This window comes from Bufo bufo, chromosome 1, assembly GCF_905171765.1.
Source record: "Bufo bufo chromosome 1, aBufBuf1.1, whole genome shotgun sequence".
Lineage (NCBI taxonomy): Eukaryota > Metazoa > Chordata > Amphibia > Anura > Bufonidae > Bufo > Bufo bufo.
Window position 1 is genome coordinate 78,720,343 of NC_053389.1, and position 249,331 is coordinate 78,969,673.

At 44.4% G+C, this 249,331-nt stretch overlaps 4 protein-coding genes across 5 annotated transcripts; 2 read left to right on the forward strand and 2 right to left on the reverse strand.

Annotated features, from left to right (window-relative positions):
* Window positions 1-18,211: 18,211 nt before the first annotated feature.
* LOC120996565 lies at window positions 18,212-48,082 on the forward strand. Of its 2 annotated transcripts, XM_040426558.1 has the most exons (4): window positions 18,212-18,280; window positions 44,338-44,447; window positions 45,322-45,795; window positions 47,364-48,082. In XM_040426558.1, the coding sequence occupies exons 2-4, from the start codon at window positions 44,399-44,401 to the stop codon at window positions 48,059-48,061; spliced, it is 1,221 nt and encodes a 406-aa protein (XP_040282492.1). In that variant the 5' UTR covers window positions 18,212-18,280; window positions 44,338-44,398; the 3' UTR covers window positions 48,062-48,082. The 2 variants fall into 2 exon arrangements, with proteins under 2 accessions (XP_040282492.1, XP_040282501.1); XM_040426567.1 differs by lacking the exon at window positions 44,338-44,447 and having other exon boundaries at window positions 18,230-18,280.
* Window positions 48,083-81,172: 33,090 nt separating this feature from the next.
* On the reverse strand, window positions 81,173-83,944 carry TIMM8B (translocase of inner mitochondrial membrane 8 homolog B). The gene is made up of 2 exons (XM_040426695.1): window positions 83,744-83,944; window positions 81,173-81,479 (listed from the first exon to the last, which is right to left on the reverse strand). The coding sequence occupies exons 1-2, from the start codon at window positions 83,858-83,860 to the stop codon at window positions 81,312-81,314; spliced, it is 285 nt and encodes a 94-aa protein (XP_040282629.1). The 5' UTR covers window positions 83,861-83,944; the 3' UTR covers window positions 81,173-81,311.
* A 217-nt stretch (window positions 83,945-84,161) lies between these two features.
* SDHD (succinate dehydrogenase complex subunit D) lies at window positions 84,162-101,041 on the forward strand. The gene is made up of 4 exons (XM_040426669.1): window positions 84,162-84,286; window positions 92,871-92,975; window positions 96,126-96,270; window positions 100,343-101,041. Exons 1-4 carry the CDS (start codon window positions 84,241-84,243, stop codon window positions 100,506-100,508), a joined length of 462 nt encoding a protein of 153 aa, XP_040282603.1. The 5' UTR covers window positions 84,162-84,240; the 3' UTR covers window positions 100,509-101,041.
* An 18,207-nt stretch (window positions 101,042-119,248) lies between these two features.
* Window positions 119,249-151,537, reverse strand: LOC120996593 (interleukin-18-like). Its single transcript, XM_040426627.1, has 5 exons — window positions 151,453-151,537; window positions 140,334-140,384; window positions 131,386-131,523; window positions 124,722-124,855; window positions 119,249-119,507 (listed from the first exon to the last, which is right to left on the reverse strand). The coding sequence occupies exons 1-5, from the start codon at window positions 151,469-151,471 to the stop codon at window positions 119,295-119,297; spliced, it is 555 nt and encodes a 184-aa protein (XP_040282561.1). The 5' UTR covers window positions 151,472-151,537; the 3' UTR covers window positions 119,249-119,294.
* Window positions 151,538-249,331: the final 97,794 nt, after the last annotated feature.

Here is a 249,331-nt window from a genome sequence, read left to right on the forward strand (position 1 = left end):
CAGCTATCCACAACTCAAAGCTGAAGCTATAAACCACATGGTATTGTGGGAGAAGCAACTATAAATAGAGAAGGTTAAATGACCATAATAGCCACACCTGGGGAAAGAAGGTCTGGCAAGCACCAGAAACAACACAGACGTCATTTGATCCAAACAGAAAACGTGTCAGATCAAACTACGTGTTGCCAGTCTCATGATCTCCTGCCACCTGTCACGGGAACGTATATATTTTCATCTGGGTCACACTCTCAGACCTGCTTCACCACTCCCTCTCTTTCATAGTCCGTTTCGTGGTGGTTACTTGGGCTCAGACCTCCTTCCAGCCTCATACCATGCACTCACTGAACAATCAACAGGCTCTGACATGCCTTGCTTGAGCCAGCTCCCTGGGGCCTATGGCCTGCTGTCTTAGTCATACTGGGTCCACAAGCACTACATGTAGTCTTAGCCACACACCTCCTTACTTCCTGCACTGCAGTTCTCTTTATAATCTGTGGTACTACACTGCAAGCACATATTCAATAATTTAAATTGCATAAAGACAGTATATACTGTAGCTCAATACAACACAGTATACAGTACTCTTTTTACGAAAAGTGGGTAGACAACATGTATAATCTGGGGTTCTTCCAACCGACAATTGCAAACAAATATTTAGCTACACTTATGGCAGAGAAGAGATCCTTTATAGCAAAAATATTAGGCTTTAGCTTCAGGCATCTCTGGTTTCAAATAAAGGGTTCCTGGTCCTGGATCTTTCTTTAAGACGTTTTAGTAGAATAAAGTAACTAGTAATATAGTACCGCACTATTCTAACGCACATTTTTCTTTACAGAGAAAATGGCTTCGGCATATTATGAAGATATTTGGGAAGAAGAGAGCCTGCCTAACTTTCACGAAATCTTACTTCGCAGCAATGATAAGCCACGAAATGGGAAGATTTATGTGATGTACCATGGCACCACATTAGAAGCAGCCATTCAGATCATTCAGAATGGTTTCAACAGATCACGTAACGGCATGTTAGGGAAAGGAGTCTATGTCAGCAGAGATATAGAAAAAGCAGCACGGTATCCTTTAGAAGACCGTTGGGATCAGGTCATCCTAAAGCTGAGAGTGAATGTAGGGCGAGTAAAGATGATAGATGAACAGAACCATCCATTGCAGAAAAGATGGCATCAAGAAGGGTATGATACTGCATGGGTGCCTGAGTACTCTGGCATGGTTAGCAGTGGATTAGAAGAAGATTGTATTTGGGACCCTGAAAGGATCAAAGTTGTTGGAATTGTTAGATCCCCACCGTTTTCTGTGCACATCTATCTGAAGAATCTTCTTACGAGATGTATGGATGATGATGATTGATTGCTCACTGCCAAAATACAGCCCTTATCAGCAATGTCTGCCAGTGACTGTGGATACTATACCTCTATACATACAGTATGTACAATAAAATTCATTTGTCATCTATGTGTTGTTGTTTTTAATCTTTTATTATGTCAACATATAAAGTGGGAGGTATAAAAGGCAATAAAATACAGAGTCAAGACGTACAGTATGACAAGCGGATAGATGTGGTTACTTGGAGATAAATGGAAGAAGTCACACTCAGTGGGTTGTTCCCCAATTTTATGTGCCAGGGTGTAGAGCTGTACAGCTCTTGCTCCTGGGGATCCAGCCCTTCCGTGTAATAATTATTTTTTGTGGCATAACCGCTTTAAAGAACACCAAAGAGATTAACTATGCTCCACCTCTTCAAATCCTCATTTCTGTACAGCATTACACAATGTATTCGTTTTCTCCAGAGTGTTCCTTTAACTTTAAATATGTATAGTTGTGTTCACCCTTGTCTTTGCTCGAACTTGGTTAAAGGGGTACTCCAGTATCATGAAATTGATGATGTATCCTCAGGAAAGGTCAAGATCAGAGGGGATCCAACTCTACAATCAGCTGTTTGAAGAGACCAAGATCCTCTTCATTGTTTACCTGAACGCCATCTACATTTTAGTTGTTCAGCTGGTCGGCTCATTCAAGTGAATAGGAGAGACAGCTATAATTACACTGCGTCGGTGCTACAATGTAGACGATGTGCAAGTAAACACTGCACAAGATGGAGCTCTCACACAAGTGTCGCAGCCCCTTCAAACAGCTGATCAGTGGGGCGCCAAGAGTCGGACTCCACCAAACTGACATTGATGACCTATACAGATGATCACGAAACTGGAATACCCCTTTTAAGCACTCCTTTCTCATGGAATTTAATACAATAGCCTGACGAAAAGCCTTCACAGGCTTCAGATCACATCACGACCACTGGGTGGCTGCACATAGACACATACAGCAAGATCCTAATCTTATCACAAAAATCATAGGTAAGGAAGAGGACACATCTGTACATTGGTTGGAGGAATAGTCTGAGATGATTCATATTTGAAGCTGTAGCAATACTATAGTTACTGTATAGTACTATACGTATTATATGAAATCAGTGTCTGTCCGTCTGTCCTCTATAGGCACCCAGTCGTTTGAACTGTAACATAGTGGAGGATGACACACTGATAATAAAGCCAGCCAATAAGGGGGGCTCTGTTGTCATCATGGACAAGCACAGGTATATACAAGAGGTCATGAGACAATTATCTGATGCTGATACCTGTAAGGGTTTGGAATAAAACCCAATTTTCCAGATACAGAATAAAATACTGAACACAATACAACATTATACTGAATCAGGAGTCATTGATAGAAAGATGCATGAATGCCTATTAAACCTTTCACCAGTGACACCAGTGTTCCATGTACTCCACAAGGTAAACCTTGATAAATGCACCTGGCTGTCCCGTTTGTTGCCTCTGTAAACTCTATCTTATATCTCCCATAGCTATAGTATTAGACGCCACTGGTGAGGGAATCCAACTCGTTCCTCCTAGACACCTGGGAAGGGATGCAAATGAGCTCTTAGTTCTGCCTCTCATGCCACCAGATATAAGGCAGCTATCCTATAAGTCTGTGTTCGAACCTTTAACCCCTTGAGGACCGGGCTCATTTTCACCTTAAGGGTCCATTCACACGTCCGTTTTTTCTTTCCTGATCTGTTCCGGTTTTTTTTCAGCTCAATGTCTGATTTTTTTTCAGGACCCATTGAAAATGAATGGGTACAGAACTGGTCCAGATCTGTTCCGCAAAAACCGGAACAGATCAGGAAAGAAACAACGGACGTGTGAATGGACCCTAAGGACCAGGCCATTTTTTGCAAATCAGACCAGTGTCAATTTATGTGGTGATAACTTTAAAACGCTTTTACTTATCCAGGCCATTCTGAGATTGTTTTTTCATCACGTATTATACTTCATGACAGTGGTACAATTGAGTCAAAAAAAGTAATTTTTATTTATAAAAAAAAATCCAAATTTACCAAAAATTTGGAAAAATTTGCTAATTTCCAAATTTCAATTTCTCTACTTTTATAATAGATAGTAATACCTCCAAAAATAGTTATTACTTTACATTCCGTATATGTCTACTTCATGTTTGGATCATTTTGGGAATGCAATTTATTTTTTGGGGATGTTACAAGGCTTAGAAGTTTAGAAGCAAATCTTGAAATTTTTCAGAAAATTTCTAAAACCCACTTTTTCAGAACCAGTTCAGGTCTGAAGACACTTTGTGAGGCTTACATAATATAAACCATCCATTTTACAAACTACACCCCTCAAGGTATTCAAAACTGATTTTACAAGCGTCGTTAACCCTTTAGGTGTTCCACAAGAATTAATGGAAAATAGAGATAACATTTCAAAATTTCACTTTTTTGGCAGATATTCCATTTGAATCCATTTTTTCTAGTTACAAAGCAAAGGTTAACAGCCAAACAAAACTCAATATTTATGGCCCTGATTCTGTAGTTTACAGAAACACCCCATATGTGGTTGTAAACCACTGTACGGGCACACGGCAGAGCGCAGAAGGAAAGGAATGCCATATGGTTTTTGGAAGGCAGAATTTGCTGGACTGGTTTTTTGACACCATGTCCCATTTGAAGCCCCCCTGATGTGCCCCTAGAGTAGAAACTCCAAAAAAGTGACCCCATTTTAGAAACTACGGGATAGGGTGGCAGTTTTGTTGGTACTATTTTAGGGTACATATGATTTTTGGTTGCTCTATATTACACTTTTTGTGAGGCAAGGTAACAAGATATAGCTGTTTTGGCACCGTTTTTATTTTTTGTTATTTACAACATTCATCTGACAGGTTAGATCATGTGGTATTTTTATAGAGCAGGTTGTCACAGACGCGACAATACCAAATATGACTATTTTTGGTTGTTTGTTTCAGTTTTACATAACAAAGCATTAAAAAAAAAAGATTCTTTAGTGTCTCCACATTCTGAAAGCTATAGTTTTATTTATTTTTTGGGCGACTGTCTTGTGTAGGGGATCATTTTTGCTATTACACATTTTGTGATGTAAGGTGACAAAAAATGGCTTTTTTTACACCGTTTTTCCTTTTATTTTTTTACGGTATTCACCTGAGGGGTTGGTTCATGTGATATTTTTAAAGAGCAGGTTTTTACGGACACGGCAATACCTAATATGTATACTTTTTTAAATTTACTTAAGTTTTACACAATAACAGCTTTTTTAAAACAAAAAAAATTATGTTTGAGTGTTTCCATATTATGATCCATAGTTTTTTTTATTTTTTGGGAAATTGTCTTGTACTTTTAGTGATATAAGGTGACAAAAAAATTGTTTATTTAGCACAGTTTTTATATTTTTCTTTTTACGGTGTTCATCTGAGGGGTTAGGTCATGTGATATGTTTATAGAGCCGGTCGATATGGACGGGGCGATACCTAATATGTCTACTTATTTTTTTTCCCTATTTTTTCCCTTTTTTTTTACTTTATTTGGGGAAAATTGTGTTTTTTTGTTTTTTTTTTACTTGAAACGTTTTATTTTTTGGGGGGGAAACTTTATCTTTTTCACTTTATTTTTTGTCCCACTTCGGGACTTCAACTTTTGGTGGTCTGATCCCCTTTACAATGCATTCCAATACTTCTGTATTAAAATGCATTGGCTGTATGAGTAATACACCAAATGTAAGGCAGCTATCCAAGTCATGTTTCAAGACCTATTTAGAGGGAGTCTGTCACCACAGTATGCCATTATACACTGCCTACATAGCACTGTAGCATAACTATAGATGGATCAAATGGTACCCGTCTCCTTTTATTTTGATGTTCACCAAAGGAAAAAACACAGTTTTATTCATATGTAAATGAAGGCTTGCAAGTGCCCAGGGGCCGCATTCGGGCTGTAAGTGCCCAGGCCCTTGCGTCATCCAGTGTACTGGATTAGATCCCGCCAGCACATGTGCACTGCATGAAGCGATGCTGCTGCCCACAATTGTCATCACAGTGCGCATGCGCAGGCGGGATCTCATACAGTAAACTGGATGACGCAAGAGGCTTACAGGGCGGGCCAAGCAACAGGCTGGGGAGGGGTTAGGTGAGAAGAAGGCAGAGCCCCTGGGCACTTACAGCCCGAACTCCGCCCCTGGGCACTTGCGATCCCTCCTTTACATATGAATAAAACTGTGTTTTTTCCTTTGGTGAACTTAAAAACAAAAGGAGACGGGTACCATTTGATTCATCTATAGTTATGCTACAGTACCATGTAAGCAGTGTATAATGGCATACTGTGGTGACAGACTCCCTCTAAATAGGCCTTGAGACATGACTTGGATAGCTGCCTTACATTTGGTGGCATCAAAGGCATCAGCTAATCGGTAGAGGTGCCCGAAGTCGGATCCCCACCAATCAGATATTGACATACGGAAAACCGCTTTAATGGAAGTTTTTCACGGCTGTGGGGAAGAACCCCATCACAGATAAGGTTCTGTTCACATCTTGGTGCATAGGAAAACTGGCTTAATTGCCCATAGCAACCAATCAGATTCTACCTTTTATTTTTAGAGCTCCTTTGAAAATGGAAAGGTGGAATCTGATTGGTTGCTATGGTCAACTAAGCCAGTTCTACTTTACACCCATTTTAATAAATCTCCCCCCTTGGTGTGTATGTTGGAAAATGCTCCTGATGTATGCACCAAACATATGGTTCCAAATGATGCAAGTGTATTCCATACAGCCGCCTGAGTCATCCATTAGCTTGGATTTTAAAAACTTGTTTTGCAGGAGGTAACACGGCCAATTACATGGTGGGAAAACTGGAGCACAACTGCCCTTTGTCCAACTAAGGTTTAGCTTGTATGCCCTGTGCCTGTATTGCAGACCGCAAACAGCGGGATTGCTTTATACGGGCACCGGCCGTGTGCACACCGTATCACGGAGGAGGACCCATTGACTTAAATGGGTCGGCAATCCCCAAGGTACAGAGCAGTGCAAATTTTTTTGCGGTGCAGAATGTCTCCGGCATGCGCATGGACGGTGCAGTGCATTGTGGACCGCTATTTGCAGTGTGCAGAACGGGGCACACACATCCGTGTGCATGAGCCCTGACTGAAGTCACCAGATCAGTAACTTTGTGAGCAGCTCTTGGTAAGCATCCATATGCCTAGGACAAATGGGTCAGTACCAAATAGTTCAGAGTCTACAGTCCAGTCCAGTGGCATACATAGAGAAGTAAGGGCCCCATAGCAAGGATCAAATCAGGCCCCCACACAGTTTTAGAAGGATTTCCGCCTGAATCTTTTTCAATGACCCTTTGGTGGAGTCCTGACCTAGTTTTCACCCCTAGTATAAGAGGAAATAACTAAGACTGGGCCCCCTCTTGCCCTGGGCCCCATAGCAGTCGCATGGTCTGCCACTATGGTAGTTACGCCCCTCGTCCAGTCCAATGCTGACCAACAACAGGAACAGGGTAAGAAGAAACACAGAATAATTTATTAACTAACTTGTGAATATAATTAGAGGCAGCAGTGTTATGTGCAGGGCTTAACCTCATAGGGTCTGGAGGCCTGGCAGCAAGAAATGTCTCAACTGCATTTTTTTTCAGGGGCTTCGACTTTACTCCAGTCACTTTTAAAAAAAAATCCTAAAATTGTTTAATTTTCACTCTGGCCATTAGACCTAAAATGTCTAGACTTCCTGTGCCAGTGTCCTGTGTGCCTTTTAGTGATATTCTTCATTTATTTTACCTTATCTGCAGTGTTGCAGGGGTTAAACCCTCCTTTGCCTCTGTGTGCAGCTGCTAGGTTGCTTCTAATGTGCTAATCAGCTTCTGCTATATATGTTGTGCTGTTTGTCTTACTCTCTGCCTGAGCAATAGATTTACTAGCTTGCATAGGTGCTAAAATCTGGTTGCCTGGCTGTGTTCTGACTTTTGCCTGATTCCCAGAATCTGAACCTCTGCCACCTGATCTGACCCAAGCAGTGGCGTAGCTAAAACTGACCGGGCCTCACAGCAAATATTTGAATGCGACCCAACCCCCAGCAACTTATTTACAACCCTCTCCTTCTGTGCAATTCCCACTCCTGGAGCTAGTCAAGATTGTTCTTTCAGACCAGGCTTGACAGTCACTCTGTCCGTTTCCTATACGTACATACTGTATGTCATGTCACTGCATATACTGTCACTGTATATAAAGTCATTGTATAATACTGTTGCAGGGGCCCTGACAATTTTTTTTTGTGTTCTTATCATGTGGGCCCCTTCTGAGTTTGGCCCCCGCAGCAGCTTCCCCTGGTTCCACTATAGCTACGCCCCTGAACCCAAGCCTGATCTCTGTACTGACCCTGTACTGCCTACCCTCAACTCTTGGATTCACACAAATTCTGCCTGCCCTGGCTTTGGCCTGTTACTGACTATGGGTTTTGCTGATCCATTGGTGCACTTTGTGGGTCAGCTGTCAACCACACTGGGACTATTCCATGAGGTAGCGGCTTGGTGGTTTCCCTGCAGTGAAGTCCAGATCCCTGTATAGGGTGAATACCAGGGATTAGCCCAAAGTCAAACAGGTTGGTTCCACACCCCCTGAACATGTGATATCACCTATGATGAATGGCGGATCTTGTGTTATCTATACAGTGGTGATATTTGTCATTGTAATCCTGCCTGTGATAATAGAGTGTTATCTGCTGAAAAGTTACCTATACAGAGTAGGAAGTCTTAACATTTTTAAGTATAGAGGTCAGTTTCAAAACCAACATGATTTTTAAAAAAAACACCAACAATTAAAAAAAAAAAAAAAAAAAAGTTTAAGGTAAAAATTTGATTGAAATAATATGTTATTTTCTTGTGTCACATTCCTTTTAAAGAAATTCAACTCTCCTGGGGCCTCCGTAGATAGGCACTTGTCAGCAGAGATGTTCCCTATTGCTATCAGTTCACTCTACACATGGTGCACATCACAAAACAATGCTCCTTCTACCCCTTCCCTGCTATTTAAGCTCTGCCCTACATGTCATTCCCTTCCCACATGTGACGTTACCCAGCCTCCCTGCACATCATGGGAATACTACCCTTAGCCCTCCCCCTTCCCAATGTGGAGAACTGTTGGCACATGGCACATCCTGGCAATGATGATGATGCTCCTTCTGGCTCAGGAGATCTAGGTCCCTCTGTGCCGGGCTCTAATGCACCCAGACAAATAGGAAGAAGAGTAAGGGGATTACAAGATACAGCAGACATACACACAATGAAGGGAGCATTGGGCATCAGGGGGACCACAATGGATGGACACAGAACAACGTGGTAGGGAAGAATGGGTCACCTTCTTCTAAGCAGCTTACTGTATGGAAGAATAAAGCAGCCTATGCTCCTGTTCCTTTCAGTAAAGTAGGGAATGCCACCATATAGCGCCTGTCAGCGTATATGTCTAAATCATTACCTGGAAACCGTGGGGGTCACAGCAGTTGCAGTTGTAACTGGACCCACAGGCCCCCTCACCACACTGATCTCATTTCTGAATTCCTTTGATGTCCGGCATCCAAAGTATCATAAATCTGACACACTGGAGTAGAGGGGACAGGAGAAGAATATGTATGATGGTGGACATCACCTACTATCAGAAAGAAGGTCATTAAAGGGGTTATCTGTGTAAAGATAATGATGACCTGTCCTCAGGATAGAGTTTTAAATAGTAGATGACGGCAGCATATTCTTCCCAAAAATCATTAATAGCAGTTAGTCCATAAAAAATCTACAAAAAGGCTATAAAAGCGCTCGCCAGCGCAGGATTCTCTCCAGTAGCTGCACAGTTTGTCCTCCAGCTCTTGGAGGTGGTCCTGAGGAGGAATTATTTCCTCTTTGGGGACACCTTTTACCAACAACAACGTGGCACGGCGATGGGGTCTAACGTGGCCCCCACGTATGCGAACATCTATATGGCGGATGTCGAGGACAGACTAGTGTACCAATCGACCTTCATGGAGAGGATCCTGTGCTGGTGGCACTACATCGAAGACATTTTTTTGATCTGGACAGGCACAATGGAGGAATTGAATGACTTCCATTGTCACCTGAACTTGACTATACCAGGATTACAATTTACTAAAACTATATCAGAAAATGAATTACAATTCTTGGATGTAAAGGTTTATGTTGAAGATGGATATATCAAAACGGATTTGTACCAAAAACCCACAGACAGAAATAACCTGTAAGGGTACTTTCACAATAGCGTTTTTCTTTTCCGTCACTGAGTTTCGTCAAAAGGGCTTGTAACGGATCTCATGGCACCCCGACCGGGTACCTCCGTCGATGGATGCTCCTAGTGCTTCCCAAGGACTCCAAGCACTCCACTTGACACCGTAAGTGCTGCAGACCCCACGAACCGCCGAAGCTTGGTTGAGGTCTCACCGTCTCCTACCCACCCTGGACCTACGACAAGGCTCCAGGCTCCAGTGGGTGAACCTCTCCTAAATCCAGAGAGCAGGAACAAGTAACTGGAACAAGCTCTTACAAGAGCTAATAGTTATAGCCAGGGGAGTATACAGCGTATAGCAATCCCCATACACATGAGACGAGGATCTATGTTGAATGTAAAACAGGAACTCTTTATTGAACACACAAGCATTGACTTATACACATTTTGCACCTGGTTGGGAACTGAGGACATGACCAATCCTTTACAGCTCTGCAGTTTAAACACTCCCATACAAAATCCTCCCCTCTGCCTGTGATACAATTACCTTACACAATGGGTTGATGTAATTATCACAGGCAGGAGAATACACAATGTCTTCTGTCCTGGAGACAACCGAGGAGTAATTCAATTATCTCTCAGGATATAGGGACAATAGGACAGACATCACTATTCAAATATACAATGTCCCAACCATTACAGTAAATATAGACATTTAACTTATCCCCAGATGGCTTGGATCTGAGCGCTCAATATATCTAAACAGCGCTCAGATGCCACAAACACAGTCAAATCACCATGGGGTTTAAGTTTAGCATGGGCTGATGAGAGGGCCCATAATCCTGGGGCAAGAGGCTGGCAACCAGGCTTCTCCACCACCCAGTGGGGAGGTTGGTTTTGCCACAGGGCTCAATGCCGGAAAAGAACAGATCAGTTTTATCCCCATGCATTCTGAATGGGGAGAAATCCATTCAGGATGCATCAGGATGTCTTCAGTTAAGACTTGTCTGAATGCTGGCATTTTTTTCCATATGAATGTATTAGTGCCGGAATGCCCGATCGTCCTATGCGCAGACCGAAAAAAAGGTGAAAAAAATAAATGCCGGATCCATTTTGCCGGATGACGGATCCGGCATTTCAATGCATTTTTCTGACTGATCAGGAATTTTTAAGACTGATCAGGATCCTGATCAGTCTTACAAATGCCATCAGTTGGCATATGTTTTGCCGCAAGTGTGAAAGTAGCCTTAGAATATAATAGCAATCGTCCACGTAGGATGGTTCGATCCCTCCCATGGAGTCAATTACTCAGGGTCAGACGGGTGGTCTCTGATGAACAAAGATTTGATTTAAGAACTGAAGAGATATGTAAAAGGTTCATGGACAGGGGCTATCCCAGACGTTTATTGCAAAGATCAAGTAGTGAGATAAGGAAGATAGATAGGAGTAGCACATTACAATCAGTATTTAAATATAACGAAACGCGTAGAATCCCCTTTGTGTCGACATTTGATAGCCACAGTGGAAAAATAGCCAGTATATTGAAAAAAGAGAGACACGTTTTACATAAAGGATTACCCTCAATACAAGAGTTTGGTTTCTCAGCTGAGCGCAGGTGATAGAATAAGCCGGACCAGAAAGAAGCCTTAGGGATTACCAGGTGATGAAGCTCGAAGGTGATTCCAAATGAGCGGGGAGGAGATTTGCGCTCTTGTACATGTGCATTGAAGCATCTAAAACGCCAAGCTGTGATATGGGGCTTAAAGTAAGGTGTCCATTGGTGGTTGCTCTCAGTACCACCACTATGTATAGGTGTATGGTGATGGCAATTACAGTTTGTTAATCTCCTATTGGTAGTGTCTCAAGCTAGGTAATTGTGAATATAAATTGTTTAATTTGATTGGTTAACCAAAATGTGGGTGTCACTATATGCCCTATATAAGACATGGGGGGACCACGGCATACCATGCTTGACAAAGACTACTGCGTAGTCAAAACGTTGCAGCTTTTATAACCTTTTTGTACATTTTTCATGGACTAACTACTATTAAAGATTTTTGGAAGAATATGCTGCCGTCATCTACTATTTAAAACTCTATGAATGGACTTCAGTGGATCGGGAGTCACAGACGGGCTGTTGCATGTCTTCCAATGAGGAGTCAGTAAGGTACTAAAGTGATGCTCTACATGTTACTAACTATACTGTCTTCAGCATAGGTCATCATTTTCACATCGGCAGGGGTCTGAGTCCTGGCACCACCGCTGATCATCTGTTTCAGGGAGCCATTGGGGTTATTCAGCCCCATCCAGCTTGTCTCCGGTATGTCTTGAGTTATTCTGTGTGATTGTCTTTATTTCTCCCCTGTATGGCGGCCTATTGGGAATTTATCCTTTTATATCCCTGGTCTATGGCTGATGACACCTGGGTCTGGTTTTGGTCCACTTTACTATTATATCTATATACACTGCTCAAAAAAATAAAGGGAACACTTAAACAACACAATGTAACTCCAAGTCAATCACACTTCTGTGAAATCAAACTGTCCACTTAGGAAGCAACACTGAGTGACAATCAATTTCACATGCTGTTGTGCAAATGGGATAGACAACAGGTGGAAATTATAGGCAATTAGCAAGACACCCCCAATAAAGGAGTGGTTCTGCAGGTGGTGACCACAGACCACTTCTCAGTTCCTATGCTTCCTGGCTGATGTTTTGGTCACTTTTGAATGCTGGCGGTGCTTTTACTCTAGTGGTAGCATGAGACGGAGTCTACAACCCACACAAGTGGCTCAGGTAGTGCAGCTTATCCAGGATGGCACATCAATGCGAGCTGTGGCAAGAAGGTTTGCTGTGTCTGTCAGCGTAGTGTCCAGAGCATAAAGGCGCTACCAGGAGACAGGCCAGTACATCAGGAGACGTGGTGGAGGCCGTAGGAGGGCAACAACCCAGCAGCAGGACCGCTACCTCCGCCTTTGTGCAAGGAGGAACAGGAGGAGCACTGCCAGAGCCCTGCAAAATGACCTCCAGCAGGCCACAAATGTGCATGTGTCTGCTCAAACGGTCAGAAACAGACTCCATGAGGGTGATATAAGGGCCCGACGTCCACAGGTGGGAGTTGTGCTTACAGCCCAACACCGTGCAGGGCGTTTGGCATTTGCCAGAGAACACTAAGATTGGCAAATTCGCCACTGGCGCCCTGTGCTCTTCACAGATGAAAGCAGGTTCACACTGAGCACATGTGACAGACGTGACAGAGTCTTGAGACGCCGTGGAGAACGTTCTGCTGCCTGCAACATCCTCCAGCATGATCGGTTTGGCATTGGGTCAGTAATGGTGTGGGGTGGCATTTCTTTGGAGGGCCACACAGCCCTTCATGTGCTCGCCAGAGGTAGCCTGACTGCCATTAGGTACTGAGATGAGATCCTCAGACCCCTTGTGAGACCATATGCTGGTGCGGTTGGCCCTGGGTTCCTCCTAATGCAAGACAATGCTAGACCTCATGTGGCTGGAGTGTGTCAGCAGTTCCTGCAAGACGAAGGCATTGATGCTATGGACTGGCCCGCCCGTTCCCCAGACCTGAATCCAATTGAGCACATCTGGGACATCATGTCTCGCTCTATCCACCACGTTGCACCACAGACTGTCCAGGAGTTGGCAGATGCTTTAGTCCAGGTCTGGGAGGAGATCCCTCAGGAGACCGTCCGCCACCTCATCAGGAGCATACACAGGCGTTGTAGGGAGGTCATACAGGCACGTGGAGGCCACACACACTACTAAGCCTCATTTTGACTTGTTTTAAGGACATTACATCAAAGTTGGATCAGCCTGTAGTGTGTTTTTCCACTTTAATTTTGAGTGTGACTCCAAATCCAGACCTCCATGGGTTGAAAAATTTGATTTCCATTTTTTAATTTTTGTGTGATTTTGTTGTCAGCACATTCAACTATGTAAAGAACAAAGTATTTTTGAAGAATATTTAATTAATTCAGATCTAGGATGTGTTATTTTTGTGTTCCCTTTATTTTTTTGAGCAGTGTATATAAAAAAAGGACATATGTGTGTATGTATGTGTGTGTGTGTGTATTGTGGTAAGGTGCAGAGTACCGTAATGGATGGCAGATACGTGTCACCGAGGTTCCTGGCCTCAGTGAGGTAAAAGCCGGATTTTGTGTGTTAACAGCAGAAGCTCTTGACACCTTTAATACTTAGTATGGCTGCAAAGCCAATCCGGGCCGGCTTTTATTGGGAGTAGGTAAAGAGTTGGGCGGGTGCCTACTCCCCACATTCCAGAACCAGGTTTTGGAGCTGGGATTTAAATTCCCAGGCAGCAACCTCAGCTGGGAGGAGAAGGAAGGAAGTCACTGTGAGCCTGGGTGCTTTTTGCAGTGTGTGGAGCTGAGGCCTGGACCCCGACACAGGCGTACAGAGCGCCCAGCGTCCTGTGAGGAAACTTTATGTGGCTGTGTGATCAGCCAGGACAGGACTCATTCCAGTAAAGGAGCCAGGTGAAGCTCGCTGTTATTTTGTGTGTGAACTAACACCAAGTAACTGTTCTGCTTTTTTTTCTGTTTGAGCAAGTGTAAAATAAACGCTCTTTTGCTTCATTACCTGGACTCCATTTGCCTCTATACTGCACCCGCACCCCTGTCTACCGGAGTAATTCCCCACAGTATGTATGTATGTATGTATGTGTGTATGAATGTATGTGTGTATGAATGTGTGTGTGTATGAATGTGTGTGTGTATGAATGTGTGTGTGTATGTATGTATGTATGTGTGTGTATGTATGTATGTATGTATGTATGTGTGTGTGTATGTATGTATGTGTGTGTGTATGTATGTATGTATGTATGTATGTGTGTGTATGTATGTATGTATGTATGTGTGTGTGTATGTATGTATGTGTGTGTGTATGTATGTATGTATGTATGTATGTGTGTGTGTGTATGTATGTATGTATGTATGTGTGTGTGTGTGTATGTATGTATGTTCCGCGAAAACTCAAAAACGCAACCATCCATTTCAACGAAACTTTGTATACATATCCCTTGCTACCTAAAAAGGAATCTTGCAGGGGTCTCAGCTCTCTAGGACGTACCGTTCCTGAGATATTCCCAAAAAATGACCCGCATTATCCAATATAAGCCTGCAAGTCTTTCACTTAAATCCTAACTGCCATCCACACGGTCACATGTCCCTTATCAGCCAATAGAAGCTCGCAGGTCCTACTCCAGGTTGCCATAAACAACTGATCACAGGTTTTAGCAGTTCGCAGGTCCTGAAATATTCAGTCATATGACGTATGTCGTATGACGGCACAACTACACTGCTACATGCATGGGGGCCAGGGGCCACTGTTAAACAGACGGGCGCTGTGGAGTTCACTGTTAAAGGGGCGGGCACTGTGGAGGTCACTGTTAATGGGGCGGGCACCGTTGAGGTCACTGTTAAAGGGGCGGGCACTATGGAGGTCACTGTTAATGGCACTGGCACCGTTGAGGTCACTGTTAAAGGGGCGGCCACCGTGAAAGTCATATGTATGTATGTTCCGCCATCGTAAAAGTCACTGTTAAAGGGGCGGTCACCGTGAAAGTCATGGTTAAAGGGGCGGTCACCGTTAAAGGGGCGGCCATTGTGAAAGTCACTGTTAAAGAGGCGGTCACCATTAAAGGGGCGGCCACTGTGAAAGTCACTGTTAAAAGTGTGGTCACTGTTAAAGGGGAGGCCAATGTGAAAGTCACTGTTAAGGGGCGGTCACTGTGAAAGTCACTGTTAAAGGGGCGGTCACTGTTAAAGGGGAGGCCACTGTGAAAGTCACTGTTAAAAGGGCGGTCACTGTTAAAGGGGCGGCCACCGTGAAAGTAACTGTTAAGAGGGCGTTCACCGTTAAAGAGGCGGGCACCGTGAAAGTCACTATTAAAATGGCGGTCACTGTTAAAGGGGCGGTCACCGTGAAAGTCACTGTTAAAGGGGCGGTCACCGTTAAAGGGGCGGCCATTGTGAAAGTCACTGTTAAAGAGGCGGTCACCGTTAAAGGGGCGGCCACTGTGAAAGTCACTGTTAAAAGTGCGGTCACTGTTAAAGGGGCGGCCAATGTGAAAGTCACTGTTAAGGGGCGGTCACTGTGAAAGTCACTGTTAAAGGGGCGGTCACTGTTAAAGGGGAGGCCACTGTGAAAGTCACTGTTAAAAGGGCGGTCACTGTTAAAGGGGCGGCCACCGTGAAAGTAACTGTTAAGAGGACGTTCACCGTTAAAGGGGCGGGCACCGTGAAAGTCACTATTAAAATGGCGGTCACTGTTAAAGGGGTGGCCACCGTGAAAGTCACTGTTAAAGGGGTGGCCACCGTTTTAAGGGGCAGCCATTGTGAAAGTCACTGTTAAAGGGGCAGTCACCGTTAAAGAGGTGGCCACTGTGAAAGTCACTGTTAAAGTGGCGGTCACTGTGAAAGTCACTGTTAAAAGGGGAGGTCACCGTGAAAGTCACTGTTAAAGGGGAGGTCACCGTTAAAGGGGCGGCCATTGTAAAAGTCAATGTTAAAGAGGCGGTCACCGTTAAAAGGGCGGCCTCTGTGAAAGTCACTGTTAAAGGGGCGGTCACCGTTAAAGGGGAGGCCACTGTGAAAGTCACTGTTAAAAGGGCGGTCACTGTTAAAGGGGCGGCCACCGTGAAAGTAACTGTTAAGAGGGCGTTCACCGTTAAAGGGGCGGGCACCGTGAAAGTCACTATTAAAATGGCGGTCACTGTTAAAGGGGTGGCAACCGTGAAAGTCACTGTTAAAGGGGCAGCCATTTTGAAAGTCACTGTTAAAGGGGCGGTCACCGTTAAAGAGGTGGCCACTGTGAAAGTCACTGTTAAAGGGGCGGTCACTGTGAAAGTCACTGTTAAAAGGGGTGGTCACCGTGAAAGTCACTGTTAAAGGGGAGGTCACCGTTAAAGGGGCGGCCATTGTAAAAGTCACTGTTAAAGAGGCGGTCACCGTTAAAAGGGCGGCCACTGTGAAAGTCACTGTTAAAGGGTCGGTCACCGTTAAAGGGGCGGCCACTGTAAAAGTCACTGTTAAAGGGGCGGTCACTGTGAAAGTCACTGTTAAAAGTGCGGTCTCTGTTAAAGGGGCAGCCAATGTGAAAGTCACTGTTAAAGGGGCGGTGATTGTGAAAGTCACTGTTAAAGGGGCGGTCACTGTGAAAGTCACTGTTAAAGGGGCGGTCACCGTGAAAGTCACTGTTAAAGGGGCAGTCACCGTTAAAGGGGCGGGCACCGTGAAATTCACTATTAAAATGACGGTCACCGTTAAAGGGGCGCCCACCTTGAAAGTCACTGTTAAAAGGATGGCCACCGTTAAAGGGGCAGCCATTGTGAAAGTCACTGTTAAAGGGGCGGCCACCGTTAAAGGGGTGGCCACTGTGAAAGTCACTGTTAAACGGGCGGTCACCATTAAAGGGACAGTCACTGTGAAAGTCATTGTTAAAAGGTCAGCCACCATGATGAAAGTCACTGTGAAAGGGGCAGTCATCGGAGCTCTGGTCTGATACCTGGCACCACAGCTATTTGAAGAGGCCATGGTGGCCCGGTAAGCGCCACAGCCTCCTCCTAGCTTTCCAAACACAGCGCCATACATTGTATAGTGGCTTTGCTTGGTATTGCAGCTCAGCCCTATTAACTTTAATGGGGCTGAGCTGCAACTAGGTCATGTGACCGGTGTACGGTGCCATCACATGGCTTAAGAAAAGGTTGTGGTGCTCATGGAGTGCCAAGCCTCTTCTATCAGCTGATCAGCGGGGGTCCCTGGAGACCCCCAACAATCTGATACTGATAACCTAGCTATTACCACAGAGCAATTGCATGCATAGAACTGCACAAAAAGCACAATGTGGGGTGAAAGCCCCTTCTATCTGTCAAACACCTTAGATGTTGTGGTCACCATTGTGAAGTGGATGACTTCAATCAGAGATGATGTAACTGAAATGTAATCACTGGCTGCTAGAGCTGCATTGATGGATCACTTTAAGGGGATGTACAGTCAAAGTCAGATACTTATACTCAGGATAGGTCATCAATTAGATCGATGGGATCTGACTCCCTGCACCCCCGCCGACCAGCTGTTACCTGCGCATTGTCTTGCTTGTAGAGGTGGCACAGTGTAATTACAACTGCTCGTACTGTTAACTTCAATGGCACCAGCAGCTGTAATTGTGCCACTTCTACAAGGGAGACGATGCGCAGGTAATTCTGAAGTGGAAGCAGTGCTCAGACAGCTGATCGGTGGGGGTGCCGGGAGTCAGCCCCCCTCCCCCGCCTATTTGACAATCCTGAGGGTAGGTCATCAAAATCTTTGATTGCACAACCCCTTTAAGAAACTCAGCAATGTTACTAAAGGTTGGTGGACGGGCTCTGGTTGGCAAGCTTGAGGAGAAGTCGTACTCTGGAGCCCAAGCCGAATTTTTGCACAAAACTGTATTTTCTTTAAGACACAACATATTCAATTTATTAAGGGGTTAAAAGGCATACATATTTCTGCTGGGAGTGTACGTATGTTAGCTTTCGATTTGTGTAAAGTACGTAAGAGAAAAGGGCATGACTATGTTGGGTGTGAGCTAGTTATAACCATGACTCATTTTGTGCAAAAGTGAAAGTAGCGCCCTCTGTTCTGCTCGAGCTCCGTGAAGCAGACCGGGTAAGTCCAATGTTGTGACTTGTGATTTTCTTTTCTTTTTTTAAAAACGTCTTTATTGAGGATTTTGAACATTTTGTATAAGTAAGAGCCAACAGAGAACATGGCAAAGTAAACCAGTAAAGTGTGAATCAGAGTACAACTATGAGGAGAGACAATTGACGGGAACTAACGGTGCATAACGTCCGTGCCTAATGTGTGGCCGTTCAAAACTAGTTACAGCCAACTATGGGTACTTAAAGTATTCCGGTATTGAGTTCCGTCCTAGGGGCTTAATACCGGGAAAAAAAATGCATCAGTTTGGTCCTAATGCATTCTGAATGAAAATCAATCCATTCAGGATGCATCAGTATGTCTTCAGTTCCATCCCTTTTACGGTATTTGGCCGTAGAAAATAGCACAGCATGCTGCGGTATTTTCTCCAGCCAAAATTCTGAAACACTTGCCGGAATGCCGGATCCGGCATTAATTTCCATTGAACTGTATTAGTGCCGCATTGATGCATCCGCATGCGCAGACCTTTAAAAATGTGGAAAAAAAAAATACTGGATCCGTTTTTCCGGATGACACTGGAGAGACGAATCCGGTATTTCAATGCATTTGTCAGACGGATCCGGAAACAAATGATATCTGTTTGCATATGGATTCCCGGATCTGGCAGGCAGTTCCGGCAACGCAAGTGTGAAAGGGGCCTAAGGAGGCACAGTGAAAACACAGATAACCGGCAAATGTGAGGAAGATGAAAGACAAACTAAGGAGGGGGGCCTTCCGTCAGATGGCAGGGTGTCTTGGGATTTTCTTTGTTGGGGAGACGGAGCTGTAAATGAAGAAAAATAAATAAATCCTGCCATCTTCTGATCATAGACTTTTATGTATGCAAATCTATGGTTGTCTTGAGTGTCAGAACTGGGCTCCATGTGAGACTCCTTACACCTACGAGGAGAAATAGTACCCCCCCTGGATACTGAACGTGAGACACAAATGTCACATCTTCGATGGTCCCAGTGATAAATTCCATATAGTCAGGGAAGGGATAAACTCTTTGGGTAGCAGGGGTTAAAGTGCACCCCTCCACCTGTGAGTTTCATTGAGATATCTGGATAATAGATGCAGATTGCAGAATTGTTCAGCTGATTCACCCAGTAACATGCACACTTGGCTCTGCTAAGTATATATGTTATATCTGTGTGCATGTACATGTGGGTGTTTTAGTCATGCAGCAATATCAACCCCTCAGACACATCAGTCACTTTGCGTAGAAGTATTATATTCTATTATCCACGAACTTCCCCCCCATGGCACCCTAGGCCTACTTTGCCTGTCCCTGCATACTGAATTTGTCTTTCATGTTAGTATAGGGACTCGTATGAGGATTCTTGACATTGCTTGGGAACTTATGTATTTCTCCTAAGCAGGCATGTGCCATGCTATCAATCAGTATGGTGAAATGTAGAAACTTCTTCTAACCGACGGTGCATGCCGGTGTGACCGGCACCTATAAGAAGGGGTATTTACTTCCCTGAGAAATAGGTGCGCTAATAGCTGTTTGTTATTATAGTGTACAGTAGTGTAGCTGTAGACACAGCCTTTATATTATGGTGGGACTCGACAGCCTTCTTCTGTTTATGTCGGCAGATGATTGGTTATAAGGATTTAGATCTTCCCAATATTGGATGAAGTATACCTGTAGGCTCATTTATATTATTATTCTAGAATATACTGCGGAGAATTCATTGCACATGGTGATTTCTTCATCAGGCATCAGTCATAAGAGAAATCCTCCCCATATCATTAACAAAAATCAATGGTAGCAGGAGCTTTAACCCAATAGAAATAAATGGTATCTTGGGGGAATACTATAAAACTATATTGGGGGAACCGATGGGTCTGGAAAGGTGACAAGCCTTCTTAGAGAAGGTTAACCTATAAAAGATAGAGATCCCAGCTAGAAGACCTCAACGCTGCAGTTACTGCATTTAAAATCCATATGGTTATTTGTTGCCTGCCCCAGGTATTGTGGAGATCTTGTACAAAAGCATTTGTGCCTGTCTGCCAACGACAAGGTGATCTCTTTAGGACAGGAACCCACACTAAATACTACCTCTTCTGGTGCCATACTGGCTTCCATTAAATTCAGGGAATGTAGGCTCCACATGTATGTTGAACCCTCTCTGTATTCTACCTCTCCTGGTGCCAAATGGCCTCCAATAAATGCAGGGAGAGCAGGCTACAGCTTTATACTTGTATTATACTTATACTAATCAAAATCAGCCTGTGGGACAGACAGGTTAGTTAGGAGTGCACAACCAATAGATCAGTGTCACGGGGTTCCGAAGGTGTACTCGGTCCCCCATTGCCCGCAGAACTGTTGCTTAGCTTTTGGAATGAGGTTCTGTGTTTGACCTCATTCCCAGGGCGGCTTTACTAGCTGGGTGGCTCCCTGCTCCTAGTCTGCCTTGAGCGCCGAGCTGATCACTCGGTGCTCGACTGGTTGGTCTGTCGGTCATGTGACGCTGGCCACGTCACATGACCCTCACTCCCCACTATAAATACAGGCAGCCTGCTGGCTACAGGTTGCCTGTTAATTTCTAGGTTCCTGGCTATTTGTTGGACTGCTGAATACTTACCTGATCCTGTTCCCTGACCATCCTTTTGCCTGCTCCTCCTGTACTGCGCTTCCGTCCTGGTATTGTGACCTCGGCTCCCACCTGACTACTCTCTTAGTACTCCTCTTGTACTTCTCTGCTCTCCTGGTATTTATGACCCCGGCTTCTCCTGACAATTCTCTGCTTGCTCCATTTGTACTTTGCAGCTTTCCTGGGATTGACTCGGTCCGTTCACGTCCTGTTGTTTGTCTGTCTGTCATCCCTGCACTTACTCCAAGTTAGGGATTGCCGTCCAGTTGTCCCCTGTCATTAGGACTCGCGAGGCAAGTAGGCAGGGCCAGGGGTAAGGGTGGAGCGCATTGGTCACTTCCCTCCCCCCTGTGTGTGTATGTGTACGCGACCGTTACAGATTAACAGGCCCAATAACCACTGTATTATGAATCCTCTGGTGACCCTGACTGACCATGTCTCTAATCTGACGCAGAGGGTGCAGGAGTTAGGGGAAAAACTCAGTTCTTTTGAGTTAGGGGAAGGTTCTTCCACTCCTCAGGCCTCCAGTCCGCATTTTGAGCCCCAGATTAAGCTCCCAGAACCCTTTTCTGGAGACCGGAGGAAGTTTCTCTCTTTTAAGGAGATTTGCAAACTTTACTTCCGTTTGCGCCCTGTGTCCTCTGGCCCCGAGAGTCAACGCGTGGGCATTATCATTTCCCGATTACATGGTGATCCCCAGGACTGGGCGTTCTCTTTACCTGTTGGCACCAGTTGTTTATATTCTGTGGAGGGGTTCTTTCAGGCCTTGGGTACCCTCTATGATGAACCAGACAGGGCTCTAGTAGCCGAGACGGCTCTAAAGGCACTGGTTCAGGGCAATTTACCAGCGGAGGATTATTGCACCCAATTCAGAAGGTGGTGTGTCCCCTCAGGATGGAACGAACCAGCCCTGAAGAGTCAGTTCAGATCAGGTCTGTCTGATAAATTAAAGGATCTTCTGGTCAGTTATCAACTTCCAGAGACCTTAAAGGAGATGATGACCCTTGTTGTCCGACTTGACCGACGGGTTAGAGAGAGACGACAGGAACAACAGTTCTCTTCCCAGATGGTGGTCCAGCCAGAGGCCTATCCCAGAGACAATGCTGAGGTCTCCACCGAGGAACCCATGCAGGTTGGCATGACCCGAGGGAATCTTCGCCGCAGACGTGGAGAATGCTTTTACTGTGGAGATCCTGACCATTGGATCAACCAGTGTCCTAAGAAGGTCCTCTCTGTCAAGTCTCCTAAGACAAGGCAACCTAAAGACCAGGTACACCCTGAATTTTCTAAATGTAAGCTTTCGGTACCCATTACGATTTCTCTGGGAGTAGATAAATGGCCGGGTAAGGCCTTTATTGATTCTGGCTCAGCGGCTAGCTTTATTGACTCTGAGTATGCTGTAAGATTGGGTATTCCTATGTTTGCCTTACCAACTCCTATCCATGTCATGGCTATTGATGCTACTCCTCTTATTGGTGGTACGGTGAGCTTATGTACCTCGGAGAGTTCTCTAACCGTGGGTGTGTGCCACTCAGAGAGATGTTCGCTTCTAGTCCTGGAGAACCTACCTGCTGAGGTGGTACTAGGGTTGCCTTGGCTCCGACTACATAACCCCACTATAGATTGGTCCAATGGGGAGTTGGTGAGATGGGGGCCTAAGTGGGACTCGTGCTTGTCCGTGGTACAGGCTGGGGTCTCAGTAAAGTCTGATACTTTACCCTCTGTTGTTAGAGAATATTCTGATGTATTCTCATCACCAACCCCGGAGGTTCTACCCCCCCATAGACCTTATGATTGTATAATAGAGCTAGTAGAGGGGGCCAAGTTTCCTAAAGGACGAATTTATAATCTTTCTATGCCCGAACGCAAGGCCATGGAAGATTATATTAAGGAGAGCCTTGGTAAAGGGCATATTAGACCTTCTGTCTCTCCTATGGGGGCGGGGTTTTTCTTCGTTAAGAAAAAAGATGGTGGTCTTAGGCCATGTATCGATTACCGGAGATTAAATAAAATCACTGTCCAGAATAGATACTCCCTCCCATTGATTCCGGATTTATTTAACCAGGTTCTGGGGGCAACCTGATTTTCCAAAATTGACCTGAAAGGGGCATACAATCTAATCCGAATCAAGGAGGAAGACGAATGGAAGACGGCGTTCAATACTCCAGTAGGACACTTTGAATATCAAGTGATGCCTTTTGAACTCAGCAATGCCCCAGCTGTGTTCCAAAACTTCATGAATGACATTCTTAGGGAGTACTTAGGTAAATTTGTTATTGTCTATCTTGACGACATTTTGATATTCTCTCCTGACTTCGAATCCCATGTGTCTCATGTTAAACAAGTATTAGAGGTGTTGAGGGAGAATCAGCTATCCGCTAAACAAGAGAAATGTGTTTTTGGTGTACAGGAGATTCTGTTTCTAGGGCATGTTCTGACTCCTCACGCCTTCAAGATGGATCCTGGTAAGGTACTAGCAATTAAGGAATGGGTAAGACCTTCATCCTTAAAGGCCTTACAACGGTTCTTAGGTTTCGCCAATTACTATCGTAAATTTATTATGAATTTTTCCGTAATTGCTAAACCGTTGACCGACCTTACTAAGAAAGGGGCCGATTTGGAGAATTGGTCTACTGAGGCCATTTCTTCATTAGAAAAATTAAAAAAGGCATTTAGTAGCGCTCCCATTCTGATCCAGCCTGATCAGGAGAAACCTTTTATTGTGGAGGTGGATGCGTCCGAGGACGGCGTAGGAGCAGTCCTTTCACAAGGTCCTGCTAGCCTCACTAATCTGAGACCATGTGCCTTCTTCTCCAGGAAATTCTCTCCCACGGAGAGAAACTACGACATAGGGAATAGGGAGCTGCTGGCCATTAAATGGGCATTTGAGGAGTGGAGGCATTTCCTGGAGGGGGCAAGACATTGTGTAACTGTTGTCACTGACCATAAAAACCTTATGTTTCTCGAGTCTGCTAAGAGGTTGAATCCCCGTCAAGCCAGATGGGCTCTGTTTTTTACTCGTTTTGATTTTTCCATCACGTTCAGGCCGGGAACTAAAAATGTGAAGGCGGACGCATTATCTCGGAGCTTCCAGGCTTTTCAACCTACTGAGGTACCACCTGAATCCATCCTACCAGCAAAAATCTTCTTAGCAGCTCTTACCCAGGATATCTCGGCTCGCATTAGGTCTGAACAACATCTGGCACCGGTATCCACCCCAACAGATAGGTTGTTTGTTCCCGTACAATTTCGTCTCCAGCTGTTGGGTGAGTGTCACGATTCTGCCTTTTGTGGACATCCGGGTGTTGAGGGCACTAAGGATCTGGTTTCTAGATCTTATTGGTGGCCCACTCTAACTAGGGATGTCAAGTCCTACGTGTCAGCTTGTGAGGTTTGTGCCAGGTCCAAGACACCTAGGACTCGCCCTGCTGGTAACCTACGACCCCTAACCATTCCCAGTAGACCCTGGTCCCATATCTCGATGGACTTTATAACTGACCTACCGCTGGCGGAGGGTAAGACTGTGGTTTGGGTAGTGGTCGATAGGTTTAGCAAGATGGTTAATTTCATTCCCCTGTCTAAACTTCCGAATGCTAAAACCCTGGCGTCTATTTTTGTGAGAGAGATTGTTCGTTTACATGGCATCCTGGAAAATATTGTTTCTGACAGGGGTGTGCAGTTTGTGTCCAAATTCTGGAGGGCCTTCTGTCAAAGATGTAAAATTTCATTGTCTTTTTCTTCCGCCTATCATCCTGAGAGTAATGGGCAGACTGAACGCCTTAATCAGTCTGTGGAACAATTCTTGAGGTTGTATGTTGCTGATGACCAGCAATTATGGGTCAAATTCCTTCCGTTGGCTGAATTTGCTTTGAATAACCGTGTCAATTCTTCTGCTGGGGTCTCCCCTTTCTTTTGTAACCATGGTTTTCATCCCCGTTTTCATTCTGGGTCGTCCTTCTCCTCCTCTAACCCTGAAGCGGATAAACTCTCCTCCGAACTGTGCACAGTTTGGGCCCGGGTTCAATCGAACCTAGAAAAGGCTCAATGTTCTCAAAAACTCAAGGCCGATAGGAGACGTTCAAGGGGGGTAAACTTTCAGGTTGGGGATAAAGTATGGTTGTCCTCCAAGAATCTATCTCTCAAGGTAACTTCTAAAAAATTTGCTCCTCGTTTTATTGGACCATATAAGATCACGGAAGTGCTTAACCCGGTATCTTTTAGGTTGGAGCTGCCTGAGTCATTCCACATTCATAATGTGTTCCATAAATCTCTGCTTAAAAAATATTTTGAACCGGTAGTACCATCAAAAGCCTCGCCTCCGCTGGTTCTTGTTAATGATGCTGTCGAGTATGTGGTGTCTAAAATAGTGGATGTCAGGAAGGTGCGTAATTCCTTGCAGTACCTGATTCACTGGAAGGGGTATGGACCTGAAGAGAGATCTTGGGTACCTGCCAGGGAGGTTCATGCTCCTAGACTTATTCGTAAATTTCATCTAGAACACCCTGAAAAGCCATCGCCTGAAGTCTTGGATCCGGTGGCCCCTCGTAAAAGGGGGGGTACTGTCACGGGGTTCCGAAGGTGCACTCGGTCCCCCATTGCCCGCAGAACTGTTGCTTAGCTTTTGGAATGAGGTTCTGTGTTTGACCTCATTCCCAGGGCGGCTTTACTAGCTGGGTGGCTCCCTGCTCCTAGTCTGCCTTGAGCGCCGAGCTGATCACTCGGTGCTCGACTGGTTGGTCTGTCGGTCATGTGACGCTGGCCACGTCACATGACCCTCACTCCCCACTATAAATACAGGCAGCCTGCTGGCTACAGGTTGCCTGTTAATTTCTAGGTTCCTGGCTATTTGTTGGACTGCTGAATACTTACCTGATCCTGTTCCCTGACCATCCTTTTGCCTGCTCCTCCTGTACTGCGCTTCCGTCCTGGTATTGTGACCTCGGCTCCCACCTGACTACTCTCTTAGGACTCCTCTTGTACTTCTCTGCTCTCCTGGTATTTATGACCCCGGCTTCTCCTGACAATTCTCTGCTTGCTCCATTTGTACTTTGCAGCTTTCCTGGTATTGACTCGGTCCGTTCACGTCCTGTTGTTTGTCTGTCTGTCTTCCCTGCACTTACTCCAAGTTAGGGATTGCCGTCCAGTTGTCCCCTGTCATTAGGACTCGCGAGGCAAGTAGGCAGGGCCAGGGGTAAGGGTGGAGCGCAGTGGTCACTTCCCTCCCCCCTGTGTGTGTATGTGTACGCGACCGTTACAATCAGCCACACCTCCAATGCAAACTGCAAAGAAGAAAATGGGGGTTAGTCAGTACATCCCAATGCACAGGTGCACATCGACATGGCTGAAAGCACAAAAGCAAACAGCACTGTGCAAACACAAATAATAAAGTAAATAAAATCGTGCCATACTCACCATAGAAAATGTACTAATGCTACTGTATGTTATAAATATGAGATTCTTGGCAAATACATTTTGTACAAAGTTATTTGTGCCTGTCCGGCAATTACAAGGCGATCTCTTTAGGACAGGAACCTACACTAAATGTTACCTCCTCTGGTGCCATACTGGCCATGTTCCACATGTACAAGTATAAAGCTGTAGCCTGCTCTCCCTGTGTTTATTGGAGGCCATTTGGCACCAGGAGAGGTGGAATACGGAGTGGGCTCAGCATGCACGTGGAACCTGCATTCCATGAATCCTGATTATTATAGTGAGGAGGTAATATAGTAGCATAGTATTTAAAGGGGTATTCCCATCACAAACAATGATGACATATTGCTAGGATATGCCCCCATTGTCACATAGGTGCGGGTCCCACCTCTGAGAACAAAGCGGGGAAGGTGGTGGAGGGTGCACTGCGCATACACAGCTGCCCTCCATTCATTTCTATGGGGCCGCCGAAAATAGCCAAGCACTGGCTCGGCTATTTCCATCTGCCCTATAGAAATTAATGGGAGCAGTGGCCGCGCAAGCGCGGTGCGCTCCCATTCACTTGTATGGGGAGAGAGCAGCCACCACTCTCCCCGCTCCATTCTCAGCTTAGGTGCGGGTCCCAGAGTTGGGACCCGCACCTATCAGACAATGGCACATATCCTAGCGATACGCTCCCATTGTCTGTGATGGGAATACCCCTTTTAAGGCTGAAAAAAGACATCCGTCCATCCAGTTCAGCCTGTTATCCTGCAAAGTTGATCCAGAGGAAGGCAAAAATCTGCATAAGGTAGAAGCCAATTTTCCTCATTAAGGAGAAAAAATTCTAATCAGGCAATCAGAATATCTCCCTGGATAGTAGCTATAGCCTGTAATATTATTATGCTCCAGAAACACATCCAGGCCCCTCTTGAATTCCTTTATTGTACTCACCATCACTACCTCCTCAGGCAGAGAGCTCCATAGTCTCACTGCTCTTACCGTAAAGAATCCTCTTCTATGTTTGTGTACAAACCTTCTTTCCTCCAGACGCAGAGGATGTCCCCTCGTCACAGTTACAGTCCTGGGGATAAATAGATGATGGGATAGATCTCTGTACTGACCCCTGATATATTTATACATAGTAATTAGATCTCCCCTCAGTTGTCTTTTTTCTAAAGTGAATAACCCTAATTCTGACAATCTTTCAGGGTACTGTAGTTGCCCCATTCCAGTTATTACTTTAGTTGCCCTTTGAACGACACAGTAATTACATAATGGTATATAACAGTACAAAAGAAAAAGGTTAACGAGCGTATGCAATAGTCAATGCTTCAAGTCATGGAGTCATACCGGCTACATTTAATAAAAGAAGCCAACATGACCACATCTATTACAACGAGCCATAGCTACTCCCGGCAATCCTTCATGACGGTCAGGCAGGTTTTCTGCTTATGTCTCACATCTGCATTCACAATATACCACTGGCAGGCCGAGTATACTGCACATTCCAGTGTTTTAACCCTTAGCTAGGTCCTTTTACATAAATTGCAAGTTATATGAGCACTTGCCTTCGATAAAAGTTTATAGTGATAGATGTAATAGTCATGCGGGAGAGCCAGGAGCTTAGGTAAGTCTGAGCCGGGTAGGGCCCTTGTAGGGGAGGGACCCCCACCAAATTATTTTAGGGTGATATAATAAGTCCAATGTGAAAACCACTGCTGCCTTACCCTCAGATAATGTTGCCCTGGAATGCTGTTATTTTTTCATATATGGCTATTTTATCTATTCTATGTTTTAACCTTGGAGATTATAAGATTTGAGGTCCACCATTTGGCCGCTATATGTAGGCATGCTGTTAAGAGAACGGCCTGTTCTAAAACTAATGACCTGTCCTCTGGATAGGACATTAGTATCAGATCAGTGGGGGTCTAACACCAAGGACCCCTGCTGATCAGCTGTTTGAGAAGGCTCGGGCGCAGCCTTCTCCGTGCTCACCAATCACAGGGCCGTACATTATATAGCGGTGGTGCTTGGTATCGCAGGGAATGGGGCTGAGCTGCTCCTTGGCCGTGTGACTGATGAACGTGTCGTCACTGGCGTAGGGAAAGCTGTGACCGCCCGTGCTTTCTCAAACAGCTGGTTGGCAGGGGTCCTGGGTATGGGATTTTGACTGATCGCATACTGATGACATATCCTAAGGAAGCTGACGAAGTGGAATTCGATCCGAATTTCAGGAGCAATTCGATTCGTCCTGAAGTTTAATTTCACTGAACTTCATGGTAACGAATCGTATTTTTTCTAAAATGGCTGCTGCACATGTTAGGCTACTTTCACAGTAGCGTTTCTATTTTCCGGTATTGAGATCCGTCATAGGGTCTCAATTCCGGGAAAAAAAACGCTTCCGTTTTGTCCCCATTCATTGTCAATAGGGACAAAACGTAACTGAACAGATCTGAATGCTCCAAAATTCATTCCGTTCCGTTTGGTTCCATTCCCTAATTGTGGAATTGGTGTGAAATTGCGGCCTGATACAACAAGTTTTGGGGTGTTAATGTTTTTTTCTATATAAGTACATCCACTCATCCTTGATTGTGGGGTGAAATTGCAGATTATGGTTTCTTATAGATTTGTGTTATTTGGTCAGTTTTGGCCCCGTAATTGACCAAATAAGTGAAGTGTGCAGTGATTCTAAGAGCGACGCCTGTCATCTACGTGTCATACGGACTCACAGTATTATTTCATTCAGTAAGAGAGCAAAAAAAAGCGCTTGGAACCTCTGTATCGGCGATGTCAGCAGGGGTGCAGTACCAGGTAAGTATTGGTAAAACAATTGACAATTTATTTGAGATCAACGCGTTTCAAGGGCGGAACGCCCCCTTCGTCAGGACAGTAATACAAAGAACATCAGCAAACAGTGATTTTGAAAGCATTTTAGCACAGCGGTATGTGGCTGAGCTCAGTGTGAGAATACTACAGCTGCTGAACTTTCATTCATGTGTTTGTTCAGAAAGATACTGTGTTGCAGGGGGCTGGTTACAAAGTTCTGTTTGAGTGGTGGAGGTGCTGGACTTCTATTTAAAGGGACACTGTCACCTGCATTTCACCTGTCCCTCCGGCCGTTGGAGCCCAGCCGCGCCCATTATCTTGGAGCCCGGCACCGCCCCACTGTTAATTTATTCACTGCTCATCGCCAACGTAATGTGTTTGTTGCGCCCGAAATCTCGCGCATTTCCGGGTCGAGCGAAGCTGGCGCATGCGCACTTCGTTCTGTGAGGCCGATTCCCCTCACACCGCGCGGTGGCTGACATGAGTATCCATGGCGCATGTGCGATATTTCGGACGCAACAAACACATTACATCGGCGATGAGCAGTGAATAAATTAGCAGTGGGGCGGTGCTGCGCTCCAAGATAATGGGCGCGGCTGGGCACCAACGGCCCGAGGGACAACCCCTTGGGCTCCTTATTGCGGTAATTAGCATATTAATAAAAGTGATTTTATAGACAAATTACAAGACACAGGGCAGTAATACTGGTATATTGTAATGTAAATAGTGGAGACTGATATGGTGATGTTATTAGCTCAGTAAGTGAAATCCAGGTGACAGGGTCCCTTGAACAGTGGAGAGTTAACCATTAACAGTAGGAGCGCTGGGTTACATAGTGAGAGCGCTGTATTATCTTTAACCATAGGAGCGCTGGGTTCACATTCAGCTGTGAGAGCACTGGGTTGTCATTTAACAGTGAGAGCGCTGGACTTATAAATAGCAGTGAGAGCGCTGGACTTATAAATAGCAGTGAGAGCGCTGGATTGACATTACCAGGTAGGAGCACTTAATTCATATTTACAACTAGAAGCGCTGGGGTCACATTTGACTGTGGGAGCGCTGGGCACATATTTGGCAGTGGAAGCACCAGGTTCATATTTAGTATTGGGTTCACAGTAGGAGCGCTTGGTTGCTGTAACAGCGGGAGGGAACGGTTTTCTGATGTTGGTATATGATAGCTTGTGCTGTGTGTAGGGGAGAGATCCTATATGAGGAAGAACAACCTTTTTAAATTGTAAATATAGCGACATCGGTGACTGTGTGGGGAGGACCTAGACATGAATATAACTACTCGAAGCCGCTGGGGGAGGTGAACCTCTGGATCGGACCTATGGGTATATGTGCGTGTTGTACACAATAGGGGCACTGATGTACAAACCGGATTCCAAAAAAGTTGGGACACTAAACAAATTGTGAATAAAAACTGAATGCAATGATGTGGAGATGGCAAATGTCAATATTTTATTTGTAATAGAACGTAGATGACAGATCAAACGTTTAATCCGAGTAAATGTATCATTTTAAAGGAAAAATACGTTGATTCCAATTTTCACGGTGTCAACAAATCCCCAAAAAGTTGGGACAAGTAGTAATAAGAGGCTGGAAAAAGTAAATCTGAGCATAACGAAGAGCTGGAAGACCAATTAACACTAATTAGGTCAATTGGCAACATGATTGGGTATATAAAGAGCTTCTCAGAGTGGCAGTGTCTCTCAGAAGCCAAGATGGGTAGAGGATCACCAATTCCCACAATGTTGCGCAGAAAGATAGTGGAGCAATATCAGAAAGGTGTTACCCAGCGAAAAATTGCAAAGACTTTGCATCTATCATCATCAACTGTGCATAACATCATCCGAAGATTCAGAGAATCTGGAACAATCTTTGTGCGTAAGGGTCAAGGCCGTAAAACCATACTGGATGCCCGTGATCTCCGGGCCCTTAAACGACACTGCACCACAAACAGGAATGCTACTGTAAAGGAAATCACAGAATGGGCTCAGGAATACTTCCAGAAACCATTGTCAGTGAACACAATCCACCGTGCCATCCGCCGTTGCCAGCTGAAACTGTACAGTGCAAAGAAGAAGCCATTTCTAAGCAAGATACACAAGCTCAGGCGTTTTCACTGGGCCAGGGATCATTTAAAATGGAGTGTGGCAAAATGGAAGACTGTTCTGTGGTCAGACGAGTCACGATTCGAAGTTCTTTTTGGAAATCTGGGACGCCATGTCATCCGGACCAAAGAGGACAAGGACAACCCAAGTTGTTATCAACGCTCAGTTCAGAAGCCTGCATCTCTGATGGTATGGGGTTGCATGAGTGCGTGTGGCATGGGCAGCTTGCATGTCTGGAAAGGCACCATCAATGCAGAAAAATATATTCAGGTTCTAGAACAACATATGCTCCCATCCAGACGTCATCTCTTTCAGGGAAGACCCTGCATTTTTCAACAAGATAATGCCAGACCACATTCTGCATCAATCACAACATCATGGCTGCGTAGGAGAAGGATCCGGGTACTGAAATGGCCAGTCTGCAGTCCAGATCTTTCACCTATAGAGAACATTTGGCGCATCATAAAGAGGAAGGTGCATCAAAGAAGGCCCAAGACGATTGAACAGTTAGAGGCCTGTATTAGACAAGAATGGGAGAGCATTCCTATTTCTAAACTTGAGAAACTGGTCTCCTCGGTCCCCAGACGTCTGTTGAGTGTTGTAAGAAGAAGGGGAGATGCCACACAGTGGTGAAAATGGCCTTGTCCCAACTTTTTGGGGATTTGTTGACACCATGAAATTCTGATTCAACATATTTTTCCCTTAAAATGGTACATTTTCTCAGTTTAAACTTTTGTTCCGTGATTTATGTTCTATTCTGAATAAAATATTAGAAGTTGGCACCTCCACATCATTGCATTCAGTTTTTATTCACGATTTGTATAGTGTCCCAACTTTTTTGGAATCCGGTTTGTATAATATTTTTCTTTATCTATGTAATATCCCTCATATTTTTTGCTAAAAATTATATATATATATATATATATATATATATCAATAAAAATCTATGCAGATAAAAAGATAGACTAATTGCCAGGTTTTGGGGGACATTGGACAGCTGGAAGGTGTACCATATTACAAAATATGTATAATCTATGGTTTCATAGCCATTAATTCATAATGATGCATGTAAATAATGAATAATACATTTTGACTCGATAGCTGGGATGTACATAATTAAATAAATAATAGATATTATATATAATAAATTTCATTAAAATACATGAAATTAATAAGTGGAAAAAGATTCAAACACGCATAATTCCATAATTATTACTCTTTAAAAAAACTCTTCAAGCTGATGATAGTAATGAAATGATAAATAAATAAATAAAAGTACATGAGATTACATAAAAAGCCATTAAAAGATAGTTTCACTAATCTCATTGAGCCCATGTTGTGTAAGGGTGTCTAATTGATAGATCCAGTAGACCTCTCGCTTCTGGAGGCTACTGAATCTGTTAAACGGGTTTTCGGGTATGTGGTCGATAAGTGTTTTTTTTAGCGGATGTTTTTCTTTGTCGGGCGTAGATGCAAAATGCCTAGAGACGCTGTGTTTTTGATACTGTCTGTGGATATTGTATCTGTGTTGGTTCACACGACAATGCAGTGCCTGTGTCGTGCGACCAACATATTGGAGGCCACATCCGCATTCGATCAGATAAATTCCAAAGCTAGATTGACACGTCATATGATGTTTTATTTTGAAAGTTGTCCCGTTTTTGCATGAAATAAAATCAGTGCAATTATGTGTGATAACTTTGCAGCAAAGACACCATTTGGTTCCGCATTTATAGCTCCCTATTTTTTGTGGCTGTTTGTATATACCAGAATGAGGGGAATTCTATTTCAGTTTTATAGTAGTTTGGAGTGAAGGAGATCCCCCAGTTGGTACTGTTTAGGGTATTGCAGAATTCTGTTGCTGAATTCGTATCCCCGTCCCAAATGATGAAGATATCATCGATATATCTTCTATAATGAATAATCTGTTGTATTGGGGGTAGAGCGTTTAGAATATATTTCTTTTCAAATTCCCCCATAGAGAGATTTGCATAGGCTGGTGCTACTCTCGTCCCCATTGCGGTCCCCCTGCATTGGTGATAGGTGGTGTTATTATATATAAAGAAGTTATTTTTAAGGCTAAACCATAAACTTTCGAAGAGAAATTCCACTTGTGGCGTTTTTAGTTCGATGTCATTTTCTAGAGTGGTTCTTATGCACTGTATCCCCAACTCAGTGTTTTATATTTGAGTATAGGGCTGTCACGTCCATAGTGAGTAGGGCATATGTATCTTTTCAGGAGATGTCTCTAAGTTTGTGGATGAGTTGGCTTGAATCGTGGAGGTAACTGGGTAATTTCTATACATGTGGATGTAGGAAGAGGTCTAAATAGTGTGACAGATTACTTGTTGCACATTTTGTATTTGAGACAATTGGTCTACCTGGTGGGTTTTCAGTACACTTGTGAATTTTCAGGAGATGGTAGAAGTAGGGGGCACTTGGGGATCTTGGTAATAATTTATTTTTTTATTTTTTGTTAATGAAATGTTTATCAAAGGCGTTTTTTAGTGGTAAGCTTTTTGTTTATGTCAGGAAACGGATTCTCACAGATTTTTTTGGTAGTATGTTGTATCATTAAGAATATTTTGGGCCTCTTTTTCGTAATCTTCGTAATTCTGGAGGACCACTCCACCACCCTTATCCGCTGGGCGGATGATTATTTCCTTATTATTTTTGAGTTTTTTAAGGGCATTTTTTTCGTATTTGGTTAAGTTTTCTCTTTGGTGGTGGGCTAATGATTTGGAGGTAATCTTTTTAGGTCCGTGGATACCAAGTCAAAAAAGGTTGGTATAAGGTGTCCCTGATTTTGGAGAGGAAAGAAGTTGGATTTCAGGCGGACTTTTTTATGTTTATATGTAGGTGATTCATTGGTGGTTCTGTTATCGGTTTTATTGTCATGGGAGACTTTTGAGTTTTCTAGTTCAAAGTGTCTCTTAATAGTCAGGTTCCTCCTGAATTTTTGCATATCGAGAAACAGCTCAAAGGGATTGATAGTGTTGTGTGGACAGAACGAGAGTCCTTTTTGTAATAGTTTCATCTCAGGCATTGTTAATATATGGGTAGAGAGGTTAAAAATCTTTACCGTAGATATAGATTCCTGTTGGGTTTTTCCTAAGAACCTTAGAGGTTTTCTATTTTTGTTTACCTTCCCTGCTACCTCGTGTTCTGACTTTCTTTTTCCCGGGGTGGGATTGAAGTAATGGGTGATTTGTGGGGTAGTCTTCTGGTGGTGGGGATACTTGTCCCTCAAGTCTATGGTCTCTAGTTGAAATGGTGGGGATTTTTGTGCATGACCTAAAAAAAAAGGTACCAGGGCAGATGCGCCTGAGCTAGTGTTGTCAATAGTGATAATATGGCTGTTATTATTAGTGTTGATCGAGCACCAAAGTGCTCAAGTAGAACACTCTGCGATGCTCGGGTGTTCTACAGAGCATCCGAGCACAATGGAAGTCCCCCAGGCACCCCCTTCTCTGAAGAGGGGAGGGTGTCAGGACTCTAGTTATATCTATATATGGAGTCAGTGCTTGGAGACACCCCAGTGTATTTAAAACTAATTTCTGAAAAGTCTCTGCCGGGATTTGAACTCCCAATGTTGTACATTAGAGGCAAGGCCCTTATCCACTCAGTCATAAAGCTAAATGCTAAACTGTGTCAGAAAAACCTCATAGTAGTTTCTGATGTAGTGAGTATTCCTATTTAGCAGAAGACTTATTTAATATTTCTGTGCAGGTTAACATGTAGCTCTATAGTGTAGTGGTTAAAATCCTTGCCCCTCTAATGTACAAGGTTGGGAGTTCAAATCCTGGCAGAAACATTTCAGAAATAGAGATTGTAACGGAACGCCTAGCACCCCGACCGGGTACCTCCGTCGATAGGTGCTCCTAGTGCTTTCAGAGGACTCCAAGCACTCCACTCGACACCGTCAGCGCTGCAGACCCCACGAACCGCCGAAGCTTGGTGGAGGTCTCGCCGTCTCCTACCCACCCTGGACCTACGACAAGGCTCCAGGCTCCAGTGGGTGAACCTCTCCTAAATCCAGAGACAGGAACCAGGAGCAAGCTCTTACAAGAGCTTATACTCAGGGGAGTATTATGATATAGAAATCCCCAAGAGTGTAGTTATCCCATGAGCCAAGACTTCATGAAGGTATAAAACAGGAACTGACTGTACTTCACGTACAGCCTCTTTTATTCACAAACCAAAAACATAGTACTGCCCACAGGGTTTTGAATTACAACCAATCAATATATTACAACACATCCCCACAATGCATCATGGTTTCCTCCTCTCTGTCCTGGAGACAACCGGGGAGTAATCCAATTATCTCTCAGGACAAAGGGAAATCGCCAATACACATGTGGAACAACAGGACAGGAATCCCCACCCAAACACACAAAATCCTCCCTTCTGTCTGTGATATAATTATGGATTAACATAACTATCACAGACAGTAAAAATACAGTTTTTAAACATACTCTATAACTTTAAAACCATACATTCCATCTCCATAAAAATTACATATTTAAACTCAGCATACATCAAATATAACCACTTCCAAAAATCACACAAATCCCTCCAGCGGATCAAAAGTTAAGTGGAAGTCCTTTATGACCGACCGCAAGCACAATTTCCTGCCCAAAACAGTTCCATAGATTTGGGCTGTGCGGTCGGTCAATTTCATGCAGAAAAACGACTAAGTCCCATCTTCGAGCGGGACTTAGTCTCTGGAGTTCCGTATGGAAGAAGGTAAGGGTCAGCGGTGTTCGTGTATTTGCGCATCTGATTTTAGTTCCACAGAATCTTTAGTATACACCGCTGACCGCGTTCAGTCCTATTAACAGTCCAGACATGCGGCATAGTTCTGTTACACTGTTCTTGAAAGGGAATATGTCCCGGGGCCATAGTCGTAGGGCAAGAGGCTGGTAAACAGGCCTCTCCAAAACCCAGTGGCGAGGTTGGTTTCGCCACAGAGATTATATTTTTTTTTTTTTTTTTTAGTAATTGTAAAAAATGTATGGCACAAATTAAATGTGTAATTGCAAAAATATATATATATATATATATATATATATAGATAAAATCATACTTCTGATATAAATGAATGCATAATATGTGGGAAACTACTACTGATGTTTTTAGCCATAATATATTTACATATATTATAATATTTTATATATTCTAAATATATAATAATACATGTAAATATATTATGGCTAAAAACACACACATATATATATATATATATATATATATATATATATAAGCGATGAAAAAAGGGGCAGCACTCCAATAAATAAAAATAAAAATAACTTTATTTACCCATAAGGCTGTTGCGACGTTTCGGCTCTTACACAGGAGCCTTCCTCAAGCCTGGAAGGCTCCTGTGTAAGAGCCGAAACGTCGCAACAGCCTTATGGGTAAATAAAGTTATTTTTATTTTTATTTATTGGAGTGCTGCCCCTTTTTTCATCGCTTGCATTTTACTGGATTGGCTTATATCCATACTGGGCTTTTTCACCCTTCATCCATTTTTTCATCTGTGACGGTGCTGCCATCTTTTTTCCTTTTTCTATATATATATATATATATATATATATAAATGTTTCTGATGGGATTCAAACTCCCAACCTTGTACATTAGAGGCAAGGATATTAACCGCTAAACTATAGAGCTACATGTTAACCTGCACAGAAATATAAAATAAGTCTTCTACTGAATAGGAATATTCACTACATCAGAAACTACTATAAGGTTTTTCTGACACAGTTTAGCATTCAGCTTTAAAGCTGAGTGGATAAGGTTGTTGCTTCTAATGTACAAGAGGTTGGGAGTTCAAATCCCAGCAGAAGCTTTTCAGAAATAGATGCTAAATTATATTTAAATACACTGACTCGAGCATGCTCGATCAACACTAGTTATCAGTAAAATCCGGAGAGGATATTTGTTGTATGGTTATGTTGCTTGCTATATACAGTAGGTATCTAGGAGACAATCTCCCTCTGGTACTCTGGGGGGTCTGGTTGTATGCGGAGTGGGAAAGGGGTTGGTTGTATGGCTATTGTGAGCGAATGAGGGGAGAAGTGGTGCCATGATATTCATTAAGAGGGGTACTGTTTCTAGCCTTGTGTTCAAGATACTTTGATTTGAGGGCTTTACATTTCTCCAGGAACTCGTCAGTAGAGGAACTCTCTGTATTATCAAGGCATATACTGGTTGTATAGTTGTTAAGTTGTCTGGGTGATGGGTCCTTCTGTACTATGTCTTTTTTCTCTATATCAGCGATGGCAGGGGTGGGGGGGGTCATATTTTGTAGCCCATTTGCAATTTCCATATTTTATTTAGGGAAAATGGCCTTGGGATTTTTTTCAGTCTTTTTGATAGGATTGTTATTGTTTTCCTGAGTCATAATTGATTCTTCGCCATTGGGAGTTGTGTTGGTCACATGGTAAGGGCTCATTCAGACGGCCGTATGCTGTCCGCAAAAATACTGAATGCTATCCGTTTTTTTGCGGATCCGCAAAAAAAATGAAACATGTCCTATACTTGTCCGTGAAAATCAGGACATGGCCCCATTGAAGTCTATGGGTCCGCAAAAATACTGAATGCTATCCGTTTTTTTGCAGATCCGTTTTTTTGCGGATCCGCAAAAAAACGGATAGCATTCAGTATTTTTGCGGACAGCATACGGCCGTCTGAATGAGCCCTTAGTGTTAGTTGCCTTTGTTGTGGGTTCAGAGGTCTTATTATATTTTTGGTTATTGTTTTTCTTGTAGAGATGATTAGTGAAAGAGCGAGATTTGTTGTTTCCATGGTGAGGTGGTCTGGGGTTTCGGGTTGCCCCTGTTTCTGCGGTATATTCACTAACAGTTTTCTGGTAATTTTCATCAATGCTTGATCTTTGTTGGCTCTATCTCTCTGTAACTTATTAGCTTTATCGGCTATAATGTTGTGTTCGTTTTGATAGATCCTATCTGTGAGATTTTGATTAATGACAGGGAAATCGGGATGGAGTGAGAAGTGGAGGAGGAGCTCCATATTTTTTTTCTATTTCCTTAGTATAGAAGTCAGTAAGGTTTTTTCTTTTGTTAATAATAATTCTGATCATGCCCACAGCATGATCAGAATTATCTGGTCCAGATAATTCTGGTCCAGATAATTATTCCACTGGTAGGTGAAGACGTATCCGGTCATCCGGAAAAGTGGGGGCAATCCCTATTCTCAAACCCCTAGGGGCTATATTTTCTTGGAGATAATTTTTTAAAAATATTATATCTAATGAATGTAACAGTTCACTTTTTCGATTGTCCTCAAGTGTTTTAAAAAGTTCAAGCATCATATTAGTGTCATTAGCGGTGTAACTTGCCGTATTACTGTCAGCCGCTGTGGATCCCGGATGCCCGGTGAGGTTCTTCTTTGTCGTGTAACGTAACACCATTGATTGGCGTTGTTGTAGACGCTGTGGGAAGTATTCCATAGTCGGTACAGTGCTTTGCAAACTTCACTATAGGCTTGAAACACAGAACACAAAGGCTGCAGGTCCTCCGCTTAGAAACAGTCGGACCGGACGTGTCCTCCGGTTGCAGTAAAATCGCTCTGGACAGTACATGCAAGAGGAAAACAAAAGTATTGTTTCACTACCACAGCAGACTCCCTATGTGTTTTACTGCAAGGCACAGTGTTCTACACCACTATAAAGGCTCTCTGCAGCTAGGAAATAGCCGTTTTTTTTAACAAGATTTGTCGCAAATAAATTCGGATCGAATCAAACCTTTTAGGGAAATTCGGCTAATCGTCCGAATCGAATTTTTAAAAAATTCGCTCATCTCTAGTCATCAGTATAAAACTCCCAGAAAACCTCTTTAAATGGGGCATATTTCATGCCCAATGGCCTATCCCCCAATAGACAAACCAACGGTATCATGTAAAAAGGTAAATCCTAAGGCATTAGTAATGATGGTACAAATATGTGACCAAAAGATGCAAACCATGGGACAAGCCCACCAAATATGACACATTTATCCCAATGCATCCCCAAAAACAAAGTGGCAAAACCATTGGGTAGATATGGTGTAATCTTTCTGGAACCAAATATGTTCTATGTAGGAATTGGAGGGGAGGGATGTCTCCACCAGTGTTTCCTGAGAATGGATGTCCTCCCCCCCACCTGGTCATCTGTCAGACTGTTCATCCAACCAAACCTTACAAACGGCGCCTGGGAAAAGACTTTTTATCAGCTGTAGTAGCAACTACTGGCAATGGTGCCCACTCATGTTTAAAGACCCAACTTCCACCGTACATATACAGCAGAGGTTGGAAAGGTGTTAAAGAGGTCCTGTCACATCTCATGACATGTATGTTTTAGTAATTACTTATATCCCCATTGTAGTAACAATTATGTATTTCCTCTATTAATCCTTCTAGAAGGTTAAGAATGAATTTCCAGCAGTCTGCACCCCCAGTTAGGGATGTGTTCATACACAATCTAACTCCCCTAACTAGATCACCCCCTTTCCCCATATTATAAAGAATAAAAAATAAACATCATTAGCACCATCGAGTCCCAAAATGCCCATACTATTAAAATATAAAAGTAATTATTCTGTGAAGTTAATGCTTCACCTCCCAAAAAAATGTAATGAAACCTACAAAAAAAAACTCAATGAAAACTACCGATCGCCCCCACAAAAATGAGCCTTGACACAGCTATGTAGACTTAACTATAAAAAAAAAAGTTATGGGGGTCAGAATATGGAGATGCTAAGGAAAAATACATTTTTTCACAAGAAAAGCTAAATAAATGTGGTATTGCTGTAATGTTACTGACCCGAGAATGAAGTTAACTGGTCAGTTTTACTGCATAGGGAACGCCGTGAAAGCTGCGGTGGAATTGAGTTTATTTGTTTTTTTTCAGCTTCCCCTTCATTATATACAGTTTTAAATGGTGACTTTAGAAACTGCAACTTGTCCCCCCAAAAAACAAGCCCTCATATGGCTATGTGAATGGAAAAATAAAAAGATGATGTCTCCAGGAAGACAGGAACTAAAAAATTGAAAAAAATTTGAAAATTTAAGGGTGTTGAAGCGGTAAATTGATGCCCAATAGGCTGGCAAATATATTACCCATTACATTACAGCTGGCCCAAATGGGTGTTATAAAAGGGAGATCGGCTAGCCTTGGACCAGTGCAAGTGGCACTACACTGATCCTGTCACTATCGACATGATAAAGGCCTTTGATAATGTTCAATGGAACTGGCTAGATGCTAAAGGATTTACAGGAACCTTTTACATATTCTTATGAAAATTATATGCAAACCTACAGATATGAGTTTATAAACCAGGTTTATTTTCAAAGACCCATCTACTGGACTTAGTGTTTCCCAGAGAGGGAACATGTATTAAAGGGAATCTGCAACCAGTGACCTCCTTGTCCAACTATATACATAACACATAACTGAGGTTCAACTGATAAAATGGCTGTTTTTCTTTTATTAATCCGAGGGTCCGTTCCCAAATTATGACACTTTTTCCTAATATGAAACATAGGAGTTTGCAACAAGGGCATAATCATAGCTCCCATTGCACCCAAGCTCCATTCCTTTCTGTGACCAGTGATACGGACAATGGTTGTGGACTCACTGTGCCAACCAACATGTGTGGTTGGCTGCTCACCCAAGGGGGTCAGAGGCTCCAAAGCAAAGCACCAAGGGATCAGGCAATAATTGTCATCAGAAAAAAAGTCAGAGATCAGGGCAGGCAGAGTTTGTGCAAATCCATAAACCAGTTCATAGATGAGAACAGGCAGCTCAGCGTCAGTACGGTTAAAAGCCATGGGTCAGGCCAGGCAGCAGAGTATCAGAATCCAGTAACCAGGCAGAAGTCTTTACACAGGCAGACAATCAGATTATAGCTCTTTAGCAGTGTCTAGCAAGCTACAAAGACCAAAAGGATTGTTCAGGCAAGAGGTGGAACAAACAGCCCACCAAAAATGGGCAGCGTGCAAAAAACTCCAGATATTCTTCCAAATCTTAAAAAAATTACCTCTGTGGAATTGAACGTAAGGTATACTGACAGTGAGACATCTTCATAATACATTCCCACTCTTGGAATGGGCTTATCTCCACACATGGCCCAGTATGCACAAATTAGAAACTTTTTGATGTTGGTTAATGTGAGTATAAGGGTACCCCAAAATAAAATGGGGAAACTGTTACTGTCTGGGACAGAACGCACCTCAATATCCAAGATATATAACAGTCTGAGAGAGCTAGTATTGATGGTTCTTCAGGACATTTCCTTAAGACATGGACTATACAGCCAGATGAAAAAAATGCACATGGTTTGAGGACTGTGCCATTGTGTACCGAATGCAGTGTGGAGGAGTATTCATTTTAGATAACACATAAAGAGATTTATTCTTTTTATATGCCACGGACCCCAACCAAACCGGGCAGGTTAACCTGATGTCCTAAATGCAATACCCATAAAACTGACAGATCGTGTGACAGTCTGGAGTGGTTCAGTCTTTCTGGCTACAGGCTTCCTTCATTTTGTAGAGGTACAGTGAGTTTAGGAGGCAGCACTTACAAGAACACACTAGCAAGACTGCTCCAAGAGATATCTTCTCCAACACTGGCTTCAACCCTCATTGCCTACCATGCAGAAATGAAGAAAATGCTCAACCTAGAGCATATAGATACAGAAGGAGATAAAGAAAGAAAAGCCACACATTTTTTAGGAAAGAGAGCGAGAGGTTAACGCAATATCTGATTACACAATAGAAATTGCCAAACCAATGTCTACATTCAGACTCACCGAATTATATCTACTAAAGAGTTGGAAAGTTACAAAAATAGACCTAAACTGGTCGGTGTGTGATATTGTTGACTATAGTATTGACTGGGTGTATGTTGCAAGTGATATTGTGTACCGTATTTTTCACCCTATAAGACGCACCGGCCCATAAGACGCACCTAGGTTTTAGAGGAGAACAATAAGAAAAAAATATTTTTCATTAGACCTCAGATCAGCAATCAGACCCCCAATGTTAATCAGACCTCAGCTCACAGTCCCAATCAGATCCCTAATGTTAATAAGATCTCAGATCAGACCACAATGTGAATGACCCCCAATCAGACCTCAGATCAGAGCCCAATATAAAGAAGACCCTCAATCAGATCTCAGATGAGACTCCCATGCCTCATATCAGCCCCCAGTCATATCTCAGACCAGACCCCAATGTGAAGGACCCCCAATCAGACCTCAGATCAGAGCCCAATATAAAGAAGACCCCCAATCAGACCTCAGATGAGACTCCCATGCCTATCAGCCCCCAGCCACATGTGATCAGCCCCCAGCCATATAATCAGCACCCAGCCATATGTACTCAGCCCCCAGCCATAATTCAGACTCAGACCACAAAAAAAAAAAAACACTTACCTATCCTGCTCCTGGGGGACGCAGCTAGTGACATCGTGATCCTCTTCCTCCTGCTGTCGGCTGTGCTGTGAACTGGCGTGCACAGCGTGAAGTCACAGAGCGCCCTCACACTGTGCGCAGCCTTCACAGCCAACAGCCGAGTACCAGGAAACGGTGAGTACAGAGCCTTCACAGAGCTCATTAGTATTTGCCCCATAAGACGCAGGGGCATTTCCCCCCCACTTTGGGTGTAAAAAAGTGCGTCTTATGGGGCGAAAAATACAGTATATCTTACCATGTTAGTCCTGATCCTGATTCTTTGTTGTTATAAGGGGCCTGGAACCAGGATGACGTGTATTGTTAGGCTACGTTCACATCAGCAGCATGGATTCCTGACAGGCTATTTCTGCAGAGAACAGTCTGCTGGAGTTCTCTGAATCCGGCACTGTCAGATGCAACCGTTATGCATGTCAGCCCCATTAACTATTATCTGTCCTAGCGCTGCACGCTACAGTGTGAGTCCGACTGATTCCTGCCATTCTCTGCCGGAACTGGAGGCCGGTTCATAGTGCATAGTAACCTAAATAGTAGTTCATAGTAGCCTAAATATACAAAAGTGAAATATTAAGAGAGACAGAGAGAGAAAGAGAGGCTGATTGATGCGGGACATCAATGATGGAATGCCTGGCTGCTGATGCATGGTGACTCTTATTGTAGACTCTGTGGTGGCCAAATGGTAGCTTGATAATAGGTCACCCAGCAATTACTTTGCTGGCTTTAGCTCATAAGTAGGAAAACTGCCTCCATATAGGTTTATGTTCCAGTGTGTCTGACCAGCTTATTAGTGAAAGGCTAGATTGGTGACTGGTATGTGAGTATTGACCTGTGCTATAAGCAGGTTTATGTCCCATACACCACTAGAAGCAGAATATACAATCTAGCACAGAGTAAGGCCTCATTCAGACGACCGTATGTGTTTTGCGGATCCGCAAATATGCGGATCCGTTCTTCCGTGAAAAACCGGAACGGATGGTGTTCCGTTTTTGTGGATCCGCAAAAAAACGGAAGGTGTCATTGTAATTTTTATATAAAGATCTCTGTGCAGAAATGCATTTTTGCGGAACCATAGACTTGAATGGGGCTACGGAACGTTTAATGTGGACAACTATAGGACATGTGAGTTTATTTTTGCGGATCCACGGAACGGAACTACGGATGCGGACAGCACACGGTGTGCTGTCCGCATCTTTTCAGAGCCCATAGAAATGAATGGATCCGCATACCAACCCGCAAAAATGTGGAACGGATGCGGATCCGTTCATACGGTCGTGTGAATGGGCCCTAAGGCAGAGGGAAGGAGTAATATGGTCATGTATAAAGAAGGCATGTGGAGCAGGTGCCTGTTCATAGTGCCCGGGCATATCAGCTAACTCAAAAGATTAGATCCCAGAGAACTCAAAGTTTAGATGCCATACAAGCTTGACCACTTATTCCTCATTTATAATAAAAAGGATTGTTTATACAAAGGTCAACGTTCCTTTTTTGATAAATCTGTGCAGTCACTTAGGGAGGAAAGACTTTGATCCATGAACAAAACTACTTAGATGACGGCTTTTACCATTAGCACTCTAGTTACTTCTCATGCATTCTTTCAGATTATTTTGATTCAAGCTCTGGTCTCCTCGGACCATATATGACAAGGAGAAGAAGAAACTCATGAAAATTACAGACTTTTTTCCATGTTCTAAATCTTTCGCCAACAAAGGTACCTGCTTAACCACATGTGTAAGATGTAGATGTTTTGTGACTGATGCTATCACATTAGTTGGCTCCTGGACTACATTTATCACCTATCCACAGCACAGGTGATAAATGTACGATTGCTGGGGGACTGACCGCTGCAGCCCCACGAGAACGAGGACCCCCGAGTCTTCTGTATGACTAGAGAGATTGTGGGCAGAAATCCACAACATAAATTGAAATGATATAAAATTTGCACCACATGTCAAGTCATGTGTGTATATGGATGTGAAACTTGTCTGTCCCACTTTACGTTACTACGCATTCTTGGACATATAAGGGTATGGCCACGCTGTAAGGTTTCTTGATGTAGTTTTAGAAGCCACCTTTCATAAAATGAGAGGAAGTATAAAGGACAGAAACAAAAATTCATATTTTTTTATTCACTCCTGGTTTTGGCTTCCAAAGCCACATCAATAAACGTGACCCTGTGGGCGAATCCTAAGAACCGACAATCCAGTTGTCGCACGTGGCCAATGGCCGCATGATGTTGCAGGTTTTATTTCATGTATATGCGATCCTTAGAGCAATAATTAGTGTTATCAACAGGTGTGCTTGTGTATCAAAGTGTGTGGTAAGGTGCTGGAAGGCCTTGTAAAACTATTCACCCCCCCCCCCTTTGACTTTTTTCGTATTTTGGTGCCTCACAACCTGGAATTAACATGGATTGTTTGAGGATGTGCCAAGAGCCTGCAGTCCCATATGGAATGAATAGAGCAGCAGGGCACATGCTTGACCTGCCAAACCATTAGGATTGGGGAACAAGACCCTCTTCTTGGGATTAGTGGGGGATAGTAACTCTGCATGACATTACATGTCCCATTCATTGCATCTCATAGGAAAAGAGAAGCCCGTCTCCACTCCAGCCATCGACAACACACAACAGGAGGAAAATATGTCTCTCAGTGGATCAATAACATTCCAAACACCCAAGAAAAAAAGGAAAAGGTTTTCCGACCCTGAGAACCAAAAACTTGTAGATATAGTCCTAGCAAACATCCAGCAACTATTTGGGGCTACAGCACTTAACGCCGCTGGCAAGGCTGCGGTCTGGGATAAGGTGATGAAGGAGGTGAACAAAGTAGAAGGCATGAAGCGCACAGCTGAAGAATGCAAGAAAAGATGGAACGACTATAAGAGGAGAGTTAAGCAAACAATTGATAACTGGAAATTGCAGCCATCTATGGGTGGTCAGATGTTGTCTCTTTCAGAAATGTTGACCAAACGACAGATGATGGTCGCTCAGTATTTTAAAATGGATGCAAGTCATGGCCAAAATATTAAAGTACATGATGAATCTTCATCGAATAAAGGTAATTATATTACGTATAAGTACAAAACTCCATTCACATTTAAAGCTACTTTTACACTCGTGTTTGGTGCAGATCCGTCATGGATCTGCACAGACGGATCCGCACCGATAATACAACCGCATGCCTCCGTTCAGAACGTATCCGTTTGTATTATCTTTAACATTGCCAAAACGGATCCGTCTTGAACACCATTGAAAGTCAATATGGGGCGGATCCGTTTTGCATTGTGTCAGTGAAAACGGAGCCCTCCCCATTGACTTACATTGTGTGTCAGGACGGATCCGTTTGCCTCCGCATCATCAGGCGGACACCAAAACGCTGCAAGCAGCGTTTTGGTGTCCGCCTCCAGAGCGGAATGGAGACAGAACGAAGTCAAACTGATGCATTCTGAGCGGATCCTTATCCATTCAGAATGCATTAGGGCAAAACTGGACCGCTTGTGAAAGCCCTGAACGGATCTCACAAACGGAAACCAAAACGCCAGTTTGAAAGTAGCCTTAAAGGGTTGTGCAGCAGAGACATATTGATGACCTGTCCTCAGGATAGGCCGTCAATATCAGATTGGATGGCGTCCGACACCCTCCAAGCCCACCAATCAGCTGTTTTGGCAGTTGCGGTGCCGGAAGTACACAACTTCATCCGTTATCGCCGGGGCTGCTTCCAAATGGATGATTTATGGGGTACAGGGTGTTGTACACTCGCTGATTAGATGAATTGAGTAATTAGTTCCTTTAAGACTAACGTGAGACTAGAATAGCTCAAAACGGCAGAATAGTTGTTTTTCAGTGAGTAGATTTTTTTCATCTTGGATTAAATGCTCTTAAACCATCGCAAAGATGAGTGAATTGGTTCATATGAATTGATTTGTTCATCAACAACAGAGTTTTTGAACAGATAGGGGCTTTTCCCACTGCCCAAGAGGCTCACCCTTCTCGCTCTATTGACAGGGCTGGATATCTCGCCCAGCACTGTCAATCTTGTGCCTGCGTCACTGCTCCAAGTAGTGGCACAAGCGCAGAGGCTCTGCTGCTGCTCCTGGAAGTGTAGCGCTGCATGCATAGTCGCTGCTCCAAGTAGTGGCACAAGCGCAGAGGCTCTGCTGCTGCTCCTGGAAGTGTAGCGCTGCATGCATAGTCGCTGCTCCAAGTAGTGGCACAAGCGCCGAGGCTCTGCTGCTGCTCCTGGAAGCGTAGTGCTGCATGCATAGTCGCTGCTCCAAGTAGTGGCACAAGCGCCGAGGCTCTGCTGCTGCTGCTCCTGGAAGCGTAGCGCTGCATGCATAGTCGCTGCTCCAAGTAGTGGCACAAGCGCCGAGGCTCTGCTGCTGCTCCTGGAAGGGTAGCGCTGCATGCATAGTCGCTGCTCCAGGCGCAGCTGCAGAGCCTCGAGATTGACAAGACTAGGCGAGATGTCCGGCCCTGTCAATCAAGCCGGAGGGGTGGGCCTCTCGAGTTACTCATGAACTCTGTTTAATGAACAAATCGATTCATGTGAATTATTTGCTCATCTGTAAAACCATGCATGATGTTAATAACTAATACTTCTGTCTGCTTATGTTTATTTTCAAGGAGAATGTGTTTCTTCTATTGAGCCTTTCTTGAGCACCTCCTATACTCTTGATAGCGAAGATGACTTCCACCCCAGCCAGAACAAATCACTTTCACCTATGACTTTCTTTACAAGTACCAGCCACCAAGATAAATACATTTCACAGTCTTCACAGGAGCCTCGGGATTCAAGTCAACCATGGGATCCGGACAACACCGAGGCAGTAGATACGTCCCTATGGCCAAACACCACCATTAACTCCCAACTACAGTTGAAGGCTCAAATAGATCAGTTAGTTGCTCAGCAAAATAATTTCTTTCAGGCATTAGAAAGCATTCAGGAGAATGTCACCGCAAGTCTGAACATCCAGAAAAGCATGTGCAATCTTGTGAAGGGCAGCTTTCTGGAGTTGCAGAAAACCCTTCTATCCAGTCAGAAGGCCTCAAGTGATCACAGCGATATCATGGAATTCAGACTGAAAAGTCTTCAAGCTAAACTGGATGAGGTGAACAGCATCCTCCAAGTAAAACACCTTCAGGAAATTATCTCCACGGATGGGTCAGAGTTAGGTTCAAGTGGCACACAGGATACAAGATCTACTCCTAGCCTTATACACACACCAGCAGCAACATGTACTCCTAAGAACAACACTCCAGCTAGAAAGAGGGCAGTGGACCAGTCCACTTCATCAGCTGGTTTCATGAAAAAGATGAAATAGATCATATTACCATAAAAAAAATCAACCAAGTATGTTAATAGAAAGTAAAGACCCCCATAGATAAAAGTCAGTTGAATTGCCGATTTCAGAGGTACCAAGCAACTCTTTTATGTGTATGGGGGCCTCCCGATAGATGCTGCAGAAGAAAGGAAGTATTGGCCATGTTGAATTTCAACTCCCGATCTTTTTTTTCTCAAGGCAGATAAGTCGTCACCAGTGGTGTCTATTGGCAGCATAGGCTACTTTCACATGTGCGGTAACAGGGTCCGGCAGGGGAACAGCCTGCCGGAGGATCAGTGCTAAGGCTAGCCCACCGTGCCGCCGGAAGTCCGCTCTGGCCCCATTCACTATAAGCAGGAGGTCTGGCCGCAGCACGGAAAACATGCCAAGAGGCAGACGGACAAAAACTACAGCATGTTCTGACAGCACGGTGGGCTAGCGTTAACACTGATCTGGCAGGCTGTTCCCCCCGCCGGACCCTGTTACTGCAAGTGTGAAAGTAGCCTTACTCTGCTCTTCTCATTGACAACACTGCATTCTCAGCCAAGCTGTTGTCCGAATGAGCATTCTTCCGACACCTACTGAAGATATATGGGCATCTTTAGGCCACCCGCACACGTAGTGGATTACGCATGGTTTTTCTGTACAGATTCTTGTGCAGAAAAAAAATGCAGCACAATACAGTACCAGCAAAGTGTAGGAGTTTACACAAATCTCACGTACACTTTGTTCCTTTCTCCCATGAGGAAATTGACCTGCCCTGTGGATGTAGGAATCTGCACCATGTCAATTATGTTTGCGGTTCTTCTGTGCAGATGTCGCCCTTTTCAATGCAAGGGTGAGATCGGCAGAAAAGCCACATCAAATCTGCGCCAAGAACCGCAAGTTGGTTGAAAGTCAATATGGGGTGGATTTTAAGTGCGGATTTGGTGAGGAAATCACATAAACTGAATTCAGGTAGCGGCAACCATTCATCTGACATATTCCAAAAAATGTCTCACAATTAGGAGGTGTCAGTATACCTTTTTCTTGCTGCACTGAAAAACATAGCTCTCTACCAAGTCTTCCTGCGCAGAAAACTATACCCCTGGTTAAAGGGGTTGTCTGGGTTCAGAGCTTTCCACTTCTCAGTGAATCTACCAGGAGCAGCTCTGACTGCTTGATCTGTAGTCCTTATATCTGAACTTCTGACAGTTCATAAGCACTCATTATAGCTGAATTCTTATCAATCTGATGACTTTATATTTAGTTTTTATAAGCTGTTAGAAAAGTACAGATAAGGGCTACAGATACACTCTAAGTGAAAACTGTACAAGAAAAAGTTTTTGCCGTTTTTTTAAATGAACGCTAATTGAAAAAAATTATTTTAGCCCAAAATGAGTAGAATGCAATAATAAAGGTGGCGATAACCTTTCATATGGGAGGCTCTGGCCTAAGCATGCGAATACAGCGGCATATGTTAGAGAGTTGAGTTGAGATTTTCTTGGCATATAGGCCTCATGCACACGACCGTGGTGTGTTTTGGGGTCTGCAAAACACCGATGGCGTCCGTGTACGTTCCGCAATTTGCGGAACTGCACGGACAGCCTTTAATATAAATGCCTATTCTTGTCCGCAAAGCGCGGACAAGAATAGGACATGTTATATTTTTTTAGCGGGGCCACGGATGCGAACAGCACACTGAGTACTGTCCGCATCTTTTGAGGCCCCATTGAAGTGAATGGGTCCGCATCCGAGCCGCCAAAACGGACCAAACAACGGTCGTGTGCATGAGGCCATAAGGAAATCAAAAAAGTGATGATAACCCTTTGTTTATTGCTGCACAACTACATATGTCGTGAGGGATAGCTCTTAGGATACTTTCACATCTGCATTTTCCTTTCCGGTATTGAGATCCGTCATTGAGTTCCGGAGGAAAATGCTTCAGTTTTGTCCCCATTCATTGTCAATGGGGACAAAACTGAACTGAACGAAATTGAGTGCACCAGAATGCATTCCGTTTAATTTCGTTCCAATTACGCAACGCATGAGTGCATCATGGGAAAGTGATCACAATGTAAGTCAATGCTGCCGGATCTGTTTTTTCTCCTTGTTCATTTAGGAGATCATACAACCAGATCAGTTCTGAACGGATGCAGCCGGTTGTATTATTGATTGGATGCGTTTTTGCTGATTCCCTAACAGATCCAGCAAAAACGCAGATGTGAAAATAGCATTGCTGCTGGTGCCTGACGGCATTGCAGATGTAAGTGCACATTAGCCATTGCACAGTAATTATCAGGCAAAGTGGTCTCGCTGTGTACATGGCACTGTAAAGTCAAAAAGCCAGCCTGTTGTGAGAGCACCCCCTGGTGGCTGTAAAACTAATTGTGAGCCTGCAGTCTGTGATGTAACCCCTTCCTGTCCTGACTGTGGCAGTAAGAGGTTAATTCACTTTTTTCCATAAAAAAAACTAAAACAAAAAAGTTAATAAATTGAAAAATGATTAAAAAAAAAAAAAAGTGAAATAAAGAAAAAAAAAAAGTTATAGCTATAGTTACTAGTTTTAGCAATAGTATAGCAGACTACGCACGCACATTCCCCCCCTTTTTTAGTAATAAAAAATATAAAAATATGTGTATTAGTTTTAGCAATAGTATAGCAAAACAATCTAAAATATAGAAACTTACACATATTTTTTTTTTCTTTTTACTTTCGTTTTAGCTATATTTAGTATGGGGGGGGGAGGTTTGTGCATAAAATATACAAATGCACACAATTTGAATTTATAAAATAAAAAAAGCCCAAAATTTTAAAGGGAGTCGGTCACCTGTTTTCACCAATATAACAGACTCCCTTAAAAATGTCTACATTTTCCCAAAATTAATATCTTGGAGGGTCAACATAAATTCACTTTGAATGTACTGGCAATGCGGTGCTGTAGAACCATGAACAGAAAAATAGGCGACCAAAATCCAAGCCAGTGGATAAATTACACAAGTAGTGGCCATTTTCACTGTGTAATCATAAAGAAAAAAAAATTATAGGAAAGAAAACCTACATTTTTTCATAATTTTCTGTTTTTCCTTAAATATGTTATTAATATTATACCTGCCATGTAATTGCACAAAAAAAAAAAGTCTAAGGTGTCCATGAAATATAATATCACATACATGTCAGTTGGTTTAGAAATTAATGTGCGGCGCTGGAGCGAAGTGCAAATATGGCGCCCGCTCGCGCATGCAGCGGGCATCATGGCCGGCAGGTCTCTGCTGTTTCAAACAGCAGAAACCCACGGCTAATGACGACTGGCAATAATGCCGATCGTGGTCATTAAATCCTTTAGATGCCGTGATCAAGTGAGATCACGGCAACCAAAGGGTGAATAATCCAGAGGCTTGCGTTTCCGGGCTTCTTACCGGCATCCTCTGCGGCCACTGAGGATACCGGTAACTGGTTTCAATACGCTGGGTCTCTCTGAAGAGACCCAGCGTATTGAAGCTGAAATTCTTATTGTGGCCAGCAGGTGGCAGGCCAACATAAGAAATGAGCAATTCTGTACAAAAATGGGTTTAGTAGGCTTAAATACGAGCTTCAAAATAATAAAAAAAAGAAACTGTTAAAAAATATAAAAAATATAAAAGTTTAAATCACCCCCCTCTCTGTAGAATAAAAAAAAAATACATAAATAACAAAAAAAATATAAACATCATGGGGATCACCACATCCGAAAACACCTGTACTAATAAAATATAAAGTCACACACACTCCAAAATGGTATCAATAAAAACTACAGATTGTCCCGCAAAAAATGAGCCCCCACACAGCTCAGTAGATATAACTATAAAAAAGTTATGGGGGGGTCAGAATATGGTGATGTGAAAAAAATGAATTGAATGAAAAAAAAAAACATGGTGTATACAGACAAAAAGTGGGGCACCATATGGACACCATATTAGGGCACTGTACTACTAGGATACTGTAAGGGGGACATATTAAAACACGGCTCATGGAATTTTTCCGATAGGAATAACTTTTCCCTTAAATTTGATTTAAACATGATTTATTGAAACACTTGCTTATAGATAAGAACTAATATTTGCATTTATTCTATCTGTAGCCAGATTCTCTCTTAGGGCTCTTTCACACTTGCGTTGTACGGATCCGGCGTGCACTCCATTTGCCGGAGGTGCCCGCCGGATCCGGAAAAACGCAAGTGAACTGAAAGCATTTGAAGACAGATCCGTCTTCAAAATGCGTTCAGTGTTACTATGGCACCCAGGACGCTATTAAAGTCCTGGCTGCCATAGTAGTAGTGGGGAGCGGGGGAGCCAGGGCCGGATTGGCCATAGGGTGGGCCGGGCCGCCTCAGGGCTCGAGTGGGTGTGCCGGGTATGGCCTAATCACACCCCTGTGCTCCGCCTCCTGCCAGCCCCGGCCGCACAGCTTAATCATCATGACTGAGTGACACAAAGAAGACACAGGATTGCAAGATCAAATACAAGCATTGGAATTACTGCATAAAAAACAGGTTTCATCAGAAGTTTTAGATAAACTGAATAAGTTGAGGGCGGAGCTTAAGAACATACTGAATAACCGAGTGGCCAAACTTTATTTATCGGCGCAGTTTAAATACTATGCGCATGGAGACAAGGCATCAAAGTTTATGATGTCTAGCCTGAAAAAGCGTAGAGTCAAATCTTATATACACTCTATTAAAGATGCATCCGCTAGATCACTTATGTCAACTGACCTTATTGCAAAGCAGTTCTGTACCTATTACAGCTCGCTATATAATCTTAGAGAGACTAGTAGTGAGTCAGAAAGTGAAATGAGGTCAGAGGACATTAAAAAGTGGCTCTCAGGTTTACGCCTCACGGTTATTTCACAAGAACAAGCTCAATCCCTAGCTAAGCCCTTTTCGTTGCAAGAACTTAACAAGGCATTAAGTTCAGTCCCTAAACACAAGTGTCCTGGACCGGACGGTTTAACAGCGGGATATTACACCACCTTCTCCTCTATACTGTTGCCCAGAATGCTTAATGTATACAATGAAGTATATAAAGGTATCCCACTTCCGACGCATATGTTGTCGGCCCTGATTACCATCCTGCCAAAGGAGGGCAAAGATTCTTCATCTTGTGCCAGTTACCGGCCTATTTCGCTTTTAAATGCAGACCTGAAGCTGTATGCCAAAATGCTGGCCCTCAGGTTACAGCCTTTACTACCTAATCTGATTAATGCAGAACAGGTGGGATTTGTGACTGGCAGGGAGGGAAGGATGAATACCACCAGGATAGTCAATATTATACACCAAGCTAGGGAGAAAGCTATACCTCTGGTCCTCCTGGGGACAGACGCGGAGAAGGCTTTCGATCGCATCGATTGGCTTTTTATGCGTCTGGCCCTAGCTAAGTTTGGGATCCCGCCTCAATTCATTAGTGCGACAATGGCTATGTATGCTTCTCCCACGGCTAGAATAATGGTAAACGGGACTTTATCCCCCAGCTTTAAGATTGGCAACGGTACAAGGCAGGGTTGCCCCTTGTCCCCCCTGCTCTTCATCCTGGTGGTGGAATGCTTGTTTCAAGCAATACGTCAGGAAGATGAAATCAAAGGGCTAAGGATGGGAAGCACCTATCACCAGTTGGTGGCCTTTGCCGATGATCTTTTGGTTATTATTACTAACCCAACGGAGGCGCTTCCTGCTTTACAGGAATTGTTCAAAAGGTTCGGGTCAATGTCTAACTTCCTTATTAACCCCACGAAATCTCAAGCTTTAAATGTCACGGCAGGTAAAGAAATACAGTCGACCTTAGAAAAGCATTATGGTTATAGCTGGACAACGCGTTCTATTAAATTTTTAGGGGTAAACATAACCTCAGATCCATGCGATCTATTTGAAGATAACTTTAGTAATCTTCACAAGTTAACTTCAGCTACTATTGACTCATGGAGCATCCCTTTCACCTTGTGGTTTGGAAGACGTACATTGATTAAGTCTGTATTGGTACCCAAAATACTATATTACATGTCAGTACTACCTATCCACCTACCAAAACCCTTTTTCGCCAAACTGAGACAATGTTTTTCTAGATTTCTCTGGAAAAAATCCAAACCCCGCATTCCGCATTCCATAATGATACAGCCAAACAGAGTAGGGGGGATGGGTCTTCCTGATATGGCAGAGTATTATAGGGCTATTCAGGGGACTAGATGTCTGGAATGGATTAGGTGTCCAGATAATAGGCTGGACATCCTGACAGAAGCAGAGGATATTAAGATCCCTCTGAGATCATTCCTTCTTTCGCCCCCTAGAGATATGCTTCAGCAGATCAAGCCACTCAGCCTCATGACGAAAAATACTTTAAAGATATGGCATTCTGACTTGTCTAAGGTGCTACTTTCAGGCCACGAGGTGTCTCCTGTGCTTCAGGTGAGAGACATTCTGGGGAGCTCTGGGGGAATCTTTGGCTCTACTCTGCCAGGGGATCTCAAAGAGTTGTCCTTCCAGTTAGTTGATTTATTAGATCCATCGGGTCATTTAGTTGAGGGTTGGGAAAAACATCCTAAATTGCAATCGATATCCTTTATACATAAATTGTATATTAAACAATATTTGGGAAAAAGGGAAATTTCTCCAACTGCTTCTATGACACAATTTGAAAAGATGACACTCTCCAAGGTGCCCCCTGGGAAAAAGGTAGCGAAGTTGTACTCTGTGCTTGTTTCCCAGACCAGACCTGACTCATATGGTTTTATCCGTAAGTGGGAAAAAGATTTAGATATCCATTTCTCAGACAGGGAGGTTGTGCAGATCTGCTCTAATGCACCCAGGGTATCCAGATGCGTTAAATTGCAGGAAAACCTGTACAAAATGATCACTAGGTGGTATTACACGCCCCAAAGATTACATACCATGTACCCGGATTGTGACCCTAGATGCTGGAGGTGCCTTGGTGCAGAAGGTTCCCTAATACACATATGGTGGACGTGCCCAGTGATTTCCAGTTACTGGACACAGATTTGCGGGGTAAAATTTGTCCCCTCAGCAAAAAGGTGTTTATTAGGCTTAATGGGTGAGGTGAAAGGTAACAGAAATATTACCTCCTTGCTCGGCCAATTGTTAGCAGCTGCGAGAATTTTAATAGCATTCAATTGGAAGAGTTGTAGAGCCCCGTCCATCTCCCAATGGACTGTGAAATGTGACGCACTATATAAAATGGAACAGATTGCAGGGTGGGAGTCCAAAAGAACACAAGTATTCGAGGCCACATGGTCCCCATGGAAAAAATATAGAGGCTTCTCCTGCTTAATTAGACAGAGCTCTTCAACAAGTGTGTTAAGGAAAGTAGGAAATTCCTATCCCCCCCCCCCTTCCTCCTTCCTCCCTTTTTCTTTCTCCCCCCTTTAATTTCTTCTCCCCCTTATCCCCATGACTGTCAGTACTTAAATATGTTTACATCCCTGATATTTGTAATATGAACCAAGTACCCTGTTGTGGGGCGGATGTATTTCCTGTATTTTCTGCTCATGATTCAAAATAAAGTATTTTCAAAACTCAAAAAAAAAAAAAAAAAAAAGAAGACACAGGAGCAGTATACTTACAGTCCGTGCGGCTCCCGGGGCGCTCCAGAATGACGTCAGAGCGCCCCATGCGCATGGATGACGTGTCCATGTGATCACGTCATCCATGCGCTTGGGGCGCCCTGACGTCACTCTGGAGCGCCCGGGGAGCCGCACGGACGGTAAGTATACTGCTCCCCCGCTCCCCACTACACTTTACTATGGCTGCCAGGACTTTAGCGTCCCGGCAGCCATGGTAACCACTCTGAAAAAGCTAAACGTCGGATCCGGCAATGCGCCGAAACGACGTTTAGCTTAAGGCCGGATCCGTATTAATGCCTTTCAATGGGCATTAATTCCGGATCCGGCCTTGCGGCAAGTGTTCAGGATTTTTGACCGGAGCAAAAAACGCAGCATGCTGCGGTATTTTCTCCGGCCAAAAAACGTTCCGTTCCGGAACTGAAGACATCCTGATGCATCCTGAACGGATTTCTCTCCATTCAGAATGCATTAGGATAAAACTGATCAGGATTCTTCCGGCATAGAGCCCCGACGGCGGAACTCTATGCCGGAAGAAAAGAACGCAAGTGTGAAAGGGCCCTTAGGCCTTTAATTATAAGCAACCATAAAAAGGTGCATTTATTCTATTAGTTTTGTATGTAGCCAGGCACTTTATGCAGGTGAAGAAATTACTATTTATGCAGCAGATTGTTTTCATGTCCTGCATGCACAACTTTTGTCTCCGCTTAAAAATCATCTTCAGAGCGGAAACATAACAGACCCCATTATAGTCTATGGGGTCCTAAGGGCTCCGTTTGACTCAGTTTGGCGTCAGTTATGTGCCTTTTCCGTCTTTTCCGTTCTTCTGCTCCTAAACGTAGCAGGAGAACGGAAAGGCTGAACGGTGATGTGAACGAAGCCTAACATTAATCTGTTTTCCCTTAGTCCTAAAGCAGCTCATACTCAGTTAGGTTTTGATCAAGTTTTATGATGCAATTTATAATACAAAACAAGGAGTGGATTCAAAAAGAGAAGTATCACTCTTTTCTACTTACCCTCCCTTTACGAGTCACACCTGGTTATAGCTTCAAAACTGCATCAGAAAACCAGATCAAAAAATGAAAATTTTTAACTAATCAAATTAAATACTAATTAATTTCAGCCCTTGGAGCCTAAAAAAGGGACATTTTACAGGCTAGGGCAGCACTAAAGCCCACCCATTAGTGGCGGTGACATCATCAGGATCACTGCTGGGCAGAAGCCTTCATCTAGCTTTACCCATTGAGAGTGTGGTATTTCACTGCCAACCCTTTTAAATCCCCAAGCCAAGCTCTAGGACCAGCTTCCAGCCCCACTAATCAACCACCTGGACATGACTGATTGGGACGGTAACCCTCCAAGCACAGCCATGCTCAGGAGGATCTATTTAAAGGCAATGCATCAATGAAATATTTTTCTGCCAGATAATGACCCATTTCCTGTTTTTCAAATCTTTTTATTTTGATTTTTTATTCTATTTCCTGATTATGGGGGCTGCTATCTTGTCTGAGCTGTTCGGAACAGCATTTTGACATATGCTTTACAGCAGTGGTGGCGAACCTATGGCACAGGTGCCGAACCCTGGAAAAAAAAAAAAGTCTATGGTGTACCAATATACCTTAGACTTTTCCTGCCATTCATCAGCGCAGGGCGCACTATGAACAGCACAGGCAGCGCACTGAATGTAGGCAGGATATTATAGCTACATGATAAAGTACATGGAAGATATACTATATTGGACTGTAGTAGTCAGGTTAAATTGCTGTGTTGGCACTTTGCAATAAATAAGTGGATTTTGGGTTGCAGTTTGGGCACTCGGTCTGTAAAAGGTTTGCCATCACTGCTTTATAGTAACTACCATGGGTATAGACACAAAGGTCAGGAGTTGACTCATTGACTTACATGGGAGAATTTTCTAGGCATGATCTGTGACCTGTGCAGAGGTCAGGAGGGAGTAGATAAGCTGTGATATCACCTATTGTGAATGGTGGATCCTGTGCAAGCTATCTATCTAGGTAATAACTGTCATTCTAATCCTGCCTGTAATGATAAGTGGATAACTGCAGTAAAGTGATCTGTGCAGACTTAGAAGTGCCGCCAATATTAGGCTTAGTAGCTAGTGCAAAAACTGCTGGATTTTAGAATTGTTTTTTTATTTTTTATTTAGATATGGACATGGTGGTTATTTTAAATTTTCCAACAAATTCAAAAAAATACGCTTAACATGAAGACATCCTTTTCTGATGACTAATTCCCTTTTTGTTTGATTTGAATTCAAAATTTCATCTGTCCTTCAAGTACACGGAAGCAGGAAACCTCATTATTGTGCTGCTGGCAGGACATAAAGGAAATGACTACTGTTATCTTTCCAAAAAAGTGAATGGAAACTGGACAAAGGGATGATGGTTCATAATCCTTGTAGACATGAAAAAAGAAGCAGGAACTGTACAGTGGCCTCCTGTCAATATGACCAATAACCAATGTTCTTGCCACTCATGAGATTATATATATATATATATATATATATATATAATTGCTATAATGTGTATTGAAAAGTCGTGGAAGGGGTTTATATGTCACCTAGGTTCCTCAACTGGGTGAGATAAGTAAAATCCAGAAAAGATAAAGTGGTTTCAGCAAGGTGTAGCTTGCTGAGAGTTTTGTTAACTGTTCAAGGGCTGGATTTTATTTGGACTGGGAAGGTAGGTTTGGTAGTGGGACCTTCCCAGTCCACCCCATTCAAGGACAGGTTTTTCCCCAGCTGGGATCATTAAAGGGAAATAAAAGCACATCTCAGGCTCCGAGGCTGTCAGTCTGGGAGCGTGATGCCTGGAAGAAGTCTGGGAAGCTGGCCAGAGATGCCGGATTCTCTGCGTGTGACCTGTGTGCAATAGGTGAGCTAGGAGCTAACCTGTATTAGTTAGAGCCCAGATAGGCAGGAGTTTATTTTGTTTGATTTATGTTTGTGATGCTGGATCTACACCGTACCCAGTGAATAAAACTGGAGTTGCCTGTAAATTGCTGGACTGTCCTAAAATAAAGCATCAATTTGGACTTTAATCTGTTGTCTGCACACAAATCTGTCACCGCCACTCTGCTTGAGAGAGCGACTCCTTTTATATACAGGGGAAACTCGAAAAATTAGAATATCGTGCAAAGTTCATTTATTTCAGTAATCCAACTTAAAAGGTAAAACTAACATATGTGATAGACTCATTACATGCAAAGCGAGATATTTCAATTATTTATTTGTTATAATTTGGATGATTGTGGCTTACAGCTTATGAAACCCAAAGTCACAATTTTGAGGTACCCTTTGCTCAGGGGGTATGGATTAAAAGGCTGACTAGCGTGTGAGACTTTGAGCATAGAATATTGAACCTTTTCACAAAATTCTAATTTTAAACAGCATTAATGCAATTCCTTCTAATTTGCATTACTGAAATAAATGGACTTTTGCACGATATTCAAATTTTGGGAGTTTCACCTGTATATACAGTACAGACCAAAAGTTTGGACACACCTTCTCATTCAAAGAGTTTTCTTTATTTTCATGACTATGAAGGCATCAAAACTATGAATTAACACATGTGGAATTATATACATAACAAACAAGTGTGAAACAACTGAAAATATGTCATATTCTAGGTTCTTCAAAGTAGCCACCTTTTGCTTTGATTACTGCTTTGCACACTCTTGGCATTCTCTTGATGAGCTTCAAGAGGTAGTCCCCTGAAATGGTCTTCCAACAGTCTTGAAGGAGTTCCCAGAGATGCTTAGCACTTGTTGGCCCTTTTGCCTTCACTCTGCGGTCCAGCTCACCCCAAACCATCTCGATTGGGTTCAGGTCCGGTGACTGTGGAGGCCAGGTCATCTGGCGCAGCACCCCATCACTCTCCTTCATGGTCAAATAGCCCTTACTTTCAAAGTTTTCCCAATTTTTCGGCTGACTGACTGACCTTCATTTCTTAAAGTAATGATGGCCACTCGTTTTTCTTTACTTAGCTGCTTTTTTTCTTGCCATAATACAAATTCTAACAGTCTATTCAGTAGGACTATCAGCTGTGTATCCACCTGACTTCTCCTCAACGCAACTGATGGTCCCAACCCCATTTATAAGGCAAGAAATCCCACTTATTAAACCTGACAGGGCACACCTGTGAAGTGAAAACCCTTTCAGGGGACTACCTCTTGAAGCTCATCAAGAGAATGCCAAGAGTGTGCAAAGCAGTAATCAAAGCAAAAGGTGGCTACTTTGAAGAACCTAGAATATGACATATTTTCAGTTGTTTCACACTTGTTTGTTATGTATATAATTTCACATGTGTTAATTCATAGTTTTGATGCCTTCAGTGTGAATCTACAATTTTCATAGTCATGAAAATAAAGAAAACTCTTTGAATGAGAAGGTGTGTCCAAACTTTTGGTCTGTACTGTATATACACACACACACACACACACACACACACATAACTCAATGTCTTTTACATCCATATACACTATGTTCTTTACCTTTTGCTGATATTGGATAGTATATGTTTTTGTATTTTCTGTGGATCATGAATAGTTTTATGCTTTTTGTTTAGTGGTTTTACATTGTGGTAACTGGATGGTAGTGTAGTAAATGTATTACGGTACTTTATGGGAATTATCCGCACGCTGATGACTTCTGTATTCTGCTACACGCTCTATAAAATTTTCCCACAACTAAAATTTTTATATGCCATGGAAAAAAAAAACTCGGTGATGGGGGTGGAAATATTAGCTTACCCTGTGGACAAATTAAAATTTTTGAAAAAGCAAGTGGATGTTTTTGTTACTTACTTTTGATGGATTCTATAATCTGTCTAATGACACCGGCAGGCTCGCTACATATAATACGGGGATACAAACCAGGAGGTATTCTTGGTGCGTCTTAGGCCTCTTTCACACGGGCATTGCGGGAAAATGTGCGGGTGCGTTGCGGGAACACCCGCGATTTTTCCGTGCGTGTGCAAAACATTGTAATGCGTTTTGCACGAGCGTGAGAAAATCGCGCATGTTTGGTACCCAAACCCGAACTTCTTCACAGAAGTTCGGGCTTGGGATCAATGTTCTGTAGATCATATTATTTTCCCTTATAACATGGTTATAAGGGAAAATAATAGCATTCTGAATACAGAATGCATAGTACAATAGGGCTGGAGGGGTTAAAAAAAATAAAAAAATGTTTAACTCACCTTAGTCCACTTGATAGCGCAGCCGGCATCTGCTTCTGTATTCTTTTCTTTAGGACCTGGGTAAAGGACCTTTGATGATGTCACTCCGGTCATCACATGGTACGTCACATGAGAAGGTGAGTTAATTTTTTTATTTTTTTTAACCCTCAATTGATCACCTACTATGCATTCTGTATTCAGAATGCGATTATTTTCCCTTATAACCATGTTATAAGGGAAAATAATACAGTTTATAGACTGTCACCTAGCAACCATGCGTGAAAATCGCACCGCATCCGCACTTGCTTGCGGATGTTTCGATTTTCACGCAACCCCATTCACTTCTATGGGTCCTGCGTTGCGTGAAAAACGCACAAAGAGGAGCATGCTGCGATTTTCACGCAACGCACAAGTGATGCGTGAAAATCACCGCTCGTGTTCACAGCCCCATAGAAATGAATGGGTCAGGATTCAGTGCGGGTGCAATGCGTTCACCTCACGCATCGCATCCGCGCGGAATACTCACTCGTGTGAAAGGGGCCTTACTGGGTTACTAAAATTTCCACAAATGATTATTCATTGCATAAATAAAAATCATAAAACTGCTAATGTACTTTGTGTGTCTGTTTTTCATATATTTAAAGGCTATGGCCACCTATGAAGGCAAGTTCTTTTAATCTTTGCATTGTACTATTTTTGGGCTAAAAATTAGTTTTTCAGTTGGTATTTTATTAAAAATGTTCAAATCCTGACAGCTCATAGATATTCATGATAGCTAAATTCTTATCAAGTAAAATATAGCAAGTATGGGGGGGCACTCACAAAAGGGACCACCACGGCAGTGACAGTGATTATACACTTTAATTTGTTAAAATTTTAAGAACATACCCCTAAAATCATACAAACATACAAATACATATACCACATATGCCCCACACTCAGTCTCTGCGTCAATGCGTAGGTATTCAAGTATAGAACCGCGTGCAAAAGATATATTGTAGTAATGACACCAGTTCTGTGGATAAATGCGCCAGCACCAGTGTACTGCTTAGGTGCAGTGATTGAATACGCCGCTTCAATGTCCAGTGCACTTGGTATAGTGAAGCACAAGTCCAAAACCCAATGCGGTATGGCCCCACAATCGTGGGTATGACTCACTTGCCTCTACAGTGCTCAAAATCGAGCCCGGTCTTACCCGTCTTCACTGCCTCCTCCGCAGCGGCGATCCAGGCGGCCGCTCACCACACAGCGTCTCACGTGGTGTGCTCGGCCTGAACGTGGCGTCCCACGTGACCTGGTTGCCTTGGGGACCGGATACACGCTCGTATGACGTCACTATTGAGCGACTGCCTTGGAATCCGTACGTGATGCTTTGTTTACTTTGCTTTTGATTTTTATGTAGCCGGCTTCTTCTTTCTTTAAATGGATCCACGCTCACTTCCAACCGCCAGACGCGTTTCAGGGTCCTACACCCCTTCCTCAGTGGCCAACTGAGTGAGCGGATCCTCACTCCTTTTAAATGGGATAACCCCGCCCACATTTCTCCATATTCCTTATATCATTGTATTCTATGGATTTGCCCCTTGTGGAGTGGGTTCCTATTCCTAGTACATGGATCATACGTTCATATATCAATTCGTTATACATATTTAAAACAATAAATACCCCTAACAACATATCTATTACATATATATAGATAAGAATAAATAAAAATACATAAAATAGATACTGAAGAAGACTGCAAGGTCATATCTTCTATCCGCATAGAAAACGCAATAAAAACGCAATAGAAACGCATACGTGTATATTGCGTTTTACATATAAGGCAAACGTACTCATTCGGGGGAACTGTATTATTCATCCCGAAGGACCGATGAGTGAGATTGGGGAGCCTTCCGGCGAGGAGGGGAGATCACAGTGTCGATAAACGACCAAACTGCGATGTCCCATCCCTACCGGAAAATCCCCCTACAGGAACCCAAACACTTCCATTTCGGCGTTGAGGCCTCTAGGAATGATTGTATCATACTCAAAGATCCTTCGGGATTCTTGTCGTGACATGTGTGCAATATGATTACCCCCTCTCCATGCCTTTTTAACTCTTTCTATTGCTACAAACTTAAGGCCTGTAGGGTCACAGTTATGTATTGTTTTGAAATGTTTGGATACGGAGTGCGTCTCTAGGCCTTTTTTAATGTTTGCCACATGTTCCGCTACCCTCTTTTTTAACGTTCTCTTGGTCCTGCCTATATATTGTTTCCTGCATCCACATTGTAACAGATATATAACATCTGTGGAATCACAGGTCAGGCATTCTTGTATGTCCAAACTAAATGTGTTAACTGTAGACTTTACTACTGTAGTTTTTTTGGGGAAACTAGTTATTTTGCAATTAGCACATCTGCCACACTTAAAAAACCCATTTACTGCTAACCAATTTTCCTTTTTATGGTTATCTTTTCTCACCTTCACAGTTGGAGCTACTTTCCCAGCCAAGTTATTTGCCCTTGTGTATGTTATTTTTGGTGCTTCACTTAAGAGGGGCCCTACTATCTTGTCATTCAATAAGTGTCCCCAGTGCTTCCGGATACTCTTTTCCACTAATTTAAATTGTGAATTAAATGGAAGAATAATCCTCAATGTTTCATCGCATGACTGGGGACCACTAGCTAGAAAAAACTCTTTTCTTTCCATTTTCTTTACCTTCTCCAGTGACCTATCTATCACTTGAACTGGATAGTCTCGTTCTAATAGTTGTTGTTTCAAAATAGTCGCTTCTTCCTCGAATTTATTGACATCAGTACAGTTCCGTTTGAGTCTACGGAACTGACTGGTTGGCACGTTAATCAGCCATCGAGGAAGATGACAACTGGCAAATCTAATAAAGCTGTTTTTAGCGACTGGTTTGAAGAAGGTATTACAATGTAGTTGGTTTCCCCTTACCCATATCTCCAAATCCAAAAACTCAACTTTCAATTTGCTCACATTGGGGCTGAACACTAAATTCCTGTCATTGACATTAATATTCTGGAGAAATAAATCCAAAGATTCAGATGTGTCCTGCCAAATGAATAAAATGTCATCTATGTAGCGCCGCCATAGCACCAGATCCGTCCCCAGCCTGGGCATGATGATCTCCTTCTCCCATTGAGCCAAAAACAAGTTGGCATAGCTGGGGGCGAATCTAGTGCCCATGGCGGTGCCCGTGCGCTGTACATAGAAATCCCTTTCAAAAGAAAAATAGTTATGGGACAGAATATATCTCACTCCCTCCAATATGAACTCCAACTGTTCCATGGAGAGACCGGCATCTCCCGACAGTTGTTGCAATGCCTGTATACCCTGGACATGGTCTATAACTGTATACAGGGATCCAACGTCCAGCGTCCCCAAGATCCATCCATCTGTCCATTCAATAGTTTCTAAAGTTTTAATAATGTCAGTGGTGTCGCATATATATGACGGCACTTTTTTCACATAGGGTTGAAGCCATCGGTCAATATATTTTGACAAGTTACATGATATGGATTCAATCCCTGACACTATGGGACGACCTGGAGGTGATTGTAAACTTTTATGGATCTTGGGGATGCAATAGAACACTGGAATCCTCTTCTCCGTGTCCAAAATAAACCTAGCTTCCTGTTCAGAGAGAAAGCCCCTCTCTAATCCATTTCCGCAGTATTTCTTTAGAGTATTATAATACTCCTCTGTTGGGTCTCCTCTTAATTTTTGATAGGTGTTTACCACCCCTAATTGCCTATAACATTCCTTCAAGTAATCCCCCGTATTCTGTATCACCACAGCCCCGCCCTTATCGGCTGGCCTGATTGTGATGTCATTCATTTCTTGTATTGATTTGATTGCCTTAATTTCTTCCTTATTTAGATTTGCGTTCATCCTACGGCCATTAATTCCCCTCAAGTCTCGTTCTACATTGTTTCTGAATGTCGCCATTTCATTACTAATCTCTTGCCTTGGAAATTTCTTTGATCTGGCTTTTAAATCAGTATGTAAATATTTGCTTACATTCCCTTCCATGTCCATATCTCTGTTTATAGGATTTTTCAAGAAGTACTTTTTGAGACATAACCGTCTGATAGTACTTCTTGAAAAATCCTATAAACAGAGATATGGACATGGAAGGGAATGTAAGCAAATATTTACATACTGATTTAAAAGCCAGATCAAAGAAATTTCCAAGGCAAGAGATTAGTAATGAAATGGCGACATTCAGAAACAATGTAGAACGAGACTTGAGGGGAATTAATGGCCGTAGGATGAACGCAAATCTAAATAAGGAAGAAATTAAGGCAATCAAATCAATACAAGAAATGAATGACATCACAATCAGGCCAGCCGATAAGGGCGGGGCTGTGGTGATACAGAATACGGGGGATTACTTGAAGGAATGTTATAGGCAATTAGGGGTGGTAAACACCTATCAAAAATTAAGAGGAGACCCAACAGAGGAGTATTATAATACTCTAAAGAAATACTGCGGAAATGGATTAGAGAGGGGCTTTCTCTCTGAACAGGAAGCTAGGTTTATTTTGGACACGGAGAAGAGGATTCCAGTGTTCTATTGCATCCCCAAGATCCATAAAAGTTTACAATCACCTCCAGGTCGTCCCATAGTGTCAGGGATTGAATCCATATCATGTAACTTGTCAAAATATATTGACCGATGGCTTCAACCCTATGTGAAAAAAGTGCCGTCATATATATGCGACACCACTGACATTATTAAAACTTTAGAAACTATTGAATGGACAGATGGATGGATCTTGGGGACGCTGGACGTTGGATCCCTGTATACAGTTATAGACCATGTCCAGGGTATACAGGCATTGCAACAACTGTCGGGAGATGCCGGTCTCTCCATGGAACAGTTGGAGTTCATATTGGAGGGAGTGAGATATATTCTGTCCCATAACTATTTTTCTTTTGAAAGGGATTTCTATGTACAGCGCACGGGCACCGCCATGGGCACTAGATTCGCCCCCAGCTATGCCAACTTGTTTTTGGCTCAATGGGAGAAGGAGATCATCATGCCCAGGCTGGGGACGGATCTGGTGCTATGGCGGCGCTACATAGATGACATTTTATTCATTTGGCAGGACACATCTGAATCTTTGGATTTATTTCTCCAGAATATTAATGTCAATGACAGGAATTTAGTGTTCAGCCCCAATGTGAGCAAATTGAAAGTTGAGTTTTTGGATTTGGAGATATGGGTAAGGGGAAACCAACTACATTGTAATACCTTCTTCAAACCAGTCGCTAAAAACAGCTTTATTAGATTTGCCAGTTGTCATCTTCCTCGATGGCTGATTAACGTGCCAACCAGTCAGTTCCGTAGACTCAAACGGAACTGTACTGATGTCAATAAATTCGAGGAAGAAGCGACTATTTTGAAACAACAACTATTAGAACGAGACTATCCAGTTCAAGTGATAGATAGGTCACTGGAGAAGGTAAAGAAAATGGAAAGAAAAGAGTTTTTTCTAGCTAGTGGTCCCCAGTCATGCGATGAAACATTGAGGATTATTCTTCCATTTAATTCACAATTTAAATTAGTGGAAAAGAGTATCCGGAAGCACTGGGGACACTTATTGAATGACAAGATAGTAGGGCCCCTCTTAAGTGAAGCACCAAAAATAACATACACAAGGGCAAATAACTTGGCTGGGAAAGTAGCTCCAACTGTGAAGGTGAGAAAAGATAACCATAAAAAGGAAAATTGGTTAGCAGTAAATGGGTTTTTTAAGTGTGGCAGATGTGCTAATTGCAAAATAACTAGTTTCCCCAAAAAAACTACAGTAGTAAAGTCTACAGTTAACACATTTAGTTTGGACATACAAGAATGCCTGACCTGTGATTCCACAGATGTTATATATCTGTTACAATGTGGATGCAGGAAACAATATATAGGCAGGACCAAGAGAACGTTAAAAAAGAGGGTAGCGGAACATGTGGCAAACATTAAAAAAGGCCTAGAGACGCACTCCGTATCCAAACATTTCAAAACAATACATAACTGTGACCCTACAGGCCTTAAGTTTGTAGCAATAGAAAGAGTTAAAAAGGCATGGAGAGGGGGTAATCATATTGCACACATGTCACGACAAGAATCCCGAAGGATCTTTGAGTATGATACAATCATTCCTAGAGGCCTCAACGCCGAAATGGAAGTGTTTGGGTTCCTGTAGGGGGATTTTCCGGTAGGGATGGGACATCGCAGTTTGGTCGTTTATCGACACTGTGATCTCCCCTCCTCGCCGGAAGGCTCCCCAATCTCACTCATCGGTCCTTCGGGATGAATAATACAGTTCCCCCGAATGAGTACGTTTGCCTTATATGTAAAACGCAATATACACGTATGCGTTTCTATTGCGTTTTTATTGCGTTTTCTATGCGGATAGAAGATATGACCTTGCAGTCTTCTTCAGTATCTATTTTATGTATTTTTATTTATTCTTATCTATATATATGTAATAGATATGTTGTTAGGGGTATTTATTGTTTTAAATATGTATAACGAATTGATATATGAACGTATGATCCATGTACTAGGAATAGGAACCCACTCCACAAGGGGCAAATCCACTCCATAGAATACAATGATATAAGGAATATGGAGAAATGTGGGCGGGGTTATCCCATTTAAAAGGAGTGAGGATCCGCTCACTCAGTTGGCCACTGAGGAAGGGGTGTAGGACCCTGAAACGCGTCTGGCGGTTGGAAGTGAGCGTGGATCCATTTAAAGAAAGAAGAAGCCGGCTACATAAAAATCAAAAGCAAAGTAAACAAAGCATCACGTACGGATTCCAAGGCAGTCGCTCAATAGTGACGTCATACGAGCGTGTATCCGGTCCCCAAGGCAACCAGGTCACGTGGGACGCCACGTTCAGGCCGAGCACACCACGTGAGACGCTGTGTGGTGAGCGGCCGCCTGGATCGCCGCTGCGGAGGAGGCAGTGAAGACGGGTAAGACCGGGCTCGATTTTGAGCACTGTAGAGGCAAGTGAGTCATACCCACGATTGTGGGGCCATACCGCATTGGGTTTTGGACTTGTGCTTCACTATACCAAGTGCACTGGACATTGAAGCGGCGTATTCAATCACTGCACCTAAGCAGTACACTGGTGCTGGCGCATTTATCCACAGAACTGGTGTCATTACTACAATATATCTTTTGCACGCGGTTCTATACTTGAATACCTACGCATTGACGCAGAGACTGAGTGTGGGGCATATGTGGTATATGTATTTGTATGTTTGTATGATTTTAGGGGTATGTTCTTAAAATTTTAACAAATTAAAGTGTATAATCACTGTCACTGCCGTGGTGGTCCCTTTTGTGAGTGCCCCCCCATACTTGCTATATTTTACTTTTCTACTGGTCCTGAGGGTGGGACCTGGGGGTGAGCACCTGTTCCGTATAGAGAGAGGGTGAGCCGCTGTATTCTTCTTTTTCTAAATTCTTATCAAACCGATAAGAATATGACTTAAGTGTTTATGAGTAGTTAGGATTTCCGGCCTTATTCACACAACAGTGAAAAATGGCCACGTGATCGATGGCTTTATAATGGTCATCACACACGTTTTCAGAACAATAGCAGTCTATAGGTGTATTCACACTTCCATTTTTTTTCTTTAACAGACCATGAATGCCTGCCTTCAGGAATCTAGAACATGTCCTATTTTGTTTTTGACATTTTTTTTTACTGCGGTTTTTCATCACTGTTGTGTGAATACAGTCTAAGGGTCCATTCACACATCCGAAAAACAACTGAAGATGTTTAACCCCTTAGTGACCACGGCGGTCACTAAGGGGCCTTGGGCTGTAGCGCTGCCTTTTTACGGCGACACTTCAGCCCAAGTTAGCGATAAAATCAATCGCTGTAGCTCCGTGCCCGCAGCTACCGGAGGTAGCTGAGGGCTCGGGGCAGTGATCAGAGACCGTGACAAGCGGTCTCTGATCACGTGATCGCCGTGATACACTTTATCACGGCGATCACAGAAAATGGCGGCAGCGGAGCTGCCTGCACTAAACATTCTCCCTCCTCTCATGTAAGAGAGGAGGGAGAAAGTCTCTGGTGCAGCGATCGGGTCCCCCAGCGCTTCTGGGCCTAAGCTGGGTGCCGATCCTCACCCCCACCACCCCTTACCCTCAAGAAAGATGGCGGCGGCCCAGCGCATGCGCAGACTGAAAGCCGGCCGCCGCCGCTCACAGTAAGGTCTCTCTCCTCAGGAGAGGAGAGAGAAGTTCAAATATGGCCCCCAGATATGTTTAAATAAAGTTATTTGGGCACCCCCCCCCCCAGATCTAATTAAAAAATAAATACAAATGGCGCAGACATGCGCACTGGTTACTGTGCTGAAGATCTGCCTTCAGCACAGAAAAAATATGTCTTTAAATTAATACTTTTGTGTAAAAAAATGAAAATGTAATTTTTTTTCACCTTCTTCATTAATTTCTTAAAAAAACTAGTGGGTCAAAAAACTCATTACACCCATAGATAAATACGTTAAGGGGCCTAGTTTTTAAAAAGGGTTCACTTTTGGGGGGTTCTATTATTCTGACACTTATAAGCCTCTGCAAACTTGGCTTGTTGCCGGAAAAAATACAGTATGTACTTCAAAAAATTTTAAATTTATGTTAAAATGTTAAGTCCCCTAAATAAAATAAAAAAAGTAAAACATTTTTGTAAGTGCAGCCAAAATAAAGTAAAGTGGTGGAAATATATTTCTGCTAAAAATATTGAATAGTATTTATGTATGTGAAATATTGCAGTTGAAAATAGGAAAATGTGCCAATTATTTAAAAAAAAATTAACTTTTTTAATAAAGATACGCATATTTTATCGGCACAATTTTACCACCTAAGTAAAGTAAAATATGTGACGAGAAAACAATGTCAGAATTACTTTGATGTGCAAAACCGTTACAAAGTTATTCTAAGCTAAAATGACATGTCAGATTTCCAAAATTTGGCTTGGTCATTAAGGCCCAAACAGGCTTGGTCACTAAGGGGTTAATGAAGACCAATTAAATAAATGATTTTACACCAAAATGAGCAAAATGCTATAATAAATTGCCCCCCAAAGGGGTACATAGCCTTTGAAGATTTGCACTACCAGGGCAATAAAAGACCACAGATACATCGCTCCTTACAAGAGAGAGATATTTGTACAATCGTCAAATATTTAGGACATACTGATCAGTGGAGGTCCAACTAACGAGGCATTAAAAAAGTTGTTCCGCAAAAAACAAGCCCTCAAATAGATACTGTACGTGAAGGGAAAGATAGAAAAGTTGTGGCTCTGGAAAGGCAGGGAGTGAAAAAAATGTTTTGCAATATTTTGTTGACTGAGCTGTTTAAATACGGTAACTGATTTTAAGGGACAAGCGGTAGTCTTTACCAGTACCATTTTTGGGGTACATTTAGCTTTTTGATTGTTTATTTTGTTTTTCAGTAGGTGAGGTGGCAAAAAATTCTGTCAGTGTTTTTATTTTTATTTGGCTTTCCATTCAGTATATATGACAATTTTATTCAGCAGCTTGATACAATTATAGTGATACCAGTTTTATATATATATATTTTTTTTTTGGGGGGGGATATTTATCAAACTGGTGTAAAGTAGAGCTGGCTTAGTTACCCATAGCAACCAATCAGATTCTACCTTTCATTTTTCACAGCGCCTTTGAAGGTGGAATCTGATTGGCTGCTATGGGTAACTAAGCCAGCTCTACTTTACACCAGTTTGATAAACCTCCCCCTTCATGTTTTGCATCATGAAATCAGCTTTTTTAAATTAAAAATGAGTTCTATTTTGCATTGCCATATACCAACATCCATAACATTTTTCATTTTTTCTTCACCATAGCTGTATGAGGGCTTATTATTTTGCGGGACGAGCTGTCGTTTTTATTGGTACCTTCACTTTTTGATTGCTCTTTATGCCTTTTTTGAGAGATGAGGTGACAAAATTTCCATCAGTGATTTTTTTTTTTGTTGCTGTGTAAGTAACGCGATCCTTTTATAGATTAGGCTGCTTTCACACTTGCGTTTTGGGCGGATCCGTCATGGATCTGCAAAAACGGATCTGTTACAATAAAACAACCGCATGCGTCAGTCATGAACGGATCCGTTTGTATTATCTGTAACCAGGGGCGTACATAGAAATCATTGGGCCCCATAGCAAGAATCTGAATTGTGCCCCCTAACTACCCACCCCTGGCCCATCCCACCAACTGCCTTGGCTCCTCCCCTGCCACCCCCCCGTTGTGTTCCTACTCACCCAGAGAATGGGTCCGTTTTGCCACAAAAGGAATGCCATAGGAACGAAACCTGTAAAACGGTGGAGGAATTGTGTTTTTTTCCAATTTCACCCCATATTATGCCCCCCAAAATGCCGGGCACCGCATACAGGTAAGGCCTCATGCACATGACAGTTGTTTTTTGCGTCCGCAAAAAAAAAAATGGGTGCGGCATCAGTTTTTTTTTGGAGGATCCGTTTTTTTTCCACAGATCCCTTGTAATAAATGCCTATCCTTGTCCGCAAATGTGAAAAAAAGTAGGACATGCACTATTTTTTTTGCTGAAGGGAAACACGGACGACGGACACGGAACACAAACGGATGAACTATCAGCATTTTTTTGCTGACCCATTGAAATGAATGGGTGCATGAGGCCTAATACTTATTCCTGGGGGAAGGCGGTGCAGCCAATAGCAGGCCGCAAAGAAAATGAGCCTTCCTGGCGTCACCCGCGATGCTAGGGAGGCTCGTTCCCATCGTGGCCTGCTATTGACTGCCCCCCACATCGCCGGATGTTTTCATTCGCGCAATGGGGGATTGCAGTGGCACCCATGCGGGTATCAGCGACGCAGGTGCCGGGGAGCGGGCTAAGTATTACCTGTATGAGGTGCCCGGGCATTTTAGGGGTTGGATAACCCCTTTCTGCCTATCCACACTGTCCTGAGCCCTCTGAGCCTACAACCCCGCAAGCAGGAACTCTGCTTGCTGCATCAAGAATCCCCATATGAACTTTTTTTTACCTTAAGTCACTGGCGGCTTGGCTGTGGGCAGGTGTAGCTTACAACAGGGGCAGCCGGCAAGTAATGTTTCTGGGCCGGCGGCGGTGATGCTGGGGGCGGCCTGGCTGACTGTGTTCAGTCAGTGACCGACCAGGCCATTCTCCAACTTCTCCTGTCCGGTCCTGGTGGGTGGCTGAGATAAGGCAGAGCGTGAGTGGAGCGCGATATACAACTGACAGGGAAGGTCGGGACATCAGTGGCATGTGCTGCCTATGTGCACACAATGGGGGGACGGCGGTTCGGAGGGGGGCCCTGACTGAGCACAGGGGAAGCAAGATAAGGATAACTTTACAGCAGTTATCTACTATAAACTGACTGAGCCTGCAGATGTAGTGGACTAGGCCTACCATGCGCTCCAGGCCCCGTAGCAGCTGTGTGGTGTGCCTATATTGGAATGCCACTGTCTGTAACATAGCCAAGACGCATCCGTCATGAACACCATTGAAAGTCAATGGGAGACGGATCAGTTTTCTATTGTGCCAGAGAAAACGGATCCGTCCCCATTGACTTACATTGTGTGCCAGGACGGATCCGTTTGGCTCAGTGTCGTCAAGCAGACAGCAAAACGCTGCAAGCAGTGTTTTGGTGTCCGCCTCCAGAGGAGCCATGTAGAGACTGATCAGAGGCAAACGGATGCATTCTGAGCGGATCCTTTTCCATTCAGAATGCATTAGGGCAAAACTGATCCGTTTTGGACCGCTTGTGAGAGCCCTGAACGGATCTCAGAAACAGAAACCAAAACGAGAGTGTGAAAGTAGCCTTAGCTGGTTACAGACGTGGCAATACTAATTATGTGTAGTTTTTTGTTTTTACCAACTATAACCGAGTGCATAAGGGAACAAGGCAGTTTTTTCCCTTGAATTTTTTATTTTTTTTTACACTTTTTTTAAGCCCTACGAGTGGAAACGTACAACCATCTGATCACTAATACACTGCAATAGTCATCTATCGTCATGTAAACTACATGAGGTTTTATTTTTGTGTTAATCAAGGGATAACCCTTTAATTCTCATAGGCAACTTCCATTCCCCATTAAAGGGGTTGTCCGGGATTGGGAAGATTGGAGTATGTGTACAACAATGCCCTAAATGTTACAATCGTGCCTGTCCTACCTTTACCCGACATTTCTAATTCCCCGTTTTCAAATTTCCAACTCTCAGCCGGAAGCGCTGTGTTTCCAAGACTTGGTGATGTACCGGGTCCCTTTCTGCCGAGCGAAGCCTCTTCTTCCGCTTCGCAGGAAGCCCAGTGACGTCACCCTCAGCCACATGAATTATTCAAAGTGCCTGGATGGGCGGTAACAAGGCGGCAACCAACTGCGCTAAGCCACGCCCATCTGGTCCGCTGACGACACCGGGCAGGGCGCTTTATTATGAATGAGGGAGGCAGAGCACAGAATATTAATGAGGAGGCAGAGATGAGATTCATTTTAAACCACGTGATGCCGCGCTGCGCTGGGAACCACAGTGCAGTGCGGCAGGAAAAAATAAACATAGATGTAAACAACGCGTGGGGGACCGTCAGAGCCATGTAGAAATGGTGAAAGTCCCTAAAAACATATGAGGGGACCTTGATTCAGCTGTTAATAGGGAGTACACTTAAAAAAAAAAGAAAAGAAAAAAAAAATGAATTTGATCCCGGACAACCCCTTTAAGTTTCTGGATCTTCAAAGGACCAGTCTCTCCAATACACTGCAACTGAGTGCAGTCTAAAGGGCAACATATTATAGATCAGCCACATACAAGTATTGCAAGCAGAAGGCAGGGGAGAGCAGAGTGAAGGTCATCTCTCAGACTACACTGGAGATTCTACACACAGCACTCACAGGTTGTATACAGTTAGGCCAGCTACACATGCTCATGGATGCAACTGAGCTGGATACAACAAATGCAGTATCTCACAAAAATGAGTGCACCCCTCACATTTTTGCAAATATTTTAGATCTTTTCGTGGGACAACACTGAAGATGGGGAGCAGGTGTGTTAAATTTGGTGTTATTGCTCTCATACTGGTCACTGGAACTTCTACATGGCTCCTCATGGCAAAGAACTCTCTGAGCATCTGAAAAGCCGGAATTAGACTTACCGGTAATTCAGTTTCCACGAGATCACCACGACGGCTACAAGGAGATTGACCCCTGACCTCTGTAGGGGCAGGAACAGAGAGAGGGTTTAAATCCCCCCCTCCCACCACCAACACCAGTGTGCCCAAAATTACAGAGACAATCAAACAAAAAGGTGGTGAGAACAAAACATAGTAAATCAAGAGGGTATTACTTCATAACCTCATAGACACTTAATAAAGGGTAGGGAAAATACGTGCCGTCGTGGTGATCTCGTGGAAACTGAATTACCGGTAAGTCTAATTCCGGCTTTCCACCTCATCACCACGACGGCTACAAGGAGATATAAAAAATTATAGCCTAGGGGGGGACGACCGCCTAAAGGACCTTACGTCCAAAAGACAGGTCTGAACTGGATAGGTCTAACCTATAATGTTTAGTGAAGGTGTGAATGTTAGACCAAGTAGCAGCTTTACAGATATCATCCAGGGAAGCTCCTGCTCGCTCGGCTTGGGAGGAGGACATAGCTCGAGTAGAGTGGGCTCTCAAATTTGTGGGGCAAGGAAGACCCTGAGACTCATAAGAAATGGAAATGGAATCCCTGATCCACCGAGCTAAGGAGGACCTGGAGGCTTTTAGGCCCTTATTCTTACCGGAGAAGAGGATAAATAGGTTGTTGGACCTACGGAAATCTTTAGATACCTCAAGATATCGTAGTACTGAACGTCTCACATCCAGAGAATGGAAGCTAGCCTCCCTATCATTAGAGGGATTACTGCAGAAGGAAGGGAGGACTATCTCTTTCCGGTGGAAATCTGATACTACCTTAGGTAGAAAACCTGGAACTAATCTTAGGATAATTCGATCATCGGTGATGCGGAGGTAGGGTTCCTGAATGGATAGGGCCTGAATCTCGCCTAACCTTCTTGCGGACGTGATGGCCACTAAAAAGGCTGTTTTTAGAGAGAGATGTTTGATAGAACAACTGTCCAAGGGCTCAAACGGAGCGAGGGTCAGTCCTGTGAGTACCGTATTAAGGTCCCAATTGGGGATCCTAGTTTTCAGGGAGGGACGAAGTCGGGAAGCGGCTCTCATAAACCTTTTGATCCAGCGATGATTGGCTAGGTCTAGATCAAAAAAACAGGCTAGGGCCGAGACCTGTACCTTCAGGGTGGAAGGCCTGAGACCCAATTCAAGTCCCTGCTGGAGAAAATCTAAGATCTTCTGGAAGTTGGGTGGCTCTAGATTTGGGGCAGGATTGCCACTCCAAGAACAAAAGCGCTTCCAAATTTTCAGATATATCGAAAAGGTGACTTTCTTCCTACTTGCTTTAAGGGTAGAAATCACCTGATCAGAAAGTCCTTGAGATCTCAACCTCTGGACTTCAGGATACAGGCCGATAGTTTGAGAAAACTCGAATTCGGGTGCAGTATCGGCCCCTGATGAAGAAGGTCCCTCCTGGAGGGAAGAGGCCATGGATCTTCTATCGATAGGTTCTTTAAGGAAGGGAACCAACTCCTTTTCGGCCAATAGGGGGCTATTAGGATCAAAGTCGAGTTTTCTAAGTTGAGCTTTTGAATTACCCTGGGAAGCAGAGGCAAGGGTGGGAATGCGTAGCAGAGATCCCAGTCCCAAGGAATCGTCAGCGCATCCAGAGCCCAAGGGTTGTCTCGAGGGTTCAAGGAACAGAATGTTGGCACTTTTGCGTTCTTCTTGGACGCAAATAGGTCCACCTGCGGAGTACCCCACTTCTCTACCAGAGCCTGGAACACGTCCTGATTCAGGGACCACTCGGTATGGTCTATCCACTGACGACTGAGATAGTCTGCCTCCACGTTTAGTATCCCTTTTAGATGAATTGCGGAGATGGACTTCACGCGGGACTCTGCCCAGTCGAAGATTTTTCTTGAGATTGACATCAGTTTCTCCGACCTTGTGCCTCCCTGATGAGAAAGGTACGCCACTGTCGTCGTATTGTCGGAGAGTATTTTTATGTGGTGACCCACAAGGAGGGCTTCTGCCGCCTTCAGGGCCTTCCGGACCGCTTCCAGCTCTCTGAAATTGGAAGATTGGGAGCGGGTTACCGAAACCTAGGAGCCTTGAAAGAATTGATCTCCCACTTTCGCAGCCCATCCTTTCTCGCTCGCATCCGTGAGAACTTGGATGTAGGGGGTCTTCTCCCAGGCGACTCCCAAGGACAGGTTGGCTGAATGTTTCCACCAGTTCAGGGAGACCTTCACCGCGGTGGGAATCAGAACCTTGTGGTTCAGTGAGGACTGTCGTCTGTCCCAAGATCTGAGGATCCATAGCTGAAGTGATCGAAAGTGAGACTGGCTCCAGGGAACGGACAGGATGCAGGATGAAAGAAGGCCCAGGAGGCTCATAGCTTCTCTTATGGGACAAGACCTTCTGTTCTGAAACCGACGAATCTTCAGTTGGAGGCCTTTGATCTTGTCTGGTGGAAGGAAGGTACGCTGAGCCCGGGAGTTCAGGATGACCCCTAGAAACTGGATAGTGCTGGACGGTACCAGATGTGACTTTTTCTGGTTCACCAACCATCCCAGATCTTGGATGAGAGATAGGAAGGTTAGTAAGTCTTATCTTAGATCGTCCTCTGAGTTCCCAACTAGGAGGAAGTCGTCCAGGTATGGAACAATCACTAGTCCTTTGTGTCTCAGGAAGGCTACCATCTCGACTACCAGCTTCGTAAAGATTCTGGGTGCAGATGATATCCCAAAGGGGAGGGCCGTAAACTGGAAGTGGTTGGTTACCCCCTTGTGATCCTGAATAGCAAATCTTAGGAGCCTCTGGGATTCTGGATGAATTGGGACGTGATAGTAGGCGTCCTGAAGATCTACTGAGCACATTAGGGCGTTCTTCCCTACTAAGGGGATCAGGGATTTTAGGGACTCCATCCTGAACTTTCGATAGGTTATGAACTTGTTTAAGGCTTTCAAGTTTATAATTGTACGGAAAGACCCCTCTTTCTTCTCCACCAGGAAAAGGCTTGAGTAGAAGCCCTGCCCTAGCTGAGAAGGGGGGACCCGTACTATCACGTCCATAGCTAGAAGGCTCCGAACTCCTTGTAGAATTTTTAAACGAGTGCTGGGGGAGCCTGGATTCGTAATGACGAAGCGGTTTGGGGGAGATGAGGAAAGTTCGATCCGATAACCGAATTTTAAGATGTCCCGAACCCAAGGATTCGGGGAAATGGACTCCCATGGAGTAAGAAATTTCCTCAATCTCCCCCCCACGCTGGCGTCATTGCTTATCGGACTTACTTTGGGAGGAAGAGGGGTTACCTCTACCCCTGCCCCCTTTGGAATAGCTCCAACGCCCTGACTTTCCCTTATCCCTAAAGGGTTTATTCTGGCTAGAGGGGGCCCGAAAGGGATATTTCCTTTTAAAAGATCTTTCCTCAGGAAAGCCCTTCTTATCTGCGGCCTTTTCCAGGATACGGTCCAAGACCGGGCCAAATACATATTCCCCTGAAAACGGGATAGCACATAGCTTCATCTTTGAAGTGTTGTCACCCGACCAGCTTTTCATCCACAAGGCGCGGCGGGCAGCGTTGGAAAGCCCCGCATCCTTTGCGGCGAATCTAACGGATTCGGCCGAGGCGTCTGCCATAAAAGCTGTGGCCGACTTCAATAAGGGAAGGGACCTGAGTAGCTCTTCCCTAGGGGTATTATCCCTAATATGATTTTCTAACTCGTCAAGCCATATCCTCATGGACCTGGCTACCGAGGTGGCCGCGATGTTAGCCTTCATGGCCGCCTCCCATGATTTTTTCAGGAGACTATCTGTCTTCCTACCCATGGGATCACGCAATTGTGAGGTATCTTCAAAGGGCAAGGCAGTCTTTTTATTGACCTTGGCGACCTGAATGTCTACCTTGGGAGTCTCATTGAAGATCTTCACCTCATTTGAATCAAATAATAAACGGTTCTTGAAGGATTTGGAAACCCCCAACCGTTTCTCAGGGTTGGACCATTCGTCCAAAACCATATCTCGGATATTTTCATTGATTGGAAACACCCGGGTTTTCTTAACCCGGAGTCTCCCAAACATCTCGTCTTGTATTGAGTGGGCTTTTGGGGTGTCTTCTATACCCATCGTGGCCCGGACAGCCCTTAAAAGGTCTGGCATTTCCTCAAGCGAAAAACAAAACTTCCTCTCTGACTCAGCCATATCAGTATCAGAGAGAACCTCCTCGTCCCCCCAGGCTCTAGATGTAGACGCATCTTCCCCTGTTACCTCCGGGTCAGATAAGGAGGGAGATGGTTCCCTTCGCCTTTTCGGTGGAGGCGGATCCCGGAGAGGGGGGGAAATTTGGGATAAGGAGGTCTTTACTTCATTATGGATCATAGACCTCAAGGAAGGAAGTTCCTCAAGGAAGGAAGGCTGTTCTTCCGCAATGACGCTACAAATACAGTCCTTGCAGAGTTTATTGCGATACTCGTCCGGAAGCAGTCTGAGGCAGGACACGCATTTGGCCTGTTTCTTGATCCTTTTCTGGACCTCCTTAGGAACCTGGGGGAAATAATCCCTATCAGCCATGAGATAAAAGTCATGGAGAGAAAAAGCCCCAAGCCTGAGAAGTGGAGGAGGAGGAGTATGCAACCTGGTACAGTGTTAAAACAAGTAGCAGAGCAACAAGCGCTTCCCCCACAGGGGACTTACTGTAGGCAGCACAGGAGGGTCTCCAGGGGAGCGGGGTTCAGCCGACATGACTAACACAGCTCCAGGTATACCGCACAGATCAGGCGTTCAGCGCTTGCTGGCGCCGAAATTTGAAGCTGGAGACGCTTCCTGGATGACGTCACTTCCCTCCGTCCACCGGACGTGACGTCGGCCGCCCTTAGAAGCGCTTTGGTGCGCACCCGGCGAACGCCCCAAGCTCGGCGTCGGCGAGAGATCGCATCCGGGAGCAGGCTCACATCTAATAATGGAGCGAGTCCTCCCTCCTTCACCCCTGCCCAGCATTAGTACGCCGACCGCAGGGGGAACACCGGTAGGTGCCAGGAAAGAATAACCATCTTCATCTCCCCGCAGGGAGACTCTCTCTGCCCCTGTCCTCTGTAGGGACAGGAAACACTGGTGTTGGTGGTGGGAGGGGGGGGGGGATTTAAACCCTCTCTGTTCCTGAACCTACAGAGGTCAGGGGTCAATCTCCTTGTAGCCGTCGTGGTGATGAGGTGGAAAAAAGAATTGTTGCTCTACATAAAGATGGCCTAAGGGCTCTTTCACACTTGCGTTGTCCGGATCTGTCGTGCACGCCATTTGCCGGAAGTGCCCGCCGGATCCGTAACACCGCAAGTGAACTGAAAGCATTTGAAGACTGATCCGTTCAGTGTTACTATGGCAGCCAGGACGCTATTAAAGTCCTGGTTGCCATAGTAGTAGTGGGGAGCAGTATACTTACAGTCCGTACGGCTCCCCGGGCGCTCCAGAATGACGTCAGATCGCCCCATGCGCATGGATGACGTGATCCATGCGATCACGTCATCCATGCGCGAGGGACGCCCTGACGTCACTCTGAAGCGCCCCGGGAGCCGCACGGACGGTAAGTATACTGCTCCCCACTACACTTTACCATGGCAAACAGGACTTTAGCGTCCTGGCAGCCATGGTAACCATTCAGAAAAAGCTAAACGTCGGATCCGGTAATGCGCCGAAACGTCGTTTAGCTTAAGGCCGGATCCGGATTAATGCCTTTCAATAGGCATTAATTCCGGATCCGGCCTTGCGGCAAGTGTTCAGGATTTTTGGCCGGAGCAAAAAGCGCAGCATGCTGCGGTATTTTCTCCGGCCAAAAAACGTTCCGGTCCTGAACTGAAGACATCCTGATGCATCCTGAACGGATTTCTCTCCATTCAGAATGCATGGGGATAATCCTGATCAGGATTTTTCCGGCATAGAGCCCCGACCACGACGGAACTCTATGCCGGAAGACAAGAACGCAAGTGTGAAAGAGCCCTAAGCTATAAGAAGATTGCCAACACCCTGAAACTGAGCTGCAGCACAGTGGCCAAGACCATACAATAGTTTAACAATACAGGTTCCACTCGGAACACCCCCCGCCACGGTTGACCAAAAAAGTAGAGTGCACCTGTTCGGTGTCATATCCAGAGATTGTCTTTTCAAAATAGACGTAGGCATGCTGCCAGCATTGCTACAGAGGTTACAGGGGTGGTGAGGGTCCACCTGTCAGTGGTCAGACCATACGCCGCACACTGCATCAAATTGGTCTGCATGGCTGTCGTCTCAGAAGGAAGCTATTTCTAAAGATGATGCACAAGAAAGTCCACAGTTTGCTGAAGACAAGCAGACTAAGGACATGGATTTCCTAAACCATGTCCTGTGGTCTGATGAGACCAAGATAAACTTATTCAGTTCAGATGGTGTCAAGCATGTGTGGCGGCAGCCAGGTGAGGAGTACAAAGACAAGTGTGTCCTGCCTACAGTCAAGCATAGCGGTGAAAGTCATGGTTTGGGGCTGCACGAGTGCCGCTGACAGTGGGAAGCTACGGTTCATTGAGGGAACCATGAATACCAACATGTACTGTGACACAACTGAGGGTAAAGGTCCTGGACTGGCCAAGCACGTCTCCAGACCTAAACCTTATTGAGCATCTGTGGGGCATCCTCAAAAGGGAAGGTGGAGGAGCGCAAGGTCTCTAACATCCACCAGCTCCATGATGTCATCATGGAGGAGGGGGAAGAGGATTCCAGTGGATCCTGGAAAGCTTTAGTGAACTCCATGCCCAAGAGCGTTAAGGCAGTGCTGGAAAATAATGGTGGTCACACAAAATATTGGCACAACGTGGCCATCTTCACTTAGGGTTGTACTCACTTTTGTTGCCAGCAGTTTAGACATTAATGGCTGTGTGTTGAGGGGTCCCCCAAATTGACACAGTTATACAAGCTGTACATTGTATCAAAGTGTCAGATCCTCAGGGTTGTCCCATGAAAAGATAGAATAAAATATTAACAAAAATGTGAGGGGTGGACTTTTGTGAGACACTAACACTGCTAGAATACTGAATATTGCTGGAGATTATGTAAAAAATATATAGTCCTCAGACGTCTTCTCATCCAAAGCAATAGCAGAAGCTCTGCAGTTCCCCGTGTATTATTACATGAGCCTGGAACACACCGACAAGTTCAGGACAGATTTAATAGCCCGCATCTGCAGATTTATATAATAAAACAGTCGTACGTCACAATTATCACTATTACAAGGGAGGGATTTCAGTCACTTTGCTGATATTACAGTTATCAGTCCGTGTATATCGGGGTCATTGGGTTCCTTTCTGTACCATCTGGGCAAAGCGATTGGTAATGGACAGGGTTGTGTCGATGAAGCGCTCCACGCAGCTGACCAGGCAGCCCTCCGTCCTGGAGTCCAGCTTTGTGCTGGGTTTCTCCATACACTTGTCCCAGCACACGTCCATGAATTTGTGAACCTGGAAAATAAAAATACAGATATTATTAATTAGCAGGACATTCTGGAAGACTTTTCCGCTGGTATCACAAGGCATTTCCTAATACCAGGAGGCTGACGAGGCCAGCGACCAGGGGGTCCAAGAAGTCAACAGAGCACTGGAGAAGATTCATTGGCTGGACGTTTGCAGAAATCTCCAAAATACTCAAAAGAAAAAACTGAAATGACAGCATCCTCCAGCAATGTTTCTTATTCCTCCGTGAAAGCTTTGTGAATAGGCTTGATATCAGTAGGACATGGTGGGACTCCCCACGAGCCCTGCATGGCGGCACCCCGACCGCCCACTGTGCAGGAGACAGTACGGCTTTTTGTGCTGCGCTGTTTCTGTAGCTCCCATGTACTGAGCTACTGCAACAGCGGGAGCGCTCTGCGGTTTCCTGGCCCGCTGGTGGTCGGGGCTGTGTCTTACCTCGTCTTGGTCATGGGTGGGGTGAGACAACCCCGTCACCTCTCCAGACATTTCTGTTGTAGTAACCACTTACATCCCCCATGTTATAACAATTCGGGGGCATTGATTCTTATAGCTCTATGCTGTACCATTCCCCTGTTATTTCTACTCAAATAAATTGTCAGCAGCTTGCAGTAAAGGTACAGATGGGTGTTACCAGTTGGCGGTGTGTCCCTGCAGTCTGACACCAGCAGCACCTGCTACTGGTAACACCGAGCAGTACCCGGCAATTTATTCATAAACGGCTAGTAGGAGTAATAAAGTAATGGCACAGAATAGAGTCATAAGAACAGATGCTCCAGAATGGTTATTACATGGGGAATGCAAGTACTTACTAAGACAGACATGTCAGGAGAGGGGACGGGTCCTCTTTAAAGGGAACCTGTCACCGGGATTTTGGGTATAGAGCTGAGGACATGGGCTGCTAGATGGCCGCTAGCACATCCGCAATATCCAGTCCCCATAGCTCTGTGTGCTTTTATTGTGTAAAAAAAACAAAAAAAAAAAACACACAATTTGAATTGATACATATGCAAATTAACCTGAGATGAGTCCGGGACAGGACTCATCTCACGTACAGGACTCATTTCAGGTTAATTTGCACATGTATCAATTTTATTTATTTTTTTACACAATAAAAGCACACAGAGCTATGGGGACTGGGTATTGCGGATGTGCTAGCGGCCATCTAGCAACCCATGTCCCCAGCTCTATACACAAAATCCCGGTGACAGGTTCCCTTTAAGTCATATTCTTATCAGTTTGATCAAAATTGACCTGTAATGAGGGTTTATGAGGTCAGGAGATTAGAGATAAGGCTTCACATGAGCCGTCAGATGACAGGATTCAAAGAAAATAGAAAATGACAGCTTGCAAGAAGACCGATTTTAAACTCTTGCATCTCAGACACAATTGAACATTTTTAATAAAGACCAACTGAAAAAATGATTTGTAGCCCAAAAAGAAATCATAAAAAAGCCCCTGATGCTGTCCATAGCCTTTAAAGGGGTATTCCCATCTGGGACATGGCTGGCATAGCCTAGCAATCAGATAAGTGTAGGTCTCATGTAAAGAACGGAGCCCCCCACGTGCACCCACCCTCCATTCTCCACTACAGGACTTCCGAAAACAGTGTGCGCCCGCTTAGAACTCCCATAGCAGTGAATGGAGAGCAAGCTGCACACGCGAGTTGTGCTCTCGCCACACATCCCATTGGGGAGATAAGAGCGAGTCCCAGAAGTGAGACCCACGCCTATCTGAACGCTAAGATAAGGGCCAGACCCGTTAAAGGGGTTCTCTGGGCTTCGACTAATCCTCAGGATAGGTAATAAATATCAGATTGGTGGGGGTCTGACACCCGGTGCCCCACTTATCAGCTGTATGAGGAGATGGCACACTGCCGTCACCTTGCTCTCTCCCTGTCCGCTCTGTATGGTCTTTGCCATAGTCAGCAGCGGTGAACAGGAAGAGAGAAGGAACATGGGCACCCATCTCCTCATACAGCTGATAAGTGGGGGCACTGGGTGTCAGACCCCCACCAATCTGATACTGATTACCTATCCTGAGGATAGCTCATCAATAGTAAAAGCCCAGACAATCCCTTTAATCCACCCCTGATCATGGCGGGCACCTCATTCCCATACCACCGCGGGTAATATTTTTTATTGAAGATCCATTATTAAGTATTTCGTTTTCAGCCATGTCTGGCCAATTACGTCCATAGTGCTGGACAGCCCCTTTAACACTCTGGTAACCCACGTGTGTGCCTGTGCTCTCACCTGAGCCGTAAACTGCGCCTTCTGCTGCTCCACGGCCAGCATCCTCTGCAGCTCCGCCGTCTCCGCAGGACTGGCGCCCACACCGGACAAGTCAAGATCTGAATCAAAGTCTGCCATGCCGACAATTACCACGACCTTCAGCTGCCGCCGACCCGAGTCCCTGCTAGTACCGACCCTTCACTGCCTGTTTCAAGCTGCGCTCTGATTGGTTGAGCCCAAAGCCCAGAACGAGGCGTGAAACGCTGCAGTGTCTCACCAAAGGCAGCGATTCTCTCTCCTGATTGGCTGCTTGTTTTATGTGGGTGGTCTTTACTGCAAAAACTTGAGTGAGCGGTGCCCCGTCACTTTTTTTTTTTTTTTTTACAGCGGTGATATAACTCTCCGTGTACCAGACTAATAAAGTTAATTCAGACATTGAATAATAAAGTTTTGTTGATACAGAACTGTTCTGTTTCACTTCCTGGTCGCAGTGTGACCTTGGTTGGGTGTCGGGCAAGATGGCGGCTTTGGTGAAAGTGGGAGCTCTGTGCAGGGCAGGCAGAGGTGAGGTCGGGTCTGGGTGCCCTGTATTGTTCTATACTCCTGGGTGTAGCTTATTATAGACGGGGCGGGTTTTTTATTTCAATGTTTTATCGCAATCTTTATTGCATATAACAATAGACAGATTTGACAACTCTTCTGGAAGCTGGACCTGGTGGTTCTAGTGGTTGTCACCCAGCTTTTCATTGGGTAGGGTTGGATGTTTCTGTGTGTGTATACACGTCTATGGCTTTACAATGGCTGCTGGCAGTTTTGTTTTTCACTGGAAAAATGCTCTTTTAACCCCTTCAGGACCCTGCCATTTTTCACCTTTCTGTCCAGGCCATTTTTTTGCAAATCTGACCAGTGTCACTTTATGTGTTTATAACTCTAAAACGCTTTGACTTATCCACGCCATTCTGAGACTGTTTTCTCGTCACGTACTGTACTTCATGACAGTGGTAAAATTGAGTCAAAAAATGAATTTTTATTTATAAAAAAATGCCAAATTTCAATTTCTCTACTTTTATGAACGTTAGAAGTTTAGAAGTAAATCTTTAAATTTTTTTAAAAAATTCCAAAACCCACTTTTTAAGGACCAGTTCAGGTCTGAAGTCCCTTTGTGAGGCTTATATAATAGAAACCACCCAAAAATGACCCCATTTTACAAACTACACCCCTCAAGGTATTCAAAACTGATTTTACAAACTTTGTTAACCCTTTAGGTGTTCCACAAGAATTAATGGAAAATGGAGATACAATTTAAAAATTTCACTTTTTTGGCAGATTTTCCATTTTTTCCAGTTACAAAGCAAGGGTTAACAGCCAAACAAAACTCAATATTTATGGCCCTGATTTTGTAGTTTACAGAAACACCCCATATGTGGTCGTAAACTGCTGTACGGGCACACGGCAGAGCGCAGAAGGAAAGGAATGGCATATGGTTTTTGGAAAGAAGATTTCAGTGGGATAATTTTAAGCTGCCATGTCACATTTGAAGCCCCCCTGATGCACCCCTAGAGTAGAAACTCCAAAAAAGTGACCCCATTTTAGAAACTACACCCCTCAAGGTATACAGAACTGATTTTATAAACTTTGTTAACCCTTTAGGTGTTCCATAAGAATTGATGGAAAATAGAGATGACATTTCAGACTTTCACTTTTTTGGCAGATTTTCCATTTTAATAATTTTTTTCCAGTTGCAAAAAGGGTTAACAGCCAAACAAAACTCAATATTTATGGCCCTGAATCTGTAGTTTACAGAAACACCCCATATGTGGTCGTAAACCGCTGTACAGGCACACAGCAGGGCGCAGAAGGAAAGGAATGCCATACGGTTTTGGGAAGGCAGGTTTTGCTGGACTGGTTTATTTACACCATGTCCCATTTGAAGCCCCCCTGATGCACCCCTAGAGTAGAAACTCCAAAAAAGTGACCCCATTTTGGAAACTACCGGATAGGGTGGTAGTTTTGTTGGTACTAGTTTAGGGTACAGATGATTTTTTTTTGGCACCATTTTTTTTTTTGTTATTTACAACATTCATCTGACAGGTTAGATCATGTGGTATTTTTATAGAGCAGGTTGTTACGGACGCGGCAATACCTAATACGTATACTTTTATTTACTTAAGTTTTACACAATAGCAGCATTTTTTAAACCAAAAAAACTGATTCTGAGCCATAGTTTTTTATTTTTTTGGGTGATTGTGTAGGGGCTCATTTTTGCAGGATGAGGTGACGGTTAGAATGGTACTATTTTGGGGGGTATAAGCCTTTTTGATCAAAAAAATGGTTTATTTAGCACAGTTTTTATTTTTTGACGGTGTTCACCTGAGGGGTTAGGTCATGTGTTAGTTTTATAGAGCCGGTCGATACGGACGTGGCGATACCTAATATGTGTACTTTTCTTTCCCTATTTTTAACAATTTTTGTTTCCCTTTATTTTGGCAAAAGGATATATTTTTTTTTTCTTGAAACTTTACTTTTTTTTTTTGGAAAACTTTATTTTTATAACTTTTTTTTTTTACTTTATTTTTTGTCCCACTCTGGGACTTCAACTTTTGGGGGTCTGATCCCCTTTACAATGCATTCCAATACTTCTGTATTGGAATGCATTGGCTGTATGAATAATACTGTGTGTATTACTCATACAGCTTCCTGCCTGTGAGATCCAGGGGGCTGGATCTCACAGGCTCTTCACCGGAAGGCAGCGCGATGCCTTCCATGCCATTGTGTTCCCGTCATTGCAGCACGGGGACCCGATGGCAGCTCTGATAACCGTGAGGACATTGCACATCAAGGGTTAATGCATCGATGATTTCACCAATGCCGACACATGCAGCAGGGGTCCGGCTATCAGTGACCCCTGCCGCGGATCGGGCGGGTGCAGGATATGTATGGCGCTGGTCCTTAAGTCACGGACATCTGTGCCGTACATGTACGGCGCGGGTCCTCTACGGGTTAAGGTTGTCACCAAGTTTTTAGTTTTTTTTTTAACCTTTGATACGTCACATAGACATATGGAAAGTTCTGATTGGTGGTTTGTCAGTGCTGAGACCCACGCTGATCTCTACAATGATGAGAGGAGCACTCAACTAACAGGCTCTATCTTCACTACAGGAGAGGAGGCAAAATGGACTTAAAGGCTATGTACATCTTTGGGGACAATATATTTTTTTTATTATTGCATTGTACTCCTTTTGAGCTAAAAATATTTTTTTAAATAAGTGGAATTCGATCTGAATTTCAGGAAAAATTTGATTCGATACGAACGCGAATTTCCTCGTGCTTCATGGTAGCGAATCGCATTTTCAGTTACTGTACGGTTTTTGGATGGAGAAAATACCGCAGCATGCTACATTTTTTTCTCCGGCCAAAATTCCGGAACACTTGCTTGAATGCCGGATTCCGCATTAATTTCCATAGAAATGTTATAATGCCAGATCCGGTATCAAGTGTTCCAGTAAAAGGGATCTGGTTTCCAGGTCTGCACATGTGCAGACCTTTTAAAAATGTGAAAAATAATAAATACCAGATCCGGATGGCACCGTAAAAACGGATCCGGTATTGCAATGTATTTGTCAGACTGATCAGTCTGCAAATGACATGCATTTGCATACAGTTTTGGTGTGTGTGTGTGTGTGTGTGTGTGTGTGTGTGTGTGTGTGTGTGTGTGTGTGTGTGTGTGTGTGTGTGTGTGTGTGTGTGTGTGTGTGTGTGTGTGGTCAGTTCCAGCTCCATCTGCAACAACCTGAGTCTAGAGTCGCTGATGAGCAGCTTTCTTCACCCGCGTAGTGAAGAAAATACCAGTAGCTAGACATAGAGCAGAACCTGAACCAGCAGTTGGTGGCATACCTGGAGTGCACCTTGCCAGCCGTCATTGAAGATCCGCTGGACTACTGGGCAGCCAAACTGGATTTGTGGCCGCAACTGGTCTAGTTCGCCCTGGAAAAGCTGTCCTCCCCGGCTAGTAGTGTGGCATCAGAGCGGGTGTTTAGTGCGGCGGGGGCCATAGTTACCCCAAGAAGAACTCACCTGTCCACCCAAAATGTGGAGAGACTGACCTTTGTCCAGATAAATCAGGCCTGGATCAGCCAGGATTTCCATCTACCAATTCCAGATGCATCTGATTAGATCATCTATGGTGCCTCACCCAAACCTTGACAAAAGAGACTGGTTTCTTCTGGCTACTTGCCTCAGCTACTACTCTGATGCTGCCACTCGCCTGATGCCACACATCTGATGCCAAGTGCTCCTTCTTTCAGTCACCTTCGTCAGCAGGTACTGGTATTGCCACCCACCGCCCCACTCTGTCACCGGGTCACTTTCAGGTCTCCTGCTGCCGCCATCTCCAGACTCTGTCATCTTACCGCTCTATGGTCTCCTCATGCTGATGCCCCCTCTACACTGTCACTGTGCTGCTCTGCGGCCTCTGTGGCCTCCTGATGTTGCCGCTACCTCCAGACTCTGTCACTGGGCCACTCTGTGGACCTCTCACGCTGCTTCCACTAGAGTTGTTGCGATACCAAATTTTTGATTCGGTTTCGATACCATGAAAAAGTATTGCGATACTCGATACCATTCGATACCACGCGAAAAAAATAAACAAAAAAAGCCACGTGCATTCCTCATTTTTAAAAATGGCGAATCGCGCAGTTTTTATTTTATTTTTTCTGTTCCGGCATTCACCACCTAGATATTTTTTTTATATTTTAATAGTTTGGACTTTTCTGACGTGGCGATGTAATATGTTTATTTATATATTTTATATGTGAAATTGGGAAAAGGGGGGTGATTTATACTTCATATTTTAGTGTTTTTTTTTTTTTCACTTTTTATTTAATAACTATTTCCCCCCTTAGGGGCTAGAACCTGGGATCTTTCATCCCTTTTCCTATTCACCCTGATAGATCTCTATCAGGGTGAATAGGACTCCACACTGTCCCTGCTGCTCTGTGCTTTGTGCACACAGCATCAGGGATGTTACCATGGCAACCAGGGCTTCCTGGCTGCCATGGTAACCGATCGGAGCCCCAGGCTTACACAGCTGGGGCTCCGATCAGAAGCTGCCACTGCACCACCAATGAGGGGGAGTGGAGAGGTCCCTGTGGCCACTGCCACCAATGATTTTAATACTGGAGGGTTGAGAGGGGCCGGCGCACTGTGCCACCAATGATTTTAATGGGATGGGGGGATTGAGGGGGGGGGGGCACACTGCACCACCAATGATTTTACCCCTTTATACAGGAGGCGGGTACTAGCAGATCAGCGGCAGTTAACTGCCGCTGATCGCAGCTCCCTGTCAGGGGCAGGGTGCCGGCAATGCGATTCTGCTGCCGGCACCCGCCTCCTGTATGTGTTAAAGACTGACTACTGTATATGAGTCCAGACTTTCACTATTAGGCCACACAGAGCGGCGCCCAGCGATGTCTCAGCACTCACCATTTAGTCCTGGGCGCCGCTCCGTTCGCCCGCAGTGCCCCATTACTGTCTCCTCTCCTGCTCCACATGCTGCTGATTACTATCGGAGCGATGGGAGGAGACATCAGCTTCACTAGTGGGCGTTCCTTCTCCCTGGCTGTAGCGCTGTCCAATCGCAGCGCAGGGAAAAGGAACGCCCACTAGTGAAGCTGATGTCTCCTCCCATCGCTCCGATAGTAATCCTATCATTGGGGGCGCAGTGCGCCCGCCCCTCCTCCGCCCCTCTCTTCTCATTGCCGCCCCTCCTCCGCCCCTCTCTTCTCATTGCCGCCCCTCCTCCGCCCCTCTCTTCTCATTGCCGCCCCTCTCTTCTCATTGGTGGCAGCAGCAGCACAGGGGGAGGGAGGACTGCTTCCTTCTCCCCGTGCTGCTGAGAGAGAACATGAGCGCGCCGATAGCAGCGCGCTCATGTTCAGAGATACTAGACTGCGCAGAAGCGCAGCCCAGTATCGAAAAAACGGAAATCCCGGTATCGTATCGATACCGGGACAAAAGTATCGATTGGGTATCGAAATTTCGATACCCGCAACAACCCTAGCTTCCACCCTCCCCACTTCATGACTGGGCCACTTTTTTGCCTTTCAGCCTGGCTGACATCATCATTTATTTGACCTTTCTTCTGATCTGTCAGAAGGAAGGAAAAATGAGACACACACCGGATCCTGTTTGTGTAGCAGCTGTAAGGCCTGTATGGTCCCATCAGAATTGGCTTATGATTTGGTAGCCAAAAGCAGGAGTGGGTACAAAACACAGAAGACATGCAAATATTCCATTCACGTATCATCTCTGTTTTGGATCCACTCCTGTTTTTTTGGCTTTAGCAATACTGATGGATTACTGACCAAATGCTGACGAGTAAAGGCTGATGCTCCACAGGCAGGATCCGTTATTTGTGGGTTATTGTTCTGACAGATCAGAGGAAGGGGAAATAATCAGTGACGTCAGCACAAACTTACGTGGGGGGGGGGGGGGGGGGGGGGCTCTACTTGTATAAGCGTTTAATAGAACAGGTTCTGTAGACATCTACCGTATTTTTCGCCCTATAAGACACTAGGTTTTTGAGGAGGAAAATAAGAAGAATTTTTTTTTTTTAACCAAAAGGTGTGCTTTTGGTGGGTTTTGAACTAATGGTGGTCTGTGGATGACACTGTTATGGGGGCATCTGTGGATGACACATATATAGCATCTTATGCTATGTGTCATCCACAGTCCCTCCCCATAACAGTGTCCCTGTGTAGTGAATGACCCCCAATACAGGGAGTGGGGGTCGGCATCTGGTTTCGAATGGCAGCGGTGCAGTCACTGTATTCTATTACACCGGGCCCCGCTCACTGTAGTAATGATATCTAACCTGTAGGCAATGTTAAACTATCGAAAAATCATGTGTAATCCAGCCTGTAGTACTTACTATATTTCTTCCGTAGCAGGCAGGAGGCCGCGCGGGCGTCGGCAGCGTAACTCACTACGTCACGTGCCTGCTCCTCCCACTTTATGAATGAAGCAGGCGCGTGACGTAGTGAGTTAAGCTGCCAGCGCCCGCCCGCCCTGCCCTGCCTGCTACAGAAGATTGTAGTAAGTACTACAGGCTGGATTACACATGATTTCTATAGTTTAACATTGCCTACAGGTTAGATATGATTACTACAGTGAGCGGGGCCCGGTGTAATAGAATACAGTGACTGCACCGGGCCCCGCTGCCATTAATCTCACTCCCCCTATGTCTCTGTGCTACATTAAACATCTACTTCTAAATACTCCTATTAGTCAGTATACCTGCTGCCTAAAACCACTCTGCCCGAATCCCCTGAAGACGCCAGGTTAACTGGTGAAACGTGTCGGGGGGGCAGTGTTTAAAGTGGTTTTAGGCAGCTGGTGTACTGGCTAATAGGAGTTTATAGAAGTAGAGGTTTAATGTAGCGCAGAGACATAGGAGGAGTGAGATTATAGCAAGTACGGATATCCCTGTGAAGTAAAAAAAGGGGGTCAGTCAGCACATCCCATAGCACCGCATTATTGCAAATGCTATACCAGCAAGTTAGAGATATTTGGCAAATCATTTTGTACAAAATTATCTGAGCCCGTCTGCCGAACGTCAAGGCAATCTCTAGTTAGACGGGTTCCTAACACTATATACCTGTTATGTGCCATGGCGGCTAACATACAATTCAGAAGGTGTAGGTTCCACTCACATGCTGGGCTCACCTGAATTTTTGTCATTTTCGGTGCCAAAATGGCCTCCATTGAATCCAGGGAAGACATGAACCAGCATGCACGCTGGGCCCACTCCACACCACCCCCGGCGCCACATGGTCACCAAGGACTGCAATGAGAGTCCACACACTATCTCTCTCCTGGTGCCATATGGTTTCAGTGAGTGAGGGGGAGTGGGCCAAGCTATATACTAACACTAATTAAAATCAACCTGTGAGACAAACGAGCTGGTCAGGAGTGCACGACTGGAGAGGCAGCCACGCCTCCAGCAAACTGTGAAGTAAAAAAATGGGGTCAGTCAGCACATCCCATAGCACCGCATTATTGCAAATGCTATACCAGCAGGTTAGAGATATTTGGCAAATCATTTTGTACAAAATTATCTGAGCCCGTCTGCCGAACGTCAAGGCAATCTCTAGTTAGACGGGTTCCTAACACTATATACCTGTTATGTGCCATGGCGGCTAACATACAATTCAGAAGGTGTAGGTTCCACTCACATGCTGGGCTCACCTGAATTTTTGTCATTTTCGGTGCCAAAATGGCCTCCATTGAATCCAGGGAAGACATGAACCATACGGATATCCCTGCCAATGCTACATTACACTGGGAAGTAACCAGTGTTACAAGAGTAAATAAGGAGCACCAGAGACACCGCCGATATTTCTAGATTCTTTTATTGTAGTCAGTAGATAGGTTTGTTTATTCGCAACAATAAGTTATGTTTTAAGTGTTTAGTAAAGAGTACATGTAATGAGAAGGCTTTATTGGTCTTTATTGACCATTTGGCACAGTGACTAGCCCATACTACTTGACTAACCTCATTAATCCAGTCATTGTGCCTCTGCATGAACAACACAGGCCTAGTTTCATCTTCATGGACAACAATGATCCAGCTCATCGAGGTCGCATCATTAGGGAACGGCTGCTGGAGACTGGGGTACCTCGAATGGAGTGGCCTGCTCTGTCTCCAGACCTGAATCCCATTGCAAACCTATGGGATCAGCTGAGTCGCTGTGTAGAGGCTCGTAACTCTGTACCCCAGAACCTCAATGACCTGAGGGCTGCTCTTCAGGAAGAGTAGGATGCCATGCCTCAGCAGACAATATGCTGACTTGTGAACAGCAGGAGACATGGTTGTCAAGCTGTAATTGATTCTCAAGGCCACATGAAAAGTTATTGAGACAGTGACATTTTTGTGGGGGTATACCTACCACTGGTGTTGGCTTTTGTTTCAGTAAATTGAGATGAGGAAATCACCATTGCTGCTTCTACTTAAATGCCCGACAGTAGCCAGAACTTTTGTGATGCCATATGTCAGTGGGATGCTACTTTTCAACAAGTTTGTTCCTTTAGTTATAAGACTGTTTTGTGTTATGTTATATTAATATTTCTTCTGTATTTTTTCCAATTTCAGCTTATCCCTTTAGTAAATCTTTGCTGATAAGACCGGCAGTGTTTTTGGCACAAGACAGAACTTCATTACAAGCAGCCCCAGTCCAAGTGTCCCAAAGTCGTCATGGTAAAAAGGCTCTAACCGTATTGCATCGCTGATAGAAATGTTATAGTTTACATGATGCCATCTCCATGCAGGAACCCAGAGCTGTAAGACCACCCTGCCAACCCATTTCCTATAAGTCCCTATCACGGGAAGCTGAGATCTGTATTGCTGTTTGATGCCCAGAGTCGCTTTAGGATTTACTAATCCTGTAGATGGCGTAAGCTTAGACCGCCTGTCTAGACCTGCACCAGATATATCACAGGGGCTCAGGCTGGATGATAGATGTGGTGCGGGGAGAGACACTCCTGTCTAGCTGTATACTAGGAGCGGACTGGGAACTTAAAGTGGCCCTGGAAAAAACCTAAAAGTTGCTCCATGTTGTACCAGGTCCAAATTGATGGAAGACGAGGCAACCCAACTAGATGGTCTTAATTATACCGTAGTGCAGCAAAAAATACCATCCAAGTAGATGCCATAGTGCAACACAACATACTACCCCAAAGGCTGTCCCTCTGTGGTGGCCTCCCATAGCTACCACATTCTGTCCTTCTCCTCCTCCAATTGTCTCTAATTAAGATATGGATCATGGGGCTTAGGGCGTGAGATGCGGCCACAGCACTAAGCCAGCCCTACCATTGGTATGCAGCCTGGACTTCCCCTTAGTAATGACCCCCATAGTGCACCCAGTAGTATGCAGCCCAAGTGGCCAAGGAAAGAAGAAAAACATAAAATAGCAGAGTCCTGTTCCAAGTCACCATCTCCGGTGCAGCCCACAGGCCTCTTCCAGCCTGCAGCCTGAGATGCCATTTGTAAATTGCCTGGTATAGTAACCTGTGGCCTATGAGAGTGAACAGCAGGGCAGGGAGCTATAGGCTCCATGCCCCACCTCAGTGTTCAGCCATAGAACTGAATTCTCCAGCCGGGTACATGAGTACATGATGCTCCCAGTGTTAATTAATGATGAGAGCATCAGCGGCACTGAGGATGAGTTGGGCGGCCCCCTGAACATCGGCCTACTGGGAATTTTCCCTGTAGGGTCTACAGCCAGTCTGCCCCTGCTCAATACCAACTATTGGGTGGCTTAGTTTGAGATAGAACTTTGTCAGTGTGGCACATAATGGCTCATCCTAGGCCGTATCCAAAAAACCTATACATTAAATGGATGCCTCAGACTGATGCCATACAGTGGCATCTGTTCACCATAGAGTTCCATTGTGAAAAAAAAAAAGTATACTTTTTATTTTATTTACGAGACTGTGCAGGATACAAGAACGCGGTGTGCTGTGTTTTTGTATCCTTGTTTTCTAATGTATTCGTCAGGCATAGAATGTCACGTGAACCCAGCCATTGCAGAGTCTTTATGTAGCCATATATACAGCAAAAACAAAAAAAGGGTACAAACCACATGGTGTTTTTTTTTTATCACCAGTAAGAACGCAAAAAAAGAAGCTTTAGCAGTCAGTGGGCCTGGAACATGGAGGGATTGTTCAGATTGCTGCTCTCCAGGGTTAAGACGGGGCACGATTTGCTTTGTTCTTTGTCTGCCCAAGAGCTATTCGATCATCAAGCAGGGCGAGGTCAGGGTGCGCACTACTGTGTGCCATTAGTATTTCTGCTGCATCCTGCCCCATCTCTATACAAGTGGTTTCTCCACTTTTAACTTAGAAAATTAGTAGAACGCGTGATTTCACATAAAGGGAGTGTCTAGGACACTTCATCTCCATTTAACGTGACCGTGGACGAGCTGCAGTACCAGACACGGCCTATAGGCAGATGAGGCGCTCTTTATGGGGAACAAGAATATTTTTGTTACCTACTTCTGGAAGTCCATTTAAAGTGTACCTGTTCTTTTAAAAACTTTGATGGCATAGTGACACATCAAAGGGGGCAGCAGTCTGAGTGCTGGAACCCCCCACTGATGCCTGAATGAGGAGATAGAAGTGCTCACACAGAGGATGGGGATGCGCTCGGTTCCATCTGAAGCGGCAAGGCTGCATGTGATCACTTCTATCACCTTGTTTTAGCGATTGGTGGAGGACCCCCACCAAATCAAAACCTCTGACACGTCACTATGACATACTAGATTTGTACAAGTACGCTTCACAGCCATTGCACACCTTTGGCTTGCCAAGGTGAACCTAGTGTTTTGCAGCCAAATCACTATGATTGGTGACCTGTAGGAGCAGGGGTTCTCAAGGATTAGCCTACTTGGCAGTATTCTGTAAGAACCAGCAGCCCACCTGTCCTTATGTCGCCTCTGGTATTGCAGCTCAGTTCCTTTTAAGGCCTCATGCGCACGAACGTTGTGCATCCGTTCCGTGCATTGGCGACCGCAATTTGCAGTCCCCAATGCACGGGCGGCGGCCGGGACGGATCGAGACCCATTCAACTTGAATGGGTCCGTGATCCGTCCGCACCGTAAAAAAATAGAACAATTTCCGATCCGTGCTTCCGTTCCGCATCTCCGTGATTGCGGACCCATTCAAGGGAATGGGTCCGCATCCGTGATGCGGAGTGCACACGGGCCGGTGCCCGTGTATTGCGGACCCGCCATATGCGGGCCGCAATACAGCCACGGGCACACAATGTTCGTGTGCAAGAGGCCTAAAGGGGTTGTCTGAGTCTTTTATTCTGGTGAGCTATCCTCTGGATAGGTCATCAGTATCTGATCAGTGGGGGTCGGACACCCAGAGCCCCCGCTGATTATCTGTTTCAGAAGGCACCGGCGCTCACCAAGCGTAGCGCCGTACATTGTATCGTCGCTGTACTTGGTATTCACTCCTATGGGGCTGAGCTGCACCTAGTCCATGTGACTGATGAACGCGTCGTCACTGGCCCAGGGTCAGCTGAGAAAAGCCGCTGCCTTCTTAAACAGTTGATCGGCGGGGGTCCCAGGTGTGGGAAAAGTCTTGTAAAAACCCCTTTAAAACAAATGTGGCTAAGCTGTAATACCGTACTCAGACTCTAAACAAGGGTGCAGCTTTATTTTTTTCACAAGAAGAAAGCAGGCATGTTTTCTAACCATGAACAACCCCATGAATTAATTTGGGAGGGGTAGTAGATCAATGCATCGTTGTATTGTGCCAACGCTCCAAATTTTTCTAGTGCTGGATTTTAGCACAGAGTCTAGAGAATTATTTTTTTAAGTGATCAAATTTTATTTTTTTAAAGCCTCCTCCAAAGCAGCCTCCCTCCACTGGAGTGCCGAGCGAGCAGTGAGCGTGGTTCTCCTAGGCCTTCTACCCGCAGCTTATCTGTATCCTGGAGCTGGGGTGGACTATTCACTGGCGGCAGCCCTCACCCTGCACGGACACTGGTAAGAATGACGGATCAGAGCTTCTGTGCAAGCGCCGTTCTAGCTTTAGCTCATCAATATGTACTTGTTCCATCTATTCACTGACATGTGCGGAGATCTTCATCTTACTGGTCATCCACAACAGCTTGACCAGATTGGGGGTGGGTGGGGGTTACTAGTCATCCATTGCCCCCGCCATGCATGGTCAGCTTTAGACCTGTGTGATCCAGAGGAAGGGAAAGCAAAACCCTCAGGCCATAAATCTATACGGCCCTAGATTATGGCAGCAGCATCATAAGCAATGCGAGAAATATATATTAAACCCCTGTAGGACCGAGCCAGTTGTGTTCTTCACGACGCAGTCCCTCTTCTGAAAAGTGCTACTTTATGTGGTAAGAATTGTGGAATGCTTTCACATATCCAAGCCATGCTGCGATTTTTTTTTTTCTGAGACTTTGTGCAAAAACGGTTTTGTTACAAAAATACTACCGTATGGATCCACCATGAACGGATCCGGTTGTATTATGTCTTCTATAGCCATGACGGATCCATCATGAACACCATTGAAAGTCAATGGGGGACGGATCCGTTTTCTATTGTGTCAGAGAAAACGGATCCGTCCCCATTGACTTACATTGTGTGTCAGGACGGATCCGTCTTGCTCCGCACCACATCGCGGACAGTAAATCACTGCTTGCAGCTTTATTCTGTCCGCGATAGGAGCGCAACCAAACGGAACGGAATGCATTCTGGAGCATTCCGTTTCATTCAGTTCAGTTTTGTCCCCATTGACAATGAATGGGGACAAAACTGAAGCGTTTTCATCCTATGACGGGTCTCAATGGCAGAATTGAAAACACAAGTGTGAAAGTAGCCTCAACGTGATTAGTGCTCTAATTGTAAAAAATTACTAATTTTATATTTTGTTGCCATATTCTAAGAACCATAACTTTATTTTTTTATTTTTATGTTGACAGAGCTCTGTGAGGATTTTTTTTTGTGGGACAGGCTGTGGTTTTTATTGATACGTGGCTTTCTGATTTGCTTTTCCTATTACATTTTTCGGGAGGTGAGGAACCAAACACAGCTCTTCTGTCAGTTCTGTAAATAATGCGATGACACGATTATGACAATAACACATTTCTATAGTTTTTTTTTGACGCACACTTCTAAGCATCTGTTTGTGTGCTTTACCAAATTCGAATACCCATGTTTATACTCCCATCGAAGCACTTCTTTTTTGTTCGGTATGTTGTAGTTTTATTGTTGTTATTTATGGGTACATATTTCTTTGATCACTTTTTATACCATTTTTGGTGCGGTGACTGAAAAAATGTCATTTCCAGCATTTTTATAATTTTTCTGTATTCTGTTCATTCTGAGGGATACGTCTTGTGATAATTTTATAGATCTGTTTGTTACAGACACTGAGATAACCAGTTGTCTCAATAATAAATGACTGGATAAGGTGAAAATGGGCATTCTATAGCTCGTCTGCCTAGTGCTTATAATCAGAGTATCACATGGCTGAATTTCCTAGACCAGGTGAGGCAGGTCTTATGGTGTAGGTCCCGTGTGTTAGAAGCCACTTTGTTGCTGGTAGATGGGCCTGACACAATTTTGATCAAAAGGGTGTGCAAAGAGCGTCTGATTTTCCTAATTTTCCTATAGTAAGTATAGCAGTAATGCAGTTTGCATTTCTGCATATTTCCAGTGTTTTGTGTCTTTATACATAAAGTAGTGTGCTGCTGCTTTCACATCTGCAGGCGCCAGTTCTGGCAGAGAATGCTGGGAGTCGGCCAAACGCAAACAGCGGTTTCTGTCTGGCGAATTCTCAGTATTTTTGCCAGATTGCAGACGGATCTCTGTCAGACCCCATTACAGTTAGTGGATCCGGCAGGTATTCTGGGGAGCTGGAATAGCTGCCACAGATGCTAAACCAGCCTAAGCCCTTGTTTGTTTTTACATTGCAGCCATGGTGGCGTGCACCTGAACCCCATTGTATACATCGTTTGAAAGTGTTGGTCTAACTGCACTTTGCATCAATATATATATATATATATATATATATATATATATATATATACACTGCTCAAAAAAATAAAGGGAACACTTAAACAACACACTGTAACTCCAAGTCAATCGCACTTCTGTGAAATCAAACTGTCCACTTAGGAAGCAACACTGAGTGACAATCAATTTCACATGCTGTTGTGCAAATGGTATAGACAACAGGTGGAAATTATAGGCAATTAGCAAGACACCCCCAATAAAGCAGTGGTTCTGCAGGTGGTGACCACAGACCACTTCTCAGTTCCTATGCTTCCTGGCTGATGTTTTGGTCACTTTTGAATGCTGGTGGTGCTTTCACTCTAGTGGTAGCATGAGACGGAGTCTACAACCCACACAAGTGGCTCAGGTAATGCAGCTTATACAGGATGGCACATCAATGCGAGCTGTGGCAAGAAGGTTTGCTGTGTCTGTCAGCGTAGTGTCCAGAGCATGGAGGCGCTACCAGGAGACAGGCCAGTACATCAGGAGACGTGGAGGAGGCCGTAGGAGGGCAACAACCCAGCAGCAGGACCGCTACCTCTGCCTTTGTGCAAGGAGGAACAGGAGGAGCACTGCCAGAGCCCTGCAAAATGACCTCCAGCAGGCCACAAATGTGCATGTGTCTGCTCAAACGGTCAGAAACAGACTCCATGAGGGTGATATGAGGGCCCGACGTCCACAGGTGGGGGTTGTGCTTACAGCCCAACACCGTGCAGGACGTTTGGCATTTGCCAGAGAACACCAAGATTGGCAAATTCGCCACTGGCGCCCTGTGCTCTTCACAGATGAAAGCAGGTTCACACTGAGCACATGTGACAGACGTGACAGAGTCTGGAGATGCCGTGGAGAACGTTCTGCTGCCTGCAACATCCTCCAGCATGACCGGTTTGGCATTGGGTCAGTAATGGTGTGGGGTGGCATTTCTTTGGAGGGCCGCACAGCCCTCCATGTGCTCGTCAGAGGTAGCCTGACTGCCATTAGGTACCGAGATGAGATCCTCAGACCCCTTGTGAGACCATATGCTGGTGCGGTTGGCCCTGGGTTGCTCCTAATGCAAGACAATGCTAGACCTCATGTGGCTGGAGTGTGTCAGCAGTTCCTGCAAGACGAAGGCATTGATGCTATGGACTGGCCCGCCTGTTCCCCAGACCTGAATCCAATTGAGCACATCTGGGACATCATGTCTCGCTACATCCACCACGTTGCACCACAGACTGTCCAGGAGTTGGCAGATGCTTTAGTCCAGGTCTGGGAGGAGATCCCTCAGGAGACCGTCCCCCACCTCATCAGGAGCATGCACCGGCGTTGTAGGGAGGTCATACAGGCACGTGGAGGCCACACACACTACTGAGCCTCATTTTGACTTGTTTTAAGGACATTACATCAAAGTTGGATCAGCCTGTAGTGTGTTTTTCCACTTTAATTTTGAGGGTGACTCCAAATCCAGACCTCCATGGGTTGAAAAATTTGATTTCCATTTTTTAATTTTTGTGTGATTTTGTTGTCAGCACATTCAACTATGTAAAGAACCAAGTATTTCAGAAGAATATTTAATTAACTCAGATCTAGGATGTGTTATTTTAGTGTTCCCTTTATTTTTTTAAGAAAGTGTGTGTATGTGTGTGTATATATATATATATATATATATATATATATATATATATATATATATATATATATATATATATATATACACACACCTGTCGGTATTACACTGACAGTTTGCCTATTGGACCTTGTGTTTGCAAATTATCCCCTCCCTTCAGGTCCTCCGCTGTGTCACATGTCCAACACTCTAAGTGTGGACAGGAGGTCAGTTTCTCCATTCATTCCTATGGGATCCTGGATGTGAGTGGCCTAGGCATGAATCAAGAAACTGACTTCCTATCCACACATAATGCGCAGAGTCAGAGTGTCGGCCACGTGACACAGCAGAGGACCATAAGGGAGGGGATGACGCACATATACAAGCAGTAGGATATTCTGTATTTTGGGGGGTGTTGCCATCTGTCTAATCTCTATGTGTTTTCTTTGTTTTTAGGGGTCTTGGGCAGGTGCTGACTGACTATGTGCATGGCGATGCAAAGATTAAGCTGGCCAACACCGGACTGCTGGCGCTCTCATCCTTAACGTTTGCTGGTCTTTGCTATTTCAACTACCACGATGTGGGGATCTGCAAAGCCGTTGCAATGCTGTGGAGCCTGTGATGGCTCTGCAGATGAATGTATATATCCGCTCTTGTATTTTATGCTTCCGACGGATAAGACAAGGAGGCAGCAGCAGCGAGAAGATGGATGAAGACATGACCATTTGCTGCCCACAGTACTGTACATGCCGTCCAGATTGGTTTGTACCAGAGCTCCACGTGTGATTCATAAATGTGCTTAACACAGCCATTTACCGTATTGGATATGTTTTAGAATACCCGAAGAGACGCATGTTATCCGCAATCATCCGGGATGAGTTAATCTACAGTTCATTCATGCTTAGATTTTGGGTTAACGTGTCACTTATTCCAGTTACTGTGGTTTAATTCTTGATCTGCCAGACTGATCCGCCTAATTTCACGTCTTCCAGATGGCGAAGGCATCCCAGTCTGGTTATAGAGGTACACTAATCATTATCTCATTTTGCGTTAAAAAAAAAACAAAAAAAAAAACATTAAACTGAATGAAGGTCACATGAACGAACAATGACGTTTGTTTAGTGCTTGAAATAAATAAAATACCCAAAAAATGTTGTCTGTATTTTATTTTTATTTTTTGCATGCAATAGATTGACCTTGACATTATTGAGGTTTTCCGGCAATTTTTTTACTGATGATCTATCAGTATTTGATCAGTGGGGGACGACACCAGCTGTTTGAGGAGACGTGACCGTCTCTCGGCTCACCCGGCTAATCGCCGTACATTTTAAAGCGGCTGTGCTTTGCATCGCAGTCCAGCCCCATTAACTTCAAGGGGCCTGATCTGCGCCTAGTCTATGTGACCAATGAACGTGACATCACCTGTCCTAGGAAAAGCTGGAGAAGGCCACAGTGCTACTGTGAGCACCGATGCCTTCTCAAATAGCTGATTGGCAGGGGTCCCATTTATTGGACCCTCACTGATCAGGTTCTGATGACCTATCCAGAAATAACGGCCTATATGTATATGATGTATAGCGCTCGTACATGGAGGTCCTTCTCTGAACTCTCCTTTTTCAGCCACTGTAAACAAGAACTCTTTTTTTTTTTTCTTTTTTTTTTTTTTGCCAGCCCTCGCCCATCCGTTTGTTAGATGGCCCGCATTAAAGGGGTTGTCCCATTACAAACACTCATTCCCCCACTGCAGGATAGGGGGTAAGTGCCTGATTGGTGGGGATCCAATCAAGGTGGCCTCCATTTTTCAGAGCTACTTTGGAACTACGCCAGTTTTCCTTTGCACCAGTTTTGATAAATCTCCTCTTTGCACACATCAGTGGGAGTAATCCACAGTAGTAACAAGCCCACAAATAACATTAGTGGCAATGGCTAGCTTCACAATTCACTGCAAAAAATGCACTAAAATGATACGCAACTGACAGTACTAGCTAATTCCTCAGGCTGATGTTAAAAGCTGAGAACTTTGCCAATATCTTCCAGTCAGGAACATATCCCCCGGTTATAGACGCGCCACAGTGTCTGGGTTTGGAGCATTTTCACCCGTTTAGGCCACTTTTTTCAGTGAGTTTTTGTCCTTATGTGTATGGAATGTGCCACTTTATTTTGTTGGTAACATTCTTTTGCACCTGGTAGCTTCTGTGTCACATGGTCTGTTGTGGGTGCGGCTTCTGTGTCACATGGTCTGTTGTAGGTGCGGCTTCTGTGTCACATGGTCTGTTGTGGGTGCGGCTTCTGTGTCACATGGTCTGTTGTAGGTGCGGCTTCTGTGTCACATGGTCTGTTGTGGGTGCGGCTTCTGTGTCACATGGTCTGTTGTGGGTGCGGCTCACAGCTTTATTCCGCCTCACAGTGCATTGGTGATACCACTATGGAGGCATGTGAGAGCCTGGCTGTGAGTTAATTGCACTGTTCACACACCACGGGCAGTTGAGTGGTAGGACTCCATGCGCGCTGAGACACCGTGACGTGGTGCATGAGGGGCTCCGATATGTTCCTGACTGGGAGATATTGGCAAAGTTCTCAGCTTTTAACATCGGCCTGAGGAATTAGCTAGTATTGTCAGTTGGGTATCATTTTGGTGCATTTTTTGCAGTGAATTGTGTATGTATATTTTTTCATCTGCACAATGTATCATTTTGTGTAAGATGTCCTTGTGGTGCATGCGGTCCGCCCCGCTATCCTCCATTGTACACATTATTTGCTGGGGATTGCCGTTATCTGCGGACCGCATGCGGAGGAATGGCTCCCCCGGTTATAGACACGCCACAGTGTCTGGGTTTGGAGCATTTTCTCCCGTTTTTTGGCCACTTTTTTTCAGTGAGTTTTTGGCAATGGCTAGCTTCCCTGTTCCTGTGTGGCACTCCCTGGCACCCATTGTCGTTTTAAGTTTATGACCCACTGTTTTAGCGATACAGCATTGTATAGACTTTTTTTGTTCTAATACCTTTTCTCGGGCAGTGGTTTGCTGGTCAGCAAGGTTTGATCTGTTTTGTTCTAGATCTTCTGTTTCCAGGCAGAGGGGCAACTTATCGAGATCTGGGTTCTATTTTATGTGGCGATCCTCACAGTATTTCCCACCTAGAGTTCCCCAGAAAACAGCAAGAACTGACCCTTTTAGGCCAGGCACACACGAGCGAGTTGAATGCGATAAACTCGCAGCTTGTGTGTCAGTGTGAGGTCCTGTTCTGACCTCCGCTCCTCTGAAAGGATCTCACAGCCTTAGGCCTCTTGCACACGGCCGTTTTTTTTCCCCCGTTTACTGGCCGTTTTTTTTGCGGTCCGTATACGGAACCATTTATTTCAATGGTTCCGCAAAAAAAACCGGAATGTGTTCCGTATGCATTCCGTTTCCGTTTTTCCGTTTCGTTTTAACATAGAACATGTCCTATATTTGGCCGCAAATCACGTTCCGTGGCTCCATTAAAGTCTATGGGTCCGCAAAAAAACGGAATGCATACGGAAGTGCATCCGTATGTCTTCCGTTTCCGTTCCGTTTTTTGCTGAACCATCTATTGAAAATGTTATGCCCAGCCCAATTTTATCTATGTAATTACTGTATACTGTATATGCCATACGGAAAAACGGAATGGAAAAACGGAACAGAAACGGAAACAAAAAACGGAACAACGGATCTGTGAAAAACGGACCGCAAAACACTGAAAAAGCCATACGGTCGTGTGCAATAGGCCTTATGGCTCGTGCACACAACATCTGAGCCGTATTTTTTCTGGCTCGGATTAGGACCCATTCACTTCAATAGGGCAGGAAAAGATGCGGACAGCATTCCGTGTGCTGTCCGCATCCATTGCTCCGTAAAAAAAATATATAACGTCCTATTCTTGTCCGCGCTTTGCGGACAAGAATAGGCAGTTATATTAAAGGCTGTCCATGCCGTTTCCCCAAAATTGCGGAACGCACACGGACGCCATCTGTGTTTTGCGGACCGCAAAACACAGCGGTCATGTGCTTGAGGCCTTAATAGGATAAATAGGGGCCTCTCAAAAGGGCAAATACTTTTCCAGAGGTTTCTCAATGGTAAAAAATATTAGCAAGTACTTATCTGCAAAAGACTGAAAAGTCAATGTGCAGTTTCTTGACAGTAGAGGGCGCCAGATCCATAGAGAAATTGAACAGTAATTTACTGAATGTATGAGTATAAATTGACAGTAGCAAGCATCTCAGACATCAGAAAAATCTGCAGTGTAATCTAAAACCACTTCAAAAAGTCTATTAAAGAAAATCACAATTAATAATCTGCTTTCATAAATGATTACACAGTCTGATAATATATTTCAAGTATCCACCTCTGACAAGTAGCTCTATGTAGTTTTTGTACGGTATTAGTGACTGTAATGTGACTGTAATGTGTTTTAATGAATCTTTAGTCTTTCAAAACTGAAAAACCAGGTCTAGATTGATAACCTGTTTCTGTCATTTTCCAGAACAGTCGCTCTATGTTAAAGGGGTTGTCCAGTAATGGATAATGATGACCTATCCTCATGAAAGGTCATCATTATCACATCTGAAGGGGTCCGAGTCTCGGCACTTCCGCCAATTAGCTGTTTTAGGGAGCCGGCGCACTCGCAGCACAGTCGTCGCCCAGCAGCTTTTCAAGCACCGCGCCGTACATAGTATAGCAGCTGTGCTTAGTATTGCAGCTCACTTCAATGGGGCTGACCTGCAGCTACGCCATCTGTCCGTCACATATGTGAGGTCACATAGCCTAGGAAGAGCAGTCAGCGGTCGTGTATTTATCCTTTATCCAGGCAGTGCTTCTCTGGGACAAAGGTATGTGTCACAGTGGACTGTGTCATGTTCCTGTAAACTTGTATATAGCTGGTTAATGCTCTCCTTTTACTGGGTTAGTGTTTGTTTTATTAGATGTAAGACGTTGTATTGATAGTTTTCACTCTGTTAGAGAAAAGGTTCTCTGATGTAGTAAAACCCACCACTCCCTGGTGACAGGGAAATGAGCAACCCAAGATCACCCAAACAATAAACAAAAGGAAAAGACGACACTTAACTTCAGAGGAGTATGGAAGCACAGGAACTCCGCCGAGATCCCAACACCAGCAATCCAAGACAAGACTGAATAAAATCTATAAACCGCACCACAGGGTGGGAGAAGCACAAATAAATAGGGAAGGATAAATGACCACATAAGCAACACCTGAGGCAAGGGGTGGCCATCACCAGAAACAACACAGACACAAATTGATCCACAAAGAACCTGTCAGATGAAATCACGTGTTGCCAGTCTCACTGATCTCCTGGCACAGGAACATCTGTGACAATCAACCTGAGACTGCAAGGAAGGGCCTGACCTTCGATATCCTGGAATCCTATAACATGCTACTGTATATTTGATATGTGTGAACTGTCCATCTGATGAGAATAAAATACTTCACAGGGGCCAACTCCTATTGCTCAGTGACATTGTTGGTGGCAGCAGTGGGATAGAGGCACCCAGCAGGATGCAGAGACAAGAACTTGAGCTAACTGTGGCCACCCTAAGGAAGTGATGCAGGAATAAGCCTGAACTTACTGACATCCTGAGAACACTTCTTGTCAAAGAACAAGATGCTGGCCCACACTCTTCATCCACAATTGTCACCACGACACATCCACATCGTTCTCCACTAAAGAGCCGGACGCAGACCTCGTTGAGGAGTTGTTTCACAGAAGGATGAAAGTGCTCAGTGGAGAATTAAGCACCAGCCAGAAGATAGTGCTAAAGAAAACGGCAAGGAAGGACAAAGCCAACAGAGTCCTGCACCAGGTGATCAATGGAAATGTTCACCCCGGGACATTCTCAAGCTGTCAGCTGCGTTTCCCAACTTTCAGGAGGACAAGGAAGACATTGATGCATATTTGGAAACATTTTACATCATGTGTAAGTTTCGCCACATTCCACAAGAGTTTGTTTAATGGCGGAGAAACTTACAGGTAGAGTGAATTGTATCTTTTGTGCCCTTTCAGGGGAACAACAGTTGGACTATGCTGAGTGAGATTAATGGGGCATTGTTAGCACGTTATGCAAATACACCAGAATATTATACACAGAGTGTCCATAACCCACTGAAACCTACTGAAAGAGATCCATGAAAATTATTTGGAATTTAGCAGGAAGTTGTACCATGCCCTGGACCAGTGTACTCATGGCTGTGGGGTAGAGACTGTAGCAAGCTGTGTCTGAAAGAGCAGTTCTTGGACAGACGTTCAGTAGGAGTTAATGAGTGGGTGATGGATCAGGAACCTCAAACATTGGAGGAGGAAGCTCTGCACAAATCTCTATAACACCAGCCAAGGTGCTTCCACCCAACTTCTTGAGGCTTCCCGTAAACCATTTGCAATGGCTCCTGCTGGCCCATAAAACTGTTGTAGATGTGGCTCCCTAAGGCATCCACAAGCAGTTAGTTGCATTGGGGGTTGCCTCTTGGCTATCAAAAAAAGGTCCAGTTTCATAACCCATTGCTGCAGTCTATCAGCAAGGGATGGTCAGCTGGTTAAGGATGTGTCTGGTAGCAGGGAATGCCAGCGGGATGTCAGATGGACCACTGAGGGTGGAAAAATCTGAGTATGTGATGATGCAAGTCCATTTGAGTGATGCTGAGAAAAAAAAAAAATTAATCATGTCGTTCCGGTACAGATGAATGGACAACCATCTGAAGACTTCTTGGACTCAGGAGCCTTCATTGCTCTGGTAGAACCCTGTGTGGTCACCTTAGATAAAATAATCCTAGGACACACAGCAAAGATTATGCTGGCTGGAGGAGAAAAATGAGAAGTGCCTGTTTACCAGGTGACTCTGGACTGGGAGGAAGGACCCATTACCGTAAGGAGTAATGGATTAACTACCTGCTGATGTACTGCTGGGAAATGATGCTGGGGACATCTATTGCAGCATTACCAAGAGACAGGCAGCAACAGGGCATGGCTTACAGAAGGGGGCGTCCATAAGATTCAACAAGCATAAAACGCCCAAAAAACATCACATAGACGCCTGAATGTTAAGTTGCCATGGCTGCTCTGAATTCCTCTTTGGCCAGTGTTCCAGTCATTGTATTTCCAGATTCCTCCTGATTTTATTGTACAAACTGATGCCTCAACATATGGAATTGGTGCAGTTTTATCCCAAGTTAATGAACACCAAAAAGAACGTCCAATTATCTAATTGAGTCACAAGTTGTTGGCCATAGAGACTTCTTATGCAACCATAGAAAAGGAGTTTTTAGCTATTGTTTAGACATTCAAAGAACTATAGCGATATCTATATGGATGTGAGTTTACAGTGGTGACTGACCATAACCCCGTAAGTTGGATGCATAGAATGTCAGGGGACAATGGAAAGTTGCTGCTCTGGAGTTTGGTACTGTAACAATACACCTTCACCATTCAACCCTGGAAGGGAGCCTGTCACAGCAATGCAGATGGACTATCACGGCGAGCTGCTACAGCAAGAATCAGCCACCTCCGGCACTCCAGCTGTTCAGAAACTACAACTCCCAGAATGCTTCATTCACTTCTATGGGAGGTAGAAGAGCAGCCAAGCATGTTTGCATGCTGGGAGTTGTAGTTTCGCACCACCTGTAGTGCGGAAGGTTGCTGATCCCTGTGCTACAGACTAATCAGTTGTGGATGCCTCAGGGCTCCCCATGTTTAAGGGTTGTCCAGAGGTCTGCTGTCTGGAGTGAAGGGGACTATAATGTCAGTCATGTTCCTGTAACCTTGAATATAGCTGGTTAATATGCTCCCTTTACTAGGTTAGTGTTTGTTGTATTAGATATAAGTAATTATATTGATAGTTTTCACATCACCCTGTTACCAGAGATAAGGTACTCTGGTGACCTCTTTAACCTTCTGGAAGTTGCTGGGTCTAGGATCTCAATGTTATGGCAGCTTTTTCATGTATTCTTCTCTACCTGGGTAGTAAAACACACAGCCCACTGCTAGCTGATAACAGACACAGGGGAAGGTGTTTGTCTGTATATCTCTATGACTAAGGAAAAGTTAGTCCTTGGGGGTTCTCGGAGCAAGCTGCGGTGCTCTGCCCTCTGAATTTACCTGTGATACTGGAAATTTGGAATACCTTTAGCATTATCTGCATCTTCATGCCGATGGATATTAACCTGAGACTGAGAGGAAGGGCCCATCATTAGACATTGTGGGATCTTACAACATGCTACTTTATATCTGATTTGTGTGAACTGTCCACTTGATGGGAATAAAGTGCTTCACTGGGGCGAACTCCTATTGCTTAGTGCCTACCTTTGGTGGTCACGAGCTGCTTTCATGGCTGTATGTAATTAGCTCTCTTTCAAAAAAGAAAACAAAGCTGAGCATCTACTGCCACCTAATGATTTTTGGGTCGATGATCACCAATGAGTGCTTGTATGAACGCTGGTTAGTATTTATCTTGCAGTGTAATACTGCCACCGATTGCTCAATGAACGATGCTTGTTCATCAGGCAATCCAAATCTTTTGACATATTAAAAAATTATCATTTGCAGGCGGCAGATTGTGGTGTCTAATCACGATCTGCCGCCAGTAAACCACTGTACAGCATGGGGACGAGCGATGGCATAGCTTCCCTTCCGATAATTGTCTGCCACATCGGGCTGTGTAATGCAGCCTCAAGGATTGTAGCTAAGCCAGTGGCTCATCTGCAGCTGTTTCTGGATGATTGCCCCTCATCAGTGCAGAGCAGAGAGAACTGGCTTAACTCTGTGAGAGGCCTTTGGGTATCAGCAAGAACAGGACATGGGAAGTTCACCTGAGAACCTCCTTGTGATATCACAAAAGCTTACCTGACCAAAACACTTGTGATGTCACAGTAACTTACCTCATGGAAACACACTTGTGATTTCACAGAACCTCTCCTGACTGAAAATCACTTGGGCTGTTACAGAATCATACCTCACAGAAAATAACTTGTGATGTCACAGCAGTTATCTGACCAAAACCTATTTGTGATGTCACACCAGTTTACCTAACTGAAACACTTTTGTGATATCACAATAGCTTATTTAGGGCAAACAAAGGATACCTGTGCACAATAATAGCATTGGCAACAGCATAAGCAATGTGAGCTATGCTGTTTCCTATCATATATTATTTTCCCATGTCTGATATTCAAGAATATCTCATAATCTGACATCTATCAGGTGCCTTGATGCCAGAATTTTTTTTGTATTGTATGTCACAAAGTATGTGGTTTTTTTATCTCCTAAAGATGTTGAAATCATCACAGCAGCAGATATTAGTGCAGATTCCTGTAATTGTGCTTTATTGCAAAACACTTTTCAATCTACATTTCTTGCATGAAAAGAATTTTTGATTTGGGGAATTCCCTGAAACACTCCAAAACTTTGTGTCAAAAGTTTAAAGTGAACATTTTTGACGAATTTAAAACTTTTTGCTGAGCCCACAAAACGGAAGTCTGACTTGGCTACAAGCCACAATGGTTGCACAATATTAGAGACAATTATGTGTGTGTGGATAAAAATATCTACCGTGTGTGCAGAATGGTGGTTCAGAATGTAAATTACTGTCAGGAGCTGGAATTTTTGGGGTCATATTTGGATTTCCCATATTTATGATTCTAATTCTCTTTTCCTTCTGCAGGAAGTTACATGGTGCTTATGCAATAGACCAGGAACGGGTACACTGACGCCACTTTTGCAGTGGGTCAGGATATGGGTAGAACATAGTTTGTAGTTTGTTTGTTATAACGCACGTCCCAGGTCAGGAATGCCAGAGTGATGTAATGGCCTATAATGTCTCTGTATGGTAATGATAATGGTGTCAACAGTGTCTCCTACCTGGGTACGGCTGGACTCCTGGCACCTGGGTCACTTGCAATAAATTGAGTGTAGTGATTAGTGAGAGTAGGAGTAATGGAGGGATTTTGCAGCAGAAATTGATGTCCAGACCTTTAGGTGAAATTCAAACTTGTCTTTACTGAAGATAACTTTCATCCAAGCAATGTACAGCTTTGGTCTTAGGTCCCAGCCGGCTTTGGCAATGGTTGGCAGGAATAAATCTTCTGCACTATAAATCAGGAGCTTGCAGGATAAGACGCCTGCTTGTTAGCTCTATAACTGTGGCAGGAATTTAGCTTCTGCGCTTCTCTCTATCTTCTGCTGTATGGGGACTGACTAGCTGAGGTGAAATATGGCTTCTCCTAGGTCTCTGGACATTGCTCACAGATAAGCTCATAGGGAATGCTGTTGTCCTGGAACTCTGGAGATTGTCTGCTTGCTTCTTCTTCCAGCTGAGGCTGCAGGGCTCAGGCTGGGGATGTGATCAATGTCTCAGCCGAGACAAGGTCCTGTCTTTCTTCCCTGTGCAGGGGGACTCCTGAACTCTATCACACAGCCTTCCCTAACAGGTGTGGCTGGCACACTCACTCTAACTTCCTTCTCCACCCAAGTGCAGGATGTGGGAACAGTCCACACCTCCACAGAGGGAGAGCTAAGCTGGAATGAACCATTCCAGTCTAGATGTACTAAACGGAAACTAATTCCTTACCAATCCATTGCTGCCACCTGCTGGTGAACATGGAAAATTACAAGGAAATTTACATTTAACATAGTTTTAAATGCACAGTTGTGAAGACATGAGCAAAATCATATCAGATGACAAGGTAAAGTCTCTTAGGAGATAGTAGCGGGGTAGAGGCGTGTAGTAACACAACTCTGGGGTGTTACACTTGAATTGAAGTGCATTTGTCAATAACCTTATTCACTTTATTGGAGATTTTCCTTCATAGACATATGGCATAGATGTAATAAAATTGTGAATGGTAATGGTCTCCTGTTCAGCAAAATGCGTGGCCACTGCCAAGCTTAAAGGGGATATGCTGAACACAATATTGATGACCTATAATTAGTATATGTCACGGTCCCTCCCGTGACAGAGGTGAGAAGATCGGATAGACTTGCTGCACGTGAGGCTATCTGACAGGTCTCTCTGTTTTCCTCTGTGTATGCTGTTGTTTGGCAGGATCTCACCTCTCCTCAGGTGCCGCTCGTTATCAGTGATGAGGCTCTATTTAGATCCGCCTCACACGGCTGACCATGCGGTTGATATTTTCTCCTTGGAGTTGCTAGAGCTTGTTTGTCTTGGATCTCCTGCTTCTCCATACATATCTAAGCTAAGTACTAGTTGCCTTTTCTGTTTGTTGTTCTCTGGTGTGTTCCAGGCCTCAGGTAGACGCGGGTTTCTTCATCTGGGAAGGAACCAGCTGCCTCGTCTCCTCCTACCTATCCCAGGGCTCGTCAGTTTTAGTAGGGTATAGGTATACGGCATATGAGAATTTCCACCATCAGGATCTGCTCATACTGGCAGGAGTTAGGGAAAGGCCTAGGGATTTTTAGGAGGTCACCATCCCTCTTCCTTAGCTTTTGAGGCCTAGACTGTTGTCTATTCTATTTTGTGTGTATTTGGTGTTTTCCCCTTCCCCATTACCCATTACAGTATAGTGCTGTGATGGCTAACCTCCTGCACTCCAGCTGTGGTAAATCTATGACTCCCAAGATGCACACTTGCTTGGCTGTTCTCAGAACTCTATACAATTCAATAGAGCATGCTGGGAGTCGTAGTTTCACCACAGCTGGAGTGCCGGAGGTTAGCCATCACTGGGATAGGTCATCTGTATCAGATTGGCAGGGATCCGACTCCTGGGACCCCTTCCAATCAGCTGTTAGAAGAGGCGAGAACTCCATGAGCACCATGACCTCTTCCTAGGCCATGTGACGTCACTGTACATTGGTCAGATGGCCTACTTGCAGCCCAGCCCCATTGAGGTTATTGGAGCTGAGCTTCAATACCAAGCACAGTTGCTATACAATGCATGGCCCTGTGCTTGAAAAGATGCCGGGAGCCGTCTGCGCTCAGCAGATCTCTGGTGAGCATCATGCTTCCTAAAACAGCTGATCGGCTGAGGACAGGTCATCATTATCATTTCCTGGATAAGCCCTTTAATGCTAGCCATTTATTTTAGCAAGGACAAGGGTATGCAGATATTAATCTAAAACACCCCTATCACTAAATTGGGCCTTGCCTACAGTTGAATAATAAGGGTCATCCACTTTGTTCACCCTGAGCGGTGCCTGCTGGTGGTATGGAATCCTTGGTTGAGACCACAGTGTGAATAGGTAGAGTACTAACAGAGGTCAGAACTGTGTCAAATATTCTATATTCTGCCCTTGGGTTTTTACGCCCCAGGTGCATTATCTTGCACTTATCCACATTAAATTTCAGTTGCCAGAGTTCTGACCATTCTTCTAGTCTTCCTAAATCCTTTTCCATTTGGCGTTTCCCTCCAGGAACAACAGGGTTGAGTATCTGAGGAAAGGGATTTAGGAGTAATTATTTCAGAAGACTTAAAGGTGGGAAGACAATGTAATAGAGCAGCACGAAATGCCAGCAGAATGCTTGGATGTATAGGGAGAGGTATAAGCAGTAGAAAGAGTGAAGTGCTTATGCCGCTGTACAGAACACTGGTGAGACCTCACTTGGAGTATTGTGCGCAGTACTGGAGGCCATATCTCCAGAAGGATATAGATACTCTAGAGAGAGTTCAGAGAAGAGCTACTAAACTGGTACATGGATTGCAGGATAAAACGTACCAGGAAAGGTTAAAGGACCTTAACATGTATAGCTTGGAAGAAAGAAGAGACAGAGGGGATATGATAGAAACTTTTAAATACATAAAGGGAATCAACTCGGTAAAGGAGGAAAGAATATTTAAAAGAAGAAAAACTGCTACAAGAGGACACAGTTTTAAATTAGAGGGGCAAAGGTTTAAAAGTAATATCAGGAAGTATTACTTTACTGAGAGAGTAGTGGATGCATGGAATAGCCTTCCTGCAGAAGTGGTAGCTGCAAATACAGTGGAGTTTAAGCATGCATGGGATAGGCATAAGGCCATCCTTCATATAAGATAGGGCCGGGGGCTATTCATAGTATTCAGTATATTGGGCAGACTAGATGGGCCAAATGGTTCTTATCTGCCGACACATTCTATGTTTCTAACTAGAGTGGAAATAAAGGTCAAAGCAAAATCGGTAATCACTAATCGCAGAATGGGAGTTTGGCTACACACATATGCAGCTCCTAGAGATGGGATAGACAGAGCTGGAATGAGATTAAAAAACACCTCTGGCACACAAACCCCACCAGCTTAGATGTAATATACTCCGCCAACATTTCCTAATAAAATAGTTATACACAGTGCAGTCTGCAGGAATTTTGTTTTGAAGCTCTTTACCTCCTAAACAGCCCTTAGTACCTGAGGGGGCTCTTGACGCTGTCTCCAATGGTTCCTTCTAATAACCCATATCTTATTCTTATCTTTAGAATTTATATGTAAAGGAACTGATTCAAGTGAAAGGGGAGAGATCTAGACATAAAAGCTCCACTCCAAAGTGGTTGGTTCAGGGCATTTTAGGGATGTTCCAAGTGATTCAAGTGGCAGGGCTAAAATCTCCTAAATTTTACTTTCTAAGGCTACTTTCACACCTGCATTCGGGGCTCCGCTTGTGAGCTCCGTTTGAAGGGGCTCACAAGCGGCCCCGAACGCATCCGTACTGCCCTAATGCATTCTGAGTGGACGCGGATCCGCTCAGAATGCATCAGTCTGGCACCGTTCAGCCTCCGCTCCGCTCAGCAAGCAGACACCTGAACTCTGCTTGCAGCGTTCGGGTGTCCGCCTGGCCGTGCGGAGGCGAGCGGATCCGTCCAGACTTACAATGTAAGTCAATGGGGACGGATCCGTTTGAAGATGACACAATATGGCTCAATCTTCAAACGGATCCGTCCCCCATTGACTTTCAATGTAAAGTCTGGACGGATCCGTTCAGGCTACTTTCAGACTTTCAGAATTTTTTTCAAACTATAATGCAGACGGATCCGTTCTGAACGGATACAAACGTCTGCATTATAGGAGCGGATCCGTCTGAGCAGACATCAGACGGACCCGCTCTGAACGGCAGTGTGAAAGTAGCCTAAGGCTTCATGTTGGCTGGTGCCCATATTGCGGCCCAAAATACAAGGGCACCGGCCGTTTGTCGCAGCATCACAGGTGCGGACCCACTTTAATGGGTCAGCAATCCAGAAGGTGCAGAACGGAGGCACGGACCCCCACGGAAGAACTATGGAGTGCTTCCGTGGGTTTTTTGACTGTGCCTCCGCACCATGAAAAAGTAGCGCATACCTTCGGATGCGGATCACAGAATCCATTCAAGTGAATGGGTCCCCGTCCACGGTCTGTGCCCATGCATTGTGGACCACAAATTGTAGTCCACAGCACGGGCAAGGCTGGCACACGGTCGTGTGCGTGAGCCCTAAATGTTGGTAAGTATGACCCTGGTACAGCTGAGGACCAGAACGAAGTGGATAGCTCACAAATAAAGTCACTGATTAAAAAAAAAAAGATTACCCTCATTGAGATGTACATAAGGTACGGGCCAGGGCAAAAAAACTATTTTGGGAGGGCTTTTTTTTTTAACTCTGTGCGGCTGGTTCTTTCTGATAGCTGTCATAAAGGTTAACTCATTATGCTGCCTAAGCTAGACCCACCGAAACCAGTTTTAGTTTCAACACGTTTAGTAATGTAGCTTATAATTCATATTTCCAGAAATGTGCTGCAAGCTTTATGGGAACGGCCACGTGCTCTGGTTTCTCCGTACAGGAGTGGATGGTAAAAGGAGAGAAAGTATAAAGGACTGATACAACTTTCCTTTTTTTTTTTTTTATTCAAAATTGCAAGACCTGACCACGTGGTTGTACCCTAACAGGATCAGTTAGAGGGAGAATATCTCTAGCGCAGGGTTGAAGGAAACCTTTCAATGTGTTGTCAGCGTTCAGGTCTAGCATAAAAAATTTGGAAGAAGTTCAAAATCCCTAGTGAAATCAGTAATTTAGGAAATCTCAGGCCAGGTGCTCTGCTTGTAGGCAGGGGTAGTCGAGGGACATAAAGGGACAGAATATCCAACTCTACCCTGGATCCCACTTCTCTTAAAAAAGCCTGAAAACCCGATGGAGGAAATGAAGTCCATGCCTATTGTGCTTCAACTGGTAGCAACAGAATTCTACTGGGTATAACCGTGAGTAAGGAAAGGCCAGACATATTCGATGCTCCGGCCACATCGCGATTTGAATCTATTTGAATAATACAAATGTTACAATTAAGGCCTCCTGCACACGACCGTATGGCTTTTTTAGTGATTTGCGGTCCGTTTTTCACCGATCCGTTGTTCCGTGTTTTGTTTCTGTTGTGTTTCCGTTCCGTTTTTCCGTACGGCATATACAGTATACAGTAATTACATAGAAAAAATTGGGTTGGGCATAAAATTTTCAATAGATGGTTCCGCAAAAACGGAAAGGATACGGAAGACATACGGATGCATAATATCATGATATTTATGTGGTAATTGTGATTTTTTTAAAGGTAGAAATAAAAAGTATATTTTATAAGGGGGGTTTATTAGTTTTGTTCTGTGATAAACCTTCTCCATGTTTTTTTTTTTTGTTTTTTTTTTTTTAGAACCTCGATTTCTTTATATAGTTTTACAAAAGTCACAAAAATCTGCCACATAGTACATTGTAACAAATGAATTTTTGAGATATGGGAAATTTTATAAATTGAATTAAAAAAGTGTCAGGCTTTCCTTCCCTTGGGGAAAATATTCTGTTTGCTGCCCTTCCCCCCCCCCCCCCCCAACCATCTGAAATGTTACGGTATCACTACACGTAGAGGGCCGCAGGTGACCACATCTGTAGTAGAAGAATGCATATGGTTTTACTGTAAATCTGTGTGGTTTCTACACTGATTGTTCACAGCCATGAGGTTTTGGTGGCTATGCTGTTTAGCTTGTAAGTCGGCTATTTACACTTCCTGTAGACTGTAAGCTCCTGTGGTCAGTGTTCTCGCCTTCTGCATCATCGCTGCTGACATATCTGCACCCTTATACACTTACATTTTTTGATCACACCCTGTTCAGAAATGACCAGACATCACTTATGGCACAGGGCGATGGCTCCCATATGTCTTGTCCCCTTCACCCCCTATGCTGTAGGTGCACGACATCAATTTCATAGTGCCATCAGCCCAGGCCCATATGAATCTTTCCTGGTGCAGGCGGTTATGCCACATGATGTCATATGTTCTGCTACAGGACTATCATGTGAATAGTGACCTAATGGCTGTACTTCATAAATGTTAGTGAATCATTCTCATGAATTTATTCTTCTATCCGGTGGAGCCTGGAGCTCGGGAGCAATCATCTGCCAAGTAAGGGCTCATGCACACAAACGTATTTTTTCTTTCCGTTTTTTTTTTTTTTGCGGACCATACGCGGAACCATTCATTTCAATGGGTCTGCAAAAAAACAAAAGTTACTCCGTGTGCATTCCATTTCCGTATTTCCGTTCCGCAAAAAAATAGAACATGTCCTATTATTGTCTGCATTACGGACAAGGATAGGACTATTCTATTAGCGACCAGCTGTTCCGCAAAATACGGAATGCACACGGACGTCATCTGTATTTTTTGCGAATCCGTTTTTTTGCGGACCACAAAATACATACGGTCGTGTGCATGAGCCTTTAACCGACTCTAACAAAACCTGACAAATGTATGGTATGACTTTGGATTGAGGAAAGATTTCATGATCATCAGACCCAGTGGTTAGACTTGCACTAATCACACATTGGTGGCATATTCTAGGGCAGTGGTGGCGAACCTATGGCACGGGTGCCAGAGGCGGCACTCAGAGCCCTCTCTTTGGGCACCCGCACCCTGGAAAAAGTCTATGGTGTACCAATATGCCTTAGACCAGGGCTGACCAACCTGCGGCTCTCCAGCTGTTGCAAAACTACAACTCCCAGCATGCCTAGACTGCTTACAGCTATCAGCCTACCGCAGGGCATGGTTGGAATTGTAGTTTTACAACAGCTGGGGAGCCGCAGGTTGGCCATCCCTGCCTTAGACTCTTCCTGCCATTCATCAGCGCAGGGCGCACTATGAACGCACAGGCAGCGCACTGAATGTAGGCAGGATATTATAGCTACATGATAAAGTACATAGAAGATATACTGGACTGTAGTATGCAGGTTAAATTGCTGTGTTGGCACTTTGCCATAAATAAGTGGGTTTTGGGTCGCAGTTTGGGCACTCGGTCTCTAAAAGGTTCGCCATCGCTGTTCTGGGGCGACAACATCAATGTTAAAGAGCATCTGCCAGCATGATCAACCTTAGTATACTCTGCCTGGTAGGGTTGATCATGCTGGGAGCAACAACCCATCTCTTGAAGCAGTCCGATGAATAGTTTTTGAGATATTCGAGATTTTTTATTTTTACGCTATGGCCTAATTGATAGGGGCAGAGCCCTGTTTCAGATGCCTGACCCTGAAATCTTGAACATGCACCGGTGCACAGTCGGCGCATGGGCAGTGACTCTCATTCGGCGGCCACCGCTTTGGGAGCTGAGATGTGCCTTTGTTGATTGTAGTCTTTCGGGCGTATGCACAAATTTCAGGCCCAGGTATTGGAACAGTGAGGATGCCTGGGCTTGTCAATCCGTGCGGGGGAGCGGGAGGGGCGAAGGGTGAAAGGCATAGATGAAGTAGTGCCCTTTCCATAGGTCCTTTTCCATATGCTCTGCTTTATATACTCGTTTTTTTTTTGTTTTTTTTTTACAAAAAATTTATTAGACAAATGACTGAAGAATAAACTACATGAAGAAATTATTACAAAGCAGCAATAAATAGAGCTAATCAGAAAATTGAAAATAAAAGCTGACAAGTTATAGTATCGCATTATCGGTGTAGTACATCATAAATACAGAAGAAGACTGGCATAGTTAGACCACACTAAGGTTTTCCATTTGGTATCATGTGCCATATCTACTAGCCAGCTGCCCACCTCTTGAGTGATATGGTGCAGGCTACTGACAACCACGCACATTTTGTTACTGACATAGACAAACGGTTATCGCACCTGTAAACGTGTCAGCAAGCCTTCATTATTAGGACGCTCAGTATTAACATTACATGTCCCCTCTAATGTCACAAATAAAGGTCACATCAGAAAACCATAACCTCTAAGGGTACTTTCACACTAGTGACGCGACGCGGTGAGTGGCTTACTATGCTTTGGCCAAAATATAAACCAATGTCTCATCCAGCATGGAGGGCAGAGTGCTGGATGTAGTGTGCGATCACATTTGCATTTTCCGTTTGTATATGTATTTCGCCATAGTGATGTGCACCTGCAGGCAGGTTGTGCTGACCCAACCCCTTATTTTTTTCTTTGTAGCATATATTGGAGGCGTGGCGATCTCCTTGGAGTCATTGCACACCTGACCAGTCAATCTGTCCTGGAGGCTGGTTTTAAAGTCAGTATAAAACTGAGTCTGCTTATATAGAACCTACCATTAGCCATCTGGCTCCAGGAGAAGTATATGGTAGGTTCAGCATGCATGTTGGTACTTGCATCCCTGGATCCGATGAAAGCTTTAATGGCACCGGACGGGGTTACAAGCAAAGTGTACTTGGCTTGCATGCTGACCTGCATTCCCTGGATTTTATGTGGCTGTCATGGCCCATGAACAGGTAGGAACAAGAGTTAGGGACCACTCATGAGACGACCTTGACGCGGTGAGTGGCTTACTATGCTTTGGCCAAAATATAAACCAATGTCTCATCCAGCATGGAGGGCAGAGTGCTGGATGTAGTGTGCGATCACATTTGCATTTTCCACTTTCACACTAGTGTTTTTCTTTTCCGGCGCTGAGTTCCGTCCTAGGGGCTCAATACCGGAAAAGAACTGATCAGTTTTATCCCCATGCATTCTGAATGGAGAGAAATCTGTTCAGGATGCGTCAGGATGTCTTCAGTTCAGTCTTTTTGACTGTTCAGGACGGAGATAATACCGTAGCATGCTACGGTTTTATCTCCGGACAAAAAAACTGAACACTTGCCTGAATGCCGGATCCATCATTTTTTTCCATAGGAATGTATTAGTGCCGGTAATTCAAAATACCCCAATGCCGGATCCGTCCTTCCGCATGCAGACCGAAAAAAATGTGAAAAAAATAAATGCCGGATCCGTTTTTCCGGATGACACCGGAAAGACGGATCTGGCATTTCAATGCATTTGTAAGGCGGATCAGGATCCTGATCAGTCTTACAAATGCCATTAGTTGGCATGCATTTTGACGGATCCGGCAGGCAGTTCCGGCGACGGAACTGCTTGCCGGATCACTCTGCCGCAAGTGTGAAAGTACCCTTAGCTGGTCTTTTCCATGCATATCATACTGAGCTTGAGGTTAGCATATATACGTTTTACCATTCTATATTAAACTTTTGTCTTTCATTCAAACCCTCAGATTTCTGGAGGATTAGTTTCTGTTTTCCACCTTCGTCGCTGACTGCTAAATAATAGTCCGCTTGTAAGGATGATTGGAACTTGAAGTAGCTGTTACCTTCACTGAATTCTTTTTGAAAAAAGATGATTTCACTGCGGTTTCCTGCAATGACGTCGGGACAGTCTCCTTTCTGTAATGGTAAAATGAACAGGTACGTTAGAGTGCGTGTCTAATCCTAAATCCCCCATTTCCTCCCCTTTCCACTTCTTCGTGCATTGGATCCATCAACACTTGAAGGGGGGGGGGGGCATCATTTAATTAGTTTGGGAAATCTCTCATTGATTGGACAAGTTGATGAGTTAAAGGGGTTTTCCAGGACCTAAACCTCTTCACAATCTATGACGTAACTGTGCATCATTAGTGTTAGGCGCGAATATTAGAATCGCGAATATTAATTGCATATATCAACACTTCGAGAATTCACGAATATTTAGAATATAGTGATATATATTCATAATTTCGAATATTCTAGATTTTTTTTTTCATCAGTAACCTCCCTTGTTGCTTCTGGGCCAATGAGAAGGCTGCAATGTCTTTGTCTGAGCTTAGCAACATCCCTAGCAACCAATAGGAAAGTTGCCTACCCCTTACTATATAAGAACCTCCCCAGCAGCCATTTTCTGCAGTTTTTTAAAGTTCTGAGAGAGAGAGACAGCAGTGTCATTGCTGTGCTCTGCACTCATTACATTAGACAGATAGTTAGTTAGCTCATATATATAATACAGATAGTCAGTGTAGATTATATCCTGATATAGTGCAGCTGATTCTGGTTCTGCTGTCCATACATACCTGCTACAGACATAGTGCTGTGATGTCACAACAATACTTAGTGCACCAATCAGTAATATCTACTCAGACCTGATAAAATGTGAAGTTTCACGTATTGCGCCAAAATATTCGCATCATTAGTGCCGATTAGCGCAATTGCGAATATATTGGAGCACTCTATCTGCATATAAAGCCATTTTTAATGTTCTGCCGTTTCAACCATTTTCTCCAGTCTCAGGAAACTTCTAGCAGCATGGAAAATATAGCAAAAGTGACCCCACGCCTGTATTGCGCGCGCATTATGCGAATATTACATTGCCGATTCTTCGCAATCCAGAAAATAATCTCAAATTCGCGAATATATAACGAATATTCGCCAAAATATTTGTGAAATATCGCGAATTCGAATATAGCCCCTGCCGCTCATCACTATACATCATTGGTGCACAAGAGGTTTATGCAAGGCTGGCGTCAGCACCCGGCATACCCGGGCAAGTGCCTGGGCCCACAGCTCCTGCGGGGGCCCACAGCACAGCTGCCAGAGGCCAGAAGCAATGAGCGCTTTCATCAATACAGATGGAAGCGCTCATTGCTGGAGTTGCTGGAGTGTAGGGAGCTGGGTCCTGTCACTCACCAATCAGCTCTCCGCACTCCTCCCATCCTTCAGGCCGGTGGCACTCTGAATGGTAGAGCAGGAAGACTACTCCCCGCTCCACCATTCAGCCTGCAGGCACGGATCGCGCTGCTGGCCTGTGTGGGCGGAGCCCGCAGCCCGGTAATCTGCATAAGCCCCACCCACAAAGTACTGCAGAGGGATCTGTGCCTGCAGGGAAGAGAGGACTGTGAGATTCAGGAACAGGACAAGGTGAGTAGTTACTGTGTTTTTTTTTGTTTTTAATACAGAGGGGTCACAGAGGACTTTATTACTATGGAGGGGGCACAGAGGATTTTATTACTGTGGAGGGGGCACAGAGGACTTTATTACTATGGAGTGGGCACAGTGGACTTTATTACTATGGAGGGGTCGCAGAGGTCTTTATTACTATGGAGGGGGCACATAGGACTTTATTACTATGGAGGGGGCACATAGGACTTTATTACTATGGAGGGGGCACAGAGGACTTTATTACTATGGAGGGGGCACAGAGGACTTTATTACTATGGAGGGGGCGCAGAGGGCATTACTACCCTGAAGGGAGCACAGAGGGCATTACTAATGTGAAGAGGGCACAATGGGCATTTCTACTATGGAGGAGGCACAGAGTCAGAGGGCATTACTACAATGAAGCGGTACAGTGGGCATTATTACTGTGAAGCAAGCACAGTGGGCATGACTGTGAAGGGGGCACAATGGGGATTTCTACTATGAAGGGGACACAATGAGGATTATTACTATGAAGGGGGCACAATGGGGATTATTACTGTGAAGGGGGCACAGATAGGGCATTACAACTGTGAAAGGGACACATAGGGGGCATAACTACTGTGACAGGGCACAATGTGGGCATAACTACTGTGAGGGGGCACACAGCTATACAAAACTACTGTGAAGGTTGTACAATGAGGGCAATACTACTGTGAGGGGGTACAATTTTTTTTAAAGTATTAGGGGGGGAACTATTTGCTTCCCGCTCCACCATTGAGCCACTAGCTCTCAACAGCAGCAGCAACAGCACGATGTCCTCACACATGGTCCTGCTGATCTGTGTAGGAGGAGGAGCGGGGCAGGCTGGGAATCAGCCTCTGCTCCTCCTACACATCAGTGCGATGTTTCACAGTATCCTGCTGCTGATGCGGAGCGCAGATCAAGGGAGGACCCAGGTGACGGAGGCAAGGGTATTTATTGTTTGCTTTTTTTCACTTCCTGTGAAGGGGGCACATCTAGGCATAACCACTGTGAAGGGGGCACTGGGCACATATCTTGGCATATCCACCAGAAGACGGCACATATCTTGGCATATCTACTGTGAGGGGGCACATATCTTGGCATATATACTATGAAGGGGACATATCTTGGCATATCTACTGTGAAGGGGGCATATATTTTGGGATATCTACTGTGAAGGGGGCACATATCTTGGCATATCTACTGTGAGGGGGCACATATCTTGGCATATCAACTGTGAGGGGGCACATATCTTGGCATATCAACTGTGAGGGGGCACATATTTTGTGATATCTACTGTGAAGGAGGCATATATCTTGGCATATCTACTATGAAGGGGGCATATCTTGGCATATCTAATGTGAGGGGGCACATATCTGTGAGCAGACCTGAGGGACTGAAACACTGGGTAGAAAATAAAAGTAGGCACATAAGGACTGATTCACATATATCCGTAACATGCTCTGTGTAAGGTATTTAATGAGCCTGTGGCAGGGCTTAATAGGCAGCCAGTAAAAATTCCATAGACTGCAATGGTATGCTATTGCAGCCTATGGAATAAGCAATAAGAAGACCGTATTAAAGTACTGTAGTTGTCTCACTTGAGCAAGTGGCATTCATCATGTAGAGAATGTTAATATAAGCCACTTACTAATATATTGTTATTATCCATATTGCTTCCTTTGCTGTCTGGATTCATTTTTCTATCACATTATACACTGCTCGTATCCATGGTTACAGACCACCTTGCAATCCATCAGTGGTGGTCGTGCTTGCACACTATAGGAAAAAGCACTAACCTATGTGCGCTCCCATGTTCCCGGCCACCAGAGAGTCTGATGCTTTTTCCTCTAGTGTGCAAGCATGGCCACCACTGATGGATTGCAGGGTGGTCTGTAACCATGGAAACGAGCAGTGTATAATGTGATGGAAAAATGAATCCAGACAGCAAATGAAGTGATGGACAATCACAATACATTAGTAAGTGCCATGTATTAACTTTCTCTACATGATAAATGCAACTTACTGAAGTGAGACAACCCCTTTAAAGTCCCCTAAAGGGACTAAAAAGTACAGTTCCCTAAAGGGACTAAAAAGTACAGTAAAGAAATGCATTTAAAAAAAATAAACCCCCAGAAGAAGCTTTGTATGGGAAAGGTATGTCAGGGTGTCCTTTGCTCCACTTTGGTATGTATATTTTCATTATTTCAGCTGCATTCTGATGGCAGAGGGACCTCCCTTCCAGTACAGCACTTTCCCCTAGCCTGAGATGACCCTAGGTGTAACTCATTAATGTGGGGATAAGTACAGGGCTGAGAGCCTGGAAGCTGCATGAGCTGTTGGCTGAGCACAGTCTAATCTCCTTGTGTTTAGATCTGAAGTATTTAATGTAAGTGCGGTAAGCTAAAGTATAGTTAGCGCTCAGATGGCCGACGTGATTTATTTCACATACATGTGGATGTGTGACTAAGTGACTAATGAACTTGAATGCTGCTGTCTTGTGTTATATAGAAAATAAAAGCTGTTTGTACTTTTAACCTTTGAAATTTGTGTGCCTGTCATTGCCGACCCCATCACAAGCACACGGACCCTCGACAGGTGCCAATAAAAATTTGTCCAACTTCACCTGCAAAAAAACAAGCGCCCTACCAGCTATGTGAACAGAAATGTAAAATAAAAGTTATGGCTCTTGGAAAGCAGGGAAGCAAAAGGTAATACGAAGAATCCAAAATTGGCCCAGTCCTGAATAGGTTAATATTGATGACCTATTCTTCACCGTGAATCCCACGATCAGTTGATTAAAGGGGCCACTGTGCTGCAGTGAGTATTGCAGCCTCTTTATGTTTGCTGGCCACAGCTCCATACATTTTGTAGTGGCTGTTCTTGGTACTGCAGCTCAGTCTCATTGGAGTGGATGACACTGAGATGCAATACCGGGTACAACCACTACAGAATGTATAGCGCTGTGCCTGGTAAACAATGAATGCCACATAGCTTGCCGAAGGGGAGTACTGAGCTGTCTGCTTCATACACATTGTGGTTTCCGGGTGCCGGGTTTTGTACCCCTACCAGACTACCAGGAGCAGCGTTCTCCACGGCAGCTAGTAATCCCTACACCCGTACAGGGTTGACAGGCCAGTGATGATTTTAAAAAGTGGTACAATCCAGGACTTTGGGTCCTTTTTTAAGATGAAAAACATGATAATTAATAAATAAAGTATTTAACAAAAATGATTTTTGCGCTATTTAAAACAGTTTAAAAGAAAATTGTAAAAAAGTTTAGTTACGATCATCAATACCTGTAGCCTGGATAACCCCTTTAATATAGCCTACGGGGGCCATAAAGCCGTCCCTTCCCTATGGCTGTGTAAAGAGCAGGTCTTTATGGTGAACACTCTGCTGGCTGCGTGGTTTAAGGGGCATTGTGCAGTGTTAATGAGGGAGGGGGCAGTCTATTGGCATTATTTATTGGAGGGGACCTTGGGCTGTCATTAGGGGGGTTTGGCCTTTAAGCGTCCTTTGCCTGAAAATGATTCTTGAAAGTAAGCAGATAACCAAATAAAAGGTGGAATCTGATTGGTTGCTATGGGCAACTAAACCAGTTCTACTTTACATCAGTTTGATAAATGACCTCCAAATGAATCCATGGGCAGCCGATTTAGGAGCGGCTCATACAACTCTCAGTCTTACCTTGAAGTAAAGCTTCATGTCTTCTGTACAGCACATGTAGTATTTCTCATCCTCACATTTTATAGTGAACGCCACAGAAAGTCCATCAGTTATACTAGTGGTTTTATAGATCTGAAGCTGAAAGATTTGACAGTCTGAAGGAAAGAACAGAGCACGCACATCTTAGTGTCTGGAGTCGTTCATACAATAATTCTTACATTAAGGGGTTGTCCGACCCCAGAAGCAATCTTACGTATGCCCTAACAGTGCTTAGCATAAAAAGGTCACTTACCCCATAAAAACAAAACCCTAGAACCAGTGGAAGAACTGCAAGTTTTTTTTCCCATTTTCATTCCACAAATAATATTTAATTTGTTTTTATCTACTATATGGAACATTAAATGGTGCCGTTAAAATGCAGCTTGTCCCACATACGGCTATGTAAACTGTAAAAGTACAAAAGCTATGGCTCTTGAAAAATAGGGAGGAAAAAAGAAAGAAAAAGGAAATGCAAGTTACTAATATATTTTTATTTAAAGGGATAATAAAAAAATTCTGACAAGCTGTAAACTAGCTTGAAATAAAATAAAAACCATGTTATATCTCTCTCCCGGGCCATTGTCTGCAGTAGTCCGCTGAGGACAGTCACTGGCTGCAGCGGTCACATGCCATATACCAACACATCAACAACAGAACCAGGAGAACTTGACCAATGCCACAGAGAAGTTTTCCTCAGACTTAACAAAGACATTGGTGTAGAGCTAAGAATAAGAATATATTAGTAACTTGCAATTAGTCCCATCTCCTACAAACTGGTTAAAACACTTAGGCCCCTTTCACACGGGCGTTGCGGATTGGGGCCGGATGCGTTCAGGGAAAATGGTGCAATTTTGACACTAAAACAAGTCAGTTTTCACTACGATTGTGTTCCATGTTTGCGTTTTTTCCACGCGGGTGCAAAACATTGTAATTCGTTTTGCACGCACGTGAGAAAAATCTGCATGTTTGGTACCCAGACCCGAACCCAGACTTCTTCACAGAAGTTCGGGTTTGGGTTAGGTGTTGTGTAGATTTTATTATTTTCCCTTATAACATGGTTATAAGGGAAAAAAAATAGCATTCTTAATACAGAATGCATAGAACAATAGGGCTGGAGGGGTTAAAAAAAAAAAAAATGTAACTCCCCTTAATCCACTTGTTCGCGCAGCTCGGCTTCTCTTCTGTCTTCTTCTTTGAGGAATAGGACCTTTGATGACGGCACTGCGCTCATCACATGGTCCATCACATGATCTTTCACAATGGTGATGGATCATGTGACGGACCATGTGATGAGCGCAGTGACGTCATCAAAGGTTCTTTTCCTGTGCACAGCAAATATGAAGACAGAAGAGAAGCCGGGCTGCGCGATCAGGTGGATTAAGGTGAGTTATATTATTTTTTTTTTTTTTTAACCCCTCCAGCCCTATTGTACTATGCATTCTGTATTAAGAATGCTATTATTTTCCCTTATAACCATGTTATAAGGGAAAATAATAATGATCGGGTCCCCATTCCGATCGTCTCCTAGCAACCGTGCGTGAAAATCGCACCGCATCCGCACTTGCTTGCGAATGCTTGCGATTTTCACGCAGCCCCATTCACTTCTATGGGGTCTGTGTTGCGTGAAAAACGCAGAATATAGAACATGCTGCGATTTTCACGCAACGCCTTAGGCCCCTTTCACACGGGCGAGTTTTACGCGCGGGTGCAATGCGTGAGGTGAACGCATTGCACCTGAACTGAATCTGGACCCATTCATTTCTATGGGGCTGTGATAAGGGAAAATAATAGCATTCGTTAATACAGAATGCTTAGTAGAAGGTCAATTGAGGGTTAAAAAAAATAAATAAAATTAACTCACCTCCTCCTCTTGATCGCGTAGTTGCCGATCTCTTCTTACTTCTTTAATCATGAGCTGCCGGCTAAAGGACCTGTGGTGACGTCACATCACATGGTCCATCACCGTGGTAATGGACCATGTGATTGGACCATGTGATGAGCTCAGTGACATCACCACCGGTCCTTTGACAGGTCCTGAAGAAAGAACAGGAGACCGGCAGCTACGCAATCAATTGGAGGAGTTGAGTAAATTAATTTTTTAATTTTTTTTAGCCCTCAATTGACCTTCTACTAAGCATTCTGTATTAAAAAATGCTATTATTTTCCCTTATAACCATGTAATAAGGGAAAATAATTACATCTACACAACACCGAACCTAAACCTGAACTTCAGTGAAGAAGTTCGGGTCTGGGTACCACATTGAGTTTTTTATCACGCTCGTGCAAAACGCATTGCACCCGCGCGATAAAAACTGAACAACGGAACGCAATCGCAGTCAAAACTGATGGAAATTGCGTACCTACTCGCGCGGGTTTGTTGCAATGCACCCGGGACGCATCCGGACCTAATCCGGACACGCTTGTCTGCAAGGGGCCTTAGAGGGGTTTTCTGAGACTTAACAGAGTTGTCCTGCCATATAGATTGATGACCTATCGTCAGGATAAGTCATCAGTATCTGAACGGTGGGGTCCGACATCCGACACCCCTCTGATTGTTTTGAAGAGGAGGCTTCCTGTTCATTACCACGCACGTTGTCTCGGAAGTGCAGTGTAATGACGAGTACTCGCTCCATTCATTTGTATTCAAATGAATGGAGCAAGTACTTGTAAATACGCTACGTGGCTGCTACAGTGGAGATGATGCGTGTAGTGATGAGCGGCATAGGCAATATTCATTTTCGCAATATTTCGAACATTTTTCACATAATATTCGCAATAAATTAGCGAATTCTAGAATTTGGGATCTCCAGTCATTATTTTTGCAATTGTGCAAATCGCCACTAATGATGCGCATATTTTCTGCGCAATACATGTAACTTCACATTTTATCAGGTCTGAGTAGAAATGACTGATTGGTGCACTAAGTATTGTTGTGACATCACAGCACTATGTCTGTAGCATGTATGTATGGACAGCAGAACCTATCAGTTACACTATATCACTATCTATCTTCCGCTATCTGTATTATTTATATGAGCTAACTAACTATCTAATGTAATTGGATAAAGAATAGGATCCAGATAAAAGCACAGAGCACAGCAATGTCACTGCTCTCTCTCTCAGAACTGCAAAAAATCTACAGAAAATGGCTGCTGGGGAGGTTCTTATATAGTAAGGGGTAGGTAACTTTCCTATTGGTTGCTAGGGATGTTGCTAAGCTCAGACAAAGACATTGCAGCCTTCTCATTGGCCCACAAGCAAGAAGGGAGGTTACTGATGAAAACATTTTTTAGAATATTCGGATTACGAATATATAGCACTATCTTCGCGAATTTTCGAAGTGCCGATATTCACGATTAAAATTCGCGATTAGAATATTCATGATCAACACTTGCGTGGAGCTGATCAGCAGGGTGCTGGATGAAGATAGGTCATCAATATATATGGCAGGATAACCCCTCTAAATTCTGATGACCTACTGTATCTTCTGGATAGGTCATCAGTATCTGATCAGTGGGCGTCCAACACCCGGGACCCCCGCCGATCAGCTGTGGTGCTAGCCTTTCTCTCAGCTTTTCCTAGACCAGTGACTTCACGTTCATTGATCACATGACCTAGGCGCAGTGCAGCCCCATTGAAGTGAATGGGGCTGAGCTGCAATACCAAGCAAAGCCACGATACAATGTACGGCACTGTGCTTAGTGAGCAGCCAGAAGGCTGTGACGCTCACAGGAGCGCCAGGGCCTTCTCAAACAGCTGATCGGCGAGGGTCCCGGGTGTCGGACCCCCACCAATCAGATAATGATGACCTATCCAGAGGATAGGTCATCAGTATTTAAGTCTTGGAAAACCCTTTTAACCCTTTTAAGTTACAGTTGTTGTACTGGAACAAATTAATATTTAATACAACTTAAAGGGGCATTCCAGAATTTTAATATTGATGGCTTATCCTGTGGATAAAGATATGTAGTTCCGGTGCTACCCTCCGGCACTGGAGTTATATAAATCCTAGACAAGCTTTTAACCCTTACCCACTGTCCCACTGCCCGGTCCTCAATGGGTTTGTCTCACTTCAGCAAATAGCATTTTGGGCTCATGCACATGGCCGTAGTTTCTGTCCGCATCCAATCTGCATTTTTTGTGGATCGGGTGCGGACCCATTCATTTCAATGGGGCCGCAAAAGATGTGGACAGCACACCATGTGCTGTCCGCATCTTTTGCTACCCCATTGAAATGAACAGGTCCGCATCCAATCCACAAAAAATGCAGATATGTCCTTTCTGTGGCCCCGCAAAAAAGATAAAACATGTCCTATTCTTGTCCATTTTGTGGACTAAGATAGGACATTTCTAGAGGAGTGTGAAACAAAATGGCAGCATGCACACGGCTGGGATCCGCGTTTTGTGGACTGAAAAATGGATGCGCTAGTGTGCATGAGTCATTGTGTAGATAAAGTTAATACAAGGCACTTACTAATGTATTGTGATTGTCCGTATTGCCTATTTTCCATCACGTTATACACGGCTTGTTCACAGGGATTACAACCACCCTGCAGTCAATCAATGGTGGTTGTGCTTGCACACTATAGGAAAAAGCGCCAGCCTCTCTGGTGGCCTGGACCAAAGAAGTGCACATAGGCTGGTGCTTTTTCCTATAGTGTGCAAGCACGACCACCACTTCTGGGTTGCAGGGGAGCCGTAACCCCTCGATATGAGCAGTGTATAATGCGATGGAAAAATGAGTCTAGCAAGCAAAGGAAGCAATATGGACAATCACAATTGTGATGCACGGCAAAGGCCATGGGTCCCTTAAAGCAAAAGTTTTTCATGACGCCAGTTGCAGTGGAGCAACAAGGACACAGGGCCCCTTTTAGTGATGTAGTAGATGGTACCCAGTTGTAGGAATGCCAGAGTGGTGTAGGGTGGCCTAAATGTCCCTTTATGTTGGTGCACATGTCACGGTGCTCCTACCTGGGTACGCTGGAACCCAGGCGTTGTCGTTCGAAGCAGAGCAAATAGGTGGAATAATCGAGGGATTTGAAGAAATAAATTGAGTCCAGACCTTATGATGAAGTTCAATATCAGGCTTTGTCTTGATTCCCAGCAGGCATTAGCGTTAACTCTGGCAGGCAAACAAACTCCCCTCTGCCACATCTGTTGCTCTCTGGCTCTGCTGTGCTGACAAGCTTTCTGTAGATCTTTGCCTCTTACTTTATGCTGCAACTTCTCTCTGTAGTCTGACTCTAGATTTGTCCAGGGGAAACTCCTCCTGGCTTTTGAGACTTCAGGCTTTGGCCTCTGTGTCCAGCAGAGCTGAAGGTGCTCTAGCCGGCTTAGGCAGGACACGTCCAGCAGAGACGTGGACCTGCTTCCTTCCCCAAGCAGGGGGTACTCTCCACTGACCTCTAAGTAGAACCCTCCCCTCCTTAGAGGGAGAATTAGAATGGAAAGAAGGTTCCATCCTCTGCAAATGTAGCTCTGCCATGCTTGCTGCCACCTTCTGGTGAACCAGGTAAATTACATGAACAATAACAGTTACAAGAAATAAATTTACACAGTGTTTAGGACCTGATATAAATACACATGATGACATAAGGTTAACCAATAGGAGACAGTAGCGGGGTGCGGAGTGGTAATGGCACTCTGGGTCATTATGCAATATATTAGTAAGTACCTTGTAACTTTATCTACGCAATAAATTCCATTTGCTGAAGTAAGACAACCCCTTTAAGTGACCACTGTCATAATATGTAGAGCAACAATTTAATTACACCACACTTTATATATTTGCCACAAAATGAAATTTCCTGTTTAAGTGAAATTGAGGGTCTAGCTACTTGTTGCCGATAGTTTAGTAACTGCTATGTAATCAGGCAGAGCCCCTTAACGTGAGCAAGAATATTATGCAGTTGAGTAGCTTGTTCTGCCTCCTTCCTTTGTGTTGATCCTCCCCAGTTCTTGTTGCTTGAACCACACTAGGTAGACTGATTTATAAAGAATTGTACTTTTTTAGGGATAAAGAGCTGAGCCCAGACATATCCCCTTCGTCACCCATTCACCCCTTATGAGTGGAGAATCGGAGCATTTCATGCTCCAATGCTCCCATTGCCCTGTGCTGCATCACGCAGGGGAAGGGCTGTTTTATTTACATTTTTACACTGCTAGGTGGAGGCTTCTGCCTAGCAGTGATCCCGGTGACGTCACCGGCACTAATGGGTGGCCTATAGCGCTGCCCTAGACTGTTTTACAAGTCTCCACCTAGCATTCCCCATATAGCGACCCGGTACGTCACTGGATCTAAAGAAAAAGCACTAGCCCTGTGCGATACAGTGCGGGGTAAGGGGGAGCATGAAATGCCGAATGAGGGAAGAATGGGTTATGTCCGGGTTCAGCTCTGACCATAGTTTGTATTGGGGAATGGAAAAAATTCAGCCATGTTTAGTCTTTATGGCATTCAATGTGTCCTAAAAATGGCATGACAGCCCTTTGCCTTTTGCCATTTTCCATTATGGTGTTCACCGTGCACAATAAATATTTTTATTAATGCATTAAGGGGCCAAGCTTATGATTGTAGACACTTGAAGTAAGGACCAAATCCACTTGATCACTATAAAATCTAACATGGCGAATGCACTTGACACACTACCTGATCCTGGATTACCAAAGACTGCACCATCAGGGTCATCAGGATGAGCTTCCAAGCATTGCTTAAAAAAGTTCTCAATAACTCCTGTTATACTTTTCTTTGACTTTTTCCATGCATCTGCCTGTAAGCTACATGTATCTGTAAAATCAATGCATTAGACATTACAAATCAATAAATATACTGTATACAACTAACATTGAATGTAATTCCCAGATCGATGGAGATATCTGTGCATTTTATTGTTCATATTGCTGTCATGTAGTGCTATGTCATCAGCTATCAAGAGACCCATATTCCCCCAGAATTAGAAACTCTTCAAAAGGAACTTGTCCCCAGATCATGCCCTAACCTCAGATCCAACGATTGTATTCAGCTGATTTTTAGGGAAGCATAGCCATAACACTGGCTCCCTACCAGTGTTATGTGTCGGGCTCATGTGTATAAAAGACTGATTCCTGTATGTGTGTGGAAGGGTTAATTTAGTGGTTCTAACACTTTATCACTATTCACATCTATACCTAATGCAGATAGACATTATGCCACATTCCTAATTTATTAATTTAGAACATGTGCACTGCATTCTGTGCCCATCCCAGTGTGGGCACTAAAGGTATAAAGACTCTCTGCATGTCACAGAGGGTAAGCACTAAATAAGATGTCTTTTGAACACGCTACCCTGTCTCTTTGTTATCCATCATTTTGGGCAGTGGCGTGTAAAACAAGACCTTACTAAGATTTGACTCGAGCTAAGTGACTGTTGCCTTACTTTATACGGTGTAAATCCTGCTGTATCTGTATGCGTCTTTTATCACTGCCATTATTCAGTAATTTACTTATTCACTTAGCCATTGCTTGAGCCTATTTATTCCTGTATCCCAGAATCCACTACTATACCCAAATGTAGAAATCAGTGAAGATAAGGGCAGCAGAGCCCACAACTTTCACAAAATAAATGGCAATGCTCTTTTTGGGGCTCTTTTTTACAAGTAGTCTATTAGGATTATCAAAGTACCTGTGTAGGATTTATTATCTATACATTTTGAATCATATTATATTATCATTTGTATGTGGTAAAACATACAGGTTTAAAGGAGATGTCTCATTTAGACAAGCCTTGTTTTATTTGAAGTCCACCCAGCGATCAGTTGACCCCTGCATGTCCAGCTTCTGAATCACACAGCTTATTTTGCCAGTTCCTCTGCTTCATACTATGGATGACTATACAATACATAGGTGGCCCTGGCCTGTCAAAGCAAGAGCTGCTCTCCATATTTACTCATAGAGGGAGGTCTAAAGCAGCTGCCCTATGATGTCTATTTGCCCTGATAGGACATATGAAAAATGTTTGCTGTAAGACAGCCTCTTTAATGACATTGTTGGCATTCCTGTCTGGAAAATGAATACGTAGCCTGACTCAAGGTCGTTTTACATTAGGTGATGATCAATCAAATGATCATGTTTGTTCTCGATCAAAACACCCAATTATTGTGTGATGTCATTACATAGGGGACGTCCTGCCAGCACAAATGTAAAGGCTGTATTACACAGCCCGACGTGGCAGACGATTGTCGGGAGGAGACCACGGCTATTACATGCAGCGATCTCCTCCGCAGCATGGAGAGGGTGATCGCTAGGCCATCGCACGTCCCCATGCTGTATAGTGGTTTGCCGGCGGCAGATCGTGATTACACACCACGATCTGCCGCCTGCAAACAATGAGTTCTTAACATGTCAAAAGATTTGGATTGCCCGATGAACGAGCAATTGGTGGCAGTATTACACTGCCAGATGATCGCTAACGAGCGTTAATACGAATGCTCGTTAGCCATCATCTGCCGAAGAATCGGCAGGTGTAATACAGGCTTAACTGTATAGGGGCACAGATCATTGCATGAATGATCAATCATTCAATTCCTTCCTGATAATCGTAACAGACAAATTAATGGATAGCTTATCTATCTGTGTAATAGGGCCACTAGTTCTACCTTTGTACTATGCATAGTAGAAATCTAATCAGTGATCTGGAGAGACGGCAATTTGTCAGGTTCATCTAGTAATACGTGTTTTATCTCTTAGACAGTCACATCCGGTTGTATATCTAGACCGCACCAGACATAATACCTTGGAGTTTCCATATCAGTGAGTTATAGGTCATTATCATTCACTGATTTGGAAACTCCAAGCTATTACGTCAGGTGCAGTCCAGATATACAACCGGATGTGACTGTCTAAGAAATCATTTACACTGAATTTATCAGTATTGACACTTACACGTAATGAACGTCTACCCTCACTACTAGCCATAAATAAAATAAGCCATATATCGGATGTGGACCCTTTCACTTCCATGGGGCCGGAAAAGATGCAGACAGCACACCATGTGGTATCCGCATCCGCACGTCTGTTCTGTGCCATCCGCAACAATATAGAGCATGTCCTATTCTTGTTCGCATTACAGACAAGGATAGGACTGTTCTATTTTGGCCCGGATGTTCCAGTCTGCAAAATGTGAAACGCACACAGCCTGTATCCATGTTTTGCGGACTGCAAAAATGATTAGGGCCGTGCACATGAGCCCTAATAGAGAAGGAAATCAATGATGATAGCTTTTGTGTGTGAGTGAAAATTCCAGCAAATATTTTTTCTATGTATTATACTCCATCCCACCTTTATATACTGATATTTTTTTGCATTATTTGCCTAGAATATGCACAATAACCTGAGGCTGCTGCATAACAACAGCCGATATGATCCATATGCAAATGAGCACTTAAAGGGGGTTCTCTGGGAATGAGTTAAAATGGCTGCCAGCAACCTGTCCTAGAATGTGGGCAGGACTGGTTGCCTCCCCTTACAGAGCTGCCTAGGAGGTGAAGAGATTTGGCCTTACTAGACACAATGCTCTGGCACTTACATATACTAGATATTGGCTGCTCAGCCATGATGTCACTTCATAGTCAGGATCTTATCATTACCAACTATTATAGAGTAGTGCAGTGTGTAGGCAGCTCACTCCGTCCAATCACTCCTTCTCACATACTAGGACAGTTGCTGACAACCATTTTAAATAATTTCCAGAAAACCCCTTTAAGTGCACTTAGGGTGGGCCCAAGTCACTCTTTGCACCTGTGCTCCCCCACCTTTCTCTGCCAACTCCTCCCTCTCCTCCATGATTGACAGGGCCAGGTTCCTATATAGTGATCTTGCCTGGTCCTGTCAATAAAGAAGGAGGAGAGGGAGGGTCTGACAGAGGACACAATAGGAGCAAGGGTGCACAGAGTGGCTTGGACCCTCCCCCAGTGCACTTACCTGCTCATTTGCATACAGAATTTTTCCAGAATGAAACAACAGTGAAAGGTATCATTACTTTTAGTTGTGCTAGCATTACAAGGCATTGTTTCTGGTGTAACGGTGAAATACCTGGTGGCAAACTGCCTTTAAGTCACAAGACAAGATCTTACTGAATAAGGCCTCCTGCACACGACAGTATTTTTTCACGGTCCGCAAAACAGGGTTCCGTTGGTCCGTGATCCGTGACCGTTTTTTCGTCCGTGGGTCTTCCTTGATTTTTGGAGGATCCACGGACATGAAAAATGAAAAAAAAATCTAAGTCAAGTTTGCCATTGAAATGATAGGAAAAAACGGACACGGATCACGGACACGGATCACGGACACGGATGACAATCTTGTGTGCATCCGTGATTTTTCACGGACCCATTGACTTGAATGGGTCCGCGAACCGTTGGCCGTGAAAAAAATAGGACAGGTCATATTTTTTTCACGGCCAGGAAACACGGATCACGGATGCGGCTGCAAAATGGTGCATTTTCCGATTTTTCCACGGACCCATTGAAAGTCAATGGGTCCGCGAAAAAAAACGGAAAACGGCACAACGGCCACGGGTGCACACAACGGTCGTGTGCAGGAGGCCTAAGTAAAACATTTCTGCTGGCCTCAAAAACTGAACGATTTCTGAAACTGAAATATCAAATTTGCACATCAACCGGTGACTGCTAAGTGGTGGAATTAAGGGCCCTTTACACATGGTGGGAATCGGCCAGATAATCATTAACAAGTGTTCATAGGAAAACCCGTTAGCAATTATCTGACGATGAAAAGGTGTCGCCAATTATCCGATGAATGAGCGAAATGCTCGTACAACGGATAATAGGTTTGTTGGTGCAGACACCTAAATCGACGTTTGCTGGTAGCAGATTGGCAGTCTCAACAGCTCTGTTCTGCCCACAATCAATGATTCTGTATGGAAACGAGCGATGGAATTAGTGATCTCATTCACTGACGAGCAGGCGCATGCCAGGAAGTAACGCTTCCTTCTCGACAATTGCCTGCTAAATAGTCCTGTGTAAAGGGACCATGACGGGGGTATTGGCTACATGATGTCCGGCCCCACTCTAATACTCCCCTGCCCCTGAATCAACCCCCTCCCCACCAATCCGTCCCCACCCAGTGTCTTATACCCTTTAACCTTAATAAAAACTCAGACACCAGGCTGGAATGAATTGGCCACAGCAGCCGTTTTTATTAACAAACAACATAAAAAATATATATATATATAACCATAAACTCTAATAATAAATTCCTTGCAAGGGGAGGTCCTTGAAGTCCTAAATAACTGAATTTCCCCACAGGGGTGCCATCTTGTCTCCAGCTGTTGCCCGCCAGCTCGGAAGCACCACTTAATGGCCCCCTCTTTAATTCCGCCACACCTGGGAGTCCAGCCCCAACGGCAGAGCCCTCCCATCATCCTCACCAGTGAATAAAACCAACTTCAAGGATCTCCCCCCGCCACCAACGCACAGACTTGACCCCCCTTAAGTCTGTGCGGCCCTCCATACTCCCAAAGCCGTCTCGATACCTTCCTGTAAAACCAAACTCCACATGTCTAAACCGACTGCATTTAAATGTACTCCATCAGACCTCCAAATAAAAACAACTCCCTTCTCAAGCTCTGCATGCCTTACCGCCACCGCCCCATTCCTGGCCATAAAGTGACCCATTGCCTGGTTCAACTTCACTCTCGCCCTATTCACCCCTTCCACCAATCTAGCCCCTCTCCACACCATCCTCGGGACAATGTCTGACCATACCGTCACTACCTTCAGAAAAAAAGCCCACAACCACTACAAATCAAATTTCATGTCACGCAGTAGATCCCGCAACGGCCGCTCTGCCAAATCATTGCCACCAACATAAAGCACTAAAACATCAGGTGCCCTATCCAGCCTAGCAAAACGATGCACTTCAGGCAGGACCCCACTCCAAACCATGCCCCTATGCCCCAACCACCTTACCACCATCTCGGACCATAAAAAATCCTAATTTCTGACTGTCCGGCCGAACCGCTGTCTGGAAAGCCCCCCAAAAAACGTAAGAATGTCCCGGGAGCCTCACCAGGGCTGGTACCGCACCTGAAACGAGAAAAACCAGAACACAGAACAATACAACTGCCAGGAACAACCACCCCTATTGTAATACCCCTGCCCCTCAACTCCTTAAATTACAGGCGATTCAATCGGATATAGGACCTGAACCGAATAGACTCCCAACGCCCAATCCGTTTATTAATCTCATCGTCCAAACCCCATTGAGCCGCCTCCGTCACCGCTCCAATCCTAAACGAGTGGCTTGAGTACCCCGCCGTACCCAGCCCTAACCACTCTAAACATTTTGAAAAAACAGCTGTAAACTGAAAACGGGACAAAAAAGACCCATCAGCATGCACTAACAATGGTTGAATCCCCATCTTCATATCCGCCCCATAATCACGCATACATTGCACCAGACACATTTCACAGCCCAGAATACTGAACAAAACCCCCCTCCACCCCCTTCCTTCCACATTCACCTTTGAACGGCGGATAACAAATTCCATCCTATCGTGAAACAAATCTATATCATCCCTAAGCAACTCCCCCACCAGACTAACCGTCGGACAAACCAACTCCCCCAATCGCAACGCCCCAAAAAACGCAAAAGAAAATGCCAGTCTAAATAACCGCTCTTCCCAAGCCGAACTGCAAACCCTCCTTACCTGTTCACCTAAACCCAAAAGCAATTCAAAAGTCACCGGCCTCTTGCTATCCACCCTTGCCCCTAACCGACGCCAAACTTTTAAGGCCCTTGTGACCAAAAAGGACTTAGTAAAGTCCATCATCTTTCTCAACTTGAATCCAAAGCTATGCAACTATTTATTTTCACCACCGACCACCCTTCCTCCCTACAATGCCCTACGAACAACAACAGCGGAACTTCCAACTCCCCATCCCCAAAACCCAGTCTACTACACCATTCCTCCCAGTACCCCCACGCCTTTAAATATGTTGCCCCCATACTGGGCGCCAATGATGCCTGAACAAGCCCTGCTACTGTCCCTCCAGAAGATCCCACAGACAGCTCGGGCACTCCCTCCCAAACTCTTTTACCTTTGGGGCCAGTTGTCGGAATCGATCCCACTGTGAACGAGAGAGCGGCAGCCATACAGTTGTCGACCCTTGGCACATGCGCCGCCACCACCCAAGCATTGATCGACAAACACTCTAAAACCAGCCGTTGTAGCAGCCGTACTACTAAAGGCAACAAGGCCGACAACCCATTTATCGCCTGAACCACTCCCAAGTTATCACAGTAAAAATGAACTTTTTTATCCAGAAAAAACTCCCCCCACAACATAACTGCCACAACAATGGGAAAAAGCTCCAATAAAGCAAAATTTCTTAGCCAGTCATTCTCCGCCCAACTCTCCGGCCATCTCCCAGCACACCATTGCTCCCCCCCAGTAAACACCAAAACCACAACCCCCCGCCACGTCCGAAAACAGCTCACAATCGAACGAGTTCACCACCTCACCCATGAATAGCGAGCGACCGTTATAATTCTCCAAAAAAGAACTCCAAACTTGAAAGTCCACTCTCAATTCCTTCCCCAAACAAATGTAGTGATGTGGTGAAACAACGCCCGCCGTCGCCCCTGCTAACCTCCTACAGAAAACCCTCCCCATGGGCATAGTCCAGCACGCAAAATTGAGTTTCCCCAGGAGTGACTGAAGCTCACGCAATTTTAACTTTTTTAACCGAGCCGCCCTCACTTCCTCCCCTTTTATATCTTCCAACTTGTCCCTCGGCAATCTACACTCCATCTCAATGGTATCAATGACAATCCCCAGCAAACTGCTACAAGAGGACATAGTTTTAAATTAGAGGGGCAAAGGTTTAAAAGTAATATCAGGAAGTATTACTTTACTGAGAGAGTAGTGGATGCATGGAATAGCCTTCCTGCAGAAGTGGTAGCTGCAAATACAGTGGAGGAGTTTAAGCATGCATGGGATAGGCATAAGGCCATCCTTCATATAAGATAGGGCCAGGGGCTATCCATAACATTTAGTATATTGGGCAGACTGGATGGGCCAAATGGTTCTTATCTGCCGACACATTCTATGTTTCTATGAAACTCAATTCCGTGACCGACCCTACCTTCTTCTCTGTTGCCAATGGAATTCCTGGGAACAAACTGAATTTTAAAACCCAGTGAATTCCCCCCCCCTGCAACAACGTCGCCACCCCCGTATCCATCTAGGAACGGCTCCATCCTTTCCAGATGGACTGGCGTCTCACCCTTTGTTATTACTATCCCCCCCCCCTTTTGTCTATTTCCCCTAAAGCACCGCGCCGCTCCATGAGATCCCCCACAAACGGAGCATTCTTGCTTGAATTTGCACTTAGCTCCAAATTTACAGTGCCCATCATTAAATGGGAAGCACAGGCCATTTGCGTACACAACGGCGACACTGGATTGACCCCACTTCCTGATTCCCCCCGAAAGGACTGCCCTGACCTAATGGGCACAGTCACCTTCAGCCACAAAGCTATATCTTTGTGGTCCCACCTCATCTCTGGACACACTGCTTTTCGCTGCCTGAACTGCTCGTCATACCGCAGCCACGAAATCTTACCTGGCTGCCTGGGTGCTGTGACCCCATCAGCCAAAGATCCTGAGTCCGGGTGTCCAGTCCTCTGCGCTGATCCTACAGCTTCAGACCCAAACGCTTCCACCAGCTGTCCCCTAGCTGCCCTCCTGCCAGGGACTTTAGAGCTGCTCTCCTCGATGTATTGGTCAGAGGGGTGGAGCTTCTTCTCTGCCCCAGTCTGGGTGATGGTGTTCGGGGCCTGTTGCACGATGCCACTGGACACACAGCAGCCCCGTGCCTCCCAACATCTTGATCACACTGGGGGGCACCTTCCTCCCCAGGACATGGGAAGGTACCCGCCGTTCCTGGTCCCGCTCCCACGCCGCACACTGATGTAGAACGAGGTGACCGGGCCTGGCCACCTCGTGGGCTCCGCCTGCATGCCGGATTCCTCCCACGCCGGGGAGTGCGGGAGGAAGCTTTCCCCGGCGTGGAGGGTCCTCTGAAGGGCTCTGTCTTCGGGGGGGAGGACTGTGGTCTTAAGTGCGCAGGTGGTCTGGTCCGCCACGGCCGGGTCGCCGAGGGTTGAGGCGGTACTAAAGCCTCAGCTGCCCCCCTCAAGTGCAGCTGCAGCTGGTCCTGAACCCAGCCGGGGCCCCGAACCTCTGCAGCCTCCCTCAATCTCCTAATAGTGTCCTCCAGTTGCTCCATCCCGGTAAGCTTGTACTGAACAGCGTAGACTTCTTTACTCCTTTCTGCTCTGCCTAAAATGGCACCCTTCTTCTCCCTGCCTCAGTCTTTTAACCACTCGACCCCCACCCCTAAGCTCAAATTACCCAATCCCTGTTCCCCCATGATCCCCTTAAACCCTCCCCCCTGACTAGCCTATCCTTAACCTCTGGGGTCTCCCTGAGCAAAACCCCCCGTCATGCTGGCCTCCCCTAAGGCTCTGCCATAACTTTACTGGGGTGGCAGTCTACTCCTGACCATTGTTGTAGTGAAGTTTCTGTTGACCTAAACTTACCTTCAAAATGTAAGACTCTATCAAGTACATTAAATATATCAAAGTCGATTTCTGCAAAAAAATAGAAAATAATTGTTAGAAGGGTCTCATGAAAGTCGGCTGAACACAAAATGTCCTCTTACTGAGACCTCCATGGGAAGACTTGTCAGTAAAGGTGGCTATACACTTTTCATAGCTGTTGGCTGAATGCTCTTTTGGCTGACAATTTTTTCTCCTCACCCCCCCTCCTTCCTCCCATACACTGTCGTGGTAATGTTGGGATTTAAAAATGTTGGGTAAGGCTACTTTCACACTAGCGTTTTTGCTGGATCTGGCAGGGTTCAGCAAAAACACTTCCGTTACTGATAATACAACCATCTGCATCCGTTATGAATGGGTCCGGTTGTATTATCTTTAACATTGCCAAGATGGATCCGTCATGAACTCCATTGAAACTCAATGTGACACGGATCCGTTTTCTATTGTGGCAGATTGTGGCAGAGAAAACGGATTTGTCCCCGTTGACTTGCATTGGGGGTCATGCCTATTCCGTCTTGCTCCGCATCCCAGGACGGAAAGCAAACTACAACATGTTGCAGTTTGCTCTCCGGTATGGGAACACAACTAAATGGAACGGAATGCATTTTGGAGCATTCCATTCTGTTCAGTTCAGTTTTGTCCCCATTGACAATGAATGGGGACAAAACTGAAGCTTTTTTCCCGGTATTGAGACCCTATGACAGATCTCAATACCGGAAAACTAAAACGCTAGTGTGAAAGTAGCCTAAGAGGAGGGGTGGACTGGGAACTTAGAGGTCCTGGAAAAATAAATAAATAAAACAGTTTCCAAGTTGTAGACGAGTCCAAATTGACAGAAGGCAGGGCAACACAAGTAGGCAGGAACAGGAATACAGTAGTGCAGCATAAAATACTGCCCCAGCAAAACCAAATACCAGAGTGCAGCATAAAATACTGCTCTACCACAATATTGAGGACAGTGATACAGTTGAATTCAGGAGGACACCTGTGGCAGCTGGCCAGGTGCATAAGTACCTGATGCTCGAAGCATTAATTAATGCTGAGAGCATCAGATCTTTATGTACCTGGCCACTGGCGATGAGTTGGGCTCAGGCGGCCCCCTTGGGCATGGACCCATTGGGAAAATTCCCTGTAGGATAGTCCAGTCCTTCCCTGCATAAGAGTCTGGTCATCTCCATAATATGCTTAGTCAGGCCTGTCAAAATCAGCAGGTTACGCCAACGTTCATCTAATATGTATGTCAAATATGGTTGATCACAGCTCCTCAATCACCTGCTCATATCCATTGGGCCTGATGAAGGGCTACATATAGCTCGAAACGTTGCCTAAAATGATGTCCGCTGAATAAATCGCATAATACTTCACCTGCAACATTGGAGTGCTGTCAATTTGTTTATACAACATCTAATATGTATGGGCACCTTAAAGGGGTAATCCAGTATTTGGATTTCATTTTTCTACAGCACCATCACAGGGCAAATGAAGCACTATACAGTCAGGGCCGCATCGACTATAAGGCAAGGTGAGGAGATCGCCTCGGATGACGCGGGCCTGGAGAGAAGTGGGGGGCGACAGCAGGGCCATTGTGGAAGTGCTCATCTCTCTACATTCATCTGTATCGCTGTCCTCAGGACAGCAAAACAGTTGATTGCTGTGGCAGGACAGGGGATATGCATTTCACTTCCCCGTTCCTCTGATAGGCTGCAGGCGCTAGGCCTGAAGCCTATCAGAGGCTTGCACAGGCGGCGAAATAATTTCATCATCGTCACGCTGCCTGAGCCAGGCAGCGTGCAGCATGGGACACAGGCCGGAAGAGGCCTGCATCACATCACTGTCAGAAGCATGGAAGTAAGTATTAGTGTTTATTTTATTTTTTTATTTGGTACAATGCTGTTGGGCGCACTATGGGGGCACTTTATAGGGGCATTTTTTATTGGCACATTATGGGGGACACCATGGAGAAGGGGAGGACAGAAGCACTATGGGGGCATCTACTGGGGGCACTAAGAAGGGGTATTTTATACTGGCACACATTGTGTGGGCACTGTGGGAAAGGGGTTTTAATTTCTGCCTCAGGCAGCATAAAGGCTAGGTGCACCCCTGTATAAAGTGGTCATTCAACTCAAGATGATTTCTGTGTAGTGCACGACAGGACCTCCAGAGTGAGGGGGCTTTGAAAATTCTCTCCAATCTGGCCAAGAGATGAGGATCCTGAACTAGTCTCTCCCTCTATTATTTCAGTACTCCCTAACTGAGTGTTTGAAAATGGGTTTTCTAAACCAGACCACCCCTTTATAAGTAAACATAAATCGCTGTATAATTAAAATGTGTACACCTAATTAATTTTAATATTATAATTGTTTGCTATAATCAAGATTACGGATGAGCGAATCGACTTCGAATGAAACATCCGAAGTCAATTTGCATAAAACTTTGTACAGTATTAGAATGTATTTGCTCCGATGAGCCGAAGTTATTACTTAGCAAAGTCTCTCGAGACTTTGCATAATAACTTCATAAAAAACCTACAAAGTCTCACACATACAGTACAGACCAAAAGTTTGGACACACCTTCTCATTCAAAGAGTTTTCTTTATTTTCATGACTATGAAAATTGTAGATTTACACTGAAGGCATCAAAACTATGAATTAACACATATGGAATTATATACCTAACAAACAAGTGTGAAACAACTGAAAATATGTCATATTCTAGGTTCTTCAAAGTAGCCACCTTTTGCTTTGATTACTGCTTTGCACACTCTTGGCATTTTCTTGATGAGCTTCAAGAGGTAGTCCCCTGAAATGGTCTTCCAACAGTCTTGAAGGAGTTCCCAGAGATGCTTAGCACTTGTTGGCCCTTTTGCCTTCACTCTTCAGGGAGCGAAACGCGCGTCGGGCTAGGAGCCATCATCTTATCCTCTCCTGGTTAGTATAGGCTGCTCCACTGTCAGTTGTTTTTGTATTTTGTATTGCTTGTTGCAGGCGGGTCAGCTACTGGTCACAGTTCTGTGATCACATTTTCTTGCTGACCTCCTTGCAATATCATTGCGACTTATGTATATCTTTCTGTGACGTGGTGGCGTATAGAGACTGTGCGTCTTCTGTGTGGTTATTTATAGGTATTTTTTTTACCATCTATCACATCAGTATAGACAATATTTTGTCTCATCCAGCCTTATGTACCATCTGACTTTCCAGTTTAGGACTATTGATGGCTCCGTGCACTTGTCACTTTATTCTCCTGCATTTTTTACCACTTCTTGTAACCGCTATATTTGTATTACTCCTTATTTTTTGTCTTTCTACTAATAAAGATTAATTAATTATATATGTGTGAGACTTTGTAGGTTTTCTATTTATCCACACACATATTCATTCACATGCTAGCCTAACATCTTTGGTTGTATATAATAATAACTTCATAAATCAATTTCTACTGTAAAAAAAACATTTCCCGAACTCGGGTTCAGTTCCAAATTCATACTGGATGGAAACATCCTTGTCTACACTCAGAGGCTGAGAACCTTCCCGTTCAGGAATATTTTTTACTTTCACTAATACCACAAAAGAGGGGAATTAAAAATGCTAATTTGTCTACTACAAAATCATAGAGATTTTCATTATAAAATGATTAAGCTTTATTTCTATAAAAATGGAAAGCCCCTTTAATATGGTTCTGTACTTCAGGTGAAAAAAGTGCTTAACTTAGAAGCTAATGTGTTTTTACCAACTGTATCTTAAAGGGAACCTGCCACACTCAACACAGTGTCTGCCTTGGAGAGCAGGAGGAGCTGAGCAGATTGATATATATCTTGGTATTGGGAATGGGGAGTTGGAAGTTCCGCTATTGTTGTTCGTAGGGCATTGTAGGGAGGAAGGGTGGTCGTGGCGAAAATGAATAGTCGCATAGTGAGATTGGCCTTTGGGTTCAAGTTGAGAAAGATGACAGACTTTATTAAGTCCTTTTTGGTCACAAGGGCGTCGGTAAGGGGCAAGGGTGGATAGCAGAAGACCGGTATCTTTTGAATTGCTTTTGGGTTTAGGTGAACAGGTAAGGAGAGTTTGCAGTTCGGCTTGGGAAGAGCGGTTATTTAGACTGGCATTTTCTTTTGCGTTTTTTTGGGGGAGTTGGTTTGTCCTATGGTTAGTCGGGTGAGGGGGTTGCTTAGGGATGATATAGATTTGTTTCACAATAGGGTGGAATTTGTTATCCGCCGGTCAAAGACGGATGTGGAAGGAAGCGGGCGGAGGGTGGTTTTGTTCGGTATTCCGGGCTGTGAAATGTGTCCGGTGCAATGTATGCGTGATTATGGGGCAGATATGAGGATGGGGATTAGACCACTGTTAGTGCATGCTGATGGGTCTTTTTTGTCCCGTTTACAGCTGGTTTTTCAAAATGTTTAGAGCGGTTAGGGCTGGGTCAGGCAGAGTACTCAAGCCATTCATTTAGGATCGGAGCGGCGACAGAGGCGGCTCTATGGGGTTTGGATAATGAGATCATTAAACGGATTGGGCGTTAGGATTCTGTTCGGTTCAGGTCTTATATCCAATTGAATCGCCTGCAATTTAAATGTTTTTTTGGGGGGGGCAGGGGTATTACAATGGGGGTTGTTGTTAATGGCGGTTGTATTGTTCTTTGTTCTCGTTTTTCTCATTTCAGGTGCGGTACCAGCCCTGGTGTTGGTCTTGTGACATTCTTACGTTTTTTGGGGGGTTGTCCACGCAGCGGTTCGGCCGGACGGTCAACAATTGGGATTTTCACGGTCTGAGGTGGTGGTAAGGTGGTTGGGGCATAGGGGCATGGTTTGTAGTGGGGTCCTGTCTGAAGTGCATCGTTTTGCTAGGCTTGAAAGGGCACCTGATGTTTTAATGCTGCATGTTGGCGGCAACGATTTGGCGGCGCGGCCATTGCGGGAGCTACTGCGTGACATGAAATTTGATTTGTTACAGTTGTGGGCTTTGTTTCCGAAGTTAGTGATGGTATGGTCGGACATTGTACCGAGGATGGTATGGAGAGGGGCTAGATCGGTGGAAGGGGTGAATAGGATGAGAGTGAAGTTGAACCGGGCAATGGGTCGTTTTATGGCCTGGAATGGGGCGGTGGCGGTGAGGTATACGGAGCTTGAGAAGGGAGTTGGGAGTTTTTGGAGGTCAGATGGAGAACATTTAAATGCAGTCGGGTTAGACATGTGGAGTTTGGTTTTACAGGAAGGTATCGAGACGGCTTTGGGAGTATGGAGGGCCGCACAGACTTAAGGGGGGTCAAGTCTGTGCGTTGGTGGCGGGGGGAGGTCCTTGAAGTTGGTTTTATTTACTGGTGAGGATGATGGGAGGGCTCCTCAGTTGGGGCTGGACTCTCAGTTGTGGTGGAATTAAAGAGGGGGCCATTCAGGGGTGCTTCCGAGCTGGCGGGCAACGGCTGGAGGCAAGATGGCACCCCGGTCTGGTAATTCAGTTATTTGGGGCTTCAAGGACCTCCCCTTGCAAGGAATTCATTATTAGAGTTTATGGTTATATACAGTACAGACCAAAAGTTTGGACACACCTTCTCATTCAAAGAGTTTTCTTTATTTTCATGACTATGAAGGCATCAAAACTATGAATTAACACATGTGGAATTATATACATAACAAACAAGTGTGAAACAACTGAAAATATGTCATATTCTAGGTTCTTCAAAGTAGCCACCTTTTGCTTTGATTACTGCTTTGCACACTCTTGGCATTCTCTTGATGAGCTTCAAGAGGTAGTCCCCTGAAATGGTCTTCCAACAGTCTTGAAGGAGTTCCTATAGATGTTTAGCACTTGTTGGCCCTTTTGCCTTCACTCTGCGGTCCAGCTCACCCCAAACCATCTCGATTGGGTTCAGGTCCGGTGACAGTGGAGGCCATGTCATCTGGCGCAGCACCCCATCACTCTCCTTCATGGTCAAATAGCCCTTACTTTCAAAGTTTTCCCAATTTTTCGGCTGACTGACTGACCTTCATTTCTTAAAGTAATGATGGCCACTCGTTTTTCTTTACTTGGCTGCTTTTTTCTTGCCATAATACAAATTCTAACAGTCTATTCAGTAGGACTATCAGCTGTGTATCCACCTGACTTCTCCTCAACGCAACTGATGGTCCCAACCCCATTTATAAGGCAAGAAATCCCACTTATTAAACCTGACAGGGCACACCTGTGAAGTGAAAACCATTTCAGGGGTCTACCTCTTGAAGCTCATCAAGAGAATGCCAAGAGTGTGCAAAGCAGTAATCAAAACAAAAGGTGGCTACTTTGAAGAACCTGGAATATGACATATTTTCAGTTGTTTCACACTTGTTTCTTATGTATATAATTCCACATGTGTTAATTCATAGTTTTGTAGATTCACACTGAAGGCATCAATTTTCATAGTCATAAAAATAAAGAAAACTTATTGAATGAGAAGGTGTGTCCAAACTTTTGGTCTGTACTGTATATATATATTTTTATGTTGTTTGTTAATAAAAGCGGCTGCTGTGGCCGATTCATTTCACCCTGGTGTCTGAGTTTTTATCAAGGTTAAGGAGAATGAGGCACTGGGTGGGGATGGATTGGTGGAAAAGGGGCAGGTGAGTATTCCCTTCATGTCTTTGACTTTGTACAAACTGAATCTGAGTGTTTCTTCATTGATATATGTGAGAAAGATTTTGCCGTTTCTTGTGGTGGCGCTCTGTATAGAAAAGCTCTTTCAGTGCAACGTATACTATCCCAACAGAAGCTAAAAGGACGTTCTTTTGGCCTCCATCTGATAAATGGTGTCCTATGGATATGTTTGACGTATTCCGTGGGGGATTTTCCCTATATGTATGCCAAACATGAGGCTGACACACAATGTGCACTAAGCCTTAGATTGCTATAACAAAGTGCTTTATAGAGGTTTGTAGAGTACAGGTGAAACTCGAAAAATTTTAATATCGTGCAAAGTTTATTTATTTCAGTAATGCAACTTAAAAGGTGAAACTAATATATGAGAGACTCATTACATGCAAAGCGAGATATTTCAAGCCTTTATTTGTTATAATTTGGATGATTATGGCTTACAGCTTATGAAACCCCAAAGTCACAGTTTTGAGGTACCCTTTGCTCAGGGGGTATGGATTAATTAGCTGACTAGAGTGTGACATTTTGAGCCTAGAACATTGAACCTTTTCACAATATTCTAATTTTAAGCTGCATTAATGCATTTCCTTTTAATTTACATTACTGAAATAAAGGGACTTTTGCACAATATTTTAATTTTTCACCTGTAGAATATGACCTTCTGGAGAAGATCATTTCTGGGTACGATTCTCTCATCCATATGCTTGAAAATTAAATAAATATGAATGAGGATGTCTCAGGCTGTACAGGATTTCAGCTTTTGAGCAAATTTTTTTCAGCGTATTTTCTTTTTGTGTCTTTTTTTTGTGGGCTGTATGCAGAACCATTCATTTCAATGTGTCTGCAAAAAAGACGGAAGTTACTCCGTGTGCATTCCGTTTCCATATGTCTGTTCCGCAAACAAATAGAACATGTCCTATTATTGTTCGCATTACAGACAAGGATAGGACTGTTCTAGGGGCAGGTGTTCCGTAAAATACGGAATGCACACGGACTACATCTGTATACAAATACATACGGTCGTGTGCATGAGACCTTTACCTGAGAAAGCAAAGGTTGTTTTTTTTGTATCAGTGAAAGAACGGATCTTGCGGATTCTGAAGCATGCCTAAACAGATATGATCATTTTGGGGGGGTTATTTTCTTTGTATTTGGGGGATGTATCATTGTCATGATTGCATTACCATAACATGCTTTTCTATTCAAGCAGTTGTGGGAACATTTCCTAGAGTTACTTCTCTAAATGAGGTTTGTAACTTATAGAACCACATTCAGAATGAAAGAGAACTGTTAATATCCTTACCCGCCACAATAAAACTGTATTAATTAATTGATTTTTCAGGGTTAAAAAAAATATTTTAGCAAAAGTCCAGCTGCCATTGACATCAAAACTTTCTGTTATATTTTGCCAACTTATTATTATAGTCTTCTCATTCATCAGACCAACAGACACATTTCAATCGGGTGCATATATGATATCTTGAGGCACACTGTCTTGCAAGCAGAAAGTCTTTGTCACCGTTCTTTTAGTCTTTACTCAGTACTAGAGTCTGGTCTTTTGGGTAAGAATGAAAAAATAATCTGTTCACATGATACAAGAAGTCTGGAATAAGGTTAAAGGGGTTGTCTCGTCTTTTATATTGATGATCTAGCCCCAGGATAGACAATATCTGAAACCCCACACCACTGGTGCTGGAGCTACTCCCAAATAGCTATTCTACTGTGGGACCTCCACTGATCAAATATAGGGGGTTTATCCTGAAAATGAAAGGCCCTCAATATAAAAGACAGGAAAACCCCATTTAAGTCTATTTAAGGGATAAGGATTTTCTTTCTTTCACACCTATCTGGGAATTGAGGGGATCAACTATTAAGACCGGCCTTTTAGACGCCGGTCTTAATAACCCCTATAGCTGGCGGTGGATCCACCGAAGTTATGAAGATGCGCCGCCCTCTACATAACTTAGTCGCATCCACTGCCAGTCTAAATATAAGCCAACTTTCTTGCTGTCTTACATTTAGACCGTTTTCTACGCTTAAAACAGGCATAGAAAATTATGAATAAGATGGGCCTACCAGCCCGTCCCCTTTCCCGCCCACGTCTTGACCAATTTTTTAAACCTGGCGTGATTGCGATGCAAATAATCTTTGATCCGCAATCTGCGCCAGAAATACTTTTAATTTAGGCATATTTCTGGAGAGTAAATGACACCCTGAATCTTTATTCCTATCAGATAGAAGATTCCCAGCACTTTTGGTCTCAGCATAGCATTTTCTACAGGGCTCAGTTATTTAGAAATTGTATTCTTAAACCATTCGAGGCATTGAAAAAAGATTTTTCTCTAACGCTAACACTTTCTGCTAATTCGTCACATGTTTTCTTATAATTATACAACATCTAAACTCCTTGTCAAAAATGAGGCTATTGGAAGAATTTACAATTTTCCTGTTCGTTCTCAGGTACCTTTACTAACCACTAGTAGTAATGCAATGTGGTCTAGGGTACCTGAGGACTTTACACAATACATTTAGCTATTGGTATTATTTATATGGTGCATTATATGAGCAGGGGCGTAACTACCAGACCATTCGACTGCTATGGGGCCCAGGGCAAGAGGGGGCCCAGCTGGGATCATCTCCTCTTCACTGGGGGTGAAAACTTGGTCAGGACTCTACCCTCTAAAGCAGTGATGGCGAACCTTTTAGAGACCAAGTGCCAAAACTGCTACCCAAAACCCACTTATTTATCGCAAAGTGCCAACATAGCAATTTACCCTGAATACTACAGTCCAATCTAGTATATCTTCCATGTACTTTATCATTTAGATATAATATCCTGCCTATATCCAGTGCGCTGCCTGTGCTGTTCATAGTGCGCCCTGCGCTGATGAATGGCAGGAAAAGTCTAAGGCATATTGGTACACCATAGATGTTTTCCAGGGCGCAGGTGCCCACAACGAGGGCTCTGAGTGCTAATCCGGCGGAAAGAGTGTCCTGGCAGATCTATAGAGACCTATTGCACAGGCAAGAGATGGGACACACAGCCAAAAATATGTATGGCAGTGTTAATCAGCACCACACAACCTGGCACCTATACACAGAGCAAGTGGGAGTTAACCCCTACAGTGCTTTGAGGTTCAGGTATTGCTGCAATCATCACAATCCACGTAATAATACAAACAAGATAATTAAACTGCAGGGTGAACAACATAAAAATTGTAAAAAATTTTGATCACTAACTCCCATGTACCCCAAAAGGGCACCAATAAATACAGCAATTTATCCCAGAAAAAACAAACGCTCATATGACTACATTTGATTACACTACAGAAAAATAAAATTAAAAGAAGGCATACTCACCAATCCCCCATTGTTCCCAACTTGACTGTCACCGGGTTCCCGCCGATCTCTGCTTTCTGGTCCCTCTTGACGCACTGGACCTGCCTCAGTCAGTGACTGGCTAAGCAGGAAGTTCTGTGTGTCCAAAGGAACCAGGAACCCGAAAACAGTGGGGACCTGGTAAGCATCAAAACAGGAGTGGTGGGGTATTGGGGAGGTGAGTATCTGTTTTTTTGTTTTTTTTTTAGCTGTAGTTATGCCTATGTAAAATTGACATTGGCTGGACAACTTGTTTAATTTTATGTTGTGATTAACATTATGGTCACTGAGACATATTTATGGCAAAAGCTGAGTTTATAACTACAGTGCAGATTTCTTTTAAATCAAATCGTTTTTATTAATCCAATAAAAGCATCATATTTCAAAACAATACATTGTCTTTTTTCCTTTCAAAATGCGGAATCAGGGACAGTGCAGTTTTCTAATTATAACATTTCATATATTTACTGTACATTGCATAACTAAAGCAAGAACTTAAAATACCCTTTAGCAGCCTGAAGACAAGCTGATACCAGTCACACATAAGTTCATGTAGGTCTTAAGAACTAGAGTTTGGTGAGAAGAGGAAGCTGGAATATTTCAGAAGCTCTTGTCAGTAATTCTTATTGCAGAACACACAAGTACACAAGGGAACTATCGATTGCATACTTCCGTGCTGTACGTGTACAGACACATTACGGCAGACCCTAGGTCTGTTGTCCCGCTAGGCTGGTTCTTCACATTCTGTTTTTTGATGCATTTATTTGAAACCAAAGACAAAAACAGATCACAATTGGACCGCATGTGTAAAGGAGAGACTGAGTTTTCTCCCCTCTTTGAATTCACTCCTATTTTTGGCTTCAGAAACGGCATAAAAAAAAACTGAATGTGGAATCCCAGCCTTAGGACCCTGGGTGTGGTGGGACTGAGGAATCTACGAATAGAAATATGAGACCTTGAAGCTGATGAGCAGCATTCTGACCTTTTAGGTTTAGTTTATCAGTTACGGCTCTTTATATTGACTTCCCATATATCGAAGTAAACATTCACATACAGTCTAAGTTAGACTTACCCACGCCTCCAAGGTTACACTTACCTGCTGCAGTCATTTCCATAGCTCTGCCTACTGTGTTTGACACAAGTCACATTCAGATTTAGCACCTGTATGCAGTGCCACCCACTTGATTTACAAAATGAGGTCATGTCACGTGGTTATGTCCCAGCACTTTCTTTGGGGAAGTCCTTCACAGTTTCTATAACCTACAGCAGCAAGGAAAACAAAGTTCTGCAAATTGCTATGTGTTTTCTTATTATTGTTTTTATTATCACATAACTCCAACTTCTGAAACTGGGAGAGATTGGACAGGAACATGAGTCTCAGCCAGTGCGTCGTTTCATAAAAGCCTCAGCCAGCGTGCCCCTCTCAAAGTCTGAGAGGTCTCTCATGTAACAACCCTTCTTTATAAACCTCCCATCTAGGGTCCCCCTTATAAAAGTCTTAACCAGAGGTCCCCCTATGTCTCAGGCAGAGCCCTCCATAAAACTCCCATCCTGTGTGCCTCAGACCAGACATGGGCAATATTCTAAAGCAGGGGTGCACAACCTTTTCTGGTCGGGGGCCACATGGTCAGCCTGAACCAATTCCAAGGGCTGAAAATAAAACCTAAAGGGGTATTACCAACTGAAATACTATATTTATGGCATATTGAACATACAGTATATATCATAAATATCTAGTTACACTTCTAGCACTCCCATCTAATCAGAGAATACATGAAATATACATGTGAGCAGCCACAAGACATAGAGATAACATGTCTGTTACCAGATGGTTGGGGGCCGCACAGAATGGTATCGAGGACTATATGTGGCCCTCGGGCCCCTGTTTTAAAGGGTATCTATTATTTGAACAAACTCCTGACATGTCATTGGGACATTTCAGAAGTTCTGATGGGGGTTCCTTGTACTGAACCCCTCACCAAATAAAGTGACAGAAGTGCTGAGTTGAAGGCTGCGCACCTTCATTTTCTTGGGCGAAAAAAAATGATGGGAACTGGACCCCAAATTACCTCAGATTTATGTATATGGCCCTCTCTACTGCAATTTATGGGATGTATGGAACCAGTCGAGCCAGCCACACTTTTCAATTCATTTGGGGATGGCCAGGCATGGTATGTGAGTAAAACCAAAAAATACTCACCTGCTCTGAATCCCACCACTTCTGGTCCCATCCTGGCCAGAATTGTGACATGCTGACTCCCTGTAATTGCTGAGGCTGACTGTGCAGGCACGGCATGTGATTATCATATCCTATCTATCTATCTATCTATCTATCCCCCACACACAATGAACAGACCTGTTTTTTTTCTTCTGTCTAGCACAGGGATCTCACACATTCCTTGGCTACTGCAATGCATGGTCTGACACTTGGAGTGATTCCTAGTTATGGCTTTATGGCTCCCTTCTGGGTATTTCATAATAGTCGGTTAATGCATGTTATTTCCCTTGGAGTGTGTCAAGGGTTTGTTTCTTTTATGTAGCAGTGTTTGTCTGGATCTTCAGCTTTGGGACTAAATTAAGTAGGGAGTGTCCCTATTTGTTGTTCATGCATGAGAGGTAATGATAAGCGAGCATGCTCGGCCAAATACCGGTTCGGCTCGAGCATCGCTATGCTTGGCACATGGCGGTACTCGGCCGAGTACCGCATGTGTTCGAGCGCCATGCTCGAGTCTCCTTCCCACACGTTTCGCGGCTGCTAAGCAGCAAATAAACGTGCAGGTAAAAGTACTGCCATCACTGTAATGCCAGTAGCCATGTTGGCTGCTGGCATTTCAGTGATTGGCTTGCCGGAAAGCGTCATCGGGTGCTATATAGCACCCAATGACAAGTGCTCGGATCAGTCATAGTCAGGGAGAGCAGAGCATAGGAAGAGAAAGGCAGTGTAGGGAGCGAAATTCTCAGTTATTAATCTAAGAAAGCTTTTCAAAGACCCAAAAGTCCTTTTAAGGACTACTGTGTGTGTTTTAGAGCAGCAATATATTTTTACCTGCGCTAAATTGATCAGTCTCAGAATTTTGTCTTGGGGGAAGTCCGAAAGGCAAAAAATGTGGCACGTGTAGTGCGCTGTGCCAATTCTTTTGCCTGCCAATTTTTGAAAATCCCCTTCATATTTAAAAATGTGGTGCGTGTAGCGTGCTGCGCCGACTCTTTTGCCTGGCCATTTGCAAAAGCCCTGAAGGAGTGGAAAAATGTGGCGCGCGCCACGCCAAATTTTGTAGCCCCGCCCATTATTAAAAGCCCTTCCTACAAATAATAGGTCACTCCCAACAAACACTGTACCGCTGACATTCTATAGTTGAGGCCTGTCTCTACACATCAAACGGAGAGGGGGGGGGGGGGCCTGTCCTGGCTGCACTGCCTGCTTCACATTATTGGTCTCAGGGACATCCGTGCTGAGGAAGGAACATTGCAGGGAGAGATATTTGCTGTTTTTACTACTAAAAGCTTTTCAAAGACCCCAAAGTCCTTTTAAAGGGAATCTGTCACCTAATCTGAGCCTTTTAGACCGCCCAGATCAGGTTATAGACTCCTATGCCCTCATTACAATGGTACCTTTATTTGTGCTGTCCCTCGCCGAGATCTTCCAAACTTTTAAAATGCTAATGAGGTTCTGCAAGTGCCCAGGGGCGGCAGGGCCATCTTTACCAAGGGGCAAAAGGGGCAGCTGCCCCGGGCCCAGTTGCTCCTGGGGGGCCCAAGGCAGCTGCCTCTTGAGCCCTGCTAGCCACTGCCCCGGGTGTCAGGCTGTCAGCTCTACCAGGATTCCAGGCATCATGATCGTACTGTGTTAAAGTTGTGATTTAGGACCTTAATGACATCATCACCATGTGACCAGTAACCTAGCAATTACTGGTCACATGGCTATGAGGTCATCACAGGTCCTGTTGCAGAAGTTAACTGTGGAGCTTTTTTGTGTGAAGATTACATCAGAAAAAGGTGACAGGGGCTGTTATGTTAATATACTGTAAACTACTGTATAGTGGGGTGCTGTATACTGTGGGGGGCTGTATACTGTGTGGGCTGTATATTGTGTGGGACTGTATACTGTGTGGGACTGTATACTGTGTGGGGGCCTGTATACTGTGGGGGCCTGTATACTGTGGGGGGATGTATACTGTGTGGTGGGCTGTATACTGTGTGGTGGGCTTTATACTGTGTGGTGGGCTGTATACTGTGGGGGGCTGTATACTGTGTGGGACTGTATACTGTGTGGGGGCCTGTATACTGTGGGGGCCTGTATACTGTGGGGGGATGTATACTGTGTGGTGGGCTGTATACTGTGTGGTGGGCTGTGTACTGTGTGGTGGGCTGTATACTGTGTGGGACTGTATACTGTGTGGGGGCCTGTATACTGTGTGGGGGCCTGTATACTGTGGTGGGCTGTATACTGTGGTGGGCTGTATACTGTGTGGTGGGCTGTATACTGTGTGGTGGGCTGTATACTGTGTGGTGGGCTGTATACTGTGTGGTGGGCTGTATACTGTGGGGGCTGTATACTGTGTGGGACTGTATACTGTGTGGGGGCCTGTATACTGAGGGGGGGGCTGTATACTGTGGGGGGATGTATACTGTGTGGTGGGCTGTATACTGTGTGGTGGGCTGTATACTGTGTGGTGGGCTGTATACTGTGTGGGACTGTATACTGTGTGGGGGGCTGTATACTGTGGGGGGACTGTATACTTTGTGGGACTGTATACTGTGTGGTGGGCTGTATACTGTGGGGGGCTGTATACTGTGTGGGACTGTATACTGTGTGGTGGGCTGTATACTGTGTGGTGGGCTGTATACTGTGTGGGGGGCCTGTATACTGTGTGGGGGCCTGTATACTGTGTGGGGGCCTGTATATTATGGGGGGGGGCTGTATACTGTGGGGGGGGGGCTGTATACTGTGGGGGCCTGTATACTGTGGGGGGCTATACTGCTCTACTATATACTGTGGGGTACTGTATAGTGTGGGGTGCTAAACTGCATACTGTGTGGTGCTGTATACTATAGGGTGCTATACTGCATACTGTGGGTTGCTGTATACTATAGGGTGCTATACTGCATACTGTGGGGTGCTGGGGTGCACTGGAACACTAGGGTGAGCCGAGCCCTGGTCTCCTTCCTGCAGAGCGGTGCCCACTTCCAGCCTGAGGCCAGCTGCCCAGAGCACTGACCCTGAGCCGCTGGAGTCTTCAGAACTGGAAGTATTTACAGTAATTCACTGTACTCTACCAGATGTGTGGATTTTTGTGTGTGTGTGTTGTGGTGGAGGGCGTGATTGCCTGCTAAGGTGTGGGAAGGCGGGATCCAGGGGGCCCAAGTAAATTTTTGCCCAGGGTCCAATCAATATTAAAGACGGCCCTGCTCCTCCCACAGTTTTAGAAGTATAATTACCGAACTTTGCGCACTTGTTCGGCACATACCCGAATAGGGTGCTTGTGCTTTGTTAACTGATCTCACCCTCTGGGCCCCTGGGGCAGCCCACCAAAAACCCCACTTTTTGTCATAGACTTTCATTGGAAAATTTAAAACTTTTGCCACTTGTACAGCTTTGAAGTTAAACTCACCAAACTTGGGTCACTTAGTCATCGGGTTAACCTGAAAATTTCTGTCACATTTTGGGGACTCTAAAAAGTGGGTGGAGCCACAAACAACCAATCAGATTTTCCCTATTGACTTCAATAAGAAAATTTAAATAGCTGTTATTCTTACAATATGAAAGCCAGAGTCCCCAAACTGGCACCATGGGTCACTGGGTGAGTGTGGTTAGAATTTAGGAAAAGTGGTTGGAGCCTTTAACAGCCAATCACATTTCAACCATTTATTTTATATGGGAAAATTTTAATTACTGCCGCTCTTTAAAGGTTAATGGCAGGGTCCTCAAATTTGGCACATTCAGTCATTGGGTGACTTGGGTTAAAATTTTAAAAAGTGGGTGGAGCCACAAACTGCCAATCAGATTTCTTAAGAAACGACACAATCTAGTTTTATTTTTATTGTTTTATTATCTATAAAAGGAATATGACATATAATGGCGGGACAACGCCTTTAACTGTTTATACAGGTGAAACTCGAAAAATTTGAATATCGTGCAAAGTGCATTTATTTCAGTAATGCAACTTAAAAGGTGAAACTAATATGAGATAGCCTCATTACATACAAGGCGAGATATTTCAAGCCTTTATTTGTTATAATTTGGATGATTATGGCTTACCGCTTATGAAACCCCAAAGTCTCAATTTTGAGGTACCCTTTGCTCAGGGGGTATGGATTAATTAGCTGATTAGAGTGTGACACTTTGAGCCTAGAATATTGAACCTTTTCACAAAATTCTAATTTTAAGCTGCATTAATGCAATTCCTTTTAACTTGCATTACTGAAATAAATGGACTTTCGCGTGATATTCAATTTTTTTGAGTTTCACCTGTATTATTAACATAACACTTGTACCTCTTGCACTTGGTTATACTGAGAACTAGATGCGGGTCAAAAACACAGAACAGGAGGAAATCTTTAATTATAGCTTATCTCTGTGTAGGCTTGACTCTGGGTTTTGGCTCTCGATAACTGATGGAAGTAACTGACCAAATACCTGAAGTGCAAACTCACACTTTTTTTTTAAATGAGTGCCACTATAGAGGTGTGTGGGACCTCCATTATACATGCCACAAAAGGCTTTAGAACATATAACTGCACCGCTGAACGGAAAATATGTCCTTACTTTTTTCCACTTCTACACATCACAAGAGGCTTTAGAACATATAACTGCACCGCTGAACAGCAAATATATTTTTCTTTTGCTACTAATACACAACAAAAAGGGTTTTAGAACATGTAACTGCACCACTGAACGGCAAATAGGCCCTTACTTATTTCCACTTATACACGCCACAAAAGGCTTTAGGACATATAACTATTAACTGCACTGCCGAACTGCAAATATATTTTTATTTTGCTACAAATACACGACAAAAAGCACTTTAGACCATGTAACTGCACTGCTGAACGGTAAAAATATATTTTTATTTTGCCACTATTACACGACAAAAAGGGCTTTAGAACATATAACTGCACCGCTGAATGGCAAATATATTTTACTTTTGCCACTAATACATGACAAAAAGGGCCTTAGAACATATAACTGCACTGCTGAACGGCAAATATATTTTACTATTGCCACTTATACACGCCAAAAAGAGCTTTAGAACATATAACTGCATCGCTGAACGGCAAATATATTTTTCTTTTGCCACTAATACACAACAAAAAGGGATGTAATTTTCGCACTTCACCACACAATAAGCCCTTTTTTCCCCACTAATACAAGCCAAAAAATGCTTTAGAACATATAACTGCTCCACAAAAGGGCAAATAAGATGTAGAAATATTTCTTTGTAATAAACCCTGTTAATGGCTGTATCAAACAGCACTTGCACCCCAATAACAAGAACAGTTTGCTGGAATTACAGAGCTGTATAATAGCAATTTGGATCCTCAGTCAGTGCAGCAAGGTGTAATAGGATTGTTCCTATTACCCAGGCTGTCACCTCCCCTACTGAACCCTGTTCTACATAAATGCTTAGGAATGATTCCTCCCTATCCTTTCCCAACAGCTTGAATAATCTTTCCCTGCACTTATAAATCGTTTTTTTTTGCACAATGAAGTTTTTTCCTAGCACTGTCCCTAGTGTCTGCTGACATCTCTCCCTGCACTAAGTACACTGGAAAATAGCAGAAGCCAACATGGCTGATACTATTTATAGGGCTGTGACATCACAGGGCTTACTGGCTGCTGATTGGCTGCATATATGGCATTATGGGTGATCCCTCGTTCCCAGAGTTTCTTGCTCCATGTCTTCACACGTGCAGAAGCCATTTTAGGAAAAAATGTGATTCGTTACCACGAAGAGTGAGAAAATTCGGATTCGGTGCAAATTGAATTTTTCCTGAAGTTCGGATTGAATTCCACTTTGTCAACTTTGATTCGCTCATCTCTAGTGACAATGTACGCCAAAAAATCATACTTAGAAATGTTTAGGTTGGTGAAATCGGGGCATCCAAAACCCCGTCCCAGGGAAAGCCCCAACTTAAAGAGGACCTTTCACCGATTATTACACTATGAACTAAGTATACATACATGTAGAGCGGCGCCCGGGGATCTCACTGCACTTACTATTATCCCCAGGCGCCGCTCCGTTCTCCCGTTATGCCCTCCGGTATCTCCGCTCACTAAGTTATAGTAGGCAGAGATTTCAGTCACTAAGTTATGGTAGGCGGAGTCTGCCCTTTTTCTGCTCTAGCGCTGGCCAATCGCAGCGCAGAGCTCACAGCCTGGGAGGTTCTTTTCTCCCAGGCTGTGAGCTCTGCAATGCGATTGGCCAGCGCTACAGCAGAACAAGGGCAGACTCCGCCTACCATAACTTTGTGAACGAAGATACCGGAGGGCATAGCAGGAGAACGGAGCGGCGCCCGGGGATAATAGTAAATGCAGTGAGATCCCCGGGCGCCGCTCTCCATGTATGTATACTTAGTTCACAGTGTAATAATTGGTGAAAGGTCCTCTTTAAACAAGAACTGTCCACTTATGGTTGGGGTTATCATCAGCCCAGCCAATTTTTGGCCCAGAAGAGCACGAATTTGCCAAGACTGAATCAGGGACCAAAAATGTGACATGTGTCTGAAGAGGCACCTGATTTATCATACAGCATCTGCCACCAGGCAAAATTTATTGTATTTTCTGCCAAGTCTGTTGATATGTTGGACAGCATTAGTAAATGTGGGCCACTGTGCATCTGGTCTGACCCAGTGTACGTTGGGTTGCTTAACAGTTTTTTTTATTTCAATAACTTGTCAGTGGAATCCAAACGTGTGTGACAGGTCCAATGAGAAGTATCTGCCATGTCCAAAATAGCTGCTGTATCCTAATATGTATGTGATTGCATCCGTATATGAAATGTAAGGCATACCTGAAAATGCCTTAAAAATTCTAGTCACACGTATTACGTATGGCTTATGGGCACATGCTATTTTATACATATGATAAAGAATCCACAAGAGACACTTCACCGCCGAAGCCAGTGGTTGGCTGCAGAGGATCAGGTGACCACGCCCATGACAAGGAGGAAGTAAACAAGATCAGAAGATGTGGGAGCCCGCAAGCAGGACCAGAGCAGCGGGAAGCAGGTGATCATGTTTTTTTCCATAGCGTTGGCAGGCTGTGATTAAAGATGGCCCAGTTTTTTAATCTCCACAATTTGACAGAAAAAAATAAAGAAATGCCTGAAACATTTAAAAGTATAGTATAGCATAGTATAGTATAGGGCCGGGCCCACAGGTGCCGCACTAGGTTTGTGTGCATGAGTCCTTAGTGTGAACATAGTCCACAAGTAGGATCAATCACGGCACTTACTGCTACTTCGAAATGCAATCTTTATTGGCTTAATTGCAGGTTTTAACACAGGTAGGTAGTCCTTACCTACCTGTGTTAAAACCTGCAGTTAAGCCAATAAATCGTGCAATGGCCTTGAGGAAGCGTCCTTGTGTACGTGAAACTGGCCAGGTGTGTCTTTACCTGACCATGTTAAAACCTGCGGTCTTTTAACATGGGCAGTTAAGGTGCTCAAAACAAGCACCATTCGACGATATAACTAGTCAACTGGCGCTCGTTTAACGGTCTTTTACATTGGGGGCGATTATCAGGAAAGAACAGTAGTACGAGCAGTCATTCTCAACTTGCGATTGTTCGTACTACCATTAGCTTTGTTAGAAGTGATAACACATCCCCTCCTCACACAAGGGTATGTGCCGCTGACAAATGACGATTTTATGTCTTCACCAAAGAAGCTAAATATGGTTTGCTATTTGCTTGCTTGACATCTTTATGCTGGGCAATTATCGGTAATCACTGTTTGTACACAACAATGGTTTGAGAGATAATGGTCCAATCAGGGGCATACACAGATCTGAACACCAGATTTCTCAATACACTTACACCACACTTCTAGTATAAATAGATTGATAAATCTTCTCCATACAGCTCTATGTCTGGGGCTTCCGTCATCCAAAAAATAAAGAAAAATGTCTTACTGAAGTCACCACCAGGGGGAGCTTGATGCACAGGGATTTTTACATGAAAATGCAGTGTTCTATTGTCAAAAACAGAATAAGGAGTTCATCTCCGAGCCCCTTAGCAGTCGTATGGTCTGCCTTTATGGGAGGTATCTCAATGCACCCATGTAAGACCCTTTAGAGTAGTGCATACTTTTTAAAAGCAACACTTGTATCTGTTTGGCTCAGATGTGCTAATTTTAGTGTGACTCGTTCGGTATGTTAAAAGTTATTTTAGTTCTTTTTGAAGAGCCCTTGTGGAACGATGGCCCCTTCCCTAATGAAGGTGTGAACTTTTTAGATTAGGGACAGGCCCAAGTGTCTTGTTGCCCTTCCCTTCCATAAGGCCCCTTTCACACGAGCGTGACGGATTAGGTCCGGATGCGTTCAGGGTGCGTTCAGTGAAACTCGCACTATTTTGCAAGCAAGTTCAGTCAGTTTTGTCTGCGATTGCATTCAGTTGTTTTTTCAGCGCGGGTGCGATGCGTTTTGATGCGTTTTTCACGCGCGTGATAAAAAAACTGAAGGTTTATAAACAACATCTCTTAGCAACCATCAGTGAAAAACGCATCTCATCCGCACTTGCTTGCGGATGCAATGCGTTTTTCACGCAGCCCCATTCACTTCTATGGCCTCTTTCACACGGGCGTTGCGGGAAAATGTGCGGGTGCGTTACGGGAACACCCGCAATTTTTCTGCGCAAGTGCATAACATTGTAATGCGTTTTGCACCCACGTGAGAAAAATCGTGCATGTTTGGTACCCAATCCCGAACTTCTTCACAGAAGTTCGGGCTTGGGATCGGTGTTCTGTAGATTGTATTATTTTCCCTTATAACATAGTTATAAGGGAAAATAATAGCATTCTGAATACAGAATGCATAGTAAAATAGCGCTGGAGGGGTTAAAAAAATAATAATAATAATTTACCTCACCTTAGTCCACTTTATCGCGATGTCCGGCATCTCCTTCTGTCTCCTTTACTGAACAGGACCTGTGGTGAGCATTCATTACAGGTCAAGGACCTTTGGTGACATCACTCCGGTCATCACATGATCCATCACCATGGTAAAAGATCATGTGATGGATCATGTGATGACCGGAGTGACGTCACCACAGGTCCTGTTCAGTAAAGGAGACAGAAGGAGATGCCGGACATCGCAATCAAGTGGACTAAGGTGAGGTAAATTTTATTTTATTTTTTTAACCCCTCCAGCGCTATTTTACTATGCATTCTGTATTCAGAATGCTATTATTTTCCCTTATAACCATGTTATAAGGGAAAATAATAATGATCGGGTCTCCATCCCGATCGTCTCCTAACAGTGCGTGAAAATCGCACCGCATCCGCACTTGCTTGCGGATGCTTGCGATTTTTACGCAACCCCATTCACTTCTATGGGGCCTGTGTTGCGTGAAAAACGCAGAATATAGAGCTTGCTGCGATTTTCACGCAACGCACAAGTGATGCGTGAAAATCACCGCTCATGTGAACTGCCCCATAGAAATTAATGGGTCGGTATTCAGTGCGGGTGCAATGCGTTCAACTCACGCATCGCATCCGCGCGGAATACTCGCCCGTGTGAAAGGGGCCTATGGGGCCAGGGTTGCGTGAAAAACGCTGAATATAGAACATGCTGCGATTTTTACGCAACGCAGAATTGACACAGACCCATTACGCAACGCAGCTCATGGACACAGACCCATTGAAATGAATATGTCAGGATTCAGTGCGGGTGATATGCGTTCACGTTTGCATTGCACCTGAGCGGAAAACTTGCTCGTGTGAAAGGGGCCTAAGGGAGGCAAAGAGAAACTGACTAGGTTCACACCCATTAGGAAGGCTAGGTTCACACCCATTAGGAAGGCTAGGTTCACACCCATTAGGAAGGCTAGGTTCACACCCATTAGGAAGGCTAGGTTCACACCCATTAGGAAGGCTAGGCTCACACCCATTAGGAAGCTCAGTTGCAGAATCTGTTGAAAAAGCCAGAAAAAAAAATATTATATCCAATACAATAATGGACACCATGAAGAAAACCCGACGGACCCATTACAGTCAGTTGTATGAGACTCAATAAGGTTTGTGATTTTTTTCAATCAACAAAAATCTTGTGGTTTCATCAGTCTTTACTTTGGTCTTAAGTATCAGCGTCTTTTGCGAGTTCCACGCGAGGTAAGATCCTTTAATTAATGATGACTCAAACAATCTATAATCCTTCCCTTCCGAGTATTGTTGCACATAGAAAATCAATCCGCTGGTCTTCGTATAAATGATTTGTGGCAGATCACATTCCTATTAAAAAAGTAAGTAATTAGTAAATCAGTGTCATGGTTGTTATAAATTCTGGCTTAAAACACACAAAAAGAGAAATCTATCCTTCCTCTACACCCTGTTTTTGGTGTTAAAAAGTTGCAAAACCTGGTAGTAGAAGTGGCAACTAGTGGTTTTGTATTGCCCTCAGTGGGGGCATGGCAAGGGCGGAGTGTGTGTGGCCACATTCATCATCATTTATCCCAGAAGCTGGCGTAAACGATAACGGAAATCTACAGCAGCTACGAGCTGGAGAAGATTTCCGTCTGGAGCACAGGCTGCCACAGGAGGTTGGTGCCTCGTCCTAAATTAAATGCCTACTCTGGTGGCATGTGCCTCATCAAGACCGGCGTAGCACATGCCGGTCTTGATAAATCCGCGCCATAGTGGCATCTTTTATAATTTATAATATAAATGTATAATGATAGAAATACAAAAGTAACGAGGAGCGCAAGTGCAATAAAAATTTATATCAAAGAAATGTTAGAAAACATCATCACTTGAAGGAGCTTTCGCTTTATACGGAGGAAGGATCAGAAGTGGTTCTCCACCATACAGTAACTGTAGTCAGACTTGGGGCATAGTCACACGTCAGTGATTCACATCCGTGAGCTGTCCATACATGTTCTCCATTGACAGCACACGGATCCAGTGAATTATATGTATGCATTCAGACGTCCATATTTGTGGGAGCATGCCCTACACTGGTCCGTTTTGCCGACAGAATATTCCCATTCTATTTAAGGGCTCATTCAGACGGCCGTATGCTGTCCGCAAAAATACTGAATGCTATCCGTTTTTTTGCGGATCCGCAAAAAAAATGAAACATGTCCTATACTTGTCCGTGAAAATCAGGACATGGCCCCATTGAAGTCTATGGGTCCGCAAAAATACTGAATGCTATCCGTTTTTTTTGCAGATCCGTTTTTTTGCGGATCCGCAAAAAAACGGATAGCATTCAGTATTTTTGCGGACAGCATACGGCCGTCTGAATGAGCCCTAAGGAGGATGTGTCATCTCAAACATTGGTGGCATATCGCTATATGGCATGTCTATCTCTAGAACAGAGCCCGCAAAGTGAAAGAGAGTGGACCTCGCATTATTTTTGGGAATGCCGAATTTCTATTTATGGCATTCCCATAAAAATGAATAGAGGGTGGTTGTGCAAGAGCGGTCCACTCTCCTTCACTTTGCAGGCTCCATTCCAGAGATAGGTGTGGGCCCCAGAGGAACCGCACCCATCAAACATCCTAACTATATGCCACCAATGTTTAAGATGACACAACCCCTTTAGTGGAGACGTGAAAACCACGGACAACACACAGATGCCATCCACGTGTAATCCGTTTTTCACTAATCCATTGTGTAGAAAACTAGTACAGTTTCTTGAAAAGTTTGCTGAAAAAACACTAAGACACATCCTGAACTGGAACCTGGATGCAAAAGGATCTTAGGGGGTGCATGCCCTACATTTACTAACTGATATGCGCCAATTTTGTACATGTGTCGCAGATTGCAATCTGTGACTTTTCCCCGCTCAAGGGGGCGTATTTCTGTTTGATAAATGACCCCCATACTTTATAGCAGCCACATGGGCTATAAACATTGACCTCTATCTAGACCTGCTCTGGGACCTTTGCAGAGGTCATTGTACAGGGAGGGAGTAGCTGTCTCCATCACCTATTGTAAATGGTGGATCCTGTGTTATTTAGACAGGTGCTGTTTGCCATTGTAATCCTGCCTGTGGTAATAATGGATGACTGCTGACAAGTGATCTGTACAGGAAATTTTGACATGTTAATAGGCTTAGCAGCCAGTTTGAAAACTGCAGAATATTAGGATGTTTTTTTTGTGCTAAATGAGAAGAATAATATAAAAAAGGTGGCGTAAAAAGAGGCACTTACGACTTTTTTCCCCAAAAGTTTTATTTAAAAAGTCACAAACACACAGCTTGCTATTTTTTTTTAAGCCACTTTTCTGGCACAAGGGAGATGATAAATCTCCCCCATAATGTTTGTGTAGGACGTAGCCTTAGGAGGAGGTAACACCTCTTGTAATGAACACCACAGTTCTCACGAGTGTCAGACTGACTACTGCTCACAGTGGCGTAACGTCAAACTCCTGGGCTCAATTGAAAGTCTATAGCGGGACCCCTCAGCCACCACATGTCATTTATAGTACCAGTCTTCTCATATGGGACAGGACGGGGTCTTTTAGGTCTTGCTAAGCTCCAGGGTCTAAATGAAATTATAACTTCCATCTCTTAGGGCTCATACACACGACCGTATGCCCTCCGAGACATACGGTCCGTGAGCGGGCCATATGTCCAGGAGCAGCATACATCATGCGCACGGGAGCGCACAGCATCATAGGTTACTATGATGCTGTGCACGTCGGGCCGCCTGCGGGGCTATTGTCCTGCACTCATTTGCATATATTTCAACACCACTTTTCTCAGCAATATGGCATACCTCCCAACTGTCCCTCAAGATTTTGTCGGCCTGACCTGCACAGCATCATTGTAATCCATGATGCTGTGTACCAGGGGCGTACCTAGAGCATTTGGCACCCGGGGCGAACCCTTTGTTTGGCCCGCCCCCCCAAGAAAGTTAAGAAAACATGCACAAACTTTTTTCAATGTTTTCAATAATATTTATTACACCCCCTCTCTTCTCCCCTTAATTACACCCCCTCCCTTAATTACACGCCACCTCCTCCCTTAATTACACCCCCTCCCTCCCCACCTTAATTACACCTCCTCCCTTAATTACACCCCCCCTTAATTACACACTCCCCCCCCTTAATTACACCCCCTCCCTCCCCACCTTAATTACAAACCCCTCCCTTAATTACACACACACATCCCTTAATTACACCCCCCCCCCTTAATTACAAACCCCCACTTAATTACACACACACACACCCCTTAATTACACAATTATTTACTCACATTTTGATGATGCCTCAGGCTCCGTTCGACCGCTGGTAATGGATCCTTCCACTTCTTTAACCCCTTAAGGACCTAGGACGTACCGGTACGCCCTATTTCCCGAGTCCTTAAGGACCCAGGACGTACCGGTACGTCCTGACTTAAAATCTGTATTCCGGCGCCCCAGGGGTTAATTGGAATGGGATTTCGGCTGAAATCATTCAGCCGGCATCCCGTAACAATGCAGGGGGGGGTCATTTGACCCCCCCGTATCGGCGATCGCAGCAAACCGCAGGTCAATTCAGACCTGCGGTTTGCTGCGCTTTTTGCAGTTTCTGATCGCCGCGGTCCCTGACCGCGGGGATCAGAAACTTTAGAGTGGCTAAAATCATTATTTTTCACCCCCCCTGCACCCCTGCACGATTTTATGCCGGAGGGTGGTGCGGGGGGGGTGTCGCAGGCGGTGGGGGCGTTGCGGGAGGCGGGCGGTGCGGCAGGCGGGATCGCGATCCCCCGCCCGCCTCCCCATGAACGATCGTTGGCTTCTAGTGGGTATACCAGGGTGCCAGCACATTGCTGGCACCCTGGTATAAACGGCTGACATCTGTGAAGATGTCAGCCGTTTAACCCTTTCCATACCGCGGTCCGTACGGACCGCTGTATGGAAAAAGTTAACTGTCATCGGTCAGGGAGCTCCCTCCCTCTCCATCGGGGGGCTGCTGTGGCTTTGCAGCCCCCCGATGGAGAGGGAGAGAGCCCCCAGAGAGCCCCCCTCAGCCCCGTCCTTACCCTTCCCCGTCTGCGAAGTTCTGAGCAGACGGGGAGGGTTCCCATGGCAACAGGACGCCTGCTCAGGCGTCCTGCTGTCCATGGTGCTGAACAGATCTATGCTGAAAGCACAGATCTGTTCAGTGTAAGTAAAATACAGTACAGAACAATATATATTGTTCTGTACTGTATTATACAGACACCAGACCCACTGGATCTTCAAGAACCAAGTGGGTCTGGGTCACAAAAATGTAAAAAAAAGTGAAAAAAGTTAAGATAAAAAAAAAAACATTTTTCACTGAATAAAAATTAAAAAAATAAAATAAACTACACATATTAGGTATCGCCGCGTCCGTAACGACCTGATCTATAAAATGGTCATGTTACTTTCCCCGCACGGTGAACGCCATAAAAATAAAAAAATAAAAACTATGAGAAAATTGAAATTTTGCCCACCTTACTTCCCAAAAAAGGTAATAAAAGTGATCAAAAAAGTCGCATGTACGCCAAAATAGTACCAATCAAACCGTCATCTCATCCCGCAAAAAATGAGACCCTACTCAAGATAATCGCCCAAAAGCTGAAAAAACTATGGCTCTTAGACTATGGAGACACTAAAACATGATTTTTTTTTTTTCAAAAATGAACTCATTCTGTAAAACTTACATAAATAAAAAAAAAGTATACATATTAGGTATCGCCGCGTCCGTATCGACCGGCTCTATAAAAATATCACATGACCTAACCCCTCAGATGACCACCGTAAAAAAATAAAAATAAAAACAGTGTAAAAAAAGCCATTTTTTGCCATCTTACGTCACAAAAAGTGTAATAGCAAGCGATCAAAAAATCATATGCACCCCAAAATAGTGCCAATCAAACCATCATCTCATCCCGCAAAAAATGAGACCCTACTCAAGATAATCGCCCAAAAACTGAAAAAACTATGGCTCTTAGAATATGGAGACACTAAAACATTTTTTTGGTTTTAAAAATGAAGTTAATGTATAAAACTTACATAAATAAAAAAAAATGTATACATATTAGGTATCGCCGCGTCCGCGACAACCTGCTCTATAAAAATACCACATAATCTAACCTGTCAGATGAATGTTGTAAATAACAAAAAAAAAAAAACGTGCCAAAAAAGCTATTTCTTGTTACCTTGCTGCACAAAAAGTGTAATATAGAGCAACCAAAAATCATATGTACCCTAAACTAGTACCAACAAAACTGCCACCCTATCCCGTAGTTTCTAAAATGGGGTCACTTTTTTGGAGTTTCTACTCTAGGGGTGCATCAGGGGGGCTTCAAATGGGACATGGTGTAAAAAAAAACAGTCCAGCAAAACCTTCCTTCCAAAAACCGTATGGAATTCCTTTCCTTCTGCGCCCTGCCGTGTGCCCGTACAGCGGTTTACGACCACATATGGGGTGTTTCTGTAAACTACAGAATTAGGGCCATAAATATTGAGTTTTGTTTGGCTGTTAACCCTTGCTTTGTAACTGGAAAAAAAATATTAAAATGGAAAATCTGCCAAAAATGTGAAATTTTGAAATTGTGTCTCTATTTTCCATTAAATCTTGTGCAACACCTAAAGGGTTAACAAAGTTTGTAAAATCAGTTTTGAATAGCTTGAGGGGTGTAGTTTCTTAGATGGGGTCACTTTTATGGAGTTTCTACTCTAGGGGTGCATCAGGGGGGCTTCAAATGGGACATGGTGTCAAAAAAACCAGTCCAGCAAAATCTGGCTTCCAAAAACCAAACCGCGCACCTTTCACTCTACGCCCTACTGTGTGCCCGTACAGTAGTTTACGGCCACATATGGGGTGTTTCTGTAAACGGCAGAGTCAGGGCAATAAAGATACAATCTTGTTTGGCTGTTAACCCTTGCTTTGTTAGTGGAAAAAATGGGTTAAAATTGAAAATTAGGCAAAAAAATGAAATTCTCAAATTTCATCCCCATTTGCCAATAACTCTTGTGCAACACCTAAAGGGTTAACGACGTATGTAAAATCAGTTTTGAATACCTTGAGGGGTGTAGTTTCTAAAATGGGGTCACTTTTAGGGAGTTTCTCCTCTTGGGGTGCATCAGGGGGCTTCAAATGGGACATGGTGTAAAAAAAAACAGTCCAGCAAAACCTTCCTTCCAAAAACCGTATGGAATTCCTTTCCTTCTGCGCCCTGCCGTGTGCCCGTACAGCGGTTTACGACCACATATGGGGTGTTTCTGTAAACTACAGAATTAGGGCCATAAATATTGAGTTTTGTTTGGCTGTTAACCCTTGCTTTGTAACTGGAAAAAAAATATTAAAATGGAAAATCTGCCAAAAATGTGAAATTTTGAAATTGTGTCTCTATTTTCCATTAAATCTTGTGCAACACCTAAAGGGTTAACAAAGTTTGTAAAATCAGTTTTGAATAGCTTGAGGGGTGTAGTTTCTTAGATGGGGTCACTTTTATGGAGTTTCTACTCTAGGGGTGCATCAGGGGGGCTTCAAATGGGACATGGTGTCAAAAAACCAGTCCAGCAAAATCTGGCTTCCAAAAACCAAACCGCGCACCTTTCACTCTACGCCCCGCTGTGTGGCCGTACAGTAGTTTACGGCCACATATTGGGTGTTTCTGTAAACGGCAGAGTCAGGGCAATAAAGATACAGTCTTGTTTGGCTGTTAACCCTTGGTTTGTTAGTGGAAAAAATGGGTTAAAATGCAAAATTTGACAAAAATATGAAATTCTCAAATTTCCTCCCCATTTGCCAATAACTCTTGTGCAACACCTAAAGGGTTAACAATGTATGCAAAATCAGTTTTGAATACCTTGAGGGGTGTAGTTTCTTAGATGGGGTCATTTTTGGGTGGTTTCTATTATGTAAGCCTCGCAAAGTGACTTCAGACCTGAACTGGTCGCTAAAAATTGAGTTTTTGTAAATTTCTGAAAAATTTCAAGATTTGCTTCTAAACTTCTAAGCCTTATAACATCCCCAAAAAATAAAATATCATTCCCAAAACAATTCAAACATGAAGTAGACATATGGGGAATGTAAAGTCATCACAATTTTTTGGGGTATTACTATGTATTACAGAAGTAGAGAAACTGAAACTATGAAATTTGCTAATTTTTTTCAAATTTTTGGTAAATTAGGTATTTTTTTGTGCAAAAAAAATAATTTTTTTGACTTCATTTTACCAGTGTCATGAAGTACAATATGTGACGAAAAAACAATCTCAGAATGGCCTGGATAAGTCAAAGCGTTTTAAAGTTATGAGCACTTAAAGTGACACTGGTCAGATTTGCAAAAAATGGCCTGGTCCTTAAGGTGAAAATGAGCCCGGCCCTTAAGGGGTTAAAAGATCCGTGAAGGCGGCGCGGCGTCAGCGTCGTGACGTCATGTTGCGCGCCGCCGCAATAATCCTTCCACAGAAGCCGGCGCCTGGCGGAGTCGCGTCGCGGTGCAGCAGTGCATGGAGGGGTGACTCCGTCATGGCACCCCCCTTGTGAGTGGCACCCGGGGCGGGCCGCCCCCCCCCTTGGTACGCCACTGCTGTGTACTCCTGTGCGCACGATGTATGCCGCTCACGGACCGTATGTCTCGGAGGGCTTACGGTCGTGTGTATGAGCCCTTAGTGTTATGGTCCTCGTTGCCCATGTATTCATCAGAGCTGCTTCTTTTGAAGTAATGGAACAGTTTATGGCGTAAATGCACTGGGTTACATACTGACGTCAAAGTCACGTAAATCCACAGACTCACAAAGCTGTTACTAGAGACTCAAGCACATTAAGGCCACCTGCACACTGCGGAATACTTGCGGTTTTTATACTGCAGCATTGTACAGTACCAGCAAAGTGTATGAGATACCACAAATCTCATCAACACTTTGCGGATGAGAAATTGACCTGCCGTGCGGATTTCCGAATCCTCAGGTTGTCCGGTATGTTTGCGGTTTCAGCTTTTCAACGGAAGGATGAGATCTGCGGCAAAACCACTTCTAAGCTGCAAGTATAAATTGTGGATTTTGGTGCGGATATGTTGCACAAACGCACATAAATACACATGGATATTCATGTGCATTCACCCGCACCCGTGTGCAGGTGGCCTTAGGCCTCTTTCCCACATCAGTGAATTACAGACGTGTGCTGTCCACGTTCTCTATAGACAGCACACGTACCCATTGACTTTAATGTGTTCACACAAGTAGTTTTCCACCACAGAGGCATGCCCTATTTTTTGTCCGTGATTATGGATCCCTCACAAAGATTATAGTATATGGGTCCGTGAAAACCATGGATAGAACACAGATGCCATTGTTGCTAGGAGATGCTCTGGAAATTAATTTTCATCCTAGCAGTGTCCATGGAATACGGATGACACATGGAGGCCAAAAATGGACACATGGACCAAACACGGATCCTTCAGGGACATCTTCAAGGATGAACAACTGTCTATCTTGTCATGGGTGTCATCACGGACTTGTAAATGAGAACTTATGTATGTAAAGGGAGAGAATCTGAAATTACATTTGTTAGGATTTTACCTCAACGCTGATTGAATTGTTTTTTGCTTTCAGGACGTAATTCTGTTTTCCTATTCTGCAGCTGATGATCACAGGCAATCCATGTCTTTCACTAGAATTCTCTCCGTAGATGTTCAAGTAAAATGTTGCATGCTCTGTATAACAGAAAAACGACGTTAACAGACTCCACATATATTAATGGGCTTGTCCCACAAAAAATATTCTACAGTTTTCAAACCCGCACCTGCATCTGAATACTTTTGTAATCGCACGTAATTTAGCATAGAACTCTATATATATATATATATATATATATATGTATAGCGCCACCTGCTGTTTGCTATTTCTCTAAATTCTCTGTCCTGCTCACTGAGGTTGACATACATGCTCACTTCTATCCATCCGCTGCCTCCAGCTGCAGCAGAAAGGGCATGTCCCCTGAGAAAGTACACGCCCCCTGAGCTGCTAGCTTGAAATAAGTCTAGCAGAACAATTGCAGCAACAAATGGGGAGATATCTGGATCCATGTGAGGTGCAGGGCTGGTTCTAGCTTTGTTAGAAAGAGATTGTCATGTACTATATGATGTATGGTTTTAATTTTTTACATTACTCCTGGGATCACCCCTTTATTAATTCTTCTCCAAGACTCTGTCTACATCACTACTAGAGTCCATTTCATATGGCTTCTCATGAACGCGCTGAATTCAAGAATAGAATAGAGTAGCTTTCTGCGTTATTCTTGCCGGAAAAAATGGAAACCTGACAAACCCATTATTAAATCTCTCAGGGTTCATTAAAGGCATTGTCCGGACTACAGATATTTTGAACTTATGCTCAGGATAGGTCACCAATATCAGATTGATGGCAGTCTGACTCCCAGCACCCCCTCTGATGAGCTGTAGTATTGGGAAGCACAGGGGGCACAGTATGTGGCGCTGAATTATCCTGTATGTTTTGTAGCTCTGTATGTAATGTTCTCCAAGTATGTCTTTAACAGTAGGGCTGGAGGGAAGGAGTTAGGTTAAGAAATTGGCATTTGGGGGGGGGGGGGGGGGCGCCATTTACATTTTTTGCCTCAGACAGCAGAAAGGCTAGGTGCACCCCTGTCTGTAGCCCAGACAACCCCTTTAAGGTGCGCATCAAAACAGAACCTATCTTGGCTCCTTTTATAATAAAAGCCATGAAGCTAATGTGAACAGAGCCTAACCTGAAAGACAGGTTAGATTTGGACTCTGCCACATAAATAGACACCAGTTTAATAAGTGACACCTAGTGGTTGGGAGGCTCTATTACATGCTATTACATCATTCACTGCTGATCAAAACACTGATCAAATACTGACCGTGTGAAAGAGGTCAATGTCTGTATATGGCTCATCAGTTCAGGGATTTATTCTGATTGCTATACTTGGGTTTGGCAAGGAATTGTTCCCTCAAATATAGGGTAATTGGCATCCACTTCACATTTGAGTTCCTCTGGATTAACACAGGTTAAAGGGCATCTGTCAGCAGATTTGTACCTATGACACTGGCTGACCTGTTACATGTGCACTTGGCAGCTGAAGACATCTGTGTTGGTCCCATGTTCACATGTGCCTGTATTATACCTCTCAACTTTTGAAAAGAAGGTAGATGGACAGTATGTGCGGCGCTTTGCATGCCGCGGCAAATTTTTTCTGCACTAGGCTACACCTCTAACTCCGCCCAAAACAAAACACCTAATCGCACCCAGTAATAATTCCCCCTTTATGCTACCACACAGTAGTTATGTCCATATTGGGCCTCCTTCACAGTAGTTATGGCCAGATATGTGCCCCCTCTTAGTAGTTATGCACAGATATGTGCCCCTCACAGTAGCGATGTCCAGATATGTGCCCCCTAACAGTAATATGCTCAGCTGTGCCCCCATCACAGTAACATGCCCAGCTGTACCCCCTCACAGTAATATGCCCAGTTCTGTGCCCCCTCACAGTAGCGACACCCAGTTCTGTGCCCCCTCACAGTAGCGATGCCCAATATGTGCCCCTCACAGTAGTTATGCCAGCATTGTGCCTCCTTCACAGTAGTTATGGCCAAATATGCGTCCCCTCATAGTAGTTATGCACAGATATGTGCCCCTCACAGTAGCGATGTCCAGATATGTGCCCACTAACAGTAATATGCTCAGCTGTGCCCCTATCACAGTAACATGCCCAGCTGTACCCCCTCAATGTAATATGCCTCTCCTGATTGAACAGAAGCTGCCTCAGGAGCTCCATAGGAACATACCTAAGCTCACATTTATTAAGACCAGCGTTTTAGAAAATGCCCGTACTATTAAAAATATTTATCCTATATGACAAAAATTTGGTCGCTTCACCTCCCAAAATAATAAATAAAAAGTGATCAAAAAGTCACACATATCCCAAAATGGTATCAATGAAAAGTAAAGATCACCCTGCAAAGAATATGTTATTGGGGAATATGGCAATGAAAAAAAAAATTTTTCTCGAAGATTTCTTTTTTTTGTATTAAAATTCAATAAAAACTATACATATCTGGTATTGCCGTAATCGTACTGATCTGGAGAATGAAAGTAACATGTCAGTTTTACCATATAGGGGACGTTGTAAAAACAAAATCCATAAAACATTTGCGGAATTGCGTTTTTTCCCCCCAATTTTACTCCATTTGGAATTTTTTTCCAGCTCCCCACTATATTGTATGCAATATTAACTAGTGGGATTGGAAAATGCTAATTGTCCGGCATAAATTAGCCCTTACAAGGCTATGTGAACGGAAAAATAAAAATTAAGAAAGTTATGGCCCCGGAAAGGCAGGGAGTGAAAAAAGAAAACACAAAACTGAAAAACCCTCTGGGGCAGATATGGTTAAATTATGCAAAGTACCATATCCCCTGTATAGACATAGGGAGAGATTTATCAAAACTGCTGTAAAGGAACACTGGTTTTGTTGCACATAGCAACCAATCAGATTCCACCTTTCATTTTCCAAAGATAACTTAAAAAAAATGAAAGGTGGAATTTGTTTGGTTGCTATGGGCAGTTTTCCTGTACACTAATTTTGATAAATCTCCCCCATAGATTTTAAACTTGACATTGAATCTGCCTGTAGCTTAAAGGGACTCTGTCACCACTTTCTAACCCCCCCTTTTAAAAGTATTGTTCTCTCCATGGCGCCCTTGTGATTACAAAGGTGTTGTTATAACATAAATTCGCCGTCTCGTTTTGATAAAAATACCTTTTATCTAACCTGTCAATCTTGTGGATAAGGTGCCCAGGGCGTTTCTGAAGCTCTGAAGCTGCCGCCCGCCGCCGCCGCCGTTGGTGCCCAGCTCCTCCCCTGATCCTTTCAGCGCCGCCTGAATGTAAAGAAATCCGCCTCCGGCTCTCGCTCAGTGCCCCCTCCTCCTTTTCAAAGATCCCGCGCGTGCGCACAGGCCTGTGCTCGTCTTATGAGGAGGTTGAGCGAAGTGCGCGCATGCGCACTTCGCTCAATGAGGCTGATTCTAAATGTCCGCACGGGCGCATCAGGCACAGGCCTGTGCGCACGCGCGGGATCTTTGAAAAGGAGGAGGGGGCACTGAGCGAGAGCCGGAGGCGGATTTCTTTACATTCAGGCGGCGCTGAAAGGATCAGGGGAGGAGCTGGGCACCAACGGCGGCGGCGGGCGGCAGCTTCAGAGCTTCAGAAACGCCCTGGGCACCTTATCCACAAGATTGACAGGTTAGATAAAAGGTATTTTTATCAAAACGAGACGGCGAATTTATGTTATAACAACACCTTTGTAATCACAAGGGCGCCATGGAGAGAACAATACTTTTAAAAGGGGGGGTTAGAAAGTGGTGACAGAGTCCCTTTAAGAGCTAACTGCATACTGTTGTATTATTGAGTTCAGCATGTAACCAGTATGCAATATGTTCCTAATCTCCCTCTAGTGGTGGCTGCAGGCAGATGAAATGTTTCATTTTAAATCTATGTCCTCCGACCCCTACATATTTTAAACTGTGAATGTTGACAGGAATCAAAGTTTACCGGCCATCCAGTAGTGGTAGTATCAGAATCTATGAAAATCTTAAATGTTTTTAAAAGTGTTTTTTTCATGCAAACAGACTAGAAAAATGGACCCAGCTTTGCATGGGTATATTTAATCTATTTAACCACCTCAGCCCCTATAGCTTAAACACCCTTAAAGACCAGGCCACTTTTTACACTTCTGACCTACCCTACTTTCACCGTTTATTGGTCGGTCATGCAACTTACCACCCAAATGAATTTTACCTCCTTTTCTTCTCACTAATAGAGCTTTCATTTGTATTTCATTGCTGCTGACATTTTTACTTTTTTTGTTATTAATCAAAATTTTACGATTTTTTTGCAAAAAAATGACATTTTTCACTTTCAGTTGTAAAATTTTGCAAAAAAACACGACATCCATATATAAATTTCTCTCTAAATTTATTGTTCTACATGTCTTTGATAAAAAAAAAATGTTTGGGTAAAAAAAAAATGGTTTGGGTAAAAGTTATAGCGTTTACAAACTATGGTACAAAAATGTGAATTTCCGCTTTTTGAAGCAGCTCTGACTTTCTGAGCACCTGTCATGTTTCCTGAGGTTCTACAATGGCCAGACAGTACAAACACCCCACAAATGACCCCATTTCGGAAAGTAGACACCCTAAGGTATTCGCTGATGGGCATAGTGAGTTCATAGAACTTTTTATTTTTTGTCACAAGTTAGCGGAAAATGATGTTTTTTTGTTTTTTTCTTACAAAGTCTCATATTCCACTAACTTGTGACAAAAATTAAAAAGTTCTATGAACTCACTATGCCCATCAGCGAATACCTTTGGGTGTCTTCTTTCCAAAATGGGGTCACTTGTGGGGTAGTTATACTGCCCTGGCATTCTAGGGGCCCAAATGTGTGGTAAGGAGTTTGAAATCAAATTCTGTAAAAAATGGCCGGTGAAATCCAAAAGGTGCTCTTTGGAATGTGGGCCCCTTTGCCCACCTAGGCTGTAAAAAAGTGTCACACATGTGGTATCTCCGTACTCAGGAGAAGTTGGGGACTGTGTTTTGGGGTGTCATTTTACATATACCCATGCTGGGTGAGATAAATATCTTGGTCAAATGCCAACTTTGTATAAAAAAAGGGAAAAGTTGTCTTTTGCCAAGATATTTCTCTCACCCAGCATGGGTATATTTAAAATGACACCCCAAAACACATTCCCCAACTTCTCCTGAGTACGGAGATACCACATGTGTGACACTTTTTTGCAGCCTAGGTGGGCAAAGGGGCCCACATTCCAAAGAGCACCTTTCGGATTTCACTGGCCATTTTTTACAGATTTGATTTCAAACTCCTTACCACACATTTGGGCCCCTAGAATGGCAGGGCAGTATAACTACCCCACAAGTGACCCCATTTTGGAAAGAAGACACCCTAAGGTATTCGCTGATGGGCATAGTGAGTTCATAGAAGTTTTTATTTTTTGTCACAAGTTAGTGGAATATGAGACTTTGTAAGAAAAAAAAATAAAAAATCATCATTTTCCACTAACTTGTGACAAAAAATATAAAATTCTAGGAACTCTCCATGCCCCTCACGGAATACCTTGGGATGTCTTCTTTCCAAAATGGGGTCACTTGTGGGGTAGTTATACTGCCCTTGCATTTTCCAGGGGCCCTAATGTGTGGTAAGTAGGTAAATGACCTGTGAAATCCTAAAGGTGCTCTTTGGAATGTGGGCCCCTTTGCCCACCTAGGCTGCAAAAAAGTGTCACACATGTGGTATCGCCGTATTCAGGAGAAGTTGGGCAATGTGTTTCGGGGTGTCTTTTTACATATACTCATGCTGGGTGAGAGAAATATCTCGGCAAAAGACAACTTTTCCCATTTTTTTTATACAAAGTTGGCATTTGACCAAGATATTTATCTCACCCAGCATGGGTATATGTAAAATGACACCCCAAAACACATTGCCCAACTTCTCCTGAGTACGGCGATACCAGATGTGTGACACTTTTTTGCAGCCTAGATGCGCAAAGGGGCCCACATTCCTTTTATGAGGGCATTTTTAGACATTTGGATCCCAGACTTCTTCTTACGCTTTAGGGCCCCTAGAATGCCAGGGCAGTATAAATACCCCACATGTGACCCCATTTTGGAAAGAAGACACCCCAAGGTATTCAATGAGGGGCATGGCGAGTTCATAGAAATATTTTTTTTTTGGCACAAGTTAGCGGAAATTGATTTTATTTATTTTTTTCTCACAAAGTCTCTTTTTCCGCTAACTTGGGACAAAAATTTCAATCTTTCATGGACTCAATATGCCCCTCACGGAATACCTGGGGGTGTCTTCTTTCCGAAATGGGGTCACATGTGGGGTATTTATACTGCTCTGGCATTCTAGGGGCCCTAAAGCGTGAGAAGAAGTCTGGAATATAAATGTCTAAAACTTTTTACGCATTTGGATTCCGTGAGGGGTATGGTGACTTCATGTGAGATTTTATTTTTTTACACAAGTTAGTGGAATATGACACTTTGTAAGAAAAAAAATAATAATTTCCGCTAACTTGGGCCAAACAAATGTCTGAATGGAGCCTTACAGGGGGGTGATCAATGACAGGGGGGTGATCAATGACAGGGGGGTGATCAGGGAGTCTATATGGGGTGATCACCCCCCTGTCATTGATCACCCCCCTATAAGGCTCCATTCAGATGTCCGTATGTGTTTTGCGGATCCGATCCATGTATCCTTGGATCCGTAAAAATCATACGGACATCTGAATGCAGCCTTACAGGGGGGTGATCAATGACAGGGGGGTGATCAATGACAGGGGGGTGATCAATGACAGGGGGGTGATCAGGGAGTCTATATGGGGTGATCACCCCCCCTGTAAGGCTCCATTCAGACGCCTGTATGTGTTTTGCGGATCCGATCCATCTATCAGTGGATCCGTAAAAATCATGCGGACGTCTGAATGGAGCTTTACAGGGGGGTGATCAATGACAGGGGGGTAATCAATGACAGGGGGGTGATCAGGGAGTCTATATGGGGTGATCACCACAGTCATTGATCACGCCCCTGTAAGGCTCCATTCAGACGTCCGTATGCGTTTTGCGGATCCGATCCATCTATCAGTGGATCCGTAAAAATCATGCGGACGTCTGAATGGAGCTTTACAGGGGGGTGATCAATGACAGGGGGGTAATCAATAACAGGGGGGTGATCAGGGAGTCTATATCGGGTGATCACCACAGTCATTGATCACGCCCCTGTAAGGCTCCATTCAGACGTCCGTATGCGTTTTGCGGATCCGATCCATCTATCAGTGGATCCGTAAAAATCATGCGGACGTCTGAATGGAGCTTTACAGGGGGGTGATCAATGACAGGGGGGTAATCAATGACAGGGGGGTGATCAGGGAGTCTATATGGGGTGATCAGGGGTGATCAAGGGTGAATAAGGGGTTAATAAGTGACGGGGGGGGGGGGTGTAGTATAGTGGTGCTTGGTGCAACATATTACTGAGCTGCCTGTGTCCTCTGGTGGTCGATCCAAACAAAGGGGACCATCAGAGGACCAGGTAGCAGGTATATTAGACGCTGTTATCAAGACAGCGTCTAATATACCTGTTAGGGGTTAAAAAAATCACATCTCCAGCCTGCCAGCGAACGATCGCCGCTGGCAGGCTGGAGATGCACTCGCTTACCTTCCGATCCTGTGAACGCGCGCGCCTGTGTGCGCGCGTTCACAGGAAATCTCGCGTCTCGCGAGAGGACGCGCCGGCGCGTCCAGGCGGAATGAATCAACCACCTCCAGGACGCGTCGCTGCGTTCGGCGGTCCGGAGGTGGTTAATTTAATGTTTGTGTGTGTCGTTAAAAGATATCGACAGTATCCACTATAACAGTGACATCTACAGTACCCCGCCCCTTTAACAGTGACATCCATAGCGGCCTGCCCCCTTAACAGTAACATCCACAGCGCCTGCCCCTTTATTAGTGACCTCCACAGTACCCCGTCTCATTAACAGTGATTTCTACAATATCCCACCCCCTTAACAGTGACCTCTACAGAGCTCTGTCCCCTTAAAATGTGACCTCCACAACACCCCGCCCCTTAACAGTGACCTCTACAGTACCCCATCTCCTTAACAGTGATTTCCACAACACTCCGTCCCCCTAACAGTGGCCTCTACAGCAATCTGCTCCTTAACACTGACCTCCACAGCAGCCTGCCCATAGGGTGGACAGAGGTCCGATTTTAGGCCAGACAGTCTGGCTTTCAGACTCCCTGTCTTCTGTCCGGCGCAGGGCCTGGATGGACACAGGGATGCTTTTTTGAACAGCTCACTCTCAGACAGCAGTACTGTATTGTCTGAGTGTGAGCTGCAGGGAGAAAGTCACCCTCCCTCCCACCCCTGCAGCTGACAGAAGTAGATTTTTACCTTCATTTTTTCAATCCCTGTTGGCTCCGGAGTGGGAGAGGGTGTGGCTTAGCGGGACCTGGGAGGGGTTTTTCAGTTCATCTTTTGAGGGTGGTCTGAATGGCCACCCTATCTGCCCATGAACTGTAACCTCCACAGCGCTCCGCTCACTTAACAGTGTCATCCACAGCGCCCTGCCCCTTGACCTACAGTGCAGCACGTCAGACCTGCAGGGTATTGCGAAGTGAGGTCACGGTTATGGGCAATCGAGGGTTACTCACTATTTGGAGGAGAACCCTGGGCAGGCATGCGGCAGTGAAGAAGAGGTAGACACAAGTTCCTCTGGGGCACACTCTGTATGTAGAGACCTGGCCTGATGTTGTGTGAGGTGCCCTGGATGTTGCAGGTGTTTAGAGTGCCTGAAGCAAGGTCCCTTTTGAGATTCGTGACGCCAGTGCCTGTAACGGTGGCACACTGATTTATAGTAGTAATAAGTGAGGTACACAGGTGGTATAGTGAACCAAACGTTGCTTTACTTAAACAGTCCAACTTTGTACATCAAGATGGTAATGCAGTCCCTTATATCAAATGCTTCACAAGCAGGCTTATTTCACAAGATGGCAGGTATTAATCATGCAAGATACATGGAGGGCAATCAACAACACACTCAGAATCAGGCTGTACCTTCTCCTCAGAAATAGTGTACACTGTTCTTTAGAACTCCTGTCTGGTTTCAATCCCAAGGCCCGGGTGCCTAAATGCTGGCTTAAATCCCTGGTTCAAATAATCTTCCTCCAGTATTGGCACTTGCTTTGCTTTATAGATCCTCTGCTCATCAGGTTACTTATCTGACTGGTAATATCCTTACTTGGCTTGAGGGTAACTGCAGGTTTCTCCCAGGAGGTCCATTCCTACTACTGGGGTAATCTTCTGAGCTAACTGAGGCTCACTTTATCTACAGGCAGGCTAGAGTTCCTCACTAGCCTCCTGGTTGTGGCTAGCAGCCAGGACTATCAAGCTGCATGTCAGGACGACGCCCTCAGCATATCTCTGGCTGGTGCCTTCTCACTTCTGTCTCCACAGACTCCTGACTAAGAACCAACCCCTCCCTGTCTGGGCCTGGACATTTATACTAGGGGCTCCCTATCTCCCTCTAGTGCCTAGGATGCCTAACTACACCCTAATAGGCCTGCAATGCATAATACAGGGGAAACATGGCATGTAAAAACACATAGAAAAATACATTAAATGCATAGTTAAATATAACATTTCTGTCCCTTGTGAGTAGGAGTAACGCGTCACCCAATTGACCCTTGTGTAGTGCCCACCTTTACCTAGTGGGACACTACAACAGCAGTGAAGAAAAATGTCTGGGTTGTTATTGAAATCTGGTGTAAAACTGTGTGTATGTGGAGACTAAGGACCTGCGAGCTTCTATTGGCTGATAAGGGACATGTGACTGTGTGTATGGCAGTTGGGATATGAAGAGAAAGACCTGCAAGCTTCTATTGGCTGATAAGGGACATGTGACTGTGTGTATGGCAGTTGGGATATGAAGAGAAAGACCTGCAAGCTTCTATTGACTAATGTAGGTCATGTGATGTGCCATATTTGCATTGTTTGGCAACAATACAGGAACGGTAGGTCCTAGAGATATGAGACCTGGTCTAAAACCTTCCAGGGCACCTGATGTACCTGTGTGCCAAATTTTGTGATTGTAAATGCGACGGTACGGATTCCTTTAGCGGACACACATGCACACATACACATACATACACTCAGCTTTATATATTAGATTTATGACTAATGTGTTCACAAATCAAAATTAAAAACGCCAACTATTGTGTACCTTTAACATCCGCCACAGGTTTAAAGCAGGCGATGCGCTCTTCTGGGAGGGCAATCAACAGTTCATTCGGGAGATTTTTAAGAGTCCATGTAATTCCACTGTTCCTTTTCATACTCAGTTTGAAGCCATCTGGTTCATCTGTAATTAAAAAGAAAAAATGACTTTTGCAGCCCCATTGAAGTGAATGGGACAGCATCCAAGCCGCAAAAACTGCGGCTCGGATGCGGACCAAAACAACTGTCGTGTGCATGAGGCCTATCTGACTTATCTACTTAATCCCTTAGGACTCATGTGGACGAATGTAAGGGCTCCATGCCCGTATTGTGGCCCGCAAATGGTGGGTCTGCAATATACGGGCACTGGCCGTGTGCACTCCATTGACTTGAATGGGTCCCTGATCCGCAAAATACGGCAAAAGAAGCCGAAGCCAGGATCGGACTTCCAAGGAAGCACTACAAAGCATTTCCATGGGCTTTAAGGTCTGTGTATCTTGTATATTGCGGTCTGCAATACGCGCACAGAGCCCGTACGTTCATCTGCATGGGCCCTTAATATCATAGGATGCTATAGGGATAGTTTTGAAGGTAGTGGGATCATCCTTCTCAGGGCAGCCATTCTGCTCCCTAGGCAGGGAAATTGTAGGGAATTTTTTAGGGAAGGATTTTAAATTTTATTTTATTGGAATTAAAAGTTAAGTTTTTAGGTGGTTGATCATTTTTGTCCTGTGAAGTTTTGATATGCTTTCCTCTCTGAATATGATTCCCTGCCTGATAGGAACTGATCAGGATCTGTGAATAAGTCTCTATTAGCCTCTATTGAAGGTAAGAGACTGATTTGGAGTGCTGCCTTTTAGGCCTCTTTCACACGAACGATACGGATTCTCTCAGGATGCATTCAGTGAAACTCGCAACATTTCGCAAGCAACTTCAGTCAGTTTTGTTCAGTGTTTCAGTTTTTCCTGCACGGGTGTGATCAGTTTCGATGCATCTTTCACGGCATAAAAAAAACCCTGAAGATTTACAAACAACATTACTAGCAACCATCAGTGAAAAACGCATTGCATCCGGATTGCAATAAGTTTTTTACTGAAGCCCCATTCACTTCTATGGGGCAAGGCTGCGTGAAAAACGCTGAATATAGAACATGCTGCGATTCTCACGCAACGCAGAACTGATGCGTGAAAAAAAAGCGCTCATGTGCACAGACCCATTGAAATGAATGGGCCAGGATTCAGTGCGTTCACTTCACGCATCGCACCCGCGCGGAAAGCTTGCTCATGTGAAAGGGGCCTTAATCTGCTTTTAATTCTGAACATACCCAGTTTGTAATTTTCTTTTAAAGGCTTGGTTTCCACATTCAGTTTTTTACACAATTTTGAAAGCCAAAGACAGGAAACAAACAAAAACAAAGGACACATGTAAAATGGAAAGATTAAGTCTTCTACTCTCTTTAGTTTAATCCACTCCTGGCTTTGGCCTTAAAAAAGGCATAAAAAAACGGAATGTGGAAACCCGGCCTGCACGTATGTCGAGAGCAGCCACTCAGCCTTTGCAATAAAATCCAGAGGCTTCACAGAGTGGAAGGAGCGGGGAACAGAAAGTAGCTGACACAAAATAACAATGAGCAGACTGACGTAGGATCCGGTATTCACTGTCATTCTGGGTTTACTGGAACAGACCAAAATGTGGAAAATCAGACATTTCAAAAGTGAGTAAAGGACACCCTTAGGCCCCTTTCACACGAGCGTGTCCGGCTAAGGTCCGGATGCGTTGCGGCAAACCCACGCGAGTAGGTACCCAATTGCAGTCAGTTTTTTACTGCGATTGCGTTCAGTTGTTCAGTTTTTATCGCGCGGGTGCAATGTGTTTTGCACGCGCATGATAAGAAACTGACTGTGGTACCCAGACCCAAACTTCTTCACAGAAGTTCAGGTTTGGGTTCAAGGTTGTGTAGATTGTATTATTTCCCCTTATAACATGGTTATAAGGTAAAATAATAGCATTCTGAATACAGAATGCATAGTACAATAGGGCTGAAGGGGTTAAAAAATAAAAAAATAAAAATTTAACTCACCTTAATCCACTTGTTCGTGCAGCCGGCATCTCTTCTGTCTTCATCTGTGAGGAATAGGACCTGTGATGATGTCACTACGCTCATCACATGGTCCGTCACATGATCTTTTACCATGGTGATGGATCATGTGACGAACCATGTGATGAACGTAGTGACGTCATCAAAGGTCCTATTCCTCAAAGAAGAAGACAGAAGAGATGCCGGCTGCGCGAACAAGTGGATTAAGGTGAGTTAAATTTTATTTTATTTTTTTAACCCCTCCAGTCCTATTGTACTATGCATTCTGTATTCAGAATGCTATTATTTTCCCTTATAACCATGTTATAAGGGAAAATAATAAAGATCGGGTCCCCATCCCGATCATCTCCTAGCAACCGTGCGTGAAAATCGCACCGCATCCGCACTTGCTTGCGGATGCTTGCGATTTTCACGCAGCCCCATTCACATCTATGGGACCTGCGTTGCGTGAAAAACGCAGAATATAGAACATGCTGCGATTTTCAAGTAACGCAAAAGTGATGCGTGAAAATCACCGCTCATGTGAACAGCCCCATAGAAATGAATGGGTCCGGATTCAGTGCGGGTGCAATGTGTTCACCTCACGCATTGCACCCGCGCGGAAATCTCACCCGTGTGAAAGAGGCCTTAGGGCTCATGCACACAACCATTGCCTGTTTTATGGTCTGCAAATTGAGGATCCGCAAAACATGGATACCGGCTGTGTGCATTCCATATTTTGCGGAACAGAACATCCTGCCCTCTATAGAACTCTCTTATCTTTGTCTATAATGCGGACAAGAATAGGGCACTGAATGGACACATGGACAATGGGTCCACATGCGACCCACAAAAAATGTGGATCGGATGCAGACTAAAAATACGTTTGTGTCTTTAAATTTAATCTGTTAGGCCAGACACACACATTTCAATGCGATAAACTCGCAGCGTGTGTCAGTGTGAGGTCCCGTTTTGATTTCCGCTCCTCTGACAGGATCGCACAGCATTATAATCATTTAAAAGACTGCCTGTCCCCGTAAGACCTGAAATCTATTGTATTACACTGACAGCATTATGTCAGTGTAATTCAGTAGATTCCGGGATTCTCAGGGTCATTATAATGGTGTGTGATCCAGAGGAGCAGAGGTCAGAACGGGACCTCACACTGCGAGTTTCTCGCATTGAACTTACTCATGTGTGTCAGCCCTTACAGGGCACTTTTTGGCACTCTTAGTGGGCATCTGCATACGGTTTGGTATTTGGTACTATGAATAAGTACTACAGCAGACACTATTTCTGTTTATTGATAGCTACAATTAATGTGTGTTAATGTAAAGGTGAGGTGTATATTAGGGAATTGCATTCAGCAGAATAGCAAGTGCCAAATTCCTTTCTGACCCGTCATGCTGTTTTTGACTCCAGAACTGGGGACCAGCCCTACCAGTGATTTATATTCTCAATAATAACATGATATTAGGGATTTGCATACATTGCAGTTCTTGTCAAGCAGCATATACACGTAATTTGCAATTTGCACCTTTTCCTATTGTCTTCTATTCAGGAGAACATGTTATGTCTCTTCTATCAAATTTTTTTATTTTTTCCAAATTATGCATCACTCATGCTGCTAAATGAGTTCTCCGGGCTTTTAATACTGATGGCTTATCCTCAGAATAGGTCATCAATATCAGATCGGCGGGGGTCTGACACCTGGCACCCCCGATCAGCTGTAAGAAGGGAAGGCGCGCACAGTGTGCACATGCGGTCTCCCTTCTCTCTCTTCCTGCTCGCCATAGACATAGCAGCAGCGAGCAGGAAGAGAGAAGGGAGACGGCACATGCACACTGCGCGCACCTTCCTTCTTACAGCTGATCGGTGGGGGTGCCGGGTGTCTGACCTCCGCCGATCTGATATTGATGATAGTTCATTAATATTAAAACCCGGAGAATCCATTCAGCTTCTTATCACAAGAGCAAAGCTAAACAAGCCGAGGATCAGGCCAATTATCCTAGAAATGCTAGGTCCCCATGACTGTCATGCGTAAATGTGCCGCCAACCACCTGTGTGATCGTATCTTTTATATGGCACATAAAATCATCCCTTGCTGCCAGCAGGTCGTCCAGCGTTTACGGGGATCTGCTGCCAGCAAAAACATTAGTAGACATCCGTCCGTAGACGTCCGCAATTATGCGGAACGGGTGCGGACCCATTCATTCTCTATGGGGCCGGAAGAGATTGCGACAGCACACAAGTGTGCTGTCCGCATCCGCATTTCCGGAGCGCGGCCCCGATCTTCCGGTCCGCAGCTCAGGAAAAAAATAGAGCATGTCCTATTCTTGTCCGCAATTGCGGACAAGAATATGCATTTCTATGGGGGTGCCGGACGGGTGTATTGCAGATCCGCAATGTACTACGGACATCTAAATGGAGCCTTAGGATGAATGATCGCAGTGCAGATTGTTTGTCCCCATACAGAGCGGATGATTGCTGCATGTAAATGCAGCTATCACCCGCTGCAATGATCAGGCTAGAAAATGATTGACTGTGAATAGGCCTTTTAAGCACCAAGTAGAGAACCCCAAAGATCACAAGAGATTTCACAATTAACCTCCCCTTAACTCCCTTCGTTAAGCCTATAAATCCTTTCGCCATTCACCATTTCTGGTGACCCTCTTTGTGTTTCTTTCGGCCCTTAGAAATTATATCCCCTGATGAGGGGAGGGGTTCTTCCCCCTACCCCAGAAACGTGCATGTAGGGATCCTTGTAGGGCCTTCTTTAGGGACCACAATTCCAGGGCTAGGTTCCGGACGGGGGCCCAAATAGTGGGACACCCCGTGGCTAGCTTTTGGAGGCTTATTGTAGGGCTGTGAGGGCCAACTAGGGGTAGAAAAGGAAAAATACTGCTTCCCTTCCCTCCAAATACCCTCCAACTGCCGGAAAAGGACCACCCTGCCTGATAAAGACTCAAGAACACAGGTGCCTGGAGTACTTCAAACCTGTACGGTAGGACACCTGGTGGTGTGTCTTTTTCTCAAGCGGTGCCGCCGTGCACTTAATTTTTGTGGATGTACTAGTGTACAATATGTAACACGGATATCCAAACATCCATGTCATTTTTGTGTTGTGTTTGTCGTTGTGTATATAGTTTTTTTTGTTGTTGAATATTTGTCATATGTCCACCTCATGTGTCGGATATTGGCGCTTACATGTGCCAAACCCGACCACCTGTGGCTTGATTACTGATGTGCACCACCCTTATCGTCTAGACTTGGAAACATCATGCTTGGAATACATCAGTTATTTCACTTCTTGCCTTTGTGGACATTATAGTATTGCCCTCAGTACAAGTCCTGCTATATCATAGGACACTGCGAGCAATCTACGACTACCTACCTCTTACCTTTCATTTTGAGGAACAAAAAATCTCATTTATCTTATAAGAGCTATATTAAAAGCTAAGTTTTAAATTATCCAGATCACTAAAATACGACTTCAAATATAAATCCTTTCGCCACCCGGAATTCTTCCACTATTGTGTCACTGTCCTAGAACGCCAGGAATATCTTCATAAAGTCTTCACTGCTTTAGGCTTGACCCATTTACTGCCCTTGAATACCATCCTTTCACTACCATGGACTACTAGGGTTGTCTCCATAGACCAGGGATGCTCAACGTGCGGCCCTCCAGTTGTTGGAAAACTACAACTCCCAGCATGCCATAATAGCTGTAGGCTGTCCAGGCATGCTGGGAGTTGTAGTTTTGCAACAGCTGGAGGGCCACAGGTTGAGCATACCTGCCATAGACCTTTCACTTCTCTGAACCACCATGGATGTTTCCATTATTTTTTACACTGTCTTAGGGGTGTGTCCATTACCCATTTTACTACCCTGAGTATCAGACAGGTGTACATTTAGCCCTTCAGTACAATAGATTACTAGATTTTTACTTCTAAGTTTTTTTTGTTTTTTATTGAGAAATTTAACAGAAAGAGAGTGCAACAATAAAATATCATGAACATTCAAGATCTGCTCCCATCTCTACAAAAACAAAATGATATGGGTACATAAAATTCATATAAAGAATTTTAATACACAAGCATTAATTCATGGTCCTATATAAAGGATAAGCAACAAATACGAATCATGGTCTAACCGCTAAAGTATAGTGTAAAAGAGGAAATATAGGGAAAATAATATTGGGAAGACAGACAAAGAAAAACACACACACAAAAAAGAAAAACGAGTCAGCGGTATTGTCACGTATCTATAATAACCAGTAACTAGTACATGCAGCAACATTAAAAGATTAGATAAGAGTATATCAATTGCAATCCGATTTAGTCTACTTTCACACTGGCGTTTTGGCTTTCCATTTGTGAGATCCGCTCAGGGCTCTCACAAGCGGTCCAAAACGGATCAGTTTTGCCCTAATGCATTCTGAATGGAAAAGGATCTGCTCAGAATGCATCAGTTTGCCTCCGATCCGTCTCCATTCCACTTTGGAGGCGGACACTAAAACTGAGCCAAATGGATCCGTTCTGACACGCAATGTAAGTCAATAGGGACGGATCCGTTTTCTATGACACAATCTGGCACAATAGAAAACGGATCCGTCCTCCATTAACTTTCAATGGTGTTCAAGACGGATCCGTCTTGGCTATGTTAAAGATAATACAAATTGATCCATTCTAAACAGATGCAGACGGATGTATTATCTGAACGGAACCGTCTGTGCGAGTGTGAAAGTAGCCTAAATTAGCTAATGACCTCCTCCCGCTCCACACCTCACAGTGAGCAAATACATTCAGGTCCATAAATATTGGGACATCAACACAATTCTAACATTTCTGGCTCTATACACCACCACAATGGATTTGAAATGAAACAAACAAGATGTGCTTTAACTGCAGACGGTCAGCTTTAATTTGAGGGTATTTGCATCCAAATCAGGTGAACGGTGTAGGAATTACAACAGTTTGCATATGTGCCTCCCACTTGTTAAGGGACCAAAAGTAATGGGACAATTGGCTTATCAGCTGTTCCATGGTCAGGTGTGTGTTATTACCTCATTATCCCAATTACAATGAACAGATAAAAGGTCCAGAGTTCATTTCAAGTGTGCTATTTGCATTTGGAATCTGTTGCTGTCAACTCTCAAGATGAGATCCAAAGAGCTGTCACTATCAGTGAAGCAAGCCATTATTAGGCTGAAAAAACAAAACAAACCCATCAGAGAGATAGCAAAAACATTAGGCGCGGCCAAAACAACTGTTTGGAACATTCTTAAAAGGAAGGAACGCACCGGTGAGCTCAGCAACACCAAATGACCCGGAAGACCACAGAAAACAACTGTGGTGGATGACCGAAGAATTCTTTCCCTGGTGAAGAAAACACCCTTCACAACAGTTGGCCAGATCAAGAACACTCTCCAGGAGGTAGGTGTATGTGTGTCAATGTAAACAATCAAGAGAAGACTTCACCAGAGTGAATACAGAGGGTTCACCACAAGATTTAAACCATTGGTGAGCCTCAAAAGCAGGAAGGCCAGATTAGAGGTTGACAAACGACATCTAAAAAAGCCTTCACTGTTCGGGAACAACATCCTATGGACAGATGAGACCAAGATCAACTTGTACCAGAGTGATGGGAAGAGAAGAGTATGGAGAAGGAAAGGAACTGCTCATGATCCTAAGCATACCACCTCATCAGTGAAGCATGGTGGTGGCAGTGTCATGGCGTGGGCATGCATAGCTGCCAATGGAACTGGTTCTCTTGTATTTATTGATGATGTGACTGCTGACAAAAGCAGCAGAATGAATTCTGAAGTGTTTCGGGCAATATTATCTGCTCATATTCAGCCAAATGCTTTAGATCTCATTGGACGGCGCTTCACAGTGCAGATGGAAAATGACCCAAAGCATACTGCAAAAGCAACCAAAGAGTTTTTTAAGGGAAAGAAGTGGAATGTTAATGGCCAAGTCAATCACCTGACCTTAATCCGATTGAGCATGCATTTCACTTGCTGAAGATAAAACTGAAGGGAAAATGCCCCAAGAACAAGCAGGAACTGAAGATAGTTGCAGTAGAGGCCTGGCAGAGCATCACCAGGGATGAAACCCAGCTTCTGGTGGTGTCTATGCGTTCCAGACTTCAGGCTGTAATTGACTGCAAAGGATTTGCAACCAAGTATTAAAAATTGAAAGTTTGATTTATGATTATTATTCTGTCCCATTACTTTTGGTCCCTTAACAAGTGGGAGGCACATATGCAAACTGTTGTAATTCCTACACCGTTCACCTGATTTGGATGTAAATCCTCTCAAATTAAAGCTGACAGTCTGCAGTTAAAGCACATCTAGTTCGTTTTATTTCAAATCCATTGTGGTGGTGTATAGAGCCAAAAATGTTAGAATTGTGTCGATGTCCCAATATTTATGGACCTGACTGTATATCATCACATACCCACATGGTGCAGTGCATAACCTTCAATGTCAAGGGGCTCAACTCCAACGCCAAGAGGAAACTCTTGCTTTTGGAACTGAAATCCCTTAAAGCGGACATTGTGTTCCTACAAGAAACACATTTTGATGGCAATTCCTCCTTTCGTTTTGCCTCTCACCTGTATCCTATTGCTTATTTGGCTACTCATAGCCGTCGGAAGGCGGGGGGTTGCCATCTTGGTATCTGCACGATGTCCCCTCAAAATTGAATCCTCAATTCTAGACCCGCATTTAGCAGATAAACCCATCACCTTATGTAACATTTATTCCCCAAAAACTTCCCAGATCCGCTTTCTCTGCGGAATCTTCCGCAAGGTTTTTGTTGAGGGAGTGGACTCTTCGGAGCCCCTGGTCCTTCTAGGTGGGGACTTTAATGCAGTGTTTTCTGAATCGATGGATCGCCTGGCCCTCCCGGGCAGACCGATACATTCGACACAGCAGCGCTTAGCCAGGGACTTTCGTAAACTGGTGCGGAAATACTCCCTGTATGACCTCTGACGTCTCACTTATCCCACCGATAGGTCCTTCTCCTTTTACTCTGCCCCACAAGGTTCCCACACCCGTATTGATTACCTCTTTGGTACCATTTCGACCCTCAGGATATTGGAAGGAGCGGACATGGGCCAAATCACCTGGTCTGACCATGCTCCTGTACTAGTGGACATTAGTAGTGAGTCGGGCCATGTTCGCCAATACCACTGGAGACTTAATGACTCCCTCTTGAAGCAGCCCATCACTAGAGAGGAACTCCGTGAACACCTGAAAATGTACTTTGAACTGAATGAGGGATTGGTAGGGGATGTCCGTCCTTTGTGTGAAGCGCATAAGGCGGTCATGAGGGGACATTGTATTTCAATAAGCTCAAAATTAAAGAAGGACTCGACTGCTTTGGTCAAGACCCTTACGTCTCGCTTGCGAACACTAGAAGACAAGATGGCTGCTCACCCCTCACGGTGCACACTGAGGCGAATTGTTGATACCAGGGACCAATTGAAGAGTCTAGCTTTAGGTCGTGTCAACAAGTTACTACTTTACACACGACAGCGTTATTATGCTTTGGGGAACAAACCTCTTACTTTGCTGGCCAGACAACTCAGGAATCGCAATCCCCAAACGGGTCCGAGTGCTATTAGAGGGACTGACGGAACAATCCACTATGACCCCAGAGTGATAGCAGAGAGGTTCTCGACCTACTACTCTTCCCTGTACAATTTACCCTCCGACCTCCACTCAGATGAGAGACTTAGGGATAGTACACTCTAGTCTTATTTGGCATCCTGTCACCTCCCTACCCTATCGACTTCCGATCTTGCCGCCCTTAATAGTCCGATAACGTTGGAAGAGATAGGGGAAGTGGTGGACCATCTACCTGAGGGTAAATCGCCAGGGCCTGATGGCTTCTCGTATAAATATTATAAGACTTTCAAGACCGAACTAATCCCTCACTTAGTAACCCTTTTTAATCATTTTCTAGCTGGCAACGCTGTACCTGCCCCAATGTCTCACTCTTATCTCACGATGATTCCGAAACCTGGGAAAGATCCCCACGAATGCCAAAATTACAGGCCCATTGCCCTGCTTAATTCAGACCTTAAGATTTACACCAAAGCCCTAGCCTCCCGACTAAACGTTTTTTTCTCCCCTCCCTGATCCACAAAGATCAGGTGGGATTTGTGCCAGGCCGTCAGGGTGCCGACAACACACGAACAAACATTGACTTGATAGATGTCATATCTCGCTCGGGTGAGGAGGCGCTACTTCTTAGTTTAGACGCTGAAAAGGCGTTTGACCGTTTAGGTTGGCCTTTCCTTTTTGCTACCTTGCAGGCATATGGCTATTCTGTTCCCTTCGTTAGGGCCATTCGTAGCCTATACTCCTCCCCCACAGCGACGATCAAACTACCTCATGCTCAATCTCGACCCATACGCATTGCTAACGGGACGAGACAAGGGTGCCCCCTATCTCCGCTATTATTTGCCATGTGTATCGAACCCCTGGCGGACAAAATCAGGGCATGCCCAGACATCATGGTCAGGGACAGGGAGTTTAAGCTATCGCTATATGCAGACGACATTCTTCTTACCCTTACTAAACTTCATATTTCCCTACCAAACATCCACTCCATCCTGCAGGAATTTGGTCGATTCTCGGGGTATAAGGTCAACACCCATAAAACTGAGGCCCTCCCTCTTAATCTTTCTCAGATGGCCATGGACTCTCTTAGGGTTAACTTCCCTTTCCATTGGAAGACTCCCTGCGATATTTGGGTGTTGACCTCACACCCCGATATGGGTAACTTTATAAAGCTAACTTCCCACGCATATATGCAGAGATCAGGGATCTCCTGGACAAGTGGCATGCTCTCCCACTCTCATGGGACGTATTGCTGCGACTAAAATGACGATCTTGCCCAAGCTTTTGTATCTTTTTGAGACCTTACCGATTATAGTTCCCCTCAAAGATCTGAGATCCATTCAATCTCACCTCATTAGATTCATATGGGCGGGAAGACATCATAGAATCCCACGGTCAGTCCTTCTACCTAGTAGGAACCAGGGTGGACTAGGCGTACCGAATCTGTCCAAATATTACTGGGCAGCCCAGCTACGTTCTGTCACGGCCTGGGCTTCCTTGCACCCATACTCTGTCTGGATGCAGGTAGAAAGACTCTGGCTAGCTCCTATACATCCTATGGTCTGGATCTCACAAGACTCTGCCAGTTAAGGATCTCTTAGGGCCAGTGGCTTGTACTAGACTCATATGGCAGCAGTGCAGTGGTAAATTACCTCTGGTTTCTAACCACTCCGCCGTGACCTCCTTTTTGTATCACCCTATGCTCCCTACTAGTCTTACCACGTCCACAACGATACCATGGTTTCAGCGAGGAGTGTTTCTGTTTGCAGATATTGTGGACCCCTTCACTAAGGACCTTTTGCCGTTTTCTACCCTCCAGACCAAATATGATCTTCCCCCCTCCTCCAATTACTTTCTTATATCCAGATTAGTCACTTTTCCCAGTCCATTTTTTCAGGGGTCACAGTTTCCCTCCCGACTCCCTTTGAACGCCTTTGCAGGGAAGAGTTACACGCGAAGCGTCTAATTTCTGAGATCTACTCCATATTGCTGACTCCCTTCCCTGATCGGGTTCAAAGGCACTCCTACATGGTGCGGTGGGAGGAGTATCTGGGGAGGACCTTACCGGACGCACTCTGGCACCCTATATGGAGGAGGGCAGTGAAATCCTCTATGTCGGTACTTCATCAGGAGAACCAATATAAAATTTTAATGTACTGGTACCACACTCCTGACCTCCTCCATAGAATAAACCCAGTAGTCCCGGGAGACTGCTGGAGATGCGGCTTACATAGGGGTACATTCCCTACTGGACCAGAGTAGGCACCCTCCTGAGTGATATTTTTGCAGTGGAAATCCGACCTGACCCTATGTCCTTCCTGCTTAATGTGGTCCCCATTCAAGTTAAACAAAAAAACACTCACTTAAGTTATTACTATTGATACTAACAGCAGCTCGTTGTCTAATCTCTCGATCTTGGAAAAGCCCTGAACCGCCACGGGTTTCTGATTTGTACGCTAGGGTGATGGAGGTCCGAACAATGGAATACTCCACGGCCATGTTTCAGGACAAAATAGTACTCTTCAACGCCATATGGGACCTGTGGGATAATTACTGGGCCACAAGGCAACCTTAACGACCTCTTGAGAAAGAGGTGCTCCCCCCCCCCCCTTGTGTCATTGTCTATGTTAATTGTCTTGTCTTTTGGTTATTAGTTTGGTGAAGCATTACTTGCTGAGAAGCTCTGGGCTTTTGGGTCTTTAAGACTCCTTCTCTACTACTTGATGTCTTCTTGTTCTAGGATATACCGCTAAGTAGTCCTACTTTGGACTGATTAAAGATAGACACAGTCTCTCTTAGTACACTTTATTGTTATATTTCTGCTCGGTTTCTCATTTTTCATCATTGAATATTATCGAGTGTTACAAGTGCTCAATCAATATGAATGTGATGCTTTTCATGTTTCATCCTTTACCTTGTACTATTGTGCCTGAACCTATTGTAGATGTGCATTTTCATTTCTATATTATTTATTAAATATACAATTATACAAAAAATTTTTTGCTCACAGACCTTAATTATATCCATGCATTTGCCTCTCCCTAAAAATAAATAAATAAATGGTACTGTCCATTTTAGTCCTGTAAAATGCATCCATAGGAGAACTAGATAGGACTAAACATGGCGTTAGTCATGTGAGCCATCATGTGACCCTGACAAGTATCATGTGACCTGGCTGTCAGTTAACTGCCCGGTCAAGATGAGCGAACCTAGCCTCCTAGGAAAACTTGTTATCTCTTTCCATTTATATTTCATGAATTTTTTCCCTTCCCCTCCCCACTCCCAAAGCTCTGGAACACAATGACAGCAATAGTAAATGATGTCTGAGTGACACTGACATACATACAGTAGTTATAGCTAAATGCACAATTGATGGTGTTATCATACAGCGCGTTTAAAAAGACGCATCGGCACATGTCTCATGGTTTTTCATATTCCGAAGCTTCCAAAAATTGTCCCTTGTTGGGGGCAGATGATGTTGAACCCCTCACCGACCAGGTTTTTAAAGATGTCTTTAAAGAAGCTGGGTCTGTTTCTTATAGCGGACATTTTACACTTCAGATGACGTGGTCAATCCTGACCATGGCATCTGAGCGCGTGAAACACCAAAAGCGCGCCGCTTTCGATGATGCTCCTGTTCCCCCGTGTGGCGATCGGAGGAGCCGGAGCTTGTGTGCAGCAGCCCCTGTCTTTGTGAATGACAGGAGGCTGCTGCATAGTATTTCTTATGGAGACCTTGCCTGTAATAGGGCTGCAAAGGAAACTAGCAATTTTCTCATAGACTCCAATGCTAATGCATTGGGGTCTATGAGAATAGCAATCTAATGATTGCTTGTTATAGTTCCCTATGGGAACTATAAAAAAGTGTAAAAAAAAATAAAGTTTAAAAAAAATAAAAAAAATAAAAAATTCAAATCATCCCCCTTTCCCCTAAATAAAAAATATATCTAAAAAAATATATACACATCATGTGCGAAAACGTCCATAGTATAAAAATATTAAAATATCTTCCCCATACAGTAAACAGAGAAATGGAAAAAAGCATCAAAATGGCCGATTCGCCATTTTTGGTCGCTTCATTTTCTACAAAAATTTTTAATAAAAAGTGATCAAAAAGACAGACACACCCCAGAATGGTATCAATGAAAAGTTCAGATCACCCTGCAAAAAATGAGCCCCCATACAGCTCCGTACACATAATTACAAAAAAGTTATAGGGGGTCAAAATATGACGCTTAAAAAATAAAACAGATTTTTTCCAACTTTTTTATTATTTTATCACTATCAAAACGCAAGAAAAACTATACATATAAAGGTATCGCCGAATTCTTACTGACCTGTAGAATGAAAGTTACTAGTCAGGTTTATTGCACATTGAACGTCGTAAATAAAACAAAACTTAAAACTATGGCGGAATTGCTTTTTTTGGGGGAATTTTACCTCATTTGGAATTTTCTTTTACCTCTTCTCATTACATCATACGCAATATTAAATAGTGGCGTTGGAAAGTACAACTTGTCCCGCAAAAAAAAAAAGCTCTCATACAGCTATGCGAACAGAAAAATTCAAAAACGCAAAACAAAAGAACCTCCGGGGTAGAAAGTGTTAAACACACACAGTGTTATGAGGAAAAAATAAATATATAAATAAATAGTGTCTTGAGGGAATGTGATCGTTGGCAAATGGCATTAGTGTCATGTTGAAGGCCACAGCAGCAGCCATACAGAACGTGATGGTAGGTAGGCAGACAGACGGCAAGATGGGGCACCAGCAACAAGGAAAGGTCTATTGATCGCATTCAGTCTGCCTGGACTGTGAGAAAATAATGTAGATTTATGCTGCTTAAAGAAATTTAACCCCACCCCGCCCAAAAAATATAAATTCAACTGTGTTAACCCCCAACAAAAAAAACAATTTTCAAATTTCAACCGTGTGAAAAGTGAGTACACAGAAACTGATGATTGAGGCATTAGTAGCATGATGCAGCCCCTCAGCATTGCTTAGATTGTGAGAAAATGTCAGTATTAATACAGTAATCACATACATTTATGCTGCACCTTAAAGAAATTGCTGTCTTGTAGTAATCACAGATATATGCTGGTTTCCTTACACTCAACAATCCCCCAAAAAATTTAAATTCACACCATGTGGAAACTGAATATATGTAAACAGACAATTGAGACTTGACGCTCAATTTCAACTTAACACACACAGGTAGATTGCTGCCACACCGTGGGTATTGCTGCAGCAATCATGTATATATGCTCTTAATTAAATTGAACGACCACCCCACCCAAAAAAATTAAATAAATTGTGACCGTGTGGAAACTGAAAATATGTAAACGGACGACTAACGCTTGACACTCAATTTCAATTTAACACACACAGGTAGATTGCTGCCACACCGTAGGTATTGCTGCAGTCATTGGATTTATTGGATTTCTGTGAAAATGGGGGGGGAGGGAGGGTGAAAGTATTTGCTTGCAGGTAGCTTCTTTTGAGGTGCACCTACACTTCTGATAGCAGGCACAGCCAGCCACAGGTCATGACTCCTCTCACTGTCTGTCAGCTGCCCTGCTTTTCTCTATTGTACACACACAGTTCTTCTTTGGAATCCTAGACTTTCCCTTCACTCTCCCTGGCAATAAGCTTGATTGATTTCTGATTATCCCTGACTCCCTAAGATCGTTTCCCCTTTAGACACTGTAACACATAACCACCCTCTTTCACAGCTCAGCTTAGAATGAAGTTCTGCTCGTTCTGGTAGGGCACCTCCCTGCCTGCTGCAGCACTGATTGGCTCATTCAGACTGTCAGCCTGGGAGCCAGTCAGTGCAAGCCCCCCACCCACACTTCCTCTCAGGGTCATGTGAGAACATTTCTTCTTCCTCCTTAGTGCTTTTTTATCGCTGACATGTGCACTAAAATGGCCCTACGTCACTGTTTACTGGATGTCAGGGTGTAAAGAGTGTCACATAACTGATGCCATGTTTTAGTTAGGCCATGGATGCATTACATAGGACTGATATAAGGGCTATACCAGGGATGTCCAACCTGAGGCTCTCCAGCTGTCGCATAACTACAACTCTAAGCATGCCCAGACTGCCTACAGACTGTATTAGACTGTTGGTGCAGGCTCTAAATCTAGGGCAAAGCTAGTGTCAGATCTAGGGCAAACTCAGGTGGTGGTAGTGGTGTTGGCAGAGATGATGTGATTATTGCTGGTGAAGTTTCTGTGTGGGTATCTTCCATATGGTAATTTTTTCCACAGTGCTGGCCATTATTGTATTGGACTTGGTCCAATTGCAACTTTTTTCCCCAAAAAATTTTCAATTTTATTACACGACACGGAGGCTCCTATTGCTTTCTCTTTCTTTACTAAAACTCACAGCAGCAAAGAAAAAAGCATCAATCAAACTGATAACCATGGCAACAAGCTCCTCCCCACTGTGCCTGTATAATAGTCTCTGGCTCTGTTGACTCCTCCTCTTTCTTTGCTGCTCCCCTCACAGATAAGTACTAGTTTTTTCCCATATATATCTGTGGGGGATATTATTCTGACAATTGCTTTTATTTTACTGTGATATTTATCTATATCGGTTCTGTGATAGTTTAACCTCCTTGTGCTTGGGGGGTTTTTTCCCCCCCCTCCGCTCTGGAGGTAATATATATATCTTTTTTCCTTTATAGGTGTTTTATTTATTTAGCTTCCCTTTCCCTTATTAGGGTTCAGTCTCCCCGTTTTTTCTCGCCCTGCTTGGCGTTTTTATCTGCGTTGCGGTCTTCTAGCCCTTACCTTGTCTGCGCCGCTGCTGCTCACAGTTTCACCTCAGACGGCCGAAGTCTCGCGCGATTTCGGCCGCCATTTCGTCTTCTTCCTGCTGCGGCGTAGTTTTGCGCGCTCTGCGCTTAGAATCGCCGAGATCTCGCGAGATTTAGCGGGATTTCGGCCGTTTCTTACCTACGAACACCGGGATTTGCTTCTGTCACACAGCATATTTACTGTCTGCTCTCCGGACCCTCATTTTATAAAATATTCTTATATATACTTAATAATTAGCTTCTCCTTGTCCAGCACATTACCTGGGGAGTGATATTAGCAAACTTTACTGAGGTAAAAAAGCGTTTCTGTTGCCCCATTTTACATCATGTCTAGGGACAACGTACATGGGAGTAGCCCTGTCCCTGAGGGTTTGGATGTTACCCCTCATGTCCAGGAATCAGATACCATTTATTCTGAGGCGCAGTCCTTAGCGATTCAACGCTCTGTGGCTGCTGCAATTCAGACCGCTATGGGATCCATGTCCTCAGCCATTTCCAGCTCCATCTCTGAGGCCCTTATGGCTCATCCTTCCTCCTCAAAACCTGAAAAGGGGTTACCAGCCTCCAGAACCAATATGACTGGTGGAGTAATAGCCACCCAAGATGGCGCGCATCATTCGCGCAAGAGAGCCTACGCCCGCCAGGCAGAAAAGGCGAGGCAATGGAAATGCGCCAGAGCGCAATTTGAGAGTGGTTCGGTTTCCGAATCTGATGAGGAGGCTCTGTACCAGTCTTCGGACTTTATAGATATGGAGGAGGAGGATTCTTTGGATACGGACCATCCGGGTCCATCCTCAGTACCTAATACACTGCCTACTGCATCCATTGAGGTTCCTCTGGAATCCTCGGCCATTTTGGATCCCGCGGGTGAACCCCTTTTTGACCCTGATGCAATCCATCATCCGAGGTCGGCGGAGTGGCTCCCATCTCCCCATGTGGCCAAATACCTAGAGGCCCGTGTGCGCCAACCCCTTTCTAAGGAAGCGCGTAATAAACTAAAAGCTGAATGCCCCAGACCTATTATTCCCAATAAGGTCTGTGAAACGCCCGTAGTTGATCCGAAAATGTGCCAATTCCTATCAAAATCGGGCTGGAACCCTAGAAAGGGCCTTGAATCGGCCTTGAAGTCCTGTCAGGACAAATTATTGGACCTTTTGGGCCCACTTACAAAAATATTCGAGCTGGCAGAGTCGGCCAGAACCCAGAATACTCTGGTGGATCCGGAGGAACTCCGGGGATGGGTACAACGTGCCGTGTGCATCACGGGTAATGTGAATACCTCACTCTCTATAGAGAGAAGAAAAGCAATCCTTTTCAAAATCGAACCTAAGCTCTCTAATTTAGCCCTGACAGAAGCAGGTAAAGAGGCTCAAGGATTGCTATTTGGAGATACCTTCATTAAGGATCTGTCCCGATTTGTAGGAGCCTTTACTGCCCTTGATAAGGCCCAAACATCGATGAGGCGAGTCTTCCAGGGACGGGTCTCTAACAGGGCCGGCAGCTCTAGGGGCCGCCTGTCCGGCCGTTCATCATACCAGACCCGGGGTTCGGGTCGAGGCTCCTTCTCCTATCGTCCCTTTAACCAGGAATTCCGACAGCCGCCCACCTTCTTCCCCACCCGCGGATCTTCATGGCGTTCACGTGGAGCCAGAGGTTCATCTTCTAGACGCCCTTTCGGTAAGTCATATACCAATGTCTTCTTTGATTCCTTGGGTGGGGGGCAGGCTCCGTCTTTTTTCCCATGTCTGGTCAACCATCACGACCGATCCATGGGTCCTTGCTACCATCCAAGGGTTTCACATAGAGCTGGTTTGCTCCCAAATCCAGATCCCTCACCCATATCCTGTGATTCTCTCGTCCTCAATGCACCTGCTATTACATCAAGAATTGACTGCACTATGTCAGAAAGGCGCCATAGAGCGAGCTCCCTCCTCATCCGAGGGTATCATAAGCAGTGTGTTCCTTGTGGCCAAAAAAGGAGGCCAGATGCGACCCGTGATCAACCTCCGGGCACTAAACGCCTTCGTGCGATACCGGCACTTCAAGATGGAGGGCATTCATCTCCTCAAAGATATGCTCCTCCAAGGAGATTGGATGGTCAAATTAGACCTGAAAGATGCCTACCTGACAGTTCCGGTTGCCAAATCATCCAGGGATCTCCTTTGCTTCCTCTGGGACACGGAAATTTGAAGATTCACATGCCTACCCTTCGGCCTATCCTCGGCCCCTTGGTGCTTCACCAAGATTCTGCGCCCAGTTATATCCTACCTCCGAGCTCGGGGTATTCGTCTGATTATTTATCTGGACGATATCCTCATCATGGCCCAGGACCCTTCAGTCCTTCTTACGCATCTACAATGGTCCATGGATCTGTTATCCCAGTTGGGATTCCTACTCAACCTGGAGAAGTCATCACTGACTCCTGCCCAATCCATAGAATTCTTGGGCTTCACTATCAATTCGTCCACAGTGTCTCTCAGCCTTCCAACTGCCAAGGTTCGTGCCATCCGCAAGGAACTTCTTCATACTCTGTCTCTCCAGCAAGTTCCTCTGCGGCATCTTGCCCGAGTCATAGGCCTCCTATCCTCGTCAATTCAAGCAGTATTTCCGGCTCCCTTACACTATCGCGGCATGCAGCGTCTCAAGATTGCTCACCTCCATGCGGGAGCATCTTACGCAGATTTAGTCACCTTGGACGAGGACACCAGAGAAGAACTAACGTGGTGGATCCACAACTTGGAGACATGGAACGGGAAGGCATTATTGAGTCCCCGACCGGACTTCACGATAGACTCGGATGCCAGCCTTCTCGGCTGGGGTGCTTACTGCGAGGGTGTAATGACCGGAGGGCCTTGGTCACCAGAGGAATCCAAGCTCCACATCAACGCCATAGAACTTCTGGTGGGTTGTTTTGCAGTTCGCAGTTTTGCGAGCGGTTTATCCAGAATTTGCGTCAGACTACGGATGGACAACATTTCCGCAGTCCGATATGTCAATGCCATGGGAGGCACACATTCTGCGATCCTATCCAGATTGGCTCGGGACTTCTGGACATTCTGCCTAGCCAGAGAAATCACAGTTACGGCGGAGTATTTGCCAGGACTCCACAATACTCAAGCAGACTGGAGCTCACGTTTCCTGTCGGACTCGGGAGATTGGAAGTTAGATTGCACAGTATTCTCATCCATATCCTCCCATTGGGGTCCATTCTCTTTAGACCTCTTTGCGTCCCGTTTGAACGCCCAACTTCCACGCTTTTACAGCTGGCGTCCGGACCCGGACGCAGAAGCAATCGATGCGTTCCTCCAGGATTGGACCGGCCACCTCGCATACGTCTTTCCCCCATTTGCGATGATATCTCGAGTATTGTCTCAGATCCGCCGTCAGGGAGCGGATCTTGTACTCATAATTCCATTCTGGCCCACACAATCCTGGTTCCCTCAACTCATGGAATGTCTGATCCAATGCCCTCTACTTCTTCCGGTCTTTCCAGACCTCTTGTTGGATCCAGCAGGTTTAGGACACCCTCTCATCATCAACGGCTCTCTTCAGCTCCTGGCATGCAGAATTTCAGGGATCCCTGGGACATCGCTGGAATTTCGGAAACAGCTAGACGTCTATTGGACGAAGCTTGGGCACCGGGAACCAGACGAGCTTATCGATCAGCCTGGAGGTCCTGGACTGATTGGTGCCTGGCTAGACACCTGGATCCCATTTCAAGTTCTGTAACGGAAATTCTTCAGTTTCTTGCTTCACTTTTTGAAGAAGGCAAGGCTTACCGTACCATCAATTTGTACCGTTCTGCCATTTCCGCATTTAATCAAGGGTTTGGCGGGTGTCCCGCTGGTCAGCATCCTCTCGTTTGCAGACTTCTCAAGGGTTCCCGTCTCTCTCGCCCTCCCAGGCCTCGCTTCTCTTCCACTTGGGATGTCTCTTTGATCCTTTCCTTGTTTTCCTCATGGCCCTCTAATACGGACCTCTCCCTCCGTCAACTTGCAGCCAAACTGGTCTCTTTATTCTGTTTAATTTCTTGCAAGAGAGTGTCAGACGTCCGCGCTTTAGATCACAACGCTCGTTCTTTCACTCCTGATGGGGTCGTGTTCAACATCACACGTCGCACCAAAACCAGTATTCGGTCGGTCTCGTACCCCAGTTTCCCAGATTCTCCTGCTCTTTGTCCAGTGTTATGTCTTCAGGAATATGAGGCTCGTATGGCCTCTCATCGTTCCTTGTCTTCTCCTGAGCTTTTTCTGTCCTATCGGCGTCCTTTCCGTCCAGTCTCCACGATCACATTAGCCCGTTGGGTGAAATGGGTTATGACGTTAGCAGGAGTGGATACTGCGATCTTCACTGCTCATTCCACTAGAGGAGCCTCTGCGACATCTATGGCAGTAGCTGGAGCGCGTTTGGAGGATATTATGAAGATGGCGGATTGGTCTCGTGTATCTACGTTTCGTGAGTTTTATTTCAGGCCTACGGTTCATGTTTTTTCCTCTGTTGTAGGTCAGCTTTAAACTCGCAATAGGAGCCTCCGTGTCGTGTAATAAAATTACATGATTTTCCTATTTTATGACGTAAAGTCATGATTTTATTAAAGACACGGAGGCGAGTATTGCCCCTCCCATTTCATTTGCCCCCCCTGAGTCTTTTCTGTTTATACATTATCTACTAGTCTTTGTACATTATTCTCTCATCATCTGATTATGCAATATATTCATTACTGTACATTGCTGATAATATTTTGTGAGATATTAGAATGTTTTCTACCTTTATCTTATTTCTTTTCATAGGTTAAATATACTGTCTTCTGGATACGGATGGTGTTTGATCTTCCGGTTTCTTTCTTCCATTGAAGAGTAGAGTTGTTTTTCCGTTGGATTACAGTTTCCGTGATTGGAGAATTTGGTTCTAGCCTTCAGAGTTATGGACATCGGTCGTCACCAAAGAAAGAGGAGGAGTCAACAGAGCCAGAGACTATTATACAGGCACAGTGGGGAGGAGCTTGTTGCCATGGTTATCAGTTTGATTGATGCTTTTTTCTTTGCTGCTGTGAGTTTTAGTAAAGAAAGAGAAAGCAATACTCGCCTCCGTGTCTTTAATAAAATCATGACTTTACGTCATAAAATAGGAAAATCATGTAATTGTCTTCAATAAATTGATGAAAATTGTCTTTGGGTTCATTGTCTTTAGTTCACAATTTTTAAAAAAAAATTCTGTTCTTTCAGTGTGCCAACACATACCATACCACTGCTGTCTGCAAGCCCTACTTTGTCAAATTGAGTTTTTTTTCTACACAATTTGCTGAAAATTGACATGATTTCTTTGTCATAACCAAAATTGTCAAATTGATTTTTTTCTACAAAATTTGCAAAAAATTGCTGAAAATTGGCTTTGATTTCCGTGTCGTAACCAAAATTGCTTAAAATTGTCTTGTGTTCAAAAAAATATATCTGTTCTCCCCAGTGTGCCTGAATATACCAAACCATTGTTGTCTACAGGCTCAAATTTGTCCAGGTGAGCTTTTTTAAAACAAAAAAACTGCTGAAAATTGTCTTTAATTTTCTTGTTTTCACCAAAGTTATTTAAAATTGTCTTGCCTTCTGAAATATTTGTTCTCTCCAGTGTACTTGCATATAAAAAATTTCTTAAAAATTGTCTTCTCTCTATACTGTATATCAGAGTTCTGCATCTGACCTCACATAGATTGTATTGGGACTTGTACAATTGCAACTTTTATTCAAAATTCTAAAAAAAATTGCTGAAAATTGCCTTCTTGTCTACGAAAAAAAGGTTGAATTGTCACTTTCTATTGTTTAAAAAAAAAAACAATGGTGGGAAATGAAGGCCACTCCTTGGAATTGTTGCTGTGCAGAAAGGTGCATTGCACAATTGACAGGCATGGCAACTGCTATAGCTAGAGAGAGTACATGTATTTTACGGCCCACTGGTATTATGTTTTGTGTGGCAGTGGAAATGCTGCAACACAGCAATGAGGCCAGGTCCTATTTACATTTACTTTTTTGTGCTCGTCTGGTTTCCACACCAGGTGATTGTCCACCTTCTCCTTCCATGCTCTCCTCACTGGATTTCCTCCCATTTCTAACAGCATGCTTCCACTCCATCTCTCTCCTTTCATATATGTAAACTAAAGCACTGCACATGTCTTACAAGTGATGAGCCTGGGCCACACAGAGCATAAGTTGCTAATGTGCTTCAAGCATCAAATCTTATGATGTTTTGCCACCAACTACAAATGAGTGTACATTTCAGCCATTCTTATGTGGCTAAGAAGGCCTTCCTGGACTTGCAGTAACAGAATGGTCTGCCTCCGCACTGCTTGATCTGTAACATTCCAACTTGAATAGGAGGCTCCCCTGTGCCCCCTGCTGAGTTGCTCTTCTCCCGTCATCTCTGCCAGTAGCAGAACCCACAACAGCACCAACAGCAGTCAATTTAGTTTGCTGAACATAATGGAATAGTTTTTTCAAGTGCTGGGCCAACCTGATAAGTATCAGCACACACATACTGTATGCACTACCTGAACAACTATGTTCAGTAGTACCTGGACTGTGCCCTTTCTCCTGCACATACCCTTTTCTCTTACCCCCTGGACCTTTGGGAAGGCATATTGGAATAGTGGCTGAAACTGACCCAGTTTGCTATCAGTGTAATGTCTTGTCCACCATCCAGTGTACTCTCAGAGAGCATGGCAGGTTGCATCATCACACCAAAAACCACAAGTGTTCAGAAGATGTTACTCTTATGAAAATTAATGAAGCTGACAGTGGTTATTTATCGCCGGTGCAATGATGCCACTGCCAGTGTCTGCCTGTCCATCATGTTCCATATTGTACTAGTGTTGATGCAACTGCTACTTCCCCTCCTGCCAGTGGCGTCGCAAGGAAGGGGGGGCCAGAGGGGGCCACGGCCCCCCCTACATCATGCGGTGCCCCCCCATGTGCCCCCCCTAAGTGAGCCGCTGCCAGGCACAGGGAGATGAACGCTTCCATTGCGCTCATCTCCATTGTAACCTGCCTGTGCCAGCAGAGGTGCAGGGGAGGGAGAGGCGTGTCCCTTCCCCTTCCTCTGATAGGCTGCAGGCACTAGGCCGGCAGCCTATCAGAGGCCGGCGCAGGCGGAGCGATGACGTCCGCCTGAGCCTTACAGCGCGGGACACAGGAAGAGTCTGCATCGCATCGCTGACACTGAGGTAAGTATAAGTGTTTTTTTTTTTGTTTGTTTTTTTACAATAGTGTTACTGGCACATTGAGGGGGCTTATTACAATGGGGGGGACTTAATACTGGCACATTATGATGGGGGGGGACTTAATACTGGCACATGATGATGGGGGGGACTTAATACTGGCACATGATGATGGGGGGGACTTAATACTGGCACATGATGGGGGGAACTTAATACTGGCACATGATGGGGGGGACTTAGTACTGGCACATGATGGGGGGGGCTTAATACTGGCACATGATGGGGGGCTTAATACTGGCACGATAGGGGGCTTAATACTGGCACATGATGGGGGGGGCTTAATACTGGCACATGATGGGGGGCTTAATACTGGAACATGGGAGGGCTTAATACTGGCACATGATGGGGGGGCTTAATACTGGCACGTAATGGGGGGGCTTAATACTGGCACGTAATGGGGGGGCTTATTACTGGCACGTAATGGGGGGCTTATTACTGGCACGTAATAGGGGGGCTTATTACTGGCATGTGATGGGGGCTTATTACTGGCATGTGATGGGGGCTTATTACTGGCACATGATGGGGGGCTTATTACTGGCACGTGATGGGCTTATTACTGGCACATGATGGGGGGCTTATTACTGGCACATGATGGGGGGCTTATTACTGGCACGTGATGGGGGCTCTTGTTACTGGCACGTGATGGGGGGCTTATTACTGGCACGTGATGTGGCTCTTGTTACTGGCACGTGATGGGGGCTTATTATTGGCACATTGGGGGGCTCTTGTTACTGGCAGTGGCACGTTATTGAGGGCACTTATTACTGGCACATTATTGGTGGGCACTATAGGGGCATCTACTGAGGCCACAAAGAAGGGGTGTTTTATATGGGGGGCTCTGTACAGTAGCATTTTATACTGGGACACATTATGGTGGGTACTATGGAGAAGGGGAGACGGGAGTACTATGGAGTCATCTACGGGGGGCACTAAGAAGGGGTATTTTATACTTGCAAATTATGCGGGACACTGAGGGCATCTACTGGGGCACGATATATGGGGCATTTTATACTGGTACATTATGGGGGGCACTAGCAGGGAGGGGGGAGAGGAGCACTATGGAGGCATTTACTGGGGCACTATATAGGGGTATTTTATACTGGCACATTATGGGGGACATTAGCTCAACTGGGGGCATAAGGGGGTATGTTTTGCACATTATAAGGAGAATTATTTCTACTGGGGGGCATTATGGTGGGTTTTATTACTCCCCCATGGTATGACCCCCTAGTAGCAGCACCAGCCTCTCTCTGCTCTACTATCCCTCTGTCCCTTCTCCAAATCCTTATTATGAAATCTTTCTCAAAGTGTTGAAGTGGCGTCCGAGATCCCCAAGGGCCAAGCCAAGTAACTGTAAGTGTTCATGTGAAATATGTTTATTTTATATATGTACACTCCTGTGAGAGGCAGGGAGGGAGATCTGTGGATTACACTGTTATGGAGGGGGAAATGGGGATGACACTGTCATGGGGTGGATCTGTGGATGACACATATAGCATAAGATGCTATATACGGTATGTGGCATCCACAGATCCCCCCCATAGCAGTGTCATCCACAGATCCCCCCTCTATAAAAGTGTCATCCACAGACAGCTGGACTTTTCTTCCCTGTTGCGGTTTTAGGTATTGGGTAAAGTATTGCAGCATTTCTAAGCGTACTTGTGTAAATGTATCGTTGTTATAGCTGCCCCCCCCCTACTTTTGTCCTGGCCCCCAGTGTGCCCCCCCCCCCCCGCCCCAAAATTTGAAAGCTAGAGACGCCACTGCCTCCTGCTACTACTGCTAACCCTACAGAGCTGCACATCTACTGCCTTACCTGTCAGGTATGTGCCTTGTCTGTCAGATTCCAAACTGTATTGCTACTGTCACGGCTACTGTTACCCATACATAGCTAAACATTTCCTGTCTGTTAGGTTCCAAACTGTACTGCTACTGCCACTACTCCTACACAGCTGTACATCTCCTGCCTTGTCTGTCAGGTTCCATACTGTACTGCTTCTGCTCCCGTAAAAAGGGAGACTTTTGGGACCACTTGTTCAGAACAAGACAATGCATTTTTCAATACCACTATGTGTGTATAAACAGGCAGGCATTTACTCCCGGTAAGTAATAATTTTTAAACTGCTTGTTCAGAACAAGCCATTGATTTTTCTGATACTAATGTGTGTGTATAAACACCAGCGGGCATCTGTCCCTGTTAAAGCATAATTTTTGGACTGCTTGTTCTAAGCAAGCCACTGATTTTTTCAAAAGTACTGTGTATATAAACATGCAGACAGGCATCTGTCCCCAATAAGGGAACATTTTTAAACATTTTTTAATTTTAAAAAGCATTGTAAATCTGGCAGAGGGGTGTGTTTTTAAACAGGCTGCTTGTTACTATAATCAACCATGCATTTACCCATTGCCATATATGTCACTCTGATATTACTAATGCTGTCTTTGCGTTAAAGAGCTTTAAAACAGTAGGGGCAGAGAGAGAGAGAAAAGATTATTTCAAGGCAATCGGTCACCAGTTATGTACCTGGCTGACTTGGTGCATGTGCCCTTGGCAGCTGAAGGCATCTATGTTGGTCTCATGTTGATATATTCCTGCATTGCTGAGAAAAATGAAGTTTTAATATATGCAAATGAGTCTCTAGGGGCATTGCCCTTATACCTAGTGGCTCTGCTCGCTCCACTTTAATTGACATGGCCAGGCAGTGAAAACGTCATCACATTTGAGCCTGTCAAAGTGCATAGGGCACAGCAGTGGCAGAGAGAGCAGAGCCTCTAGGAGTAACACCAACGCCCCAGTTGCTCCTAGAGGCTCATTTGCATATATTAAAACAATGCAGGCACATATGAACATTGGACAAACACAGATGCCTTTGGCTGCCAAGTGCACATGTAACAGGTCAGCCAGTGTAATAGGTACAAAATTAAAAAACAGAGATAAAGACAAGAGAGAAAAATATCTCAGAATGGCACACACATATTTTCAGCCCAATTGGAGCACTTCCAATGCAGGTTGAATTTATTTGTCCCTGAATCTTCTGACCAATTTGTTAGAATTGGACCAGAAACAAATTACAAGAAGTTCTCTCATCTCTAATATTATGAATAGATATGTATGCAATACAAGGATCTCTCTGCTCTGGCTATGGCTCATTGAACAGGTGGGGGAGGGGGGGGGCACAAACTGGTGATTCACCTCAATTATATCCATATGACTTAATAGGAAATATGACAGGAATTGTCTAATCAATCACCACCTTAAATCACTAGGGATATAACCAATAACATGTTCATTACCCCAAGCCACCAGGGACATTAACTCCTTGGAAAACCCACAGCCTCTCCTTGCCATGGGAATGTACCCTTAGGGCAACGGTGTGTGCACAAACCCACATCTCAAAAAAAAAACTTTTTTTTTTTTATTGAAGAATGAAGTCATTTTTAACATCTGGTGTATAATTCTCTATTTTGGCAATCTGGAAAATGGCATTAATAAAACTTGAACTGGAGTCATTGAGTCATTCAACATGATGAAGGATATGTGACTCATTATAGGAATAAACTTGAAATTAACTTACCATGTTCCTGTTGTTGACCATCGCCTGAAAAAAAAGAAAAGGATTTTAAGAAACATGCACAGTTACAATAGTATCATAACCTTAAAACTTAGAACTACACAGGGAAATCTCTACTTGCCATACTGGTTTTTATTAGTAAAGTAAGAAATGCTTCACCTTTTTCTTGAAATCTAGTTCCTTATCCCACACCAGTGATCTGGAACTTTTGATGCTCCACCGGCTGAAAACTAGGTGCGTCTTATAAAGCGAAAAATACGGTACATACTTCTTCCTTGCTTCTGGGGTGAAATTGCGTTCTGATACAAACAGTTTTGGGTGTATTTAGTTTATATATAAGTACTACGCTCTTCAGGCTTAAAAGAATAAATATTCTAGAGGTGATCACACCATAAAGGCCGAGAACAGATAACCCGAAAAGGGTTAGCCATCGAGTCTGCCGTTCGCCAAAGCAGAATAGTTCTCTACACACTTTTAGGCCCCCTTTGCAGACGAGCATGTCCGGATTAGGTCCGGATGCGTTGCGTCTGTGATCATGGAAAATCGTATGAGTAGGTACGCAATTGCAGTCAGTTTTGACTGCGATTGCGTTCTAATGTTCAATTTTTATTACGCGGGTGCAATGCGTTTTGCACGCGTTTGATAGAAAACTGACTGTGGTACCCAGACCCGAACTTGGACTTCTTCACTGAAGTTCGGGTTTGGGTTAGGTGTTCTGTATATTTTATTATTTTCCCTTATAACATGGTTATAAGGGAAAATAATAGCATTCTTAATACAGAATACTTATTTTTTTAACCCCTAAAGCCACATTTTAGTAAGCATTCTGTATTAAGAATGCTATTATTTTCCCTTATAACCATGTTATAAGGGAAAATAATACAGTAAATTGACTTTTATCAATTTACTTACATCATCTCCTAGCAACCATGGGTGAAAATCGCACCGCATCTGCCCTTGCTTGCGGATGCTTGCGATTTTCATGCAGACCCATTAGTTTCTATGGGGCCTGCGTTGTGTGAAAAACGCAGAATATAGAACATGCTGCGATTTTCACGCAACGCACAAGTGATGCGTGAAAATCACCGCTCATCTGAACAGCATCATTGAAGTGAATGGGTCCGGATTCGGTGCGGGTGCAATGCGTTCACCTCACGCATTAAAAGAAAGAAAAAGTCACCCAAAAGATATACAGCACATATACTATATCTTCTAGGCTGATGGTTTCTACTGTTTCCATAAAAGTGCGAAAAGCTACAATAATAATTGCAACAGAACACCTCTCCTAGGATCACACTGTTTAATAAAATGGTAAAACACTAAAACTATAACAAAAAACCAAACATATTGGGTGAGATTTATCAAAACTGGTGTAAAGGCAAATTGCCTTAGTTGCCCATAGCAACCAATCATATTCCACCTTTCATTTATCACAGCTCCTTTGAAAAATGAAAGGTGGAATCTGATTGGTTGCTATGGGCAACTAAGCAAGTTCTACTTTACACCCATTTTGATAAATCTCCACCATTGTGGTTTATCCCTTTCAGGTTTTCTCAAAGTGACCAGTTGAATGGAGGTGCTCTACTGTACCTTGTTGCATTCATCATGTATGAATCAGTCATTTGTAAAACTTCCTGATGAAGGGGCTCGACTGAGCCGAGTGTGTCTCAGTAAATAGCGGTCCGGAGCAGTACTTGTGCTCTGGGCCTTAGATTAGTCACATCTATAATATGATTTTCTTTTATTACAGAAACTTATCTGACACAGATATTACCGGCTGACATAGGATTGTGCTTTCTCTCATGGGGTTATGCTCTTACCCAGAGTATAAATATATCTGGAAATCATGGTTTACCTTTTGCGCCAATGAAATATTCAGGCAGCGGCAGCCATGTCTGTAAGATCCTGATTAATATATTCCCCATCTTGGAAGCTCCTCTTTTTTAGTAGATATATGCTAAGTGATAATGACCTCCGGTACCACTGTCTTCACTTATAGCTCTCTAGTTTACAATGCTGATATTGTTGACTTTTTGGCTTTACTTGTTCAATAAGCTCATCTTGGTCCTGTTATAATAAAATTGGAAAAAATATGTAAAATGGGAACAAAAAAACTGGATCAAACTAACATTGTTTATAGTACATCACATGTCAGGTCTTTAAAAATGGCTCCCGCTCTGGAGCGGAGCAGCTTTGCAACTGGATGCAGAGCAGACACCTGGGGCTAATGTCCATGATCAGCGGTAATACAGATTGCGGACATTTAACCCCTCAGATGCTGTGGTCAATTGTGACCACAGTATCTGAAATGCCAAAAATCTGGAAGCGTGTGCAGGAACACCTTTCTCTGGCTGAGATCAGGGAAGGCGTTCCATTGCTGTAATAAGCCAGAGCCTGTACTAGGCTTCTAGGCTTATTAATTGTACATTACAATTCAGGTCAGCCAGCGACAGCACTGAATTGTAATACACCAATATTTGTATAGTGTAATGGATAAAATTCCATTAATTTATAGAGATTGGAATCTAATGATTGCATGTTGAGGTCCACTTGGGGGCCTAAAAAAAGTTTTAAATTTTTATTTATTTTTTTAAATAAAAATTTAAATCACCCCCCTTTTCAAAATAAACAATAAAAAATAAGTTGCAGAGAGAGCAGAGCCTCTAGGTGTAATGACAACCCCCCCATTGCTCCTAGAGGCTCATTTGCATATATTAAAGGTAACTGCTATTTTTTATTTTATTTGCTAGTTTACTAGAGCTAGGCATGTATACCTGAGTTAGTCTGTCAATGATTGTCAAAAGATCCGTAATTACCTTATAATAACAGCTTTCATTAATGTCCCCTGTCCCTTTCCATTGCTCCCTTAAAGACCGTTGCTAGGGCTTGTCTGTCTTCCCTTTAGTATAAACTGAAGACAGAGGGGTGGTCCTTCACACTGCATGCCTGCATTAGGCTTCAGAGTGAGGAGGCGTGTCTCTCAGTAATCCAATCTGATTGGATGGCAGGGAGCTGCTGGCTACAGCAAGTATGTATGGGAAATGAGGGATAGCAGTTTTGGCCTCACAGAACTGTCAGAGGAGCCATCTTGAGAAGGTCCTCATATTGTAAATGTTTAAACAGCCGTAACTATGGGAAAAACTCAAGGAAAACAGTGGTATGTGAAGAAACTAAAAATTGCTTTATGCATAATGCTGCTACAACAGTAGCATGTGCTAAAATGGATTGATGAAAACATGACAGTTACCCTTTAAGACATCATTTTTCTCAGCAATGCGGACACATATGAACATGGGACCAACACAGATGCCTTCAGCTGTCAATCGCAAGTGTAACAGGTCAGCCAGTGTCATAGGTACAAATCTGCTGACAAATGCCCTTTAAAGGGGTATTCCGGTCTATTTATTTTATTGCTTATTTTACTGACTTATATACAACCCACCCAGACACGGGGAGAATATACAAATGCCAAACATACAAATTCAGTGGCTAAGAACTGAGCCAATGTGGTGCCCACAAGATAGTAAATAACTGTTAGATTGGTGGAGGTCCTACCACTGGGACCCTCACCTATCACGAGAATGGGAACCCCTCTCCACTGTCTAGAGCAGGAGTGCACATCCTGTCGACTGGGGTCCACATGCAGCCTCCAACCATATGGTCACAGACATGTATATGTATATGTCTTCTGGCTGCTCACATGTACTTTTCATGTTTCTTATCATTCGATTTGAGTCCTGGAAGTGTAACAGACATTTATGGTGTACACTGTATGTTCAATAAGGCATAAATACAGTATTTCTATTTGTAAAACCCCTTTAAGTTTTATTTCCAGAACTGGTTCAGTCTAATAATGTGGTCCCCAACCAGAAAAGGTTGTGCACCCCCGGTCTAGAGTGAGATATAGCTATATATTTCATTGAATTTAGATGTAGAGATGAATGAACGAAAGACATCTGGACCATTTCACCTGCTTCACTATGGAGATCACTGCACCAATACTGAGGGCAGGAAGGGAGCAGGGAAGCTAACTCATTATGCCTGTCCATCACTGAATGCAGGAGAAGATGGACAAGAATTTTAGCTACAGGAGAAACAGCAGGGGGCGCCACCAGAGAGGAAAATGTAATGTACATAAAAAGCTTTACAATATTTTATTGTGTCTACATTGTAATAAAACTTCATTTGAAAAGCCCCATTCACGGCATAGTAATACGTTTTATTTATTTATTTTAGGCATTTTATACAGCGCTGCTATATTCCGAAGCGCTTTACAGATCCCTTTAATTTTATTTGCCACACCCTTCCCCTACAAATTAATATGACAGAATAGTTTTTCATTGTGGAGTCAGAATCTGGAAGTGAGATAATAAAACCAGAAATAGAGGCTTCTTGGCCGCCACGATGTGGTCAAAAATCCCAAAGACATGCTGTTCACCTGCCAAGCACAAGGCCATTTAGAGTCTTTTCATTATTGGCGGCTCAGTTTTTCAGCTAGATAGCAGCTTTACCAACAGAAAAGAACACACAATAGCAATTGATTTACAGATTGCACCAGTGTTGTATCCAGCATGGTTTGTGCCTGCGTCTCAGCAGCCTGAAATAATTCTGGCCTTCTAGGTCTTCATCAGCTCTTTGCGTTGAGCAGATGCCACAGCAATGTCGCTCTACTACTTGTCTAGCTCTGTGTGTGGCCACCTGTGTGGCAGTTCTGTGAGACACTGTTGCTCCTGCCCTGTATCCTGATTGTCCCCGCTGCACGTGCTTTCAGCTTCCCCCTCCAGCAACGCTCCTAGAACATCCTGCAGAAATACTGTCACTTACCTTGAGACAGCCTTCTCTCCATTTTCAAAAAATCTAAAAAGGAATAGAATTGAGTTGATTACTTGCTTCGTGTGTTTGCGGGCAGGCTGCCCACTCTCTTCCTCCCTCTCCTCCCCCACCATCTTTGCGCAATACTCTATGTGCTCCCTTGACTGAACAGTCAGTACATTCATATGATTTGGCTACACCAGGAATGCACCCGAACAGACAATGCAATATCTAAAGACGGGGGCAAAAAGGGGTCTGGTAAGTGGAGAAAGAGACATTTTTCTTTAATAAGATATTTTACAAAGTTTATCAATTTAGTATACACTGTTGAATGACAGATTCATAAGCCCCTGAAGACAACAACTCATATTTTTTTTTTATCTTAGTGGGATTAATAATAATGATATTAACAAATAACAGCGGTATATGTGCAGTACCCCTGAACAGCGTAACTACAAAGGGTTAATTGTTATATTGTTATCTGGTTAAGTGAAATGTTCTTATTTGCGGTGTTTGCCTACTCAATAGTATTGTATGGATAGGTCAGAGTTAGCCATCTTGGCTCAACCCCTTTAGGATACTGGGAGATGGACCTGGGTCCGCACCTAGTTAGTAGGGGAGTGTGCGCTTAGCTGTGAAAGAGAGAGGATGTAAATGCCATTGCACAAAATAGTGATTATTGGTTATATTAAAACATAACTTTTACTATTGAAATTAAAAGGTAGGCCCTAAATATGAAATTAATAAAATCAGAAGAGCGTCGGTTGTGCAGGTCAATGTGCACGGCAGTAGTGAAGCTTCTATATTATTCGTCAAAAAGTGACAGGTACCACGCCCCTTTCCATTGTCTACCAAAACCCCTTTCGTCAACACGCCCCATTCGTCCTCTTGACAGGTCCCCATGAGCGAAAAATGACCACCTGGATCTTGATCTGGTGACAAATCAAATGCAAAAAATGTGTAGCCGTTCATAAATTCATCTCTGTCTATAGCTAATCCACTATCATTTCTCTGTTTTCCCGATATATGGAGAAGCGACGCGTACTCCCTGACCGCCGATTCCGTCTCAAAATTCGGTTGAAAGGGCCTTGCGGGTATCTGCTGGCCGTCCAGGTACAGCGATGCCTGATTCACATCATAGTGGTGGAAGCATAGCGGGTTACGATTGTATGAACCGCTAAAGGCTTCATTTTCAACAAAACCTATTATTACTGTTTTAGGAAGCTGCCCCAGAAACAGATTCTCCTGATTCGTAATTCTTGTACCAGACGGTATGCTGTACACCTTGAGACAGGCTCTATCTATGGTGTATTTTGCTGGGGATACCTGAAGTCTTTACATACAGAGCTGCTTGTAATAGATGTACTTTAAAATGCTCTGCATCTGCAGACATCAGGCAGAAAGCATCTTTATTTCTGGTCAGTTTAATTTTCAGATCCAATCCATTCAGTACGAGTTTTGGTTGATTAAATATATCACCAAAAAGGGGTCCCAAAAGCTCTACAGGCCTAGACTAGGCTGTAGCCCTAACCCTTTTGTTAAACCCCAAATTGTTACCCCCAAGAGTTCTTTCATGATGATGACCAGCTGTGTCTTTATAGAACAGGCCCGTCGTAAACTGCGACGACAGCGCTTGAGGGCTGTAATTTAATGTACGCTCTGTAACTATACAATATCAATAAGGCTAATGAAAACCATTATGTGTGTGGGAATGTAAAAACCTGTTAGAAATGAGTCATACTGACCCCAGAGACCCCTGCCTCATCTACCATAATAATATCAAATACATGAGACCCCTGCCTCATCTACCATAATAATATCAAATACATGAGACCCCTGCCATGAGATGGCAATATTTGTTTATCTATCAATAAAGCTGTTGAAACTATCTGTGTGGGAATGTAAAAGTCTGTTAGAGATTACACCTGACACCAGAGACCCCTGAGGCATGTCCAGACACAAATCTACCATAATGATACCAAATACATGAGCCCCTTGCCCTGAGAGGAGGACGCAATCTACCATAATGATATCAAATACATGAGACCCCTGCCCTGAGCATAATAATATAATGTGACATGTCCAGGCATGCATTATTCAGATTTGGGAGGGAGGAGGCGATTGGGAGGGAGGAGGGGAAGGGGGGGGGGGGGGCGTGGGGACCTGTCAAGAGGACGAAAGGGGCGTGTTGACGAGAGGGGTTTTGGTAGACAATGAAAAGGGGCGTGGTACCTGTCACTTTTTGACGAATAATATAGAAGCTTCACTACTCACGGCGGCACCCAAACAGTTGATGAGATAAGGCAAGGTGCTCGGCGGCACCTAGGATGAAAACCGTACTCCTACCGCGCTATCGTCGTCGTCCAGGGTGCAGGATGCGTCCTGATGACACCGGAGTGAATGACTCCAAACCGGACACTCAACTGCTGGAGGCAGCCTAACCACAGGGCACTCGTCCTTAAAAGGGCCACCCCGTCAGGAACCTCTCCCTGTGAACTGGCCCTGTTTGGCCCTGATCTAGCCCCGCTCCCTACATGCACGTTTCATATCTCAGAAATCATCAGGGGAAATTCAACTATGACTTTTAAAACAGAGACGATCGGGTGATACTTTTATAACACACCCATATGATCGTGTGTAAACTATATGGACTGCTGGAAGGAGTACTAGATAAAGCTCCTCATCTGACTAGCAGCGGGCAATAGGTCGCACCCAGCTATGTTTAGCGCCAGTTTTTAAATGCCAGATGGGGCAATCACCTGTCCGGCGTACCGCATCATAGCGTGTGATGAAACAAGGCCTACCGCGCATGCGCTGTGACATAATACCTACGTATCATCAATGATGCTCGCAGTGACTCGGCCGCTCGCCAAGAATCTCCAAGGACGCTGCTCAAGCTAGGTGACGTGAGCGTCCGAACGCCCTGTATTAACAGGGCGATCAGCTGACACTGGTTGCCAGGAGTCCCGGGTGCGTCCCCAGTAACCAATCGCGAAATGGTCTTTTAATATAGACCATATTAAATCAAAAGACATTTTCGGCATTTGTGTACAAAGAGACCTAGACTCAAGGTTATAGACTCAGATCCTATAGATGGTCATAATAAATTAGCCAAAAGAGTTACAGTATCAAATCACATTGGGGTATGAATTATAATTGAGCATTGTCGTTCCAGCTACAAAGAAAAAGTAGAGCTGTACACGCATTTTAGACATAGATGAGGGATGTATCAATTAGGAATCCGTACCTACGTAGTGCCCGGGTATTAATACATAGAGTAAGGCATACAGTCCTACCTATGTCATTACTGTAGCGATGGCTTTAGGGGAGGTTTCAAATGAAGCAGCTAAAGTTAAGCTGCTCATTCAAACTGGTAGGTGATACCGTGCGCAGCCGAAAGATCCATCGGGTCTCATGCTGCAAGAGTATACGATCCCAGTCACCTCCTCTTAATGGTTGTTTAACCAACTCTATCCCGGTAGCACATTTCGGATTCCCATTATGGACCTCATGTATATGTCTGGAGACTGCTGTGTCTCTATTATTGGCTATGTCTCCAAGGTGTTCACCTATGCATCTTTGTAACTCCCTTTTTGTTTTTCCTATATACTCGATTTTACATTCGCGGCAAGTAATGAAGTCACGAATTTCAAATTAACGTTGTAGGTTTGTACTCTCAAATGTCTTACAGGGTTTGAGCTGTGGACCAGAGTATCGCTAAATCTTTCCATTAAATAGAAAAAACATTGTGGGTGAGCAAAAACCACAATAATTTAAGGACAAAGTTATTATGCTGGATATACTGCTGGCCCCTCATGCTCAAAAAGTGTTGGACTGCCACAAGGCCCGCTTCATGGGGAATTGATGAGTATAGAACCTCTACATCAATACTGGCTAACCAAGAATTTGCGTCTACAGTGATACCATCAAGCCTTTTAAGGAGATCCGTTGTATCCCTTGTTTATGATGGGAGTGAAGTGACGAAAGGCATAAGGATTTTATCAATGTATACCCCTAGGTTCTGACCTATACTACCAATTCTAGATACTATAGGTCTGCCCTTCAACGGTTTTGTCCCTTTATGTACATAAAGGGACAAAACCGTTGAAGGGCAGACCTATAGTATCTGGAATTGACGCAAATTCTTGGTTAGCCAGTATTGATGTAGAGGCTCTATACTCATCAATTCCCCATGAAGCGGGCCTTGTTTGTGGACAGATTAAACTGCAACCCAATAGGTCTGAGGTTCACCCATGAGATTGAGCAGCGATCACTACCATTTTTGGACATTTGTATCTCTAAGAGCCAGTCCGACGAACTTAAAACTACAATATACAGAAAACCTAGGTCTACAAACTCAGTACTGCATTGGGCCAGCGGACACCCTACATCACTGAAGAGGGGTATCCCTGGCGAACAATACCTGCGTCTACTTAGAAACTGTTCTGACTACAATGAGTTTGTTAGGCAGGCCAAAGACCTCAGACAGAGGTTTCTCTCGAGAGGGTATCCAGATAAAGTGTTACGACAGGGTTATCAAAAAGCACTGGCAACACCTTGCGCTAATCTTCTGTCCCCCAAGGAGAAACCAATTGGGGATCAGATGATTCGCCTCATCGCGACGTTTGATAGGATGTCTAACAGGGTCAGGCAGGTCCTAAAAAAACATTGGACCATTCTTCTTATGGACCCGGACATCCGAGACGCTGTGCATGAGTATCCACAGATTACTTTGAGAAGAGGACAAAGCCTGAGGGATACTCTGGTCCACAGCCACCTCTCTGCAGCACCGGTGACTGGCACCTGGTTAGATCGCAGGCTACTGGGTTGCTTTAGGTGTGGTGGCTGTGTGGCCTGCAGTACGCTCAAACCCTGTAAGACATTCGAGAGTACAAACCTACAACGTTCATTTGAAATTCGTGACTTCATTACTTGCCGCAGTCGTGGCGTGATCTATAAGCTAACATGCGAATGTAAAATCGAGTATATAGGAAAAACAAAAAGGGAGTTACGAAGATGCATAGGTGAACACCTTGGAGACATAGCCAATAATAGAGACACAGCAGTCTCCAGACATATACATGAGCTCCATAATGGGAATCCGAAATGTCTAAGTGCTACCGGCATAGAGTTGGTTAAACAACCATTAAGAGGAGGTGACTGGGATCGTATACTCTTGCAGCATGAGACCCGATGGATCTTTCGGCTGCGCACGGTATCACCTACCGGTTTGAATGAGCAGCTTAACTTTAGCTGCTTCATTTGAAACCTCCCCTAAAGCCATCTCTACAGTAATGACATAGGTAGGACTGTATGCCTTACTCTATGTATTAATACCCGGGCACTACGTAGGTACGGATTCCTAATTGATACATCCCTCATCTTTGTCTCAAATGCGTGTACAGCTCTACTTTTTCTTTGTAGCTGGAACGACAATGCTCAATTATAATTCATACCCCAATGTGATTTGATACTGTAACTCTTTTGGCTAATTTATTATGACCATCTATACGATCTGAGTCTATAACCTTGAGTCTAGGTCTCTTTGTACACAAATGCCGAAAATGTCTTTTGATTTAATATAGTCTATATTAAAAGACCATTTCGCGATTGGTTGCTGGGGACGCACCCAGGACTCCTGGCAACCAGTGTCAGCTGATCGCCCTGTTAATACAAGGCGTTCGGACTCGCCTACATCACCTAGCGTCCTTGGAGATTCCTGCCGAGCGGCCGAGTCACTGCGCATGCGCGCATGAGCATCATTAATTATACGTAGGTATTACGTCACTGCGCATGCGCGGTAGGCCTTTTTTCGTCACACTCTTTGATGCGATGACGCGGTACGCCGGACAGGTGATAGCCCCATCTGGCATTTAAAAACTGACGCTAAACATAGCGCGGGTGCGACATATTGCCCGCGGCTAGTCAGTGCCTGTATTGTAGTTGAGGAGCTTTATCTAGTACTCCTTCCAGCAGTCCATATAGTTTACAGACGATCATATGGGTGTGTTATAAAGGTATTACCCGATCGTCTCTGTTTTAAAAGTCCTAGTTAAATTTCCCCTAATGATTTCTGAGATATGAAATGTGCATGTAGGGAGCGGGACTAGATCAGGGCCAAACAGGGCCAGTTCACAGGGAGAGGATCCTGATGGGGTCGCCCTTTTAAGGACGAGTGCCCTTTGGTTAGGCTGCTACTCTAAATTAGTTATTAGGACAAGCCCTAGATTACACCATAGGGTCAAATTAGGGTTTGTTTTGACCCCGCTGTCTCCAGGAGCTGAGTGTCCGGTTTGGAGTCATTCACTCCGGTGTCATCAGGACGCATCCTGCACCCTGGACAACGACGATAGAGCGGTAGCAGTATGGTTTTCATCCTAGGTGCCGCCGAGCACCTTGCCTTATCTCATCAACTGTTTGGGTGCCGCCGTGCACATTGACCTGCACAACCAACGCTCTTCTGATTTTATTAATTTCATATTTAGGGCCTACCTTTTAATTTCAATAGTAAAAGTTATGTTTTAATATAACCAATAATCACTATTTTGTGCCATTGTAATTGATATATAGTGATGTTCATCCATACAAGGAATATTGTCCTTTTTTCAGCTAAGGATGTAAATGCCTCAGAAAGAGAGGGAAAGAGAAAGGAAATGTCCAGAATCTACAAGGCTGTGCACTGGAGTCAGGCAGCAAGGTATTGTGCTTGTTTTGGGCTGACAGAGACTGATGTGAGAGGGAACATTGCTCATGCACACTTTGAAACGGTCGTCCAGCCATATCTTAATTCCGCACCCCTCAACCACCTGGAAATTAGAGACACATTTACCAAAACCTGATTGCATGCCTATGAGTCAAGACAGAGAGAAGGAGCACTACAACCTCCATCATTGCTGCTATTCACACATTTACAGAATGACTGCTTTTTTTGTTTTTTTTGCCTTGGAACTATTCCTTGAAACTGTTGGGTGCACCTAGTGCTCCTAGCCTGCATTTTAGTAAAGAAATACCTATTTATCTTCTATAAACTAGCCTGTCTGCTGACTCCTCAATCATCCATCAGACCAACATTCAACACCAAGGACACCCCAACTACCATCAGGCAGGAGCCTCAACACCAAGGTGTGCCCTGAGGAAAGAAAGGGTGTGCCCTCCTGACCCTAAGAGGGTATTGGTGTGAGAATTGCCACTGTGATCTGCGTGTACAATCATCCTTGCCAGAGTAACTACCACTCTCATCCTCTGCTCACTCCTCCTGGGCTGTGGCTGCATATGTATCAGTATATGAATGACCAGAACATTGACACTGATAGGGAGGCATAACTCTATTACAAAGCCAACCTACTGTATAGCCTTCTATGAATTTCAGATCATTATATCTTGTTACCGGGATGTTGTGAAGTCTAGTTTAGTGAGCCAGTTCAGTGCATCCATATCTCATGCATTCAGAAATCTCCGTGGAAGAGACTTTAAACCCACTTCTCCAGCAGTTGATTCTGCAGTATTACTTGGTAGCTATTCAGATATTTGGTCATCCATAAGCATAACTAGGGTCCTATGGGTCACACAGCAAACTTTATATTTGCCCCCCCCCCCCCACATTGCTTGTATACATGAAACCCAGTGGAAATACTAGGTCTACAGATATATATGTCCTGTCCCAGAAAAAAAGCCAGACCATAAGGACAAATTACCACCATTGGGTGGCTGATGATACCACCGTACTGATACTGAATAAAAAAAAAACAACCTGTATTTTGAGCACCCATAAAGCCTCTTTCAGAGGGTCAGTATTTTGCATCAGTATTTGATCAGTAATTGTAAGCCAAAACCAGGAGTGGGTCCAAAAGAAAGATAAAATGTAATAGAAATATTTGCATCTGTTCTGTGTTTTGGACCCACTCCTGCTTTTGGATTACAAATAGTGTTCAAATACTGATGCAAAATACTGACTGTGTGAAAAAGGCCATATGATCAATTTGCATCAGTTTTGGCCATTTACGTCTGAAATCAGCTTTTTCAACAAGAAAAAAAAGTTCTGCATGTAGGACTTTAATAGCCTTTTTCACACCATCAGTATTTGGTCAGAACTAGTAAGCCAAAAACAGGAGTGGGTCCAAAAGAGAGATAAAATCTAATTGAAATATTTGTCTCATCTGTGTTTTGTACCCACTCCTGCTTTTGGCTTATAAATTCTGATGAAATACTGATATAAAATACTTACCAAATACTGACCCTGTGAAAGAGGCCTTATGCTTAATTTGCATCCATTTTGGCCATTTACGTCTAAAATTAGTTTTGTTTTTATAAGGAAAAATGTCCTGCATGCAGGATATTAATGGCCTCTTCCACATGGTCAGTATTTTGCATCAGTATTTGTAAGCCAAAAACAGGAGCGGCTCTATGACTCAGTGGGGAGGGGGTGCAGCAGCAGTGACAATGACCATAGTCGCCCCATGACAGAGTGGTGGTGGGGCATCAGCAGTGGCATACAGCACAAGACGGTGGCAGATCACAGTAGTGGCAGAACCCAACAATATTAGTGTGATAGAAAGGCCCACTGGCATGCATATCCTTTTAAAAATGTAACATGTACATATCACTAGGCCAAGAAGCCCCATTGTAGGAATGGTAGAGGTAGCAGGTGGGTCGCATTAGGGGGGTGGGAGCATCAGAATGGTGGTGCAGCACATGGTCATAAGTAACAGCCCATTTCGCAGAATATTCTGGTGTGGCAGCACACTATAGTGGGATCATTAGTGGCAGAATGATCTATTCTGTTGTTTGAGGCACCGGTGTCTGGAAATCCTGGTTGATCCATGCCTTATTAATCTTTATGAAGGTTAGTCTCTCAACATTTTGGGAGGCGGGTAACTATGCCATTTTATGGTGACACTCCATGTGTTGACGCAGGGCCGTCTTGCCAACATTTGCACCCTGGTCGCGTCTCACCTTCAGCCCACATTACATTACTTGGCTAGCAGAAGGAGCAACAAAAGGAAGAGGAAGGTTCAGGACAGGTATGGGCACAGAGGCAGCTCTTGGGCCATGCCAACTAAGCATGGTGTCAGAGGAACCCAACGATTCCTGGCTGTGTGTATCTGTTGTCACTTAAGATGATGTTGAAGAGCGAGTCAAGCATTCCAGTACAGCTGGATTGATGGTCAAAACACGACCACTGGATGACAGTGGCAGCTCTGGCCTGTTGCTGCAGCTGCTACCACCAACCCTTCTTCTGCTGCTACTTGTGCCGGCTGCAGAAACATTTTTGCCACTGCTCATTCCTTTGGAGGGCCCAGGAAACTATCTGTTGGCCATAGTGTACAGTAACTGTATCATGAATGTAAGGGATTGACTAAGAATGTGGTAGCAGTTAAGCAAGATGCACACAGCAGTATTGTAACGGGGTGCCGAAGGCGCACTCGGTCTCCCATCAGCCGCAGACCTGCTGCTTAGCTTCGGGAGCGAGGATCTGTGTTTGACCTAGTTCCCAGGGCAGCTTTGCTAGCTGGGAGGCTCCCTGCTCCTAGGTCTGCCTTGAGCGCCGAGCTGATCACTCGGTGCTCGACTGGTCGGTCTGTCGGTCATGTGATGCTGGCCACGTCACATGACCCTCACTGCCCACTATAAATACAGGCAGCCTGCTGGCCACAGGTTGCCTGTTAATTTAGGTTCCTGGCATCTGTTGGATACCTGTATACTTACCTGATCCTGTTCCCTGACGATCCTTTGCCTGCTCTTCCTGTACTGCGCATCTCTCCTGGTATCCGGTGCAGCTGGACTAGAGCGGCAGCCTAAGGGGAGGCTGCCATGATAAGTTTTGGGGACGAGGGGACATCAGGGGTAGTCGGAGAGTAAGGGGGCAGGAAAAGGTGAGGAGGGGGCCGGGTTAGGAGAGGGGCAGAGCAGTATGTTTTTTTAAGGGGAAGAAGCGGGAAAGCGGGCGCCATTTTAGTTAAAAAAAGCTTAGGGCAGGAGCGCTCACTTAGCTGTGATGAAGGCCCTCTTGAATAGGCTGAGGGAGGCGGCGGAGTCGCGGGGCCCGGAGTGGTTAGAGGCGCAGGTGTCGCTCCTGCTTGGTGGGGAGGCAGCGGGCACATCCAGCTCGGCGCTGGACGGCAGGCAGCCGCGGTGGGCACGGCCGCCGGCGCGCCTTAGCCCGAGTGAAACCCTATGTGCTTGGCGCCGGGTTGGGAGCCCCTCTAGGGACCCTTCGCGCCGGGGAGGCTCTGCAAAAGCTCCTGTGTCAGCCTCCCGGCGCGGGAGGAATCACACAGTACGGTGGAGCTCAGAGCAGGGCAGGGGTTCCCGCCCCCTGCCTTCCCCAGCGTGCAGCAAGGGATCGGGACCGGGACCTGCGGGATCCCCCCCTCCATGGGGGGGGTGCGGGAGGCCTGCGCGGCGAGGGAGTGTGAGGCAGAGCGGACACGAGGCTGGGCTGGCAGCTAGTCGGCAGGGGCCCAGGCCTTGGGAGTCAGAAGTAGAAGTGGCGAGCGCTGGCAGGCAGCAGCAGGAGGAGCCATCGTCACCATCATCATGCGCACCCAGCACCGTGGAGGCTGGGGTGCTGGGATCCAGGTCTGCAGTGGTGTCGGCGCAGGGGGACGAGTTGTTGCTGAGGATGGATCTGCTGGAGTCAGGAGTGACGGCTGAGGGGTTCACAGCGCCCGGGCAGCCAGGTAAGACCTCTGTGGGACCTTCACATGCGGTAGTTAGCGCCCCTGGGGGGGTGGGGGCAGGGGGGAGCCACGGGGAATTGGTTAGGGGGCTGAGTCAGTTGTTGGGTAGCCTGGCGGGTTGGGTTGCTGGTCTTGGGGGAGCAGGGTTGTCCCCGTTGCTTGCCTGGCGGGTAGGGGGGCCCTACGGTGCCGGTAAGGGTGGTTTCGGGGGTTGCCAATGCGCAGGTTCCGGGGGGGAGTAGGTATCGGTGCAGACCCAAGCGGGGGGCGAGGAGGAGCGGCGGAGGGTGGAAACCGGTGAAGGAGTGAAGGAGCATATTTGGAAGGGGGAGTATATTGAGATTTTTCCCTGGAGAGATTTCAGTTGGATAGGGTGCGGCGGGAGGACGGGAAGAAAGAGAAGGATGAGAAACGCAGATATCGGCTGATTTTGCGTACTTTTTCTAACTGGCGCAGGCGTTCGCCATTCTGGCAAGCGTCATTGGGGTGAAAGCACCGGAGTGTTGCTCCGTGTTGTTTTTGTTATATGGACGCGATCGGGGAGGAGTATCGGGTGTATGGGGGCGTGGGCTGGCTTCGGTATGGCGAGCAATTTAGGCAGAGGAAGGCGGTCCACCCGAACATACGGTGGGACCACAAAGATATTGGTTTGTGGATGCGGGTGACGGCTCCAGGGCGGCAGGGGTAGTCCTTTCGGGGGGAAGCAGGTGGCGGGGCAGGGCAGTCAGGGTTGTCAATGGCGGCGGCAAAAGGTTTGTGCTTCCTTTTTAATGAAGGGAACTGTAAATTTGGGGCGAAGTGCAAGTTCAAGCACGAGTGCACTTCCTGCAGCGGGGCTCATGGGGCGTCCAGATGTTTCCGAGGGGGTAAGCAGAGAGGGGGGGAATCTGGTGGAAAAGGGTTTGGCGCCGGTACGGGTGGGAAGGATGGAGCCGTTTTTAAATAGGTATCCTGTTCGGCCGGCGGTGTAGTTATTGTTGGAAGGTTTTAGATTTGGTTTTCGTATCCTGTCGGACCCAGGGCCGACTCCCTTTACTGGTAGTAATTTGCGTTCGGCGGGGGAGCATGCGGAAGTGGTGTCGGAGAAGCTGGCTAAGGAGGTGTTGTTGGGGCGAATGGATGGTCCGTTTGTGGCTCCGCCGTTCGCTGATTTTAAGGTTTCGCCGTTGGGGGTGGTGCCAAAGAAGGAGCCGAACAAGTTTTGGCTGATTTCCGAAGGGTTCGTCGGTCAATGAGGGTATTGATCCTGAATTGTGTTCAGTGGTCTATACCTCGTTTGACGCGGCTGTGGCGTGGGTGCGGCGTTTGGGTCCGGCGTCTTTGTTGGCAAAGACGGACATCGAAGCGGCTTTTCGTCTGCTCCCGATGGACCTGGATAGTTTACATCTATTGGGGTGTTTTTGGGATGGGGGGGTTTTACGTGGATAGGTGTCTGCCGATGGGCTGTTCCTTGTCATGCACGTATTTTGAGGCCTTCAGTTCCTTCTTGGAATGGGTGGTGGTGGACGTTTCGGGTTGCAGGTCAGTCATCCATTACCTAGATGATTTTTTGTGTTTGGGTCCGGCGGATTCGCGGGTGTGTCATCTGTTGCTTTCTACGTTGCAGTCGGTGTTTGCGTCCTTTGGGGTGCCCCTTGCGGAAGGGAAGACGGTTGGGCCCACGACTGAGTTGAGTTTTTTGGGGATTGTTTTGGACACGGTGGCCATGGAGTGTAGGTTGCCGGAAGATAAGTTGCGCGATTTGCGGGCGGAGGTTGACAGGGCGGGTAGGTCGATTAAGATTCGTTTGAGGGATTTGCAATCGTTGTTGGGGAAGTTGAATTTTGTTTGTCGCATTATGCCCATGGGACGAATATTTTGTAGGTTGTTGGCGGTGGCGACTGCCGGTGTGACGGCAGCGCATCATTTCATTCGGTTGGGGTGCGAGCTGCGAAGGGATTTGGAGGTGTGGGCTAGGTTTTTGTCAGAGTTTAACAGGAGGGCGTTGATTTTGGGGGAATGCGGTGGATAGTGTGGATTTTGATTTGTTTTCTGACGCGGCGGGGGGGGGTTGGTTTTGGGGTCTACTGCAACGGGCAGTGGTGTGCGGACCGCTGGCCTGAGTCGTGGGGGGTGAGGGGTTGGGTTCGGAATCTGGCATTGTTAGAGCTCTTTCCTATTGTGTTAGCACTGGAGTTGTGGGGGGATAAGTTTCGTAACAAAAAGGTGAGGTTTCATTGTGACAACATGGGGGTGGTGCAGGCTATCAATAGTTTGTCGGCTTCATCCCCTCCGGTGGTTAGGTTGTTGCAGCATATAGTATTGCGTTGTCTAGCATTGAATGTGTGGGTGGTAGCGGTTCATGTGCCGGGGGTCTCTAATGGTATTGCGGATGCTCTTTCTCGTTCGCAGTGGGAGCGCTTTCGGCAGTTGGTGCCAGAGGCAGAGGTCGCCGGGTTGGAGTGTCCGGTGGTGCTGTGGGAGATCTTGGAGGTACTGTGAGTAGGCTATTCAAGGGCCTCTCTGATGGCTGGTACTTGGGTGGCGTACGATGAGGCTTGGGATGGTTGGGTGAGTTGGTGTGGCATGCTGGGCGTGGGGGTGAATGCGGGTGAGGTTCCTTTGGTGTTGTTTTTGGGTGGGAAGAATGAAGAAGGGTGGTTGGTGGCTCAGGTGAATAAGTGCATGTCGGGTTTGGCTTTTGGTTTCAAGCTGTGGGGGCTGGTGGATTGTACCAAGGCTTTTTTGGTGCGGCAGGTGTTGAAGGGTTGGCGGCGGGGTTGTCGGACGGAGGACAGACGGTTACCTGTGTCGTTCCAGCTGTTGTTAAGTCTTGGGGGGCGGTTGAAGGTGGTCTGTAGCTCTTGGGGAGATGTAATCTTGTTTAAGGCGGCATTTTCGCTGGCCTTTTTCAGGGCGTTTCGTTTGGGTGAATTGGTAAGTAGGAACGTTAGTTGTGGTGGGGGGTTAAGGGATGAGGATGTGGTTATTTTACAGGACAGGGTGGTGGTCCAGTTGCGGAGGTCTAAGATGGATCAGGAGGGGCGAGGGTGTAGTGTTTGCTTGTTTGCGGTTCCGGGTTGCTCGATGTGCCCGGTCGTTTGCTTGCGAGAGTATCGCTTGGGCAGGGGCGAAGGGGCGGCCCCATTTTTGCGGCATGCGGATGGGTCCTTTTTATCCAGATTCCAGTTCATGGCTGTTTTGAAGAGGTGCTTGAGGGAATTGGGGGTTGATTTGCGGTGTTACACAGGTCACTCGTTTCGGATTGGGGCGGCGACAGAGGTTATTAAGAGGATAGGCCGGTGGGAATCGGGTAGATTCCATTCCTATGTGCGTTTGGGCGGTCTGTAAGGGTTGCAGGTGGAGGGCTTTGGCATTAATGTGGTTGTTTTGTTTGTTTCGTTTCAGGTGTTCCCCCGGCTCTGGTGTGGATTATCAGACATTTGTTCGTTTTTTGGGGGGCGTTACGCGTTACGATGTGCGGCCAAGCGGTCGGCAGCTGGGCTTTGATAGGGAGGTGGCGGCCATCCGGTGGCTGGGTTACCGAGGTATGTTGTGGGGGGGAGTTTTGAGGGAGGTTCACCGCTTTGTGCAGCTGGATCGGCATCCGGATGTATTGGTGCTGCATGCGGGAGGGAACGATTTGGGCATGAAGCCGGTGAGAGAGTTAATTCGGGATATTAAGTTTGACCTGTTACGTTTGTGGTCGTTGTTTCCCGGGATGGTAGTGGTGTGATCGGACATCGTTTTCGAGACGGCGTTGGCGGGAGGCGCGATCGGTGGAGAGGATAAACAAGGCCCGCATTAAAGTTAACAGGGCGGTTGGAATATTTGTGGCGCGGAATGGGGCAGTTGTGGTACGGAGTGATACGGCTGGAGGCAAGGTGGCTTGAACCGGGTGTTTGGTGCACCAGCTGGAATCGGGGCTTCTAGGACCTCCTTCGTCAGGTCTAGGTATATATATTTATATATATATTTATATGTTACATGTTATGTTTGTATTAATAAAAGGCTGCTGTGGCCATTTAAATTCAATATGCGTCTCTGTGTCATTCTTGGCGGGGGGTTCGGGAGCGGGGTAAGGTAAAGGGGTATGAGGTTAACGGGTGAGAGTAGAGGACCCGAGGGAATTCCCCAATAACCTTATCAGGTGCAGCTGGACTAGAGCGGCAGCCTAAGGGGAGGCTGCCATGATAAGTTTTGGGGACGAGGGGACGTCAGCGGTAGTCGGAGAGTAAGGGGGCAGGAAAAGGTTAAGTGAGGAGGGGGTCGGGTTAGGAGAGGGGCGGAGCAGTAAGGTTTTTTAAGGGGAAGAAGCGGGAAATCGGGCGCCATTTTAGGTAAGAAAAGCTCCCGCCCACCCTCCCCTTTTTTTGGGTAGCTGGGGGGGGTAGTAGGGGGTTTGTTTTTTCTTTTGGATGGGGTATTATTAGGTGGTTTTTTTGGGGGGGACTGGGTTTTTTGTTATAGCAGTCAGGCGGTAGGAGGTCCTGAAAGACGGTGGTAGGGCTTGGTGTTTGTGGATGGGAGGGCCTCAATTGGTGGGGCTGGACTCCCAGGTGTGGAAAGTTGGTTGGTTTCAGTGGGGTGACCATCACTCGGTGTCTCCGAGCTGGAGTGATACAGCTGGAGGCAAGGTGGCTTGAACCGGGTGTTTGGTGCACCAGCTGGAATCGGGGCTTCTAGGACCTCCTTCGTCAGGTCTAGGTATATATATTTATATGTTACATGTTATGTTTGTATTAATAAAAGGCTGCTGTGGCCATTTAATTCCAATATGCGGCTCTGTGTCATTCTTGGCTGGGGGTTCAGGAGCCGGGTAAGGTAAAGGGGTATGAGGTTAATGGGTGAGAGTAGAGGACCCGAGGGAATTCCCCAATAACCTTATCATGACCCCGGCTTCCACCTGACGATTCTTAGCGGACTCCTGTTGTACTTCATTTCTCTCCTGGTATTTGACCTAGGCTTTTCCTGACTATTCTCTGCTCATTCCTTAGTACTGCGTAGCTCTCTAGGTATTGACCCGGTCCGTTCACTATCCGTTATTTGTCTTGTCTGTCCTTCCCGCACGTATCCTAAGTTAGGGACTGCCGTCAAGTAGTCCCCTGTCATCAGGACTCGTGAGGCAAGTAGGCAGGGCCAGGGGTGAGGGTGGAGCACAGTGGTCACTATCCTCCCCCCTGTGTGTGTGTGTGTGTACGTGACCGTTACAAGTATATTAGACCGCCCTTTAATACTGAGTCTGATGCACAGTAAGTCTATGTGTAAAATAACAGATTAAGTATGAATGCTGCAGCAGTGGAACAAGATGCACATGGCGATATTTAAGACCGCCCTTTAATATTGAGTCTGACGCACAATAAGTCTATGTGTAAAATGACAGATTAACTATGAATGCTGTAGCAGGTGAACAAGATGCATGCGGCGATATATTAGACTGCCCTATAAGGGGTTTTCTGATCTCAGACAATGGGGGCATATTGCTAGGATATGCCCCCATTGTCTGATAGGTGCGGGTCCCACCCTACACAGAGAACGGAGCTCTAAAAGTGGTGGAGGCCGCACTGTGGTGGAGCCCGCATTCTTTTCTATGGGGCTGCTGAAAATAGTCGAGTGCTGGCTCCGTTCTCAATATAGGTGCAGGTCCCCACTGGGACCCGCACCTATCAGACAATGGGGATATATCCTAGGGATATGCCCCATTGTCTCAGATGGTAATACCCCTTTAATACTGAATCTGACGCACAGTAAATCTATATTTAGATTTTTTTTTTACTGCTTCCCACTACGTTGTATGCAACAGTAAATGGTGCCATTAGAAAATAAAACTGGTCCCGCAAAAAACAAGTCCTCATATGGCTATGTGAACGGAAAAATTAAAAAAAGTTATGGCTCTGGGAAGGCTGGGAGTTAAAAATGAAAACAAAAAAAATGGAAGATGGCCCAGTCCTGAAAGGGTTAACACAGTACAGTGTACCATTAGATTTCATAAGATGACTGACAAACTGCTGACATAGTAGTAATTTCTTTTATCAGCAGACTAGGTTTCATCATCTTGGGTTTCATCATCTCTAGATTCCCTGGTAGTAGGTATTTCCTCTGGATACACAGGCATTGCCACTCAATACAGCAACTGTGTAATAATACATAAAAAATGCAAGTGTAGTGGTCACCTGTCACAAATCAACTAAAAATGCATGATCTGTTCATTATACATCTATGGGACCCATTAGGATCCATTTTAATATAGATGGATCCTTGGAAGCCGTGATGTCTGTCTCCAGTTCTTCATTATATGAGCATACCTACCAACTTTTGGAAAATGACAAGGAGGGATAATAGCATACTGAGCCAGGGCAAATGGTATAATACTAAGCCATGTCTCCACCCGATGCATATCTATACACTCCCAATCCCACCCAGTCCCCTCAGTTCCAACACACAGAAGTTATATCTACATTGTGCCCCTTCACAGTAATAATCCCCACATTGTGCCCCCTCACAGTATTTATGCCCACATTGTGCCCCCTTCGTACTATTAATGCCCACATTGTGCCCCCTCACAGTAGCTACACCCAGATTGTGCTCCCTCACAGTAGTAATGCCCACTTTGTGCCCCCTCACAGTAGTAATGCCCACATTGTGGCCCCTTACAGTAATAATGCCCACATTGTGCCCCCTAATGGTATTAATACCAACATTGTGCCCCCTCACAATAGCTACACCGATATTGTGCTCCCTCACAGTAGTAATGACCACATTGTGCCCACTGACAGTAGTAATTCCCACATGATGCTCCCTCACAGTAGTTATGCCCACATTGTGCCCCCCTTTCAGTAGTTATGGCTGCATTGTGCCCCCCTTTCAGTATTTATGCCCACACTGTGCCCCGCTTTAGTAGTTATGCCCAGATTAGGCCCCCTTTTCAGTAGTTATGGTGACATTGTTTTATTTGTGCCACCTTCAATAAAATTGAAAACTATATAGTCACCTAGGTGTTCCCCCAATGATCGGAGCACATACTGTGCCCCCTTCCCCAGCAGACATGATGTGGTCACACATCACGCTGCTGGGCTGAGTAGGAGGAGTGCACAGGTTGATTCCCAGGCCTGCACATTTCTCCTACACAGCCCAGCAGCGCGATGTGCGACCACATTGTGCCTGCTGGGAGTTCCGGCAGCTGGGTTGAATTGTGAAGCAGGTAGCAGACAGCAGTTGAGAGTGGGACATACCTCAGCCCTCCCAGGACTGCGGGACAACCACCGAAATCAAGGACTGTCCTGCCAGATCCGGGATGGTTGGGAGGTATGTATGAGCACTAAATACAGTAGCAAACTTCTGAATGGCCCCTTTTAATCAATAATTGTGTCAGATTTACCTGTGCTATTTATAATATTGTCACCCAATGCTAAAATAATACTGCCACACAGCAACGGAACAGATTGGTACATATAACGTAGAAACACTCAATACTGTAGATGTAAGCACACACATTATCCATAGTCACTACATATACACACACATTCAGAACATACATACACACATATGCATAGTCACAGCATACTCACTACATACCTAAACTCACACATGATCACATGTATACATAGAGCTTACTCTGCACTGTAGTTTGCTGGGGATATTCTATGCACAGAAGTCTGTCCAGTGTGAACCAGACCTAATGCAGAGACCGTCCAGACAAAATGCTGCATTTCTGAAGCAATTGGCCTAACATTTTATGCTGCAGTTACATACCTCCAAACGTTTGAAAAGAAGGAAGAGGGACATTATGTGTGGCGCGCACATTTTTTTCAGCACTAGGCCATGCCTCTAACTATACCCAAAACATAACTAAACACGTAATCCCACCCAGTCCCCTAAATGCCCCCACATAGTAATTATTCCCCCTTTATGCCACCACACAGTAGTTATGCCAGCATTTTGCCCCCTCACAGTAGTTATGGCCAGATATGTGCCCCCTCACACTACCTATGCCCAGATATGTGCCCCCTCACAGTAGTTATGCCCAGTTATGTGTCACAGGCAGTAATATGCCCAGCTGTGCCCCCTTCACAGGCAGTAATAAAAAACAACAAACTCCAGCAGGACACATGGAGCTCCTGACTGGCCCCGCTCCCTGCCACGCCCCTACCCAGACCTGCAGTGTGGAGCGCCGGCAGGGGGGGGAGGAATGATGAAGCAGAGAGCCAACGGACGGCTCATGCTTCATCATTACCGGCAGAAGTCTCTGCTTCCTATGGAAGACAGCTGCCAGAAAGCGGGACATAGCTCCCCCATACCGGGATCACGGGACAGCCACTAAAATCCAGGACTGTCACTGTCACTCAGGCCACCCTCAAAAGATGGACTTTAAAACCATGCCAGTTAAGCCATGCCCCCTCCCACTCCGCATTAAAAAAATTAAGGTAAAATCAACCACAGGTCAGTTGCAGGGGTGGGAGGGAGGGTTACGTTCTCCTTGCAGCTCACGTTCAGACAGCACAGTGCTGCTGTCTGAGCGTCAGTTGTTCAAATGGACATCCCAGTGCCCGTCCAGGCCCTGTGCCGTACGGAGGACAGGGAGTCTGAAAACCAGACTGTCCGGCCTAAAACCGGACCTCTGGCCACCCTAGGGGCAGTGCAGCAGAAAAAAACTGAAAAGATCATTTAGTGTACAATGGGAAGAATGTTGTACACAAAACTATTTTCAGTGGTGATACAGTATATGTGGGGACTGTGTCTTTTGTCCTCTTGTCAAAAAATGTTGATCCTTCATTAATCCTGTAGACAAAAAAGAATATCAGATAAAGCAATATATTAACTGTAAGACCAAGGGAATTGTTTATGCTATCCAATGTCCTTGTCTTAAGATTTATGTTGGAAAGACATCTCAAGAGTTCAGGAGAAGGATCTGCCAGCACATCAGCAGTATCAATACTAAAGCTGACACCACGGTCTCCAGGCACGTCAGAGCTTATCATGGAGGTGACTATAAGGTACTCAAATTTTGGGGAATTTGTAGGAAAACCCTGGGTGCCATAAGAGGAGATCTAGATGCCATCCTATTGCAAGAAGAAACTAGGTGGATATATCGACTTGACAGTTTGAGCCCCAAAGGGCTCAATGAAGGATTTGCCTTCACCGCATTCCTCGGATGATTAAGGAGGGTCTGTAGTTTGCCGTTTTTGTTTTGTCCTGTTTTGTTTTGATTTGTCACCTGCTAATTCTCTATTATGCGTTCTGACATTAAGCCAACCACTGATTGGACTATAATATATCTACAGTTACCAGTGCACATGCCACTTAACCCACCACCTTGTTCTGCACACTCAGAAGAGGTGTTGCCATGTTATAGTGCCATCTGTGGTTGGCCAACTCACTATCAGTGCCAAAAATGTGGTTGTAGTTGCACTATGACCAATAGGTTTTATACCTTTAGGCCCTAAACTACCCTGAAGTTAACACACTGAGGCTGGGTTCACACTTGAGCGTTTTACAGCGCGTTCAAACGCGCTGTAAAACGCTCAACACATGAAAACCAATGCTTCCCTATGGCCCTGGTCCTCACTTGAGCGTTTTACAGCGCGTTTGAACGTGCTGAAAAACGCCCTACGCTCAAACAAGTTCTTGAGCTTCTTTGGGGCGTTTTGACGCGCGTTTGTGGCCATAGGACACTGCAGTCAATCACACAAACGCGCGTTTACTATTGCAAAAAACGTGCATAAAAACGTGCGTTAAACGCGCATATCAAGTACGCTCAGGTCTGAACCCAGCCTAAGGGAAGAAGTTGAGCAGATGAGCAACTACATACCACTGTATTCTACTGCACACCAGTTGGCACATGCGCAATAGCTTCTAACATGGTGCCCATCTGTGTAGTGTTGCATATCAAGGATTGCGGCCGTTTTTACCTACAATAGTTTTCAGCTCTAAGTCCCGGCGCACCATCTATCTGCGCAGGTTATTATTCTCCTCCACCTCTTTCCTTACGTCCAAGTCCGTGCGCACTTACAAGTAGCGCAGCGCATGCGTAGATCCCTAGAATCAGTGGATGGATCCTAGGAGCATGCGCAGCTATACCGGGTGCAGCAACCTCTTGATGACGAGTATAATGGGCGACGGACGCATGCGCGTCACTGCTGGTGTTGCGAACATAGTCTAAGTGTTCGCTCAGCCGCCCCGGACGCAGCGCGTCACTTGTGACGTGTTTAGTGGGCATGGTTGATGGCGCTCCAATGGGATAGATGTGGGGGAGTGTCCATGGCCCTGATTGGTCGGTTGTGCCATGTGTAGTGCGTCTGATAGGTAGGTCAATCTGTCAATCAGCGCACTCATACTATTTAAACCTTTAGGTGGCTGGGGTCATTCATGGCTGCCCATTTACCCCTGAAGAAGCCAGAATACTGGCGAAACATGTCGGGGGGCAGTGTTAGATTTTAATTGCTCTGCACCTCTTCACTGTTTACCAGCACCTAACGGTTATGTGGCCGACGGTGCTTGGTTTAGTCTAATTATTCAGCTGGTTTGAGCATACGCTGCTGGACACTGAGTCCCTGTTGCGGCCTCAGTTACCTAACCATTCCAGCCTGAGATTAACTGAAACGCTCAATGCACTATACGTATAGTGGGCTGTATTCTCATTCCCACACTACTCTATAAGGTTGCCATGACAACCATCCTCAGCTGGCAGTGAACCGCGGACGGTGTTACAGCAGTGTGTGGCCCTCCCAGAGACATCAGCAGCTTCTTGCCTATAGGGACACAGGGTGAGAGAGAGTGCACATCTCTCCTTCCCTCACATTGTCCAGTCATTACTTTCAGCAGTGTAGAGGTGCATTGTACTTTTAACTTTTCATTCTTTGGTTTGTCCAAGTTCAATTAAAGAGTGCATGTCGCACATACACAGTATATTATTTTAGAATTATCCTAATAAAAGTGAAGTATTAATTTACACCTGGGTCAAGATAGGTTTTATTGCCTAGTCAGGCATTTGTAAATAAAGTAGTAAAATAACCTTAGGCTACTTTCACACTTGCGTTCAGAGCGGATCCGTCTGGTGTCTGCCCAGACGGATCCGCTCCTATAATGCAGACTTGGGATCCGTTCAGAACGGATCCGTCTGCATTATAGTTTAGAAAAAATTCTAAGTGTGAAAGTAGCTTCAGACGGATCCGTCCAGACTTTACATTGAAAGTCAATGGGGGACGGATCCGTTTGAAAATTGAGCCATATTGTGTCAACTTCAAACGGATCCGTCCCCATTGACTTACATTGTAAGTCTGGACGGATCCGTTTGCCTCCGCACGGCCAGGCGGACACCCGAACGCTGCAAGCAGCGTTCAGGTGTCCTCTTGCTGAGCGGAGCGGAGGCTGAACGCACCAGACTGATGCATTCTGAGCGGATCCGCATCCACTCAGAATGCATTGGGGCAGTACGGATGCGTTCGGGGCCGCTTTTGAGCCCCTTCAAACGGAGCTCACAAGTGGAGCCCCGAACACTAGTGTGAAAGTAGCCTTACCCAGGTTTGGTCCCAAATAAAAAATATAGTGATACAGTATATGATCACTTTAAAGTAAAGACCCAAAACCTGAGGCTGCACTACTGACAGATTTTGATGACAACTTGCCTATGCTCTGAAAATAATACTGCTACACACACTGTAACCCCTGAATATAATGGAGCCACAAACTATGCCTCCTAATAGGATATCAGTGATCACATGCTGTGCCCGCTGAATATCACATCAATATGCCAATCACAGAATCAGAACCACTGACAAAGCCCCTCCAATTCTCAGAGCAACACATAGTGTCCCCATAAAATCAGTGCCGTAGATACTTCCCTTCCTGTACACACACAGAGGGAGATTTATCAAACTGGTGTAAAGTAGAACTGGCTTAGTTGCCCATAGCAACCAATCAGATTCCACCTTTCATTTTTCACAGCTCCTTTAGAAAATGAAAGGCGGAATCTGAATGGTTGCTATGGGCAACTAAGCCAGTTCTACTTTACACCAGTTTGATAAATCTCCCCTACAGTGTCACGCAGAGATAGTGTCGTCGAACAAAAAAAATGCTATGTAAAGTACACGTACAGCCAATCTTAACTTCTGAAAACAGCTCCCCCCCCCACAATTATAGTGAAAGATATATAGTGCACCATACAGTAAAAGTGCCATCTTTTATACCCCACTGAGTAACAGTAATAATGCCTATCACTATGCCCGTTACAGAGTATTTCCTTAAAAAATAATTAGTAATAATGCTCTGTGTGTTCCAAAACATTTGCCACCAGAAAAAGAAATAAAACGTGCGCTCATCTTACCGCATTGCCCTGACAATCAGGATGAGTCATCTTTGTACAGCTAGGGGGTCATTTATTATTAGATATACGCCAGTTTTAGGGGTGTACTGTATATCTGTCGCAGATTCTGTCGCAAAAAAGATCTGGAACTTTTCTCGGCTCACAGCAGGTCTAAAAAAGGGGGCATGGCATGGAATGGGGTGGACCAGCCGGCCCTTCTCATTTATCATTTTCTATTCTGGTGTAGGTTTAAAGGGGATATACCGAGAATTTCACCCAAGCAGCCCCCTGACAAGAGCATTGGAGCAGCTCCTGCTCCGATGCTTTAATTTGCCCTGTGCTGAATCGCGCAGGGCAAAGACATTTTCAGGAGTTCCGGTGACGAACCGGCCCATCAGAGCCGGTGACATCACCGAATACACTGCTGGGCGGAAGCTTCCGCCCAGGGCGTTTTATTGTTTAAATAAAAAAGCCCTTGCCCTGCGCGATCCAGCGCAGGGCATGGGAGCATGGCATGTTCCGATGCTAACATCAGAGGGGCTGCCTGGGTGAAAATATGGGTATGTCCGGGTTCAGATGTGAACCCGGACAACCCCTTTAAGCCAGTGGTGGATGCACTGTACATAACTTAGACGCATCATCCGCCAGCGCAAGGAGTATTAAGACCGGCAGTGTCCTGGCGGAGGTGTCGACATGTGGTGATATCATCGCGCTGCCTGCATCAGGATGGTGAAGTCCTGTGCATGGTCCAGCGTTCTGCAGGAGACAGGCTTAAAGAGGCTTGCAGCCAAAAAGACGGAGAATGGTAGGGCTGTGAGCCTATGACTCCTGGTTCTACCGTGGGCTTCAGCTGTTATCGCCATCCTGTGGACACCGGTAGAGTGTGGAAACTCTGCCTCTGGAAATGGGCTCGGGGCCACCAATGTCCATGCATCCAATGGGAGCATATTTTGCATAGTCAGTGGGGCATGCCCTATATAGTTTGACACTATTAGCACTGATTGGACTGGGACTATCAGACTGTATAGGAACACATCCCTTTGTCAGGGGATTGATAATACACAGTTGCCAATTTATTCATACATTTCCAGGATGAATAAGAGAGGGATGGCACAACGAAGAGATGTAAGATAAAATTCTCTCCAGAATTGTGATTTCTAAAGAAGAATACAAGTATTTACCAAAACAGACCTGTCAGAAGAGTACACGTATCCCCTACAATTATGTGTGTCGTGGCAATCCTTGGTTGGCTTTGATGAGGTTGCATTATTTGTGGGCGCCAAGTAAACTGTAAAGCCTCATTCGTACGTCAGTGTTTTGGTCAGTGATTCCCATCAGTGATTGTGAGCCAAAACCAGGAGTGGAGCCTCCACAGACCTAAGGTATAAGGGAAAGGTCTGCACCTGTTCTGTGTTTAGAGCTGCACCTGGTTTTGGCTCAAAATCACTGAAGGAAATCACTAACCAAACACTAACGTGTGAATGAGGCATAAGTGGCAACAATGAGTCACTCAGCTATGATACATCAACTACTGTGACCAGGATCCTCTTCACGTTCATCATCATTTCTGCAGGCTAAGTGAACATTGCAATGACTATAAGATACTGACGAGTAAGGAACAGGTCATTGGCCTTTAGCTGCTCATAGTCACAAGGTGTCGCTGTAGCTCTCTACCAAATTCTACCATGCTGCTTCCCCACTGCAAAATCCTGCATGGCTGGTACAACAGTCTATTCTCATTGAAATCAGGTGTCCTGCAATGCTTTCTCATTCCATCTCCATTGAGCAGAATCAGCCTGACTCACGGGGACCACCAAACCAATGAAAAAATGTATTAAAAAATAGCAAATGTCTTCAAGCCATGGATGTCTAGCTGTTGTGGAACTACTCAGGGGTGCACCACCAATGAGGCCAGTTGAGGCAATCACCTCAAGCAGCACCAGGTAGGGGCAGCGGAAGGGCCAGGGCAATGAGCGCTTTCATTGTGGCAAAAGGGTTAGATTGAGAAATTGGCATAGGGGGCGGGGGGGGGGGGGGGTCGCAGTTTCAGTTTTCGCCCCTTGGAACTACTGTACAACTGGATGCTGTAGTGTCACCGTAGCTGACCAGGCACAGGTTTAAGACTTCTGCTCTTGTTCCACCAAAAGAACTTATCTACCATACACAGGTTAGGGATAAGTATCTGATCAGTGGCGTCTGACTGGCGTTTTACTTAGGATAGGACAGCAAACTGGTAAAAAAAAAATTTTTAAATTAACAGGTTTGTACAAAAGTACAGTAGTAAAGGAATTGTTTAACCATAAAAACTTATCCCCATCTACAGGATAAGGAATAAGTATCTGATTGGTGGGAGGACTCAGCATTCGGACACAACCTATCAGAAGAATAAAGTGCCAGAGTTCCCGGAGTGAATGAAGTGGTGGTCACTCATGCGCACCTGTTCAACTCTATGGGACTGCAGAACATAACCAGGTGCTGTACTCGGCTTCTCTTCAGCTGTCCCAAGAGTTGAGTGGAGCAGCAGAACACAAGTGTGTCCACCACTCTATGGGTCTGACACCTGGTTCTTGTGATCAGTGGGAGTCTGAATGCTGGGACCGCCACCAATCAGATACCTATCCCTTATCTCCCATTTAATACATTTGTGCAGACTGGACAATTTTTTTTGACCAGTTTGCCGGTTTTCTAGGATTATGATATTGACGGACTATCCTATGTAAAATGTCATACCTTGTGATGCATGTCTGACCCTCATACTCATTATAACTCTGTGTCTCAAGATAATGTTGTTTCATGCTGCTTGTCCTCTATCTTAGCTTGTGGTTCGGTGGATTAAGACAAGAAGCACAATTTGTCTTTTTTTTTTTTTTATACACAATGGTGTCTCCTTTGCCCAAAAGTGAACATAGACACCTTACATAAAAAAATTAAAATAAAATAACACCACAATATTATCAAATCAAATAGACAAAAAATTGCCTTTACTATTAAGTCAAACATAATTAGATGAACATAACATTCGGAGCTATCACACATATAGGGTATTACAGCACTACATTACATTCTCTTTCATCACCTTCCGCATTGGTAGCAGACCACCATGTTGACATCATTCAGCCATATCTCATCTCTGCAATGTTTAACTCACAGACATCTTGGTTTCCTCCCATTTCCATGACCCCCCTATCTTGGGGCCCCAACAGTGTCATCCTGCTGCTGCCGCCAATACTGTGCCCCCTGTGCTTCTCCATTTACCCAAACACTATACTGCAAAAATAACAGTGCCATACAGATAGTCCCACCGTAATTCTCTCCCAGACTGCCCCATTCGTAGTAGTGCCCTCCATACTGTGCCCACTAATAATAATACCCTAGTAGTAATAATGCACCCTTAGTGCCCCGTAGTGCTAAAGCCCCCAAAGGTGCAACAAGTAGTAATAAAGCGCCCCCTAAAATGCTCCCAATAGTAATAAAGCCTCTCTATAGTGGCCACAGTAGCAATAATGGCCCTTATTTCTCACCAGTAGTTACTCTGCCTCCTATAATGCCACCAGTAGTTATAATGCCCCCTGAAGTGCCCCAGTAGTTATAATCTGTTCCCCCGTAGAGCCCCAGTAGTTCTTATGGCCCCAGTAGTAGTAATGAAATAAAAAAAATGAATTAATTTCCACCACATACGATGCAGGCCACAGGCACAGTATTCAGAATCAGAGTACTGGGAAAAACATCCAGGGCCCGAGTCCCAGATCTTTGCCCAGGAGTATTGATAGACATTTTGGTACCCATATGCCTCCAGGAGTTTCAGGCCCTGACCAGACTCCTCTTATAGTGCTACAAATACTTTTTATAAACTGCAGAAAAATATATTTATCTGTACAGACCCGATAACACTATTACACTCAATATTCACTTTATTAAAGCATGCAAGCTTGCACTTTTTACAGCTTAGGCTACATAGGCCTCATGCACACGACTGTTGTTTGAGTCCGCATCCGAGCCCCATTTTTTGTGGCTCGGATGCAGACCCATTCACTTCAATGGGGCTACAAAAGATGTGGCCAGCACACCAGCATCCACTGCTCCTTTCTATGGGGCCGCAAAAAAATAGAACATGTCCTACTCTTGTCTGCTTTTGCGTACAAGAATAGGCATTTCTATAATGGGTCGCCAGTTCCTTTCCGCAAATTGCGGAACGCACATGGACGGCATCTATGTTTTGTGGATCCACAATTTGCGGACCACAAAACACGGCATGGTCGAGTGCATGTAGCCTAAGGCCTCTTGCACACAAACGTTTTTTTTGCGTTTCTTTTTTTTTGCGTTCTGTATACGAACCGTATAAGGAACCATTCATTTCAATGGATCCGCAAAAAAACGGAATGTACTCCGTATGCCTTCCGTTTCCGTATTTCCGTTCCGTTTAAAGATAGAACAGTACCATACATAATAGGACATTTTCTATCAGGAGCCAGCTGTTCCGTTCCGCAAAAAACGGAATTCATCCGTTTTTTTTGTGGATCAGTTTTTTGCGGACAGCAAAATACTGAAAAAGCCATACGGTCGTGTGCAACAAGCCTTAGACTGAGATAAATGTAAAAAGAAAAACTAAGTCCAGGTTATACCTTTACTATGTAATATTCTGTTCACTTTCTGGTCCAATGGAATTTACAGATTTTTCTTATGCTCACTACCCCCTCCCTCATGAAATGTTTTGAACTGAATTCTCTTTAGGTCTTACAGGAAGGAGTCTTTTGCCTGTTCTTCCCTTTTGGTACATTCAGGGTACGGCCACATGGTCAGGTTTCTGCACGCAGTTATGGAAGCCACAACCAAGAGTGAATTCATAAAACTTACATTTATACTTTATACTCTCATTTTATGATCCACTCCTGATTTTAGCTTCCAAAACTTCATGGCGGAACCTGACGTTTGTGGTCGTGCCCTTATAGTTACCTAATTTAGCGATTTATGTGTTTTTTCAGATTGGCCAGTGAACGTTTAGAAATCTTTTAGGATTCCGTTTTTTTCTTTAAACTGTTCTCTATGGTATAATTTAACCTGACATGTAGTTTAAGATGTATTATAAATATCTGTAACAAAATCAGTTGCAGGTTTAATCATTTTTTGTTACTAGTAATGCATTACTAATTAGTGCAAAGATTTTTTTATTTATTTTTTTTAACCCCCTGTGTCCAATTTTGTAATTGAGAAAGGGTTGTTCTAGTAATAAATGTATGATGTGCACTTTAAGTAAAAAAAAGTCTTGAAATTGTGCATATCTATGATTACCAATGTGCACTCATCCTGCCTCAATAGTTTTATAACTAACTCCCATCTACGTATGCAAAGGTTCACTTACCTTAGTATAGATTATAGATTGTCAGATTGTCAACTCGCAATGAATGGAGAAGCCTCCGGCAGATGCTGTTGAGGTAGTGCTCCGTGAAAAGGGAATAACATTTTCTCTGAATACTTACACTATTATAACAATAGACTGTGCCAAATTTGTAAGAGGGATTTTTTTTTTTTTGTGGCCCACATAGAATGTGACTAATGGTGTTTTCCAAATTATGCAATACATGCCTTAACTAGATATCTACCCACTTTATACAATACATTATGTACACATCCTTTTTTTCTCCTTTTCAAGGGAGAAGCATGCCATTTGGTAGAACATACTGGCAGCACAATGCATGGCTAGCTCGTGATACTACATTTCCATTGCTGTCTAGTCTGGAACACTGGCAGCTCGCACAGAAAATATGCGTCAATGAAATGAGCTATGGAGTGGCCAAACCTTAGACAGTTTTCCAGGAAAAGTATATAGTGAACGCTGAGATTTGTCTGTGGCGTTTCGAGCTTCCGTGAGGCTGCTGAATTTTGATAAGACAGTTATGCACAAAAATGAATCAGCACAGAACATCCCATTCATGATGCAGTGTAATCTCTGTTCTGGATAAAGACAATTTACAACTCGTTTGTTAATTCGCCGATTAGCAAATTTAGCAAATTATTAATGAACATGTACAGAATAAATTGGAGGTAAAAGGGTCACTGAGATGCTCTGCTATCTGGGATAACTATGTGGTCGAAGAGTTCAATAAACTACAGGGCTACCAGTTTTGTAGCTCTTGTTGGCTTTTTTGTTTGCCAGTTATTTAGGGGGGGAGAACGTATTCTGGTTGATGAATTGCAGAAGGAGGATGGTTTGACTGAGTGAGTAAGCTCTTTAACACAATGACAGCAATAGTAAATAACGTCAGAGTGACACTGACATATATAGCTATGGGTAAACGCATGGTGGATGCTGTTACCAAACAGCCTGTGTAAAAACAAGTTATGTTTTTTTTAAATAAAAAAAATGTTCCAAACATTTTCCCCCATCAAAGACAGATAATGCTTGAACACAGTGTTATGGGGAAAAAATGGTAAGCAAAATGGGAACAAGGGTTCGGGTCTGGGTACTACATTCAGTTTTTTAAGCCCTTAGGGACACAGCCTTATTTCACCTTAAGGACCAGGCCATTTTTTGCAAATCTGACCAGTGTCACTTTAAGGCTGGGTTCACACGAGCGTGTCCGGATTAGTTCCGGATGCGCCCCGGTGTGTTGCGACAAACCCGCGCGAGTAGGAATGCAATTGCAGTCAGTTTTGACTGCGATTGTGTTCCGATGTTCAGTTTTTATCGCGCGGGTGCAATGTGTTTTGCACGCGCGTGATAAAAAACCGACTGTGGTACCCAGACCCGAACTTCTTCACTGAAGTTCAGGTTTGGGTTCGGTGTTGTGTAGATGTTATTATTTTCCCTTATAACATGGTTATAAGGGAAAATAATAGCATTCTGAATCCAGAATGCTTAGTAGGTGATCAATTGAGGGTTAAAAAATAAAAAAAATTAACTCACCTTCTCCTCTTGTTCGCGTAGTTCTCCCGGTCTTTAGTTCTTTAAAAAGATGAACTATGGGCTAAAGGACCTTTGGTGACGTCAGATCACATGCTCCAATCACATGGTACATGACCCCATTCTAGAAACTACACCCCTCAAGGTATTCAAAACTGATTTTACAAACGTCGTTAACTCTTTAGGTGTTCCACAAGAGTTAATGGCAAAAGGTGATAAAATTTCAGAATTTAGATTTTTTGGCAAATTTTCCATTTTAATCCATTTTCTCCAGTAACAAAGCAAGGGTTAACAGCCAAACAAAATGCTATATTTATTGCCCCGATTCTGTAGTTTGCAGAAACACCCCATATGTGGCCGTAAACTACTGTACGGGCACACAGTAGGGCGTAGAGGGAAAGGTGCGCCGTATGGTTTTTGGAAGCCAGATTTTGCTTGACAGTTTTTTTTGATACCATGTCCCATTTGAAGCCCCCCTGATGAACCCCTAGAGTAGAAACTCCATAAAAGTGACCCCATCTAAGAAACTACACCCCTCAAGGTATTCAAAACAGATTTTACAAACCTTGTTAACCCTTTAGGTGTTGCACAAGATTTAATGGAAAATAGAGATACAATTTCAAAATTTCACTTTTTTGGCAGATTTTCCATTTAAATTTTTTTTTTCCAGTTACAAAGGGTTAACAGCCAAACAAAACTCATTATTTATGGCCCTGATTCTGTAGTTTACAGAAACACACCATATGTGGTCGTAAACTGCTGTACGGGCACACGGCAGGGCGCAGAAGGAAAGGAATGCCATACGGTTTTTGGAAGGTAGATTTTGCTGGACTGTTTTTTTTGACACCATGTCCCATTTGAAGCCCCCCCTGATGCGCCCCTAGAGTAGAAACTCCAAAAAAGTGACCCAATTTTAGAAACTACGGGATAGGGTCGCAGTTTTGTTGGTACTAGTTTAGGGCACATATGATTTTTGGTTGCTCTATATTACACTTTTTGAGGCAAGGTAACAAGAAATAGCTTTTTTTAGCGTTTTTTTTTTGTAATTTACAACATTCATCTGACAGACTAGATCATGTGGTAATTTTATAGAGCAGGTTGTCACGGAGTGGCGATACCCAATATGTATACAATTTTTTTATTTATGTAAGTTTTACACAATGATTTCATTTTTGAAACAAAAAAATCATGTTTTAGTGTCTCCATAGTCTGAGAGCCATAGTTTTTTCAGTTTTTGAGCGATTATCTTGGGTAGGGTCTCATTTTTTTGTGGGATGAGATGACAGTTTGATTGGCACTATTTTGGGGTGCATATGACTTTGATCGCTTGCTATTACACTTTTTGTGACGTAGGATGACAATGGCTTTTTTTACACCGTTTTTATTTTTATTTTTTTTACGGTGGTCATCTGAGGGGTTAGGCCATGTGATATTTTTACAGAGCCGGTCGATACGAACGCGGCGATACCTAATATGTATACTTTTTTTTTATTTATGCAAGTTTTACACAATGATTTCATTTTTGAAAACAAAAAAAAATCATGTTTTAGTTTTAGAGCCATAGTTTTTTCAGTTTTTGGGCGGTTATCTTGGGTAGAATATGATATTTGCGGGATGAGATGATGGTTTGTTTGGTACTATTTTGGCATACATGCGACTTTTTTGATCACTTTTATTACCTTTTTTTGGAAGTAAGGTGGGCAAAATTTCAATTTCCTCATAGTTTTTATTTTTATATTTTTATGGCGTTCACCGTGCGGGGAAAGTAACATGAACGTTTTATAGATCAGGTAGTTACGGACGCGGCAATACCCAATATGTGTAGTGTATTTTATTTTTAAAAATTTTTATTCAGTGATAAATGTTTTTTTTTTAACTTTACTTTTTTTTCACATTTTTTTGACCCAGACCCACTTGGTTCTTGAAGATCCAGTGGGTCTGATGTCTGTATAATACAGTACAGTACACTATATAGTGTTTTGTACTGTATTTTACTTACACTTTGTCTGAACAGATCTATGCCTTTAGCACAGATCTGTTCAGCACCATGGACAGCAGGATGCCTGAGAAGCAGGCACCTTGATTTGAGCAGGCACCTTGTTCCGATCACCGCCCGCCGGGGGGCAGTGATCGGAACACATGACGTACCGGTACGTCATGTGTCCTTAAGGACTCGGGAAACATGCCGTACCGGTACGTCATGTGTCCTTAAGGACTCGGGAAACATGCTTTACCTGTACGTCATGTGTCCTTAAGGGGTTAAAACGCTTTGCACTCGCGCGGAAAAAACTGAACAACGCAATCGCAGACAAAACTGACTAAAAAATTGCGTGCGCACTCGCGCGGGTTTTTACGCAATGCACCCTGAACACATCTGGACAAAATCCGTGACGCCCTTGTGAAAGAGGTCTTACTGTAAGTTTAAAGTCCTTTTTCATGTCAGTGTTACCCAGTGTTTTCCTGTTTAGTATGTACCGTATTTTCCGGCGTATAAGATGACTTTTTAACACATGAAAATCTTCTTAAAACTCGGGGGTCGTCATATACGCCGGGTGTCGTCTTATAAGCCATAATACGGCATTCTGAAACTTACGGTACTTACTTCCGAGCCGGATGGAGATTATGGCAAGACTATTTGCTGTTGTGAAATCGTGAAAACTCTTATACGATGGTATATTCTAACCCTGAGGCGATCTCACAACAGCGAATTGTCTTGTCATAAGACTATGCAACCAATAGAGGGCGCTGTTCATGAGTTATAGTAAAGAAATCCCAGCGGGTGCCGATTCTTCAATTCATGTATCCTTTATTTCATCTTAGCAATAGTGCAACAATGGACACGTTTCGGCCCGTCCAGCCATCGTCAGCTCAAATCTTAAAAAGCAGTGGAATCAATCACCTGTGGTGACGTCAGACGCCAGCAAAGGTGGGCGGCATCCAAATCAATATTATCCAATTCTCTTATACAATATAACTAAAAACAAATAATTGAAACAAAAATGCTGATATAATTCAACTTGCAGCATCTCATCTCTAATTTGCTGTCTGTAAAGAAAAGCAATAATCATTAAAGATTTGATTTAGCGGCAACATAGTTTACATATACATAATCTCGTATTCCCTATTCAATCCTCTGGGTTGTAATGTACCCAGAGTATGAATCCAATAGGCTTCTCTCCGTAATAGGTGATTGATTCCACTGCTATTTAAGATGGTGAACCATTGTATTAATTTGAGCTGACGAAGGCTGGACAGACCGAAACGTGTCCATTGTTACATTGTTGCACTATTGCTAAGATGAAATAAAGGATACATGAATTGAATTATCAGCGCCCGCTGGGATTTCTTTACTAAATTGAGGATCTTCCCTTCCCGTGCGGGCGTCCTGTGGGGTTGAAGTGCTGACCGTTCCTTACTACATAATTACATATTATTTTGGGTACGTGCACCGACCTCTCTATGTCTATTAGGACATCAACGCTGAGTTTTAATTAATCTGATGCGACAAGGATAGTGATGGACCATGTGATGAGGGCAGTAACGTCACCAAAAGGTCCTTTTCCTCCCAGGTCCTCAAAGAAGAAGAAAGAAGACGAGCCGGGCAGCGCGAACAAGTGGATGAGGTGATTTTTTATTTTAATTTACTTAACATTCTGTATTAAGAATGCTATTATTTTCCATTATAACCATGTTATAAGGGAAAAAATTCAAAACCTACATAATACCTAACCCAAACCCGAACTTCAGTGAAGAAGTCCGGGTTTGGGTCTGGGTACCACATTCTGTTTTTTCTCACGCGCGTGCAAAATGCATTGCACTCGCGCGGAAAAAAACTGAAGAATGCAACACTGTCGCATACAAAACTCACCCCACTCGCAGGCAAAAAAAAAAAAAAAAGGCACGATTTTGCCGCGACGCCCGTGTAAAAGAGGCCTAAGAAAAATACAAAATTAATTAATAAAGTATATTAGAAAAAGTTTTATTAGGGCATTAGGGACATAATATTAAAATTTGATACAAAGGTTTAGTTACTCTTTAACTCACAGGTAACCCAAATTACAGTAGGTCTCCCCACTATGAACAATCCACTCAATGTCGGCTACACTATGTGTTATGATCCTCCTTTGTGATGTTGTGTCACTGCTCAACGTGTTTCTGTGCTGATACAATGTCAGCGTTTCATCAGGAGCTTAATACAACAAAAATAACAGAAATAAATCAGAGTAGCTACACGCCACTGATAGCATGTATGCAGCCTGTAGCCTCCGGCTCTTACCCAGATACACACATTTCGCTCCAGTCCAAGCATTCTCTTTTTATGCACTAACACTGTAGCAAGAGTTCCTACTGACATTTCAATTAATGGAGTAGGGGATTTGGTGAGGAATAAGGCCTCATGCACACGACAGTTGTTTTTTGTGTCCGCAAATTGTGCGTCCTTAAAAAAAAAACGGATGCAGCATCCGTTTTTTTTGGAGGATCCGTTTTTTTCACAGATCCCTTGTAATAAATGCCTATCCTTGTCCGCAAATGTGAAAAAAGTAGGACATGCACTATTTATTTTGCTGAAGTGAAACACGGACGACGGACGCGGAACACAAACGTATGAACTATCAGCATTTTTTTGCTGACCCATTGAAATTAATGGGTCCCCATCCTATCCGCAAAAAAAAAAAACGGAACGGAGGCCGAGAAAAACAACTGTCGTGTGCATGAGGCCTAATAGCAATGAAAAATACAGTCAGATAAGTATCCATCATGCAATACCATCAGGGAGGCGTCTGATTGGTTAAAATTTTATTCTGCAGCAAGACAATAATCCCAAACATACAGCCAATGTCAGAAATGAAATTAAGAAATGGCATCGAAAAACAAGGAGTTCAGGAAGTCATGACATCATCGAATCTGTCTGGGATTACATGAAGAGACTTGAGAATTGAGCAAGCCTACATGCACAGAAGATATGTGCTTAGTTCTCCAAGATGTCTGGAATAACCCCCTGCTGAGTTTCTTCAAAAACTTGTGTGCAAGTATACTTAGAGGAACAGATGGGGTTTTGAAGGCAAAGGGTGGTCACACCAAATATTGATTTTAATTTAGATGTATACACTACCAGTGGTAGTTCTTGTTTTGTTTTTCTACATTGTAGTCTCAAGCTCAAAGACATGAAAATGATGAAGGAACACATATGGAATTCGGTATATCAGTAAAGTGTCAGGGTACTTTTACATTAGCGGCAGGGGAGTCCGGCAGGCTGGGGGCGGTGGCGGAGTTCCGGCGGCAGCATGGCAGAGCACGGCGAGAGGCAGCCGGACTAAAACTACGACATGCAGTACTTTTAGTACGGCTGCCTCACGGTGCGCTGCAGTGCTGCAGCCGGAACTCCGCCCCCGCCCCTATTATAGTCAATGGGGACGGAGCGGCAGTCCGGGGGCACACGTGAACTAGCAGCAGGACGGATCCGACAGGCTGTTCACCCGCCGGAACAGCCTGCCGGACTCCCCTGCCGCTATTGTAAAACTAGCCTTAAACAAACCAGAATATATGTTTTAGATTTTAGATTCTTCACAGTAGCCCCCTATTCCTTTGATGACAGCTTTGCACACACTTGACATTCTCTCGATCAGCTTCATGAAGTAGTCGCCTGGATTTTCCAACATGAAGGACTTGAATGAATTCCCAGAGGTGCTGAGCATTATAATGCTACATCATATTATATTTCATTGTTATATATATATTTTTTTTTTTAAAGAGGACCTTTCATGTTTTTTTTATTTTTATTCTAGATAAATACATTTAGGCTCCATTCACACATCGGTAGCGTGTTTTGCAGATCCAAGGATCCGCAAAACACAGACACCAGCAATGTGCGTTACGCATTTTGAGGACCGCACATCGCCGGCACTAATAGAATATGCCTATTCCTGTCCGCAATTCCGTATCCGGGCAGCACATCGTACGGCCCCATAGAAATGAATGGATCCACAATTC

Coding starts and splice junctions, on each gene's coding strand:
- SDHD (XM_040426669.1), top strand. CDS start 84,241: ATGGCGGCTTTGGTGAAAGTGGGAGCTCTGTGCAGGGCAGGCAGAG. Junction 84,287..92,870: donor TCTGTGCAGGGCAGGCAGAG/GTGAGGTCGGGT, acceptor TTCCAATTTCAG/CTTATCCCTTTAGTAAATCT. Junction 92,976..96,125: donor AGTGTCCCAAAGTCGTCATG/GTAAAAAGGCTC, acceptor ATTTTTTTAAAG/CCTCCTCCAAAGCAGCCTCC.
- TIMM8B (XM_040426695.1), bottom strand. CDS start 83,860: ATGGCAGACTTTGATTCAGATCTTGACTTGTCCGGTGTGGGCGCCAGT. Junction 81,480..83,743: donor AGGCGCAGTTTACGGCTCAG/GTGAGAGCACAG, acceptor TTTATTTTCCAG/GTTCACAAATTCATGGACGT.
- LOC120996565 (XM_040426558.1), top strand. CDS start 44,399: ATGAAAATTACAGACTTTTTTCCATGTTCTAAATCTTTCGCCAACAAA. Junction 44,448..45,321: donor TAAATCTTTCGCCAACAAAG/GTACCTGCTTAA, acceptor TGCATCTCATAG/GAAAAGAGAAGCCCGTCTCC. Junction 45,796..47,363: donor TGAATCTTCATCGAATAAAG/GTAATTATATTA, acceptor TTTATTTTCAAG/GAGAATGTGTTTCTTCTATT.
- LOC120996593 (XM_040426627.1), bottom strand. Junction 131,524..140,333: donor TAGAGTCTTACATTTTGAAG/GTAAGTTTAGGT, acceptor TTGATTTTACAG/ATACATGTAGCTTACAGGCA. Junction 119,508..124,721: donor ACATGAAGCTTTACTTCAAG/GTAAGACTGAGA, acceptor TTACCATTACAG/AAAGGAGACTGTCCCGACGT.